Source organism: Thunnus albacares, chromosome 13 (genome assembly GCF_914725855.1).
Source record: "Thunnus albacares chromosome 13, fThuAlb1.1, whole genome shotgun sequence".
Taxonomy (NCBI): Eukaryota; Metazoa; Chordata; class Actinopteri; order Scombriformes; family Scombridae; genus Thunnus; species Thunnus albacares.
The window spans coordinates 13,433,724-13,716,255 of NC_058118.1; the positions used below are offsets into that span (position 1 = coordinate 13,433,724).

At 39.5% G+C, this 282,532-nt stretch overlaps 24 protein-coding genes, 2 long non-coding RNA genes and 1 other non-coding gene across 46 annotated transcripts in view; 7 read left to right on the forward strand and 20 right to left on the reverse strand.

Moving 5' to 3' along the window:
• The first annotated feature begins 4,797 nt into the window (after positions 1-4,797).
• LOC122996126 lies at positions 4,798-7,752 on the forward strand. Its single transcript, XR_006406935.1, has 3 exons — positions 4,798-5,467; positions 6,978-7,041; positions 7,436-7,752. It is a non-coding gene; the product is annotated as an uncharacterized LOC122996126 (long non-coding RNA).
• An 868-nt stretch (positions 7,753-8,620) lies between these two features.
• Positions 8,621-16,285, reverse strand: angptl5 (angiopoietin-like 5). Its single transcript, XM_044369590.1, has 8 exons — positions 14,923-16,285; positions 12,760-12,931; positions 12,573-12,676; positions 12,394-12,487; positions 10,652-10,755; positions 10,448-10,568; positions 9,153-9,338; positions 8,621-9,033 (listed from the first exon to the last, which is right to left on the reverse strand). The coding sequence occupies exons 1-8, from the start codon at positions 14,977-14,979 to the stop codon at positions 8,714-8,716; spliced, it is 1,158 nt and encodes a 385-aa protein (XP_044225525.1). The 5' UTR covers positions 14,980-16,285; the 3' UTR covers positions 8,621-8,713.
• Positions 16,286-19,900: 3,615 nt separating this feature from the next.
• On the forward strand, positions 19,901-29,673 carry LOC122995292 (transcriptional coactivator YAP1-like). Of its 2 annotated transcripts, XM_044370400.1 has the most exons (10): positions 19,901-19,964; positions 20,097-20,142; positions 20,472-20,703; positions 22,727-22,926; positions 23,645-23,799; positions 24,768-24,869; positions 25,091-25,188; positions 25,420-25,538; positions 25,663-25,763; positions 26,317-29,673. In XM_044370400.1, exons 3-10 carry the CDS (start codon positions 20,500-20,502, stop codon positions 26,496-26,498), a joined length of 1,161 nt encoding a protein of 386 aa, XP_044226335.1. In that variant the 5' UTR covers positions 19,901-19,964; positions 20,097-20,142; positions 20,472-20,499; the 3' UTR covers positions 26,499-29,673. The 2 variants fall into 2 exon arrangements, with proteins under 2 accessions (XP_044226335.1, XP_044226336.1); XM_044370401.1 differs by lacking the exon at positions 24,768-24,869 and having other exon boundaries at positions 19,909-20,142.
• Positions 29,674-31,017: 1,344 nt separating this feature from the next.
• birc2 (baculoviral IAP repeat containing 2) lies at positions 31,018-38,953 on the forward strand. Of its 3 annotated transcripts, none has more exons than XM_044370107.1 (13): positions 31,018-31,252; positions 32,401-33,358; positions 33,468-33,748; positions 33,884-34,186; positions 34,647-34,935; positions 35,660-35,759; positions 35,879-35,957; positions 36,057-36,105; positions 36,308-36,550; positions 36,662-36,760; positions 36,897-37,052; positions 37,293-37,334; positions 37,715-38,953. In XM_044370107.1, the coding sequence occupies exons 2-13, from the start codon at positions 33,265-33,267 to the stop codon at positions 37,906-37,908; spliced, it is 1,929 nt and encodes a 642-aa protein (XP_044226042.1). In that variant the 5' UTR covers positions 31,018-31,252; positions 32,401-33,264; the 3' UTR covers positions 37,909-38,953. The 3 variants fall into 3 exon arrangements, with proteins under 3 accessions (XP_044226042.1, XP_044226043.1, XP_044226044.1); XM_044370108.1 differs by lacking the exon at positions 31,018-31,252 and adding an exon at positions 31,282-31,482; XM_044370109.1 differs by lacking the exon at positions 31,018-31,252 and adding an exon at positions 31,282-31,459.
• Positions 38,954-39,299: 346 nt separating this feature from the next.
• Positions 39,300-42,028, reverse strand: rpl23a (ribosomal protein L23a). Its single transcript, XM_044370110.1, has 5 exons — positions 41,924-42,028; positions 40,402-40,582; positions 39,991-40,167; positions 39,573-39,642; positions 39,300-39,363 (listed from the first exon to the last, which is right to left on the reverse strand). Exons 1-5 carry the CDS (start codon positions 41,991-41,993, stop codon positions 39,349-39,351), a joined length of 513 nt encoding a protein of 170 aa, XP_044226045.1. The 5' UTR covers positions 41,994-42,028; the 3' UTR covers positions 39,300-39,348.
• Positions 40,281-40,352, reverse strand: LOC122996244. The gene has a single exon (XR_006406966.1). It is a non-coding gene; the product is annotated as a small nucleolar RNA Z17 (small nucleolar RNA).
• Positions 42,029-43,228: 1,200 nt separating the features above from the next.
• Positions 43,229-48,797, reverse strand: ddx52 (DEAD (Asp-Glu-Ala-Asp) box polypeptide 52). The gene is made up of 15 exons (XM_044371758.1): positions 48,659-48,797; positions 48,168-48,411; positions 47,592-47,734; positions 47,309-47,494; positions 47,051-47,194; positions 46,217-46,328; positions 46,052-46,124; positions 45,620-45,823; positions 45,441-45,531; positions 45,108-45,230; positions 44,868-45,018; positions 44,449-44,524; positions 44,043-44,114; positions 43,639-43,938; positions 43,229-43,390 (listed from the first exon to the last, which is right to left on the reverse strand). The coding sequence occupies exons 1-15, from the start codon at positions 48,791-48,793 to the stop codon at positions 43,357-43,359; spliced, it is 2,088 nt and encodes a 695-aa protein (XP_044227693.1). The 5' UTR covers positions 48,794-48,797; the 3' UTR covers positions 43,229-43,356.
• Positions 48,798-50,275: 1,478 nt separating this feature from the next.
• On the reverse strand, positions 50,276-60,708 carry heatr6 (HEAT repeat containing 6). Its single transcript, XM_044369931.1, has 20 exons — positions 60,307-60,708; positions 59,032-59,139; positions 58,799-58,939; positions 58,593-58,708; positions 57,901-58,015; positions 57,700-57,801; positions 57,438-57,593; positions 57,103-57,350; positions 56,819-56,993; positions 56,373-56,579; positions 56,111-56,210; positions 55,661-56,028; positions 55,443-55,565; positions 55,152-55,238; positions 53,318-53,452; positions 53,106-53,228; positions 52,893-53,017; positions 52,424-52,520; positions 51,967-52,171; positions 50,276-51,819 (listed from the first exon to the last, which is right to left on the reverse strand). The coding sequence occupies exons 1-20, from the start codon at positions 60,604-60,606 to the stop codon at positions 51,248-51,250; spliced, it is 3,603 nt and encodes a 1,200-aa protein (XP_044225866.1). The 5' UTR covers positions 60,607-60,708; the 3' UTR covers positions 50,276-51,247.
• Positions 60,709-61,879: 1,171 nt separating this feature from the next.
• On the reverse strand, positions 61,880-63,663 carry dynll2b (dynein, light chain, LC8-type 2b). Its single transcript, XM_044369935.1, has 3 exons — positions 63,537-63,663; positions 62,786-62,930; positions 61,880-62,694 (listed from the first exon to the last, which is right to left on the reverse strand). The coding sequence occupies exons 2-3, from the start codon at positions 62,915-62,917 to the stop codon at positions 62,557-62,559; spliced, it is 270 nt and encodes an 89-aa protein (XP_044225870.1). The 5' UTR covers positions 62,918-62,930; positions 63,537-63,663; the 3' UTR covers positions 61,880-62,556.
• A 5,479-nt stretch (positions 63,664-69,142) lies between these two features.
• Positions 69,143-73,478, reverse strand: srsf1b (serine and arginine rich splicing factor 1b). Of its 5 annotated transcripts, XR_006406704.1 has the most exons (6): positions 72,973-73,450; positions 71,156-71,340; positions 70,885-71,057; positions 70,440-70,688; positions 70,031-70,120; positions 69,143-69,706 (listed from the first exon to the last, which is right to left on the reverse strand). XR_006406704.1 is itself a non-coding variant. In XM_044369933.1 (5 exons), exons 2-5 carry the CDS (start codon positions 73,164-73,166, stop codon positions 70,518-70,520), a joined length of 723 nt encoding a protein of 240 aa, XP_044225868.1. In that variant the 5' UTR covers positions 73,167-73,171; positions 73,410-73,478; the 3' UTR covers positions 69,143-70,517. The 5 variants fall into 5 exon arrangements, 2 of the variants coding, with proteins under 2 accessions (XP_044225868.1, XP_044225867.1); XR_006406703.1 differs by having other exon boundaries at positions 69,143-70,120; XR_006406702.1 differs by having other exon boundaries at positions 70,031-70,688.
• Positions 73,479-74,087: 609 nt separating this feature from the next.
• pigs (phosphatidylinositol glycan anchor biosynthesis, class S) lies at positions 74,088-79,394 on the reverse strand. The gene is made up of 12 exons (XM_044371616.1): positions 79,190-79,394; positions 78,062-78,201; positions 77,849-77,960; positions 77,669-77,758; positions 77,483-77,574; positions 77,056-77,296; positions 76,815-76,957; positions 76,608-76,722; positions 76,375-76,520; positions 76,104-76,204; positions 75,813-76,023; positions 74,088-75,264 (listed from the first exon to the last, which is right to left on the reverse strand). Exons 1-12 carry the CDS (start codon positions 79,206-79,208, stop codon positions 74,986-74,988), a joined length of 1,689 nt encoding a protein of 562 aa, XP_044227551.1. The 5' UTR covers positions 79,209-79,394; the 3' UTR covers positions 74,088-74,985.
• Positions 79,395-81,193: 1,799 nt separating this feature from the next.
• Positions 81,194-92,066, reverse strand: aldocb (aldolase C, fructose-bisphosphate, b). The gene is made up of 9 exons (XM_044370521.1): positions 91,934-92,066; positions 85,547-85,663; positions 84,726-84,937; positions 83,384-83,438; positions 83,112-83,272; positions 82,847-82,930; positions 82,574-82,748; positions 82,245-82,444; positions 81,194-82,140 (listed from the first exon to the last, which is right to left on the reverse strand). Exons 2-9 carry the CDS (start codon positions 85,656-85,658, stop codon positions 82,048-82,050), a joined length of 1,092 nt encoding a protein of 363 aa, XP_044226456.1. The 5' UTR covers positions 85,659-85,663; positions 91,934-92,066; the 3' UTR covers positions 81,194-82,047.
• Positions 92,067-94,472: 2,406 nt separating this feature from the next.
• On the reverse strand, positions 94,473-102,466 carry rskrb (ribosomal protein S6 kinase related b). The gene is made up of 13 exons (XM_044370376.1): positions 101,711-102,466; positions 100,339-100,629; positions 100,162-100,245; positions 99,917-99,985; positions 99,008-99,077; positions 98,165-98,272; positions 97,826-97,866; positions 97,186-97,213; positions 96,808-96,897; positions 96,534-96,622; positions 96,264-96,374; positions 96,070-96,183; positions 94,473-95,977 (listed from the first exon to the last, which is right to left on the reverse strand). The coding sequence occupies exons 1-13, from the start codon at positions 101,738-101,740 to the stop codon at positions 95,741-95,743; spliced, it is 1,362 nt and encodes a 453-aa protein (XP_044226311.1). The 5' UTR covers positions 101,741-102,466; the 3' UTR covers positions 94,473-95,740.
• A 174-nt stretch (positions 102,467-102,640) lies between these two features.
• Positions 102,641-110,679, reverse strand: cct8 (chaperonin containing TCP1, subunit 8 (theta)). 3 transcript variants are annotated; one of them, XM_044370374.1, is made up of 16 exons: positions 110,501-110,679; positions 109,895-109,985; positions 109,700-109,779; positions 109,456-109,605; positions 108,999-109,179; positions 108,778-108,839; positions 108,547-108,684; positions 108,197-108,375; positions 107,956-108,022; positions 106,369-106,456; positions 106,148-106,263; positions 105,927-105,998; positions 105,634-105,798; positions 104,946-105,065; positions 103,998-104,125; positions 102,641-102,943 (listed from the first exon to the last, which is right to left on the reverse strand). In XM_044370374.1, the coding sequence occupies exons 1-15, from the start codon at positions 110,558-110,560 to the stop codon at positions 104,018-104,020; spliced, it is 1,677 nt and encodes a 558-aa protein (XP_044226309.1). In that variant the 5' UTR covers positions 110,561-110,679; the 3' UTR covers positions 102,641-102,943; positions 103,998-104,017. The 3 variants fall into 3 exon arrangements, with proteins under 3 accessions (XP_044226309.1, XP_044226308.1, XP_044226310.1); XM_044370373.1 differs by having other exon boundaries at positions 103,994-104,125; XM_044370375.1 differs by lacking the exon at positions 103,998-104,125.
• Positions 110,680-112,541: 1,862 nt separating this feature from the next.
• On the reverse strand, positions 112,542-117,685 carry LOC122995353. Its single transcript, XM_044370525.1, has 5 exons — positions 117,572-117,685; positions 115,784-116,107; positions 115,322-115,629; positions 115,014-115,109; positions 112,542-113,649 (listed from the first exon to the last, which is right to left on the reverse strand). Exons 2-5 carry the CDS (start codon positions 116,090-116,092, stop codon positions 113,490-113,492), a joined length of 873 nt encoding a protein of 290 aa, XP_044226460.1. The 5' UTR covers positions 116,093-116,107; positions 117,572-117,685; the 3' UTR covers positions 112,542-113,489.
• A 1,490-nt stretch (positions 117,686-119,175) lies between these two features.
• Positions 119,176-126,939, reverse strand: tmigd1 (transmembrane and immunoglobulin domain containing 1). Of its 2 annotated transcripts, none has more exons than XM_044369619.1 (7): positions 126,902-126,939; positions 123,935-126,385; positions 122,915-122,999; positions 122,510-122,782; positions 121,419-121,706; positions 121,154-121,257; positions 119,176-121,058 (listed from the first exon to the last, which is right to left on the reverse strand). In XM_044369619.1, the coding sequence occupies exons 3-7, from the start codon at positions 122,976-122,978 to the stop codon at positions 121,047-121,049; spliced, it is 741 nt and encodes a 246-aa protein (XP_044225554.1). In that variant the 5' UTR covers positions 122,979-122,999; positions 123,935-126,385; positions 126,902-126,939; the 3' UTR covers positions 119,176-121,046. The 2 variants fall into 2 exon arrangements, with proteins under 2 accessions (XP_044225554.1, XP_044225555.1); XM_044369620.1 differs by lacking the exon at positions 126,902-126,939 and having other exon boundaries at positions 123,935-123,993; positions 126,262-126,570.
• Positions 126,940-129,198: 2,259 nt separating this feature from the next.
• On the forward strand, positions 129,199-142,441 carry slc47a1 (solute carrier family 47 member 1). Its single transcript, XM_044369536.1, has 17 exons — positions 129,199-129,426; positions 129,823-129,924; positions 132,830-132,898; positions 133,015-133,163; positions 133,743-133,785; positions 135,649-135,693; positions 136,842-136,939; positions 137,609-137,706; positions 137,866-137,979; positions 138,397-138,464; positions 138,561-138,669; positions 139,021-139,096; positions 139,187-139,256; positions 139,395-139,527; positions 141,050-141,144; positions 141,604-141,708; positions 141,826-142,441. Exons 1-17 carry the CDS (start codon positions 129,232-129,234, stop codon positions 142,210-142,212), a joined length of 1,956 nt encoding a protein of 651 aa, XP_044225471.1. The 5' UTR covers positions 129,199-129,231; the 3' UTR covers positions 142,213-142,441.
• A 6,059-nt stretch (positions 142,442-148,500) lies between these two features.
• On the reverse strand, positions 148,501-149,185 carry LOC122996081. The gene is made up of 2 exons (XR_006406928.1): positions 149,064-149,185; positions 148,501-148,911 (listed from the first exon to the last, which is right to left on the reverse strand). It is a non-coding gene; the product is annotated as an uncharacterized LOC122996081 (long non-coding RNA).
• Positions 149,186-150,651: 1,466 nt separating this feature from the next.
• LOC122996204 (multidrug and toxin extrusion protein 1-like) lies at positions 150,652-173,990 on the reverse strand. Of its 4 annotated transcripts, none has more exons than XM_044371805.1 (17): positions 173,891-173,990; positions 158,281-158,467; positions 156,987-157,088; positions 156,787-156,855; positions 156,537-156,685; positions 156,324-156,366; positions 156,152-156,196; positions 155,893-155,990; positions 155,632-155,729; positions 154,375-154,556; positions 153,755-153,863; positions 153,385-153,460; positions 152,980-153,049; positions 152,760-152,892; positions 151,611-151,705; positions 151,378-151,441; positions 150,652-151,270 (listed from the first exon to the last, which is right to left on the reverse strand). In XM_044371805.1, the coding sequence occupies exons 2-17, from the start codon at positions 158,464-158,466 to the stop codon at positions 151,038-151,040; spliced, it is 1,752 nt and encodes a 583-aa protein (XP_044227740.1). In that variant the 5' UTR covers position 158,467; positions 173,891-173,990; the 3' UTR covers positions 150,652-151,037. The 4 variants fall into 4 exon arrangements, with proteins under 4 accessions (XP_044227740.1, XP_044227741.1, XP_044227738.1 ...); XM_044371806.1 differs by lacking the exon at positions 173,891-173,990 and adding an exon at positions 158,621-158,761 and having other exon boundaries at positions 151,611-151,651; XM_044371803.1 differs by lacking the exon at positions 173,891-173,990 and adding an exon at positions 158,621-158,758.
• An 18,866-nt stretch (positions 173,991-192,856) lies between these two features.
• si:dkey-175g6.2 (neurosecretory protein VGF) lies at positions 192,857-196,318 on the forward strand. Its single transcript, XM_044370764.1, has one exon. The coding sequence runs from the start codon at positions 193,628-193,630 to the stop codon at positions 194,750-194,752; it is 1,125 nt and encodes a 374-aa protein (XP_044226699.1). The 5' UTR covers positions 192,857-193,627; the 3' UTR covers positions 194,753-196,318.
• Positions 196,319-206,388: 10,070 nt separating this feature from the next.
• LOC122995540 (F-box only protein 39-like) lies at positions 206,389-210,755 on the forward strand. The gene is made up of 7 exons (XM_044370834.1): positions 206,389-206,593; positions 206,791-207,298; positions 207,431-207,599; positions 208,553-208,864; positions 209,140-209,364; positions 209,777-209,953; positions 210,039-210,755. The coding sequence occupies exons 1-7, from the start codon at positions 206,533-206,535 to the stop codon at positions 210,162-210,164; spliced, it is 1,578 nt and encodes a 525-aa protein (XP_044226769.1). The 5' UTR covers positions 206,389-206,532; the 3' UTR covers positions 210,165-210,755.
• Positions 210,756-211,202: 447 nt separating this feature from the next.
• slc25a1a (solute carrier family 25 member 1a) lies at positions 211,203-216,410 on the forward strand. The gene is made up of 9 exons (XM_044370915.1): positions 211,203-211,622; positions 212,134-212,241; positions 212,349-212,448; positions 212,771-212,909; positions 212,996-213,080; positions 213,234-213,338; positions 213,535-213,650; positions 213,731-213,804; positions 213,896-216,410. Exons 1-9 carry the CDS (start codon positions 211,376-211,378, stop codon positions 214,008-214,010), a joined length of 1,089 nt encoding a protein of 362 aa, XP_044226850.1. The 5' UTR covers positions 211,203-211,375; the 3' UTR covers positions 214,011-216,410.
• A 14-nt stretch (positions 216,411-216,424) lies between these two features.
• On the reverse strand, positions 216,425-222,560 carry nle1 (notchless homolog 1 (Drosophila)). Of its 2 annotated transcripts, none has more exons than XM_044370913.1 (13): positions 222,453-222,560; positions 221,663-221,824; positions 220,934-221,154; positions 219,514-219,593; positions 219,349-219,425; positions 219,160-219,257; positions 218,768-218,960; positions 218,535-218,670; positions 218,330-218,376; positions 218,034-218,236; positions 217,737-217,896; positions 217,565-217,635; positions 216,425-217,050 (listed from the first exon to the last, which is right to left on the reverse strand). In XM_044370913.1, the coding sequence occupies exons 2-13, from the start codon at positions 221,798-221,800 to the stop codon at positions 217,038-217,040; spliced, it is 1,437 nt and encodes a 478-aa protein (XP_044226848.1). In that variant the 5' UTR covers positions 221,801-221,824; positions 222,453-222,560; the 3' UTR covers positions 216,425-217,037. The 2 variants fall into 2 exon arrangements, with proteins under 2 accessions (XP_044226848.1, XP_044226849.1); XM_044370914.1 differs by lacking the exon at positions 222,453-222,560 and adding an exon at positions 222,042-222,133.
• Positions 222,561-223,601: 1,041 nt separating this feature from the next.
• inpp5kb (inositol polyphosphate-5-phosphatase Kb) lies at positions 223,602-235,500 on the reverse strand. 3 transcript variants are annotated; one of them, XM_044369617.1, is made up of 14 exons: positions 234,858-235,500; positions 232,988-233,039; positions 229,690-229,794; positions 229,426-229,534; positions 228,802-228,918; positions 228,150-228,325; positions 227,910-228,021; positions 227,719-227,828; positions 227,597-227,623; positions 225,927-226,143; positions 225,659-225,796; positions 225,485-225,568; positions 225,271-225,375; positions 223,602-225,004 (listed from the first exon to the last, which is right to left on the reverse strand). In XM_044369617.1, exons 2-14 carry the CDS (start codon positions 233,029-233,031, stop codon positions 224,936-224,938), a joined length of 1,413 nt encoding a protein of 470 aa, XP_044225552.1. In that variant the 5' UTR covers positions 233,032-233,039; positions 234,858-235,500; the 3' UTR covers positions 223,602-224,935. The 3 variants fall into 3 exon arrangements, with proteins under 3 accessions (XP_044225552.1, XP_044225550.1, XP_044225551.1); XM_044369615.1 differs by lacking the exons at positions 232,988-233,039; positions 234,858-235,500 and adding an exon at positions 230,396-231,181; XM_044369616.1 differs by lacking the exons at positions 227,597-227,623; positions 232,988-233,039; positions 234,858-235,500 and adding an exon at positions 230,396-231,180.
• Positions 235,501-237,558: 2,058 nt separating this feature from the next.
• Positions 237,559-256,185, reverse strand: pitpnab (phosphatidylinositol transfer protein, alpha b). Its single transcript, XM_044371505.1, has 12 exons — positions 255,942-256,185; positions 250,930-250,960; positions 246,891-247,036; positions 246,001-246,092; positions 245,102-245,109; positions 244,721-244,795; positions 244,171-244,254; positions 243,968-244,045; positions 243,690-243,800; positions 243,158-243,280; positions 242,970-243,052; positions 237,559-241,888 (listed from the first exon to the last, which is right to left on the reverse strand). Exons 1-11 carry the CDS (start codon positions 255,956-255,958, stop codon positions 243,005-243,007), a joined length of 813 nt encoding a protein of 270 aa, XP_044227440.1. The 5' UTR covers positions 255,959-256,185; the 3' UTR covers positions 237,559-241,888; positions 242,970-243,004.
• A 3,560-nt stretch (positions 256,186-259,745) lies between these two features.
• On the reverse strand, positions 259,746-272,462 carry slc43a2b (solute carrier family 43 member 2b). Of its 2 annotated transcripts, XM_044370020.1 has the most exons (15): positions 272,384-272,462; positions 271,111-271,401; positions 268,193-268,493; positions 268,018-268,073; positions 267,826-267,902; positions 265,479-265,571; positions 264,924-265,057; positions 264,235-264,431; positions 263,949-264,092; positions 263,801-263,818; positions 263,041-263,173; positions 262,273-262,402; positions 261,785-261,858; positions 261,546-261,669; positions 259,746-261,441 (listed from the first exon to the last, which is right to left on the reverse strand). In XM_044370020.1, the coding sequence occupies exons 2-15, from the start codon at positions 271,268-271,270 to the stop codon at positions 261,280-261,282; spliced, it is 1,803 nt and encodes a 600-aa protein (XP_044225955.1). In that variant the 5' UTR covers positions 271,271-271,401; positions 272,384-272,462; the 3' UTR covers positions 259,746-261,279. The 2 variants fall into 2 exon arrangements, with proteins under 2 accessions (XP_044225955.1, XP_044225957.1); XM_044370022.1 differs by lacking the exon at positions 263,801-263,818.
• Positions 272,463-274,794: 2,332 nt separating this feature from the next.
• The window catches only part of hephl1b (hephaestin-like 1b), a 17,728-nt gene continuing 9,990 nt past the window's right edge, over positions 274,795-282,532 (reverse strand). For 2 of the 3 annotated variants that reach the window (XM_044370017.1, XM_044370018.1), the window contains 10 exons: positions 282,206-282,418; positions 279,910-280,126; positions 279,653-279,792; positions 279,421-279,546; positions 279,159-279,265; positions 278,787-279,018; positions 277,541-277,680; positions 277,076-277,229; positions 276,933-276,947; positions 274,795-275,580 (listed from right to left, as the gene is read on the reverse strand). In XM_044370017.1, coding sequence (XP_044225952.1) covers positions 275,477-275,580; positions 276,933-276,947; positions 277,076-277,229; positions 277,541-277,680; positions 278,787-279,018; positions 279,159-279,265; positions 279,421-279,546; positions 279,653-279,792; positions 279,910-280,126; positions 282,206-282,418 — 1,448 coding nt within the window. In that variant the 3' untranslated portion in view covers positions 274,795-275,476. The other variant, XM_044370019.1, reaches the window with a different exon arrangement.

A 282,532-nucleotide genomic window follows, 5' to 3' on the forward strand; every position in this document is an offset into this window, starting at 1 on the left:
GTGTGCTCCCACTCTTCACTGATCCTTGTCCAGTGTGGGAACACTTTGCACACACACACACACACACACACACACACACACATACACACTTATATATATCCATACACATACTGTATATGCATGTGTGGAGTTTTTTATTGCATGCAAACACGTATTTCCTCATCATCAGGTCAAAGGTGAGTCACAGTGTTTCAGTCTAGCTCTCTTATATTGACATAAACGTACACACACACACACACACACACTCTTGCGTGCATTATTTTTAGCTTTTCTCCTGGTAGTACAGTGTGTTCCTCATTTTCCTCACTTAACTTTTTTGTTTACTGATTTTGTTTATTCTCCTTGCTTCACCAGTTTGCCAGTATTTGCCTGTTTTCAGTTGAATTTCACAGAAAACACCTCATCAGAGCACGGACAGATTGTAGCAGTGAAAATTGCCTTTTAAGGGCCTGATTGCTGAAGATTAGTCAGTTTAGACGTTTTATGGCGTAATGGCATCGCATTTATTAGGAGCATGTTACGGGGGGGAAGGGGGTTAACTCTGACAAATGTCACCAGCATGAGTTTTTGTTAAGATTTCTCAGAACAGAGCAGACACCAGATGTGAATGTAAACATCTGTCATTTCAAACATACACACTGTTATTGGGGGGCACAAAGTGGGCAAGAACCTGGATGGTCCTTGTCTGTGTGTGTATTAATTAACTTTGGCAATATACACACACCAGACCACACAAAGAGCCAGAGCTCCAACAGCGTTATCACCAGAATCAGTAGCAATAAAACAAACACACACACACACACACACACACACACACACACACTCATAAATAAAGAGATGAGTATACTAGTTTTGGTATTTAACTTCTCCATAACACACACAGAAATACAGATGCATGATAGAGTTTTCACCTTTGTAAAGTCAAATGACCATGTACTTGACCGTGTGTGTGTGTGTGTGTGTGTATCACTTTCATAGGAGCAGGAAACACATGATGATTGGTCGATGACAGAGCAGAGCATAGCCGCTGCCTCCTTCTGGAGGCGAAGAAACGCTGCATTCAAAGTCACATAAAACTTATTAAACCGCTATTATTAAAACGCTCCATTTTCAGTCTGACAGGAATGTTTTTGCTTTAGCCAAAAGAAAAAAACGCTACAGGCCACTGTGTTCATCACAGCCAAAAAATGAAAGTGTTGGACAGAACAAACAAAATACTGACATTTTAGAGCCTTACAAATAGTGTAGATAAAAATGTAATGTTTATCTAGTGGCTTGCAGTAGGAAAATATCTTTCCATTGCATTTTAGTATGATAGTGGCACTGGAGAAGAGGAAACAGGGTCACCAAAGGTCTGGATCACAATAGTTAGATTTTAGTTATTTACAAGTAAAAAGATATCTATGAGTTTAGTTGTATGCTCATCTCTTTTATACAGTAATTAAAATATGATAAAATAAGTGAAAAATGCAACATTCAAAGTGAAGTGTACTTCGCTCTGTTTATGATCGCCATACTTTTGGACAATTTTGTCTTTATTTAAGCTATGTGAGGTTTCCAAGAGAGATTGTGGTCTATAATTACACCCCACAATTTAACTATACCCTTTCAATGTTAAAGGATATGTTAACAATATTTCAGGTCTGTCTTAAAACAATGGTCAGGTGCCTAAATGAACATTGAAAGAGGTTCACAGTCATCGTTTTGTGTAAAAAAGTATTTAGTTTATCTAATAATGTGTCTTAAGCCTATTTGAGGATTCAGTCACCATTCAGATTGGTCAATCAAGTGAATATCTTTCAAAGTTAAACTCTTTTTATTACAAAATTCCCTCTCTGTGTTTCCCTGTTGAGCAGCAGTGAGAAGACAGTAACAATAAGAGGGAAAATATCCACTTGATTTGACTAATCTTTATAGCTGAGGTCTCATATAAGCTTCAGGGCTGTGAATTTAGTGCCCACATCATTTGCATTGAAAACACATTAGGAATGGGCATTTTAATGGCCAGTATGAACAAGAGGAATGATTACAGCAAGCAAAACCTGTTTCAGTGTTCATGCAGGCACCTGACTTTTACTTTGAAACACACTTGAAAGGATGTGAACCTACCCTATGCAGTGGAGTAGCAGTATAACGTAGCATAACATGGAAATACCTCAAAATTGCACTTGAGTTAATTTGTGTCTAATGTTGTCTTACATTTGTAACTCAGTGTCAGTGCAGTCTGTGAGATCATCGATAGATATAATAGATAATTAAGGAGAAAAAACACAGAATGACTTGAATGAATGCAAATATTCATATATGCATATGTACTGAAGTGAATAATTACTTATGAAAGTTGTTTGTTTATGACATATTAACACAAAGACTTGTTCACAGTGTCTTTCATGCACTGACACAGCTGAGCTCTCATTTCAAATTTCAGTTCAGATTCATTGTCCTCAGTGAACAGAAAGAGTTTCAGCACAAGCTTACAGCCATTTTACCATGAGAGGAAAACAGACTGACTAAACCTGAAGACAAGTTAATTTAAAAAACAAACAAACAAAAATTTGCAAAACACAACTTCAAACTGGACAAGGAGAGAGAGGGAAATAAACCCAACTCCTCAGAAGATGTTTGGAGAGACAGGTAAGTAAATGCACCATACAAAAGCATTCACAGCAGAAAGTTACAGGTTTAAGATTCATTTTGCACAATTTAAAAACATAAAAATATAGTAATTAAATTTTTAGTGTAGAAAATGTGTCTTTAACACTTTTATGTAATGTGAGCTGGTAGTGTCTGAGCACTGAGCCCAGAAAACCTTTTTTAGGAATAGGTAATAAAATCATTTATGTAAAGCAAATCCAGCAGGACCTAAACAATGTACAGTATATAATGTTAAGATTATTTTATGTGGTGTTTGATAAATAACAACAATGTGTGTTTGATAAATAACAACAGTTTCGAATTTCGTTTTGTTTCTTTATTTACACATATAAAAAATTTTTAAAAGATACAATATATAATTTGCAAGGGAATGTGAAAGAGAAACCCTCCAGGGGCTTTAAAAGTGGCATTCTCCAGTCAGCATATTACAGGAAATAATTACAGCAATATAGAATATACAACTTGAATGTATCTATCAATAGGTTTAGATGTAGTAAAAACAGAGACATAGTTTAGCATAGCACTTGACAATAATGCATCCCATCAAATTACCATTAAACCAGCTGTTACCAATAATAATTTTTATTTGTAATAATGTAAAAAAAAAAAAAAAACTAAGGCTTTAAAAAAGGATGCACTTTTTTACCAGATGAAAATTGTGACACATTTTTCATCAGGAACAGTTTGCGCTGGACATTAAGAATATCACTGTAATCTGTTTTGGAAAATGTAAAGAGACTCAATCATACAAAATAAGGATTTTACCTCATTAATCCAGAGGTGTTCATGCAAAACACCTCTGAAATCTTTCTAGTGAGCTTCTGTTCATGCATATTCATGAGTCTCACATTTACTGTATGTCTGACATTTGGAGGTTCCCATCCCATCCCATATCCCCACTAATGGCCGAAACAGGTGTAAGTTTATGAACTCCTAAAAAGGCTCGAATAGCTCTGTAATGTTACAATTCACATGCTCACAGAACACCCAAATACCAGACACATAATCTGAAACATGACAGGACACACACAAGACTTCTTCTACTTCTTCAGGCTCTGTGCGCCAGCACATTCAATTTGAAATAAAGTAATGAATAATACATTAAAGTGCCAAGTCTCAGCTTTTAAATTTGAGTAGCTTCACATCAATATTAAAAGAACTGTGTGGGAAACATATAAAGAACACAGTTCTTTAAATATGTATATATGTATATATAAAATCTGAATACTTCTTCTAGCACTGTTCATGTTTATTTTATCACAAGGATGAGATTGTCAACACCTTCGTCCCACAGATCATTGAACAGAGTGCTGTGAATCTCGATGAACTGAAGCAGTCAATTGGCCGCTGGGATGCAGAGGAACACGCCATGTCTGAGGAAGACAAACATGAATCCTCAACTGGTGGTCTCACCCAACAGAAGGTGCAGCAACACCTCAAGCATTTTTCTGCAATGTGTTGAGTGTTTGCTGAGCATTGCGGGAACGTTTTAAAAGATGAAGAAGTCACTGCCCCAGCACCTCTCCAACCCAGTCAGAGAATGTGAAAGTGGATCTACTCGTCTTGGTGTTTCAACCTCAACTCTTACTTCTCTGAAATAATCGCATTTGATGTTAAGAATGTTGATGAAGAGATTTTTAAAAAGATTTCTGGATCCAGAGAACCTAGAGGAAGAGGCAGAACATTTTGGAGACAGAAGCGACGTCTGGATTGCTGAGACAGGATCAGTCTCCTTACTTTGTGTTTCTTCTCCATGCATCACCACACCCATCACTGAGGCAGCCACAGTGCTCGTCTCCCAGGTAATTGAGGAGACTGTCAGGACAATACAGCCCATTGAGGCTGTGAGGAAAATACATACCAATGATTCTGAAAGGAAAACTGAGAAACCAGCTGGTAAGTCATTCTTCAAAAAGCTGAAGTCAGTGTGGAAAAGCCACTTTGGCAGGAAGCAGAGCAAGAAGGTGAAAAAGGTTTCAGAGCAAGATGTGGACAAGGCCATTGAGGACATAGGTCTTCCAAGTTTGTCCTCAGCCTTCTGGAGCTGATTGAGGAAGAAGAGGACACCACAGAGAATGAGACCTTTGTCCAATCTCCAGCTTCCACCAGCTCATTTCCACCAGAGGGCCAACCACTGGCTCAAACTGGAACAGATTTCCAGGAGGAGTTGATTTGTTGGAAATCCAGGGACGACTCATGTGATGGGGCTCTGATGGCTGCTTCTGACACTGATGGGGAGATGGTGGACAAATTGGCCATTGAAGGAGGAATATAAGAATAATGAGGTTGGTGGACAGACAACAAAAGGCCCTCTAGATCTGGATATCTCAGAGAAAGGGGCAGAAGATCTCTAAGAAAGAGACAAAGTCTGTATCAATAAGACAGGATCGACTTCCAGGCTTTCCGCCACACAAGAGGAGGGCAAAAGGAGTGCAAGAGGGGGACTTCGCCTGCTTTCTCTTCCTCCACCTCCTCCGCCATCTTTGAGGTAGCAAACACAATCGTTGCCCAAGTGACTCAGCAAGCTGTCACACTGGAGTCCAATGACTCTGAGAAACCAGCTAGCAAGAAATATATCAGAAAGATAAAGGCTGTGTGGAAGAACTGCTTTGGCAATAAGCAGAGCAAAAATGGTCAGAAGGAGCAGGACGAGACTCCAGTTGAGCACTAAAGGTGTTTGAATCTGCAGCAACAATTTTCTGAGGCTCTTGAGGAAGACCAGGGCATGGACACAAATTTACCCCCAGGACTCTCAGAGAAGGATGGACATACTGCTGCAGTCTGGCAACTTCTTCCAGAGTTTCATTGAAGAGTAGGTAATCTATTTCAGTGATTCCCAACCAAGGGTAATTGTACTTTTGCAGTTCCCAGGGGGTACATGGAAAGATTGTGAAGTAGCTCAACTAATTTCATCAAATCGAAATAACAATTTGGTTAAAATTGAACATACTGAGTTAGTGATAACACCTGAACACAATATGTAACAACAAGTTAGCTTGAAGTAATGGATATATGGTTAAAATCATTAGCTAAAAGCAAAGGATAAACTGTTTTTAAAAATAGCCAAAAGTAATGGATAAATAGTTGAGATCGTAGTAATGGATATAAACAGTTGAAACAGATAGCTAAAAGTAGACTAGCTATCTTTTAGCTACTCTTGCTAAAAGTATAGATAGTTAAAATTAATGGATAAAAGGTTGAAAGATTCAGCTTCTGCAACTCTAAGTGCAAACTTAAATATACCTAAACATGGTTCAATCACATGCAAAATTATTATATAATTTATAATTATATAATTAATAACATCAAACAGTTAAAATTGATTAAAATGAACACAATTGGAACATGATGGGTGTAGTCGGGCAGGAGAAATAGGTTCCCACCCGCATGGCTTTTTTTTGTAACCTGTTTTTTAGGACCCTAATGGTGTCTAGTTAAGAATTTTTCATGTTGCCAAGTCAACTAATGGCCCATGGGGTTCATTTGGCGGCCATCTTGAATTGACATCCACACCAGTGGCAAAAGACACAGATTTTCATAACTCCTGAACCAGACGAAGAAAAATTAACCCACTTTTTCATATAATTTTGAAATCAGGAATCAAATGGAAAGGTCATGGTACATGGTGACATGGTACAACCCCTCTTTATTAGTGAAAAACAGGCAAATAACACATTTTAGGCTCATAACAATATAACTTGCGGAGAATAGCCACTGGTTCCAACGGTGAGAGCATTTATCAAGTATCTTATCTTGTTTCGCTAGGCCTTTTTTAGGGGGGCTTTATGTCAGTAATATATGCCATATCTAATAGGCACATTTTGGGATTGACAAAAACCCAAGTATCACCCCCTAGTTGCACCTTTCTAGTTAATGGACCAAATATGGTGTCACCCATGTCCCTTCTTGGACACTCCCCTTGCCTCTGTTAATCTTGGACAACGATTGGCCTGAAACCACATGACCATATATCCAACCCATCTTTGTAGATGCCCCATTGGCTGATATGTGTCTGGATGTATATGATTGGCTTGATTAGATCCGTGCCTTATACAAACTATGAAGAGACAGATCTATTGTGTTGGTTTTACACCTGTTGCTACTCTAAAAATTCATGACAAACAGACATTTTGGGGCCATTTAAAAAAAAAAAAATCCTCCTCCCAGCTCCCCCTAGTTAAGGCTTAGCCCCCCTAACCTTTAATCTCTAGTGACACCCCTGTCTTGTTTTGAGATAATTTTGCATGATTCTGTAAAATAGTGGTTTAATGATGTTGGATGCCCTTACATAAAAGCCAAATGTTGTGCAATTGTTTTGGTAGGACTGCAGATGTTGGTGGATTGAAAGCCACACATGCGGAGCACAGCTTGCTATCCGTGAATTTGGTAAGAAACAGTTTGATTATTCCTGTTTTGCTGTTTTGTATTTTTGTTTGTCAAATGTATAAAGTAAAATGAATGTTGCTTTTTTGTGAACTGAAAAGACTCCTAAATTTGATATATTAGTGCTGATATGTTACATGGCAATGTAACAAGTACAGAACAAGTAATTCTTCTGTTTATAGAGGTGCCACTGCCGCATCTATTACTGTATTTATGCTGTACTATTACTGTAGTTGTGCCGTATTTGTATTTGTATAAGTACTGAGTTTTGTTTTGTTATTTATTTATTTTTGTTAAATGTTTCTATGAGACAATGATCTATTTCACCAAAGTTCTTGAGGATACTTGAATACATTTACAATATCACCTTTCACGTTTTTCTGTTCTTTCCTTTTAGGCAATGGAGGGAAGTGAGTGAAGGCATTTGCAATCAAGATGTGAAAGAGCAGCTGATTGACATGTACATGGATTTTAAGAGGTTTATCTCAGAGTCGGTTACTAAAAACGTCTCACAGGCGATCTCAGTCAAAGGCAGATGGACTTCTAGTTTGCTCGTAAAGATGTTCCAGCCCTCATCCAAGAGTCGTCAGACAGTCCTTGTGTTTTTGTTTCTTTGTCCAGAATCTTTATGAGTTGCCCCAAAGTGCCTCTTTGGGACCAAGCATTAAAGGATAGATTCACAATTTATTGAACTCTGTGCTAAACCAACAATGAAGTGCCCATATGAACACTGAAAGAGGTTTTCTTTGCCGTAATCATTCCTCTTGTTCATACTGGCAATTAAAAGATCCCCTTAAAATGTGCTTTTAATGTAAGTGATGCCAAAATCTACAGTGTGTCCACACAGTCATTTTGTGCAAAAATGCAGTTGAAAGATATCTACTTGATTCAACTCATTTGGACGGCTGAAGCTTCATATCCCTTAATAAGTACATCATGAAGGGATCTAACAATGGTCAGTATGAATCTGAGGAATGATTATGGCAAGAAAAAACTATTTCAATATTCATTTAAGCACCTTTTTTTTTTTTTTTACAAAAGACTTGAATAATTGTGAACCCTTCTTACAGTTGTATTTTATCTCTTCTTATATACATAGTTTTTTTTAATCAGTTCTTCCAACAGAATGACAATAAAAAGAAGAAGAAGAAAATGACTCGGTCCAAACAGTCTCTTTCTACCCGTACCCCCTCCCCCTCCATCCCTCCTCCCCATTCCCCATTTCCCTTTTCTCCCCTTTCCTTCCTCACAAACTTTTAAATAAACATTATAACTTGACTTCAATCAGTCATATTGTGGACTTTGCTCTGTTTCTCTCTCTGTTTCTGTGCTGTATGAATACTCGAACAGTGATGGCACAACTGGTTTTAATAAAACAAGCACTCAGGGAATAACTAACAAGATTAAACCACAAAACAGTTTCCACAACAGTTAACTGAACAGTCTACTTATTTCATATCATCAACATAATCAACAGGTTTACTTGGTTTAAAGTCGTCTGGAGAGATTGTCTGCTGTGTGGTTTGTCTCTGAACAGATGATTTGTCATAATGACATGAAACAATCAAAATGAGACTTAAAGAACATTTCTTTCCTTTTTTATTAAAACTTTTGTCGGTACAAAGATGCAAAGCAACTTATACAGTACAACTTCTCCTCTACATCATTCTCACTATCAATTATTGGTCGCAATCCTCCTGATCTTCATCGTGACAGATTTGATGGTGTGAGCAACACCGTTCTGTCTCCAGGTGTCCCACAGGATGTGTGTCCTCTGCCCTGGGCTCTGCTCTACATCTTCTGGAGAGCCGTTGAGGTTTGCCAGACCGCACTGGTTGAACCACCATCCTGTGTTGTTGTACTGAGTGCTGCAGCTCTCCACCGTGCGGTTGCCGATGGAGCAGAATGGATTGCAGCCATCGTTGTCTACGTCTGAGGCGCTGAACGGAGCCGTGTCCTGGTTCTGGTCCTGGTTGTAGCCTCGAAATGCATCACCTGCACACACATGCATACAACCACGCAGACTTACACAAGTTGCATTTATCAAGATATTAAGTCTGCACGTTTGTCTCTATGGGTGAACTTTTTGTAAGTATTAATTTCTTCAATCATACCTGCACTGCCTGCGTATCTGCCCAGGTGTATACTGAAGAACTGTGTTTCACTGTCCAGGTGGAAATCATCATATGATGCATAAGAGGTGATGTCATCATGGGAGACTAGAGCAATGTGAAGTTGGAACCGAGTATCTTTCTGGTTTACCATATGAAATACCTTCTTCAGGCCCAACCAGTGTTCTCCTACACACACACACACACACACACACACACACACACACACACACACACACACACACACTGTATAAACATGGTTTTTGACATTATCTAATCACTGGCAAGTGCAAAATATGACCCTGAATATCTGTAGAGTTGTAAGAAATAGTTTGACATTTTGAGAATTACACTTCTTAGCTTTCTTACCACTGTAATATCTGTCCAGTAAATATAAATCTACAGTTTCATCAGCTTAGCTTAGTTTAGTTTAGCTTAGTTCAGCACGAAGAATGGAAACAGGGCAAACAGCTAGTCCAGTTCTGTCTGAAGAAGACTAGACTGTAAGTAAGTCTGAACCCGGCACGACAAAAAAACCCCCCAAAAAACACAGAACATCCCATAAACCACAACCAGTCATTTTCATATTTCAGTTTTTGTGTGGATTAAAAGAATGAGATACAATGTGTTAATTAGGAGGATTTGCCTTTGTACAGAGCCAGGCAACGGCTACGGCATATTTCACATTTTTATTTTTATTAACCTGTAACAACATTGGGGATATTGGCAACAAAATGAGCAAAAAGATGAATTATATATCATCAAGAACATGAATACTGCTTTTTATGCATTTTTCTCATGACTGTTGTGTGAATGAATAATACAAGTAACACTTTGCCCAAACTGCTTTTGGGCAAGTTTTTAGACATAAAAGATAAAGTTCTTCTGCTATGTCATAAACTCAAGGGCAAGATATATTTCTTCATATTTTGTTAGCACTCTTGAGCTGTTTGTTTTATTTAGCATTCCCAAATGCAGTAGACCCACTGACCTTTTTCACAACAGACATATTGTCTTGTCATAGCAGAAAACGCACAGGTGGAACTAATAATATTAACAAAGCTCTAGTTCAGTAGTTATGACCATGCAACTCAGCAGTTAATCGTGTTATTAGTTACACCTGTGTTTGACAAGTCAAGCATTTTGCGAACGACTGATGTCAGGAATTCAATCTTTGTAACTTGAAACTTCTTTAGTTAAACTTCCCTCTTTTTTAATGATATACGACAATACTGAAAAGATTGATCAAAGCAAATACTGACATGCTGCTGTCACTAGCTTGAGTAATTTCATACAACCTGCAAGGTTTCCAAAGCCGTCAACGTAATCAACCCAAGGTCGTTTGAAGTCTGTTAGTCCATCTGTCCTCCGTTGTATCACCGTCCATCCACCTCCCATATAATCCATCTCACAGAATACCTGCAGGACATGTTGTGTTTGGAGTTGTTGATCCATGAGTGAGTGACAGACTGTGAATGAGTGAGTAAATCATGTAAATCTACCTCAAATGAAGTGTCAGTATTCTCTGGGTGGACGATGTAAATACCACTGGGGATCTTGGGAACAACTGACACGAGGCTGTCCTTGATGTCGCTGCAGTCTTGTCCTAATTGAACCAAACAAGCTCTCTTTTGTTAGCAGGAATAAAATTAACATTCATCAAAGCAGCTACTGTTTAGTCATTACTGATGATAATTATTCTGCTTGTCTAAATTCCAATAATTTATTTCTATGCTTAAGCAGAGTTTGCTAATTATCTCCAACAGTATTTCACTGGCAGAAAAAGACAAAAGAGTTTGGTGTTTGTACCTAATATACCTGTGATAGACTCAGAAAAGACCCAAACTCCTCAATAAATCATGAGAAATCATGCACATGCTTTTTTAAAGGTGCAGTGTGTAGGATTTAGTGTCGTTCCCCCTCCAAGCGTGTAGGAGAACCTCGGAAAAAATGCTAAAGGCCCTCTCTAAAGCCAGTGTTTGGTTTGTCTGTTCTGGGCTACTGTAGAAACATGGCGGTGCAACATGGCAGGCTCTGTGGAAGAGGACCCGCTCCCTATATAGATGTAAAGGGCTCATTCTAAGGTAAATAAAAACACAACGATTCTTTCTTTCAGGTGATTATAAACTAATTAAAACATGCTTATGAATATTATATCTCATTTCTGCCAAGTTCGTTCTGCTAGATGCCACTAAATTCTACACACTGCACCTTTAATTACATAGATTTGTCAATGGATTATAAGCATTCAATTTGTGGTATACTCATTGGAGATATTTTGTGGCACATTTTACATGATTGTCTAGTGAAAACATACAGTATATCTCCACATTTGGTCATTTTAAAGATTTCAGGTCCTTTCTGTACAGTGGCCTTGAGGTGCCAAACTCAACAACATTTCAAAAAACAGATTAATAAAATAGAAAACAACAACAAAAAGAAAAATACAACATTTCACAAAAAACAAAAACATTTTAGAACATTTTGTCAAATGTTGTGAAAAATGTTAGATGTCTTGTCCAATGTTGTGTTTTGCACCTCAGGGCCAAAGTTTTAATAGGTTTGAAACTTTCTCAGACTTCTTTGCCCAATAAGATCCTTTTAAAACACTGGGCTATCTCAAAAATGCTTTGTCATGTTCTCATCAAAAATTAACATCTTTGAGACACAAACGGGTGACTTGTGAGAGGCACTGCACCGATTTTATCCATTGAGATCAGTTTGCTAGTCATGAGTCTGCCTGTGAAGCTTTGACAAGTCTGAGAAAATGATCATAGCTTTGATTAGGAGTTTGTATGTGGAGATTGAAAGACATGGCTGTTCACCGAGCAGGGAGGATCTAAGAAGGCAACACTACTGAGTTGCGTAATGGTAACGGCAGTATCCAGTATTTTGGGATCTTCACATATATCTTCCAGGTTACTGCTGCTTCGATTTTCATTCTTTTATTTCTGTCTCAAGGCAAATTAAGTCCCTTAATGGAAGTAAAATACAAAACTTCTCATAATGCAACTTGATAGCTTCTTTTGTTAAACCCTCCCCGCCTGGTAATCACTCATTTCTTTCAAAGTCCTGCCCCCAGTCTGTAGCACAGACTTAACCTGATGACATCATCAGGGTTTTTCTTCTCAGACTTCTTCCCCAGAGCCAAAGACGACATTACACAACAGTTTTCACAGGCTGAGTAGCTCTCATCATGAGTAGTAAATAGATCATTGTATGTGTGTGTTTTTGTGTGAGTTACCATGGGATTGCACAGGTTTGATGGAGAACATCTCAGTGTTGCTTCTCTGAACCTCGGAGCTGAGCGTCTGCACTTTGGTCATCAGCTCTGCTACCTGGAAATGTGACACCACTGTGCGTACAGCCAGCCAATCAGACGTTTAAGAAACTCAGTTATGAACTGTGTGACTATCACTGTACCTGAAAGCTGAGGACGTCCAGCGCTCTCTGCTGCTCGTCCATCACATCCCTGATTAACTTGCGGGTGCTGCGCCCAAATGCCAACAGAGACTGTTGTAACTGGCCTACAAACAAACACACACGCACACTGAACAACAGATATTGATACTAGAGGTGACAAAAACACCAGGAGAGAAAAAGCTTTTACCACAGACTGAATGTTTCTCGTCTCGTAGCAGCTTCACAGTGATGTCACAGGGGATGGTGCATGTTTCACGACGTTTGCTCCCTCCAAGAGGTTTCTGGCCTTTGACAGGAGCCTCAGAGAAGTCCTCATTGGCTATCTCTGATTGGTTAAAGCCAGTGCTGATTCCTGTGGTCTGGCGACAAAGAGAGAACTACAGTGAAAGTTTGAACTACAAACCAGTTTGCAGTTACAGCATGTGAAACTAGTCTTTGACGTCTGATTTCAGGCATTTTTACAAAGTATGAAAACAGATTAATATAAGACTATTGCAATGCATTTCAGCTTAGTTACATTATATAAAAAGAAAGCAGGACGAGTCTGGATGATATTCAACATAGTCCTGACCAGCATCAGTATCTGATTCTGACCTCTCCCAGGGATGGTTTAATGAAAAAAATAAATTTAATCTGGGGATAAACAAAGTTTTACGTCAGACCTCCCGGTCGTTCAATTTGCTACAGACACACACTGTGTGACTGCAATATCCTCTTTGACTCATGCCGAAGGCATTTATAAACAGTTGTGGAATGTACATTTAAAAATACATTTACTCAAGTACTGTACGTAAGTACAGTTCTGAGGTACTTGTATTTACATGTTATGTTACTTTCTACTTCTATGCCACTACTTTTCAGAGGGAGATATGATATAGGTATTTTTACTCCACTACATTTAGTCATTTTGCTTATTTAGCAGATCACTTTAATAATACAACACATATGAAGAGCTTCTCAAACTTGGTGCATTGTTCAGTGACAAATCTCGTAATCAAGTCATTTTAGTCCTTAAAAAGGATCCTTAAAGTCCTCTTCCACTCAGAAAGTATTTTTTCTTCTTGTTACTTCACTTCAATGTTTGACCTTCACTGTGTAGAATGATGTATATGCAGAGTTTGACACTAGATGGCTGTTTTCACATTCAGCTGCTGAAGGGGGAAAGTTTTGTGCCCCCTTTAAATCTGAGTTTAAGGTGTTTACATCATTGTGACATCACAACTTGTTTGGAACCAATCGTGGCCCAGTATGCAACTTAAACAAGTGTGATGTGGAAACCTGATGCTTGCAGTGCACAAACACTGAGAACGGGCTTTTCAGTGAAGTAGGACGCATTATGTCCAGCAGTTAAACTAAGTGAAAAATATTTGCATATTAGGGGAAGAAGCAGATGCCATTTTAAGAATTTCTAATGAGGTAACTGAACTTTTTTGTGGAAAAACTATATCAGACACGAATTACTATTTAAAAGAGAGTATTTTTATATGTTTTAAAACACGTCTTGAAAGTGTTTTATTCATCAAAAGTTTAAAAAAAATGTTGACACTTTATAATACAGCCAGTGATTTACTGTGTAAAATACTTTATTTACATGTATGTATAGTGTAAGAAAACAAGACTTTTAAAAAGTTCAATTCTAAACTATTTTGTCCATCTTTTAAGATACAAACATTCATTTCTAGAGCATTTTTGAAAGAAGTTGGCTTAAATCAAAAGGTTAAGAGGTTAAGATATTCTTACTGCATTGTAAAGGAAATTTTTTGACTCAATTATTGATAGAAATGTCTTGCAAAGATCGAGGTTTTTGCATCAAACAGCCCTTTAAAAACTTTATAAAATAGTTGAAATCTGCTCCACCTCAACCAACAATACAATACAATGCTGCTCACATGTTAATGCATCAGTGATAATAATTCAGTAATATATTTAACACTATAAAGGGGGGCATTTGGCACCACAGTTTATTACTTTTACTGGGTAATGCAGGACTTTTACTTGTAATGGAATACTTTTACATTAAGGCATTTATACTTATTCTAGCTGTGATTCCCCACACACACCATGACTATTTTAATGTTAATATATCTAGTAAAATAAAATAAAAATCCACAACTCATGATCCAACCATGATATCTAACTTTCAGCCAGTAGATTTCACATGATTGCATCAGCATTCTTAGTTATTTACAGTAACTTGCAACAAAAATTAATTATGCAGCTGTTTTTTTTTTCTCCACATTACACATAAATAGCATAAATTCAGCATCTCCCTGACAACTAACCTACTCAAAATCAAAGTCTGAGTGTCAAGACAGATGTCTGGAAAGAGTTGAAAACATATTGTACATACTGTGGAGGAAAGCAGATGAGGTAAAATCATCAGGAGGACAGCTGTCGTCCACATCATGTCTGAGTCTAATTTTGCTCCTGTGATTATTTCCACGTGGAGCAAGGGGGCTGAACTCTATCCACTCCGTCACCAGCAGCCACTCCTGCATTTATACTTATTTTTCCACAAAGTCTGCTCTTTTCTCTTCACATCCCTTCTCCTTCACCAAGTCTTGTCTGCATCTGCTCCTTCCTCTCAGTTGTCAAACTACACCTTCTCCTTACTTTCTCTCACTCTGACTGCCTCCACCTCCATCAGTCACTCCCACTTTTTCCTGTAAATTCCCACCCATGACAACATTGCTTATAAAAAGAGAGCCAAACTAGTGAATGGGTTAACACAGAGGATTTGGTTATAAAAGTCTGGATATGTTTCTGACAAGTAGCTGAGTTTGCTGATTCCAGCTTTGTGGTAAAGCAGTGATTACCTTCCCCCTTATTGTGTCTATTACCAGGTATTGTTGTTTTACTGGTTATATCCTGCCACCAGCATGAGAAACAGATGTGTGAGGGAAACAGAACAGCTTGTTTTAATGTAGGAACACTTTCCCTATGCTTGTTTCTTTGCGTGGGAGCTGCAGCTGAAGGCAGGGTGTCTCTCCTTCTTCTGCTCATATCTCCCCCCTCCCCCGTTACACCCCTCCAATATCCTCTCTTCTCCCTCTCACTCTGACCACTGACTCATACATCTGAAAACAGCCTCCCAGAGGGTCAGACCAATTACTCCTGTTAACTGGGCAGTTTAACTGGTGAGGAAAGTGAAAAGTGATAGAGAGGAACAGCACATTCCAATCAGGGTCCAGCTGGAGCCGGCCGGCTGGCCTGTCGTTTCCTCGGAAAAGTTGATGCCAAAGAAAAGAAATTCGCTGTTGTTCCGAACCTGTGCGAGTTTACAGCCGTGGTCAGTGAGAGGAATGTGAAAAGCCTGGTGCCGCAGCCTCGGGGGCCCCACATCTGTCCTATGTTACATGCTCTCGTAAAGCAGTCTATGCATGTGAATGACACATTATATCTGCCAGCTTAGATAATGGGAACAAGACTGTGTGTGATATCCATTAATCAAAAGCTCCTCTTGTGTGATACATGAAAAATGTTTGATAGTTCTGCAATAAAGGTTGCTGCAACTTTTTAAAGGAACTTTTTGACTTTTTGGAAAATCCGTTTCTTCACTTTCTTGATCGATGCCACTCTCATGTTTGTATGCTAACTTAGCTTAGCTTAGCATAACAAGTGGAGCAAAGAGAAGCTCATTAATCAATATGTTATATCTTATTTGTTGCACATCATAACATCCCGTAAAACCACAATTTGTAGTTTTTACATTTTGTTTTTTGTATGGCGTAAACAAATGAGACATTACGTGTTAACTGGTGAGCTTTAGAGGCAGTTTTTTTTCTACCTTTGGACAGAGCCAGGCTAGCTGTTTCCCCTTGTTTCCAGGCTTTATGCTAAGCTAAGCTAACTGGCTGCTGGCTCTGTAGCTTCATACTTCACAGACAGACAGTAACGTGGTCTCATCTACCTCTCACCAAGAAAAAGCGAATAAGTATATTTTCCAAAAAAATCAAACTGTTCTTTTCATATCCAAAAATATACCAACAGCATTCATCTAACTACAACCATCATCATTTGGTGTTTCAGTTTATTCTCAAAGTTATTTTCCGTCTTATAGTTACATCACTCAGTGTGTTTATGTTAATCTTGGCATAACAGTCCTTAGCTCCTAAATCAATACTAGATGATGAAATGATTTGTCTAAATAAATCTCCTTTCCAGCTGCTTTGTTCATGGTGTTAATAGGCACCTGATAAGTCGCCTACACATCGCTGGTGTGGTTATTCCCTCTAATTAGGTCACTGATGAAAAACACAGTGTGGAGATCATTTTGTTCAGAAAAACAACAGATGAAAAGAGTGAAGAGTTTCATCCTGCATTCCAGCACGTTCAAACAGCTGCTGAATTGTTTGTGTACTTTGTGAATTATTATGAGTAATTCTTGAAAAACAAAACATGTTAAAGGTGTGACAGTGCCATCTGCTGCCTTGTAGTTTATATTACATTACATTTATGCTTATGTTGACCTGTTGCTGTCTATTGCTGTGCTGTATCTGAATTCTTCACACTAACACATGAAAAACTTTTAAGGGTCTTGCTTGAAAACTGTGTAAAAAAAAAAAAAAAGTATTATCATGTATGCCGCATATAATAAGACTTCAGAAACTGGTGGTTAAACATACTTTTCATGGATGACATACCTTAATAGTGACTGTTTTTTTTTTAAATGCTTTATCGCCTGAAAACAATCCAAATGAGAAATATTTTATCTATAATATCATAAAAAAATGTGCAGAAACAACTGATAGTTTCAGTACAAATATATGTATAAAACATGTCTTACAGTATAAGTTGTATAATAAGACAGTGCATACGTAACACTCCTCATACATTTATTTATATAGACTACATTCTGTTATAAAGGAGGAGCAATACCATCTCACACAGGTTTAACTTTTCAGAGACAGATGGTTTCAGAGTGGGCGGGACAGCTGAAACTCTCTGCTGCCCTTTTCTTCACCCTGAACTTGTGCAACTCCTTCATGGATACAGATAGGAAGTAGTCCCAACACTTTGTATCAGTCACACTCTGGTGAGTTTATTCAGCGTGGAAACATCAGAGGCAACTACAAAATTGCATTTCCTGCGGAAAATGCGTGTGCATGCTAAAAGCTGGACTGAATCTCAAAGCGTTGCTGAAAATGCAGAAATATTAAACAAATTGCCTGAAAACTTTGAAAGTTCAAATGCATTGCAGTGCACTGCTGAAAACCTAGAAGCTGAAAAATGTAAAACTGGCAGAATAGGAAGCTGATCTGCGTTACCTAAAAAGCTAAGAGTCGAAATACATTGCTATAAAAGTTGAAAGCTAAACTGTAATACTCTAAAAGCTGGAAGTTGACATGAATTGCCTAAAAAGGCTGAATGAAGAAGTTATTTGTATTGAAATCAGACAGATGAACTGGATTGCTAAACACTTTGGAACAAAAAAGGCACTGGTCTAAAGAGCTGAGAGCTGCAAAGCATTGCTGAAAATGCAGAAATGTTTAATAAAATGCCAGAGGTAGAAACTGAACTGCGTTTTCTAAAGAAGCTAAAAGCTGAAATACATTGGTAGAAAAGCTGGAAACTAAACTGTAATATTGCCTGTGGTTTTCCCCCCAAAAGTCCCCACAAACATAGAAAAACCGTGTGTGTGTCTGTGTCTGTGTCTGTGTCTGTATGTGTGTCTGTATGTGTGTGCCAAGTTACCACCTAAAGAAGACACCATAATTCAAAAACTGCAGGTTGTATTGTTGAAATGTCTTCCCTGTCTACATTGTAAGACTTTGTAAATAACATGACAGTCAATGAGACAGCTGAAGGGCTCTCTTGGTGCTTTAAGGCAGCAAATTCAAAAAGTGTAGGTCCTGTTGCTTAAATAGGCACATTATCTGAAATAAGACAAATTTGTCTATGTTTTGATATATAAATTGTGTATGAGAAGTGAAAGTTGTGGAAGCTACAAGTTTTGAAGTCAGAATTTTTTTTAAAAAGCAGAGGAGCAGAAAGGGACGAGTGGGTGACATCACAGGTCATGTGACACATTCTAATACACACCCGTTACACACTCAGAAAAGAGTGAAAAAAGCATAAAATGTAAATTGTGATAATTCAAAAACTGTAAAAGATTTCAAAAAGAATAATAAAGCTTAGAAGAACATTAGTGTGAATGCTGAATGTATTCACACTAATGAGGGAAATGCAAACAAGACAAAAACAAACTAAACATTACTGTGCCACACAAATCTGTTTAGATCATCACACAGTTTCAAAAACAGTTTTATTGTTGAATTGACACAGTGTTGAACTAGATATTTAATTTTATACATTGATGTTTATACTAAAAAACAAGTCTGAATGTTTTCATGACATAATGTAGATGTAATGTACATCATTTTATACAAAAATTCAGCCTGACATATCTGGTATTTTTGGAAACTTTGGGATCTCCGCTAGAAGGTGAAATAAAGTTTTGTGAGTTTAATCAATACAGCTACCTATTTTCCTTTAAAAAATTACGCATTTCCCCAATTATTTGGATGAATACATTGATTCAAATTCATGTATTACTTATTTATAATTCCTTTTTCAGCCAATTGCCACTTTATATATAAAATATTTGATCAATTCCTCTTTTGTTGTCCAATTAAACATCAATGAATTATTTTTATAACTATTTTTAGACTTCCTATGTCCTCCATAGCCTGTATTAACTCTGGTGGATTATAATAACTGGATAAGTGAGTGAGTAGCTGGGCGCACAGTGGATAATAGTCCAGCCAGACATTTTTTCTTGAATTCAATCTGTTGGCCAGCTGAGCCCCGGCTCACTGTGTGCATGTTTTCCACTAGAGGGCAGGACACTGTGGCTGTGCATACATGGACAAACAGGCTCCGGCTGGGTTGGCCTCATCAGGGGCGGATGTTTTCTCAGTGCAACTTCCCAATATCCCCTCCCCACCCCCCAAAAGCAGACCAAACCTAAACCCAGCCAGAGTCAGAAATATGAGCTCAGTCTCCTTTCTCCCCTCCAGTATCCTCTGTGGTTGTCTGTTGTCACCCCTGTCTACACTTGGCCCTCCACTTCTTTCCCTCTTCAGCAGGAGAAAACCGCACAAACTGGAATCTGCACAGAGGGAAATAAAGTATTGCCTAAGAGTAGGGTTTTTTTTAACAGTAAAATCACACATTTCCGCCCTTGTACAGGATTCAAAGTGTAATTTTGTGCCGTAAATAAAATATTAAGAAGTTACTACACTTTTAGAGTTTAACGTTAATAGTTGCAGGCTGTCTTTGGAGTGAAATATGTCCCCTGCAACTGCGGCAGCTTTAAACCCTGCAACCCCGCCCCTCAGCACTATCACATGAATCTGGACTCAACTGTGGATGGGAAAAAAAAGTTTGGAGGTCTCGCTCAGATCACTTTTCTCCTACTAGTTTTATATTTTTATACTGTAGGCGGATTTTAGTTTAAAGTTTGCATCGGAAATCAGTGTCTGAGTGTTTCTCCGGCTCCAACTTATTTTTTTCCCCCTGCAGGAATACAGAGAGAGAGAGAGGGGGGAAACGGTCTGTCTGCTTGAAGGTATGTGGGAGGCATGTTGTACTCTGCTGAGATTGATTTTTTTTTATTGTCAGCGATCCCCGCATTAAACTGCGCTCCTTTCGATGTCTTTACGCGTTGATTGATCTTCTTTCTCGCAGCTGATAAACTTCCGAGATGTTACAACTTGAAACAGACAACGACAGAAAAGTTCAAATGGGGTGGGGGTGGTGTTGGTGGAGGGCAAACAGTGTAAACAAATCCGACCAGCACTCAGACGCATCTATTCCTGACGGGCCTGTAGCGTTTAATACCTCCTGTTTGTTTGTTTATTTGTTTGTTTGTTTGTGTGGTTGAACTTTTTTCGACAGATTTGTTGCGACACCAAACTTTGGCGACATGGACGCGCACCGCGGCGCGCCTCCGGCCGGGCAGCAGGTCGTGCACGTCCGCGGGGACTCGCAGACGGAGCTGGAGGCCCTCTTCATAGCGGTGATGGACCCCAACAATCCGGGCAGACCGCCGGCCTCTCTGCCCATGAGGATGAGGAAACTGCCGGACTCCTTCTTCAGGCAGCCAGATCCTCGAGGCCACTCCAGACAAGTAATATATATATGTGCATATTATATATATATATATATATATATATATATATATATATATATATATATATATATCAACAACTGCACAGAGACAGCTGTAATACCACCACGCTGCTTTAAAGGACAAACATGTCAAAACAATCATGACAAATACCAACACATACCAACTACATGGTGTACAGTAGCATTGTGTGACCTGAATAATAGAAACCGATCAGTGCTACAATAAATACAAATGTATGGGATCACAAATATAAGAAAGATGTTTTACTTAATGTAGAAACAATTCAATAGTCCTGAAACAATATTGATCAATTAGTTCATGGACAGTTAATTAGTGCAGCAACAGTTTTGATTAGTTGCTGATTATTTTCATCATCAATTAATCTGCCAGTTATGTTCTTGATTAATTGCTTTGGTATATAATGTCATATATAGCTGCAACGATTAGTCGATTAATCGATTAGTTGATTGACAGAGAAGTAATAGGTAACTATTTTGATAAATTAATGATCGTTTTAGTTGTTTTTCATGCAATTATGCCAAACTTTTGCTGGTTTCAGCTTCTCAAATGTGAAGATTTTTTTTTTCTTCATCATTCATGATAATAAACTGATTAATGAAGCTGGAACCATTTGTCATGACATTTAGCATCTTTGCTTGAAAAATGAGTACGACAATGATTATTTGATAAGTCTGCTGTCATTCAAGAAATCCATGAATGGACTAATCATTTAAGTTATTCCTCACACTGCTGCTTCAATTTCTGAAAGGATTTGCTTTTATATCATTGTTAAGTAAATATATTTGGGATTCTGGACTGTTAGTTGGACAAAGATACACATTAGACATTTGAAGGGCACCTTGGGCTTTGTGATGGGAATGTTTCAGTGACATTTTATAGAATAAAGAACAAGAGAATTCACTTCGACATTCACTAATGAAAATAATAAATAGTTACAGCTATAATCTGTATGTACTTGAGAACATTAAAAGCTTCACAAAGGTAGTATTTATTGCAGGGCTGTTCTACAGCATTAAGTTAACTTTTCATGATCACAAAGCGTCTACCAACTCCACCGACAAGTCTTTTGCTGCTACTTTACAAGATGTTTATTCAGTGGTCATTTTTTAGGCCATAGTTTGTGGTGTTTGTTTGTCTCTAGAGAAGGTCCACTTTTTGTCAGAGTTGCTCTTTGCAGATACACTTTTCTTGTATGAAGCACATTGCCACAGTACATAATTTTACAGTGTTACTGACTGATGCACCAGCAGCTCAGGTGGTGTAACTATCCACTATGTCTGACATTGCCTTGAAATAAATGTAACATTTGTCATCATCAGGCCTCTGATGGAGCTGCTTTCATGATTCAATGTATTCACTGCCTAAGGTGCCAGTTCATCTGGTGCAACCTGCAAATTTGGGAAAATCTAAAAAAAGAAAATCATTACAAAATGTAACAGTTGTCGAACTGTATCCAACTTTGACTGGAAACATTTCAAACGAAAGCCTAAAAATTTCCACTTGTTTCAATCACCTTTCAGTCAGTCTCAACACTGAACTTTTTTACTACAGGTATTGTAAGGTGTTTCTGATATTTTGTCCAACTCCTATGGATTCAGCCCCATTAGAACCCACTCTTTGGAAATTATAATTATGATTTGCCATAAGTTCAATTTATTTCATGACTAGCAGACACACCTTTTAATCTATGTGGCTCAAATATTATCATTTGATTCCCTGAAATGTTTCGAACATGATCAGCATCAAAATCTGATGAACTAGTGAAACTGGCTCAAGGATTTTCAGATAATCCTGCCAACAATCATAAACTACCAGCTGTAAAAACTCCTTGGCAGAACTTATGAAACTTTCCTGAAAAGTTAAAAACCCAGATGTGAGAATGACTCTTTTCTCTCCACCTTGGTCAGCTCTGGTATCCTTTTCTTGCTGCTGACTTATGTTTCTGATTGCCGTTTGTGTCTCGTCATGGCAGTTGTTAACCCCGCTTGTTTCTTGTCAGGCCAGTTCGGATGGAGGTGTGTGCGGTTCCCTCACTCCTCATCACGTCCGCGCCCATTCCTCCCCTGCCTCCCTCCCAGTCAATTCCCTCTCCACTCAAGCGGCCGATGTAGCAGCGACGCCAATGATACCTGACGATGTGCCACTCCCCCACGGTTGGGAAATGGCCAAAACGCCTACTGGCCAACGATACTTCCTCAAGTAAGGTCTAACTTACTGTCTATCAATATGTTTGATCTGTCATTTTGCAGGTTACTTGAACGGTTTCTGTTTAGAAAGAGTCAGCCCCAGCTTAGAATTACATTTTTTAGAGTGATTTTAGTCTATAAAGTGTCAGAAAATAGTGACAGAGTTTCCAAAAGCACAAGGTGATGTCTTCAAATTGCTCGTTTTGTCCCAAAAAGGTTCAATTTAAAGTCACAAAACAACAGAGAAAAGCAGCAAATATTCACATTTGAGAAGGTGGAACCAACGAATGTTTGGCATTTTGCCTGACGAATGACTTAATCTTGACAAGTTTCTTAAGATTCATTCTAGAGTTGGATGGTCCATCCTTATTGAATATTTAGCCAGTGAGAGAATATGATAAAAAGTAAACAATGAGTAGAGGCATGCAGCAGTGCAGAGACTCAGACTAATCAGTTGCATGCAAACAGAAAATGTTCCAACTAGTTTTGCAACAGGTGTGGTTTCAGTCAGTTTCATTCATGAGAGCACATGGCCCAACAGCCCACGCTCCTGTCAAAGGCTGGTTAAAAAACACAAGCAGTGACGTGTGTCTGTCTGTCTGTGTGTGTTCGTGCACATCTGGTCGTACAGGTAAAGCAGGTCGAGGCAAAGCGTGCCTCTCAATTCTCATCCATCAGGTTACAGTGGTTTAACAGATCCATATTCGTTTAGACTTGTTGTGTGTTTTCAGTCACCTGGAAAAGACAACCACTTGGCACGACCCCCGTCTCTCGCAGCTTCAATCGGCTGCAGCCCAGCATCCTATCTCTGGCACTCCAGTCCATGCCCACTCCCTCAGCAACCCAGCACCCACCACGCAACCACAAAACATCAATCCAGAGACAGGTATCACTCAGATTTTTTTTTTCCCCCCATCTCACCTTTCAGTTTCTCCTTAAAGCACAGCCCTGCTTTTCATAGTTCAACTCCATCCAGAAGGAGCTGGGTGCGATTTCTTCCGAGATCCGCCACCCTTTTGGTGTCTACATCCATGGCTCTGGTTACTTTGTTGGGAATAAAAATGATCACATTTATTTACAAAAGGCCCTAAATTCAATTATTCTGATAATTAGACTAGCTAGAATTTAGCAATATGAGACTCCTAATCTGAATCTGACAACAGTTGTGGGGTTTGCATATGTTGCCAGGGATACATCACTCCCAATCAAATCTAATCAAACCACACCCACACAGTTCTTATGAAGCATTAACTAAGATTTTGAGCGTTAAACTCTTAACAAATAATAACTTCAACTTTGATTATTGTTTATGTAGTCATGGCAAAAATAATGGCAACATCACAATGGAAACGGCTATAAAAAGAGAGATGGGACTTTCAGGCAATAACCCTAACCCTAAACCCAACCCCTTGTTTATAAAAACGCCCCCACTTCAGTAAATTGAAAGTTTGTTGACTGAAATTCTCAATAGACATTACAAAACCAGCGGTGAGAGCAATTTAAGCTGTGTTTGAATACATTCTGCTCATGTTTTAATATAAAAATTCAACTTTTAAAAATGATCCTGCCCCCCAAGACCACCCCGCGCACTGGCACATTTGCTCTAGTTCCTTACCACCTCTGATCCACTGCGTTCAGACAGGACACACACAGGTTAGTACACTTTAACATCCTGTAAATAGATACTGTACATTCTGCAGTTATTTACCCACAACCCTTAACTTTTACCTAGAGAATAGAAACTACACAGACATAAAGGACGTGGGCCAGATTCTACTTTTTACTCACTTTACAACACTCCATGCACTCCATCCACCATTTGCCTTCTCACTGTGTACTTTCACTGCTGTTCAGGTCCACTGCCTGAAGGCTGGGAGCAGGCTGTGACTGCAGATGGAGAGGTGTTCTACATCGATCACATAAATAAGAACACCTCATGGGTCGACCCGCGTCTAGGTAGCACACTATCAAACTTGTGTCTGCAGAACTGACAATTCATGTTTGTCAATGAGAAACATTTTGTTCCAATGTCCTCCATCACAAGTTGCTGTTTGGCAACGAAAATAAGAAAGATCGCAAAGTTCTGAAAAGTTTTCCTCATTGCTGCAATGTTTAACCTCATGGAAAGATTTACTTCAGTGTCATAATGTTGATTTCGAATTCATTTTATGTTCCAGTCCAGAAGATGAACCCTGGCATCCTTGGCATGGCAATGCAGCAAAGACAGGAAAAGGAACGACTCAGATGCAAACAACAGATGCAAATCACATCACAGGTCAGAGGTCATCTGAAATATGTACTTTCATGTGTTGCCCCAAGACTTGTGGGGCAAAGCATTTCATATTAAATCACACTATTATCTGCATATGCTGCATTGCTGTTAAGTATTTTCCTTGGTTATCTGCTTATATTATGTTATGTCTATATTACCAGTAATCAAATAATTTTTTAATGCAAACATAGTTTTATGTGCCGTTAACCAAGTGTGTATTTGTCTGTGTTGTAGGACGCTGGAGGAAGGAACCAGATGCCTGGTGGGATGGACCATGACAGGAACGCACAGACGCTTGTCCCGTCTCTGGATGTCAGGATCCGAACCCCGAACCACGAACCTACACTTAACGGGTGAGTCCATGTTTAATATTATGATCATGTAGATACTCATAGTTCCAGTTTTTTTTATGTAGCTAATTTAACGTAATGATGATCAGATGTAAAGGTGTGTTTTATGTTTTATGTTCTTGTGCAGCGCTCACTCTCGCAATGAGAGCACTGACAGTGGCCTGAGCGTCAGCAGCTTACCACGCACGTCGGACCACATGTTGAGCTCTGTGGATCACATGGACACTGGTAACACACACACATACACACAGCGGCAAAAATTAGTCACACCCATGGTTTCCACTGTTGCAAAAGAGACAATAAAACAAATCACCCCTCCAAATTCCATTATAAATATGCTCATATTTACTGAAACCACAGTAGCTGTAACATGTATTGATCTACAGTAGATTTCCATGGAGGCTTAGAGTAAAGTCAAGTTTAGTCCATCATTAAGCCATTACACTGGATTTTTTTACTGTAATACCTTACATTATTTCCTTATTGACTTACTTAAACCTTGTGATTACTGGTTTGATTAATCAGGAAACGGATTATATCGTATGACTCATTTTTGCATATTAAACAGAAGCGAGAGATGGAAAACATGAAATGTACATATCATTTATGTACATACACACTTCCTGTGGCAAAACTATACACATCCTGGCCCAGGTGCACCTGCGTTTTAAATATACAGTCTCTGATTTTGTAAAAAGATTTCTCCCCTCTCACTTAAGATTAAGATTTAAATTCTCTGCACAAATTCAGTCATTTTCATCCTCTTTCTGGAATCGTTTAGGTGACTCTGGCGAAACCTCTTCGATGACCCTGCAAGAGTCAATGCCTGTCCTCCCAATGTCTGAGGGCGAGGAGCTAATGCCCTGCATCCCTGAAGGTCTGAGTTCAGACCTCCTGATGGACATGGAGACCGTTCTCTCTGGCTCGCATATGGACAGAGACAGCCTGCTCACCTGGCTATAGACACGCCCGGCCACCCACCACCATCAAGTCTTCATAACATGACTCTGATTTCTGGAGGATTTTTTGTGGCTTCAAAAGTGGTACAAGAGCAACATTACAGAGCAAATACTCTACTGTCGTGTGATGGATACCTAACACTACTCGTGCCCTGAGGATTGAAATAATCTGACTGTCACAGAAGGTGGTAAGCTGCTGGTATTCTCCTCCTCTTCGGGCCTTGTTTTACAGGGATGCACAACGGAGCATCTGTATTTTTATGACACTCCTTTCTTTTTAGTCATCAACCTCAGATGAAGCTCCCCACATCTTTGGTAAAGTGCGTCACAGCTAATTTTAGGGTACAGATTTGTTTTATTATCCCCTCTTGGGTAATACTGTTTGCAACAAACTTTTAAAAGCACAGTGTCAAGTCAGTTAAGTCTACATGTAACAGTTACATAAACGCAAGAAAGACATGTTAAAATAACATCAAATGTCCGTCAGTTACTTCATGGGATAAAAGTGCAACATCTTGTGCTTCTACCAATTAAAGGCTGCTTAGAAGCGGCCTCTAATTTGTGATTTTAGCGCACATGTTCACAGTTGTTCAAAACATGTTCTTCAAAAGCGTCAAAACTGACAGTAAGAGATGAGTCAGATAATTTATTTGTATTAACACTACATAGGTTGCATTAAATTAGTGATTCCTGCTGGAAAAAGAATATAATTACTTCGAGGAGATCACGATGCAGAGGAGCTTTTGTAAATATTGGTCGCCCCTTTTTTATCTTCGATGCAACGAGCTGAAGAGATGACTGGTGTTTCAAAATTGATGATTCGACTGGAGTCATCGATGCTCCGCAGAAACATCCAGGGGGGGAGAGGACGCACCCTTGTGGCGAGCCAGTAGAAGATAAAAAACACTCATTTAGTCTCAAACTTTATAAACAGTCAGTTAAAAGGCTCACAGGCCAGAAACCAGTATTAAAACCCACATCAGAGTTGCTTGTACGTCTGCATGGAAGACTTTGGGGGTGCTCCATACCAAGAGAGGGTACCTTCTTTTTTTTTTTAAATGAAGTTAAGGAGGATAAGCTTTATCTTTAGTCACAGTAGAAACCTCATTCCTAAAAAATCTGTCAAAAGCCTTTTTGTTTAGAGAAATAAAGGAGACAAGTGTAGAGGAGTCTTAACTTTGGACACTAAAATTGTAATAGAGTCTGTTGGGGTTGGAATATACAGAGGATGTCTGCAGTAAATGAACATGCGTACATTATAATGCAATCCAAGACAATACAGGGTTTCCAACAGGAAGCTGTAATCCTAACGCATCGTGTCTTGTGATCAATTTAGTCAGTAGATGACGGCGTGAACAATAGTCACACTCATTAGATATAAGGCCTTTGCTGTGTAAAATAGCTCCTCTGCTCTTGTTGTTTTCATTTTCTGCTCTAAAACTTCTACAATAGCCTTGCTATAACCAAGTTACTAATATTCAACACACTGTGTCTGACATTAATTGAAATATATGGTTATAAGTTTTAAGTTTTGTTGTTGTGTTGGATTGCATTTTATTGTAGTGCCAGTTATTGTGTCCACTCCGGGATTGAATATAAGCTTCACAAAGGTAGTATTTATTGGAGGTTTGTTTTATTTGGATTGCATTATATTGTACAGTCGTTGTAATATTATTATGTCCGCCCCTTCTTTAAGAAATGATGCCACATAGTCGCCACATCAGGACGTTTTTCTCTCCTTTGTGTGCAGAAGAGATTTTAGCATGTTCTCCTCATCAGTGCTCTCAGTAGCTTTTATGTTGGCTCTGAAGCATTGATGAAAAATATAAATCAGCCAGCACCCCGTCAACTTTAGCATTAAACAGTTTTATTCATTTTTCCCCACTATTGACTTGATACATTCCTAAAAATGTCCTTTGTCACATCTTCATTGGTGATCATAGTGGGGTTTTTGCCACAGAAAGACATTTAGGCATTTAGGTTTTAGCTCCTGAACTACAAATCATCTATACTTGATACTTTTGCTGACTGTTTTTGAATGCATGCTGATCGAGTTTCAGATGTTCTTTTCCAGCCGTTAAAGACATCCATTGTTTTTCCGTTCATTTCCTTTTTTAGCACAAAGATCAATTAACAGACTCTTGAAACTTACTTAACATTGAACATCAAAAATATTATTTTTTTTGTCAGTCTTGCTTTTTCTTGGCGCGGTAAATGCAATTTCAGCGCAGATTGATGTGGAAAGTCTGCATTAGATGCCTGGAACGGTAGGAAAAAAACACATTCAGATTTCTTTTGTAAGAGCAGCATGGTTTGCAAAATACTTAGCAGTGATGTAAAATGTGTGATTTGTTGTAAATAGACTAAAACATGCAAAAAATCAGTGATATAGTTCTTAAAGTTTGCTACCACTCTGTAGAGTTATAACACCCTCTGTCCAGATTTTCCTTTGCTCAAGTTTTCCGCTCTTTAAAGAGTCATTTTTGTAAGTGTGAACGAGGAGAACTTTGGGCTTTAAAAATGAACTTCTGACCCGTTGTATGAATCAAGGACCCTGTTGTGCCTCCTCAGAAAAGCGACATACTAATTGCAGATGCTGTGTTGGTTTATTTTGCTCTAACTGTGCTATCAGGTGCTTCCCTAACATACAGAAGGCAATCGTCAGTACGAGGAGCTCTTTAATTCTCCTCATTTAGTTAAACTATATAATAAGTATATAATCCGTTTTTATTCGCTGGGTTGTTTCTGCAGTGTGTTTATATTTTTATCTGAATTTGAAGCTGTTAATTATCGGTGAGAGCATTTCTTCTAACCAGCTTCCTTTTTTTTTTTTTTTTAATATATGTATCGTATATAAAACAACATCCCCGAATACAGAGCCACCTTTTTTGTAATCTTTTCTAAATTAAAGTGCCACGGGCCTGGAGCAATTTACTGCTCACACACCCAATGCAACACACTACCTAGCCTATTATTTATCTTAGCATGCATGACACTCCCTATGTATGTAACATATAATGACGTTTATTATCCTATTTACAGAGAGTTTGGAGGCAATCAGACTTGTTTTGTACCTTTTTATGCATGTGCTTTATATAAATTTATTTCTTCTTACTCTCACTGTAATCATTTTAAAGGAGTTTTTTCTGTTTAATAAACTTTTAAATGTACACAATCAAGCTCTGGCTCGTAGATTGTTACCTTCTGCTTCTTGAACGTTTTGGCTGTAGGGATTTCAAGGAGATGTGGATCCCAACTCTTTCTGTAACAGCAAGATTGTTCTTCATAATTATATAATGAACTCTATCTGTCTGTCTATCTATCTGTCTATCTATCTGTCTATCTATCTGTCTATCTATCTATCTAATATATAAACTAAACTCAACAAGTTTTTAAGCATGCAATGACTGAAAATTTTCTGAACTTTACCCAGAGGGGACACAGGTACAAACCCCTTGAGGAATTTACAGGTACTTTACATGAAGGGGAAAGTAAAAGGTCAGGATTATTTATGCTACCCATTCTGTAAAACTGATTATGTGGAAAGAGGGCATTAAAAGAGATCTGTAAGGTTTGTTTGACACATCACATCAGTAGTTTTGTCAATGAAGGGGGAGGGCTGCACACAGAAAGTTGGGGGAAATACCAATCTACTATTGAAATTATGCCTGTAGTGACTCACTGTCTAGCCATCTGACACTCCAACAGAAGCCTCTGTGTAAGTATCTTGCTTGATTTTTCTATCAATCTTTTTATTTTAATGATTTTAGAAACAATAAGTGACAGGTTTTTGACTTTTGACAGAATATTACTAGTGTTGTAATAGTAATTAAATGAAAGTGTTGTTAATATGAATGTTACCAGCTCTATTTGTAATAGATGTCTATAGCTAGTAATGTATCCAGAGCTTAAATGTATTCAGGTTCAGGTTATATTTGTATAGTTTTTAATAATTTGTTCACATATGTAGGTATATTCACACAGGTTAAAGATATTTTTATATACAGATTGCAGTTGTGTAGGTTACTGGAACATGATTTAACACAACCAATTGAGATTTTAATTTATTTCTATTGATATAAAGTTGTTTTAACAAGGGAAAGCCAATATATCTTTACATATAACATGAGGATCATTACACAGCCAGACATCCATGTTTAATAAATGTATAGTTGGACAGGTCCAAAATAAGAAGGTGTCAGTATGTCTGATGTTACGTGAACACACTGTAAACACTGGGCTAAACCTGGGACCCTGACAGAAACCAGCACGGCTCTGGCGTTCCAGGACAGGGACTGGGATTAATTGACGGATTTTCCTGAGGGATTTTTAACCGATTGACTGATTGGTTGATTGATTGAATGGTGTATGTTTGATTGACAGGGACGATAAATGTAGGCATAGTTATATTTAAATAAAATGCAACGATTGCAATACAACAGGACTTCTGGCCATAGCTAATTTGCAGTCCTTGTCCCTGATTGGGCTTTTAAGGGTTAAACATAATACCTAATACGGACATAGACAAACAACCACAACAAAGAGTAACTGAGACAGCAAAGACGACAGGCGACGAGTAAGACCAATGACTTAACACGATGATTAACAAAAGGGATTTTTTTTGTTTCTCTTTCCATTCACATTTCATTGATAACCGGAAGCAGCGGTTCAGTGCAGCTTTCTGTGACGAGAAGCTTCTACGGAGCAGCTGCGGCAGCGCCCCGGACTTTCCGTACCCACCGTCTGGATTGCGAAACGGTGAGTGTCTCATAAAAAAGGAGGGGGGAGGGGAGAGGAAAGGTTACAGTGCTCTTTAAAAAAAATGTTTTGTCTCGTATTTTCCTTTCTCCAAGCGGCTACTGCTCACATTAACAAGCGGTGCCGCGGAGGAAAGTTTCAGTTATTAGCCGTTAGCAGCCGTTAGCGAGCAAATGTCCGCTGTTGTCGTCGAACTCGTTGCTATGGGTGCGTTGGATGTCAACTGTTAGGTAACTGCTAGCTAACTGTTAGTTAACTAACTGTGTGTTTTTAATCGAGCTTGACTGCCGAAACTAATTTTAAATCAATAAAATTCCCTCCTAAATGTCAAATTGGATAGCTAACGTGAAATTACCACAACATAACAGGAAGTGTCTGTGTGGTGAATAAGCCTGTAGCTATGTGCGGAGGAAAGTACCTACGCTGTCGACAAAACCATGACCAGGAATTCATCAGAAACATTGGCTGTTTTTTTTGTTTATGTGAATTCACCTGTATTTCTAGCATTCTGCTCAGGTGCCGCCTGTAGGTTCGAAGAATTAATAGATTAATCGAATAGTCCATTGACAGGAAATAGATTTGTTAAAGGGCCAGGTATGTGACTGACTCAAAGCCTGTGAAAATAGTTGAGTCTGAGAAAACCTGACAAACAATTTCACAAATGTAAAAGAGTTGTTTCTTCTTTCTGTTGATGTTTCCCAGTATTGTAAAGTGAAAATCTTTAGGGATGCAACTATCCAGGATTATTCTCATCGTCGATTAATCTGCAGATTATTTTCTCGACTAATTAATTATTCGATTATCAAAATACATTCTGTCAATCAATTTATCTATGAATCAACTAATCATTGCAGCTCAAAATATCTTTTTCTTTTCTGGCTTCATGAATTTTAGCTGTTCCCAATGTTGTAAATCTTTGACCGTGTTTACAAAAGTAATTCACATCTCTCAAATGAATAAAATATGAAGCATAAAATATTTTATACCATTTAACAACATAACATAGATTAAAACATATGTTTCTTCTTGTTTTGGTTAAAACTATATGATTTTTATTTAAAGTGAAATACTCAAACACAAGACACCATTTTCAAAGGTTTTACCACACAACTGAACACAATTTGTTTTGTTTTTATTTATTCCTACAGGTCCTGCCAACATCACTCTAAAGAGGGATTTCCATTATATTTACCAAAACAGGATTATATTTTTCTTATTGGTTTTGTACTATTCAATTATGGAGGCTTAGACAACTACAGAAGAGATGTCCAAGATGGGGGGAGGGGTTTGAGATCACATATCCCTTGGTCTGTGTGTGTGTGTGTGTGTGTGTGTATGTATGTGTGTGTGTGTGTGTGTGTGTGTGTGTGCGCTTGAGAAAAATTTATTTAATTTATAATGTTGTTACACTTAATCATGTATTTTATGTTTAAGTCTGAATGGCTAGGTAGTGTGTTGAACATGTCTGTGATAAATATACAAGAAAATAAATTGTATATTGATCCTGGATGATCCGATTATTATAATATTGATTTTTTTTTTTTTAATGATTTGAAGGATTTTAATCAAGCTGTTTAAGATGAAACATCCTTTTTTTTTACTGCACAGGATGTGTTTTGTTTGACTCCCTGTTCTGTAACTGAAAAAGAAATATTTAAGTTTCAGCAGTTAAATGTTCAGAGGGGGTTCTCTCTTCGAGTTACAGGTAGTCTGGATCCAGATGTAGAGTATGTGGAGGGAATAGGATATTTGAGTAAAATATGACAGATACTGAGTAACAGTGATGAGTGATGGGCAGTGAGCTGTTTCTACTGCATGAGCCTCAGTTTCCTTTCGTTTGATCTAACTTAAAACCCCCCACCTTCTCAGCCCCCTGATCTATTTTACTATTTTCTGTTTCAGTGTGAATGAGTGTGTCTGTGCGAGAGAGTGAGACCTTGGGTATTCTCAAACCTCTCTCCCCTTGAAGGACATCTCTTTTACCTTCATATCGCTATACTTACATTCTAAAAATGGAAACTCTTGTTCAACTCAAAAACAACCAATTTTTGATGGGGCTGTGTCGCAACGGGCCTCCACCTGACCTGCAGTATGATAACTCCTCAGGTACCAATCTCTTCTGTTCTTTCTCTTTTTATTAATCTTATTGTTAAGATTTCTTTTTGAATCTAATCTTCTGATATGTTCTAATCTCATATGTCATTTTCATCCGCAGAGCTCTTCCGCATCTCCACCTTTGCTCGTTTCCCAGCTTCAGGGGTCACAGAGAGAAGTCTGGCGAGGGCGGGTTGGTTCTACACCGGCGTGGGCGACAGGGTGCAGTGTTTCAGGTGTAATGTGACTGCAGAGGGCTGGCAGGCAGGAGACTGTCCGACAGAGAAACACAGACAGCTCTCTCCTTCCTGCTCCTTCATCCAAAGCCTCCCTTCTACAGCCAACCTGCTCTCCTCCTCACACTCCGCCTTCTCTCCTCTGCGCATCGCCCCAGCTATACCAGTAAGATCAGAGTTTCTTACTAATAAGAGATACACTTTATAGAAGAAGAAGGGCCTTGAATGGTTATATTTTTAAGGCTGAGATACTCTATAATGCTCTTCTTAATATTTTGCCTCCTTTGTTTTTTATGTTTAGATTTCTGGTCCAGGTCCAGCTGCTCCTAACCCGACAGTAAACCAAAGCGAAGAGCCAGTCGGCTACCTAAACATGGGCTTCTCCGCTCCACCGCCCTCCAGCCCACTAAGCTCTCGAGGCGTGGAAGACATGTCTCACCAGAGACCGACGTGCCACAACCCCAGCATGCGCAGAGAGCAGGACCGCCTCGACTCCTTTCACGCCTGGACGCTCTCCATCATCACCCCTGGTGAGCTCGCCAAGGCGGGATTCTACTACCTGGGCCAGGGTGACCGAGTGGCCTGCTTCAGCTGTGGAGGACAGGTGTGTGTCAACGCAGGAGCGCGAGCAGATCAAAATAGCCAAGTTGGTGTTTTCTTTTCAGTCAGTTTAAAAATGCACATTTTAGAGTTGATCTCACTTTAATGTGGATTAATTTTCTTCTTTTCAATCTGCTTGTTTGTTTTTTTGTAGCCCTTCTCTACTTTTTACATGACTTTTTACTTTTATCACTATTTTTACATGAGATGTTACTTATTCATGTCCTTCTGTTGTTTAATTTGGAATTATTCTTATCCTATTATCCTATCTTATTTACCTTGTAAACAAGTTTTGATTAAGAATACTGAAAGAGTTTATTTTTTTAAAAAGTGATACGTTAACTAGCTGTAAGTGGGCAGCAGGCTACATTACATTCACTTTACAACTACAAGCAACATCAGTTGGTTTATTGATGACAGGACATGAGCATAGGAGATGACCAAGGTTTCATTTGTATTTGCAGTTGAGTAACTGGGAGCCAGGCGACAGAGCCGTGTCTGAACACCAGAGGCATTATCCGAATTGTCGTTTTGTCCGGGGGGACAGAGCCGACAACGTGTCGCTGGCCGGAGCTGCGGGGGCTGCGTCTGGAGCAGTAACCTCCCAAATGTCAGCAGGAGCTCCAGCCCTCAGTAACGTGTCCAACCCCGCCATGCAGCAGAGCGAAGAGAGGTTGCTCACCTTTGTCAACTGGCCAGCTCGAATCCCCGTCCGGCCTGACCAGCTGGCTAAAGCTGGCTTCTACTATGTTGGTACGAACAATAATGAGGAGATATACTCAATGATGGTGACCTGATAGGTTCCTCGGGGCTGTGTTAGTTAATATTTTTATTTTCACAATAGATCAATTTTGTGCGTTCGATGTGACAAACCTACTGGCAACTGATAGTAGTGTAGTATTCAGCAGCTAAAGAGCCAGATTATTTCCTCCATAATTTTGTCTACATATGTTAAATCAGTAAAACTATGTGCCCATCCCTGGAGAAAAAAGTTTGTTTACTGTGGCACTTAAAAACATATGAATACTTTGTTTTTGAACTTGTTTTTATTTTTTCAAAACAGAAATAATCTTAAAATTGAGCTAAAGTTGACATTATGAAAGTCCTAAAAGTCTTACACAGAATTTACTCATAATGTCCAGATGAAAGATTCCCAGTTTTAACACCAGTATGAGTTTTTCCCCTGTTTGGGGGTGTCCGCATTTTGGGGGTATTTGTCAGTATCAGTATTTATCTGATTCCTTTTCATTTATGCAGGGAAGTCCTGACAGAAATCAAGGGATACATTATAAACGCTTATAATGATGTTTTAAAGAAAGAGGAAATGAGAAATGAGAAACAAACTAAGTGCATTGAACTTGGTTTCAAACAGTCATCTTTTATCAGAATTACTTTTTTTTTCTTTTTCCATGAAACCGCCCTGAAACCTCCCGTCCCACTTATACGACGAAATTCAAATTCTTTGTTTCTCTACAAGGTCGTAACGATGACGTCAAGTGTTTCTGCTGCGATGGAGGCCTGCGGTGCTGGGAGTCTGGAGATGATCCCTGGGTGGAACACGCTAAATGGTTTCCTCGGTAAGTGCTGCAGTTTTTATTTATTAATGTTCATCGTTCGGGTTCTAAGTTGTGGTAGTACAGGTGAAGAGGAGGATTTATATGAATGTTTGTGTTCTTGTTCCTCTTGCCCATCGCAGGTGTGAATATTTGCTCCAGGAGAAGGGACAAGACTTTGTTCACCAGATTCAGGCTCGTTTTCCTCGGCTGTTTGAGCAGGTTAGTAGAGAACAGCGACGAAATGTGTTCTTGGTTGAAACATTTGGCGCGTAACAAGTTATTTAATAAATGCTTGTTTTTCTATTTCCTCCCCAAAAGCTTTTAACAAATGGAGACAGCAGCTCCAGAGAGTTTGTGGATCCACCTGGTGAGTCTGAAATAATGTAAAACTAGATAGAGTTTGGCAAGTAGATTCTATACAGCGTACTGATTGAACAAAAAATTGGTTCAGTACTGTACAAGAACATCAGAGACCAGCTTTTTGAAATTGAAGGTGTATCTTTCAGTTAGGAAGTCATTCAGTCACGCAGCCTGACGTCAGAACATAATGTGTCTTTTCTCGCTCTCAGTGGTTCACCTTGGTCCAGGAGAGGAGCGTTCTGAGGATGCCGTCATGATGAACACTCCTGTGATTAAATCGGCTTTAGAGATGGGTTTTGAGCGCAGTTTAGTAAAGCAGACGGTCCAGAGCAAGATCCTGACCAGTGGAGAGAACTACAGAACAGTCCAGGAGCTGGTCTCAGACCTGCTGAGTGCAGAGGACCAGAAAAGAGAAGAAGAGCGAGAGATGCTCGCAGAGGCAATGGCATCAGGTGCAGTTGACATCGAAAATAAAGATCTTGTTCTGCGTATGTTGTCCATGAAAGTGAACCATGAAGGAAATAAATTAATGTTTTAACTTTTGATGTCCCGCTTTGTTTCAGATGGTTTCACCTTTGTGAAGAGACACCAAGCAGCGTTGATCCAGCGCCTGAAGAGTGTTGAACCAGTTTTGGAGCATTTAAGAGAGCAAAATGTGTTATGTAAGTTTCTTTTCTATATAATAATAATTTGACAAATAATTGGGGCTATCATTTTAGCCCTTATCATGCAGCTGTAGCATCTTAATTTCCCTCTAAATTGTGAGTAATTCTTCTTTGCTTCCTTGTTAACCTGCAGCTGCCGAGGACTACAGTGGTCTTCAGGCTCAGACAACAGCGCAGCAGCAAACCGCCAAGCTGATAGAGCTCGTCCTCACCAAGGGCAACGCTGCAGCCGAGGTCTTCCGCAACTGGATCCAGAAAAATGACGTCCACTTGCTCCGAGATCTCATGGGTACGTCTTTCCACTACACCACTCTCTCTCTGATTGCACTTGAGCAGAAAAATTATATGTGCTTTGTGTTTTGGTGGGTTATTCATTAAAGTAAGAAATATTTGGGATATTTGACCATTAATTTAACAATTCAGTGAGTATCCAGATCCATTAACAAAAAAACCACCAAGCTGGACCAAAGAACTTAGGAACTTTTAACCAAAGCCTGAGCTAATTGCGTGTTGTCTTTGACATTTTCAGCCCAGTCAAATGAAGCTGCGTCACCAAGCCAAGATCTTTCAGGTATGAAGACACACCTGAGCCTCAGGCAGGACTTGACATCCTGCCAGTTAAATGTTTAAATGTACTTTATTGCTTTAATTGTTTGTTGTTGTTTTATTGGTCAAACATTTCTGTATGAACTGCAGGTTAATTTATGGATATATGAACCATAAAAAGGAATTGACATAAACTTGATACCTCAGTTGCTGAGACTTTTAGCTTTTGAACACCAGATAACTTTACTTCTCAGAAATGTGGAGATTAAGATGAACTTATAGATTATTATTGTTAATCACTTTGTGGTTCAGTCTCTGCTGTGTATTTTTTCCAGGAGATGTTTGTTTGGTGTGGAGACATATTGGATTTGAAGATGGAAAAGTTAAGTTTTTTTTTCTTTGCAGATCTCCCCATGGAGGAGCAGCTGCGGCGCCTGCAGGAGGAGCGTACTTGTAAAGTGTGTATGGATAAAGAGGTCAACATTGTCTTCATCCCATGTGGACACCTGGTGGTGTGCAAGGAGTGTGCGCCATCACTGCGAAAGTGCCCAATCTGCAGAGGCCTGGTTAAAGGCACTGTCCGAACATTCCTATCATAATCAGGAGGTTCATCGGTCTCTTGTGTCACAATGTGATTGAATGTAAGCAATATAATACAAATCTATACTCTATTTATTATAAAGCAGCCGCAAGGTATTTATCATTTTTTTTCCCCAAGATGTGTTTTACCTGTACATGTTAATTAGGGCTGGGTGATATAAACAAAATCAAATATCACAATATTTTTCCCTAACTACCTAAATATTTGATATTGCGACAATATTGTAGGATATTTGTTGCTTTCACAAAATATTATATTATTGTTGTATTATATATAATGTGTAAGTGGGTAAAGGCCAATAATAGACCAGCTAGAACAGTCTGCTGAGTTCAGAAAATTACATCTCTTGACTATAATGAAGCTTTTAAACCAAGAGAACACAACACTTGTTATATCACTATATTATCAAATCCAAATTATTATAAATATCTCAATTCTAAGACGATAAAGTCTCATATCACTATATCGATATAATAGATACATTGCCCAGCCCTAATGTTGATCCTTAAAAGCATAACCGGAAGAAACCAACAGAAGTACAATATGTATGTATGTAAATGTTCAGTATATTTTCTAACGTTGACATACTCTGTATCATGATATGGGAGTGTTTGACAAGCAAACTTATGTTCAGTGCCAATAGCTGTTATGCATTAAATCAGACTAAACTCTTAACACATGTAGAACAAAAACTAATTTTTAGTTTGTAGAAATCCTGAAGTTAGAAAATTTTGGGGAGTAGTTATGATCATATAATACAATTAAGTTTAAAGTTGAACTGACATAGTTGAACTCTTGATTTCAAACTCATCACACTACCAATAAAGTGGAAATATAAAACAGTCATTTTTCTGTACTGTCATTTTCTGTATGACACCACCCAACGATCCACCATCATCCAGTAAAAAAATAAAAACCTTCATGAAGTTCAGATCTTCCCATCAGAAACTGGAAACATTGCACTGTCAGCCACGTGCTCTGTGCTTATTGTTACTAAGTGAATGTAAATTCTCAATAAACTTGGTACTAAAGTATGCTTCATACCTGCCACATGCTTTCAGTCAGTCTGATGTCCAGATTACCGATTAGCAACACTTGTTCTATAGTTTCAGATTTCAGTTCATGAATAACATCCAAGTTTTGCTATGGAGACTACTTAATAGTATTTTTATAATATATTGTTTGTTACAAGGGCCTAAATTACATCAGCAGTACAATTACAGCTATAACACCATCACATTTCACCATGAAGGGTCAATTCACTCAGCTGACAAACGTTACACCCCAAAATATGTCAGTTGTGAAAGTGTTAAAAGCAGGTAAAAGCTCATTTACAGCATGTATCAATGTGTGAAGACGACTCACAAATACACCAGGACACTGAACCAATTTTAGTTTGTACAAATATTTATTCTTCCACAGACTCTTCAGCCACAGTTTAGATGATGCCAATCTGTATGGGAGAAAAAACACGGGTTAGAAGATGTTCCTCAACAGAGTGAATGCATCTGAACCTGCGTTATCTGGCATCAGTGGTTCCTTTGAATGCATCACAAACATTCAGTCAATATAAAAGTTAACATCACGTGCGCAGGATTGACATCTTCTGATAAGGTGTTACTGTTGAATTACACACTGACTACTGTTGACTGGAGGACTCACCTTGTTAGCAACATCCAACGCATCATAATCTGGTGCGAGACGAACGTACGCCTTCTTCTCACCATCGGGCCTAAGAGCAGATCAGAACAACAAACGTTGAGATGAAACAATGAGAGGAAGGCAGGTAAAAGTCTACAGAATCAATCATGTTTATATTTACAATGCAGAAAGTAGTTTCATGGTTCAATCTAGACAAATTAATCCGATCATACAAACTCATTTTCAATAAAAGCCTGAGAACGTTCACTCCTACTGAGCTAAACTGCAAACAGATCAGATTATATTAAGCCAAAAGACTATTGAGCACAGTTCTCATAAATGGCGTGTGGAAACGTGTACAAAAGGTGTGTTATCAATCTTGTTTCTAACAGGAAAACATGAAAGGAGCATACAGCATAGGGTGGGTTAAGACTTCTACCTGATGAGTGTGTTGACTTTGGCGACATCGATGTCGTACAGCTTCTTGACTGCGTGTTTGATCTGGTGTTTGTTTGCCTTGACGTCCACAATGAACACAAGTGTGTTGTTGTCTTCAATTTTCTTCATGGCGGACTCTGTTGTCAAGGGGAACTTGATGATGGCATAGTGGTCCAACCTAAAGAAAAAAAAAAATTAGAACAAAAATCTCACCAAACTGACCCTTTAATATCCTCTGCAAGTATTTTACTTAGTGCATATGCTTATTCTCATGTAAAAATGTTTTAGTTTGGTGCATCAGTGGTTCATAAAGCTGGAATCATGCTTTTTCATACTTTGATCGCTATTACCATCATTTGCACCGGGTTTAAACTCTGCACATTTGTCAGCAGCATGCAGACTGTTAACGTACTTGTTCCTGCGAGGAGCACTCTTGCGAGGATACTTGGGCTGCCTGCGGAGACGGAGGGTTTTAGGGCGACGGAAGGTGGGAGAAGTCCTCATTTTCTTCTTCCTCTGGCTGTGTACGCCTTTGAGCACAGCCTTCTTGGCCTTCAGGGCCTTTGACTTGGCCTCAGTCTTGGCAGGGACAGCTGAGAAAGAGAAATACCATTTGTTAAAAATGAGACCATTAATCAGGTATTCAAAACTGCTCACACTATTTAGTTATAAGCTAATAGGCATCAAGACCACATTTGGGAATTCATGTCGAGTGCCAACATTTGACATCTTGTATGTAACATTCAATTCTTCTTGTAAAGAGTCCTGAAATTACATCTGAAGCTGAGGTAAGTGTGCTATTCCTCCTGGACAAAAACTAAATTCACAACAAGCTGAGCAAAAAACTATCACCAATAAAGACACAATTGAGGTCTGTCTGCGTCAAAAGGATTGTGTGGTGTTCTAGTACCACTAAGGTATGGCTGCAACAAACGATTGTTTTCTCAATTAATCAATTAGTTATTTGGTCCATAAAATGTCAGAAAATGGTGAAAAATGTTGATCACTGTTGTACCAAAGCCCAAGATGTCATCCCTAAAATGTCTTGATTTATCTTTATGGGATTAAACAAACATTCACATGAGAAGCTAGAATCAGAAACTGGACATTTTTTTAAGAATAGAACTCAAACTATTAATCATCAAATTGCTTATCAGCTAGTCAACTAATTGTTGCAGCTCTAAACTGAAGCACATTTTCATAAACACGTTGAACATGGTACCAGCCTCCACTCCGCATCCTCAATTATTATTGTAGTATGGAGATATGTGAGAAATATATTAACTCGTATGATAATGAGCTGGGATCTCCATAACGTTACATGCAGCCACTTTAGTCCAACTTCAGCACTTGAACTACCAAAAATGACTCTTTCTCTGCCATTTTGCATGAGAAAAACACTCATTCCTACCACTACCAAGAGACACAAAGCTACCACTTAAACATTACCTAGGATGAAATATTACAGACATCGTGCGTTACTATACCATCACAGCAACTTAAACTTTCACGTGTAACGTTAATGCAACGTTTGAAATAACGCTGATGTGCGGCGGTGCTAACGAGACCACAGAAACAGCTAATCCACGAACCTGTTAGTTTATAGAATAACTACAGCTAAGACGAGTAGGCAGCTAAGACGTTATCATAATATATTATGTAGGGAGAAACTGAGACAGACTAATTGCGGTAAATAGACAGCGTTTTTTACTCAGCAGCAACATGCTAATGTTAGCTTAGCATCACGTTCTAGCATACACGCCGGCGCTACAGTCCGTCTTATGTACATGTTTTGAGTTAACAGCAAAATCCTGGTCATATTAAAACCACTATCACTTGATCATGTCGTTACTGGGGACGTCTACTAAATTTTTGAAGCGTTAATTTGTCTAAATTGTAGAGTTTATTCATCCAAAATTATAAGATTGACAGACCTTCCTTCTTCACCTTCGGTGCCATGTTGAGAAAGGAAGACTGGACGGGGTTTCCTGCAGTATAATGCATGGGCGAGATCTCGATGCAGATGTATCGCGATAGTTAGGGAACACTGAGTCACGAATCCACTTTATAATGATGATAATAACAATAACAACAATAATAATGCATTTAATTTGTACTGCACTTTTCATTCGCAGTGAATCTCAAAGTGCTACAGTGTTAAAAACATATAACAAAGAAAAAGGCCCATCAGTGTTTATTACCATATAAATTAAGGAATGACTTACATATTAACTGCTGTTTTTATTTATGTTTAGGGTGGGATGACCCATCCTTTTATATATATATATATATATATATATATATATATATATATATATATATATATATATATTTGTTTGTTTTAAAGACAACTATGAAAATACTTTCCTTAAACTACAGGTTTTAGAAAACACTTTTTCCAAGAACTATTTGAATATGGCAATTTGTTTATTTGTCTGTTTCAGGCAAAATATCTTGCCAAGCTTGCAGTTTGCCACCAGTTACCTAGCTTTCTTTAGCTTTCTTCACCTTAAAACAAGATTTATGTGGCTATACTAAAATGAATAACATTACATGAAAAGTTGTTTCAAATGGAGTCCTATGTCTGTTGCTAGGTGCAGAAAATATCTATTACCCTCTAACATCTGAAACTTTGTTTTACTTTCTTCGCATCTTAAGTACTCTTACCAATATAGGTAATTCAATTTTGTAAAAAACTTTGATAAATACAATCATGTCACCTTAGAGGGATCTCCATCTTTTTTCTCTGTGCTGTGAATATGACTTAAAAGCAGGATTTTGCTTAAGGTCATAGTGTGTGACTTTTACTTGTGGCCCAACCACAACCATCAGTAACCTGCAGAATCATCCAAATAGTTTCATGAAACCAATACATACAGCAGAATTCATCCTTTTAGTAGAGCCCGAATGCTCATCTAATCAGGTGTAATAGGGGCTGCTTTGGTTGTTGATCTTCCCAATAAAAATATGATACAAATTAATCGGTATTAAAATTCAACACTCCATAGTGCGTTTACTATTCTTTCACAACTGCTTTCAGTTGTGCCTGGAAATAACTTAAATTAAATTAAATTTATTTCATGCAGTATATTTGGGTCCAACCTTTAAGTTGAACATAATAACTCATTCAATCACTCACAGCCTTAATTTTCCTCGACAATGTTTGTTAAAATATGTTCTGTCAACTCCAAACGCTGCAGGTGAAAAAATATAACAGAAACAGAGACAAAGATCACAGATTATATACAAAACTGTTTATTTTATAATCTGACAATACAAAGCATAAATCTGAAAATTAGCAGCAGATCAGGTCTGCAGGATGTTAAAAAAATAAAAAGGTCCACATCTATCTTCTTAGTGTGCTCCTTCAGTCCTCTTGTGGCTTATTTTTCTTCTTTTTCCTGATGGAGAGATGGAAAAACCTAAAATTAGTTCAAGCCATCTTTGATCAACTTATATTTCTTATCACAAAAACAGATCTGGTAAGACAATTACTCAGTGTGTATGAACAACAGTTGTCTGGTTCTGGTTTACAGACTGTTTATTACATAATTACACATAAAGACGACAGTTTTTAGAAATTATATGTACAGGCAAGTTTATTGATAATGACGAAGCCCATTTTACACCTTTCCTCAAATTTTCTTACGTTTTCATCTTGGCTCCAGAGGAATTTGATCCAGTTTTCTGTGATGTCTTCTTGTGTTTTTCTGTACCTCCTCCTTTCTGCAATTTATTTTTTTTCTTCAGTCCCTGTCCTTTTGTGCTCTTTTCTCCTTTCAGCTGTTGTTCTGTAGTCTGAGGTCCATTTTCTCCTTTCTGTTCTCCACCCGCTGCCGGCTTCTTTCCCTTCTTCTGCATGTTGTGTTTCTTCTTCATTAAGAAGCGAGGAGTTGTGCAAATGGTGCTTCTCTTGGGGGGTTTCTTCTCAAGTCTCCGCTTCACTTTGCTAAACAAAGAAATACAGACTATTACAACCATATCCTCAAAACTGGAAACTTATATAGTTACAAACAGTAACAGTAGTTCATTATCATCTTCCATCTCATTTACCTGTGTATCTTCTTGAAGCCGATCATGTAGTCTGGTACAGGACAGCCAGCTTGTTTTATAACATTAGCGATGCTGTCGGAAAGAGACGCAAAGAGAAATATATTTATAATCATAAAACATGTCACAGAAAACTCAGGTTCAGACAGAAAGGTAGATAATGAATAACATGGTTAGCGTGGCAGTAGCTCGTACTGAGTTTCAGGACTTGAACATGAATGAATCAAAGAAATCATTGCACAGCATCAGTGTACCATCTGATGACCTGCCTGCCTGACCTGAACTTTGCTGTTTGATGCCCCCTATACCATAGTATAAACTGACTTATTATTACAAAGACAACCCGTACATGTTCTATCTTTAAAGTTAATCAGTTTACACTTTTTATAAGTGTCATGTATCTATGTACCTGCGCAGCAGTGGTTTGTCATTCTCTGTGAAGAAGGTGATGGCTTTCCCCTGATGTCCAGCTCTGCCGGTACGACCTGAGAAACAGCAAACAAGATGATATATGAGGGAACCGATGAAAAGACAAGGAGAAAAAGACTGCAACTAACAATTATATTTATTATAGATTAATCTATTTTTAAGCAACTCAATAGCTCCAAATTCTGTCAAAATCTCAAAGACCTTTAATTCACAAAGATTAAAAAAAACAAAAAAAAAAACAACCACAGCAAGGAAATCTTCAGATTTGTGAAGCTGTGACCAGCAAATGTTTGGCCTTTTTACATAATAAATGAAAATTAGTTGTTTATTTTATTTTATGTCCATTAAATAATTCATATATCATCTCAGCCCAATACAGGATGATGTTATCAAACTAACCAATCCGGTGGATGTACTCCACAGCACTGGTGGGGAAGTCGTAGTTCAACACTAGGTTGACTCCTTTGAAGTCGATTCCTCTGGCGAGCAGAGCCGTGCAGATCAACACCCAGATCTTACCAGAGCGGAAACTGTTCACTACGTTGTCCCTCTACAAAAGAAGCAGTACAGAGGAGGAGGATGAAAACCATGTTGCATTTTAGTGACACCAATACTAGTGTATGAAGTGTTTTTGTGTACCTGCTGCTGTGTGCGGTCTGCGTGGATGACGTCTACATTGATGCCTTCGTAGACCAGCTCGTGGAAAAGCTCTCGTGCTCGTTCTATAGACTGAACAAACACCAGCATGGGAGGCAGGAAACCCTGAAAAATGGCAAGGTGGACATCCTTTCATTTAATATCAGGTTGTCAAGAAATAGAGCTTCATTCATGTGTTTCTTCATGTCTTTTACACTTTATTAAGCTACTATGCATTTGCTATTCCTAACGCTCACACCAAATGTTTTTCTCTTGAGAGTTTGCATCTTTACAAGCTTGAAAAGTAATCTAGCAACCTCTCTGGTATGTCCGTACTTTTTTAATGATGTCCCTCATGGCCACCAGTTTGCCTTCCTCTGCTCCGACAAACAGCAGCTGCTGTTCCACCGTCTCGACAGCCGTATTTCTGCAAAGATGAGAAATACATTCATCTAGTGTGAAAAAAATACAATATAAATCCATCAAAGTAAGGAGTTCCACAAGTATAACATTACCTGTGTCCGATGTTGACAGAAACCAGGTTGTCGAGGTTCAGACGGCACCACTGTTCCACGTCAGATGTGCAGGTGGCGCTGAAGAAAGCCCTGCGCACCTTTGAGCCGGAGCAGGCCAGAAAAACTGTGGCGAGCTGCTCCCTGAAGCCCGACTTACCGTCCTCAAACAGCTTATCAGACTCATCGACCACCAGCCACTCCACACTGAACACCAACAAAAGGACAATGATCAATTTCCTTTCTTTTCAAGGTTAAGTTTTGAACCATTTTTGCCTTTATTAGACAGTCGACAGCGGATCAATAGAGAAGAAAAACAAGAGGTATAACATGCAACAAAGGACGCTGCAGTTATGTGATATTAGTCTTAACCATGAGGACACCCCGATCAAATACGACAAAAAAAAAGTCAGCGAGCAACAGATTAAATGTTACCTGCTGAGGTCAAGCGCTGGAGGATCCTGCTTGAGGAGGAAGACGAGTCTGTTTGGAGTACTGACGAGTATATCTGCACAGAGAAAGACAGGAGCTTAACAGTGAGGAAAGACAATTCATAGTTCATATTCTACCTCTTCTGCGAAAACATTTTCTGTTTCTTACCATATTTTTTGTTTGACTGTGGTCCATATTTCTTGGCTGCCAAGGAAGCTTTGTCTATGATGTGCACTCGAAATCCGACTCCCTCTGACAGGCGGAGCAGCTCCCTGTACGTCTAAAACACAATACAACAAAACTGACTGAAAGGAAAAACAACAACAACTTAGGCACAAGCTAAAACTCCAACTGTGTCCAACAGTTTGAAAACAGTTCAAGTGCAGGACGGATGCTCTACTGACTAAATTTTACAGTGTTTCAGTGTTGTTACGAGAGTTTAATACATGGATTCAATGTTAACATGAAGTGAAGAGCAAGAGACACATCTATTCTTTATCGAGTCTGCAGTCGTTTTGGTTCTATAGTTGAAAAACACCTAAAATTTTATTTGAAACATAATGTAACTTTAAAGAAGAAAAACTCTCTTAACTGTGTCAAACATCAAGAGTGTAAATTACATGGAACAGAGATTGTGTTTGCTGGTGAACACTGAAAAATAAAATGTCTAAAAAGGCATCCAGCGAGCTTTTCTAGATATTGAAAGAAGCCAGATTAAATAGATTTCAGCCGTCATTGCCGTAACATCACTGCTACAGTTCAGTGCTCATTTTGGTACGTATGAAATTTATAAATCACAATTATGTCATGCACTCACAAACATACTGAAAATATCATGTTGTTGATGTATAATGTTGATGTTTTTTTAAATTACAATATTAAAGCTGCACTAATTAATCCACAGATAATTATCACCTGACTCTGCAGTTCCTTCAGCACTATGGACGTTTAATTACTTTAATAGAAAACAGACTGTGTGTGTGTGTGTGTGTGTGTGTGTACCTGGCTGGCCAGCTCTCTGGTTGGGGAGATGATCACAGCTCTGAAGCCCAGGTTAGCGGGCTGCTGCAGGTGGGCGAGCAACGGGAGACAGAAAGCCAAAGTCTTCCCTGATCCTGTAGGAGCGCAGGCCAGGAGCTCCCGACTCTGAAAGAGAAAACAAAGACAAAAACAAACACGCATACATCAGAACAATCAGAAAACTACCACCTGTATACTATTTCCAAACCACTGCATGTGTGTATCAGTGTCTACACTCACGTGCATCATGAGAGGTATTGCCTGCATCTGTATAGGCGTTGGGGAGTTCAGTCCTGCGTCTTTAAGGTTGTGAATGACACGCGGGTTGAGGCGATACTCAGACTGCAGCTCCTCGAACGTGCACACGGGGTCTGGTACGTCGCAGCCGTGCACATTTATACGATGTTGAGAGCGAATACGGTTCACCTAAAATGAATTATAGAAGGTTAATGTCAGAGTATAGACAAAGTAGGACACTTCTTTCTCAAAGGTTTTTTTTCCTGAGTTGTGTCTCTGTGGGAACCTTTTCCTGATGAAGATGCTTCAGCCTCTTCAGCGAGGACTGCTCCTTCCCGTCATTCGGCAGATTTTGGATCTTTCTGTCCAACGCGGAGGTCCACGTGATGCCGCTCCCCTCCGTGTTTTTCTGTAGGTCGCCGCCTCCAGCTTCACTCAGACACAAGACAGAAAACAATAGTGAGTCTCTGACAGCTACATTATGTTCATTTAAAACGTTATCACATAACATTGATGTTATGTTAAATTTCCATAGTAAATTTTCTATTTACAATGATATAATTTATAGAAAAGCAGTAAATCCTTACATTTGAGAAGCCCAGACAATTTTGTAAACAATGTATTGATTAATACACTAAACTTTTTCAGCACCACAGTGCAGACGTATTTCTGCTTCTTCTTCGTTTAACAGGGAATAGACTTAACTCTTATTATTTTAACTGTTTTTACAGGTGAACTTTCTGGTCTTTCACATTGCACGATACAGATATCATTGACATAAAGTTGACATTAATTACATCCCTGAACTGTTTTTGTACTTGTATCACACAGTTTGTGCATAAAAACATGCATCATTCTTTACCTTCCACCTGCACCTGCTTTCTTTTCGTCTTTTTCTTCTTTGTCCTCACGTCTCTCTCTTCATCCTTTCGCTTCCTTTTGCCTCCAGCTTCTCCACTTTCACTTCCCACCTCTTCCTCCTCCTCCTCTCCTCCATCATCCTCCTCCTCCAGTCCTGTAGTACTGCTCTGGGCTCCATTGGTTGATCCAAAGTAATCGATCGCAGAGAAAGGATCTGTTGCTTCTCCTCCCTGAGACCTCACAGCCTATAAAATGAGATGGTAGTACACTTATTAGCCGTGAATATGCACTCGTGTGACATATTGTGTCATCATTCCGCTCATAAAACGTATTGTGCTTCATAAAGTGTCGAGAAATATCCTGAAAACACACATTTCAGCACACTGTCACGCTGGCACAAATCGGGGTGCTTTAATTGAATCGTAGCTCGCGCTGCTGTTATCAAACGTTATTTTCGTCCAGTCTGTCATTAAATACACATGTGAAGTTTACCTTGAACCGACTGGCGTCTTGACCAAACCTCTTCAGGTCAAATTTAGCTCCTGCTCCGAGTTTCCGAAATAACTCGAAGGCGTCCATCTCTACAGCAGCGTGGTCCGTCCGGATCCAGGCAGCACTAATCAACATCCGGATCATCCAACAGCTCTGCCCCGCTGAACTCTGGTGCCTCCTGCTGGTCACGTGTAGTTACAGTCAAGAGTGTAATACACCTATTACATTGACTGTATATAAAGATATTATATTATTTATTTACGGTCAATGATCTCTTACTATCTGTGTGTAGTCACAGTTCATTTTAGTGTCTTCCAAACAGACCTGACCATTATATTTTACTGAGATCTCATCATGTGAGAAATATAGTCTGGAGGAAGCTATTTTCTTCATAGATAGATAGATGATAGATAGATCATCTATGATGATAAATATTTAAGTAACTGTGGCAACTCGTCTCCTTGTGTGATATTTTGTGTTGTTGTGTTGAGATCACGGTAAAATATATAAACTGTACACTCTGTGACTGGATGATATGAAAACATCTGGTAAACCTGAGTCAGTGGTTATTTTAGAGGACCGCTGGCAGGTAACGAAAATATGAAAAAAAGACTAAAATATCAGCAACAAAAAAACCCTGATATGTAAAATTTGCACACTGGTGGTTGAAATGGAAATCAGTGAAATTTAAATTTCCATGTAAAAACAACCTGGGAGTTTCCAAAGATGAGTCAGTTGAACTTCATGTGAAAATCAGTGGAGTCTCCCTTTAAGTCCAGAACACACAGCTTCATTATTCACCCATTCCCCCAGAGACCAACCAGTACACCTGTGCTGGGATAAAACTACCTGCCCCAGGTTTTCTGTGTGTCCCTTAGTTTGTGGCATTTGATTAAACACAACTTTATTTAGGAATTCGCACCATATGAGCACAATATAAGCTAAAATAATAAATGAAATTTCAACTGTGAACCTTGGACTTTATGGCCCTGGGTCAGTTGCCCTTTGTGCCTGGTTGGTATTCCAGCCTTACCCATAAGTAGGCTCTATAGTTTCAGTCACTGTTAGAAATTTGAATGTATACTGTATATTTCTGAAAGATGTCAGAGGGAAATATTGTACTTTTTAGTCCTTAACATGTATCTGCCTCCTATAGTGGTATATTGGTAACAAAATAAGGTTTTACATGCAAAACAGAAATAATGCTCAGAAACTGCAGCTTTAAGAGTTTAAACTGAACATCATTATGACTTGTGGTTCACCTAGATGTGTATCTCACCCAAAATATCAAGTAGATACTTACAGATTCATATATTAATAATCTCAATGGACCCATTTTACTTTTTTAAGATTGAATGCAGGGTGTAGTTTTCCATTATATTACTGCTTTCTTCTGCTGACTTCATCATGATCCAAATTCCCCATAATACCATTAATATTTTGAAACTGAACACAAACTTGACTGTAACCTTCACCCAGCACTGGTCCAGCTCTATGACCCTGAATTTGTATTTGTAGTCTATTTACACAAAAGCTGAGGTCCTATATGACTGCCATGTCACATAATCATCAACACACTTTGCTTTAAAACACAGAAATCCTGACATGAACATGAAACACGCATAAGAGAATTTAATGTTATATTTATATCATATATTTTGTGATTTTTGTGTTTGTAAGGGGAGGAATTGGCTGTTTAGACCTTCCATACCATTCTGCAACAGATACACATCAGTGTTTGAAATTTAAGGTCAACTTAAGGGAAACAACCTTATGTAAGACAGATCGATACAATCATGTTGAGTAATGCTGAAACTAGAGTGTGGAAAAAAAAATAAAAATCAATATTTATTTTTAGTCAGTACATCTGATGTGCTGCACAGACGTGCAGTCTGTCAGTCCAGTCTTGTGGATTGCTGCTGTGTTCACAATAGACTATGTAGTGTAGGTCATAATCTGAATTAGGGCTGAGCAATAAGGCTGATATCAATACAATGTATTAAGAATGATTTTCCAATACTAATATGTATTGTATATATGGCAAATGTATGTAAAAGGAAAGTCAAATTGATGTTAAATGTAAAACAAGAACATCAATATATGGATATAATAATTCTGCTCAGATTAATTAAATTGAAAAACATTTTGTCAAATAAGACAGTATGTTCATGTCATCACAATGTGCTTCCGCTGAAAGTCACCCACCCTAATCTGAACTTAATATTTGTCTGTTAATCTGTTCTTAACCTGCAATCTCACTACATGTCTTTGTAAATCAGTCGTTAATCCATAACAGAGTGCGAGTGCAATGAGATAAATAAAAGGATGTTAAAAAGTCACTGAACTTTAAGAAAGAAAAAAGAAACATTCCTACATGATCTTCAGTTTTTCAAGAAAGTCTCGTGGCTCCTTGTGATGTCTTAACATAAACTAACAAAGCTGGTTACATAATCTTTGTCTTCAGTAACCACTTTGTTAGTTTCTCCTCCGACTGTCTGCCTGCTCTGATCCATCCCGACCTGAGAGACGAGCTGTCGTGATCTCAGAGGGTTTTCTGAAACCCAACGCTGCACCTGGAGATGTGACTCTTTAAGGCTCTTCACAGGTCTTCAGCACATCATCCATGAAACTAACCACGACCTCCTTACCGCTCTCCTGCTGTCTCTGTCCTTCCCCTTCAGCCTTCAACCCTTTCAGTCTGATCAGAGTCTGCTGCAGACTATTGATTCTCTGCTGAGGGTTGAAGCTGTCCCCCCCTGTGTCTCTCTCCCCCTCCGCCCCCTCTCCTCCCTCCTCAGCTCTGAGATATTTAATCAAACGTTCCTTGATACCCTTCCCTTCCTCCCCAGCCAGCGACGCGGCGAGGGCGGGCATGTCCTGTGACTGGCTGAGCTTGAGCAAGTGTAGGAGTGCTTGTGAGAGCGTGTGTCGCAGGCTGGCACTGTAACGGTACTCTAAGAAGTCATTGGTGTCTTCGCTGTTCTCGAGCGCCTTGGCCAGGGAACGCCACACGCAGATGAACCGCTCCGTGTCGCCGTAGCAGCCGCGGTGGCCGGGAACTGCCAGGGCGGCGGCGGACTTGATCCGCACTTTGAAGTTCTTACAGGAAGTAACAACATTGCAGAGGGCAGAGAAGGCGTCAGCAGACCACGGGGCTGAATCTGAGATGAAGAAAGAAACAACAAGAAACAAAGTGAACACTATTCCTTTAAATCCTGGTTGAAGGTGTGGTCACTTTGGTGTTAGAAATGTATAAGCTGGCTGTCAGTTGTGCGTTTGCAAAACTTGCCATGACAGTAATTACTCACCGAGCGGCAGTGCGGGGTTTCTGAAAGCATTTCCCAAGGCGTAACAGGCGTTCCATCTGACCTTCATGGTGGCCACTGATTGGACCGTTTTTACCAGAGCACGGACGGCGTCCTCCAGCGGGCGTTGGAACGCAGACCGTGTCATCTGACTCTGACGCAGGAAATGAAGCAGGTTCCCGAGTGCTCGTACTGCGTTACACTTCACCTGGCGGGGGGGTTGAAAGTTATCAGATTAAGCTAGTTGACATTAATTAATATTATTATTACTTAAGAAGAGAAAATACTTTTCATTCATGCGTGCTACACGTTCTCATAGATTTCTTTAGTTGTGTTTCCTCTGACAAAACATAATCCTCTATTACTCTCTCAGATGCATTTTGAAATAACTTCATCGCAGAACAAAATGTGGCAAATCTAACAAATCTGAATATTTGCTCTTGTGTGTAAAAGCTCTCACCTTGTCCTTGTCAGCTGATGCGCGGGTGGCTGCTTGCAACATCTTGAGCAGCAGCATGTCTGATAACTCTTCCTGGAAATCCACACCTACACTCTCCCTGATGAACAGATTACACAAGTAAAATCTTTAACAACATTATATAACATAATAAACTCTTTTTTTAGCGTATTCTTCATTAATGACATCATGGATGTTAGCTGTTCTTTTGTAAGATAAATAAGTGATCGATGCTTTAGTTTATTTATGATCAGATTGCTTTACTGCGCTGATATAAAGATGCATGCAGAGTTTTCTAAAGCATTGACTCAGCATGTAGGAGCCATGAGTGGATTAATTTTCAAGTTTGAATGAATTGCAAAGTAGTATTTTTTTGTTTTATATTTTGGGTTATTTTGGTTTATTTATTATTGCACGATCACGGTGATTGATAATCAGGTCACATGGATATGGGCGGTGATATCTTTCTTACATATTGACAATAAGTGTGTCTGTGAGATTGCCCAGAGACCAGGCAGCCTTGGCACGGACATTTGGAGATCGATCGTCAAGGGCAGCAAGAATAGTGTTTGCTGTATCTGCCACGAACATCACATCCTGAAACGAGAGAGAGAAAAAAGAAAACTTGTAGAAATGATCCATGTTGTAAAGAGTTATGCTCATAGCCGCTGGTTGTAGCCTCTACCTCTCTCAGACAAGGGAACAGTATGTAGACTCCCAAAGCCCTGACAGCTGCTGTCTTCACCAGGTAGTTTTCACTGTAGGTCAGTCCCAGCAGCATGGTGATGCACATCAGCTGAGTTTTTTCCTAAAAGCAACATTAAAAAGGTCACGCATACAGCTCCAATGAAGCTCAATATCGGCTGTGTAGAAGAGTTCGTTCATAGGGAAACTCACAGGCAGCTGAGCGAAGGCCTGCGGCAGGATGGAGGAAAGCGTGTCGCAGGCGCTCGTCTGCAGCGTGGGATGTTGTTCGTTCTGCAGCGCTGCGTTCAGCGGCCCGCTCAAGACTTCTGACCAAAACTGCACCACCTGCATCGTGCACATTAATGTATGAAATTAAAACACATCAGTACATGATAATTTCTTGACTGTTTTGGAAAAATAGGTTCTTACTTTGTCAGTAACAGTTAAAAGTACAACTCTCTCCTGTGAAGATGTTAAACCAAACCAATACCACATTTTTTGGACTCGTCTTGTTTTTTGGAAAATATCTGCAGCAGCAAAACACTTTATAGTTAAATGTTTATAGACTGATTTACTAACAAGATCAACTTTTATATTAAGACTAAGAAATTATATTTACATTACAAGATGGACAAAATTAATTATACATTAATTGGAATAATGAACATGGTAGGTTTGCCTCCCTCATCTTTATTCCTTTAAATCATCATCTTCTTCTTCTTGTCTGTTTTTCCAATCATGGATAATTATAAATTGTGTAAAGCTGCATTAAAACTTGCTGTCCACAGTAGAAACTTCAGAAATTCATTTTTTCATGGGTGCCTTGTCTGTCTACAGAATGTTTTAGTGTTACTATGCTTAATTAGAAGTTTCAGGGCTGCATAATGTTGATGACCAATTCATTGTTTTGTGAAATAAACTCATGGCACCAAATGAAACTGTTTGAAATTTAATTAATGCTGGATGACCAGTGTTTCCACTAGGATTGTTTTCAGCAGCAGAGGTAAAGGCTTTATAAAAGGTAATTTAAAAATATGAAACAAAATTAAACTTGACTGCAAAACAAACTTTAGAACATATTTATTGACATCTATTTATTCATACATGCCTCTTTGACCCACTACTTACAGAGGGCACTGTATGTTAGCCTCAATGGCAAAGTTTGCAGCCTGGCTGACAAGACTTAAGCTTTCTTGTTTGTTGTTTTTTTTAAAGGAGATCTCTAAGTCTCTGTCATAGGCATGATAAGGTGTAATGGTGAATATTCACCATGATCAGTGGTAAAGCCTTAGGTGGAACCTTGTCTTGTCTACCCATTTAAGGTCCCAGCCTGATAGCCTGTGCTTAGTCTTCGTTTTCTCTCTACTCTCCTCTTTTTCTGCCCTTTCTCCTGCTCCACTCGCCTCATAAGGTTACATTTAAGGATGCGTAACATTAGATAATTCTCTAACATCACAGATTATAAACCCCCCCATGCAGCCCTGCGGTACACGCAAATGTTTCACTCTTAGCTTTGCCCTATGTGATGTAACAAGGGGCATCAAATCTGAATGGCTTGTTGAATCGCAAGAGTACAGAGCAAGCCAGCCCACACCAAACTGACTGGGTGGTCTTGTTTCACAGTTTGTGTGTTAGTAGGCACATCAGAGACCCAAATACATACGCACAAGCACTGAAAAAGTGACTTTTTCATAATATGGCCCCTTTTATACAACTCTATCAAGCCACTGAAGTGCTCAAACACACATTTTCCTTTATTGAGTCTGTGAAATTCGTGTCAAATCACAGGTTTGCATCCCATTTGGACACAATGCTAAACTAGTAGTTAATTTGGGAATCATTCTGTGAGACATTGTCTGTATAAATACATAGAGTGTGAGTTGTAGTTGTCTAATTCTGATGAGGCCTATTTTATAAACAGTGTTATTATGCTCTCCCAATCTCCAAGTCTTTTCATTTCAAGTCTAATCTCCCAGTCTTTTAACAAATCAAAAACGCCCTGATGTAGAACTGCATGTACAGTGTAGAGACAGTTTGTGCTTACTTGGCTCACAGGGACCCTCGAACTCTCAGGCACGTTGTTCTCTGCTCTGTACTGCTGGATTATTCCCGTCCCCAACTCCTCTAGTAACTAAATAAAAGACAACAACACAGATATCAGTGCACAGATATAGAACTTTTAATTGGCAGTTTATATTTGTTAATTACTGTCATTTTGTGCAATCACAGAATCAGCTAACATGAATGCAGAAAAAATAAAAAGCAAGGAGGACACAAACTTTAAGTAGATGAGAAGCGACTCACAGATGGAGTCAGACAAACTAGAAGGTGTTACCTTTGCTCCGTGAAGTTGTATGGAGGGATCCATCTCCCCGAGGCAGCGAGCGCTCACCTGCCCGATCTCACACAGATACGTTTGCACCAGACAGATATAACCCCGCACCAGGTGGGACATAACCTGAAACACACAGATATCGGACACACTTAAAAAATAAAAACACCTTCAGGGATGTCTTTCTTTTGTTGTTTGCTGTCTCACCCACTGTCTCTCACCTGTAGAGCTTCTAGTCGTACTGGGGAAGGCTCTAAAGCAGCTCCTCCTGTTCCCGCTCCCTCGCTGTCTGATGGGTCCTCTCTGGGCTGTGTCACCAGCGACACACACAGCTGCATCAACCACGGCGAGGTGTTGTCCTCTTCCCCCGGTGTGCGAAGAATATGGGGGGAGTGTGTTTGCGAAGAACGTTGGGAGGGTGTAGATCCATCTCTTTGTCTCCAGCTGAGAGCTGAGTCCTGCGGTGTGAACGAGCCGCCGCAGCCGCTGCTCTCCGGCTGTCGGAGGAGGAGCTGCACTTCAGGGAGAGGAGCCTGAGTCGTCACCAGAGCCCCGTAAAGCGTCAGGACCGACACACGCACATTCACGTCTGATAACGGAGAGCAGTTGTGTTAAAAGAAGCATGTTGACCTGTTCTCTTATATCCTTGTGCGCACTGACAAAATACAGACCTCTGTGGCGCATGTAGGGACGCATCTGCTTCCATAGCGGGCTGAGCAGACCAGGTCTGAGACGGTGATAGGGAGCGTTGGCCACCAGGTAGGCCAGACACTAACACACAGCAGAGATGGAGATAAATAATTATTCCGGTAAAACGTTTTTTTGATATTCAGACACTGGGGAGGAGGAGAGACAGAACACAGTTGGAGAGACTGTTCACATTCAGTAGGCAAAGGAAGGTAAAGTGTGTTTATCAACCGCATGTCATCGCACCTTTATGACCTGTGTGAGTGTCTGAGGGGACGTCTCAGCCAGCAGAGCCAGACTGAGAGCGCGGTGCAGCTCTCTGATGGCAGTCGCCAGGGAGAAGGAGAAAGGGGTGTAAGATGTACGAGGAGATGCCGTGTCCTCAGCCACAGCCAGGAACTGACGGGAACCGTCCAGCATGGCTGACAACACTTGAAGCGCACACGCTCGTACCTGGAGGGAGAGACACAAGACAGATGTTAAAGTCATATGTCCACGAGAATTGTGACATGACAACATACAGTTAAAATAAAAAATAAAGAATCAGTACAAATAATATAAAATTAAGTCTGTCACTATTAATTTCTGCCATGGTAGCAGCTACAAATGTCAGAAATGAAAGAGCATGTCCAAATATTGAGGGAATATTTTGGTTGTATACATTTATGACAGTGAGTGAGGGTATGTTATACCTTTGGGGAGGGGTCCTTAAGTATAATTGTGAGGAGAGTGAGAGGCGGCGTTCCTCCAATAGGAGAGTCAGGGATGAAGGAGGACCAGTACCCGTACAGAGTCCGCTTTTCTACACCTTTCACCACCGCTAGCAGACAGTGCAGCGCTCCCTGACGTACACGCCCGTGGTTCAGTCTGAAAGAGAGTAACAGTGAGGGGGAGAAGAGGTGTTTTATCAGGTATGTGTAGCATGCTGTTAGAAAAAAAAAAAGGTGGTGACATGGACGAGTTTATCTTTTAGTACCTTAATTTGCTCTGTGCGGTGCCTTCTGGGTCAGAAAACTCTGAGTCAGAGGTGTTTTGCTTCCAGGCGGGGTAGAGAGACGGAGTAGAAGCTTTAGATAAGGACTCTCCGTCACCTCTGCCTCTCTCTCTTCCCCCTACCTTCTGAGATGCAGGCACCACCTCTCCATCATCCTCCTCTCCATCATCCCCTCTGCTCTCCTCACTAACCGTCTTCTTCCCCTTTCCTCTGGATTTCCTTTTTTTATTCTTAAGAGCAAAACATTTAAAATAAAAATGAGTGTTTCATCGTCAATTTAATATAACTGAGGCCAATGAAAATGAAGGAAGTCTCACCCCTGAGACTTTTCCTGGCACAGCAGAGTCCGTTGGTGGTTCAGTGGGTTTTGGTGTTTGAGCGGATTTGAGACCCTCGTACTGAGGGAGAGGTGCCGGGTAAAGCACAGCTGGCCACTCAACACTCACACCTGGAGTTCCCTGGAACATGAGCCTCTGCAGAAAACAACAGATCCCTGATTTATTACTACAATATAAACATATGTAGTGTTTGTGCAGGAAAAATGTTGATGAAATGATTACAGCAGTTATGATTTTGCACCTTAAGCGCCGCCAGTACAGACCCGAGCTCTTCCCCTCCTCCAAACTTCCACTTCCCACCTGAGAGACAACACTGCAGTCCCTTCAGTGCTGCCTGGATCACCTGCACAGACGACACACAAGCAGAAACAGGTTGAAACAACATGATTACATGTATTTTTCCCTGTAAAAACTTTCATCACAATCCACCATTTATCCATACCATGCAATAGAAGAGCTGATCAGTATTGGAGGGTTTGGGTGAGTGAAGTGTATTCAGGAAGGCTCTGAAACATACACTTCTGTATTGATCATCCAAAGGTGGCTGACCAGGGATCCTGGAGAAAAAAAAACAAAACAAAAAAAAACACAGCCGAAACAGAAACAATTACAACCAAGAATTTAAGAACAAAGCAGACATTTGGCTTAATAAATGTACCCAAATTCCCAGCAAAAGTTATTGAATGAATTTTAGACTCCTGGAGCAGAACCAGGTGGAAACAAAACCATTTTGATAATCGATTCATTGTTTTGAGTATGTTTCTAAGAAAAAATGCCAAAATTCTTTGATTCCAGCTTCTTAAAGGCGAACATTTTCTGTTTTCTTTAGTCCTCTATGAGAGTAAACTGAATATTTTGGGTTGTGGACTGTTGGTCAGGACAAAACAAGACATTTGAGGTTGCATCTTGGGCTTTGGGAAATTGTAATTGACATTATTCACCATTTTATAGACCAAACGACTAATTGATTAATCAAGAAAATAATCAACAGATTAATCAGTAATGAAAATAATAAAATCCGGAACCAGATCAGAGACACTCCATTCATGTTTTACTATAGTCTGTAAGCTGATGCTCACAACTTGGGGCAAAAACGTAAAATAAAGTAACTAGTTTAAGGATGCTAAAGCCTACCTGAGACAGATGTTGGCCATACAGGTGAGGGCAACGCGGCGTAACTCCATATCCGGCTGAGATGGAGAACTATACAGCAGGAGGACTCCATCTTCACCCAGTAAGTCGATGAGGTGCTATGAAGAACAAAAATCTCAACGTAAATATTCAGTTATAAAAGACATCATGCTTCGACACACTTTGACACAGCTTGAGCAAATATCTACCTGGTGGCACTGAGGTCCATTCCCGTACACGATTGTGGAGAGAGCCAGGAGGACACCGGAGTGTGTCCACGTACTGCACACTTTCAATGCACGGGCGGTGTAGTTCAACAACACATCCAATGTCTGCTCGTCCATTATAACCTTAGAAAACAGGAAGTTAGACAAAAATGAGAAAAGACTCACATGTCAGGTGATAGTCAGCACACGGGTAGATGTGTAAGGTTTTCTGTTACCTTTAGCTGATTGAGTAGATGATGTACTAGCTGGCAGAGTTTGATAACCAAGTGTTCTTGACTCAGCGGCACAAGACAGCTGGCATGTTTCAGCAGGCTGCACACATCCTAAAATGAAAATGAAGAAGAGGAGTGTCATTCACAGCAACACTGTGCTTAAAAAAACATATTAATGAACTAAGTCTTTAAAAGCAAAACTGGCATTCTTTTATAGAAATAAGGCAGGTATTACCCAGAATTGCACAAAGCAAATTGTTCAATCAACCTTTACATCTGTTTTGAACTATGGTGATATAATTTATATGCACTCTCTTGTCTCTATTGTTAAACCTCTTGATGCAGTCTATTATTCCGCCCTTTGGTTCATAACTTGGATGGTTTTAGAACGCATCATTGTATACTGTATGAGAAAGTTGGGTGGCAGTTGTTGGCAGTGAAAAGAGAAAGGCACTGCATTCTATTTATTTACAAAGCACTTACTGGCAAACTTCCTGGGTATCTCACGTGTCTTTTTAAGTATAGATCAATGTCACACTGCACTAGGTCCCAAGACTATCTGGTCCTCGAGAATCATCATGTTAGTACTGAAATTGGGAAACTAGCTTTTATATACTATGCTCCACACAAGTGGAACAATCTGCAGAAGCTTGTAAAACCTTTTGATCAATTTAAATCTCTTTTAACTGACATAGAGCAGTGTGAATGCATGTGTTTTTGAATTGACATTGTCCTTTATGTTGATGTCTTGACCTGTTTGTTGTATAATCTGTTGATACTGTAATTCCTATGTGCTTTAATTATTTTTTTATGCACTTACATTGTTTCTATTGTTATATATGATTTGTTGTTGATGTATACTACTAAGTTTCGTGTGCTTTTATGTGTACTGTAATCAGGGCGTCCTTGTAAAAGAGAGCTTGCTCTCAATAGCCTCCCTTTTTAAATAAAGGTTATAATAACAAATAACAACAAACTCTTAATCTTGACCATCTCATTTGCTGACTGAGTAGAAGCTTGCTGCTTGCGGCCAAAGCAAAACTCTTTTACACTCTTTGTTTTTGCTAAATTCCCAGTGGTTGCTGTGATGATCTGTTGGGTTGCTAGGGGCATGTGGTTGCTGGGATAACTGGGTGGTTGCTATGGTGTTTTGGGTGGGTACTAGGTTGTTGCTAAGGTGTATGACGTGGGTGCTGCGGTGACACTCAACATTTCAGAGCCTTCAATACAGTACGTAAACTACTTAAAAAGTTACTACAAGAGTAAAGTATGTGTTACCTCCGGTCGGATGTTGATGTTGGGGTCGAAGCTTGTGTTGTAGTTTTCGGAGAGGAGCTGGTCAAACAGCAGGTTGAGCTCCTCTCGGAGTTGGCCGGAGTCTGCCCTCAGGGCTCGGAGCTTTGCGGCGCACCGGGAAAACTGTCTCTCGGCGTCGGACGATGAGCCGAGCTGCCACCCGTCCGTCCCCAGAGGAGTGAACGGGGCGGCCTCCGCTGACAGAGCCACCTGAGGGAAAGCAGGAACATCACTTCGGCTCATAAAAGCCGGTGCCGCTGCCAGCCCGGTTTGAGCCGCCATATTTCTGTCCTAGGAAGAGCTTCTTTCCACTTCCGGTAGTGCTTCTTCGTCGTTGGATTTTATTAGGAATTACCGCCATCTACTGAATTGGCTCGTGGAGCAGCAGGTAGGCAAAAACAACAACAGATACATAAACAAAAATATATATAACTAAATTCTGGCCGTCAAGTTTGCGAGAGGATAAAATGCGATCTGAGACGGGACTTTCGACCTCCAGTGTTTCCATGGAGATCAATTGAATTTCTCTCACCTCTCATCCCATTTCAAAGTGTTGTTCTGAACGGTTCTTAATGGCTTTGATATGTGCAGGTCTGCTGCTTTACATAGTTCAGTAAGATTTTCTCTTTACGTGAACTGCTCAACACTGCTGATATCATATTCACATCAAATCCTCAGCTAAGGACCTTCATAAACCAACATTTGTCCGTCAAGTTTAGCAGATTATAATAAACAAATCCACGTTATTAAACCTATAGGATTATTATTCTGTGTACATTATACCTCACTACATCAGTTAATTTATACAAGTGAAAAAACAAATGTCAACAACACTTAATATTTTACATATTCTATCATTTTTTAAATTGATAATAATAATATTATTATTTTCTACTACATCATTACTTTATAGCCAATTGCTGCAGAATTATGAGTAATTTCTTGGTCTTAGCTCAGTCTGATGAAGTCGCTACATATTACTATGATTAGAGATGGGGTGGAATAAGTATTTAGATCCGTTATTGAAGTAATAACAATACCACATGGTAAAAAGACTGCATTGTAAGTCAAAGTCCTACATTCTAAACTACATATATGAAAATATTGGATTATTATGATTGCATTAAATCAGCATTTTTAATCATTTATCTGGTTGAGAGGGATTTACTTCCAACCACTTAATATACTATTTAGTAGTTTAGTGCCTCATTTTTTGATCAAGCAGTTGGATACAATTTTAAATTGCTAAGTTAAAAGTACAATATTTCCTTTTGAAATTTAAGTACAAAATAGAAGCATAAGTGACAGTAAGTCTCCAGTTTTGCAGCCTTATTTTTTTGTGGACACAAGCAGAGACACCAAATCCTCTTAATCTGGAAGCCGTTATCTATGAATATTTAAGTAATCATTTTGAAGAAGATTTGACCTGTTTGTAGCCTCAGAAAACCACATTTTGTATTGTGGTTCACAATATGATCAGACTAGACAAGAGACAATATACTGATTACACAGTACAAGCAGGTGAATCAAGTACAAGACACACACACACACTATACACATTTTGGACCAATTTACTGTCTCAATGTTGTTTTTGTGCTCAACATGTTGAAAATATCACAATACCAAACAATAAGTTACATTCCAGAGATATACAGCAGTAACATTGTAAATATTTACAACTTAAGTGGAAACAGGAATGTTCAAGCATGTACAAAACCTGAAGTCTCTTAGCATGTAATCTTCTTTATTAAGTGGAAGCAACAGTCTTAGCATTTTTATTCTATCTCAGTCAACACTGAAAATTAAAGGCATTTCAACAAAAAAACTTTCTGTTGCTCATTTTAATTCCATGAAAAGTTATTATACAACATATCCAAATTAACTAATGTACAAAAAGGTCCATGCGTCAATGCACAGCAAATTAATATCTGCAAATTATGAGTCATGGCGAGTCGGTTAGATTTGCAGATGTTGACATGTCAAGTAGTTTTAATTGGCATTTTCTATCAACAGCCCTATACATGATACAGTCCAGACATGAGCAAAGCGTCATCCACTGATAGTGGTAGTGTTGTAGGTGGCAAAAAAACAAAAACAAAAAAACAACAGACTGAAGCAGGCAGGAAACCAGGAGGTAGGCATGTCTGCAGAGAGGCGGTAGCAAAATGTACAGCGTGGCACAGAAGGATTATGGGCTGAATTAAAAGTTGTTTTAGGAGGGCGTGTTTGAATTCAGCCCGACTTGAACAGTAGAATGGCCACTTGGCCCAAGTAGAAGTAGATGAAATGCTTCGTCTCGTGCGTCACGTAGCTGCCAAAGTTCCTCCCAACAATGCAATGCCATGTCGGGTTGTACTTCTTGTCAAACTCCTGCAGGGGAGACAACATTGATTAACACGTCACAGTTTAGAGGCCACTAACAGGTTTCAGGTTTCTACTCATTTAATGTTGATCCGGGCACCTTTTTGACATAAGCAGCGATATCCTTCTCGATGTTGTACTTCTCCATTGCTTGCATGGCGCAGTCCACTGCATCCTGCTGCATTTCATCAGACATGTCTGCATTCTTGATCACTGCTTTTTTGTCAGACATGGTGGCGTTTTGACTGCTCAGGAGAAAAAAAAAAGAAAGTTACTTGAATAACTGAGGACAAAACCTTAATCCTCCCCTCAGATGTGGACTTACAAAGCTGTTCTGTTTGCAAATTCACAGCACACAATTAAAAAAAGGTTCACACATTTTTAGATGCCCAAATGAACATTAGGCACATTGGGAGGGATGATTACAGTAAGAAAAACCTGTTTCAATGTTCATCTGGGCTACTGTCTGATGTTTTAAGACACACTAGAGAAATGATGCACCGATCCTTTAAAAGGTCTGACATGACCTGACTTTACAGGCTGCACCTGCACTGTGCAGCGGGTGTAATGCAGCTGCTTATGAAGCAACACTTAGTTATTTCTGCTGATTTTTTTTTTTAGAAAACACACGAGAGAAATCACTCCTTCTATACACATTCTCACTAACTCAAGTGGTCAGATTTGCAAAGAAAGTGAAAGGAGCCTCGCAGGGCAAATACAAGAGGCTCAAGCGAGATTAGCATGCAAGCAGCAGGAGGCTCAGTATTCACTTTCACCTGCTCACGGGACAGAGGTCTGATTAGCAATAAACACAGCAATTCACACTAACACACAATGCAATTAAGTCTTACCGTATCTCAGCTTTGATTTAATGTTTAAAGGTGTGCGTAACGTGGAGCTGCACAGTCCTTCGTTGATTTTATGGAAGGAAAAACGTGCGTCTCCGCCCCGCCCTTCACGTCACATCCGCAGTCTGATTGGCTGCAGTGGAGCCTCCATCCGGCTGACGGCGTTTTTTACTTGCGGTCACTGGCTCCGCATCTTATTTCCACCCAGAATGCACCATTTTCACCCAGCCCGATACATCCCCCCCTCCCTCCATGCCCTCCGCCTCCCTGCTCCCTACCAGCGAGGGCGTGATTGATCCAGGTGATCGGGTTAATCGATGATATTGATCCGCTCATCTTGGAGAGCTTGCAACACATCCAGATGTAGATTAGACTCAGAGAGGAGGCGAGGCACGAGCTCGATAGTCAGTGTTGGGAGTATTGATCTCATGCCAGTTGAATTAATAGACAAAATAGAGGAGCATACCATTGTAAACCAGACACACTTCACCATTGCTGGATCTATAAGCCCCAGTTTGACTCTACCATTAAAGCTCAATGTGCAGTGATCCTCTAACCATCTCAATGAATAATATTCTGTCCACTCAATGTAATATAATGATAAATAATATGATTTTAAAAAATATTTAAACCCCTTTCCGATAGCCAAATCCCATCATATTGCCCCCAAAATCATGAAAAGACCAAAATTTACAGTTCACATTTCTCACACAGTTGTCTTTATTTTGGATTTTCAACACACCCAAAGTTTCCACTTCCCTAAATGCAGCATAATATAACATCCAGGTCTACTTTTGGTAGCCAGGATAACATGAAAAATACCTGTTCTGCTGCCAGACTGATGTATGACCCTGGTCAGGACACCAATAAGATGCATCTGTTTTCAGTTTTTTTCAACCACAATAAAACATACTGTAACTTTATTGAAAGCTCAGTTTACCTCTGGAAACATACCAAATGTAAGTTAAGGTCCAGATCAAATTATGCACTTCACTTCTTTTAAGGGATTGATTTAGAATAAGGACTTTGTTACACGGTCATGGTTACATTTAGGATTAAAACTGGGGTAATAAAGGTTGAGAATCAGCGCAGCATATAGTGCTGACAGTTACAATCGGGTCTCCTCTGTTGGATGGTCTTCATGTGAAATGCAAGGAAGAGTGTTTGTCTGTGTGTTAAAATGCTGGTGGTGGGAGACATAACATTCCCTCCTCACACATAAACAAGATTATTTTACTGCTGGGATTTGGGAATTTATTTACACCACAAACACAATGACCTTCTTTCTCTCTTGAGGGCCAAATAAGAATTGCAGGTTGGCTAATCAGTATGCAGTAAATAATTTCTTCTATTAGTGCCTTAGTGTATATTTGCTCTGAGAATTAACACCTTGATGTTGCTAACGAATGCTGGAGTCACACACACTGTGTATAAATTTAACTCACCTAAGGCCATGTATTGAGGCATAATATAATACCAGAAAAATACTGAACATTTCATATATTATGCTGCTCAGGTTGTGAACATTAACTAGGCTGCCAGTAAAAACTGATGTTTCTGTCTTCTAAGGCAACAAAAGGCGATGAGACATCTTTGAGTTGCTGCTATTTTAGCTTTTTGTCTTGCAAATGTTGAAAGGTAAACATAGTAAGATTCACTAAGGGATTCTATATTGGAGGGCTGAAGGCATTTGATATTGGATTTAATTTTGCTAAAATGCAATAGCTCCTCATCCCTACCGATAATCATATTTGAAAATTAAAAAAAAAAAAAAAATATATATATATATATATATATATATATATATATATATATATATATGTAATATAAAGGCCAACAATATTTTTTACATTTTACATCAGCACATGACATACAAAAACATCTTTAATAAGCACCTATGTATTAGGGAATTGTGACCACATGTACTGAGTGGACAAACTACAGTATTAAATGGTGTCACTGTTTATAAAGTGCCTCAAACATATCTTTGGCATTTCTGTACTGTGTACATATACACAGATACCAGTATATCCACCATGAGCTAATATCTGTCTTTATCTGGCTATTTCTACTAGGAACGAACTAGTAACCACCTAACAAGGCTGTTGCAACCGCCCAGAACACCATAGGACTCACTTAACAACCACACAGCAACCTAACTTACACCCAACCACACCCTACCATGCACCCACACCAGTCACCTAGCAACAACCTCAATAAACCCTAGAAAACCTACAAACACCTGAGAAAATTTGGCTATTACAACCATTCAGCAACACCCAAGTAAAACTACTTAACAAGTATAATTTCTTTGAAAACTGATTTGTATTTATAGTTGTTTGGGTTTAAGTGTATATGTGTGAATGAAATGTCACAATGAACACCACTTTGAAGAAGTACACAAATCTACATTGTAAAAATATACAAAAAAATAAAATGAGGTTTTCCTGTCATAGTTATTTAAAGGATAGGTTCACAATTTTTCAAGTCTGTCTTAAAACAAGTCAGGTGCCAAAATGAACACAGACAGAGGCTGTAATCATTCCTCCTGTTCATACTGGCTGTGAAGTAAGTGATGGAAATCCACAGTGTGTCCACACAGTCATTTTGAACAAAAATGCATTTAAAAGTTTATTTGAAGGTTATATGAGGCCTCAGCAGTCTGAGTTAGTCATAGGGTCATAGGGTCAAGTGGATATCTGCCACATTTACAATCTTTTTAGCATCAAATTCCCTCTTTGTGTTTCTGTGTTGAACTGCGGCGGAAGTATAGCAACAAAAAGAGGGACTTTGGCACTGAAAAGACGGTAACATTGAAAGATATCTACTTGATTTGACTCATTTGGACTGAAGCTTTATATTAGCCTCAGATAAACTTTTAAATACATTTTTCTACAGGAGGTTTGTGGATTTTGGTCCTCATCACCTACATTGTAAGTGCATTATGAAGGGATCTTCTAATGGTCAGTATGAACAGGAGGAATGATTATGGCAAGAAAAACCTATTTCAGTGTTCAGTTGGGTACCTGACTGTTGTTTTAAGACAGACTTGAAGAATAGTGAAATCGTCCTAAGACTGAAACACCAAGCTCTCCCAGAAGTCAGAGAAACTATGATACAGACAAGTGGTAACCTAAAAAGTCATTGATGGAAGTTTTAACATAAAATTGTGTGCATTCATTTATTAGAGGAAAATGTTTCTCAGTGTACAGGGCTGTATGTACTGCACAGAGGCATCTGTAAGTTAGCTGTCCACTAGTTTTGAGTGGTTACACCTGACAGTATGATAAATGGATCCACGTATTTTATCAACGATAATATGAAGTTTTCTATTGAAGATCGCCTCCAGACAAATTTTTAGATGTATATAAAATACTCTGCTTTGAATAGTAATTAGTCTGATGTTTTTTTCCATAAATAAAGTTCAATTACCTCGTTCAAATCCTTAAAATGTCATCTCCTCCTTCTCCCCCATTAAAAATTCCATAATCTCTAAAATATGTACATATTTTTCATTTCAGAAGTTTAACTGCTGGACACAAGTTTCAAGTTTCCACATCACACTTTTGTAGACTGAATGTTGGACCAGGATTGGCTTCCAAACTACTTGTGATGTCACAAATCCTGCTCATAGGCCGACCTATTAAAATCAGATTTTTAATGAGCTCAAGAGAAATTTTCCATTTTCAACAGGTGAATGTGTCTTGTAGTGTCAAACTCTGCACAAACATCATTCTGCACAGTGAAGCTTGAAAATTCAAATGTAAGAACAAGAAGAAAATCATATTTTTGAGTGGACAGGGACTTAAAAATGACCAGTTCCCTTGTTTAAAAAGTTATATAGGGGAGATAAAGTTAGGACCTGGCTCACCTCAGGTCCTCAAACTCCGCAAAGGCTAACGGTGGTCCTCCTCTTCAGGTTTTCAGATCGATATCCAAGTTATATCGTATTTATAAAACATGTCATTTTCACCAATAATAACAAACTTATTCATGGATTTTACCCAGCTAAGATATGTTTTTAAAAATTCAGAAAAGATATTGATAAGTTGTACATTTTGTTTTAGCTCCCCTGAGGCTGCTGTTCACTCATTTTGTCCCTTCTGTGACTTTTTTGCAATAACGTGTATCTTTATCAACAGTCATATTGATGAACATTTTATATTATTTTGGAAATATGTAGTTATATGTAGAATACTAGAAGATGTCTCTAATAACTCAAATTAACAGGTAAAACGTCTGATTTTAACAAATTCATTTAAATTTTCCTGTAATCCAAAGGCTGTAAAACCTACAAATACCTGCTTTTTGTTTCAAATCTTGTGAACTGCAACTACACTGAGACTGGAGCTGGTTTGTTTTATTACTTTGAGGAAGAAGAAACTGTAATAGTTTTATATGTCAATAAAGAAGGAAAAAAACAATCCTTGATATTTACTTTTCTGTTCACATTTGTATGTCAGTTACATTATTAGGTGAAATTATTACATATGGCCATCAAAAAGCCCAAGAGGCCATTAAAACAAAAGTGCATCGTCAGTTCTTACTGTGGTTCAATCCAGCAAATAGTGTGTTGCTGTCAAAAACCCTAGTAAATTGTACTGTATATAAATGTTATAAATGCATTGGTGGAATGTAACAAACATTTACTCAAGTATTGTTTTTGTTTCCATTTGTGCAGTTTATGCTCATATTTCACCACTTTTCAGAGGCATATATTGTACTTCTTCCTCTCATACATCATAGCTACACTTACTAGTTACTTTGCAGATTCAGATTTCACATATAAAACAAATAATGATCTCATAAAATGGCATATTGTTGTAGTAATTTACTGTTATAGGATTGTATTTACAGTTTTATTGCTATTTTTACTGAATGATTTGAATTCTTACACCATTGTATGTCATTTGATTAATAGAGTTGCAACTAACAACTTTCATTATCAATTAATCTGTTGATTTCCTTGATAAATCAAATAGTTGTTTGGTGCAAAAAATGTTAAGTTTCCCAGTTTTTCCCAAAGTTTTGTCTCGACCAACAGTCTACAATCCAAAGATATTTAGTTTATCATGGAGGACTAAAGAAACCAGAAAATATTCACATTTGAAAAGCTGGAATCAGAGAAACTGGAAATTTTCTTCTTAAAAAATGACTCAAAGCATTTATCAGAATAGTTGGCGAATTATTTAAGAGTTGGAAACTTATCGATTAATCATTGCAGCTCTAGACTAATGCCACCATAAATACCGAAGATTCTCACTGATCCATCCATCCCAGTCATATGTGGGACATTAAGCATCATGTTATCTGAAGTGCCACCATGTGTGAAACCTGTGTGTTACTGATCTTCAAATACACTTATTATTAATCTTCAGCTGTATACACAGTTCACTTAATTGTAACAGGCACTTGGAAAGGCTGAGGTACAATTTGAAGGAGGCCAGACAAGCTATAATAAGTAGGTGCCTTGTACTGATGAGTCAAAATATTTTAAATATAACTGAATGTGTCGCATATGTGTACATGTGTTCCATGTTTTTGTGCCAAACCTTTTTTTTTTAATGAATTCAGAGAAAGAAAAATGACCACAAAGAAAAACCAAAACATTTAACCTATGTTAAACTTTTATTAAAAGAGAATAAAGCTTTACGATATTGAAGATTATACTTAAGAAAATCAGAAATGATCTCCTCAGGAAAAGACTGACCTAAGAAAATGATACAAACCACATTAAGGTAACATTCCCACCCTCCCTCCCTCCCTCCTCCACTGTTACAGGTTGCCCACTATTTACCACTCTCCTTACGCGTGTGGATCCATCCTGCACCTCCCAGCCCTCCTCCTGGTTTTGATCCGAGCTCTGCTCTTCTTTTTTTTTTTATAATTTAAAAAGCAAAAAAGTAATCGCGATGCCGTCAGTAATCGTGTCTCTGAGGTCCCACACAAAATGGAAAAAATAATTTGGATTATTTGAACGCCAATTTAGCTTTAGTTTAGTTTCCGGTTTGATGGGGTTATGTGGACAGGGCCGGGTTCGGGATCCCCCCCCGGGTAAAATGCTCCCGTGCTCCTGCTCCATGTATCCATCCTGACGCCTAAATCCTAATCCTGATCTGATCCTGAATCCTGATCCGGCTCCGGAATGGTGAGACAATGAGCCCAGTCCAAACCTTCAGAATACCAGCAGAACCAAAGAGAAGGAGGCAAGTTAGAATCACACCTTCAAAATTTAAAAAAAAATCTGTCATTAAATGCATCTACGAGGGAGTTCACTTTGAGAAAAACAAGGGACACCATCTACATTAAATTCCAAAAAAAAAAACCAAAAAAAAAAAAAAAAAACCTAAGATTTACTTTGGATACTGAGAGATAAGCAAAAGCACAAGCTTTGGGTCTCCAAAGACAAAGTAGTATACAAACTTATTACTACTGAAAACATTCAACAATGGCACTCCATTGTCAAGTGTATATAAAACACTGCACAGCCATCATACCATTGGGTGCCATATTTGACTCCTCCTCCTCCTGTTTATCTTAATATGAACTGTTTCCTCTGTTCCCATCCTATCCTGTTCCTTTGAACTCTATAGAGAGACACACAAGAAGGTCAAAGTACAGTAGTATATGCTTTAAAGAAGTAGAATCTTTCCAAATGAAAGCATACAATAAGGACAAACAGCAGAAGAAAGGTATAGAAAAGAGGGAGAGATGGTTAGCAGAAAAATGATGATGAGAAAAAGGGGAGAGAGGGAGAAGAACGGCAAACCAAGAGTGAAACGAGGCCACAGACCAGACACATCTGGTGCGCAAAAATGAAAACTGCAACAAAAAGTGGAGGAAAGGAGACAACACAAAAAGACAGTGTAAACAGGTAACACGTGAGACGCTCAGTGGTGAGTATACAGGGTTTGTTATGTGACGTGAAGATTTCCTCTGCGGCTCCGAGGTACACCACTGCTTCGGTTAAGGGTCGAGGCGAGTCTAGGTGCGAGAGCGGGAGCGGGAACGCCGGGGAGAGTAGCGCGGGGAACCTCTGCTGCGGCGAGGGGAGTAGCTGCGCGACCTGCTCTTGCTTCGGCTGCGACTGCGGGATCGACCGTAGCTGGGGCTGCGAGGACCGTCCATCTTCACACGAATGTAGGCCGTCTCTCCCTAAACACACAAACACACACACAAAACTAAAAATACATTCCTACATGGAAGCTTCTAAATGAGACTCAGGTAGACAGAAGTTACCAACGACATAATAGATGTTTTTGGTGACATATAATTACTCAAAACCGTATTTAGCGTGCTCATAGATGACTTATTGTGCTTTATTGTCTTACTATTGTAATCCTTTACATACCTCATGAGAGCGAAACTTGGTGTTGTCAAGTTTGCGGACAGCGTAGGTCATGTCTTCTTTGCGTACAAACTCCACCACTCCAGTGCCGTCACGATTCACATCGGCGTAACACACATCGCCTGCCTCTCGCATGTGATCCTTCAGGTCCTGCCAGCTTCCACTGGGGGGAAGACCTGACAGGAAAAGGGTGGCGTAAGACTTATTAATTCAACTATATGCTTGAAATTAAGAGATTGAGCAGAACCTGCAGCCATAAGGACCAGAAACCCACCTGACACGACAACCCTGTGCTCCGAGCGTCGGGATGGGGGACCATACCTCCCCCTCGGGGGTCCTCCCTGTGCTCCACCTCCTCCACCACCACCTCCTCCTCTTCCACTTCGGGGGAACTCAACGCGCAGGCGGTAGCCATCGTAGTCATAACCATCGCGCCCGTAAACAGCATCCTCAGCATCCCTGTGAAATACAACAGTTATCAATCATCTTTCCAGCTTTACTAGTCAAGGAAGCCGCATATCAGTTAAGCTGATTTTGTTTTGGCTGCAACATGTTATCTTACAACTTCTGGCCTATCATCATGAAACTAGGGATCAAAAAATGCATCTTACTCAATTAGTGTATGTCCTGCGGATGGAAATCTGGAGTGGAAAACACCTTTAAGTGTTTAGCTTGAGTACATGAAAGTCGTGAGAATTTAATGTGCTCAGTATTATTCACAGTCACTTAATGGAACAAAGAGCACAACAAGGCTTGGACTGACAGCCGCTGTGGACTGAGTGGCATTTCAAGCTTGCACTTTAAAGCTTGCCTGTTATTTGTGCACATGTTGAGCGTACTAAATTATCTCCCTCTTCTGACCTCCTTTCTTCATTGTGTTAAACACTGACCGATCTGGGAAGCCCTATTTTCCACTGTTTTTTTGTGGAAACAATTATTTCATTGATATGTTGACTTATTTAATAGCATTTTCTTTCAAGCTTTATTTAAGATAACAATAATAAACCTCAGGGCTGAGTGGTAACATAATCTTAGGGTCTAAGTTTGGAGGCAGCTACATCCCCATAATCCAGATAGGATAGGAAAATTGATTCAACAATCCTCTTCCTACAAAACAAGGAAAAGCCTCTTCTAATCCTGTAGAAAAAGGGAATTTTTTGTCGTAATTTCCAAATAAGACGCCTAATGTGGTATTTAGCCTAAATGTAAACTTGTTGTTGATCCAGATGCCAAGAGACTTGTATTCTGCAACTCTTTCAATATTTGAACCATTGATAGTTAAAATATGCAGATTACAGCTGTTTATGTTATTGGATCTGAAGAAAGCCCTGAATTTTGTTTTATTTGTGTAAAGTATCAGTTTAAGATTAGTGTGAGAAAGTTGCAACACATGAAAGCAGAGTTGCAGTTTCTCTATGGCAAATTGAACAGAATCAGCAATACACTACAATACTAATTTCACTAATAGTACTAATTTTGAGTAAGACTACTCCTATTTAGGGTCTTTGTTCAATAACAAGTGTGTAGTAAATAACTGTTTTAACAGACTTTGTATACGGAAAGTCACCAGTGTTCAGCATCAGAATAAAGAACAAAGAAATACATTTTACAATGTTTATTTCCCATTAAAATATAGCTAGTGGAGCTGAAAATGTACAGTCTCACATGAATAAACGTACAAAGGTACTTTAATATCATTTTCCAGTTGTGTTTTAACTACAAATGGGTTGAGATCTAGCAGGTATACCAGCACATGTTTGTTGGGTGCCAGTTTCTTATGGATACACCTCGATAAACAACACTCAGTGAGAGTAGACTAAATATTAGACACACCTCTAAGTGTGAGGCAACACAATACAATCAAACAGCGCCAAAAACGACACCGTCCAAATAAAATGGCCATGAAGTTAAATCACGGTCATTGTAACCTTCATGAAGGCAGACTTTACTGCAGGTTATACATTATAAACTCACACCTGAGAGACGTACCCGTATATATGAGTGATATAAATGTGTATATAATTTGAAAACAGGTTTGGGTGATTGTATGGAGATAACGCCGAGGCGTGGTGGAAGAGCGCGGCAGCTCACCTCGGGTCCTCGAACTGCACGAAGGCAAACGGCGGTCCTCCTCTCCGGTTCTTCAGATCGATATCACGAATGGCTCCGTACTTGTAAAACAGATCTTCGACGTCTTTGGAGCGAATATCAGGAGGGAGATTCCCCACATATATCCGACAGTCGTTGCTCCCCGCTGGTCCTCGGACGACACCACCACCAGACATGTTGGCTAACACACACAAAGCTCACTTAGCTTAGCTTAGCTTAGCTTAACAGTTCAAGGAAGTTAGCAAGCGAGCTAACAGGTCTTCTGAAGAACAAACAGTACAATAACGCTTCCGTTGTCGTATAGAGCGACACGTTAAATGTCTAGTTACAGTGGCGTCTAAATGGGAGTTGAAATCCTTCAGCGAGGATGTCAGAAACAATCGCGTTAACAACAGCTAAAACTTACAAGCTGCTCAAACCTTTCAAGTAGCTTCACGCTCTTCTTCAGTGACGATGAGCGGGTTGAAACATGGATGTAGTTTTAAAGCTGCACACAGCGCCACCTGCTGTACTGGAGCTGTAAAGGATGAGTTCACAATGTCTTTAAATAACAGTGAGGAGCACAGATGAACATTTAAATGTTTTTCTTGCTGTAATAATTCCTCCTGTTCATACTGACCATTAGAGGATCCCTTTATAATGCAGTTTATTTGAAGCTAATATGAAGCTTAAGCCGTCCAACTTAGTCAAATCAAGTAGATATCTTTCTTTTTTTTTAATATTGGAAGTGCAGAATATGTGATTGGCAGGACATACAAGGCATGACAAGGTGAGACAAGAAGAGACATATAACAACAAAAACAGAAAGACTTACATATTGAACAGGAGGCCAATAATGGAACACAGACAAAACAAATTATGAGAGACAAAGATAAATAAAAATAAAATAAAGTAATTAAGGCAAAAATAAAACAAACAAAAAACAAGACAAAAAAGTAATAATTAAAGTAAAATATGATCATCAGAAATTGCATATGTAACAAATGTACAGTAATAATAATAATATATTTTGCATCTCAAATACAATTTATATTGAAAGTAGATATTTTTCAACATTAGTCTTTTTAGTGCCAAAGTCCCTCTTTTTGTTACTATTCTTCCACCACAGCTCAAAAGGGAAACACAAAGAGGGACTGTGACGTTAAAAGGACTGTAAAGGTTGCAGATATCTACTTGATGACTAACTCAGACTGCTGAAGCCTAATATAAGCTTCAGATAAACCTTTAAATGCATTTTTGCTCAAAATGACAAAACAATTTTAAAACTGGGGAAACTCCTCCTGTTGATGAGGATCCTGTGATATGATAGAGAGCTCCAGAACAGCTACAAAATGGACCATGGGTGAGATTGTTTTGTTATAGTGCGACATTGATGACGCACTGGGATCAGATTGCTCGTACCACATTCAGGATCACTCAGTGACCCAGATGAGAACTGTGACATGTCGCAAGCAACACAAATGCATCCTGACTGAATAAAAAAAACAGTCAGTGCTTTAGTTTGTCTAGCATGACAAACTACTCACTGAATTGCTTAACGCTCTATAAAAAGCTAGGAAGTGGACTTTTTGTTGATATCATTTTCCCAAATTTCTGATATTTATATAAAATCTGGTGTTCTTATTTTATAGTAAGAGGACTGTCAAAAAAAAAAAAAAAACAGCTAGCACACGAGCTACGAGTTTGTTTCTTTATTTGTCAATAACTTAGAAAGTGGAATTCAAATATAAAACATATTTATAACAATCAAAGCTTTAAACTGTACAGTGTTAGACAGTCACAGCAGTCATTCCTTAAAATCTTGCAATAAACACAATTCCTCACATGAAACAATAAACATGATACTCGACCGATTTGTGAAACCCTCGGCTCAATGCTGCAAACGAACCTTTCTTCATGCCTACGTTTGTACCTAAATGTCAAGGCCACTGACATAACAGTTTGTTCATAACATAATTTGTGTTCTGACCTCATATTCGTCACATCTTGTGTTTCTCAGTCCTTCTTGGCCTGCTTTTCTCTGCGTTTCTGTCTAGCCTCAGACACTATTTTGAGCAGTGACAGCAGAATAGGGACACACATGGGCAGGAAGAGGGGTATGTAGATGGCAAACTTCTGGTCATCGGGAAAGTAGAGGAGGTGGAGGAGCGAAGGGTCAAAGAAGGCTCTCTCTGACGCCAAGATGGCCTCCTTACTGTACTGCAGAGCAAAGCCGAGGTTCCCGGCCTCCAACTCAGCCACAGCCAGCTGCAGTGACGTGACGGCACTGGACACCTGAGTGATAACGACAACCACAAGTTAGACACAACTGATGAAGTGACAAAAACAGTAGTAGTATCAATAAAACTTATTGTAAAACTTATTGTATTTGAGTATTCAAATATCAGTTTAAAGGCACTGTTTTGTGTACATGATTCCCTTTTTTTTTTCATATGATTGTTAAACTACTTCATGGATCAGATACCCTAGAATGGAGCCAAACGTGGCCAGATATGTACATTCACACTTGATTTTTGGATGTAAAATCTGAGTCTGTGTTCGGATTTAATGTTTTATTGCAATATTTCCTAAGAAACTGTATTTGCAGTGACACAAAACCCCTTTGAAGGTAAAGGCAGTTGTACTTTTAATGTCTTAGACAGTATGATCTCAAGATTGTCCCACATCGCAAGCTCAGATTGTGGAGCATAAAGTGGAGCACTCCAGCACATGATTTTATTAAGTACTGACTGCTTTTTACACACACTTACACTCATATATATACACACACAAACAGGCAACACAGAGACCTTCAGATTAATACAGCTGTGTATGCATCTTACCTGTTGGGCAATATTGTCATTGATGACGATGTTGCCTATCTGGTCCAGCAGCTGTGCCAGAGAGGTGATGGTGGTGGTTGCTGTTGCCACGTTTTCCACACTCCGACTCCACATGAGGCGGTCTAGCTCCCAATCAGCCAATCCTGTACTGCCGCACTGTGCCACCAGGAAGCCAGGGGGAGGGGTAGATGACTGTACCCCCAGCAGCAGTCTGACAGGATGTGAAACAGGAAAGTTAACATTTCTGTATCTACAGGAAAAGCTGTAGTATAACTGTAGAGGCACACTTACCGTAGCTGTGCAAGGAAGACTCCCATGACTTTGGCCATATTAATGTTGATGTCAACAGGGAACACAGCCTGTGGTCCATAGAAGCCATCAACGTTATAGACCTATAAAAAACATTTTTTTAAAAATCAGTACCCAACTCAACAAATTAGAGTGGAAAATCACAGCATAACTGACACATTATTAATAATATATTAAACATATTCACTTAAAATAAGCTATAACTATTATCAGTATTTAGTATACTGTCATTGTTGCCCTGAGATTATCTCACCATGATTCCACCCCAACGTGGAGAGTGAAACGCATTTGAAGCCACTTCTTGTTTCTTGTGGTCATGGATGTAAAGGGGTGAACGGTGGGCATCTGGGACGTACAGCAGAAAATTCAGCACCGGGTTGGAAGATGCAGCATTAGAGCCTGGAAATCAGATACAAAAAAAACTGTTATATATACCCTAGAACAAACAATACCATGAATGAAAAACATTCATTCATTTTCTTTTACCCAGTCTAGCTTCCACGGGGTTGATGACATGTGCAAGGCTGTCAGCGTTGAGTGTGTAGGCGTTGCGGCTGCTGTCAAAGCGAGGGTTGACACCGAGCACAGCATAGTGCAAAGTCTGTAAGGAGAATATGTACGTTGACATCCAGTAGCTGAACATCTTTTCATTGCGATGTGCATCGTTCACATTCACACACATGCACACAGTACCTGAGAGTCCATGCTAAAGTTGGCCACAGGAGACAGTTTTGTAAGCAAAGGTTGGATGTAGGTCTGCACAGCACCCTCTATGTCCCAGTGCAGCCGGTGTGACTTTGGGTCTGGGTTCAGCAGACTGAATGTTATCTCATAACCTGAAGAGAAGAAAAGAATAAGGAGAGAACTGAAGGAAACTGACTAGAATAGAAATTAAGTTGGAGATCTTTATGGCTGTGCTGAAACAGGAACCAACCTGGGCTGGATTTAAAGGCTCTCATACTGTCAGCTATGCTCTCTTTGTTGCCGGGGCTGAGACGGACTCTGTCGCTGAGGGCAGCGGTGATGTCGGTGTGGCTAAAAGACATCACCTGCAGCACCTGCTTGATCCGAGGCTCCAGGTGAGCCAACAATTGCTCTAGCGTCTTGCCCACTCTCATCTGGGCACCAATACGCAGCAAAGCCGTCCGTCGCTGACCGATATACACGTCGACATCCTGTGATTCATGAAGATAGAGTTCAGTATTGGGTTAATTTTATGATATTCTACTTATCCAGAGTGAGACAAATAAACATACAACACTTACAAAATGAAAAACAAAGGAAATAAAGAATAGGAAAGAGGTAACAATAGCAAAACTGCACTCTTTGAAACTAAATATAGAAAAAAAAAGAGTTTTAACCTCAGGCAGCAGTGAAGATGAGTCTGGGATCACATACACAACCAAAGAACCACACGGACTCTCACTGAGTGTGTGCAGAGAGAGATCTGCCTCTAAAGCAGGAGAGAAAAAGACAGAAATTACTACCTGTGGACTCACTAAAAAAACATGTTTGCATTTGAATTTGACAGGCGGACAGCATCTCACCTGCAGCAGTGGGCTGGTTCAGGGCGTCCTCCTCCATGATTGTAGCCGTGCGATACCGTGTCTCATACCTGTACCTCAACGCTGTGTCCTCTGGAAACAAAAGTATTTGAGACAAGAATTAGTCTGCAGCCTTCACCTCTTGTCATTTTAAAAAGGTCACAGACAGCATTAACAAATCACCATCTACTATGTGCTCCTCATCCTGTGTCTGCGTCAGTGGGACCTTCTTCTGCTGTTCTGGCGTCACGGTTCCACGTGCAAACACAACCTCCACATCAGCACTCAACTGTAGCTGTAAAAAAAAAAAAAAGACAGAAAGAATGAGCGGGACATTTTTAAAAAGGTACAAGCGTATTTCACAGGGAAAAGGACCACATGGAAGCACAAACAAACCTGCAGCTTAGCCAACTCTTGTATCTGACTGACAGGCAACCAGGCGCGGTACGTTTCAGTTGTTCGCCACCACAGAGGAACTCCCACGATGATGACCACCGCTGCTATGGACAGAGCAGCAAGCTGGCCACGTCTACGCTCTGTGAGAAAGACAGAAAGAAAGAAAGAAAGAAGAAAAGGAAAAGAAGGCAAAAAATGTCATTGGTTAAGCATGTAACAATGTCAATTTTTTATCCACAACAGTCTCTCAGATCATTTTTCAGCTATGACACCTCACTGGACACCTGTGATTAAAGCAATCCAGATTACATCTGTTTAGTCCATGAAAGACTGAACAAGGTGCTGGACTTTTAATCACGCCATGGAAAGCAAAGTTGGATGTAAGGAGGCAGACCTTTGCAAGACAGCAGCAGGGTCACTACAAACTCATGCTGTGCAGTCAAACACTGTTTAAACTTGATTTTAAAATTCTAGTAGAGGTCCAAAATATGTCAGACTGGAATTTGGAGAAATGTGAACAAAAGGATATACAGGACATCAATTTGCATCTATAAAAACATGGAGTTTTTAATGTTGCACTCAGGCTAAACATCATGTAGCTTAAAATATGTATAATGTTTCCAACACAGTACACAGTAGGTTGCTACAATAAGTGGTTCAGTTTTAAAAGTAGAAAGAATTCAATATAACTGGAAATATGCTATTTTTCTCTACCTGGAGGGTCTTTATGGATCATTTATGGAAGAACAAATCCTCCTTTACATTTTGGTACTTGGTAGTGGCAAATAATGCTGGTGTATAAAGTCCAATTTTTGTATCATACTTGCTGTGTTGTATTGTGCTAAAAAACCTATTTAAATCTCTCTGACACTGTATGAAATTGTAATTAATGGTGGAATAATGGTGAAACAGAGGAAGCAGGTATGCTTGCAGTGATGCTGCAGCACTGCTGCTAGCTAATGTTAGCTTCAAAGGGTCATAACATGCAGGAAAACAGCCGCCTCGCGCTGTGGTCGCTAAGCAACTGCTGATCATGTTAAATATCCTCTATCAAACCGTCATTAACTGTAATGGTAACTTAAATAAACTTAAAAAGAAACATGTTTTATAAGCTGTGAATCTACTCACCCACTTCCGTGGTAGCCATTTCTGTCAATGAAGTGAAAAGGTGCGTTTGTTAATACGAGCCGTACAATCAAATGTCACGTGGTCCAGTAGTGCGGGACCCCTGCACTGCAAAAACAGCAACAATTAGGCACGAATCCCGTACACAGTTAAGACTTAACGACATAGAAGCAAACACTGTAGAATAGTTTCACTTGTTTGTCCTCCTTACACCCGAGATTTGAAACGCTGCAATGTACCGTCACCGTCGGCCCACAGCATAAATATATTAAACGCACACAACGCAATGCGAAACATTTGAACAAGTAGCGCCCCTTGCGGTGTCTCCACAAAATCCTAATCACTGATACTTCCAGTGTAAGTCTCAATCAGTAACGTTATTTTGATTGATTGATTATTTAAGTGTCCTTCACCTTTCTGGTGCCCGGAACATATGGGGACAGGACAAATCATAATGTACAGTTTCAAAAATTCAAAAGGAAAATTTCAGTTTACATGACAGCAATGTCCTGTTATGATGGATACAGTTTTCTCTGTCTTAGCTGCCAGGCATCTCTTATAAATCTCACCAAAACAAAAATCTCCACATTAAAAAACAACAACTCCACATATCAGCTTCAGACAACCAAAACAAATCAGGATTATTCAAGTGGATCTTCTCAAACAAATATTTCCTCAAGTCACTGTACAAAGGGCAGTGGAATAAAAAATGAAATTCATCCTTGACAACACCAAGATCACAAAAAACATATAAACGTTGCTCTTCAGGGATACCTTTATATCTGCCTACCTTAATTGCCAGCGGTAAAGCACCAGTTCTTAAGTGAGTACACAGGGCCTTCTCTGTAAATTAAATTTTATTTATGGTTATGTGTAGTAATCAACTTGAGTGACTAGAAAAGAAACACTTGCTTATTAGTACATTGATATACAAACCAATACTCCTTTTACAGCTTACTTACAATATTCAGTGTTCAAGACTACACTTGAGTTCTATATATTTTGAGGCATTGTGGTGGTGTTTCTTTGTTCTGCAATATATTTTATAGGTGTTCCCATTTACACATATGAAGGAGCAGGAACACCCTGTGCAATGATGATAGCAGAGCCACATTCACGCTTGGAAGTTAAACCCAGTACAACCACAGTCCACCAGCAGCTTCACTGGAGCAGTTGAGAGTAAAAGGTCTTGGTCAAGGGTACCTCAGAAGTGCAAATGAGGGAGGAACAAGCTATGTTTTCCTTAGTCTCTGTATCAAACTGGCAACTTTCTGGTCACACAACCCCGCTCCTCTAACTTTTCAGCCAGCACTGCAAGATTTAGCCGTCCTGTGTGGCTGCATGTGAGGCATTTCAATGAGTTTGGAGTGATTACAGCAGGTTCCAATCCTCTTAGTTTGGATGGTTGGTTAACTTTTTAATCTACATTTTGATTGCAGATCAAACAGGACTTTTTACAGTAGTTTTAAGAGTAGGCAAATAATGGCTCTTTCAAACTGTGGTTACCTGTCCACTTATCATTGTATCCATAGCAGTACTGGTTGTAAAGGTGATACTTAGCTACCTGGAAGTACATTGGCTGGTTGAACACAGCTTAGGAAAACATATGTGAGGTGCAGAAACAGTAAATGATGTATAAAAATCACAAGAGCTTGGCTTACAACATTATATAATGAGGTACAAGAAGGGTATTGCGTGACTATTCAAGTGTCATGAATGCAGTGTACAAATGCATCCAAAGACAAAATATTGGGATGGACACCGTGAGTTCAGGAGTAATAATGTCACACAAAGAGATCTTTTTTTTTAATTTTTTATTTTAGTTTATTTTTCTCCACTATTTGACACACCAAGTGCTTCAAGAACAATATTAACATCACAAACATCACAGTATTCCAACACAGCAGTGACTGATTCCCCTGCCGATAACCCCACGGATTGGTCCACTCAATAAGTACGTCAATAGAAACCATCTCCTCTTCCTGTGGGGCAGGCCAGGGGGAACCAGAGGAAGGGAATGACACACAAGCATCACATAATATCGACACCTTCACACAACTGAATACATTGACTGTGTAATTTAAAGATAATGTTATACTGAGAATAGACACACAAGATGTTTCTCTGATTAGTGGCAATTAGAAGCGTGAGAACAGAAAGATAGGATGAATCATTAGGATGAATCCTGGTGTGCAGTGGTCTAATACACTGTGTCTACTGACCTCTGCTGGAGTTACAGCTGTCTGAAAGTACAATATTGAGCACTCAACACCTTTGGACAGTCGCTCAAAAGATCAATGCAATACACTTTCACACTGTCATCTTGTCCCCTTAACGGATGTACTGACGCCACTGATAATCGGTTGGTCCCACTTTCAGGGAGGATGTTAGTATAGCGTTTAAAGCGTGAGCCGACACCGCAAAACACCAAAACACACATGCTGATCTGGAGTGTCTCAAGAGTTATCATGTGGAAGAGAAAGGATCTAGTGTGGAGACAGGTGCAGTTAAGAAGAGGCGTGAATTAAACACTGACTGATTGTTGATTTACTGTTAACATTTTGCAGCCTCTAGAGTTTAGACAGACAGCTAGACATGATATTAAATACTTCCAATTCAATCATAAATTGTCTCAGTGTCTGATTGTTTGATCGGATAGAAAAAAACAAGCCTGTTCCCTTTAGTATAGTAGTTTCACATTGTCTTTAAATACACATTTCTAATAATTTCATTTTAATAACTCTGACAACTCTAAAGTACAGTAGACAGCGCAGGCCTGTGATTGATGGAGGAATGAGGGGGAATAGCAGAGCAGATATAAGACTATAACTAGGCCACAGCTGAATGTGGTCGTTTGATGTTTAGTAGGCGTGATTTGCCACGTAGAGGGATTTTCCTGCAGAGCCTGCGGTACCGGAAGACTCGTACTTGCCGAGTGAAGCCTGACCATTTGCCTGAAGAAGACAGAAAAGATAAAAAAAAAAAAAAGATTAACAACACAGCATGGAGGAAGTTTCAGTGTGACAGTGTCTGGTGTCTGCACAGAGTTTTGTCTGACCTCGGCACGTTTGATGAACTCCTCGGTGGCGGCCTTCTCGTTGTTCAGCTCTCCTTTCCATGCGTTCAGGGCAGACGCCTGCAGGGCGCGGCCGTAGGAGAAAGTCAGGGCCCAGGGCTTGGCGAGCGGACAGTTGTTAATGGAATTAAGGTTCACACTGGCCTCCTCTTCGGACTGGCCGCCTGACAAAAATGTCACTCCTGAGAAAAGACAGAAACAAGCAAATAAAAACACGTTATCTACCTGCTCAAACTTGGAATTTTTTAGTATATTGGACGAGCTACTCTGTTTCTTATGTTTTCTGCACATTTCATACAGCTGTATCTGACCTGTGACTGCAGGAGGCACAGTGCGACGCAGAGCGGTGACAGTAGCCATGGCGATTTCCTCGCTGCTGTACTTGGTGGGGCAGGAGTGTCCGGGTGTGACCATGTTGGGTTTCAGCAGTGTCCCTTCCAGGTACACATGGTGGTCTGACAGAGCCTTGTACACTGCAGCTAGGACCTAGAAGACAGATGTATGTCAGAGCGTCGTTACTGACATGTTGTAAAATATAAGCATCATAAGATAGTGTGTCATATATGTATTCCTCAGTAAATTACCTTCTCAGTGACGTACTGGCAACGCTTCAGGTCATGCTCTCCATCAGGAAGGATCTCAGGCTCCACAATAGGAACAATACCATTCTAGGAGACATTATAAAGTGTAAATTTAAGGTAAACTCTTACATACAGATAAACTCCATGAGTTTGTTTCAGTGCTGAAACTCTGTTGAACTACATTGAGTTTTAGCAGTGAGCTGTGAGTATAATCAGGCATTTAAATTCATTTATGACTTAATGACACGCTCTGTAATCTCACACCAACCTGCTGGCAGATGCTAGCATATCGTGCAAGTACATTGGCGTTCTCAAAGATGGCCAGCTCAGACGGCGTGGTCTCGCTGATCTTCAGCACACAGCGCCACTTGGCAAAGTCTGCACCGTCCTTCTTGTACTGCGCGCAACGCTCAGACAACCCGTCCAGACCTGCACTCCAACACACACACACACACACAGAACCATCCGTTAGAAATACAGTAAGGGTTTTGTGATGTTTGTGAGGTTATGTGGGTTGTGTGTGTTCCTAATGCCTCCTACCCTGAGTGGTGGTCTCTCCATTTGTTCCAGCGAGGGGCACAACACCTTTGTCCACCTGTGAAGACAGAAATAGTTTTAAATTACACTTAAATGTCCTTCAAATTCTTAAGTACACCAATTTTCCACTCACTTACAACTGAAAACAGCTTTCTTGAACACAGTTTGTCCTCACAACCTGATCTGCTATTATAAGTGAGTCTGTGTGTGTCTAAAACTGTTGACAACGAGTTTATGTTTTCATACACAGTGCAGGAACATTTCTAGTCTTCCCTGCCAAACAAATGATGACTGTGACTTTGTCTGCTGAACTGAAATACTTGGCTGTAGTATAATATCAACACTGTAGCTGTGGAGGAATTTATCACCAAAGCAAACAGCTACAAAACTCACAGACTTGAGAAAGACTTGTGCTTTATAAGTGAGAAGTTGAGCGTTGCCTCGGCCAACCAGTCAAGTTGCAGTTTACCTCCATGTCTGTCCAGACTTTGGAGGAATTTCATAAAAGGTATTGAGTTTTTTTTTTTTTGGTGAAATGGAAGTTATCACTATACTGACATGTATGATTCGAATGACTAATTTCCAGTAAGAAACATGCTGTCTTCACTCAGAGACTATTTTTACAGAGGAGTACAAAGGACTGATAGAGAGTTTCATCACACGGTGCAACAATAATCACCTGAAGCTCAATATCAGCAAAACCCATGAGCTTGTGGTGGACTATCAGAGGAACAGGAGGCCCCCTGTCCTGGTTCACCACATCACCACAGTTTCAAGGTTGGCACCAAGATTAGTGTCACCAATTCAATGTCCAACCAAATGTGAATATGGTCACAATCTCCCCTTCTGTTCCTGAGTTATGGTGTTGAATAATGGCCACAGTGAAGTTAAACTTTGACCTTTTGGATATAAAATGTCATCACTTTATCATTTTATCCTATTGTGTGAAACTTTGTCATAATTAGCATATGAATTCTTGAGTTATGGGCAAAAACATGTGACTTTGATCATCATCCAACAAATTCTAATCAGTTCATCCTTCAGTCTAAGTGGACGTTTGTTTCAAATTTGAAGAAATTCCCTCAATTCCTGAGATATTGCGTTCATGAGAATAGGACGGACGGACAACCCGAGGCATAATAAAAACAATCAATAGCTGAAATTAGGAAATGGTTAAAGAGATGTGGTAGAATGGTTGAATTGTAGGAGGAGAATATGAGCATTTTGAAGAAGCTCATTTAAAGTGACTGTGAGGCCAGATGGTATCTACTTTTTACTCCAAAAAGAGATTAAAGAGATTTACAAATGACTGAAGTGATTAACTGCTACATTGAGTACTGTGTACCTTGATGCCAACAACGATGCCGCGGTCTTTGATGAGCTTAGCGAAGTTAGTGCCATCGTCTGTGTTCTGGTAGAGGGTTTCATGGAAGAAGATGACCCCGCCGATACAGCTGTCGATGCGCTGGTCGGCTGTGAAGAGCAGCTGGCGGTAGCGGCGCCTGTTCTCCTCTGTGTTCTCGACCCCGATGGGGTTCAAACGCTTGGCCATGCTCCCTGTAGACGACAAACACACACAATTATTCATACCAATAGACTCAGATTAAGAAAGACTCAGTAGAGCAGAACAAAACATCTGTTTAATGCGTGAGAACAAAAAATGCAGTTGAAAATCAGCTCAAACGGATCCTTTTAAAAACATCCAGGATTATTTTGGGTGTAAAAACTGATATTAATACCTGTACCTATTACCTATAAATAAATATGTCTTGATTGGACATTAAAGAGTATAATTCTGTTGAGTGTGAAAGTAAATTCCTTCAGTATTCACATCTGGCTCTATGAATTTTATAAAGAAGGTTTAGAACAAAGTGATCACAATGGTTAATCAAAATACGGATGACGTCATACATAAATTAGGGTGTGTTCAGTACCCCTACAGCTACCAGGGATAGCTGACTGGTAACAGCAGGCCAGATGTTCACAGATATGCGGCCTTGAACCTTGGTCCTGCAGACTGCTCCTAAAGATCATTTCTTTAATAATGATGTACGACCTCTACAGTGTAAGGAGCAAACTTTCCAGCAGAGGGACAGCTTTACTTAAATAGGATCATCATCTGTGATATTTATTTATGATTTTGCATTCACACAAACACGTGCATACCGGTGGACTCATCAGCTGCGAGGATGCCCTTTCCTGGAGCTACTATCCTCTGAGCGATTTCCTGCAGCTCCTTCTTCAGCTCAGGAGTCAGTGCGGGATACTGGTGAGTCATGGTGGCTGAAAGAAAGACAGAGAGAGAGAGAGAGAAAGAGAGAGAGAGATGGAGAGGTCACATTATTTCACAGTGCGAACCTGGACGCCTGCCTAGCACTGGCCTCTTTTTCTTTTGTCCCTCTATTGTCTTCAACATGGCTGCCGCTCTACAGCTTTAAGCTCTTCTCAGTGGGGGTAGGAAGGGTGAAATGACATAACTCCTACAAGACGGCACACAATCCTTGTACTCAGTGTTTGTGTGTGTTGAGATATAATAAAGGAAAGACTGTGGGCAGAAGATATGACTCCTGGAAGAAGAGCCAGATAGAAATAGCTGTATTTGTCCAGTAAAATAGCACATTGTGTGACTGTCATGTGGAATCCAAAGAAAGCTTACTCATTGACATTCATACCATCTGAGGCAGAATATGACTGTCTACTCAAAAGGGAAATGTGTCCTTTATAATGTTGTCTGGTTTGAGTCACCCAGGAACCGTTTGGTGGCAGCAGCTATCACGACGTGCTAACATGCACGCACACACTTCAAACCAGATTATTTTGTTCCCTATTTCCTTCTTCACTCTGCCGTAAATAAGCAGTTGCGTAACCCCAACCCATCCAATCCACAGAAGCCAGAGAGGGAGCGATTATGTAACGGCGCTCCTATACACTCTGCTGCAGGACTGGATGCAGCACGGCTCGTTTCCCTCTCCTCAGCAACAGTCTCCCCGCTCTTGTTTTCCACTGTCATTATATCCCTCTCTGTGCAACGCACGTCCGCCTGCCTTTTATTTCTCTGCCTTAATACTTGACTTGGCTCCTTGTTTTCATCTAGCTATCACCTTTCTAGACTACCCACTGCTGTGCTCACTGAGGCACGCTGCTGCTTTCTGACTACAAATGACGCCTACTGGATGCATACTAAATGAGCATACATGAGGTTTGTGAATTTCCCGTTTCACTCACACACACACACACACACACACACACACACACACACACACAAAAAACCTGCAGCACTCCCACATACGCATAGCGTGCCAGGGAACAAGCTGTGACTTCTCTCTCTGGTGGACTGCACAGGTTGAGAAGCCACTCCCTGAAATACGACGTCACTGGGATGGCTTTGTTCAACAGCATGGGCAAAGCCATGTGCCACTATACAGGATCACGTATAGATGAATCTGTTTGATAGGTGGAAGTTACTCCTTCAATGACAAATACACAGGTGTGCCTCAGTCAGCTATATATGGAGGTGTATGCTGCAGTGAAAGACCATCTGAGGCTAAATAGTATTGTATTAGCACAGAAATGAATCTTAGTGTCAGGACACCGGGTTGTATAATATAAAGCACACTAAATGTGTCATGATGTAACAAAAAAATGATTATAATTAACGCATAGCTCAACAATAAACTCATAAGACCCGTGAATTCCCAACTGAGGCTGTTTTGTTCTGCTAGGACACTGCCCAACATACCCTGTATCCTCTGTGTTAATCCTCAGCTTAAAGCTATGAGATAACAACCTTTAGAGCGCACACACACACACACACACACACACACAAAGAGGCCTCTCAGTGAAAACTGTGTGCAGTTACCACAACACAAATGTCAAGCAAAGACTCACTGCTGATAGTTTCTACTTACAGGTCAAATTAAACAGGCCAGACCTGCAGGGTACAATACTTGCCCTGAGGGAAACTGTATGCAGACCTCTCCAGTGTATGAGAAGGAGTATTTACACTTGCTGAAGGCCAAGCCAAGGGCAAAGGCATGATGTGTGTGACTTCAGTGTGCCCTGCTCCACTGTTAGCTGGACAAAACTCACACTCAGCAAATACCTGCTATCTTTTGTGAAGCACCTGCGTGCCTCAACAATACATTTTCATTGAGTCTGGTTCCTGTGTGGTTGGCTTTCTGCTGAGAAAACATTGCAACATAATTTGTGGGGCGATACAAAATCGAATCGTCAACTTAAACATGATGGAAAGTTACCAAATGTGACTTTTTTCAGTTGAATGTGGAGCTGACGCCGTGTCGTCTGGATATATTTCAGATCACATATCTTTTATATCACCTGAAGGCATAAAAAGAGGACTTTGCCAGACAACGCCCTTCAGTGTGTATGTGACGTGCCTCAGATATATGATCAGCCTAGAGTAGGTTTGGTGGCAACACACCGTTTAACACGTACACATATTTAGGAAATACTTTACTGGTTCTACACATTCTGTTGTTTGGTGAGAAGATCAATCCAGTGGATAAATAGTTAAACAAGGTTATATAACTAAAAATTAGCTGACAAGTAAGCAGCCATTAACACATTTCAGTTGTTGTATGGAATTTATTCTCCAAATCCTTGATGGCACACAAAGCAGAATGAGATGTTCTCCAGACAAGAGTGTATTTAGAGAAGGCTGTTGTTAAACCGTCTTTGTCTTTTTCAGCACGGCCTGCCACATCCAATCCTGTCAGGTCACACTGACTGTCAGGTGTGAACATTGTTTGGAATATAGCTCACAACCCTACTGCATTTCACTAATGTGTGGACGTAAATGTGGCGACAACTTAGATACTGCCAATGTGATTCATGGAACAAGTAACGCAGAAGACTTGTTAGATGTCAGATTTTCCGGTTTCAACAGTTATTCACCAACCCAGGAGACACTGACAGTAGTGTTTCCTATTTTAGTGTCTGCTGCTCATGTGTCTCCAGGAAACACTCTCCCTCAACGGGAATTAAAGGACAAAACAGCATGAAGCTCCAGTTTGGGCTGCGGGGCCTATCACCACAGATGTGATGGGCTATAAATAAGGAAATCTTTCATGGTTGTTTTCTTAAGTGGGAACGACACAGAAGAACCAGTCAAGTGGAGAGTCTGATGGTTTTTCCCTTAAATGGTAAAGTCTGGTTCACATTCTCCATTGAGTGATTGATTGATTGATTGGTCAAACTGTCATGCACCAAATGGAGCCCAGCCCACATGGGTTTACAAGATTACAAGATGGGCTTACACTAGATTTAACTTCCTCAAGTAGTCAACAAGGAGAAGTGTGATCATTGCTACACAGGAAACCCATGAAAATGACTTTTTGAAACATTTGAAATCCTGGTGCCCTGAAAATTAAGCTCAACGTAATCACAATTAGCCACTGCAAGCTGGTGACAGCTTTGAAAGGCCTGATGGGAAACCATCTGGCTGATTTTGCCAACAAAACGGAAGATCAGTAACTGTAAAGATACATTGGTTATATAATATAATGCTAAAATGTATTGACTGATGGAATACACTAACATTAGACTTATTGATCTTCAGGAAGATCGAACAGTGGCATGCATTTTTCATTTGGCGACTGTTACTACACTGATAATGAGATGAAAGGCTTCAGAAGTGCTTACCACTGACTGGAGTCAAGTTATTTTATTTTGTATTCTTAAACTACCATTTTACTAATCATATTTATGTGATTCAGTGCACACTTGGTTGGCAGATAAAGTTGAAAGATAAAGATAACTAATGAATGAACTAACTAATGAAATAAACTAAGTCAAAGCTTTGGCTACATCATGGTTTCACATTTTTAAAGAAACATCTATACATATTATAATTATTGTAGAAGCAGGCAGACTAATGTGTTTTTAGGCGTAATAAACAGGTTTTATCACTTGCATTGATCTGCTGTAGCTGTCAGATCCTGGATCTGTCATTAACCTGAGTATAGTATTAGGATAATACCATATACAACACAAAAACTTTAAAACCTTTAAACATGAATTTCTAGTAGCTTATTAATTAATTTAATTTGTGTTTCCGCTTGCTCAAGGGCACTTCAGCAGGGCGAATGCTAAAATGCTGGTTTGAAGGATGATCTTGCATATCAGTAAAAATGCATCCTGCTGCCAAAATGTCACACTGACATAATCTGAACAAGCAGCCCTCAGATGCTATTATCACACACTACTGCTGGTTATAAGGTTAATCTTCCAGACACTGTTGTACAGAGTGCAGGCATTGAAATGCACTTCATGATAACTCAGATTTTGTTTGGGTGGGGTGGGGAAGGGGATGTCAGTAAAAAAGCAGTTTTGGAATTAGTTATTGTTAACAGGATGATACTTGATCATTTTGTAAGAGACGTGGCAGAGAGTCAGCTGAGATTAATATCTAGTTGTCTTAACTGCCTCTCCATCGTGTGTCTCTGTGTGTTTCACTCCAGCCTGTTGCTCAGAGGTCGTCCTCTATGTGACAAACACCACTTCTGCACTGCGACATCAAGATGCAACGGCCAACTCCCTCCTGTGGCGTCATGCAAAGCCACTTAAAACTTGAAAAGACACTGCTGTGTGACCACTGTATGTTAAACAATATCCTGTCATTAATCATCAGTCGAATGCAGCCCATGGACCAGACTTACAGACATGTACTAAAGGGAAGAAGACAAGTAGGCCTAATTCACATTAAAATCTACATTTCTACCACTCAAATTGAATGATATGGTGCAACAATTAAAAGGAGGTTTAATTAGATATTAGTTAAGACAAATACTGCTTGTCTGAAGCCCATTTTCAACTCTGCCATCATTCATCTGGTGCTACTATCTATTTGAAACTTTAACCTTGGAAAGAACACAATGATCAGACAGGAAATCACGCCGTGTTCTTCACGCTACAACAGTCAATCAATCGTTCTCTGTGCAAACCGATACTGCAGAGTCTCACTTACCAACCCAGGATGTGAGCAGAGATCACAAATATCATCAACATCAAACTCAAATCTAGTAGAGACATCTACATCTATAGCAATCACGCTGCAGCTGGTCTTATTTTGAAGCATAGCTGCAAGCATTAAACTACAAGATGGTTGAAGCTTGCATACTGTACCGCCTAGTATTGAAAAGGCTGTAGGGAGGGAGGGGGTGACTAAACTCACGCTGATTTACATTTTTATTGATAATATTATAGTAATAAGCATGTGAGTGGGGAAAAAGAAAACAGGATCTATTTCTTGTTGTTTCCTTGCCTGTCTCTCTATCACCACCTGGAGGTTTTACCCACCTTTTTTTAAATTATTATTCTCTCTACATCGCAAGCTGCATGAGCTTTAAGGAAGTGAAATGGCTCCTGTGGGGGCAGCACTAGTCAAAAGTATAAAAGCCTGCTCGCTTTGCTGCGTTTTTTGTTACCAGACGGGCTGCTGGCCTTGGCACTGGCGCACGTCTCTGTGTTTGGGCTGTTTCTATCTTCAGGCCTTGATCCAGCTGTGCTAGCGGGAGCACTGTTTCCCATGCAGCTCTCTGACACAGCAGCCTGCGGCAGACGTCGAGACTGCAAGCGTTGCAGTTCAGAGAGAGTGAAAATGTGTAGATTACACGTGGCGACATCTTCCTCTTAAACACCACCGAACTGCAAATATGTTATGCAAGTTCTAGTGATATGCTTATGAGACTTACATGCAGCCTACATTCATATATGTTACTTTTACATATCAAACATCTGTATTATACTCTGGAGCAGCGCAAAGGTGGAATTGTGTCTTTTTTGTCTTAAAAATGACTAAAACAATAAATCAGAATTATTGCTGATTGATTTTCTGTCAATCTGCTCATCAGTTAATGAACAAATCACTTCAGCTTTGAGGTGAAAAGCGATAAATCAAAATGTATGTAATGTACAGTAAGTGTTAGGCTTTCAACATGGAGTCTGATAGTAGAATGACACGTGAAGCTACATAAATGCATTTTGACTCATTACACACTCATGTTATACTGTGAGCCCGCCTCCCATCACATCATCAGAGGAGGTGTACGTGCTTTGGCACAGATACGCACAGACGGGGCAACACCTCACCCTCTCCTTCATCACTGCCACCGCTGCTAATCACAGTTAAACACAATTTACACACGTAGAAACAAATAAAACAACAAGATGTGTCTATTTAAACTGACAGCAGACGCCTCAACAGCCTCATCTCCACCACTTACATCCTTGAAGGTCATGTCTTTTTTGCGCTCTTCCTGTTGCGTCATTTCGACGTTTCACTCAAATACGCAACTTAAACAAGATATATTTTTTTTAAAGGTAGAAAATTAACATGGTTTACTGTCAAATGAGACGACGTAATACGAGCCACAGGTACTAGAGTTATCTTTAGTATCTGTGTGGAGCAGCATCTCATCCCACATCATCACCCCCCTCAACATCATCATCATTATTATCATCATTATTGTGATCAATAGCGAATGAAAACTGTCTGAAACTCTTCATGTTGATCAGATGAGCGTTGCTTCTTACCTGCTGATGGGAGTCTAAGCGAAGAGTGTGCGGATGGTGCGGGACGGTCTCCTGTCTCACTGCTGCAGCGCAACGTGACCCTTTACAAAAGCCTCGAGCCGGGGGCGGAGCTCTCACCGTTGCGTCATGTGATGGAGTGACGCTGAACGCTCAGGCGCACGCGCCGGACAGCATCACAACGCAGCATGATTCTGCATCTTCTGGAAACTTTTCATGATTGAATTAAAGAAAGTATTTTGAGCCCAGCTTATAAATAGTAAGACATGTGCACATACAGTTAGTATGATCCAAGATTCTTTTTTTTTTTAAGAAATCCGATTTTATTGCCTACCTTTTCTGTTATATATGTTTTTCTTTCTATTTATTTATTAGTATTACTTTGACCCTTTGTCCTGCCACCATGTTGACTGTAAGAACAAACTGAATGTGAAGTCTTGTCCTTTATGTCCTTTACTCTTTATTTCATTATGATGCCCAGTTGTTTTCTGTTAGTGTATTATTGTCACACTTGTTGTACGTGACACTTTCTATCTAAGTAAAATGATGGAGAGAAAAAAAAGATTCTGCATCTTTCTCAGTTTTTCACTTATTTTTCCATTGCATGTATGTCTGTATTCCAAAATATGTTTTGGACTGATATGCAAGACTTTCTATCTAGAAAAACTGGTCAAGTGGTCATACTTTATGGTAGTAATATTTTAATTTATTTTAAAAATAACTCAGTGGACAAGAATGTGAGCTTTTTTTTTTATCCAAATTCCATATAGACCTGCATAAAATGAAATGGACCAATGGAAAACCAAATGTACCTTATGTATAATTGATATAGAGCTCTATTGCAGCTCCCTTGTCAAGCTGCAACATATAAAAGCAACAAAGACCCATTTTTGAAACAATAAGAATCAGAATCATCTTTATTGGCCAAGTATGTTACCATACAAGGAATTTGAAACTGGTTTAGTGGCTCTCAGTGTACTTACACAAAAGTAACAACACAACAATCTTAAGAAATATACACAAGGATTGACTACATACAGGTGAAACCGTTTCTGTTAACTGTAATCAGGATGTGAATAGTGCAAATTGATCTGAAATTAATCTGTACCCCTTTTAATGTAGTTTTTCATCCTATGTTTTATTTAGTTTTTATTGAATGTAAAATACATCTCGCACAATCCCTTTACCAATTTTTTAAAATTTATTTTATTTTATTATGTCATAATTGAATTCCCTGGCAATTTGTCTCCTTTTTTTGTTCTTCATACTTGTTTATATGTTACTGTTGTTTGAGTTTGATTGTTTACAATAAAGTTGAGAGGGAGAAAAATATTCAGCATCTTTGAGGAAAACAAGATGTGCAAAAGTTAGTTCAGTGGAAAAAACACCTATTTTAATTATCCTACAGAGACAGTTCTCAAATTAAATAGCGTCAAAATGATGTCTTCATGAGGAGGATTTTTATCAGTACCAATAGTTTCCCTTTTTTTGGAAAGAGATCAGAGTAACAGGTCTCAGTCAATTCATAAAACACATTAAATATTACCTTTATAGATGCTTATGATGGTGAAAGTAACCAGGAGATTATAAGTAATTTGTACAAGGGTATCTGATTAATGTTTAAAAATAAAAAATATGTAAGGTTACATTAGGAAAAAGAGATGTGGATTGGAAAACTCTCTGTATCACTGCCAGTTCAGATACCTGGAGAGATTTTTAAAAATCTGAGATGTTTTTTCATAACTCCTGAGCAGAGATTCAAACTGACTGGGAACCAGTACTCTTACTGGAGGGAATGCAGGTAAGCACGGGTTGACCTTGCCCACATATTTTGGTATTGCCCGTGTTTTTAGTCCTTATGGAAGTAGCCCAAGTCGCAAGCTATCTAATGTCAAGGATACTGGGTATGTTTTGCTTCTCTTTGTATTTTGGAGATAAGCTTAAAGCTTTGCGTAAAAGTGATATCTACATGCTGAAGATGATAAGTGCTGGCCTAAGAGACTCCATTTCATTAACCCTATCAACTGTCAACTATGTACAGACCTCCAACCTTGCACTACAGAATTACAAGGGTGAGAAATACTGGATGAAACTGGATTGTTACTCTCAGGAAATACATACATCTTCTGTTTACCATTTTTTTTCATTTCTTCTTAACGGGTTAACGCCAAACATTCATCTGATAACCTCATTGCAGTCTTCATTTTTGTCCCACATCTCATCTCAAGTTCTCTGTTAAATTAAATTATAACATTTTAAATGCTATGATATTAAAGTATGGAAACAGTAAAGTACATGTACCCCAAAAGTAAATTAAGTAAGTATTCACTAATGGACTGACTGCCAAAATGACAATAAGTTCTTAATCAACCAAAGGCAAACTATGATTCTGCAGGAATAATGTGGCATAACGTATTATGACAAGTGAAGTAATGATGAATTTCTGTTTACTGACTTATATGTTTAAATCTATTAAAAAATTTCTTCTCTCCGTCTCTTTTTCTTCAAGCAATCTCACACAGACAAAATCAACAGAGCGCTGTACAGTAAGAGAATTTAATATTCCATATGTGCTACAGGTCATTACAAAAATACATAGTACTGTAACACATAACATCAAATAGCATCCAAAATATTCATATAAATTTTATAAAGAGGACTTTATAAATAAGATTTTTTGTGACAAAAAAAGCAAGCTCAGGATCACTCATGTGAGGCATTCTGGGTACATATCAGGGCAATACTTCACAAAATCATACTATAATCTGATGATCAGGTAAGTGCATGAAGGTGTGATTACTGGCGAGGGGTTACGGTAGCCTGGGACAATAGAAAAAGCCTTATATCTATCAAAATGTTCACTGGAGGTAAACAGTACGGCCGTTACAATCCCTGCTCTGATCTGTCCAGCTGGATGCCATCTTGGAGTCAAAATCAAGGCCGACTTGGGCAAATCCAGCGAGTGCTCCCCTGAGTCGCATTTTTATAAACGATAAAAAGTAGAAGTTGAAGGCGTACACATCTTAAGCTGATGTTATGATGCTTACATGATTTTTATAGAGTATAGAAGGAGAGACTTGTATGCTGCTACAGAATTTAGGCAGTAAAAATGTCCAAGTTTGGGAAAAATTTGTACACACAGCATTAATAAACAGGTTTTAAAGTAAAAATCACAGTGTAATCACTCAGGAAATGAGGAAGGGAGTTTCTTCCATCTACTTCTACTTCTGTTTCATAATCATGCAATATGAGTACAAACGCAGAAGCTCAGAAATTCACTCACTTTGTTTGAGGGTTTTGGTTGGATTTCTACCTAAATACAAATAGTTTCCTGGATAAAAAAACAAAATACGGTGCATTGTCTTCAACTAGCATGACTTTTCTATGTGGGGTGAATTTGATAGCCGATAGTCGTACATTATGTATTAACAGGGCAACCATGACCATTCACTGGAACATTGGAAGTAGATAATACTATAGCGCAATCTTTCTTGCACAACTGTTGAGCAAATACAGCAGGCTTGAAAAGGTGCTCATTGGAGAGAAGGCAGAACAAGTAAAAGAAGGAAACAGTGCTTGTTAAATCACAAAGAAAAGCATCAAACTTGCTAATACAAGTGGAGAAATAGTGTTTTCTACTCAAATGAATCATTCCCTTCTAAACTAAAGATCCAGTTCAATTATAAGCTATTTTGGCTTTTACTAAATAAGACATTTTAGAAGGCGCACCACACCTGTGTGTTAGGGTGAATAAATGTGCAGAAATACACCTTTAGTGTGCTAGTGACCATACTGTAAACTCAAAGTCTGTCACACAAACAATTCTCTGCGTGGACCTTTTTCCTGAGCAGGCTGCAGTGGGAGTGCTGGGCCGGGAAATGGCATAGCTGTGTGAGTTTGCGTGTCGCCATCCAGCTGCGTGTCCGGTGTGGCAGGAGGGCTGAGCAGCGAGTCGTAGTCGAAGCCTCTGAGAGGCTGCAGAGACAAAGTGAGGCCTCGTCGAGCTTTGGCAGCGCGATCGGGTCTCTCTCTCAGCTCCAGAATCACCTAGACAGTGATAATGAGGAAAGATCTGATTGATGTTTGGGACTTAGCAAGAGGTCAACATCACTGTCTGTCTTCAGACATTAATCAGTTACCTCCACAGGCTGGCGCTGCAGCAAGGCGAGGTCAAAAGTTGTTCCATGGAAGAAGGTTTGGCGCTTGAATCGATCAAGGGTTTTCAATCGGCGGATGGGAGTCTTGCACAGCAACTGCACAGAGAGAGTTTTTAGATACTCGTGCATGTACTCAGATGGTCAGAAGTGTAGAGGATTTAATTTTGTGTAATTACCTCAGTGATTAGCAAGGCCAGCGGGGGGCTGAAGCTGAGGGGCATTTCATAGGGAAAACTCCTTACTTTCCTCAGCATACTGCAGTGGTCTGCTTCTGGAGGCACGGGGAACTGGGGAGAGATGGAGGTACATAAAGAGAACTATCAATCATGAAATGCACTTTACACAATGTTCAGCTTCGAGCTCAGATACGTCACTGAAAGAGTTATTGTCGTGAGTAATATCTGTTTATCATGCGAGACGCACTGAGCCTACTGGCAACATCTCACCTTCCCAGTAACCAATGAGAAAAGCAGAATTCCCAGCGACCACCAATCAGCTGCATGGTTGTAGGGTCCGCCGCTCAGCACCTCTGGGGCTGCAGAGCAGACAGAGCATGCTCACAGCACTGAGTGTACTAGATACTTGTACATTAACATATTCACTTCCTAGGATCATCAATCAAAAATGCTCAAAATGCATTTGCAGATCATTGTTCTGAAGAGCTTTGACAGGATTAGCTACAGAGGTAGACATGGATGAATGTGGTGGAATATTTCTCACCCATATATTGGATGGTCCCACAAATGGTAAAGGCTCTTCCTCCTCGCTCCAGGCGACGGGACAAACCAAAGTCAGCTAAGCGGAGGTGTCCTAGAAGAGACCATTTTCTCTACATCAGTATGATTCTGATTCTTCTTACTGATGCAGCTACAGCTGATATAAACACAATTCATAGCATGGAGTAAATAAAATGTTCATAATCTGAACTACTTAGTGAATGCAATTAGATACAAAGGCTGTTCCCTCTTAGTGCTAAGAGATGTACTGTTGCATTAATGTGTGTTGACTGACAGCTGTGCACCGTCAGGATGTTCTCTGGAAGGTTCTGTACTTCTGCTGCATACCAGAACTATGCTGCTCTCTGCTGGTTTCACTCACCATTGTCTGTCAGCAGGATATTCTCCATCTACAAAAAAAGTGCCAGAAAGAACAAGTGAGACTTTAATAAATATTCACACGCGACTAAAAGTCATCTGTAGCCTTTTATAACCAATAGTTATAATTAGCTGATCAGAAAAAAAAAACTGTATATTTAAGTGGAATTGGATTTAAATAAGACTATTATCAGCTTCACTAGAAGGCTGTTTTCTACATAACTACCAGCATGATTTGTGAAATCACAACATTTGCAACTTATACAAGTGTGATGTGAAAACTTAAAACCTCCGGTGTACACATACTGAGAACGGCAGTTCAACTTTTGAAATGAAATATATTTGCATATTCATGGTTTCTGGATTTTTAATGAGGTAGGGGAAGAAGATGCCATTTTAAGGATTTTTAACATGGCAACATAAAAAAACCATGTCAGACACAATTTATTATTCCAAGCAGAGGATTTTTATATGTCCTAAAACTTCATAATTTTTTAACATCTCAAAATTCTAGATAATTCACTACTTATTGAGAATATAATCAGTTAAAAAGAATTACATTTTGTTGCATTTTGTACAATTAATCAAAATAAATTATTTGTATTTTTGTCCCAGTTGAGTAAATGACCTCCCTCTTTTCTTACCTTTACATCTCTGTGGATGATTCCAAAGTCGTGAAGAAATCCTGTGAAAAAAAACAGCAAAGCAGAAGAACAAAAATATAACACCCAACCAGAGAATGAACATGTTCTGTCTTCCTACTGCCCTATATTATTAAAAACCCCTGGCCCTGCTTTGTTGCTGTGGGAGATTCTTTGAGAGCTCATCTCATTTTAATTAGACCTCTTTTTATAATTACTTGTGATTAAATACTGTTAACTGTGGAAAATTTCATCTAGTCAACTCTGATCTAACTAGGATATTTGAGGATAAGGGTGAAATGTATAATATGTAAGTAGGTTTAACCGTAGGGGCATACTCACCAAGCGCACATCCCAACTCTGCTGCGAACACTCGCACAGCGTCTTCCGTGAACTGACCGATCATCTGCCAGTAAGTGTACAGGTCTCCTGTGCTGCAGTACTCACACACTACGGAAATAGGTGCAGTATTAAGAACATGCCACGGTCATGTAATGTGAGGTGTAAGGGGAGGTGAAGGTCAGCGGGATGTGGAACACACACTGGTGAAACAAAGTAGGCGAGAAGGGTGTTGTCTGGAACTGAGGGCAGTGTAAATACAAGCGATACAAAAAGAAGTACAGCACTGTTTTAAAGTTTAGGCCCATTGAAAACAAGTCAACAATAATTTTCCGCCCCTGTAAAAGTGGATTCAGGCTTTATATTTTTGGCTTAAAACATGTGATTCAGTGATGATTCACAAGTTAAGTAAAATGGGGCGTCCTCTCTTTTTTGAATGTGACACATGTACTCTCGCTGAGCTGCCTTCAACATCTGGTCCCCAGGCTAACACACTCTCTGTTCACAGGGGGTGGGGAAGCAAACAAACTGGGTCACACTTTCTGAGTCAGTGGCTGATTTGGAGGAAAAAAGGGTTAATGCTCTGGAGAAGAGGAGGAGGGAAGCAAAGCAGCTACAGGATGCACAAGCAGTGGTAGACTGGGGTGGGGTAAAGTTTGTGTCTCAGAATTAAAAGACTTGATGGGAAGCTGTTTGTCTTTTGTTTATCAGGTTTTAGGTGTCCAGTTGGAGGTTGTGGATAGATCCTGGACAAGACTATTGGAGTTGAGGTGACAAAAGGTGGAGTGAGGGGTTTTGAATAGTGGATCTGGGTTGGATTGGGTCACTGGTCTCTGGCTGACTCACTAATGTAGAGGTGGCGCTGCGTTTGCCAGCAGTCCTGGAGGTCATGGACAAATGGGTGGCGAACCTGACGCTGTGGGCAAAGGTCAAAGGTCAACCAGGGAAAAAAAACCTCAACTCTGACCATCAATAAAAGAGAGGTCCGCACTTTTTTCTTCCTTCAGTTCAACCATTTTTCTCAGAGTTGACTCACTAACAACTCCAGGTTTCATTAGTAATTAGACATGAAACTAGTTAAAATTAGACGTCACAGATGCATTTTTGAGGGAAGGGCAGATGAAAATACCTCAATAGTTTATTATCTCCATATCTGATGATATCTCATCAGATGATATCTCATCAGATATGTTGAAGCCTCAATACATTCTATCGTTTATATACAACAAATACAAACATATAAAGAATTATGCACATCAGATATGTATAATATCACATCATCCGCATATACTGATATTTTATGTTCTGTTTCACAGTTCTTACATAGTAAATATTTGAGTTAGATCTTATCTGTGTAAAAGCTTTAAGACTGCAAAAAGAAAGGCATTTAAGGGGGCAACCTTGTACTTCTCTTCTGATGCTGAAAAGTCGTGATAAATATTCACTTATCCTGACTCTTTTATGTAAAGTTGAATATAAAATGTCATTGCTTTTGCTTTGACATTGTAGAAAGAACATTTCTTTGATACTCACTTTTTTAAATCTATGATACTGTTAAGTCAAGAAATCAGAAACACATCATCAAGTTTTCCAAAGTATGCAAAAGAATGCTTGTTGAATGAAGAGTGGCTCAGGGATACTGATGAACTTGGGTGCTGTATTTCTTTTTTCCAAAATCTAAAAAGTAATTTCAATGAAATATATAAATGTATGAAGAACTTTTTTTGTTCAAACCTCCAAACTACCAGTACCCACCTGGACAATAACTTCTTCTTTTGACTGCTCTAAGACCCCGAGTCTCAGAATCTCCGATTTAGGTATAACCTGTTGACCAACAAAAACATTTAGATAAAATAAGACTACACAGGGCTCACACAGGATTCTAAGGATTTTGACATGGACAAAAATATGTATCACACTACAGTAATATTTTGGTACAAAAACCTTAGTAGTGTGGGTGTTAAAACATTTCAAATGTGAGATACAGGCAGAGGACTTACTTTTACAGCATATGTTTTCTGTTTGGCCTTGTCCTTCACTTTCAGAATGGGTCCAAACGAACCTTTGGCGATGTAACCCAGCACCTGGTAATTACAGAAACAGAACTGATGAAAAGGTCTATCCAATCATATCCAGCATTACACATTGTTGGTGTCAAAGTTGTAATTGAGGTCTACCTGAAAGTGCTCTTGTCCAGGCACAGTTCTGTGGGGGAATTCGGGCAGGAACATGGTAATGAACCCTGGCAGGCTCCACTCCGCTCTCAGCTTGTGTGGGCCAACTCCTGCCAACCTCAGGACATGCTCTGGGATCTCGGGTGGCTTGCCTTGGAGCATTCGACGCTGCCCCAGACGCAGAGCGGATGAGGAAAGGCGACAGAGGCCTGCTGGGATTGACAGGCCCATGCTGGAGAGGAAGCTACGCCACCCAGATGAGAAGTGCTCATCCTCCTGCCCTTCACCAGGCCTCTGTTGGGGAGAGGGACGGACCAAGAGGCAGTTATGGAACAGAATAGGTGTAACACAGAAAAAATTGCTCATGGGTCTGTGGAGTTATTACCCTGAATTGTTATGGAGCAGGTCAGTGAGCATGCTTTCTCAGAAGATGTTGTAAAAAGTAATTTCATGTGAATTTCCAACCAAGATCTTAAAAGCTCAGATCAGTGCTTCCGCATGTAGAGTCCTAGAGTCTTAAATTGACTAACACTGTTAATCCAATGACTGTTTACAAAACCCTACTTTGACACTCTGTTAAGACCGTTTTACGCAAGGACAAGTGTCAACCCTTATCTGCAGGCGTGCAATTCTAAAAGCAATGTTTTACTTGACCTCTTGGAAGTTCATAACCCAGGAACTCATGAGCCAACAGTGCTGGTGTAAGCCATGCAGGACAAAGGGAGGCTTTGAAAAATATACTATTTTACCAGGGAAAGTTGCCTAACATTGCTTCATATTCAAACACTGGGGGGAGCTGCTCAGTGCAAAGATAGTCTTCTACTGTTGACTTATGTTCCCAACTCTGTATCGCCACTTCCTATAAAACCCACATTTGCATCAGTGGACCTCATGGGCAACAGAAAAGCAACATTTTTTTCTTAAACACTCTCAAACCATTCCTGCTCGTGTTGTCAACATGCAATCTGCAGTCACTCATTGAGCCACACAGTCCCTCTCCCCCCCGGGCTGCACAGCAGATCTGATGCTCTGTGGAGCAAGATGTGTGCAATCAACCATGCAGGTTATTATCATTAAGGGACACATATAGTCACTCAGCAGAAATCATCACTGCCATCAATGGCAAATCTGCCTGACAACTGACTGAGTGAGCAATGTTAGAATTTAATTTGGAAGCTTAATAGCAGTAAACTACTAACCTGTCATTAACTACGCAATTGGATTACACTTTAGTTTAACTGTGTGTTAAAAATGTTTAAACAAAGTCATCCAGGATTGGCTGCCGTGATTTCGTTCATAAAATCATCTCCATGGAAACAGGGAAAAACCCACCTTACGTGCGTCATACCTCAGCCAGGAATTTCAGCCAACTTACCTTCCTGTGTTTACTGCCGTCGGCCCCCATATGTGTGACAGGACATCAGCACTGTTACCTCAGTGCGATGCGTGCTCCTCATCCATGCGCTCACATTGCACTGTGCGCCTCTGCGGTACCATATCCACCCTCATATGCACCACACACACATACACACAGAGAAACTTCTTTAAGGCTTGAAGGAGATAAGAAATCCTCTATGTCAACAATCCGCATGTGAACAGGCTCTGCAGTACAAATTGTGATAGATATGGCGACATGAAAACAAGTTAATCCCGAGTATGGGCAACGTCAGCGCAAATCCGCCCACATCCTTTCCAGCCAATGAGGCTGCAACTTGGTGGAGTTCAGCTCCCCCTGCTGCTCTGCGTAATTGGAGCTGCAGACATCAATTCTGCAAAAGGGTGTCAGTTTCGATTATAGTCTGCATTATTTCAATATCATGGCGTGATTCGCAGTTTGCAATGAGCAAGTAATTGTTGGCATTATTCTGTGGCATCAGTACATCTTTAGTCAACCTTTTCATTCAATTCTTCACTTGTTCTAAAAATAAACCAGTGCATGCATAATTCCTAGTGCCTCAACATGTCAGAGTAAACCCACAGGGCAACATTAAAGGTAAATACACGCATGTTAGTACCATGAATAGGGAGCTACTAGCATAGTATTGATTGGTGAGCTCTCTGCTGGAGATGGGAGTGAAAGTGCAACTAGAAGGGAGACAGGAGGTGGCATGGAAAATGTACAGTACAACTGGGCCACAATGACACCGACACAATCCTAACTTGACTTATTTTTCCTGACTAAACAATCGATTTAACTGAAGCTCCCCATGCTGCCACTAAAAGAACCAAAATAACCAAAACAACATAGACGTGAATGCAAAATGGCTGAGTGACACAAGAAAGTAAAAACAACATCCAAACCAAGTCGTGACAGCGCAAGTGCCTTTTATTTGGGACTAAGAACATAAAAAGCAAACAGTGCCATCCATACATTTTCCTTTCACATATTCTTTGTACTTTGTTCACCAATGTATGGTCATTTCTAACAACATAAACCAAACTGTTGAGCTTTAAATAAACAAGTAGAAAAAAGGGTTTGTGAATCCGTGTGGGAGCGTTCAGGGTTAAAAGGATCATCAACTGGACGGCATCATGATCAGTCATCCTCGTCCCAGTCCTTCTTGCCCTGGGGAGCTTTCGGTCCCCCTGCTGGTTTGGCCATGATGATCTGAAAGGAGACAATAAAGCAGGCAAGTCAGTCTTTTCTGGCTGGAAATCAAGCGTGCAGAGATCCACACAGCAGGCTGTGGGCTCTGAGGGAAGGCCAGATGTTATCAAAACATACCTGTTAGACAGCCGTTAGCATGGCAACAATCTCAAATAAACATGAATTTGCTTCATGAACGTCTCAGTTTAATGGCTTTAAGGATTTTTGTCCTTTTTTGCTATTAGTTTGAAATGTTTGTAAAAAAAAAAAAGAGGGGAATCCCTACAGATAAAGGAGGCCATTTATGGTGATAAAGTATTCATGAACACATATGGGATGTGTGCTCAGAGAGAAAATGTGCTATAAATACATTTTATATAGCACAGACGGGAGATTAAATGTCCTTCCAATTGGTTTTAGTGCCAGAATTAAGCATAAAATGTATTCAAATTAAGATATAGAAGAAAAGGAATACATTTCCTCTCCTAAAATGGGAACAACTACAGGATCTGTGGCTTAATCAGAGCAGCTTGACAGTCCCTTGGTAAAATAAGAAGGGGGCAGGTTTGGTTGTGAGACGAAACACAATCTCCACTAGAAATAGTGTCATCTGGGATTTTCTTGAAGATCATGCAAATAATCTCTGCACTTTGTTTCATAGTGACTGGAGTACAGCTTGGCAGTAAAATGCCCTTAAATTGCAGTTATTTTATTACAATATGTTACATGCAATAGTTGTAATTCTGCACTTGCCGGAGGACGTCCGCTGCAAAGAAAAGAGTTCATGAGTGCATGCAGCATGCTATCACACCATATCCATTTTGTGCAAGTTTTAGATTTGAAGTGATTTAGTCTGCTGTTGGTGGCACTCCTGCTATTATTAGAAAACACACCCGTGACGAGACTGAATCTCTTTTGTAGCTGAACAAAACTGTGTATCACACCAGTGTTAGTAGTGACAGGCAAAACGGCAAACATTTCACAAATTCAGTGTCCCGTGAGCGAGTGAGTAAATCTGTGCAGTTCAGGTTTTCCCGAGTCAAAAGCACACACACACATTCCAGGACCTACTGACTGAGGGTGTGTGTGCGCCCTCTAATGGTGAGTATCAAAATGATCAGGCTCCTCGTCCCAACTGTCTTTGTCCCAATGGCCTCTCTGCTTGGGAGTTTTGGGTCCCCCTGCAGCCTTAGCCATGATGATCTGGATCGTACATATATACACACACACTAACGTTAACTATCTGGAGACTATGAATTCACATACCCCCCCAATAAACACTTCACCTGCTGAATTTAAGAAGAAAATGAGCTATTCATGAAATCATAAACAAGTTAAAAAACACAACAGAATATAAACTATTTATATGACTCAAGGGCTCTAGGATGCTTCATTAAGAACTAAAAAATAAGTCAGACTCTACATATGCTTGAATCTAAAGACAGTTTGCATGTTGCATCTGTATCTGCTCCACACCACAGATACAGATGGAGTATGACATGTTTATGGCTTTGGTTGGCAGTTATGATTATAAATGCTGAAGGTAAATAAAAATCCTCACAATATTAGATAATATTAGATTAAATTAGAGCTGTAAGAACCAATTATTTTCATTGAAAATTAATATGTGGATTATTTTCTCAATTTCTCAATTTTTTTGTCTGTAAAATGTCCAAGCAGATGTATCCTAATTGCTTGTTTTCCTTGACCAACAGTCCACAACCCAAACAGAACCAGTTTAGTATCATATATGACAGAGATGAGCAACAAATCTTCACATCTGAAAAGCTGGAACCAGAGAACGTTGACATTTTTGCTTGAAAGATGACAAAAGATTCATAAATTATCAAAATAGTTGTCGATTAATTTCCTGTCAATTGACTAGTTGTTGCAGCTCTAGATTAAATTATTCATTTTGACAATAGGGGGGAAAAAAGAAGAGTGTAACACTGCTGGTCATTGCTAACAGACTGTTTTTGATTATTTTCAGAGCCTTGCATGTCTTGAGTGTTTGGATACACACCTGGTCCACTCTCAGTACTGTGATGGCAGCGTTGGTGGCCAGTTTGATGCCCCAGTATTTGACCATGTAAGGATCCAGAATGCCTGCCTCAAGCATGTCCTTCACAGCGGGACCCTCTCCCTAAAGACAACATCACATCAACACCGTCAGATCCAAACACACACATACACACACACACACACACACACACACACACACACACACACACACACACACACAGTCTTTTGATGCAATACAACACATCTTAAAATAAATGCATTGGGTTGTTCTGTTTTCAGGAAAACAGAGGTATGAAAAAAAAAAAGGTTTTCTTTACGTGTGCCTGTATTTTTTCCAACCAATGGTTACCAACAGCTATAAGCTAAATGGGCATGGCGAAGCACAAACAGGCTACATTTCTAGATGTTTAACAGCCATTTTGGACAACACACAGACTAGTTTTATGGCAAAGATTGACATGATTAATACTGTCTTTTCTAATGGAGAAGTCATAGCAATTCTACAAAGGGCAAAAACAGAAGAACAAAGAAAGATATGGTATCAAAATGTAAGATGAACAACACAGACTTTTCTCTTTCAGGCATTTTCTTTTAAGCGGACTGAAATTCATGTTGAGTTAATAACAGGAATAGTATGAACTCTTAAATAAAATCATACATACATACATACATCATGAGCACATACACACCTCAATGTCGAATCCCATGTTTTTGTTTCCCTCATGATGTGCAGCGTACATTTTAGAGATGAGCTCGCTCCCCTTCACACCAGAGTTCTCAGCCAGGGCACGTGGCAAGGCCTCGAAGGCTTCGGCAAACTTTTTAATGGCATACTGATCCAAACCTGGACAGGTCTACAGAGAGGAAAAGAGGAGGTCGTGTCAATTTATCAGCCGGTGATGTAGTAAAAGAGTAGAGAACAGGAAGAGAGGCATTAGTCTGAACCCGGTCCGCTTCAGCTAATGCACTCAAATCTGCGTACCTCTCCGTATGAGGTGATCTGTTTGGCCAGCTCAATTTCAGTGGCTCCTGCTCCAGGTACCAGACGCTTGTCCTGGAGAAGGTGAATGAGATACAAACCTTACTATGAATCTATTATGAATAATGCAGATTATATTTTATCTAAATTATCATTCATTTATGTTTCTAGCCAAGTTTATCTGAATTATAGAAACCTTACAGTGGTTTAATGTTTCGACTTACCCTGACCAGGACCTTAAAGGTGTTGACTCCATCGTCTACAGCCCTCTCAATGTCATCCATCAGATTGTCAGTGGAGCCTCTGATCACCACTGTTGAGATGGCACCCTCCTCTTTCTCTGTTTAAAACAGTCAAAAAATATTTGAATCCTCAAACTCATACGGCCCAAAAGATCTGCTTTAAAATGAAGACTCACAAAAGTGGAGCAAAGACAGCGATTTACCGTGTTTGAAGACGACCACCTGAGTGTCTCCCACCTCTGTCAGGTAGACGCTGCTGCAGTGACCCATCTCCTCAGGGGTTGGAGCCATCTAAGAAAGCAGAAAAACATTTTTTATACGTAATAAAAGACAAAAGGAATTATTCAAAACTTTCCCCAACTTTACTTTTTTTTAAATAAATAAAAAGGTGCCTCTTGGGTATCTCTGAAGAAAAAACACTTTTGTAAACCAAATTAAACATGTTATTTGCATGCTAAATAACAACAACAACAACAAAAAAAAAAAAAATCACACGAGGTGCTCGTAATGTAATCCTGTAGCATGTTGCGAGGTTCCAGGAGCCCTATGCATCTCTCAACCCCTAGGTGATTATTTCGCTGGTGTGGTCACTAGGGAAGTGGAGGCAGACACTGCAGAGTCTAATCGTCAGTAATAAAATGTGCCATCAAACTCATATAGGGCTGCATGGTTCGAGTGGACCATAAGTCTGTCGTGCGGAGTGAAACTTTTCAATTCAATTTTATTTATATAGCTCCAAATCACAACAGAAGTTTTCTCAGGGCACTTTTCACATAGAGCAGGTCTAGACCGTACTCTTTATTTTACAGAGACCCCAACATCCCCCATGAGCAAGCACTTGGTGACAGCGGCAAAGAAAGAGCAGCCAGCAGCCGGCAGGAGAGGCGCTCTGCGGTGCGTTTGGATTGACTGACTGAACTAACACCAGGACGCACGCTTTTTATTTCTGTGACGTTTTCACATCACAAATGATGAACAACAGCATTAAAACACGAAGCGCACAGTTAAAGCACCCCAGTGAAAAATGAGAGAGATCTGCAGAGTGAAACAGATGAAAGAGCAGGGGGAGTAAACAAATAATTATAAGAGTTATAATTAGAATTTCAAAAAAAGTTCTCTTTCAAATCAACCATCCTAAGATATAAGTGGAAAGTATTGTTCTTGCAACTGCATTTATAACCTTTTTTTTCCTCAAACATAGCTTAACCATGTTATGTGATGCTACTTCAGTTCACTTTACCAGCAAATATTACTGGGACCACTACAGAAAACTGCAGATGAGCATTTAATATCCAGGAATTCACACTCTAGATGCTACAACTGACTATCTCTGTAACAAATTGGCCACAATTTCACACATTGACCATACACGGTCCTGCCATATACAAGATTTTAACTTAGTCTTGTTTTAGTTGCCACAGACTTTAGACAAACTTTACAGTGGACAACGGTTTGCTCGAGGTTAGATGCTGCAAAACTCAACCATTTCCAGACGACTGAGGGGACGGCGCCTTTTTTGGGAACAAACTCCTCACTTTTATTAGCACATGCTGGCATATTGATATCTTTGCCTTGTCTAAAGAGAAGTTTTGGGGAGGGGTTTACTATGAATTATGGGAGCTCATGGAAGTGGTGGCGGTTCCGTACCGTAATTACTTAAGTTAAGGTGGTTTTCATTTTTAAACATCATCCTAAACCATAAATTGGAATTAACTGATAAAATCAATTTATTGCTCAGCTCTACTCCATTGTTCAAATGCGTAATCTGTACCAAACATGTCGACACTCACCACTCTGGGCAGCGCTACAGCTCCCACAGTCTTGCATAACCTCCTGAGGTCCCATTTGGAGTTAAGCCTGATGGAAGGAAAAACAAAATGATTTAGGGCTGGGAAGTGTATTGTAATTACAGGTTTACTACCATGAAGACTTTGCAGTATTGCAAATGAATGAACTTGAATTATAATGTCCTCAATGATATAGATCACCTTAAAATGAACACCTGATTATCAGAGCTCATTTCGGTCTTACCTCACCACCATGAGCTTGTACTTGTTGGCGTAGTGCAGTGCCATGTCAGCCACTTTCCCTCCAGTTACCACCACGTTGGCCCCAGCCTCCTTGATGGCCTTCACCTGAGCCTCCATCATACCCTCCTCTCCCATGCTGAAGTCCATGAGCTCCTTTGCGTTATTTATCAGCACTGTGCCCTACAAGAGCGAAGGACATTGTTAGCACCACAAAACACACTGTCCCAGAATCATATTTTCTTCTCTGTCTAAATTCAGAGAGAAATCTGTACTTTGTGGTATCACATTTTAATAATATTTTGCAATTAACTAGTATCTCCTCTCTTTAGCGGAGAGTGATGCATGCATTACCTTGGTCTCTGTGACCATGCAGTCAAAGGGGCAGGAGAAGACGGCAATCTTGGCGTCTTTAACTGATGTGATGTCTCCTTCTGCCTCCTTTTTAAAGACCATGCCATGTAGCATGGAGGATGCCGTCACCCCACAACCCTGAAATCACCACAAACATTAACTGAGATGGAAAAAAAAAACAACACACACACATATAAAGACAAAATCAATTTGATGGATGAGGCTTCTTACCAAAATCTTGCACACTCTGACGTTATCAACATTGAAATTGTTGGATTCTGGGAAGATAGACACTGTAGCCCCAACCAGGAAAAAAAAAGAAAGTCAAAGAAGAACAAAATTAAAACTTCCATCACATTACTCATCTTTGAAATAAAATCTCATGAATAGTTTTGATTTTTAAACAGGTGACAGTCCAAGTTTGGCTCATGTAGTATGGATTGCTGACTCACCACAGGCCTGTGCGATGAGGTTGGAGAGGAAGTCTTCGTTGCCGTACTGTTTACTCATGACAGCTGTACGGATGAAAGATGTGGCCTCGTTTACATCATGCAGGTTCTTGGCTGAGGAGCATACGCAGTCTGGCAGGATCTCCAGAGCCTTCTTACATGCCTTCTCATAGCCTTCAATCACCTGTGGAAAACAGGGAAGGTGACACTGAGCAAATGCAGCAGTTCATTTATTCAGAATGCAAAAAATGTATGTTTTGGCTGACTGCTGGTAGTGGCCAGTATCAGCTCTGAACAGCATTACTGTATCAGGCTGCCAGGTATTTAGTGCAGAAGAAAGTTATTACTCAACGTACAAACAAGAAAATGAACAGCGTTCTCTTTAGCAAAGCAAACAACCGCTTCATCGATCTACACACCACATTGTGCATCTTGATATTCAGTGACTACGTTTGTTTACCTCTGACACAGACAGGCCCATCCTCAGCAGCTCTTCTGCCAGCTCCAGCAGAGCTCCAGCGAACACCAGGACAAAGTTTGTACCATCTCCCACCTCCTGCTCTTGCATGTGTGACGCCATGACGATCATTTTGGCCGCTGGATGCTGCACCTGTAAAACAAATGACGTTCAGAGAATAATTAAATTCCTTATTAATTGTGCCACCAAAAAAAAAGGTAGTATGTTTTATGTTAGGTTTCCTCACCTCCAGCTCTCTGAGAATCGTTGCAGCATCATTGGTGACAAACAGCTTCTCCAAGTGGTTGATGACCATTTTGTTCATACCTGAAATGTGACAATATAACGGCTTAGCCAACGTTTAATGTCAGGTGGCTTCAATTTCCTTTGATTTTGATATATAAAAAGTCCTTAAATCATACTGTTGAAGGAGAGTGCTTACCATTTGGCCCATAGGCGGTGCGTGTGGTCTGAGAAAGCTCCTTGCAGGCTCTGATGTTACGAAACACTGCCTCCTCAAGCCCTGAATAGTGCTACATCAGACAACAACATAATAACGAATTACTTTTTGTTAGAGTCCATATCTGATAAACACAGTTATTGGTAATCTGACTAATAAAAAGCAATTTAAATCACGTGATTTTACTGGATTTATCCGTATATGGCAATGATTTCCAATGACAGCGACAACAATGTAAATATAAAATGCGTTTGAGGATGTCTGCTTAACTAAAGGAGGATGCATCAGCATCTCTGAGACGCCGAGCATCAAAGCCTCAGCTCTGACTGTCAGCTAAGCGCTACCTGGGTGTGACTGCTGTCTGACAGTCATTTAAGAACACTGTATACATATACAGCTTCCTAAAGTGCTGGAGGAGACAGAGAAAAGATGTAGAAACCAGCCTTTCGGGTGCAGCAGCGACCCGCGGCCTGGCTGCCTTCTAGAAGTCTCCACATGACTGTGTATGAATGTGCTAACGCGAGCTAGCACGCTAACTCACCACCATAAACTCAAAGCAAGTACTCCAGCACGTGGATTTAAACTCACCTTGGCACCATCCTTCAACATTTGGGCAAAGCCCGGAGCTTTGGGAACGTGGAGAGCCATTTTCCGGCGTTTATCAGCCCCGGTATCCTGGAGAAGGTGGCCGCGGCGTGGATTCAGCTCTGGGTACAAAGCCGGAGAGACAGAGGAGGAGCGCTAACAGCAAGGCGTGGGGCCGACGACGAGACGCGACGAGGGACAAACCGAGCGCTTCCTCTTTCGCTTGTTGTGAGCATGACGTACCACATGGGGGAAGTATTGCCTTTATTGGTCATACTAACAGACATGTCAACAGCACAGTTAAAGGACGGGTTCACACTTTTTCATGTCTGTCTTAAAACAACAGTCAGGTGGTGCCCAAATTAACATTTAAACAAGTTTTTCTGGCTATAATCATTCCTCCTGTTCATACTGACCATTATAAGATCCCTTCATAATGCACAAATTGTAAGTGATGTGGGACAAATCCACAAGCCTTCTTCTGTGCAAAAATGTGTTTAAAAGTTTATCTGAAGCTAATATGAAGCTTCAGTCGCCTTAAATTAGTCAAATCAATATCAATATCTATCAACATTAGTCTTTTTAGTGCCAAAGTTCCTTTTTTTCCACTGCAGCTCAACAGGGAAACACTGTCCAAGGAAACAGAAAGATGGAATTTGGTGCTAAAAAGACTGTAAATGTGGCAGATATGCACTTGATATGAGTAACTCAGACTGCTGAAGCCTCAATAAGCTTCAGATAAACTTTTAAATACATTTTTGTTCAAAATGACTGTGTGGACACACTGTTGGTTTTGTCCTCCATCACTTACATTGAAAGTACATTTGAAGGGGATCTTTTAATAGCCAGTATGAACAGGAGGAATGATTACAGTGAGGAAAACCTCTTTCAGTGTTCATATGGACACCTGACTGTTGTTTTAAGACAGACTTGAAAAACTGTGACCCTATGCTTTAAGACTTCTATAGATATAAACAATAGTACAGGAAGTATCCAGATTCTGAAGTTACACGTCAAAGTTATAAGTAAAATTCTTGTATTCAAAACAAGTAAAAGTAGCCTTTATATGTATTATGTACAAAATACTGTAAGTAGGATCAAAAGTAAAACTGCCACGATTAGTCGATTAATCCATTAGTCAATTGACAGAAAAAGAATCACCAAATATTTGGATAATCGATTAATCATTTTGAGTATTTTTTTTTAAAGCCCAAATGTTCCACCTTCTAAAAGTATATCTATAGTTCTCCATAATTGTAAACTCAATTTTCTGACATAGTATAGACCAAACAACAAATCAATTAATTGAGAAAACAATAAACAGATGAACAATGAAATAGATCAATAATGAAAGTAATCATTAGTTGCAGCTGAAGTTATTTTATATTACTGGATTATTATTTTTGATGCATTAAAATGTAAGCAAAATTTTAATATTGTGGCTTGTCACTATGAAGCTTTTTTCTTACAGCTATTATTACACATACAGATAAGATTCTTTCAGTCGATCAGTTTAATGTTTATGTGGAGCCAAAGGATGTGTTGTAAATATATTGACTGACTTTCAATCAGTAATGGAAAAACATGGCAACAGTAATAACATGCAGACAAAGTAGAAAAAAGCAAAGAACCTTCATAAGCCCATCAATCAGTTTCCCCATCTATGTTCCTCTATTTGTATGAATCTATGAAATATTGCAAAGGTGTAACATGTAAGTTGTCTTTTAATTTCAAACTGTATAGTAATTAATTTGGCATTAGGGCTTACCAAAATGGGAGAGTTTGCTTTTAAATCAATTCTCCAAAAGTGAAGAATTAATTCATCAAGCCACATTTTAATGGTTGGGTCATTATTGAGAATGAGTTTCTGAACTGTTGTGATTTTCACCACTTTCTCCAGAGGTGCCAAAGACCTGGTTATAGAACAAAAACAATATTCATTATTTTAATTTGCATCAACAATATCCAGAGAGGCACAAGCTTTTTTGAGTTAAAAACAGCCAAAATTACCAAAAATAATAATAAAAAAGACAAGACTTTGGGGTTGTTGAAGCTTATAGGTTTTATTGTATGGATTACTATTTTTCACATTTAGACACAATATCTCCCTTCTTCTCATTACTGCAGAAAAAAAGAGGTTACAAATACATGGCAATGGCAGAGAGGAGAGTGTTTCGCTTCATTTGACGCTGTTTGCTAGACAGTCACTACACTAATAACCTGCTTGATATGGCTTTATAACGTCATCATCGACGTCGTCATCAGGTAATGAGCCATTACATCTTCCCCATCACATTATCAAATGATTTATATGTACAGTATAGATGCATGAATCATCCACAGGCCATTACAAGTGCCCACCTCTGTCTCAAGGAAAGATATGAAGAAATACATTCTAATAACCCATTCAAAAACTGCCTAAGCTACTGTATATAAAAAGTCCCCTTTCATAGAAAATACACTTTATAATTTGGCATAATCAAATGATATATTTTTTAAAAAAGGTAACAAATGTTAGTAACATTATTGCATACATATAAAGTAGAGGGGGGTGCATCTCCCTTTGTCTGTAAATTTAGTGTTAGTTCTGCAGATACACTTTTGGTCTTGTGCAGCATTTACTTCAAAGTTAATTTTAGAAACTAGATTAAGTTTCTATACAGAAAGTGAGAATACAAACTACAATATTAGTATTTTGAAAATGTAACTAAGACATTTGGTTGTAGCAGCTATAATAGATACATACATCACAATAGAAATATCCCTTTGGTGGCTACAATGAGGATATTTTACCCACAACTAGCTAACCTGAGATGTGTAAACAAACAAAAAATTTACTTGGACGCTGCATAATACACAAGACGAGTTGCCATGTAACAGTCTCTTGGTATCATGACAATACTAAATGTAACAGTGACACCTCAGTAATGCTAAATATGAAACATGGCTGCAAAGGTCCTTTGTTTTACACACACACTCGCATGCATGTAGCTCAGTTGGGTTTGCGGATAGTGTTTACAGCTGTGTGGGCCCAACCTCCCAGTGTGTCTGAGACGTGCGCGGCTCGACGTGACAGGTTTGAGCAGCTGAGTTTACCGCTGGGGTCCAGCTTTCTCATCATCGCTCCTCCCAAATGTTCCCTTGTACCGGTTCTGTAGAGAGAGAACAACAATTAATGCAAAAAGCATAAACAGGAAGAGAAAGAGATGTGGAAGCTGAGGGACAACAGGGATCATTGACTACAGTTTAAGACTTGAAGACAGTGCCAGTGAGAAACTCTTTAAATTGTCTGGTCTCTCCTTTTTTTTGTTTTTGGTTGTTAGTATAAATGTAAAGGATTTTAATTTGCATTTGTTGGTTTTGGAAAATGTGCTATATTATTATTATTTTTAAAAAAAATGACAAAATGAAAGAAACTGTTGACCTAACAGGAGATAATGTTTCTCAAAAAAAGCTTTTCCGAGACTTCCAGACACCCTGGCAAATGTGACAGAGTATGCAAAAATTGATAAGGTGACAAAGAAAAAGCCAATATGTGAGGCAGAGGGGTGATAAAGAAAGAAGGAAGAGAGACAGTATCAGACTGAAAGAAGAAGACAGTTATTCATCAAGAGCAACTCTTCGCTGCAAGAAGTCAGAGACTTTCAGTGTCATACACAAGGCAGTACATGCATTACCATTCAGAAATCAGGCCAGCTCTGCCATGCATGTTCATGTCACAAAGTGAGTTACACTTGGAGCGTACGTTTCCACAATTCATCTGGTTTTAGTAGGATTATTTTTTTTTACAGATTTGAATTTACCTTCTTCCCTACTCCACAATTAAGGAATAGTTGAACTGCCTGTTGTAGGAAGGAAAACAAACCATGTTTAAATTCCTGAAGGACAAGCTCTATAAACAGTAAGTACAGCAGTTGGTTGCGTGTTATACGCACAGACAACAAACTAGGACACCGTCTGCCTTTCACAGTGTATCCAGTCCGTTATGGGCTGGGTCAGACTGTGATTCAACATTTTGAATGTCAATACAGGAAGTAATGCAAAGACATTCCCAGCTCTCTCAAGCACATTTTTGTCATTTCATCTGGCTCAAATCCCCCCACCCATACTCTCTCCCCCTGCTGTCTTCCCCCTCAATCCCTCCTCATCCGAATACCAGAGACACAGACCCAATTTTAAACTGAGGCGGGAAGAATGTGTCTGGGGGGAGGGGAAGGAAGTCTGGGGACCCACAAGCCTCAGTTTTCAGGCTGGGATTCTTTGGGTGGGAGGGTGAGGAGACAGAGGGCGGTCATGCGACTCTATGCAGAAGTTGTTTGAAAAAAAGGAAATACACAGTTTCATTCATACACAGCACACACATGCTTTCATTCACACATACATATTTACCTTACTTTTAACCCACCATTTATTACTCAAAACACACAAAATGCAGTGCTTTTGATTAAAAGTAACATTAAGAATAGATATTTTATTATTTATCACACACCAAGTGCTCAAAACGAAGATGCTTTACCTGTTGTCTCTGCCAATGATGCCATCCAAGGCCCTGGACAGATGTTTGAGCCTCTTGAGTCCACTTGAAACTGACTCCAGATCTTGGTCAAACTTCCTGTTACAGCAGAGAAGGAAACACTCAACTCAAACAATCAGCTAATGAAGAATATAAAACTAAAAGGACATCTGGACCAACGAACCCAGCCACAGATACAGTACCAGTCAAAAGTTTGGACACACATTCTCATTTAAGGGAATGGGAAGTCTTATCGTGTTTGAATGCAACTGTGTAGATGGTTATGAAGCTCTAAATAATTCAAGACTCACAGCCTCTGGTTCTGTGTGTTGGGGGACGCAAAGGGACTTCGTAATGCAGCCATGCGGACCAGCTGCCTCCTGCCACCTCCTGTTTTCACTCCGCGAACACCAGCCTCAGGTGTCCTTCTCCCTCTAGAGCCTGGGGTACGCCTGGGTGTGGCAGCTGCTTTGGGGGTGCGTCTAGGTGTTGCATTTCGGCCAGGCGTGCATCTTGGTGTGCGAGAAGTTGATGCACCAGCTTCTTCCCCGTCACACGTCCGACCCGGGGTCGCAACCAAACACTCCTCACGTGAAAACTCTCTGGTTCTCTGCAACCTCTGGTGAGAGAGAAAAGGACACAAGGGAAGAGAGAACAAATGAGCGTGCTGATTGGTTGATTGTCATACATTTATATGATAAACTCAATTAATAAGGGATGTACAGTATATGTAGGTTTTAGACTGATTGCTAAAATTGTTGATTAATATCTACCTGATACACTCCAGTGATGGAGTTCCGAGCATTGCGGGTAAGTTTGCGGACTGCACTTGGTTTTGGTTGCTCCTTCACGGTCTCCCAAGTCGGATTTTCAGGAAGGGAGTTGGCCTGGACGGAACGGAGAGGGAGACGCTTCCGCAAAGACATTCGCAGAGAGTTGAGTGATGATGAGGAGCGAAGCTTGCGGAAACGATCGGGGGCTTCTGGGGAGCTCTCTGCTTCATCAGACTCATCCAGGACCGTATGTGCCCGCCAGACTCCCACCACAGCTTTACCAACTCCATCCATCACTGAAGACGCCATGCTGACTGAACTGACCTGGACGAGGAGAGTGGAGGGATAACAGAATAAATACAACTGACTATGTATTACAACAGTAATAAATCTTGCTTTTTACAGCAGATTTTAAAGCTAATGTTTCAGGTGCTTTACACAGATTTGAGGAAAATACAAATAGTGCTGAAATAATACATGAATTACTCAGTCTTAATATATGTTGACTATAACTTATGTTTGTATTAACTTAACTTAATATAACTCGATACAATTATGATTCATAATTCATTTATCAAGCATTTATCAAATTTTACAAGTCATTCAACAAGCAAAAATAACTGTTTCCTGCTGTGCAAATATTGGGATATTTTTTTTGCTTTTCTCTGTTTTATATGATTGTTAATTGAATATCTTTAGGTGTTCATAAATTCAATATAGGACATAATTCAAATGAAATAGGCAAATTAAATTATTACTCATAACATTCAATGTAATAATGTAACACTAGTGCTTCACATTAGGGTATTATACAGAACAATTTCCACATATTAAGATGAAAAGGTCGAACTCTTCATAGTCTTGTGCTGATCTAAGTGTAACTTACATGCTGTTCATATTCTGACCCTTCATAGTATCCTTTCATAATTAACTTAGTCTCTACAGCAAATTCACAAATACCTCATCAGTCATTAATAAATGGGTGATTCACCCTTAATGAAGCTGTCAGGAAGCGTATTGTGTAGGTTTCATGCTATTTGTTTATGGAGAAAAATACATTCACAATCACACTATATAAAGGTCTGATGTTACTTAAAACAGGCATAATGATTTTATTGAATGTAAAGAGAGCAAAAACATTTTTTAATGGTAATTTTTTTTTGATAAGTACAGGTCAAAATTAACCCATAACAACCTCTACATACAAAATGTGTATCAGCAGCACAAAGATAAATAAAAGTTGAAATATTTCCATTTTTTTGGATTCTGGGTTACTTTGGAAAAAGTCAAATTTGATCCGAACAGTATGTAAGGCTTAATTTAAGATTATTCACAATAATCGGTTACTGGCCATAACAAAAAAGTGTAAAATGTTGATGAAAAGTGAACAAAAGCCCCAACAATGAAGCAGCAGTTAATCGCGTTGGTGAAAGTATCGTGGCTATTGTTTGATCAGGATTTCTGTCCTTTCTAACAGAAGATGACTCCATCCAAAACACAGCCAGAGGGCCAAACAACAGTGATTTATCATTTTTTACGATCAATGTGGACGTTAATGGACTTCAGTTTCACACTCTTTAAGCTGACCCCAACAATGCAACGTCTCCAAGTAACGTTAGTAGCATTAACAATGAAAGGCCTGTGATTATCATTCAGTAACAACAAAGACATCTGGCTAAACGTTAACTACCAGCGAGTTAGCTAGATAAAGTTAATAGTTCACGTTAAATATCTGATAAAAGAAAGATGAGACTAGCTATGCGACCGTTTAATGTAAAGCTCGCTTACCTTAAAAGTATCAATTGTGTGTGAATCGAGTATCTTCTCTTTTTCAGCTGCCTGTTGCTGTTGCTTCTTTTCACCAACCGCTGTTTGAATTTGGCGGTGGACCGCAGCCACAGCGTCACCACGCCCTTCACGCAAAGCCCCCTTGAGTGACGTAATCACGCTGCCCCCGCCCGGCGGTCAGTCGGGAGAGATTAGAGATGCTTAAATGTACCCGAAAAAATAAAAAAAGACACTGAAAATGTAATAAGAAATGATAAAAAACCAAGTTAGGGAAGTGTTTTTAAAAATATATACTCATTATTAATCCAACAAACCAACTAAAAGGAAAACAAACATGACACCTCTGAATCCTGCGGATTTTGCAAGATATGGCAGACATTTTTACCTGTCATAGTAGGAAAAGCACAGGTGTTACTAGTGACATTAACATGGCTGTGTTCAGCTGAAGTGCCCTAGTAAATCATGACTGTGAACCTGCATGCACAATACCAACTGAAGCAGCTAAATGGAGTTCAGACATCATTAATTTCATTATTTACACTTGTGCTTTTACTACTGTGACATGAGAGAAAATGTCTTCCATGAAGAAGGCTATTTTATGAAATTTATAGGCCTATGTGTGACTTTTTTTTGGGATTGATTTCAAACATGTTGTGAGTTAAGGTTTATTTAGAGGAGAGAGATGTGTTATACTTTTATGAACAAAGAAGTTATATTGATATCCAGATGATTGTGAATTATATATATATGAGTTTGTCTGGTTTTCCAACCGTACTCCACTCTTGCATCATTGACTTCAATGTAAAATCATTAAAAAGAGAAAGAGACTGCCATGAGTTTGCATCTTACAGCATTTATAGCTGAGTTTATTGAGAGTTTGCCATAATTTCTTCTTTTGGATAATATTCAAATACTGAGGCCTGCCAGTTTCTCACAATCATATTTTTTTCTGTCTCTATCAGTTTACAAAAATATATCATTATCATTGGGATTGAAGTAAAGTTACCAGCAGATGTCGCTACAGAGCTGCAGGTGAAATGCTTTCAAGCACCAGTGCTTTGCAAACTTTATCATGTCCTTCTGTATTATATTAGATTGTATTATATTGTGGCAACATAGTATAGAAAATCATAATAATTATACTGAAGATTATAAAGGTTTCATGTATCTCATTTTGGTGTTTATGGACTTTAGCAAGCCAATTTTTCCAATTTTTCTTTAACTTTGAATTTATTTGTTCTTCTATTATCTTATACAGCAATCTGTGAGGAGCCTGTGTTGGGAAAACAATTTTAGAAATCTAAATTAGACAAAATTGGCTGCTAGAAAACATGTTTAGCATCAAACAGTGTTAAAAGGGTTCCCAGCATGACAGCACTGCTATGTGATGCAAAGCAAAGCTTCCTATATCATTTTGAGCCATTAAGGAGGATAAAAAAGGAACATTTTCTCATTCAGTCATTAGGTAGTGATCACAACTACAGTTTGTCCTCTATTGTCTGAATGTAGACTAAAACAACTTTGTTGTTTTTTTTTGTTTTTTGCATATGCTATTTTTGTTCAATTACAAGCAAACCAGAGCTTCAAATTAATTCACGTTCTCATTTTGTCATATATTTAGCTCATATGATACTTTGTAGTTGAGAGAGGTCTGTCTTTTCAGCACATGACATCATACCTCTTTTAAAACGTGTTTTGTAGCTGACAGTGACCTCTGAGAATTTCTGAATCAATCAGACATTGCATTATCAATAATTACAGACTTTTGGAGATAATTGTAGAAGCCTGACATGGAAAAGGGACCGAATAAATAAATTATAGACTAGAGATTCAAAGTTTCAGGCATAACCATGCTTCTTTCACAGTAAGTCAGACAATATCATCATACGGTATATTTGATTACCACGTGACTAAGCTGATCTCACACCTTTGACGTTCTCGTCAAATGTGCTATCATCCTCGTTTGGTATTGCAAGTGTTTTATGTGAACCTCTTAAATGTTTCTTTATTGGTAAGAACTCAAAGACCTTGACCCTGATGACATGGTCGTCCCTATTCTTTCATCTCGTTAAAAGTAAATGTATAACATGATTTTAACAAGCGTTGAGTCAGGAGTTAAAGTTCAAAAGTGCAAAAGCGGAAACTAGCTAGAGACTATAAAATTTAAAATCTGCGTCAGTTCTTTTATTGTGATGTTTTAATTGTTTAACAGATGTGTCACTGACCCACACCTACATTTACATTGTGGGGTCCAAAAGCATCATAAGTCCTTATCCATTAAACAAGTTGTTTTTTCTTTTTCAGGGAGAGTTCTTTTCTTTTAGCTTGTAACATTATTTTTAGCCAACTAACTTGACATGTGTTAGTTTTGTTTGTGGCAAATGAGATTGATTAATCATATAATTTATTAATTGACTGATGCAGATAGACAACATGTGAACAATATTGTACTTGGGTAACATATATTAGATTTATTATACATTAGCAATTAGAAAATTGTGGTGTCAAACATGAAAGTATAATATGTAATAACTGTATTAAAATATGTATGTAAAATGACCTTGAAAAAATAAAAATACAATGTTAGATATTTCAAAATCCAGAGATACGATAACACTGTGTTTTATGCAAATTTCTGCCATGTATTCAAAAGAGGATCTCCATTGACTTCACAAATTCTATCCCTAAACCATAATCCACTATTATATTACTTTTAATATATCAAAATTAATATATGTGTGTTTCCCCACAATGTCAGTGTGCTTTTAGGTTTTGTGAGGAAACAAAAAAAGTTTTATTGCAAAGATATTAACAACAAAACAGGTGGTGGTGTCTTAAAAGTTTGCATCACAGGGTGAGGTCGCATAACACAATAAAAAACAAGTCCAAGGACGATCTCAAGGTGATATTGAGTCTAGACTTCATAGATAATCCTGCCATAATCAATAGTTGATATGACAAAGAGCTAACACAGTACAGAATGTTACATTTTGTCAGATCTTTTGGGGAATATGCTTACTAACTTTCTTGGCCAGAGTTTGATGAGAAGATTGATACCACAATATGAAGGTTTTGCCAGCAGCTGGTTAGCTTAGCTTAGCACAAAGACTGTAAATGGGAGAAACAGATAGCGTGACTCTGTCAAAAAGTAACTCCCAGCATATATAAAGCTTGCTAACATGATATATCTCGTTCACTTAATCTGTACAAAAACCAGCTAGCCAGACTAGATGTTTCACCTGACTCCAGCCTTTGTGAGAGTGGTATCCTCTAATCTAACTCTCAGCAAGACAGTGATTAAATGTATTCCCCAAAATGTCAAACCATCCATTTAACAAATGTCAAATAACTTTGGTATAAAAGACTATGTAAAGGAATAATCACAGTCTTTTGCACACAAAAGAGAGCGGCGGTGTCTTCATTATTTCTCTCATTCAATGAAGTAGAGATGACCATTTGGCATTTTGGGCAGGACTTACTTGCAGCACTGTCAAAAGAACAATAAAGCATTAGGAAGTTCAGTTTGTTATGAGACAGAGTCCGTCTTTGTGCTGTATGTATGGGCTTTTTGTGTGGTGTTACCTTTGTAATTTTGTCCCAGCGTGAAACAACCGCAAGAAGCGCAGTAAGACACACCACCACCAGCGCTGCTATCATAGGCATCAGCGGGAACTTCATGGTCTTTTCTACAGATCAGGGGGAAGACGATCAACTCATATTTTATGAATTCATATTACTGACTGATCATCATCATGATCAGTCAGTAATATGAATTCATAAGATATAAAACATCAGACTATTCATGTGGCTTCTGTATAATTGTGGAGGTATGATTGTGTGAACTGACCTGTTACTGTGACATGGAAGGCCTTGCTGTACTCTCCATAGACTGAGGAGATTGCTGTGCACTGATACGTGCCTTCATGCAAGCTTTCAAACACCCTGTTGGTGGTTAGCTGGCTTGTAAAGCCATCATTGGTCACTGTGAAGCCACCTCCTAATAGATCCACTGCGCTTCCATTTAGAGTCCAGGACACAGATGAGACTGGTGGATTGGCCCAGATATCACACCGCAGGACAAGCATGGCTGCATCTTCTACTGCAACCTCCTCTGAGCCAGAGAGTGCTGGGGGATCTGAGGAGGAAAACCACAGGGAAAATATGGATACTGCTAGGTTTTTTGAGCTGAGTTTTGTTTTTTTTGCTGATAGCTTTCAATGGTCTGTTGAACCAGCTATCAATTCTTTAATGCCACTATTACTTAACAAGAATAAGAGTCTTTGTGAGGCTGTATGAGTCACTGCAATGCTTTGAGCTAAAATGCTAACATGCTAACAATCATTCAAACTTTATTTATATAGCACCCTTAATACAAGTCAAATGTAATTCATAGTGCTTTTTGACAAAGGCAATGACAATGCTAGCATGCTGATGTTTAGCAGGTATAATGTTTACCATGTTCAACATCTCAATTTAGCATGTTAGCATGCTAACATTTTCTAAGTAACACTAAACACAAAGTACAGCTGAGGCTGCTGGGAATGTCATTAGTTTTGTAGGTATCTGGTCATAAACTGAAGTATTGGACAACTTAAAATTTTGACCTGATGAAAGTGCTGGTTTAAAGTTAACCACCAAACACCCAACGTCCATGGATGTTGTATTTATGGGCTAAATCAGGTTGGCCAGTTGGATGAGAGGGGAAAGTGGTTTTTTTCTGTATACTTGACGGATGGATATAACTCATTAACTAATATGGTGAACGCTTACAAAAGACATTGCAGTTCTTGAATGAATGTCTGACATTTCAGTCAAAACCACAACTGTCAAGGTCATGGGAAATGAATATCAGTACAAATAGTTGTTTACTATATATTACTTATTAGTATTATCATTAACGCCAATCTGACGTTTATTTCTCTCTTTGAAGGGACTCACATGTGACATTCAGGGTAACTGAGTCCCTAACTGTGGTATTTCTGCCGAGGTGGCAGGTGAAAGTTGCATCGTTGTCTTCATAGATGACGGGTGTGACACACACGCTGCTGCGACCCTTGTTATTTCCTTCCATCAGATTGACCAAAGCGCCATTCCTGAGCCAGACCAGCTCCTCATCAGCCTCAGAGCTGCAGAACAGAGACACTGTCTTCTTCAGCTCTGTCTCTATAAATCCCTCACTGTTGACGCCTGGGACAGACTCGATCTTGACACCTTGGGAAAAGAAAAGGGGGAATGAAGCATTGAAAACTAAGATTACACAGAAGTGGCGTGACAAATAGTTAAATGGAAGGATTTAACTGAAAGAAGTAAGCCAGTTAAACTATTGGTGACCAGTATGTTTACCTAATGTCTGGGTTGCACAGTAGAGGAGCAAAAGGAAAAGAGGGGATCTGAACATCAACATCATCTTACGCTTCCTTAAATGAACCTGGAGGTTAGGGAAAGATAATAAAAAAGAGCATTTATTTGAATTTCTCATTCACAGAATCTTGAGTACTTTTCAGCAGAAAAAAAATATGAAGTTGCAGCTCTAGACGTGTTGCATTGACAGACTGCAGACATTTGCTCAACCTTGTTAGGCTACCAATCATCTGCGACATTTTAAAGTCCAGGCCAACCACCAGAGGCCCATGAAAACAGCAGAAAAACTTGACACATTAATCATCTGTGTTTCCCCCCTCAGTATAAATCCCTTTCCCTGAAGTCGATCTCAAAGTTTCTTTGCTAGCTTAAACTTTCTCCTGTGCCGTTGTACGGTAATATGCCTAAAACAATCAGAAAAATAAAACACACAAGGCCACAATTACTCTGCTGTACAAAGAATATGCAATGTATAATAATACGTAAGCAAAGATGATCAAGCAGCAGTGAAAACCATTTAAATCAAAGAAGTATGTGACGTGTCATCTAAAAATTTTTGCATGCAAAATGTGATGTGTCTAAAGGGGTCTAAAGTAAGAAATCCTTAGTAAAACATAAGAAGGGATTTCTGGAATGTCACAATATGAGATATTAAAGCATTAAAGAAAATGTAATTGTTTAGTTAGAGTAACCTAATTTTTCTGTTGAGGCATGAGCACAAAGTGGATTTTTATCCAAAAAGGAACACAATTCATTGTTACATTATGTTCCCTCCAGTGTTAGAAGAAGTTAACAGTTAAGCAAATGTACTCAAAAAATCATAGATTAACAGTTTATTTTAAAGCAGGTTACACCAGTAACATCAGTGGTCTCTGGATTTATACCCATAAAATAAACTATACTTAGGAAATACACTAAAACATATGCAATTTTATGATAACTTGTACAGTGGTGCACTCAAACATAAATGTTTTGCATCCTGAAAGGACTAGAGGTACTTACCTGACAATGACTCGGTATTTCTTGGCTGCTTTTTCTTTCAGATGTTCCTGTGTGTGAATCTAAAGATGTGGAGGACAGTTTGAATCTTCAGTAGCTTTTATATACTTCACATCCAGCTGATGACATTTTTTATAACTTCCTTCACTGACACTCAATGACTTTCTCATCATTATGCTCATCTGTTCCTGTCAACACCCTTTCAATCCTCCCACACCTGGATTTTTTTTCATTTTTATTGTTGCGTTCTTATGATGACGTTCAAGGAAGACTTTTTATTGGCCAGTCATTATATTGGCACTAAAACTTCTTGGGTGTGGATGTAGGGACTAAAATACATATTTTACAAGTTCTTTTCACAGTCTATTGTAATAGTTTGTTGATGAAACAAGTCATCAATTAACTAATTGTTGGCTTAACAATTTAGTTTTAAGATTTATACAATTTGCCACAAAATGTAACATTAACTTTTAATTTTGTCTGTAATAGTAATGTTTGTGACAATTAAGTTTGGGGGATTATTTCCTCAAGGACGCTTCCCTGTCTTGTGTCAGATAATGTCAGATAAATGACAGTAATCAGACAAACAATGTAATATGTCAACTGGCATAAGAATAAGTGATAAATGGCAAGTTTGTCATATAACAAAGTCCTTTTAAATTTGCGCTCAGCATGTCCATCACTCACCTGACAAATTCTTTACTGCACAGAATGGGACACATGTTACCACTGGTGGAGCGTAAATACATTTACTCAAGAACAGTAGTTAAGCATAAATTTGATGTACTCTATAAACTACTTCCATTTTATGCTACTTTATAAAACAACAAACAAACAAACAAACACACACACACACACAGAGAAAAGATCATCTTACAAAATATGATGGATTTTTATAGATTAAACTACCCAACAGTATATATAATAGTTGAAATTAGCCTCACTATGAGCAGCTACAATAATCAAATGCTGCTTTTGTGTCGCATTAGCATTGTATTATGCACAAGTAATTCATTCAGTTTGTTGCAATCTGCAACCTCACCACTAGATGCCACTAAATCTTACACACTGGTCCTTTAATATTGATATATAACAGTTTACTACTGACAGTGGCCATTTTTCTGCATAATAAGTACTTTTACTTTTGACAGTATAAATACATTTTGCTGATAGTATTTTTGTACTTTTACTTGAGTAAAACTTTGCATGCAAGACCTCTGGATTATTTACTTTTGGTACTTTTACTTAAGGAAGGATTTGATTTCTTCTTTCACCACTTCTTGTTACTTTTGTTGAAGTAATTATAACTGTAGTTTCTTCTAAAAACAAGAAACAAATTACATCTTAATTCTCATGTCTTAAATGTACCAGTTCACATTTGAAGGATGAATTCCTTTTAATGTAAAGATCATGATTCCATTGGTGTAGTGATACATTGGTGAGCAACGAGTAATCCAAATAAATCACTCTGTAAAAATAGTATAACCATGTTTTATTCCAGCAATTTCCAATAATTTACTGCGTATTCATGTGATGTCTTTACTGTCAATGTGTGGCATAGGCAATCGTCCAGTCTGGTGCTGTTACTGTTACAGTGGAAGGAGATGTGTAACATATAAAGTTAACATGGGGAAAAAGATGACACCAGGGTCAACATCAGACTTAAAGAGCAAGCAAGCAGAATACTTTATATGTGTGTGCGTGTGTGTGTGTGTGTGTGTGCGCGGGCGTTTCCAACAGTCCTCCCTTTCTTACCCACTAGAGTGAAGCATTGATCAACTGAGAAAAGTTCCTTCAGCTGCAGGTAGTTAATGAGACCCACAAATTATGATTTGAAACATACATTGAGCTTCATGTTTTAGACATTTATTCAGTTGACATTTGTAATCAGGATATGTAAAAAAAGAGAACTGTATTTCTAAATCCTTTCTAGGATTAGAGTAATCTGTTATCTGCTGTATGTGTTGTTTATGCACCATAATACTTTAACAATTGTAACTAATTTCCATTTCATGAGGTGTATGATGTTGTTCTATTTGATTATTTAAGAATGAATGCAAGCAGAAATTCATTAGGCTATATTTGAAAAACATAAACATTTCTGTCTTAAAAAAGGACTTTTCTATGAACAAATGTCTCAATAGCATTACTAACATCTCTAAGGACTCTCTGTCTGTATGTCTGTATGTCCTTCGTGTATCTTTTGAGCCGTTCATCCACTTGGCTCCACACTTGGCGGGTGTATGACTGGGGACCCAAGGGAATGCAATGTCGAATTTGGTACAATTTGGACATGCAATACGTTTAATATTAATAAACTTTGAATAAACCAGCGATCAGTGAGCCGTTCCTCTCTGCTCAGGGGTAGGGTAAGCTTCAGGGCTCTGCTGACTGACTCCAGCATGTCAGGGAGAGACCAGAGATGAGGCGTGACACGAGTCAGAGAAAGGTGCTCTAAAACGAGAAAGGTAGACAGCGAAAACAGAGCTTTTAATCAAGAATGGACACTCTTACCCCGTGTCTAAACAAAAAGTGTAGTATTAGCAGCATGGTTAGCAGATCGATTAGCAGCAGCAAGTGACTACACAGGAGACATTTGTGTACATTGTTAAGCATATGTCACCAGCATGTTTGTGTCATATATTCTGAGACCATGGCAATTGTGAAGCACCCATAGACTGTAAAAAATAATGGACATAGCCACCATGACGTCACCCACTGGTTTGTGGACTTGTGTTTTGAAGCCTTGAGAATGGCATTTTGACCGTCGCCATCTTGGAGTTTTGGAGTTAGAAGTGATGAGAAGTAACCATATTTGGACGAGAGCATGTAGCTGACCCTAGCGCTAACTGCTAGCTTGGTTAGCATGGCTCATTTACAGCCTATGGTTAACTGTGATAATGCTAATGCTAATGCTAATTTTGGCTGGTGAAAAACAGGCTTAAAACCATTAAAACAAAATATACTTACCAGAAAAACTGAACATTTGACTCCTTTGAGGGCCTTTTACTACAACCAAATGCTGAAGACTTTTTTAGGTGACCAAAATGTTAAAATTAACTTTCATGAACTGAAAACACACTGAAATAGTGACGGCTATGCTTATACTCTGTGAATCTGAGGTTACACCATGTTTATGTTATCTAACCAATGTTGTCACTGTGATAGTGACTTGTCAATCACAATGTAGCCACACCCTAAAGCATACCCTGCTTTATCATCAAATTGAAATTGAAAAATTTAGAAAATCAACATCATACTGTATTGAAAAAGACTTGAAACTAGCGATTGGGACCATAAACTCATTAGGAAAGTGATTACTGAGGTAATAAATCAAGAGAGAAATAGGGTCATTTTCTCATAGACTCCCATACAAAGGGACTTCTTTTTGGTGCCAGTGGAGTTGCCCCCTGTTGGCCATTAGAGAGAATGCAGGTTTAAGGCACTTCCACATTGGCTTTACTTTTCAGACCCGGAACTACCTGTTTGAAAGTGCTACTACAGACAAAACACAAATCTTTTGAGAAAACAGCATGAGCAGCACATTCAGCAGATTAGCAGCAGCGAGTGAACCGTTGTGTCTACACAGGAGGCGTTCAGGTACATTGTTGAGTGTAGGTCACCTGCGTTTTGGAACGGGCACTGCACTAAATAATATTAAACAATAATGCCAACAGTCAATATCGTACAGTGTTTATCTCCTGTGTTAATCACAACATTACAATAAAGATGAGATTGATTTGAAGGCAGCAGACATATCACACCTTGTTATCATTAGTGCTGTTATTACTTTTTCTCAAATACATTTGGATTCCCCTCTGCCCTGTCTTAATCCAGAGCTCACATATAAGCTTCTTAAAATGGTAGGCCTGTATCTGCCAACCCTATATTCAGTCTTTGACAGCTTCTTATACTTGCTCTACAAAAATCCCTTCTGTAATGTTGACTGAGCAGAGAAAGTCATATTAGTCATGCCATCTTCAAACTTCCAACTCCTTTGCTGATATATTTGCATTTAATAAACATAATTTAAAGGGATTATAAGCATGGATTTTTTACAATCAGAGCCTATAATATTCAGTTGTTGACAGCTCTTATACCTGCTCTTTAAAAAAATCCTTACAAAGATCAAAGATCAAAGATTAGCAGCAATTGCAACATAGCCGACAAAGACAAATGTGGTGTTGCACAACTGACTAGCCAGTAGTCTATATACTACATAGAAAATGCAGGGATCTCCTCTTTCTTGTAGCATACAAAGACCTGAGGCCTCTTCAGCTGTAATGTGTAAGCTGATAGCTGTGCTTGTGACCTCTGTCATACTAATGAACAGTTTGATCACCTGGACTTTGCAACAGACATGATCTGAAGGTGAATTTGGCCTTGCTGTTATTACAAATGATCCAACTGTTGATGCAACACAGGCGCTAAAGATAAATATCACTGATTAAATCAACACTGTGACTCAGTCAGTGTCATTCATTTACATAAGTTAAAGATACCTGTTGAGGCTGGTGAATAAATGTTAAAGTCAGTAAAAAAAAATAGATGAGTGTAGGTTTGTGGGCACGTGTGACTATGTTTGTGTATGTGATAACTGCATGAGTGGGGTAACTAAAGTCAATGGTCAAAGTACACTCAGAAGCAGATATGATCAGTGGCACAGACACACACACACACACACACACACACACACACACACACACACACAAACACAAATACCATAGTTACCCTGTAAGTAATTTATCAAAGGCTGCAGAGTTTATGCCATCAGAGCTCTTTGTGTACACCGTATAAACAGGCATTCTTCGTCAGATTATTACTGAGCCCGGTAAGACCACACACACACACACACACACACACACACACACACACACACACACACACACACACACACTGGAATACAAAAAAAATGTTCAAAAAGCACTGACAATGTTTCAAAAAGAAGAAATATTCAGATTGTTTTACCTCCTTAACTATCATGAAACATTCATTAGTCCTGCTTTGACTAAAAAGACTTTTGTTCACTCCCTGTCACTCCCTCTGTTTTCTTTTCCCCTCTCCTTTATTCATTCTCTTATCCCCCCTCCCTCCTCCAAACCACATTATTTAATCAATAACTTTGAAGAAGTGCATGTGTTGTATTTCTAAACCCAGATAGACTCACGGCCCCTCTTACCCTTGCTCTCTCTTTCCCCCCTCCCTCCCTCCTACCCTACCTCCCTCCCTCCCTCCCTCCCTCTGTTGTCCCTTGGCTTTTCTCCCTCCTCTCTCCCTTCTGTCTTCTTTCCTGTGTTTGAATGGAGAAGCTGGGTTCCCCGGAACCTGCAGACCCCTCGCCGGGTGCAAGGCCGGTTGCTGGGGTTTCAGTTGAGGGAGACGAGGAGGCGACAGCGGTCAGCTCCAAACTCTTTCGGTGTGCATGTGTGAGACGTTGGCTACCACTGGCCTACAGAGAAGAACTCTACCAAGTCTTACGGCTCACGGGCCCACTGGTGAGTAGGGGAAAGTTGAAGTGTTGGTGGGGGGGCAATTGGTATGTTATTCATAAAGTGCTACGGTTGTAGAGTATTCAGTCACTGTATTCTTTTGTTGCAGAGTTACTGTTGAATGTGCACTCTTATCTATATACAATCTAACAGTGCAATCAGCTGCTGTTGTGAAATACTCAAAATAAACAGTATGTACAAGGTGAAATAAAATGCTGGCTATGCTGTGTGGTAGTGCAGACCAGTCTGTGCCCGGTGATCTGACTGCTCTCTGACTTCACTTTTCAGAGTACAGATAAACTGTTTAAACTTAGTTAATAGCAATAATTTGCTGCATCAGTTTCACCTGGTCATTGATGGACTGTTTGGAAATTAGTCAAATGTTTCTGCTTGTTTCTACAGCTGCTGTCTCGGATTCTGAACTTCCTCCTGCCGTTCGTTATCACCATATTCTGCGGTCACATTGGCAATGCAGAACTGGCTGGATATGCACTGGCCTCAGCGGTACTATCTCTACATGCATGTAGACTAATTGATTTTACTTACTACCACTACTCTTTCTACTTCCTGTGCTGCTACTATTCATGCTGCTCTTTCTGTTGATACTATACCATTTCCCCTTCTCCTCACCATATATTAATAAGTATCTTTTGAGTGTGTGAGTGTGCTGGGAGGGCAGTGGACATTCACTTTCAGTTGTGCAGGTCTTCAATTAGTGGTATAATGTGACCTCTAATGCTCAATTTATGTATCTTTAAACACCAAACAGGCAAAGGGACCTAGCAGTACTCTGATTTTATATTCCAAAAAGGCACAGAATCATTTCAATCTTTCTATCAGAATCTGCCATCATGCATTCACATGGAGTAAATACATGGAAAAAACAGCTAAAATAGTAAAGAGCTGCACTTGTAAAGTTAACAAACCAGTATGTTTTCTGAACGAAACATGTAATGAAATTTAAATATTTTTACAAACATGTTTACAGACAACAAGAGTATCCTTTTAAGTCCTTGTGATTTGGATCAGGCTGACAAATCCTGCTTTAAACTAGAACCAGAAGTCTATATGCCTCCAGGCTTTGTGTAGTGTGTAGTTGTGTAGTGTTAGTTTCAAGCTATAGATGCAGATGGGTGACAAACTAAAGGAAAGACCAACATAAATGTCCTAGTAAGGCGCTGGGCAAAAACGCAGCCCCCTTCATTCACATGAATGAGGCCAGTCTGGGAATGCAGCGTGGGTGCCAACGCAAAGGGCTCCAGGATAAAAAACGTAGGGTCATTTGGTAAAATAGCTGCATGTGGCTCAATAATACGCAACATCATGCAGCGATTCGGTGGCCAATCAAACACATGCAAGTGCACGTTCTGGGTAGATTACTTTGTGACATGGACGCTGTATTTCTCCTGAGGGTAACTAGCTTAGCAGATTGCAGTACCTGCCCTCTTACCTTCTGACTCGTGTTTTGGTGTTGTTGGCTACCTTTAAGTCACATACTTATATGTATGAAATTGTTAATAAATAAATTAATTTAATTCCTATGAGTAAATTAACTCATTTTATTAAACAGACTGGTTAAATTGGCCAAAAAAAGTAGAAAAAAACACATTTTACACTTTCCCCCTGCATTACCTGAGGTTTATCCAAAAGCAGAGTGCAATATCTGCATTTTTTGGTATTATATAGATTAAAATATCAACTCTAGTTTAGTCTGCTATCTTGGTCTTTAAAATGATCTGGCTTGCTACATGTTCAACTCCTTTCACTTGTCACTCATTTACTTTGGCTCTCTGCCACTTGGCACAGGGCAAATAGGGTAAAGTTGGTTTATGTGAGCATGTGTGTTGGAAGCGGCTCCCTTAGCTCACAACGTGGAGTCGTGAGAGCTGTTGGCACCAAACTATACGGACCTGCAAACCAAAGCAATGAGTTGTAATTGGATGAAAGCTGCAATGAGCTGCAGGCTGGGGTGTTGATTCTCAGTGGGATTACAGGTGCAAATTTAATTAAATCTTAATATTAAGAACTTGATAGAGCTTTACGCATTTCACAATCCAAGTTTACCTTCTATTTCTGACTGAGTAGACCGGGAAAAAGATCTAGACACATAAACCTGATCAACACACAGAAAAAGTTTCCAAAAGGCTTCTGCAGAAAGATGCTCTGTTGTACTATGTGAATCATGGCAAACTCTTCGGACTGGGCCAAGAAATCCCCCTGTGACATTGTGGTTTGAAAACTTTCAGAAGGTATAAGGGGCCAATGAACATGGAACAGAAGTCTTTTGCCTTTTGAGGCAATCCCTTAAAAGGCAAAATGTTCTGCACCTTGAGACTACAGAGACATGAAAGCAGACATCTTTAAAATAAGTCACGGTACCCCTCTTCAGCTGCATGCATTCTGTTGGCTGAGACATTGGATCAGTCTCACATCTCTAGTTTTCTTGGGTACAACAGAAAACACAGAGTTCATTCATACTGCTTGTAGCAGTCATGAATATCCTGACACAGGGCGCTCATGTCCACTGGGGAGATCACAATGGACTGAGGTATGATACAATGAGGTGGGACACAATGAAACCGGAGTAAATAGGCCAGTTGAAGTGCCCTGCTTTGCTACATAAAGACTACATACCCTGCGGACCCAATCCAGTCAGAGTGGTCAAGCTCATGTTGAGTCATCAAAGTACCAAATATAGGTACAGCCAAGAAAAAAATCTGTGTGCACAATGAAAATAACACTTTGCTGGGAAACATCCCTGCCATTTACTATCATATTATTCGAAATAAAGCGCATCATGTCTCAGAGTGGGTAAAATCATATGGATGAGGCAGGGTCTCCTCCTATGCATTGGTTTTGATTTTAGGGAGATAGCAACAAATCATATATTGCACTTGCAATCAATCTAATTAGGTTTCCTTCTCTGTCCTACAATTTCCTCCTGCCAGGATACTGTACACTAATTCCTCCAATAACCCTACTTCACTTGAGACACAGCAGGCTTTGCTGCTTTATCCTCGTGAAGCATTTTTTTTTAAAACGGAGTTGCTCTGCTCCATAAAAACATAAAAATCTGCTGATCCATAGGCTTTTCCACCCTTGCTGCATCTGCCCCACAGCAGTGAGCACACAGTGCCTGCAGGATTGCTTTTGTGATCCAACTGTCAGTCCTTTTCTACTTAATAGTGTTCAGGAACTATGGAACCACATTCACATTAGTTGCTAAAACATCAGAGGTATAAGAAGGATGGGTGTCCTTAGACCACATTAATATAAATATTACTCAGTTTATGGACATAAAAAAGGACAACAAGCAAATAAAGCATGAACAGTAATAGTTTATAACTAAAAACAAATGTTCAGTTGTTGTTCTCTGATGTTTTTTTGTATTTGATTTCCCACCCCTCAGACCATTAACTTGACCACAACCCCAACAGGCTTAGGCCTTGCTTTGGCTTGTGACACGCTCATTTCTCAGGTGAGCACAACACATTTTCGGTGTCTTATTGTCATTGTGCATTACCTAAACAAGGGTTTTAATTTTGAACCTGTGTAATCAGAGTCTCAATTCTGTGTATCATTTGTGTTTTGCAGACATTTGGTGGTAAGAATATGAAACGTGTGGGAGTAATCCTCCAAAGGAGTTCATTGATCCTGCTGCTGTTTTGTCTGCCATGTTGGGGTGTTCTCATCAACTCTCACAACTTACTACTCATCATACACCAAGAGGATGAGGTGGCCAGGTAAATTCATGGTTTATGAAACTGATACATTAATACTTTAGGTGTATGGGCCAGCGTAAATGCAGATGATGTGAGGACGAACTGTTGGTTAGGTTGCTTAAGGTAAAGAACAAGACCCATACTTTATCTTTAGTGCTACGGTTGTTAATCTTATCAGCAACACTATTGATGTCTTACGTATGTATTATTGCAGTCAGTGTTCAGCTGAGCATATACATTTAAGTGTATGTACATGATGTGTATGTCTTATGAATATGTTTGCACTTTAGACAGTTGGATATGTGAATCTGCCTGCAGTCACCAACCCAATGTCAAAAAGGATCAAACATATAATAATTAGATTTTCTCATTTAACTTAATTTATTATATTTTGAGGAACTAAAGCAAATAAACAGCAATTTAATGTGAACAGACATGTCATTATTCAGGCTTTTCTATTTCCATTTTTTTTAAATCTTTCATTTGAAGTATAGAAAAAAAATCACGGACACACTGATGCAAACACCTATAGTTCTCACCTATAAACTTTCAGAAAAAGGCTCTATTAAATTAATGTCACTCTGTTTTCCTCCCTTTCAGAATTGCCCAGCTCTATGTGACTGCATTTCTACCAGCTGTTCCGGTAAGTGCACTGAAGTGAAACTCTCCCAGCGTCTGAAAAATATAGCACGCTCTCAGAGGGATAGAAAACGTTACTGCCCAATTAGTAATATTGGCTCATTAGGATATACAGTAAGTGTATAGTCGGTTTTCCCCTTTTACAATCAAGGACACATGCATGGCAGGGAGGCAGAAGACACGTGATTTATAAATGTGTAAATGTTAGCATAAAAATGTATTGACTGATCATAAAAACATTATCACAGAGTCTGACAGACTTTCGGGCTCTTCATTGGACAGCCATAAACACAGTAACAGAGTGAGCTGTCTTACCTTAAAATGAGTGTTTTTTAGTACAGTTTTAGTGCAGAAACATCCACCACCTTCATAAAAATCCAGGACTCTGACCAAATCACTGAAGGTAATGGCTAATTCTCCACTCTGAGCTAAGAGGGAAGTTTCCCTCTTGGGATAATAAACATTTTTTGCCCATTACCTCCGTCATTTTTGCAGTTTAAGGCACACACTGTAAATAACTTCACATGTTCTCATAAGCTCTCAGTTACTCTGATTTGTTTTTTGCCCTCCGCATTCAAAGAAATCACTAAGAAATGCAAATCAAGTTTACTATGTTGGTGCCCTAGGAGAGATTTTAGATTGGACCCCCCCAAAAAGTGCAACTTCAGTCCTAGAACTTCAAAAATGAATTCACACCAAAATGAAGCACAACAGTAGCTCAGACAAAGTCCTCCCAGTCTACTGGACAAAAAGGCAAAGAGGGGGTCAACGTGCCGTTCAATTGAGTGTTTGGTGGCATGGCCTGAGGTAGCACATGAAGTTTGGTGGATGTCGGGTGAAAACTGACTGACCAGTAAGGCTCTGAAAATCAAACCAGATGAAAACTCATGTAAGTCAACAAGGAGAAAGAGAGAAAAAACAATAAGAAGGGTGAACAAGGGAGAAGCAAGCACACCTGTTGGTAAGAAAAAAAACAAAAGAAAAACACGTCTATTTGGCACCCTAGGTGACCGAGTATGTGGCCTATGTATGTGGCTGCTCCTGGGTAATGTCCTTGTCTGGAAGCAACAATTGGAGCAGCTTTGATGACCAACTAAGTCTTTCAGCTTCTCAAAAGATCTGATGTGCTCACCAGTACTTGGAGGCACTGACATTGCAAAGTGTTGGTCAGTTAAATACCGAAAGATACAGCACTCTCTGGCCTCATCTTCAAGTGTGTTGCCCACTATAACCCACTGTCACTGTGAGTAACTGGATCAAGCATTTACAGTCACCCAATTTCAATGATAACTTTGGGTCACTTTTCCATTTTGATAATGCTTGAAGGATGTCAGGCAACCAACAGGAAATAACTAAGTACAAAATAATCACTCACTGTGTAGAAAAAAAAAACAACAACTTTTGTTGCCTCCAGTTCTCTCCATGACCTCTCTGGTGCATAAAATACAGTAAATTAAGGAAAAGCATGAGTAGCTGCATCTTTGCAGTAATGGGCATTATGAGTTTGTATGCATTGTTAGATGCATCAAAAAACTACGCCTGCCTGCACTCTGCATGTTCTGTATGAATGCCACAGTGACTCAAAGGCTAGATATTTACCACCTTAATTTGACTGAGATAATCCAGGTATAGTGTTTATATGACAGGTGTAGTTATTGGAATATTCCTCATTTAGGTGTTTTTCATCATTTTATTAGCATGCATGTTAACTCTGGTCTATTTACACACAACATATGAACATTTGGAAATCTATGAGTAGCATAGGGTTAATAAAGTTATGTTTACTGTTAAATTACATCTTTCTCTGCTTATCAAAGTCTACCTTTTCCATCCTGTAAAATATTCACTTTGTCTTTTCCTGCTACAGGCCATGTTCCTGCACCAGCTGCAGGTCGCCTACCTACAAAACCAAGTAAGTTCATGTTGATTCACCACCATCAGATTGACAATTGTGGTCTGGAGCAAAATGTCTTCAATGGATTGCTATGAAATCTTGTTAAGGGGCCTTATTCACAAAGTGTTAATCTTACCATTAGGAGCCCTCGTAAAAGTTCCTAGCCAAGAGTTTCCTCTTAAAAAAATGATGAAAATAAAGACGGAAAGAAGCTTCCTAGAATGGCCATTGAATTAAAACATTTAAATTATATTACTTAAACTGAATCAAATTAAATTATGTATTTGTTTTTTAAAATTAAAAAAATAAAATAATATATATATATATGTATATATATATATATATATAAAATAGTGAAAGTCAATTAAATCTTTTTTTAAAGATTATTTTTTGGCATTTTTACTTTTGAAAGTGCAGAGAGACATGAAAAAGGGGTAGAGAATGGGATATAACACGCAACAAAGATCTGCAACAGGAATTGAACCGCGGACAGAACTGACAGACAGCTGAGATATTCTTATTGAATTGTTTTAATTTGTCAGTGTGTTGATTTGATTCTTATTAACTCACCCACCATCTAAATATGCTCGTTATAGTTGCATTTTTCTAAAACACTGATGCAATTAGGCAAATTGTTTGCAGTAATAGACTGAGTGTGAACAGGTTTTCATGGCTTTGTGAGTTATCTTCTGCTAAATCCTGAGTACTGAACCAAGTCGGCCTCATCTGCATAACCCAATATATCGTTCATGTCCCAATAGCCTTTACAGGCCCACAAAATCAATGACCATTTAACCTGAGGGTGCCAAAATACACAGGTCTAAGTATTAAAGAGAAGCAACTCATGACTTTTCACATGCAAACTTAATTTGTACTGGTTATAGTATTGACTTTTGTTTTACCATTAGAGCCAACTGCACAATTACACATTAGGCTGAACATGCTTAACATTCAATTGGTAAAAATAAGCATGTAACCATTGTCACTGTGAGCATGTTAGCATTCAGTTAAAACCACAAGTTGTTTTGGGGAAACTAACTAAATCACATCACAAGTTTTAATTTGTCTATATTATATAGAACCTGTATAAATAATATGCTGTTTGAATATTTGCTCTTCAGTTTGGATAGCTGATTTCTGACTCCATGTCTTTTTTTGTCTGTTAGGGGATCATTCTGCCTCAGATGTACACAGCAGCCGTAGCAAACGTTTTGAACTTGGGGGTCAACTACATCTTAATTGTCGTCTTCCATTTGGGTGTCGTGTAAGTGTGTCGTGCTGCTTCTCTTCACCTTTTCATCTTTGTCGGATCATGTCTTGCTTATGTTTTATGGTATCAGGCTTCAAGTGACGATGAAATATAGTTGTTAAGCCTATATAGCATTCAAAGCGGAGAAGCTCTCCTTCTCTCTCCTGATCATCTCACTGTTGTTCAAATAGGAGGGGGCTGGGGGCTGATGCATAGCCAGGAGTTTGGACAGAAGAGAACAGGAGGTCAGAGAGCCCATTATCCATTTTAATCTATTTTACAAGAATGATTTGGGTTTTTTTTGTTAAAATACAGTCAGCAGTACACTGATGTTTGTTATCTTTGTACTTTATTTAGAGAGGGAGGCAGAGTAGGGCAGAGATAGAAGAGAAAGCTGTGAGAGGAGTTGATCCTGGTCCAGCTGGACAAACATTTGATTCAACAGGCAGTCGATTTGACCAATCGGGTCTCTGTGGTCATGGACTCCTGCTAATTTTCAAGACTTATTCTCAGACACTAAGGCATCTAGTATGCTCATACCATACTGTAACTTTAAGTACCTCGATGCTGCTGACCTCCTCTGACTCCTCAGTGTGAAGTCCTGTCCTGTCACAGGTAATGTAGAACAACACTAGACATCCCTCCAGTATTTACATGAAGATGTTCTGTCATGTTTGTTTGCAGTGGATCAGCAATCGCTAACAGCCTCTCTCAGATCAGTATCTGCCTGCTGTTGTATGGCTACATCAGATGGAAGAACCTCCACAAGGAGACATGGGGAGGTGAGACCTATACATACACACTGCGTTCACTGTTATACACACACATGTGAATATCTAATACTACATCAGCATCTTGTGTTTGAATCTGTCTTCAGTAATCTGTCGTCCTCTACAGGCCACAGTGAGTGTGATTCTTTGTATGTGTGAAACTCTAAACAGGCTGGTCCACTGACTGTCTGCAGGAATGGGGCACCTATATGAAGCTGGCTATTCCCAGTGTCTTCATGGTCTGCTTTGAATGGTGGATCTGGGAGGTTGGAGGTTTACTTGCTGGTCAGTGTTTTTTTTTGACACACATTTGCTTTTGTATTTTCAAAATTTTCTTACTTTTAGGGCTGCACGTAACAATTATTTTTATTATTGATTAATCATTTAGTCAACAAAACATCAAGGGTATCCCTCATCTGCAGTAGCCGAGATGCGATGAAATCGCCTTATTTGCTCAAATAAAATTCAGGTTTTTGGTTATGGACACTTCTTCACCAGCAGTATGTTAATAATTTAAAATTAAGAAAAACTCATGATTACATCTGTTCCATTTTACATTTGTGATACCCGGAAACATCAACTTGCTACATGCAGTTTACTGAATGTAATTGGTCAAACATTTGTGAAATGTTTCTTGGTGTACTTTCCAGGTTTAGTGATAGAGTCTTTGTAAACATCTCAATCTGACCTTTATCATATCAGGTGTACTCGGCGAGGTGGATCTTGCTGCACAGCATGTGATGGCGGAAATAGCAGCCATAACATATATGGTATGTATTTGTCCTCTTGAACATTTACGCACATCTCATTATTTAACTCTACCATGTAAGTTATTGTAACCAAATAATTACACGGGGTCCTCACAGTTCCCTCTAGGTATCCATGCAGCTGCCTGTGTGCGTGTTGGGAATGCTCTGGGAGCCGGGGACACGGCCAGGGCCATAGTCACCTGCAAAGTGACACTCGTTCTAACAGGTGTGATGACAACATATACACATGTAAACACAAACATACATTATTAATACAATTTATACCATGGCTTCTGAGAATTCTCAATTCTGATTGGCTAGCAGGTGTCCATTAATTTCCGGTAATCGCACAGTGTAACTGGACACCCGTGTAGTTGTTTTATTGGCACCAGCCAATAAAACTCAACTAAACTCAACTCAAGAACTATTTGTTATTTGTATAACCACTAAGAAATAGACCAATAAAATAAAAACACGCAAATTTAATTTCAAATACTTGTGTGAATCACCCACTACATTTGTGAAATGTCCAACTTGTTGGGTATTATCCCTTTATAATGTAATTTCTTTGCTGTAGGAGTGCTTGCTGTGTTCCAGGGTATCGTCATCGTTGGCTATAAGCCAGTCGTCGCCTACATATTCACCTCTGATGAGTGAGTTTCAAACCAGTACAGACACATACATCCTTCCTGTACCAAGTAAAGGCAACTCTGTATTTGATACTCTCCTTCTACTGCCTGCAGAAACATTGTGGCGATTGTCTCGGAGAGCCTCACAGTCTACATGTTTTTACAGTTCTTTGACGCACTTCTGGTATGTCAGAACAAAACAAATGTTCTTGTCTTGTTTTACAATGAGCCATTGTGTTGTACGGCACACAGAGCTGTTTGCTGGTCTTGTTGAATCAGTGTCTTTTTTTTTCTCTTTATCTCAATCCGTGTGTGTTTTCAGTGTGTCTGCACAGGGATTCTTGTAGGATCTGGGATGCAGAAAATTGCTGCCTTGTCCAACTTGGTGTCTTACTACTGCATAGGTTTGCCACTGGGAATAGCTCTGATGTTTCCTGCCAAGCTCAGAATATTAGGTAACTCTTTCATTCCCATTTTTCTCTGTATATTTCTGCATGTAAATAAAAACAGGAAACCTGTTATTCCTGTGATCTTACTTAGTAAAATTAAAAGAATTAGGTAAGTACCATAAAGTTCAGATAAACAATCTACGCTTACTTCAAGTATATGGCAGGAATCTGACCTTGTGGACAGGGACAACAAACAAGGTGATTTTAAAGGGGACATATCATGCTTTTTGTGATTTTCTGATATTTTTATACTGTTATAATGTTGGATGTCTATATTAAACACAGCAAAAGGTTCAAAACTTGAGGTGAACGTATGTAAAAATGCTCCCTGAAAGTCAATAGCCCAGGCTTCATCCTGCTCTGAACACTTTGTCTGCAAAGTTACCTCTACTTCCTCCATCTGATGACATCAGATTGTTAGCGCATGCCCACAAATGCTGTCTGTTTCATAGTCTTTGTTGCTAAGGTTGGTGATAAGTTTGTTTCACGGGTTGCTCACATTGTCCCTTTGGATATTTCCGATCGGATTCTGGCTTGAACATGTGCAGATGTATTTAGGAAGCTGACATTTTGAGTAAACATGAGAAAGAAATCCTACTACTATTGTTTATTTACGTAGTCTATGGAACTGCCAGAAGTCTGCAGAGTGGCAGCTTCCTGAAGTTGAAAAATCAGAACAGAGTGTGCTCATCATGAGGGGGAGAGGAGCTAAAATGGCCTGTTTCAGACAGAGGCTGAACTGAGGGGCTGCATTAAGAGCCAGTATAAGATCAATATGGAGTTTTGGAACTGTAAAGCATGTAAAGATATTCCAGTAAAGCCACAGAATAAAAACATAGACCTAGAAATGTGCAAAAACAGTGCTGTACACCTGTATGAATATGATTGGATGTTACAAGCCAGCTGGTAGTCAAGCAGCTAGTGAAAGAGCCTGTAAACCATGAATGAAACAGCTGATGCCAATCAGTCAATGCAAGTTTGACTTCATTGCTCTGCCTGAACTAACATCATGCTCAGAATATTTCACACTTACATGATTTTTTTTCTCAGAAATTAAGCAGTTGTCAGTGATCAATGAGTTGGCCCCATTTACTTCACCACACTACAGACTGGGGCTTTGACTTGATCGTAAATATTTCTTGTATTATCCAATGAGCAGCACCTTTAAAGTGTGTCAGCAGAAGTTGGAAGTGAGTTAGTGTGTCTATATTTAAATCCAGGTTCATTACTTAAGCCCACAAACCCTCTGGGTCCTGCTGCACCAGTCAGAACTTAATTTCCTTCCCTGCGGCCTGCCATTTACCTCCCGCCAGAGTGGAGCTCTTTGCTGTCTACTCAAAGTGTGCGTGTATTGATAAATGTGCACACATGCTTGTTCACATACACACACATTCAAATATGCGTCAAAGCTCTGACCTTGTGAGATGTGTATTTTTTTTTTTAACTTTTATCTGTTTCTTTTGATGACCCATGAAGACAAGTGAACACGTTAATGTGTGCGCATTTTTATTTGTTTCTCTCCTGTTAGGCTTGTGGCTGGGTATCTTTATATGCCTTATCCTCGAGACAGTTTTTTTCCTCATTCTGATCTTCAAACTCAACTGGAAGAAAGTCACACAGAAGGTACGGTGATCTAATCGTTCTTCAAAACCTTTTGAAATGTTTCCAGAAAAAGGATTTGAGGACAGGAATGTAATTGGGATTATCAAATGAAACTTCCTATTAGGGAAATTTGTTGTTGATTGGAGCTCCGTCAGGAGACATTCTTATCTGCACTACTGCTATACCAATTGAATTTTGGCAGAATTTTTAATTTTTGTGTTCTCAGTCTATTCATATTAATAAGTGAATATATTTTTGATTTGTCATGGTTTGTCTTTTTTTCTTTTTTGCATAGCATTCTAACTGATCACTCTTAATTAATTCACAAAAAACAGTTAAAAAAATGTTACACACATGCAAAGTAAAGTGGAGTTGAGAGGCAGTGCATTTGTTTTTGGATTATTTGTGAGTGACTGGAGTCTCATCCTTTAAAAAAAAACTTTTATTTGATACATGGACTTCACTCTAACATCTTCTCAGGCTCAACAGCGAGCTGGAAAGAAAGTGCTGGTGACACCAAAGCGACCTACTAGTACATTGCTGAGTGAAGCGATGCTGCCTGACATCTCTGACTACCCTAACACAGTAAGTGGAGCGTGCAGCATGTGTAGTTAAGCAGAATGTTCTCACTTTGTCTTTGTTCATGTTTGTATCGGTCTATTCACACAATGATTAAACAGCTGCATCTTTTGCGTCCTGAAGGCCCAGTCGGACGGGGAAGAAGCTCCCAGAGCAGATGGCTACAATCCCGTCAACATTCAGGATCAGGAGCTGAAAGCGGGTCATGAGGCTGAGTGCAACAACACAAATGTGCGAGATACCAAGGGGGATGCTGAACAGAGCAAAAACACCTCCAACACCAAACCTAAAGTGCCCCTTTCTGTCACTCAGCTGATTTTACGTCGGGGATCCTCTGCTTTGGTCTCTGTTCTCCTTTTGGCCGTAGGCATTGCTTTCCACATTGCTATCCCAACACCGGAGCCCTCAGCTCAGAGCAGGGCAAACTTTACCCTGAGCTGGGCCAATGACTCGACTCCCACACCACTGGCTCCGCTGGAACTGACCCCCAAACCTCTGAGCCATCTCTGACTTCTGAATGTAGACACCTAGTGGCTGGGCACAGTTGACACAGTTCTCACAAACGGACACTTTATTCCTTAAGAGAAAAATGCTGAATGCCTTCAAAGTTGCACATCTACTCATAAACCTGGGTTAAACATCCATATACAGCCTGACATGGTCCACTGACTCTGTCTTCTGCAGAGAAAAAGATGTCTCAGTGCTGCACTGCTGAGCAAATCCACAGAAAGCTGGAAGACTAAGACAGGATGAACAAAGACCTTGATACAAAGATCGTGTTTTAACCTGCTCAGTCTGAAATGCTCAACTGGGACTACAAGGTGCACTACAAATCCCTCACTACGAGACCACAGCAGGTGCAGGAGCAGATGTTTTTCCACAGATAGCTTTTGATTTTTCAAACTATTGTTGTCTTGATTTTACATATTGCACTGTGACATTATCTTCTTTCTAACTGACCTTAATCACTGTGTCATGTTTTAACTTTGAGTATCATAAGATTGACTGTAAATATCTGATGTATAATTTACATGTATACGTGTAATATGTAATACACAGTATAACCATACATTTCTGCATTTTCTTCTTGTATCACTGCCACTCTATCTTGGTATTCTCCAGGACAGATGTGATTAAGCCAGTCATTTTTTTTACTGTATATTTTTGGCCAATAATGTAATATACTGCACCCAAATCAATAAAAATAACATTTAAAGTGTATAACAATGAAACTAACAACATGGAAGCTCAGGTATGTTGGACTCCAAAAGCCAAGAAATTAGCATCAAATAGTTTGAACTCTTTATTTTTAAGGTTCTCGTAAATATGCAGTTGAAGAGAAGAAATCTAAAAAATGTTGCAAATTAAACCACCACTGACAGGCAGGGAATGCTATTCTTGGTCCTGCTTGCATGTAGATGCTTTAGTAACTAGAAGAGCGCACTCAGTAGAGTGCAGATCGCCGCCAGGTGTGTACAGTCAAGGTGGCAGCGAAACTAACAAAAACAGGGATTTATTCATCTTGATTTGTGCCCCATGGAATTAATCTGAAGACGAGACCAAACTTTTCTATGGATGTCAGTTTTTGGGCCACGACAAAGTCCAAACTGTGGCCTACAACAGACTCAAGAAACCTTGTTTTTAGCCCAGCTGATTGCCAGAAATGCCTTTTGCTGTGTCGTAACGCATATCGTATAATGGTGACGACTGCTGAAAAGACGAGAGTCTAAGCTGTACTGTGATTGATGGAGAGCTTGTTAATCTAAAGTGAAGAACCTGTCAGGAGACCAGGATGTGTTACGCAGGAACATTTATTGAGTCTCGATCGAGTAGAACAGAGTTACAGTACAAGTGAAAACACTGTGCAATACCACTCAATTCTGCGGTCTACCTCTGGACAAGAGTATTTAAACCCCTCAGCAAATCCTTACCGTTACTACCCCCAAATAAGGTTATTCTTCACTCATCTATGCCTCTACTGGTTATTGAACTATGAACAAGACACCATGCTGACTAATGTTAACTGAAGTCACCTAGTCTGTACACAGGTCACTTGCTATCCATTCTACAAGGAAACCTGTCTGACCCTTTGCACAAAGCATAGCATATCTCCACCCAACCTTGATTACCCTAGGACCCAGCCAGCCTTATCAAGACAGCTGCTTACCCCAGTCAACCTCAGTAGACAGAGAGATGAACTGAGACAGGTCGTGACCTACTGCTTCCAGGATAGAAAATGACCAGAGAATGACCCTGGGAACGCAAATACTTCCCCCACGATTACGATAAGCTCATAAGGAATCTTTTCAATATTTATTTTAATTCACAACAAAATCCACTCTCAAGGTACCGAAATTAGGCACTGATTGATCTAACATGACAACGAGGCATGATTGGTTGTCCCTAATGGACACAAGATTCAAAACTGAAGCAGCTTTTGATCATTTGCGACACCCCTACTGGCTGGTCAACAGGATTGAGGAATCAGCAGTCAGTGGCGTTATAAAATAGTTTTTTCAAAAATCTTTGAGCATACAGTCATAAATGTGCACAAAAAATATTAAGCTGATGGGTCCAGTAGTATGTGAGATTAGCGGCGGACAAATAAAAACGTATGATCCTCTCCAGGTTTACAACCAGCAGAGATTATAACTACTGAAGCAGCTACATTCATGTAAGATTGTGAATGAGAAGAAAATTTCCACTTTGCTAGCCTCACATTGTGTAAATAAAACTGCACAGAACAGAAGAAGTACCAAACCCAGAGTTAAATTTCATCACATCCCTTTAAATAAACACCACCAAGATTTACAGATATCTGTAAATAAAAGCATCATGGTAAGAGGTGGCCACTACGGAAGGGACCACTGTTTATCTTAAATTGGAGCCCACAGAGTTCACACTATTTTGTTGTGATTTTCTTATAAATGAAATAAAATGACTCTTATATTATATATACATTTCTATGAAAAAACTGCATTTATTTTTTTCTAAAAGAGGTTGCAGGCTACTCATGACATTATTATTGTTACTTAAGCTCACATATTAAGGCAAAAGACCTAATGCGATTTTCATCCATGAGATTAGGAAATCAGATTCATTTAACATAACATATACTATCTATACTAATAGCAGTAGTGTGTACTAGTGTATATTTAACACAAACTTGCCACAAAAGATTGAGACTAAAAAAAAAGGTAAAAAGATGCAAAATGGTGGAAGGATTTAGGCAACTAATTTCTGCATTGATGAGACCGACTCTTTGGCAGCAGTCAATACTATTATTGCTCAACATTCCAACATTATAACATCCATTTCCTACCTTCAATCTGCAAAGCCCTCACATATCAGTATTTTTACATCTGCAGAATCCGGTAGTTTTGGACGTTGTTTAACAACAATAAAATCTGATATTATTGACTGCAGCCAAAATGTAATTGAGTTCCAGGTACGGTATTGCACTGCATGCCGACACAACCAAGAAGTTAATGTGAGATTCCTTAAGCTATACTGACAGAAAATCTTTACACAGTCACTTGCTAATGATGCCACAGCGTGTTACTGATTGCAGTCTCTGGAGGTGAGCGAGCCAAGATTACAGACTCTGTGAGGAGCCAGGGGCGATGTCTCCGCTGATGAGCTACACTATGTAACCATGTATGAATCAAGCCTGATTTACATGTTGAATAATGATAAATTAATATGCAAGTTTTTATCTGACTATAGCTAACATCAATCTATGAGTTTGGAGAGTGCACTGGCTTTGTACAGTGTGGGGACTTTTACGGACTCCTCTAAAGTGAAACTCTTTTGAAGTTAGCACTTACTGAAATTAAACAACCGGAATATGCAGTAGTTAGCCTGTACTGCAAGAAAAAACTCCCCTCAGGAGAGTTTGACTGTAGCCTAAATTCAAATATGACTGAACTAAATAATTATTCTTTCAGCTGATAGAGAAACAACAAACATATGTGTATTTCAGAACCAGGTTGAATTCTGTATTTATGAGCGGACTTCTATGGCCTGAGCTTGCTAGTTATCTGCTCCTGTACAGAGTGAACAGGTGGTTGATTTGCTCAGTCTAACATGTCTTCATCCAACCAGCATATTGCAGTGTGAGCGCACAGACCTTTCATTATTATCAAATTTGGCAACACAGATCAAAGGAAAAAAAAATAAACCAAAGAAAAGAGCAGCTTTGCTGTCTTTGATGATGAAAGCAAGCATCCACAGATGCGCTGTAGTCTAAATATAGCATTTAATCATGCTATTTCTGATTGTGGCATCTGTTCAGATTATATATTGCATGGTGAGAACATATATTTCGTCAGTGTCTTGATTAGAGCCCTTCTTACACAGCATGTTTCTATATAAAGGGGACATGCATATACAGTATTTTTTCTGTACAGCTTTTTGATAAGTCCTGCTTTTATTAGATTTTCCAAGACATGACTAATATAACAAGTACAAAAGTGACTGGGTTTCAACTATAAAATAGACTACAGAAATAAGAGCTATAGAATGTACACAAAAAAAATGTACACTGGAAAATATCTATAACTTTAAAGACATCCCTTCAAGATCCACTCCAGACATGTTCATGACATATGAAAATAATCTGCTTTGAATAATAATTTGTATCATCAGATATGTTTTTTCTACCAACAAGTTTGATTACCTAGTTAGAAATTCTTTAAATGACATATCCTCCTTCTCAAAAAATCCAGAGTCTACGCATATATAAATAATTTTCATTTTAAAGGTTTAACTGCTGGACACAAAATGTCTCCTACTTCACTGAAAAGTCCATTCTCAGTATTTGTGTACTGGAGGTTTCAAGTTTCCACATCACTGTTGTGTAAACTGCATACTGGACCACGATTGGCTCTAAATTTGTTATGTCACAAATCCTGCTCGTAGGTACACGTGTGAAACTCACATTTAAAGTGAGCAAACTTTCCTCCTTTAGCAACCTTTTTAAGATGAAAACAGCCTTCTAGTGTCAAACTCTGCACATAAATCATTCTGCTCAGTGAAGCTAAAGCATCCAACTGAAGCAACAAGAGGAGAAACATACTTTTGACTGGAGGACGACTTTTAAGGTCCAGTGTGTAATATGTGTGGTATTTAGCGGCCTCTAACGGTGAGGTTCTAGATTGAAGCACTCCGCCGCTCACCCCTCCCCTCCCTAAGACTTTGGGGTGATTCCAGAAGCTACAGTGGCCTTCAAGGACAAGAAGCTATTTGCTGAAGATGTCATCGTCCACAACAACTTCAAGCATTTCTAACAAGTCAAGCGATGAAGTGAAGATGTATTTAATTATTTAGTCTATAATACTATAGGTTATAGCTCACAAGTAAGATAGCAATTATGAGTGTTTTATTGTTTTGGTAGTACAAGCTAACATTAGCAACGTCATGCTAAACAAAACTTACGTTATTTTATTCTAACGTTAGGCATTATTGATAACAAGATAGCGTTGGCAGGATAATGTTACATATTCTATTATGAGTAATGAGTAATCCACCTCACTGTATAAATACAATATAGGAACAGTATCGAGCAGCAATATTTTGACTTTCTTTAAAAATCCTGTTATTGTTGTGGACATGTTTGGGAACACTGGACAGCCTACAATCCATATTCTGCACTACCATTACCATATTTCCAACATATTATGAAACTTATAACCTATAAAGCCTTATCTGCGTTTTTCCTGTGTTTTATTTTTTCAGAAACTTCTTGAAGAGATGACCTTGGAGGAGCACAGGCAGCTTATCAGTGAACTGCTTCAGAGGCAGCCAGGGTTCATTTTTGATGCCTTGATGATGCATCAGTGCAGGCATGGTGTCCCACCGTTTGCTGGAGTGCCAGGGGTACCATGGTGTACTTGTAGTAACTTTACAGACATGCCTATGGACCAGGAGAGGAAATGCTGTGGCCAGTACCCTGCAGATTGTGTAATAATAATACCGCGCTTCTCCCAGTACTGTCTTGAAAATGCTTTTTATGCATTCACAGGCGGTACTGGGAGGACATTATGGTATTTGGCCAAACCAGGAAACCTGGGGATGACAACCGGGAGTACCGTTATGCTGCCTATAGACATTTCATCTATTGACAGCATGGCTCTTTCGGCCAGGGAAACCGACTTGTCATCCCCAGTTGCTGTGTTTGGAGGATCAGGGATAAGTTCCCTGGTCCTCCAAAGACATCACACTGGTTTCACACCTGGCCTCTGAGTTTCCCTCCAGGTCCTCTGGAACGTCCACACAGTATCTCAGGTACTCGCACACCTGCCTGTTCATCATCAAGGCATCAAATCATCTCATATTTATTTGTTACATTCCTGATATTTTATTTATTTTATATTTGTTCTATACATTTTCTATATTTATATATTTTCTGGATAATTATTAAACTTTTTGTTTATATATTCACATTTGTTCAACTTAAATGTGCAAGTTTACCAAATAAAAGATATTCATCAGATGTGCTGTGATAATTGCAATGATAAACATATAAATATATACTTATACAATGACAGTATTTCCCTGCAGTCAGTATATTGTCATTACCACTTCCACCATTAATTTGTATTGTCATTATTTATTATATTATATATATATATATGAATATTATATATTAATATATTTATAAAGCAACATAAAACAGTAGTGAAGTTGGAATACCACTGATCCTCAGAACAGGGCACTGTAGTACATGTTATGGATTAATTTTCATTGCCACTTCAGGTTATGTTAACTGTAATTCACTAAGAATAATGACATTTGTAATAAAAATATATTTTATTTAACAGAAACATTTTTGGACATCCTTTTCAATCTGGACAATAAAAGGATAACATAAACATGCAGCTTTTACTGTTCAAGCAAACATTTTGACAGCTTATTCTGTGTTCTTCAGAGTTGATTCTGATAAAGACAGAATAATCTATCAAATCATTAGTCTGTTTGAACACTAAAAGCAGTGTGATTAAACTGATCTGATAACCTTCGAGCAGTCAAATTGCTGCACATATAATAGCTGACAAGGGTCAGACCAATACCACACGAAAGGTATTCAATTTACTGTTCTGAATGAAGATGCTCTCATGGCAGAAACAACGCCCATGATTCACTGGCACTGCTGTTCCTCATCTGCTCCAGGAGCTGTGTGTAGAGCAGCAGCTGCATGGAAAACTGCCTCTGTGGAAGACAGTACCATTACACATAGAGTTAATTTACTATTTCATACATTTTATACAGTTGTACATGTGACAATAGTGCTATTTAACCATGAGTAGGACTTACAGGGTAAGTTAATATGCTACATAGGCAAACAAATGTGTATCACTTACCTAGACCTCTCCTGACTTGGTCTGCAATACTTCTGATATGGCGGGTGTGAATGTGACAGACATAGACTTACTATTATGAATCATCTATCTGTCTATCTATCTATCTATCTATCTATCTATCTATCTATCTAATGTGCTCACCAGAAACTCTTCAACCTTATTCCATGCAGATTTTCATCCCAACAACAGACTAGATCAGATTATTTAATTGATTAACACACTTTCAGTCAGAGACAAGTAGCTATTCAGTGAAGTTTAGGGCTGTAGTCTGCTGGTCGACTGGTTGATTAGTTGGTCGATATGCTCTTGTCCGACTAAATTCTCATTGGTTGAATAATCTCCGTGTTATTTTCATAAGGAGAAAAGTGCTACATCAACAGCCTTCCAGGATTACTCCATTATATCCTGCGGCGGGAGGGACAGACTAACAAATTACCTGTGAAAAAAAACCCAAAACATTCAAAACACCCCCGTTGTTTTCACAACTTTGAACTCACCCAACCTAACGGAGACTGCTGGGTCTAACTGTGCACAACATTTACTGAACGTTTACTGAACGTTTACTAAACGTACTGAGTGTTACTGAGTGTAATGAAATCATGGAGCACTGTGAAAAATAGAAATTCACAGGATGTATAAACTCGGTGATGAGCAGACTTCTCCTCAGTTTATCTTTCACATTAACTCATTACTCTGACTTACTGTCTTTAGCACATCACCAGCACTAAATATCTTAGTTATCAGTCAATGTGTTGTCTTACTGCCACAGAAAATGAATAAATCGTTGGGTTATTTGCACGACGTCGCCTCCCTGTTGTCTCTTGTCAGACCACCAGCTCTGTGAGAGGCACAAACTGAAGCTAAAATGTGCTACTATTTGACGTTACGTGGTGGCGTTTCTTTTCAGGGAAACTAATGTTCTGCTAATAAACATTGTACATCATCTAGGTTTTGAACCATTACCAGCGGGGCAAAATAAATATGCATTACACTCTTACCTGTCCAGCAGTAAACAGGAAACTTCAGCATCAGTCTGCAAACATTTCTCTCATCAGGGATTTCCATCTGGGTTTATCCTCATTTTATGCTGTTGCTTGTCCCGATTTTGTTTAGCTTCTTCGTGTTTTCATTTCTTTGACGACGACATTTCACGCTCCTGTGATTTTTTAAATAAATATGATCCTCCATTTATCAGATTTTGGTTTCAAAAACTTCTCACAACACAAAATGTTTGGTCCGTTCTTCTTCTTCGTTTTAAAACCGGTGCATTTCCGGTAGTCGCCCACTGAATCTAAAACGCGTAAGGCCCTCACTGGAGCCAGTGTTAGGTTTGTCCGCTCTATGCTACTGTAGAAACATAGCGATGCAACATGGCGGCCACCGTGGAGGGGGACCCGCTCCCATGTAGATATAAAGGGCTTATTTCTAAGGTAACAAAAACACAACAATTATTATTTTCAGCTGATCAGACACTAATTAAGATATACTTATAATCTATTCAATTTTTACCAAGTCTGCTCTTTTAGATATTACTAAATACTACACACTGGACCTCTAAATATGAAGTAATGACAAAAAACAAAGTATGGTAATACTTAGAATTTATCTGAACTCCCTTACCTCAAACAACAATTAAGTTTTCAAAACTGTGAAATAATTTCTTTATGCCATTACAGACAATTCATTATAAAGCAGCTATTTTCCCATCATTAGTGCATAATAAATGGCCTGAAATTGAAAAACTGGGAGCATGGAGAGGGAATTTGTTTCAGACAGGCCAGCATTGGAAGATGGAAGCTGCCTCTATGTCATCCTAGTCACTTAAACGTTTGACACCCAGAGTTGTGTATGTAGATAAGAGCATAGTGGTCCTTACATACTTTACTGCAACACATGAAAACTCCTGTGTCTATGCTCTCGAAGGCAGACTCACTGAGCTTTGTTTTGTGCTGCCCAGATGTGGTCTAATAATGGTCACTCGTCTAATTTGAGCAGTCTGATGAGCAGCTCACTGATGAAGACTCCAGCAGCGAGGATGATGAACATGAGCAGCACAGCGAGGCCACGTCGTACTACCAGCTGCCTCACTGACAGAGCCGCGCCATCTGATGCCCGCTGACCTGCACCGAGCTTTTCCAGCTTCCCCTCTACTGGATTCAAAGAAGTGGATCGACTGGTTTTTACCTGCATCTCACCAGAGTCCAGGGCTGTGAGGGAAAAGAGTTTAAATACATGGTTAACCTTAGTTGTGCACTTCTTCCCAGAAAGATGTTCATATGTAGCAGTAGATAAAATAACAGTAGCTTGTGTTTACCGTTATTTTCTATCCCAAAGATGTTGTTCCTTTCCATAACGTGGACTCCTGCTCTTACCAGTGCCTAGTGAGAGATATTGAAAACAACTAAATCACATTTTTCTAGTATTTAAAAGAAACAGAAAAACAGGCAGCAATATTAGTATCACATGTTGTCTGCATAGTTGAATTTATCTACAATAGCAATAGCACTGTATTAATTGAATCAGTTATATTCCAGTGGAGTTACTCACCTCTTTAGTGGCTTTCTTCCAGTTCAGTTTACAAAGGAAAACTATGAAGAATGTGGACTGTATCAATACACAAATTAATAACCCTGACCACAGCCCTGCAACACAGGAGGAATGAGGGAGTTGATTAGTTTGACTGGAAATATGATCAGATTGCCACTGACTGTGCAGCCTGTCCTCCCAAGAAAAAACGACAGTATAAGTAAAAAATTCAGTTACCAAAAACAACCTGTAGTTACGTTTGAGTGACAGATGCCATCTAGCCTAGCCAAGAAGGTCCAACTCATGGATGTATTAAGAAAACTGGATACAGCGTTGGAGGCGGAGCCCTGTTCATTCCTATGAAAGTTGCTCAGTGGTACAGGAAGCCAAAAAAGTTCGACTTCCAGGTATAAAATTAACAAGATCTTACACACAGCTTCCGCATGATCTTCGGTGTTGTGGGGCCCACAGAGCAAGCGCACTAGTGTTTCCTTTAACCCCGCCTCCCAACCGCATGTACACCAGAGACTTCCACTGGCCGAGCTGGATAACTTCCTGTTTAGCCCCCTGCTAACTGGAATGGGGATAAAATAATTCAAACGTGCTCTTCTAGACTTTCAGACTAACAGGTTAAACCTCAATGGCTTACAGATATAAGGGCACAGATTTCCTTATTAGGAGGTGGCAGGTTGGATGGATGGCAAATAGATAGATAGATGGCAAAAAGAGGACTTAGCTGCAGGAGGCTGTTTGCTTCCCATTTCCACGTTTCTGTGTCACGTTTCCAACCGCGAGTTAGGACAGTTTTTTAAAAACTGTGACTACGATTGTTGTGGTGTTTACTGTTGCCATGATGACAATGGTTGCCTAACTTTAACCTACACCATGTTTCAAATGATTATTTTAACCCAAACCATGTTCTTTCCCAAGCCATAACAAAGTGGTTTTTGTGCCTAAACCTAACCAGAACTTAACCACAGTGTCGACACACTATAAAACATAGTTATTTTTTAACAGTGATTTTTAATGGTTTAGCGATTACTGCCAACAGAGGCAGCATATTAGAAAACAATCCTATGGGTCGTTCTGGAGTGCACAGACAATCAACCTATATGGTTGTTTAATTATGAGGATGTGTTGGACTGTGTAACATACTTAATCTGTCCTCACCTACGATGCCCATTTTTGCAGGGAACATCAAAGACACTCCGATGGGGAACCCAATGAAGTAGTAACCCACCAGATTACACACAGCGCCAACCATTTGCTTCCCTGCTCCCCTGACAATACCTCCCGTCACACCCTGTCGAGGTAAAACAGAGATATATAAAAGCTGTGCTGGTTTATTTTGCTCAGCACTGGAATGACTTAATAAGACAAAGATTCTCACTGCAAAGGCCTCAGCAACATGGATGAAACAGTACATCTTCATGATATCAGACACCCTCTGAATAATCTCTCTAAAAGGAAAATGCAAATACAGATATGAAAATGTGTTTCTGACAAAGACAGGTGAGTACAAAGTTTTCTGAGGTAGCTGAAGTTTTGTCCGAGGGAGTGATAGTGCAATTTGATTTTTGGGCAATCATAAATTGATGCATCTCTAAAGTGTAACCAAAGCAAGGAGACAAGCTCACTTTCCTGTCAAGGATCATTGTCCTCTAAGGTTAATATATGATGAATTACGCATTGACATTACAAAAGCTGTCTCTGCAAGGGTCTGCCTGTTAGATATTGTGTTTGAAGCAAGACTACACAAACCAATGAATGCTAGTAGTGTAAAATCTGTAATTACTTATCTGTGGTGAAAATGTAACCAATCACATCCTTAGACACACCAAGACAAGCTCCAATGAAACATGAGGAGATAACTGAATTGGACATAAGAAACACAGTACATTATCAGAAATATGTGGACAATATATGAAAGCATAATGTAGATTAGCAGATATTCCAAGCTAATAAATGACAGAAGAGAAGACTAAACAGAAAGCTTTTGGTGTCAGTTGAATGAACAAACACGAAACATGACTTTAGTTTGTAGATCCAACCAGAAAATGTATCCAAAAAGGTCTCTTCTGTAACAAAGCTCGACACAGCTGCCTTTGCTGCCTGTATTGGTGCATTGTGGTGGAAATTTGTCAAGCTACATAACTGATTCATACGTGCACAGACGACGGAGACCTTGCTGGATAGCTTGGCTTGCTCTGTGTTCCCAGCACCGAGAGCATTTCCAACCCGAACACTGGCAGCTACAGAGATACCCATTGGAAACTGTGGGACAGGATGAGGTAAAGGAAAATAATCACTTCAGAGTCAAATATAGTAAAACATCAAGATACTTGGGTAGTGTCCTGTAGGTCAAAATCATTCAGGTTTTCACAAAAATCTTACTTTAGTATACATGGTGTTCGGAGATAGAATAGATAAATAGAATTTTAAGAAAACCTTTTTACTTTTATTTGTTTTCTTCCTGTACATTTCCCAATCTACTGCACACAACCAACAGTTTTGATCACATATTATTAAAGATTGTCAACTCTTCAGAGCTAATACAAGATGTATTTTTTAAAACATGAGATAATGCTCAATGATAATCAGTGAGTTAAAACTGTTACTGGAACAAATGATATACAGAGAATAAACAGATGAAAATTGGTGTTTCGATTCAATCAAAGTTGCAATATTTAATTATTCTATTACTATATCAATCCAAAAGATATCAGGAAAAAGGCTTAGTTGAATATTAATTACAAGAAAAAACAATGTACTACAAGGAAGTTACCATGTAAGAGATAGTAGCCAGTTCATAAATTATAGACTGAGCACCCAGCTCAACCTCACTGATCGTGCCTGCTAGGAACCCTGCGATTTCATAAAGCCACCACTCCAGACAAAGCATCAGCATGCTGGGGATGGCCAGATGGAGGAAGGGACCCCACTCCTGCAGACATTCTCTTGACCAACCTGAAACATAGGAGGGATGATGGATTCAGTGAAATGTATTATTGAGACAGCATGCAGTCATGTAAATGCTGCACTGATGAACTATAAGACTTCTTTCACTATAATGTCTATAATGCAGAAGTGAGCCAAACCATAAGTGTAACATTAACATTTGATGACAGATTAAACAAGAGTCCACAGCCATGCTAGCAACCAGCAGACTGTACGTAAGCACAGTAAAAGTGACAGCATGAATAATGTAAGAGGCCTCTGAGAAGCATAAACGCTCACTGATATCAAGGTAAGAGTGAATCCAGAAGACTGAAAATGTTTTATTACCACCAAGGTCAAATTATGGTCGGTAACGCTTTATTTTATGGGTCCATAATTCACAATCATTTTCACCTGGTTTCCTCACACAGCTATGTAATTTGGCACTAATTATAGGTAGAAAAGAGACAGTGTTCAATTTGTACACTTCCAATTGATTAATTCCAATTAATTGATAAGGTAGTGTATCCTGGAGCCCTTTTGCCAGTATACAGAAGGTCAGCTGAACATAAAAACCGGTACAAATATGCAATTTGTCTACAGGCATATATATATGGAGTAGGGCTGCAACTAATGATTATTTTCTTTAATCTGTCAAGAAGAATATTCAGTTTACTCTCATAGAAGACTAAAGAAACCAGAAAGTATTCACATTTGAGAAGTTCTAACTAGAGAATTTTAGCAATTTTTCTTGAGAAATGACTCAAAATGATGAATCGATTATCAGAATAGTTGGCGATTAATTTAATAATAATTGACAAATTGTTCAGCTCTAATATGAAGAATAAAATGTAAAATACTAAATGAATAATGAATCAATATTTACATGGGTTTAGATGGAGCAGATCTTTCAAGAAAATTCCTCTGGAAATGAACAACTGCTTATAAATGACACACCTAAGCTAACTAAAACACAACCTTGTCTTCCCTATAATCATCACGTTAGCAAAGTACATACTTTTTTACCAAGAAACTTTTTAAAAACCTAGGAATTAATACTCAGATGAAAAGTTATCTCAGCAGTAGTTTAATCCCCTCGACTCACCGTCCCATGTAGCTTTGTGCAGCCCCCTGCAGCAGATGCACAAAAACAAAAAAACAGCCAAGCAGTACTGTGAAATGGCGTTGGCAGCTGCAGATCCACTTTGATGGAGTCAAGAGGATTAAGCAACAATAAAGAAGGTAGAAAAAGAAAGCATATAGTCATCGCCTTTCTCTCATACAAAAAACTGTTTATAAATGATTGATTAATTATTAATGATTATGACTCAATTAAGGAGAACACTGTTATACTGTGTGTACTCACGCGATCCCCAGATCCAGGATATTAAGAAAGATGTAGTTGATAATTGCATTTAAAACATTCCCTACGGCTCCGGATATTACCTGGGGCCACATGATGCCCTGTGAGCCAAAGCAGGTGGTTTAAAAAAACAACGCCTGCTGTTTGTAACTTCTCACAGTGTTCATTCAGTGTTCATTCACACACAAAACCATCTTGTTACAGACAAACTTTCAATCATTACAACGTTTCGCACCAGTGGTCGTACAGTCAGTAAACGCACCTGATTCTGAAGATACCTCTGCTGCAGCTGGTACATGAAGGCAGCCTGCACAACACAAAGATGAAAAGGGGGAAATTAGATCAATAATGCAACACAACAACCATTCAATTCAGCCTATATAGATGCAGATACTAAAATCATTTTGTTAAACTGTGGAGGGAGCTGAACTCACTGGCAGAGCCGGCATAAAGATCTTCACATACAGCTGGGAGAGTCTTTACAGCAGATAGAAAAAAGGGAAAATTATTAGAAAAAAAATCATGCTGAATAACTTGATGAATGAGTTATGTGTGTATATGTAGCATTTTATGTCAGTCTGCCCTGTTGTATGAATAGTTAAAGGTGATAAAAGTGTACATCTGGTGTTGAGGTGGAAAAGGTTCACCTGGCGACCTCGGCGCTCTGCCTGACAGCCAGCAGAATGGGCTGAGTGTTAATGAGAAGGGCCCAGCAGGGGAAACAGGCTAAGAGCAGAATCAAAACCCCTCTTTGTAAAATCACCCCCACACGCTTTAGGTTACCACTGCCGTAAGTCTGCAAGAAAGGGGTCAGAAATACAAAAAAATGAGCAAGACAAAGGTCATAAGTGACACAAAACTTGATCTGAAGGAGTATAAACAAGAGGAATGGAGTACCTGAGATATGAGAGTATCACATGCTGATGCCAGACCAGAGCCAATGGAAATACCTGTGACATTTATTACCTAAATAAAAACATTATCAAACAACAGTCCAGGTAGAAAAGAAATACTGGTTCAGGCTTGGATAGATAATCAAATCAAAAGCAAGGCAATGAAAGAGATCCTGCCAGTAAAAGTGCTCTCAGATCTCTCACCGCTATTGCTAATGCCACCCCTGCGAGCTCTGTTTTCCCCAGGTGACCGCAGAACACCATGCTGACGAAGCCGATCAGGAAGCTCATCAACTGTGAAATGAACTGAAAAACAAAATCATGTTCCCTTGTTTTCATGACTACGAAAACATAAATGAACGGCACCAAAACATGAATGAAATATTAAACTCCAAATGCGACACACACACACTTCCTGATCAAGCTCATTAAAAAAAAAGGGCCTTGAGGTAAGAAAAAGTTTGCATTTCATCAGCAGCTGACATGTGTTATGCTTTGGTTTTGCTGCAGTTCATTTATATTTCGAAATGTTTTTACTACTTCTCTTTTAATTCTTTGGAAAATAGTTCTAGTCATTGCTGGTGTAGATTTTTTTTACAGCCTTTGGCATCAAAAAGTTTGCATAAAGGCAAACTAAATGTCCTTAACTATCAAGTTCTAGGTTTGTGCGATGAATAGAAGTCGCTGGAAAGCGGATACATGCTGGGTTCTCAGAACTGCTCAACTATTTTTCTCCTGACAAAGTTATAATTTTCTATTGAGGGGGCACTTACAAATGCATGTTATTTCTGTTATATTGAAAATATTATTAAAAAAATGTCTTTACTGTGAATTATGCATACACAAGCCTATGATTTTGAGATGACAGACATTTCAAGTGTTTTAGAGGCTACTTTGAATTTTCTTTTTTTTCTGTTCAAAAACTGCTAAATTCTGCCTGTCAATTTGGTGGAACATCCTCAAGTGCTAATTGAATGAGACCAAGTTTTGCTAGGACTGATGCCCAACATTTCACACTGCATTTGTCTGATATTTGAACTAGTGAGACCTCTAAAGCGTGCACTGAAAGGGTGAAATCTGTATTAGTTAAACCTATCATGGCCACACTTTTTTTTAATTAGTCCCCTTTTTTTGTTGTTACTAACCTTTCAATTACTGTTACAATAAAGAATGCGGCCAAAATTACTGGTATACTACAATCCTCATGTTAAAAATCACATAGAAATTTAAGCCTTTTGAAATTTCTTTTCATTTTTTGATGGAAAGCAACTCAGCAACAAGCAACAACTTTTAATGTCTTATTAAGTGGCCTATGCTGCAAACTGAGATGAAAAATAGCTGCTTTTAGAGATGTACAATCATAACAGCCCCCGCAAGACAGATTTCTCCTAAGTCTAATATGATTCATAATATGCGTCAATCATTTAGCTTTACTAAAATGTTAAATCTAGTGGGGTAAAATTAAATTGTCAACTGGTGCATTTAATTACAATCTTACCATGGGTCCTGCCAGTGTTAAAAACTGAACTGTTTCATTCTTGTAGTCCACAGGTATCCAGAGCTTGATGCTTTTCAGGCAGCCGCTGCAGCATGAGTCAACATCGTGAGCAGCAGCAGCAGAAGGTGTTTGTTCTGTTTTGGACTGTCCATTTGTCCATGCATTTTTTGTAGTTAAATCTTCCATACTGAAAGGAGATTTGGCAGAAAACAGAACTCAGTCACCAAACTGAATGATGTGTGTACAGTACAATTCCCCTCAGACATAGAGAAGAAGGCTGGGAGTAATCAATAACCAATTACCTGGATAATAATCAATAACCAAGGCAATGTCCGCCCACCTTGCTTTACATCTGTGAGAGTTGGCATAAACAGTATACTGGGGCATTGCTACAAGTCAGACCTCTCCACCCCCGACCCACCAACAAGCTGTGCACTCCTCCAGGAAACTGTGAACACTGCCAAAACGAAGGTGGTTGTTTTTCTCTCAACTGCTCTGCAGCGTAACAGATCTGAACTGTTGCACCACAGTTCAAAGGAATGAAAAGCTTTTTGGACAAAGTGTGAATACACATGTCGATAATTAAACACACCATACTGTATGAGTAACAGGGATTTCACCCTGCCTTTAAAAGATCATTGATGGGAAGTGGAAATACTAATGGTGACAATTTAGAGAATTACATAGGAAAAGCTAATTTTGTGCTGCTTTGAATTAGTGAGAGGAGACTTTAGAAAATGCACAGGTAAATGACATGTCATCTTTTCTACTGGTTATGTTCAAAATGAAATCAGATAACTGTATCTGTGGACAAAACGTTGAGCTAAAAGACGCTAAAACAAAAAAAGAAATAGAAATAAAGAAATAACAGAATTAAGAGATAACAAGAAATAACAAGGGATTAACAGCAATTTATGGCATTTCATAGAGGTGATGGCAAGACAGCAAAGCTACAAATTCATGATTTTTAGTTTCCTGAACCTGTAATGTGTGAAGATCATGAAACACTATTCCGTGATCACAACAAACAGCTTTCAATAGATGCCTGCCTATTAGTCTCATTTAATTACATGTAATGCAATAATGTGAACACTACGTTCAATGTAATGGCTTTGATTCTTTTTTAATTGATTTTTTTAGTTTAGTATTTTTTTTTTAATTTGCCTAACATGATAATGTGTCTGAGAAACAACTGCTTTAGTATATTCCTGGTTTTAAACTTTTATTTAAATGACCACAAATTAATTATATTTAATGTTCTCATCACCAATAACTGCACATTGTATGCTAGAAAAAAAGCCAACAAACTTCTTATAAAAACTAACAAAATCCTCTTCCACTATTGGCTATAAAAGCATTTCATGACGGCAGAGATACAGAGGGAACTGACGTCATGTTTGACTCACTTCTTACTCAGAGACAGTTATCTATTTCCCTTTGCTGAGGTACATCACAGAGTCTGTCACAGTAAAACAACATACAGGCTCGTATCCTGTCACCTCATGTTGTAGTATGTTATGTTTTCCTCCCATGGTGACACCTCAGTGAGGAGTTCCTCTCTCTGGTTGTGGCTGTGAGAACCTCCCATCGGGTGGTGCTGTTTTGCTCTTGTTGAAATTCAAACGCTCAAATTTTCTGGCACATGAGGCTGCTTCACTGAACTTTGAATGGATTTCTAATCATTTAATCAAATGGTATAAACATTTGCTTCTCCTTCTGCTGATTCAAATCATTAAACACAGTTGAGCGACCTTGCAACATGCGGTCGAACATATTGTCAAACACTGAGTTGATTTTTTGCAATTTCATCTGTTTTCTTTGCCTCTGGGGCCAAAAAAGAGAGGACAGCAGAGAAGAACAGAAAGGAGAAAGGGAAAAGTAGCGGAGGCCAGCGGCAGAGGAAGGGGGTGACACCTTGTGTAGGCTCTCATTCATTTTCCTGGTTCAGTGATGCAGCAAGGCCCACCGGGTCCACCCACCCACCAAATTGTATTCCTCCGGCTCCCCCATCCCAACCACACGCGCAGAATCACACACGCACACGTAAATATGTTCCACCAACCAGCGGGGCCGGCGTCCGCCGTGACGTCACACTGCAGTTCTTCTCGGGCTCCACTGGATGACAGTGGCAAGTCACCGCTTACACATGATGAGCCGTCATTCATGATGGCGACCGTTCACAGTGTGTGTACGTGAGTGCATTTGTATATGTGTTTGTGTGCATTTTTGGGTGGGGTTTGCGCCGGATGGGTAGCAATGGGGTATTGAGGAGGTGGAGAGGGGTTTATTGGAGGGGGTAGGTGGGTTGATGGAGGTGTAGGAGGCGGGGGCGGGCAGTAAAATCGCAAATGAGAGGAAATTGTTTTGAGTCACAGCAGATTTGGTGGAGTGAGATAAGGGCTGATGACGGTGGTGGTGGTGTGATTAGGATTAGGGTGGGGGGTAGTGATGGTGGGGGGGTAGGGTTTGGAGAGAGTAGAAAGTGGGTGGGGGTGGGAGGTGGGGGGTGGGAGGGATGAGTCTGTGCATGGAAGAAGGTTTTGGGAGGGGTGAGAGTATTTGCACGCACAGTGTCACCATGTTTGTGTTGGGTTTGTGCGTTTATCTGCGTGTGTAAATTTTTCCCTGACTGTGAGAGAGGGGAATTGAGGGAAAGATGAGGAGATAGGTGGTTTAGATAATGGCGGCCGGAGAGAGCGGACGAGGGCAGGGGGTGTCACGCAGAAAGATAGAGTGCGATTGGAACAAGAAAGAGTGGATGAGACAAAAGAAGTGAACATTTGATAGAGAGAGGGGGGGAAAAAAAAAAAAAGGCAGACAGAGTGCAGTGGGTACATAGAAGGGGGGCGTGCAGGCCGTGGATGAGAGGATGGATGAGGGGAGAGACGTTGAGAGAGTGCAAGAGTGATTTTTCGACGTGTTCTCTTCCCTTCTTTGTTGGTTACGTTGTGGGCAGCTTTGGCGGTGACAGCTTTAGGGGTTTTTGAGGGGAACAATGACGCAGAGGGACCCGTCACGTCTGCTCCAGCTGATAATGATGATGCCTAAAATGATATCAATAATAAGTAGCTTCTCACGGAACCCTAAAAACCGCTGGCACGTGACACATACGTCACAGATTATCACACATGACACACTGCGCTGGACACAGACATGGCTATCTCACGTTGGCAGTGTGTGTGAGGGTGGTCAGAGAGGGAGCGAGCGAGACACAAAGAGAGACAGAGGTGGAAACAGAGAGAAAAAGGGGAGCGGGGAATGAGAGCGGATTATGCTTGGAGTCTGTCACCTGCACACACTTGACATTCGCATACGGGACAAACGTACGAGATGTGCGCTGAAAGTCAAAAATAAAATGAATGCATTCGTAGCTCACCCCTATTGTACGTGGGCAATCTTGTGTAATTTTGCTTTTATCAGTACAGACAGGGAAAAAAAAAAAAAAAAATCAAAGGCAGCCACTCAGAGAAAGCCGAACCTCACTGAGAAGCCTTGTTTTGAAATGTGGTAAAACCTGAATGAGATGAGGGGTGGGGTGATGTGGGTGGGGGGGTGGAGGGGGGGGTGGTTTCACATATTTTTTTTTTTTTTTGACCACATTTTCAGTTTAAATCTACACAATGTCAAGCGCCTCATTTGAATTTCAAACCTCGTCAAAGACACAAATAATTGAAGCGTGGACTCATCACACAGAATAATGACGATATAGATGAAAAGTAATTCAGCCATGACTAAAGCAGAAGAAAATTTGCTGTCTGCTCTTTTGAGATGATGTATGAGCTTTTGAATTTCTTTGGTGAGTCATATAGAAATGACTTGAAATAGTCATAGCGATGCTGCACTCTCATTGTGTACGAGGTGCTATAAATATGGTTTGATGTTTTTTAGATGACGATATTTTGAGGATTTTAACCGTTTTCGTGAGGACGGTTGACAGACAGAAACAGCAGAAGAAAGGTATTCTAAAGCATCAAAAACAAATCCTAACATGTGCACTAACTGTCAAGTCTCTAAGGTAATTAGCTTAAATTATGTCTTAATGAATCCCTTGTCTGACTTGCTCATGGGAACACATGATGATACCGCTGTTGATCTAACAGTGCTCTCCTAACGCAATGGACGAGCCTTCTCAAATGCCACCAACCCTGATTTTTTCTTCCGTGACTCATCCAGCCTCTAAAACAATGCGGCACCGTGGTGCTCAATCCCCTGTGACACACTGTCCTTTCCATAGCACCCTTCATGAAGCTACGGGTTTGTCCGCAGGGGTAAACACAAACAGACAGCACCAAAGGGTGTCTCGGGGGCCGCTCCAAAGGGGGCTAAGACGGGAGCAGAAAAAAACCTTTAAAAGATCAGAAGTAAACAGGTTTTTTTAAGGACATCTGACTCAGTCAAAAGCCTCCCATTAAGGTTCTTATGTATGACTGTGTGTTTTTGTCGGGTGCGTGAAGGGGTTGGAGGGCTGTATTATACATGAGAAATTCATGCTTGGAAGTGATTCTGTGCTTTGTTGACTCATAGACTGAAGAGGCTCATTGACTGTGGCAGCTGGTTGACCTTGGAGAGAAGGCAACCTGTTTCTCTCACTTTCACTTTCTCCCTTGGGGGCTTTTTTTTCCCCCTCCTCTTGTCTCAGGAAGTGAAGCGGGAGATGTACGATCCGACATGAGAGTCACAGGAGGAGAGCAGCACCTGGCCTCACCTAGAGCACAACACGCCTAAAACACACCAGCAGCTCGTGGCGCCTCACGAGTCTCTCTGCTGCGCTTTAAAATCGATCCTTACACGCCATGACAAGTAGCTGAAAATAAGTACACAGCATCTTATTTTAGATATTGTGTCTAAAAGCGTTGCACACACACAGGTCTTAATAACACACTAGAGGGATGATTCAGCCCAGCAGGTGCACTACCTTTTACCGTTTGAAATTTCGGCTCCAATTTGCTTCCAACAAAAGTTGAAAGGGTGTACCCATTGCTGAAGTAAAGATATGAGGGGATTTAAGCTGTAAGTGTGCATTACATAAGGAATCTCCATCTTAACTATACAATATAACACTTTAAATCAATATTTTGTCACCTTAAAATAGTGTAACCAGTACTCACTGTTTTTTATGAGCTTGAATACGCTTTCACTTCCAGATTTCACCGACTACAGACTCAGAGCTTCTACAAAACACTGGCTTTAAAAAAAAAAAACAGCTATAAAAAACTCTGTACACTTTTATATCAGTGCCTGCCGCAACTTTTCTGCTTTTCTAGCAAACACTACTGTGTAAAATACTCTGCCATTCTTGTTTTCTTGTTGGAGCAATTTTTAGAGAGTTACTCATGTTGGAAGTGTACACACACACACACACACACACACACACACACACACACACACACCAACATACAGTTCAAGTCATTTAAGAGGGTGAATCAGTCTTCTTGCTTTCTTTGGGTATGTGCTTGTGTTTCCGTCTTCATTCTCCATGAGTTCATCTACTGAAACAGCCATTTCTGATTCAGTTACATTTCTTTCATTACATCAAATTTAAAACCTTGACAGCCTACGATACGATCCAATTCGTTAGAGAAAGTCTCAGATGCTCTAAGAAACCACCTGATAATTGTTCATTGGAGGGAGCACTACAGTAAGGACTGAAACACAGCAGGTTGATATTTTTCTGTTGATTTGTCTCTTGGGGACTGATTTGATTAATCATTTCAGCATTTACAAAATGGCACTTAGGCCAAAGCAGGATGTAGTCCAATGTGGATGTTTGTCCATGTGTAACACATTGTGTTTGAACAGGGTTTGGCCAAATATGTGGTCAGGATCTACAGCTAAAGGTCGCAACCACAGCTTGTATAAAGAAACATCTGATTCGGTCATATATTGATCACTAACGGACCCTGACACAAACCATTCCCACTCATTTTCCACTGTTTTCTTCGCAATGTTAAGTTTCCAACTCGGTAAATGGTAGGGAAATATTAATAATCAATATAGTCTCTCATTGACAGCGTTGCCATGGCAACACCGTGAAAAAAAGCTAATAGCTATCCGCTTGTCTTTCACACCTGAATGTTTCCAGTCTCCAGAAACTTGCATAAACCACTTAACTAAAATGTTCCCATGCTTTAACAGATGCCTGTGTCCATGAATGCAATCATTTGTATAAACGTGTGCACGAGCATACAGCTGCATACACACTCAAACAGCGCACACTGATACACACACACACACAGTAGACTAATGGCACGAGAGTGAGAACACATTGGTGAGGTTACAGTGCGAGGAGATGGCCGATAAGATGCAGCTCCCTCTCAAGACAGAGATTTTTTTTTTTTTTTTTTTTTTTTTGTACTGTTGCCAACTGCTGTTAGGGAAGCTAAAGCAGCACAACCAGCTACTACTAATACAAATGGACTGAATTAATCTCATTCTTGTTCAGGGACATGAAAGTGGATGGAGGAAATTGGGGAGAGGAGTGAGGTGGCGGGGCGCAGCAGGGGAAGGGAGGGGGAGGGCTGGAGAGTGTGAGTTAAACGCAGAGAGAATTAGAATGAATGATGACAAGATCTGCTTCTTATTTCCCTCTTTCTCTCCTCACTGTGGGTTTTAGGCAGACAGAAGGGAGAAGAAAGCTAATGTTTGTCTCTATACATGACCCACGCAGCCATCAGATACACTTTGCTGCAGTCAGATATTTCACAGTCAAGTAAGAACATAATGTTACCACCTAGTGATGAGCTGACAATTTGGAAATTAGTTAATGTTGCTGTTGAAAGCTCAGTTGATTTTCTGTCAGGCTGCAGTATAAATGCTCCTGTTTTGTTTTACAGTAACCTTGCCCTACATGACAGCCAGTGAATAATGAGTCACTTTAACATACAGCTTTGCTAGAAAGTCCTTTTTGTCACTGAAGGGAAAGACGGCAGGGAGCTGAAGCAGATACTTGTGATGAAGAAATCAACACATTCAATATAAAATGACCTCTTCCTCTTTGGTTTCTCTCATTATCAAGATGTGTCTCTCGTTAGCTTGAACATGTAAATGTGCTCACAAAAATATGCAAGATAATACAAGACAATATATTAGTTTAGTGTTACAGTGTAGTAAGTAATGTATGATGAATAATATGTATTTTCATGGAAGTTTCATACCATTTTCATGCACCAGAAGCATGTGAATTTGATTAGTTTTTATTTGTTCTTTTCTCTTTGCACGCTTTTACTGGTCTCTGACATTGTAGCAGTGACGCTAATGCGATTTACATCTAATGTCATTTTCTTTTCTATTGTGACCTTTTCCTGTTGCATTTTTTTCTTTCCCTTCATGACATTTTACTTTTTTCTGTCTTCGGTTACCTGTGTGTCTGCATTTGCTTGTGTTTTTTTTTTTTTTTTTTTTTTGCATTCAGTTGGTGTTTGATACCATCGATAAAACCTTCACACGGGTTCACTTGAGATATCTGGGTTGGTAATAATACAACAATGACACTTTTTAATTGCACTACAGTGCTTTTGTTCATAATTTTCTCTAGTTTACATGTATATACCTGTATATAGGTGTGTCTGTATAACATTTAACATTTGATGCAGCCTTTTCAAGCCTGGCCTAACAGACAAAGAGCAGAATGGCAGCAGAGGGAAATACGTATACATGACACAGATGGTCAATTTTAATCCACAGATTTTATTATAACTCATTACAAGAACAGCGACATCATGTTGACAGTAAACCATCTGAAGACTAATTTCTCTCTTTCATTAACATTTTATATGAAAGAGTTCATTTTTTATCATCAGGTTGATATCTTGAATCCACCAGGAGGGCTGTAAAAGGTCGAATCATTTGGTAGTTTCTTTTCGAATTCCATCATTTTATGTTTTTCACTTGTGCATTCAGCACAAGATTGTGTTTCAGATCTGACAATGCGACGCTTTCAGTGAATGCAGTTTATGAGACAATATGGCATTGTAACTACACAGCTGTGGGCTGTGATTGCAAATCCTGTCTCTTTTGGGTTTGTGCGTTTATGTGTGTGTGTGTGTGTGTGTGTGTGTGTGTGTGTTGCCTACAGGTGACTCATCGCACTGCAGATGACCACAATGTTTTTCTGCTGCTTGAGCATTCATAGCTCTCTTTCTACCTTTTCCTCTCCTGTGATTCTCTCACTCCCTTTCTTTGCTTGTGTATTTTTTTTCTCTTTACGCCCGCTTGCTATCTCCTTTCCATCACTGATTTCTTTAGGCGTTACAAGACTATATCCCCCAGATTACATAAGCTCAGCTAGCTCTGATCATTTTGTCTGGACGCCGTGGAAATGCAACAAATAAAAGAGACAAAGAAGCAGAACGTTTACATTTTGGGAGACATTTCATAAACGTCTCCGTGTTTTGTGTGCTACATTGCGCCTGTGGAAGCTGGTCACCAGCAGCAGACCGTTCATCCAGCTCAGGTATAATGAGCCATAATGTCATGTTACGATCTGATTGGCATGACGAGCGTCACAGAGAGGGGCGGGAAGTGGGCTGGTGACAGAGAGAGAGAGAGAGAGAAAGGGGAAGAAAAAAAAAGAGAGAGAAATAATCATGATGATGATGATGATGATGATGATGAGGGTGATGATGAGGGGCTGTGAGCCCAAACAAAGGAACAAGGTGAGGATCAATTTGTGTCTGCCACCTCATTTTCTGAACCCCCCCCCCTCCCCTCCCAGCGTCAAACTCGCATCAATCATACATCCATTTACCCCATCTCTCTCTCCCTCTCAATTACAGCCTCTCCTCCATCTCTTGTCCTCTGTTTTCCTGTCATCTGCATCCTGTGTCACATTCGGTGCCACTGATTTTCAATGTTTAATATCCTTTCAAATGTGTATTCTCTCACTGAGCAGGTGCTGTTCAAATGTTACATTTCCTCCCTGACAACATCTGAATGTTTATGGAGTAGAAAAGGAGCTGAGGCTTAAATCATGCTAATGTGAGCTTTGCTAAATTTGTTGGAAACTTCAACCTTGCTAAAAGAAGCAAATAAATTGTAGAATTTGGCATCAACTTGCTGAGTATTTGACTCAAAACTGTTTGGATGCAAGAGGTTTGCATTAAATTAGGTTCCTTTGATGTATTTTATGTTATTTTTTTTTGCAATGTTACAGATATGAGAGTTCCTTTTTGAAATATATCTAATTATTATTCACATATACAGATTACAATGTGAGTACAATGTGTTTATGAAAGATTTATCTGAGAAAAACCTTATAAATAAAGAGAATGTAACACATTTATTTTTCTGTATAAATTACTAACTTTTATGTGGATATTCAGTGATTTTTACAGCCTCCATAAACTAAACTTGCTTGACAAAAATGTAAGATTGTAGATAAACCTAATCGTACACATGCAGGCAGGCAGGCAGGCAGGCAGGCACACACACACACACACACACACACACACACACACACACACACACAGCATTTACATTGTAATTACCCCATGAGCCTCTCTCCAGGTCCCCATGGGGCCTCAGGCTGAAGACAGTCTCAGAAGAGTCCCAGTTGTCCCATTGAGGAGATCATTAGCCTGGTTAGAATAAACCACAACATGCGTGTGTGTGTGTGTGTGTGTGCATACGTGTGTGCGTGGGTGTGTGTGTCACTTGTGTGCTCAAGCGTTAAGCGGCTGTTAAATGGACTCCACGGCCTCTAGTGTCCGTGGACATTAGCTTTATTGGTGTGATCTGAAAAGTTATTTAGTGACAGCTGGGATTTCCCTCCCCAGGGACGGAGCCGCTGACAACTCATGATAGCAGACATGAATGAACGGGGAAATAGGCGTTAAATTGAAAGACCTGGAAAACTACCGGGGGAAAAAAAACATCTGAATTGATTAAAAAAAAAAAAAAAAAAAAAATACATAGAAGAAAATTTGCTGAAATTATTTGTTATAAATTCTTAATGCTTTTATATTTTGTATATCTACAAAAAGTGATGAATATATTGTAGTCTCATTTTATTAACTTTAAATCAAAAATTTGATTTGATCATTTTAAAGGGTAATGAAATGACACTGTGCTGAGCAAATAATGTCTTTTAATAACAAAAAAAAATAACTTTAAGCATTTTTGAACAAGTTGAAAGCACATTTTTGACATCAGACATTAATGAAACTGTTTCTGTCTTTATCTGAGAAATACACCTGCATGTTTGTTTGCATCTCAGTGTCTAAATGTACTCTTTAATGTATAATAAAAAATGCAAAAACTGTGATCTCCATCAGCTTCTTTGTTCTATCAGACAAGTTCAGTTTAGTGGATGTGAGTGTCTGAGGCAGTGTGGCTGGTTTTTGTGTATTTTAAGTGTTACTGGATCTGTGTCAAGGGTTATAGAGCAGCTGTGCATTTTGACTGTGTCGGGTTAAGACAGCAAACATCTGCATGAAGCGTCAAATGTGTCTCGAGACTCTTTGAACCAATGTGACCTAACCAATCAGCAGTCCCTCTCTTTCTTCATCTCTTTCTGTCTCTCCTTTATCCTCCCCTCTGCCATTTTCCTCCCCACGCTGTTGTTTGGAAAAATTATCCTCCCTTTGCACTCTCTGCTGGAAAAGAGAGTGGAGTAAAGGGGCACAAAGAGGGGGGAGAGGGAGAGAGGGCAACTGATTGCTCCTATTGTTTAAGAGTGAGGCTTGCAGCCTCTTAGGGGATAATTGGCACACAAGGAGGGTAATGTGTTTGGACGGGAAAGGGGAGTCAAAGAAAAGAGGAAAAAAAGAGAGGATGCTGTGAATCAGTCAGATTTAAACATTTTAAATTAATATAAATGAATGAAAACAACATGAGTGAAATCAAACTTGTATATAAATTCAGGTGTTTCATTTATTTGATACACACAGTGTGTTCTTAGTATGTCCTGTGTTGTTTCAGTCTGTTCAAAGGCAAATAGGCCCTTGAAATCAAATTGGTCTGCAGTTTCCGAGACTTCAATGAATAAAATAAAAAAAAGTGTATTTTTTTACTTGTAGCCAGTGATTACTCACAAATTCGATTGTACTGCAGGCAAATCGAAACCTGAAAATGATAACTGATAGCTGGAATAATATTAAGCAGGAGACTGAAAAGCAAAAAAAAAAACAAAATTAATTTGTGTTGCATTTTGTGGTCTGTGTAGATGTCTGGTTTGAAATTGTTTGAAAAATCTTTTTATTCATGTGTAAAGGGATATTTGTAACTGGGTTAGAAAAACACAGGAAGCAAAATAATCACGTATACTTAATAAAACTTCCAAATAGTTATCAGCAGGAGATGTATTTGTGAGGGAAATAAAAACCCTGTTGAATTGGGAGAATCAAAAATAAATGTAGTTTTAAATACTGTGAATGCATATTGAAGTGAAATTTAGCTAATCTGCGTTAGAATAAAAATCAAAAACAGTCCAGTATATTGGCTGACTGTACAGCTAATACAGTTTTATTGACATTTGGCTAAGGGCCACATGGTTAATAAACATTATCTGTTCATTTTCTTCACAGGAAATGTACATCGCCAAAAATATATCGTGCAGGCAAAACTGTATAATACAGCAGTCGCATTTTCTTTTGAGCTTGTTTTCAAGAGCAGGCTCTGCCACCATTTCCTGGTATTCATGATGTTCTTATTCTATTTCTTACTCCCATTTCTATCTGCATGTGTCCTTTGTTTCCCGTCAAGCACTTTTTTTCAAAGTGCTTGACGGGAAGCAGGTGTTAAAAGTGCTTTTTAAATAAACTTGACGAGAGGAGAAGTCATTTTCTAAAGCGGCAGAGAAACAGCGAGTTTAACGTAAAGGGTATGATAACATGTAGATATTTTGGCAACAATTTGCACAGTCTATGCCCCTTAAAAATCACTCAGACGTGGTATTTTTTAACCTTCAGAAGCCTTGCATGTCTTTTATCAAAACCGTGCGAGCATAAATAATCAATAAAATACATGACAGGTGATGCAGAAATCCTGCTTTTACAAGATTGACCTTTAACCAGCAGGATGACGTGGGCATCACGCAGCGCAGACGTATTGTGAAAACTATCAAGCGTGTAGTATTATCTGAGAGAAGAGTTTGCTTTACTGCGTCATCAAAGCGAGTCCTGCATGTCCCCTCCGTTATGTCTGTGTCTCTATTTCATATTCCAGTCACAAGCCGTGTGGTGCAGCTGCTCAAAGGGAACGATTTGGTATTTTGGAATTTTTTTTTTTTGGGGTGGGGGGGCTTGATAAGTTTTGTGCCTCAAGGTCTGTCTGGGATGGGATGGCTGCACACGGAGAACGTGCACACTCAACATGCTTGTGATCCACAATCCTTTTAGCTCGATACCTGTGATGAAAAAGGAACATGAAAAAAAAAGAAAGAAAAAAAGAAAGGATAGAAACATTTACATTCAGTTTGCAAGTATGCCGAAGACGCTGTGAACATCTTTGAGTGCTTGAAGCGTGTGTCTACATACTTGTGTGCGTGTGTGTTACAAATGAGTGTACTTGTAAGACTATTATTTGTGATATTATTTTGTGTGCAAGTGTGTGTGTGTGTGTGTGTAGGTGCGTGTGTGTACAGTGTGTCTAAATTGGAAGGCTGTAATTAAATGCGTAGACCTCTCCACTATCTCCTCCTCCAGCCAGCGCCAGTGACGCACAAACCGCAGCACAGCCATGAGTCATCAGGCCCCCAGGATCACCACCCCTCCTTCTATCTCTCTATCCCTGCCTCCATCCACCTCTACACAGCTCTCTATAACCCTCTCTGCCTCTCACTACACATTCCTATGTCCCACTCTTTCTAAATTACCCACCACCACTACCACCCCCACCCCACCCCTCCGGCACGCGCACGACACGAGCGGCCGCTTTTCCCTATACACTCCTTGAAAAATCGTGCTCAATTTCCACCTCAATCCCAACACGCCTGGTTTTATCTCTCAACATCTGGCCGTCGCTCTCCCTACTACATCCCCCCCCCCCCGCCTTCCCTCTTCATTCGATCTGTCTTTACCCTTTTTATCTCCCCTGTTAACCTCCCCACGCTCACCCGTGAACCGGTGGGTTATTAAGTTTGCCACAGTTGCAGGCAAGACGGGGGTGAGGGGTAGGTGGTTGGTGGACGGGAAGAGCGAGGGAGTTATGGGGGAGACGTTTCAGTGAGAGATGGGCTCAAATTGTGCAGAGAAAAGACTGGGAATGGTGACAGGCGGCAAAGCAAAAAGAGCAGCAGTGACAGTGTGTGCGCGGAGTACAGAAAGCTGTGAACAAGTGAGAGGAAATAAGAGACAGAGAGAGAGAGAGAGAGCATGATTTGAGGCATTTGCCACCTGGCGTCCTGAATCATTATCTGACTCATGCTAATCTCTTATCTTCTCAGCCAAACACACACACACACACACATACACGGCACACATGACTAAGAATTTTAAAAACCTAGCACAAGGGGAGTCAAAGCAGCAGTTCTGACTGCCAGACGGAGTCAGGAGGCACCGGAGAGTAAGGATGAGAAAAACTCAAAGGACGGAGAGGAGAGAATCTCTCGACTGTCTGACGAAGTCTCCAACGTGTTTAAAGAGGGAAAAAAGGATATGTTTCATTTTCATCTCTCTGAGTGTTTATGATATGAGTAGGAAGGGAGAGCATATTAAGTGTATGACTCATAAATGTGTGCGCCTCTGTGCCCCACCAACGCCCTGCAGAGAGCATCCATTGCTGCAGGAGGGATAAAAAAAAAAAAAAAAAAAAAAAAAGGCAATTTCGTGCTTTACTTGGTGTGGTTATCCAATTAGTTACACAAAACATGTGGCTAAGCGGATGTATGCCAATATGCTTCTGTTCCTGATAGATGTTTTATCCCTGGGAGAGCCTTCACGAATACGTAGCAAAGCTGTCTGATGAAATATTACATTTTGAGTGCAATAGTTTTTGTATTCGGCATTAGTTGTTTCAGTTTGACAGAGAGGATCATGCACTATTATCCTCTGAGCTGACAGTGATAATTCAAGGTATTCTGCGCACAGATGCCGTAAGCTGTGTGTTCATTAACAAAGCCACGCGGCTTGATTGTACAAGGATTTCCCAAAGTGTAAGTATTATTTATTATCTTGTTCCAACATGTGCACATTAACCGTGTGAACATCCTGGACGTTCCTGATAAAGCCACCTTCTTTTAGACCACGCGAATGAACCCAAAAATACGTGTAAATCATTATTTAGAATAGGCTTTATAAGGGCAGGAGCCTTGATTGGTAAAAAATAATGAAACTGAATATGGAATAATGAATAAATGTGGAGCAGTTTACTTTAAGAGAGGAATGCCTTTATACAAAGTTAGCAGTATGCAGCATTTTCCATGTCAGTTTTGAAGTTTGTGATTAACAACAGGGACACCGGTTGCACATATGCAGAGAGCACACAACACGACTCCAGCAATGGTAATTCAAAATCCAAGCCTTGCAGTGGGCGAATGACTCAACGTTATGGCACTAGATACTACTCCACTGGAGTACCCCACATTTATTTCAAACATTCAAAATATTTATGAGTTGAATTTCAATGTTGCCTGAAGCAGACTTTGAAGAATACGGACTGTTAATAGCCCACGATAGTTCAGCTCACAAAAAAAAAAAAAAAAAAATCATGCATAGGAAACACTGTTGGTTGGTGATAACATCAGTGTGTGGGGGGTTTAAATGATTGCTTCTAAGATCATCAGAGTAGCTACACAAACAGTGATATACTTTAAATATGCGTGTTGGAAAAAAAAATTAATATCTGCAGATCTAAAATGTCTGATGGGCAGCTTTGAATTTCATAATAATTTTGCTTTTCGTTCCTTCTGTTTAGGATTCTGCTTGTTGTGAGGCTTTGATAAAGGATCCCTATGGATCTGAGTCATTGCAACTTTAATCTCTTGTTCCCCCTCTGAGTATGACATTATGTCTTTATTGTCTTTCTAGCCTGAGTGGAAGGTCAACTGCTGTGAAACAAAACGAAGAACTAAACTTTCAACTCCTAACAAAATCAGTTTGCTCTATGTTATTTGGTTATGAGGACACCAATATTGGATAAAGGATATTATTTTAAATGTTGACAATGCTCTGATCAATACATGACTTTGTGTCAAGATGAAGTGGAACAATGTGCGCTCTGGTAGCCTTGTTGCATGTAGTTTCCATCGTTCTACCTGTGTTTCCTGTTTGTTTTCACTATCTGTCAATAGACTAAAATGCCAAAAATAAACATAAAAACATTTCTTTGAAATTCTTGCTGGATTCATTCCTGCTTGTATGTAGCTACAAACCCACTAAGACAGTACATACAGTATATTACATGCACCCTTGCAACCCATGACGATGGCTACTCATCTATTCCTACAATCAAAATGAAAACTGATGGATGCAGAAGAATTTCTTATAGTTTTTGTGTTATATGTTTTTGTCCTAGTCTACATGCCATGATTGGTGAAACTAATTCTCCACCTGTCTTGAGATTCATGCTTACAATCTGACCAGTTTAGGTTCCCCCCGATGGACCTGTTCTTCATGCTGGTGCATGTTTGTTTGTGTGTGAGTTTGTCTGCTGTATCAAAGGTTGCTTCGCCTACCTCTTTTCTAGATCATGGCTGCTGCTGGGCAGAGATCTGTGACCTTTGTGGTCCTTGACTCTTCCTGCCTCCTCGCCTCTGGTGGTAACTGTTGTTCATGGTGACTGCTGATGCCCCCACAAGCTTTACAATCCTCTGTTGACCTTGGTGACAACAAACCACAAATCTAAACTAACAACCAACAGCACCGGGCCTCTTTGCAAAACCTACAGGTACAGTTTCCGAAGACAAGCAATGAACCTCGTTCATGTATTTTTTCTTAAGATACTGTAACCTTACATCTGCCTTTTTCATCGAAGACATTTTTACATGGCACAGTAGTAGTAGTAGTGTCTGAATCAGCTACATCGGCTCCAGAGTCCTGGTATTGTGAATGCTGGCTCACTGTTACACGGTCATGGCTTACTGGGACACTTGAATACAACAGAGCCATCGTTAATGTTATTAGTAACACCCACGCTTCTCCTTACTATGACAAATCAAAATGTCTGCTGTGAACAAGGTTAGGTCTGTGGACTAGTTCCCATGTGAAAATCTTTGTGAATGAGAGTTGGTATGATTTTGCATTCCATTCAAACCAAAGTTTATTGAAGAACAATTTATTTGCAACAATGGCTGTATGAAAATGTAGTTAGCATACAAGAAGCAGTTTTCCTGCTTTTCATTCCATGTCATAGAACACCTTAGGCTTATCATGTCTAATATGAACAACAAAAGTACTAAACTTTAACACCAAACTAATAGATTAAATGACAAGTGCACTTACCATGACACCAAGCAAGCACCGAACATCTTGGTGACAATTTTGTCAGTATTTACCCAATCCATAATGTGACTTCCCCACATCACAGACAGCTTGTGGGACAAGCAACCGATATCAACCAATGCTAATTACAGCAATCTACAAACCCACAGCATAAATGTAAAAGAAAAATACTACACACTTTACGCAAGCTGTATAAATTGCACAGAAGCAGTTGAAAAAGAGGCTTACGCAGTGTTGACATAAATGGTGTTTGATATATCCAAAAGTCCCTGCTGCTCTGTGTTTCAGTTTTCATTTACTTAAATTTGCTCCCTCACTAATGTCTGTAGTTTCATCCATATCACATACAAAGACATTCTTCATCTTTCTGATTGGCATCTCCAAGTCATGGGTGACAATTTCAATTAACTTCTTAAAATGTCTTCTACTTTACTTTCCATAAATTTTTACAGTAATTAAACTAAAACTAAGATAAATTAAATGTATCATCAAATTGTCTTTAAGTAGCAGCACACAAAAAAGCTAATAAAGAAGTTCAGGCACTTGTCTTGTTCTGTTTGCTTTGGGAGAGATCAATGAAGCACTGATTCAGTATTTTGCAGATACTGAACTGTTTTAGTGCCTTCCTCCATCTAAAAAATCTTTTATGAATACTTTCCAATTTTTTTAATGAATGGCATGTACAGCAATAAAACTTTCATTAACGAATAAGAACTAAACAATGTAACAAATTAACCTTTTAAAATCTTAAAGATATAATATGTAACTTTTCTGCATTAAAATCTGCATTAAAAAAACAACTAGACCTATGTTATATATATTGTGGAGTTGTGTACTTGCAGTATCCCAAATGTTTCCAACTATGGGTGTGCGATATGACAATATTAGATCGATCTGTCTTTACAGATATTGTACTATAGTGCACATTGTATCAGTTCAGCTCTGTGACGGAGCACAGTCTGCCAGCAGGAGGCTAACAGTTAACGGCAACGACATAACGACATGGCGAGTGCCTCGTACCACATCTCCAATCTGCTGGAGAATATTACCTTCTACGGCCGTTTAAATGTCCTGCTAAGAGACTCATCGGCTGCACATCATGTTAAACTGGCAGCTGGGCTGCAGGTAAACACCACCGTTTAGTGGTTAGCTTGCCTGCTAACTGGTAGCACTAACTTCTGTCATAATGCAAGCTAATGTGATGCCAGCTGTAGTGTACTGTGTTGGTGTCTTTTTTAATGGTGCACATCCTGCTAATTACCTGAAACAACACATTTATACTTCTACACAACATCAACTATTTGCTTTTCAGCTGTGAAATTAGATTGGTTGTACTGTTAGTTTGGTTCCAACTGCATATCCATTTTAAACAAGGCAATTTTAATAATTAAAAAAAATGCAGCTTTGCACACCTGCTCTTATTTATTGATGGAATTGTTTATGTTTTAATGTAATTTTATGTGAGTCTTTCATGGGTGTATGTTTTTATGTTGTATGTGAGCCCTAACCTATGCAAATTTCTATCATGTGATAGACAATAAAGTTTCTTGAATCTTGAATCTTGAGTGCTGTTCAGTAACTTGCAAAATAGTCTTAAAAACCAACATGAGCAAACGTTAGCAGCAGCTCGGCTCACAGCCTCTTCTGACATCCTGTGTCCGCTGAACAACGTGGGAGAAACACTGATTTTTAACATGAAACTGCTTTATTCATGTTTTTACTGGTTTTAACCGTAAACTGAGGAGACTTCTGTGGACAAATCGGCTCCTGGTAAAAATCTCCTGAACAATGAATACTGAGGGAATCTTAACTGGGAGAAGCTGACCGCAATGACGGCAATGGTGGTTGTTTTTACAACGAAGAAGACTCCCATGATCCCACGCTACTTCACAATGTCTTTTGTTATTGTTTTGATTGAGAGACCCCTAACCAGAAACTACATATTGTGGGTTTAATTCCTTCTGTATCCAAAGCTCTCCATTAATCTCCAAAACTCACCATCCAAAATCTTTCCTGTTGAGAAGTTGATCATCTACAGCAGTTGCTACATCAATCTGTTGCACAACCAAGCAGCATCTTGACTTTTGTTTTTTGCCCTTGATATCTTTGTGTATTTTGAAGTGCTTGTTAAAAAATAATTATGTTTTATGGTGTGACAATGCTGTGGTTGAGGTCTGGTTAGGTTTAAGCACAAAAACCACTTGTTTAGGATTAGATATGGGTTAAAATTATCACTTGCACGTCAAAATGCACTAGTATATTAAGGGCAAAAAACTCTAGGGAGAGTGGGTATTTTCGGAGCAACAGACTTTTGGAGCAGTGGGCCTCTGTTTTTTGGATAACAGGCTGTCAAACTAAAGGGCTTTTGTTTCAATGGGACATTTTGGGACTACGGGGTTGTAGAATAATGGGCTGTCAGACCAATGGCATGACACCAATATTTCAACGTTAGTTACTCTTTCTTGGAAGGAACAAAAAAAATGATGGACTAACTTCTAGTTACAAATTCATTAAAGATGGCTAAAAAACCCACTAAGGCAAATGCTAACTGGGAAAAGCAACAAAAACAGGCTACCACCCTGAGAGTGAAAGGGTAAGCTAACATAACGTTAGCTAACATTACATTATCTAGGGCTGATGATGTTGATGTAATGGCTATCTTTTGCATTCAGTTCATAACATTTAATGTTGGCTGTCACATTTAATCTTTCCCTCCTTGTTTGCTAAAGGAATGTTTTTCAATTAAAATGTTAAGCTAGTTTTTAAGCTAAATCCATACAATAAGCATTATTTCAGATAACAAGTGTATGATTATAGCATATCAATGATCACACTACTCCTTTTTTTTTATAGCAATGCAGGTACAAAAGCGAAGGGACTAAGAATGAGTCACCAACTTCATGTAGATAGCAATGTACAGCAGCCAACACATAACAGGACTACAGGGAACTGATTTTAAATATATAATGATAGTGCTTGGTAATATTCTGTACAGGGTTAGTGCAAGTCAATAGATAAAATACTTTATTAATCCCAAGGGGAAAACCAAGTGTTACAGCAGACATGAATCAAAATACAAAAACAATGAGGTAGGTAAAAGCAACAAATACAGTTAAAGCCTAAGTTATATACAATAACTATTTAGTTAATATAAAAAATAAATAGAATATAACCTTAACTATAATATACTATTTGTTGAGTACACTGTTCAATTATGTTAATATGCTATAGTATATTACACTGTACATTCATCAAGTCAAGAATTGGAAAGTTGGAATTAAATAGGTAAGTATTTAGAATAAGTAATAAATATACATATGTCTGTATATGTGATATTCAGGAATATACTGTATGTACAGGGAATATACAGGTAAATATACTACAGAAATTAAAAGTAAAATATTAGACAATAATAATAAACAAAAATTCACAGTTCTGATCTGTTACAATTGCTGAATCAACAGTGATATTTTAATTTATAGTTCTGTAAATTCCCAATAATTTTCAAATAATTTTCTAGGATGTTTTCTGAGATGAACTGTGTAACTTGGTACTGATCAGAGGGAAGAAGAAAGTAATCAGTTGGTATACTTCAAATTAATTCCAAATGCTAAGCTAACGTAATGTTGAGTGTTTTGATCAGTGCACAGCAGGTCAGCAGAACATACAAAAAGTGAAATTTGTCCACAGGAAAACATACTATTCAACATATGAATAGAATAAAATATATATTCATAATAAATTAATATTTACTTGGGTTTAAATGGAGTAGTTCTTTTAAGCAACTGGTTAAAAACTCAACGCAACTATTTGATTTAACTAAAATAATGGTCTCAGAACTTTGTCTTGATATTTTAGTTGATGCCAAATGACCTTGTTTATAGGAAACATCACAAGTGAGAAATAAAGCATTACTGAATCAACAGATATACATATCCCTGTACCAAAACACAAATGGACATCCACCAAAAAGAGTTTGTCTTGGTAATTTATGCTGCAGTTTGCACCGAAAAGGCAAAGAAATACTATTTGGATGATAATGGGGGTTGAGATTGAGAGATGTGGGCAACAATAGAACATTGATGGATTTTTTTCTCAGAAGAAAACTTTACAAAAAAATCTTGACATTTGGAAATAGGAGTGGACAGAATTGCTTTCTGGAGGCATTGTGATATGCTCCGATGGCAATGTAACTATACAATGGGTAATCCACAATCCAGCAGTGTTTTTTTTTTACTTTGAAAGAAACTATTTCAGTCCATCAGGGTCAATAAAAAATCTAAAGTGTACCAATTTATCAGCAAGGCATCTGTCCAGATCAGAAGGACAGGCACAAGATAAAATGTTTCAATTAAAGCACCATCCGATTCTCTGTCTATATGAGCAGAACACTAAATACATCACTGAGGTGCTCGTATGCATCAAGTGTGTGACTGAGGCAGCTGACCAAAGGCCTTTTCACGCCAAGTCCAACACAAATTTAGAGCCGGTAACACTCATCAACCTTTCATACCATGTCCTGCCTGTTTTTTTTTCCTTCTAAGAAAAGATTTGCAGCAGAAAAAAAGTTAAACTTCTGACTGGTGAATGTAATAAAACCGCATCTTCTTTATCTCTGTGAACGTACCCAGAAATTCCACGATCGTCATGTTTTTCATTTCTTTTTTCTGTCCTGCATGCCCATTTTTAGTATTATGCAACTCTCTTTCTTTCTCCAGTCTATTACAAAAACAAAGGTTTGTTAATGTATGTGTACACAATGTAGACACACAGTTTTTGGAACAATGGTTTTGTTCCTGATCACAACAATGGAGCATTTAAATTAAGCTAGGCTATAGCCGCTGTCTTCTCCATAGTAACAAGTGATGAGGCTCTCTGGTTTATTTATAACTGATGGAGGTTCCCAAGTTTTGGTGTTGAATAACACACTGAGGCTACAATTAAAAGTAAATGTTCAAAAAACTTCTTTTGTGGGTGTTAGAGGATATTGATTTCACTCAACAACAACAATATGATTAATATAAATATATTATAACTGACATAAATAAACCTTGAAAATTCTCCCATATATTGGTGCTTAGGCTGTCCTCCTTTTCTTGTTCGCTTTTTCTCTGCTGTCAATGCTGTCTCTTGTTCTTTCTCAAGCACACTGGCAGACACTGAGATAAGCATGGCTCACGCCTGGAAATAGAACATATAGAGGAGAGATATAGAGAGAGGGGAAACAGAAATTATAAAGAATACGTGCAGCCATAATAGAGGAGGTTGTGTGTTGAAATGATAGAGGAGACAAGAGAAATGTTTATGACATTCAGTTACATATAGAAAACACAGCTTTGTTTGAGGGAGATCAGTGTCTGGATTAACAGAAGTGACAGATAAAGAAATGGGAAATTTCATTGTAATCTGCTATCTGGAAAATGGATTTTATGAATTCTGAGCTGGTTGGATATAAGCTCTTATACAGTCTTTTAATGCCTGAATCCTTTTACATTTACAAGCTCAGGTTTTACCCGGTGGCTACCATGAGGAACTAGATTTTTTTTTTTTTGGTCTGAGTTGACACAGAAAAAAATTATTATTATTACAGGCCTGAAAAGCTATGTAGAAGAGGACATCCACCCCTTCACAAGGAAATATGAATTCCCCAGTAAAAACTCAGAAGAAACTTTTTAGTTTTGGTGGATGATGCTTTAAGTTAGTTTTCCTTGTTATTCACTATTAATTTTTTTTTTTAAATTAAAAAAGGATTGATACCACTCTTACTTTTGCAATGGTAAATTTGAAGCTACTGCCAACAGCTGGTTAGCTGTGGCATATAACAACCATCACAGCTTCTATGGGACTTTTCGTTTGGTTTCCCCCCAAAATAGTTCACCCAAGAAATTTCCCTTAAATTTTGAAAAGACTATTACTCACTACGACTATAATATGACCAGTATAATACCAGTACTCATGGCCCATATTAATACTGAAAGGGGGTTTCATCATTTGTGATCTTCCCACAAATGATAGGGGGGGTTTCCTTGCAAATAATATTCTTGATTATTCTTGATAATATTCTTGGACCCGCAAAGCCTTCTGAGACTGTTATCACGACAAGGCCATGCAAATAAATTTAACTTGATAAAAGCAAGAGGCTGAACAAAAGGAAGGCTGCCTGATCACGTTCCTGACACGTTGCCCCTGTGAGAGCCTTTGAAGGTGTCCAACTCTGTTGAATTCATTAATTTCACTGCTTAATTGTGTGATTTTAAAACAAACAAAGGTGTGGGATGTGAGGATTAGGCTACACACTTCAATGTGATTATGACAGTGTCAGGGAAGACATCAAATGAAAACAGTACATATACTTACACACACATATATACATATTCATTCATTTGTCGGCTGTTCATGTCAAATCTGGGATTTCATGAGCTTGTAATGATTAGGTTTTCTGTTTTTATTATTTATTTGTTTTACTCCCACATATACATGAACTATAAATGTTATGCACATTTTTAAAAAACTTTGTTAAAAGAAGATTTTTGCAGATGGTACGCTTTATAAAATGCTTAAACTTCAGAGCCCTTGAAACTCTTCTTAGATACTATTGTAGCAGTCACCCATTCCCTGTCTCCCTGTTCCGAATTCGGATAGTCGCATGTCGAAATCCCTCTGGGGTTGATTGGAGGGGTATTCAGATCACCTGTTGTGCAGGGTGTAGGGGCTGGCTCCCTAATAGTAATTGAGGGCAGCTGAGTTCATTCCCCTCTTAGCCAATCAGGGTGTGGCGACGGTGGTGGTTTCTCCAAGTCTCCAAGTGACTATTATTTGTTTTTCTTTATTTTTTTTATGTAGCTGGGAGCTGGTTCTCAGGCTACTTTCCAATCAGCTGTGGTCTGGAGGATCAGTACTGCCACACAATAATCTCATGCAAACTTGTGGTGCATAAAAGACAAACTTGTTGTGAGACTGTGTACTTTATTTTAAAGTGTACCTTTTGAAAACACCTTGAATACCTTAAACACCAATCAGTTCACAAGTGATAATTATTATGTTGACTGCCTAGTTGGCAGCATGTCCCTACAGAATGTTGTTGTATCTTCACTTGTGTTGACACTTACATTTTTACATAATTTGTCCTCTCACACACTTTCAAGTTTGCAGAGACAAATTCAAATCCTTCACACATCTTTCTGATATTGAACAATGAAATCAAATAGTAATAACATCACTTTCATTACAGAAAACTGTCGTCTTTTGACAAATAATGAGAGATCATGTGTTGTATCTGTCACAACTTAGCAAACAGCATCTCTTTATAAGAAGAACTTTGTGTTGCTGTGAAGACACTTAAATAGTAAAATCAGACCTCTGTTTAAATGAAGCTAACACGAAGCACGTCTGATATTACGGCAACGATGGTGCCATTTGTGTAACAGGAAAGAGCACTGACCTGTGTGAACATGTTTTCAGAAGGGCCTACAAAGTTAGATGTTCACTCTGGCTTCAGAGACTTGAGCTCAACAGAAACATACAAAGTCTACAGCGTACAGTAGCACAGAGATCCTGTTGAAGCTCAGGCACACAATAAGATACATTTTAAAAATAAGGGAGGGCTGTAAAAATCAAAACAGCTTTGCATTACTGAATAAGCAGGCAGCTAGACACCTGGCTAGGAGATGGCTGGTGGGGGAACTTCACTGTGAGGACTTGTCACCGGGGCTTAGCTGCTGGCTTGCTGGTTGCGGAATCACAATGTTTTTTTTTTCTATTTCAACACCTGTTAATTATAGAAGATTTGATGTGATGAGGAGGAGTTGTAGGTGAAAGGCACTTTTGACGGAGTAATGAGTAATGTAACTGAGTGTATATAAAGTAATGAGTAATTGATTACATTCGAGTCAAAATGAGTTACAAGTTAATTATTTGTCTTTTTCTTAAGCTCAGAATTTGATATGTTAGTCTTACTGTGCAGTTATCTTCATTATTAATGTGTGATTTACTTTGAGCTAACTCCAGCGCTTCACATCTGTATCATAGAATAACAGCTTATCATTTGCTGATGGATTGCTTTTTAAACCGGATCTTTGATGGGAAGTCTTGTTTAAGCACAATGAAGTTTAATATCTTATTTCAAATCTTGAGCCAAAATTAATCAGGGAGAGATAATGATTAACAAGTGAGAGACTGATTACATCGCTGCCTAGTCGTAACCCTGCATTAATCATGATAATTTGCCTCACCCTGACACCTCAAGTAAGCGTGCCCTCTTTTGCTGGGATACCATCAGGTTGTCATCAAAATTGTATTAACTGGACCCTGGCTTCCTGTCTGATATCAAAATGTGGGCAGTTTGTTTTGTATATCAGCCTTTTGATATCCTTTTAATCCCACAGCAAAACTGTTTTCCCATTTTATGGAGTGTCAATAAATGTGCACAGGGCACATTTAGAAACATCTGATGACTGGCTGAAAAATAAAACAGGCTGTGTTCCAATTTACATTTGCAGACACTGTAGCTCGTGTGTGTAATCAAGACTCAGTTCAGAATGTCTTAATTATACCAATTATCAGTTACTAAATTAAACTTATGTTGTCCTATTTTCTACAATGAAACAGAAAATATTTAAATGTATGATCCATAATTATGATTGAAGCTACACATCTTCCTATAGCTTTCCATCTATAAACCTCAAATGCCAGCTTGTTGGTCTGTTACACACACACACACACACACACACACAAGGTGCTACCCTATTCTTCCTTTGCAGGATCAGAGGTTTTGTCGCTGTAGGTGTTGGCGATGAGTCACACCGGCAAATTACCGCGTTTCAAACGGCTTTCAAATTACTTCCCTTCCAGTCAGGTGGTGCACTGATAACCGATAACAGTTTTCATTTCAACAAGGAGTTTTGGAGGACTCGTCTTTCCCTCTGTTTGTCTGCCTCAAGGTATAGCCTATGTGTAGCCTGCACATGTGTACATGAGGCTTACAGTACATGCAGCGAGGAGGCCAGCAACACAGACAGAAATTCTGACAGAAAGCCTGTTAGAAATTCAACAACTTCAAACCTGTTGACCCTCGGGCCATTGAAACCAGAACTATCTATGAACCCTGTTCTAAAGAGACAAGTGGAAACAACATTTCAGGGAAAGTCCATTAAATCTTTGTTCATAAAAAGACTCATTTGAGCTGACAAATGATTATTGAAGATACAGGACATCCCATTCACTAACCTACAGAGACCCTTTGTGACAGGAGGCAGAAAGGGTTTGCATGCAGATCCTTTTATCTCAAGTCTATGGTGGCCAAGAAGGTTTAACGCACTACAAATGAAGAAAACAACTCCATTTTGACAAAACATATGTCACATTTGAAAAGAAAATGCTGCCATTATAAAAACAAAGCAACTTATACAGAACAATATGGAAATTTTGCCAGGCCATTCCAAAAACTAGTGAATACTTATGAAAATTAACCAAAAATATTTGAGTTAACTCTCTGGCCGTGTGATTCAGATATAACTGAAGACACATGCCTACTAGCATTTTTGTCCAACAGTTTTTAGTTTCCCATGGAAATATAATTTGTAATAACCTAGATTTGTTCTGGATGACTTGCAGCATGTCTCTATTTGCTTATTTTTCTGTGTTTGTAGCACATTTCTCTATACCGACTATATGTTGTCATATTGGTAAATGTTTCTCAATTTGCTTGTGTTCTCGTAAGTTGCAGGGCATTGAACTCTCTTGGCTGCTGTACAACTGGGATGCAAATCATGTTGTATCTATTTGAAGGACTGGATAGCTCAAGGAAACTTTATATTCTCACTGACCTCCAGTAATATATCAGACAACAATAGTGTAACAGCTTCTTTGTCATGAATACTGGCCATTCTTGTAAACAACACATCCTTACACTTCATAACAACCAGTGTATTATCTTCCAGATTCATCACGTTTATCTCATCTTTTCCATACATTCGGTCAGGGCAATAAAATTTTGATAAAAATACAGCTTGAGAACTAAGAAATACTGTGTCTACCAAGAGATAAAAAAAACAAAAAATCATCTGATAAATCTGATAAAACCACCAGCTTTCAAAATGGGGGGAAAAACATAAGAATGAAATAATAATGTGAAACTTATAGAATTTACATACCGATAAAAAACAGCCTCTTTAAGATAAATAAAGCTCTGCATAGCTGCTATACAATCCAAATAAAAAAGCTGCCATTGCAACACATTATCAAAGGCAGTGTTTTTCATGAGATAATGAACATGCTTCACATCACATCAATGCCTAGTGATGCATGTGTTTTGAAATTTGGCACATGTTATAGTGATAGTCTGCAAAAGTGTGGTTTCCCTGCCATTACTGTACATCTGCAGTCTGTGCTCTGTGGTGGAGTCATTACAAATGATGTGGATGCAGGCTATTATTCTAATAAAGTCTCCAGCTAGGTTCTACTGTAGTACATTAGAGGCAGCTGGCTGCAGGCCTAGTGTCTTGTCATGAGGCCTTGAATGTGCAGAATTGCCTCTGAAGCCGTCTGTATGTGTGTGTTTGTCAGGGTTGGGTTCAATTCACTTTCAATAGTGTGTTTGCTGATGCATGTGCCAGATGTCTACAGGGGGAGAGGGGGGGAAGAGATTGATGGTGAGCGCTGATGTCGCACGCTCTGATATGAGTCGCCTCATCAACCTCAAATTCATTGCCTGCTTCTGGCCAGCAACACCATCCGTCACTGACGCCACCAGTTTCTCAAAGGTTGCAATGTGCATTTTACAGCTAATATTCAAGGGGTAAATAATTTCTGAGTAGCAGACAATGAGAGAGTAGGACAACAATCACCACAATGCGCACACATTATTCACACAGAATCCATTTCCCGAGGGGCTCCATCGGCTCCCACCATAGCTCCTCTCATAGGCCTAATTTATGCGTTAGACATTTGGCATTCTGCGGCTGTTCAGAGCTTATTCTATCACATTATTTATATTGGCTTATAGATTCAAATATTAATTTTAACACCATATTCATCAAGGTGGAGGTGTTCACCCACCATGGATTATTTATTAGTGGATGGTGTTCATTCACAGTACTGTACAACATGAACAGAAAGACATTGGTCTTTTCAGTGATAAAGGATTTAAGTGAGCTGGGAGGATGGAAGGTTTGGAGACATTTTCTTTTCCTTCATGCTAAAAATATCTCCTTTTTTTTATAGTTTTATTCTGTTTTCTGTTTAGTTTTCATTCTATCTTTTTACATCACAGTACACTGTAGTTGCAGCTTTCTGCCACGCTGCATTCTGTTTGCATTTGGTCCAGTTTTAACTGTCAAACTGTATCTTTTCGAGCATGGATTAACCCACATTAATACTTTACAAGCAGCATTGTACAAAAAGGCCAAACATGCGCCTTTGCTCCTCATATTGGCTGCTGTTCCCTCCTTGGAAAGTTCCAAAGTAACATGTAACACTGCGTACATGATCTTGACACTATACTGTTTCTGTCAAAGCTCCTTATAGTTATTAAAGTGCTTTTCTCCATCACTTTTTTCCTGCTTTAATGTACAAGTGTGTACATTAAATACCGGAATGCTGCTTTGATTAGTCGCCATACTAAAGACAAGCATTTCAGCATCAATATATGCAGCTGCCGCGTGGATATCGTTCTCATTCTCGCTGCTGTCACACTGTTTTACTGCATCACTTTACAGATATAAACGCCGCTGCTTAAATGTAAAAACCCACAGTAACAGTGCAACAGAATAGCACTTAAGTCTCATCAAGTAGAGCAGATGTTGTGTAACACTGTGTTGCACTCTCTGACATGAACAAACATTTGATTTACAGAGAGCAAAAGCGAGAGTGAGAGAGGGGGGGGATTGACACTGGGTCAAACGCTGTCAAGTTCTACTTGCTGTATCTGTACTTAAACACTGATAAATAATAATCTTCATAATCAGTGTAATTAAACATATTAAACCAGTTGTTTTAAACGGTGCATATTCCTTTGTACACCAATAAAACAAAGATTCTTGTCTCCTGTGATACAAACACAACACGCATACTGTATCAGAAATTTGTGTAGCTTAATGTAGCTCGCAGCAAATTCTAACTTTTGAAAAACATATATGAAAAAAAAAAGAAGATGAAACTGTAGATTATAGTGTGGGCGCCAGGGTCCTGCACATATCAAGTCCTAGTTATGCATTGTGTTATAGGAACCTTACGGTGCAATTACTTGTCCCTCCCTCCTCTGACAAAGTGGCGTGGGCGGAAAAGCTTCTGTTAATCACAAGCTCTATTTTATCACTTCCAGGTAGAGACCCTTTTCTGCGTGAGGGGAGCTGCATTAGCACACTTGCCGAAAGATCCCCCAGCCTGCATTACCATAATTGTGGCCAAAATGTCAGCAAAAAAAAAAAAAAAAAATCAGGGAATTCATCATTCCTTATCTCCCCTTGTTTTAGTCATGTTGATTTTTTCAGCTTTGCCTGATGACCCTGCAACTCTCCTCAGTCCTACACCAACAGTGAAAAAGAGAAAGTTAATTAAACGGAACAAAAGGCCATCCACATACAGTCATCACCTCTTGTCTTCGCAGTTTGTACAGGGAACCATCAGTAACAGCATGCCCCAACCTCTTCCAGAGGTTCATTTGTCTGTAATGTACATTACAGTAAGAGAGGGGAAGTGTGTTTGTCTCCGTGCTTGTGTGTATGTGTGTGTGTGTGTGTGTGTGTGTGAGAGAGAGAGACAGAACGCATAACTGAGGGAGAAATGGAACTATTACTGCGAGGTGTGTGTCTGTTCTCCTGTGTGTGTGTGTGTGTGTGTATTCCATTAAATGCAAGCACGGTGTACCAGTGTTAATCTATGTGAGTGGCCAAGCAGGCGGCAGAGTGTGAGTCAGTGCGGGGGTGCGGACATGGAGTGAGGGTAAGGGGCCAACTAATGCTGAGTGGCAGTTGATAATGCCAGACCGTTATATCAGCATCTGCCCTCCGGCTCCATGCTTACCTCTCCGAGCCTGCTGCCATCAAGCATTTCAACAAAGAAACACACACACACACACGCAATAACGCGACTGCCTTGCAAACACTTTGCTCTCTGCAGCAAACAGTCCCTTGCACGAAATCTAATCAAACAGAGGTTATGTGGTGCCCCGAGCTATCGTAACAAATTACAACTTCATTTGATGTGTGCATATCTCATCTGCTAACACAAAACACATATTTGCACACACAGACCATCCCTACCTCAAAAGAGAAACAAAGCGCCATTTTAGTTTAGACTGAGTGTGTTTCTTTGCCAGTCTTCCACTTCTCTCAAACACAAGACTGTATCATTGCTGCAGCGCCCATGATGAGTTTTTGTACATTTATTTTGTTGTGTACTGGATACGCTCACATGATATTTCTGTTCTTCTGCACATTATAGTTCTCTGACTAGATAAGAAGTATCAAAAATCTAACATTCACATCAGTGGAGCGTGACATTTTGAATCAAGCCACACAAATAATCGCTTAATAAAGTTGGCCTCATGTGATTCAGATGATGTCGGCAGCTAATATCCAATTAACCTTAGAACATCACTAATAAAGAATCCCACTCTGTGGTTAAATGAACATACAGTCCATAAACGTGTGCACACACATCTGGAAAAATAAAAGCCTTGATGTGGCGAAGGAGAAACCCCGTATGAAGACTGACAGCTGAATATAGTGGCACACAAGGCCACAGCGGAGGCTTGACACTGACAAATGAAGTGTATGGAAATGAGCTCGGCTTTAACGTCGTGAATCAACTTGTTTCTACATTATCCAACACGTGAATGCCAATAATGACAGTGCGGGTCTTCTTTTAACTTCAGCACAACACGAAAGCTGAATGTCAGACGTAACTGTGTATTTATTTGCCCTTGAACCTTAATGTACAAAATGCTCCATTACAGCAGACCTTGGGAATGACTGGTTGACAGTGGAAGTGAAGTTGTTTTGATTTGACAGTAAATAGAGCAGAACAAAGTCGAAAAGAGAACAGAGGTGAATTCACATGAGCGGGTCATTTAATCAAAGCATCCCTCTACAACCCACGGAGCTGTTTACTTCAGAAAACCGTTGATTCTTATCCTGATGTTTTAGGCATAACTGGTGAGGTTTAAAACCTTCGGGCTTCAGTTCCGCATTGTTACTTTCCAGCAAAGCTGCTGAATTTTTCTGCTTGAGCTGGTGTTGATAATGATCAGAATTAGAGCCAGTGAGCATGAAACTAATGAAATAAAGCTCATTTCCTCACAATACAGTACAATATGTAGTTTGTGAGTGCACATGCATTGATTTAACGCGTTAACAATACATGACTCATGATGATTTAATGCAGGATGTATCATGAATTTCTGTTAAGAAATTATGAAGTTACTATGAATTTATGTGACTGTTAACACTTAATGGATTAATGATTGTTAACCCATACATTAATTTATATGCCAGCAAAATAGCTAGCATTTAAAATATTCAAAATATGAAGCTTTTTATACAAAACTGATCTGGCAAACAGCTACATGTTCCTGCATGACCCAATGGTCAACAGAGTCATGATCAGGTACCGAACACAACATTAACACCCAGGTTTTCTTCCTCACTTAGTGCAAACAGTGCAAATTGTGTGTGTGTGTGTGTGTGTGTGTGTGTATGTGCGTGTGTGTGTGTTTAAAAACAGCTTTATATTTCTGAGAATAGTTCCTGTTCTGCTTTTAGAGAGGTTGATCAAATGCGTGGGTCTGAAATGTAAAAGGAATCCAGCTAATTTCATGTATGAAGAAACCGTGAGTCAATATTCTAATCACATAAACTCACTGTGACGTGCTCATTTCATAATGGTGAGCAACAGGAATTCATGATATCTTCTGCATTCACTCATTAAATCATCATGAATTACACACACCCTTACTCATTTGGTTACAAATGGTCATTCACTTGTGTCTCTGTGATGTAAAAAAGGAAAAGGTGATGAGAGGCCATGTTAAGAGCACAATGTGCTGCTGACAGATGGAGAGCAGCCAGAAATAATGCGAGACAGCGGGTGGAAAATTGTGCAATCCCTGGAAATTGGGCAGAAATTGAACAGCAAAGCACGGCTGCTCCCGTTGGCCCGCGAGCCACGCAGCCAACAGAGGATCAGGGCCACTCCAGACAAAAGCCCAACAACCAGGCTGCAAGAGAAAAGCAGCCACTTGGAGTGTGCACCACTTTTCTGTCTGAAGCTGCAGATGCAACTCATTGATTCTGTGGAGCACGTTACTAAATGACCCTAAAACATCTGTCTGTGAAGAGGAGGTCATGCTATTATTTATTTTTATTTTTTTTTGTTTTTTCCTTTTCCAGCTCCTGAATCAGACACAAGCCAGAGCCCAGAGGAAGGAAGGAACAAGGGAGGAAGAAGCAGCACACTAACCTTTAATATGTGAGAAGGAAAATGGCTGCGCACCAGCTCTATCTCTACAATTTTCTCTTTTCATTGAGGAAAAGTACTATTTCATTCATGCCATTTCCGTTCATTCATCAGCTGGGGCCAGCCTAGACTCACAGTGCCATCTCCACACCAACATTCTTATCAATGGAAGTGACGTCAGCACTGCCTGCAGCTGGGGGGTGGTGGTGGGGGATCACGTGGTTCCAGTGAGGGTATATACAATAAAGTTGCGCTGGCCGTGGTGCTGAAAACATTCACTCAATTGTACATTAGCACCAGTGCAGCTGCTAACAAACACACCACACAACTAATTAAAGAAACCGCCAATTTGTTGTTTTTTTTTCCCTTGATGTTGGTCACAGGCTGAAGAGAGAGGGGGGAAAAAGACAGAAATTCTCTCAGATGATCCACTATTCATGAAATAATCTTGGCTTTACCCGCGTTGTGAGTTTCACCACTTCCCCACCCCCCAGTGGGACTCCAGGTAAGTGGAACGAAATCTCATCCTGTTTCATTCATAAACCATCTGATGGACATTTTCTTATTCTTATTAATTCCATTAATATCAAATTGTTTTTTTGTTTGTAAAAAATGAGGAGTGAAGTGTGTTTGAGGCTTGTGGGGTGTGGAAGAATTTATTTTAAAATCAACTTTATCAGAGGAAATAATCTTTTTGCTGCAACTGGACGATTGTTGGTTATGTAATTGTTAAGTGAACATTACATTAACATACATGTGACTGTTTCTCTGGGATCTTTTTTTTTACCAAGTAGAAAGGAATATTTTGTAACTTAAGATAATCCAGCAATATTTTTTACAACTATTTTTGTTTTTTATTTTAATATTTTTTAAATTGAAACTAAAACTAAATTGAGAAATGAACACATTTGCAAACAAACTAGTTTTTTTAATTAATGTATTATGTTTAATAATAATAATAATAATAGTGAAAATTATTATAATTAAAGTTATTTATTAATTTGATTGGAATAACCAGGAATCAAGGCACTAAATGCGCAAACAATTGTGTTAAATAAACATTTCTGTGTGCAGCTGCTGCTCAGGAGCCCCTGTAAAATTTCGGTTGAGATTTTTCAAACCTGAATATAACAAAAATCGGGTCAATTTTTAGGATTTTAAAAACCGCAGCAAGATTTGAGCAAACCATTTTCAGTTATTAATTTCTAATTAAATTAGAGTCTAAACCGCACACGGCAGGCCAACTATCTTATTAAGTGGATTTGTTTCGTTTCCCACCTCGTTGATCCAGTTTATAAAAATGGAAATTGTTCAAATTTGGGCTGCACAGCACCGCGTGCAGCCCAAATTTGCGCTTGTCTGCATTCCACCACTGCCACTGAGGAGAAACATGCCCACACCACACAAGGACAAAGCCGCGTTTCTTACTGACTGCTCCCCCCCCAGTCCCTTGCGCAAAAGGGCTTTATCCACTAAAAATTAACATCCAGTTAATTCACAATTTGGATGGACCACTCAGGGACCGGAGGGTTAAATAACACAACCGTAGCAACCAGCTTTACGCATGACTTCCCGGTGCGTGCCGTCTTTATAGCAGAGTCCTGGTCACATCGCTTTGACGCATGGAATACCACAGCTAATGCAGAGACAGACCTCGGATCGATTTGTATTTTCTGCATTTTCTTTTGAGAAATACACGCTTAAAATGGCAGGTGCGCGCGCTCCGGTTGGGTTGGCTTGGAGGAAGAGGTGAGACATGACAAAAAAATTACAATTGAGACGTAAAAATCAGTTCGTTAACGTGCATTTCTTTACGTTTGTAACTGTTTACTCGGTTGAACCTCACGATAAGACAAAAAAAAAGGCAGATCATGGGTTATTCTCAACCAATTCAGCAGCGCGGTAGAAAGATGATAGTTGGGTTAACGCACGACTACAGGCGAAAAATGGCCAATGCTGGGCTTCGTAGCGCAAATCCTGTGTGCAAATAATTACCTTCCTCTTGAAAGACATGGGCACTTTACGCGGTAAATATCGAAAGAAGCACGACTGACCTCCATGTTACTAGATACACTGAGGCTGCATTGTAATGGCAAGAAATAACAAACTAGAACCTCATTTTCCACCCAAAGCATTCAGAATAAAAAAAATCAGTTATGCCTGAAGAGAAAGGAAAACGTGCAACTTTCATGGTTGGATTTGGCTCATTAGACTGTATTTGGCTGCGTGCTTTGTTCTCAGGCGTTTGATGAATTAAAAACTGTTCAACTATATGGTGGCTTGATGATGGAAAGGTTTATTATTTGTGAATTAGAGAGTGGTATTGTATTGATATTTTAATGTTCTGGCTGTGCTCTAATCCTAAATCCAGTCACTTTTTTTCCTTTACCAGTCATCCTCTGTATATTTTAGACTGGCCTTTTCACTGAATGTCTGTACATTAATAATTAGGGGGTTAAGATATACTGATATGGCCGATGGAAATCCACATAATCATGAGAAGAAAACAATAACATTGACTCTTTCACATCTTTGTCTTTTGTCTTTCCCCCTCTGCCTTCTCCCTTTCTTCTTCAGGTGCTTAACCTCCCTCCTGCCAGTTCTGCATGGTCATGACCTGTCATCACGCCCCTTCCACAGCCCACCTCATCCTATTGGTCCTGCTCATTGTCACTCCGCAGCTGGCTGGCACCGCCCCTGCGTGGGGTGAGGGGGGGGAGGGAGGGGTGGAGGGGCGCACCCGGACAGACACTAAAGAAGACAGCCTCGCCCCCTTTCTTTCGCTCCCACCCCAGAGTCTCTCCAGCCCTGACAACGCATCGCTAGACCGGGGCCAGGGCCAGGGTCAAGATAACCAATCAGATAAAGTGACGGACCCTGCGCAAGTGCTCGCTGTTCTCCTGGAGGCCCTGGACCACCCGGGGGAGAGCGAAATCCAAGCGAGCAGAAACAGAGACTGGGAAAAGGATCAGAGCCGGGAGCTGCCCTCCATTGAAGGCTTGGAGGGTGGTGAGATAAGGAGAACAGGGCAGACGCAGGAAGAGAGGGGGGTTGAGGAGGAGAAGGAGGGGCGAGGGGCTGATAAGACTATTGAACAGCTAATTGTAGGCCATTTGACAGCTGCTCAGGGTGATGACTTAAAGGGAAGGGAGGAGGAGGTTGAAAACAAAAGGTCAGAGAATGATCAGGGGTGGTCTGTGGAGGATGTGGGCGCCACACCTGATGGTGTAAGTGAGGAGGGAGGGAAAGAAGAAGATGAGGGGCGGGAGGAGGGATATGATTTAGAAAGTTTCTTAGACAAAGCCAGATCAAGTTCCACCTCACAAGGGGGTGATCTCTCTTTGCAGCGCAAAATAAGAGGCTACTTCCAAAACATTGACTTGGGTCTCCAAGATAATGAGATCCTGCCTCCTCTGAAGGGCTACAAAGAGTACAACACTCAGCTAGCGCGGGCAGGAAAGAAGCAGCACTGGCAGGAGAACCAGGGGCGCAACAGACCCATCAAGGGGGGAAATTTCATGGATGACTTTGAGGATGAAGGAGAGGAGCTGGAGGAGGAGGTTGAGGAAGAAGAGGAGAGCCTCTCCCACATGGAGGAGGAGGCGAGAGCACGAGCAGAGAAACAGGAGGTGCTCCGGCAGCAGGAGGAGGCGGAGCGAGCCAGAGAGGAGGAGCAGAGGCTGGCAGACATCGCCTCTGACATGCTGCTGCAGTACATGGGAAGGAAGCAGCAGTCCTACATGAAGCCCCGGCAGAAAAGCAGCATGGGGGCCGCCGGCAACACCGCCGAGGACAAGCGATCCGAGGAGATCCTCCCCGACGAAGACGACCTGGACCAGCAGATGATTGACAGGCTGATTGAGATCAGCAGCAAGCTGCACCTGCCTGCCGATGATGTGATTGAAATTATTAGTGATGTGGAGGAGAAGAAGAAGAAGAGGAAAGAGTTGCAGCAGCAGCCAATCAACAGCAACCCTATCGTGCCACGCTTCAGGCCTCTGGTACCTCCTCCTCTGGCTGCTCCACCTATCTACCACTACACAGCTTCAAAAAACCCCAAGAAAGCCCCTTATAAGTACAACAAGTCCATCAAGAAATGGCAGAAGGACAAAGTCAAGTCATACAAGCAGGACTATTGGTATAAGCCTCAGAAGCAGCTTGACTACTGGTATAAACCCCAGAAACAGTTTTTAGCCTTCCCCTCCTATCCTTATTACCAGAAGCCATATCGAGCATACTACCCTGTTTATTTCCCATATCCCAAACCACAATATTATGGCAAGCCCTCCCCCTCCAGAGACCAGCCATTCGGCCCCCAGGAGCTTGACCTCCAGGCCCCAAGGCGCAGGCACAGGGCTGGGGGTAAGAACCGTGGACAGGGCTGGAGACAGCAGCCAGCGCCACGCCTGCCTCTCACCCCTTATATCTCTAACTATATCCTTCCTCACCCACGGACCTACCAACCCTTACCTCCCCCCAAACCAATAACCACACCCAGGAGAGGCAGGCGACCCCCGTACTACTATCAACAAGTCACACCGGGAGATGACTATGAGGAAGATGGGCTGGTGCCTCAGCTGGACAGTGAGGAAGAATTGGAAAACTTTATTGAGAGGATCTACATGAAACGCAGAATGTATTGAGAGACTTTTCAGACATTTTGTCAGATCACAGAGACTGACAGAGGTGGGATAGATAAGGCTAAAAGGGGGTGAAAAAAAAGACTCAGAGGAGACATGTGTTTTGAGCCTGATGGAAATTTAAGATCAAGAAGTGAAAAGTTAGATTTATGTTGTTTTACTCACTGTGTTTTTGTTGATTTCCTCGGTCAGGGAGAGGATGAAGGGGTCCCAGTTTAAGCTCCCTGTAACCATGTTCAGCCTCTTGCTCAGTTTACATTTTGAAACAGAACATACCATGGTGTATGTCTGCCTCCATTCAGGTCAATCTCTGATGCTCTTGCATATTTCAGAGTTTTCTAGAGGAAACGCACACACACACACACACAGACACACACACACATACATCAACACACCCACATATAATTGCATTTTTGACACATTCACAAGCAGATGTGCCCATTGTAAGAGAACCATGTTTACAACATCACTTTGTATCTTCTGTTTATATTCTGTATGTCATATTACAACACTAAAGTAGTTCGATAAACTTCTTAGCTACACAAATATAAAAATTGAACACTGCTATTGTTAAAATGTTGAAAGTATATTTTTGTTGTATTTGATGTGTGTACTTTGCCTTTCTTATTCCCGATTGGATCGACTTTAAACAGCTGCAATTTGCAAAGGTGCCAAATACACACATTTCAGTTTTTTCAAACTCAAGATTCAGAATTTTGCCTTACAAGCATCATGGTTCTATAAGGGAAATATCATATTGCATAATATTATCATCATAACCGGTCCCAATGTAGAAACCCTGTGGACTCCAAAAGCACAAACTTAAACACTAAACACTTCCAACCTGGTGGTCTAAGGGTTTTCAATCATTTTGGGATCCAGAAGTTATTGTGTCAACATATTTATGGCAGATCCACCATAATCAATATCACCACCACCATACAGTACTCCATCACCTTGTAGGGAGTCTCATTTTCTCTCATCATTCATCTCCAGTTCACTTTACTTACCTATTTTATGTTTTCACACATGCTTCCTTTGCAGATTTTCTTGTATCATATCCATTACCTTTATTTTTCCGTTGTTTTAAAAAAAAATACTTGAAGTCAAACTATATGTTCTGCAGCCTTTTTTAAAAACAGATATCCACCAAGAGGCTACAAACATTTTGTTCATTTTCAGAAGAAATTCATTGAAAAGTTTCAGGCCGGGGAGTCAGGGATTGTGCTTAAACCGTTAAATGCACGTCTTTCTACTTGCATCTTAAAAAATGAACAAAAAAAAGAACAAAAAAAAGAGAAAAAATAAAACAGTGTGGAGAATTCAAGATGGTTGTTTTCTCTGAATAAACTGTGAACATAAAAAAAAAAGAAATCTCAAAGGAAGAGGGCCACTGTGTCCGCAGTGAAGCCATCTGTCTTGTAAAAGGAGAGTGTTGTTGTTGATGTCACCTTTAGCATTGTAAGATGTACAGTGTGAAATAAATATGCCCGTGCAATGTGTAAATAACAGCATGATGATTACTAGTTTTGCTATATGATAAAAAATAAAAGCAATTATTTTATTAAAGTTCAGTTTTTTTTAATGGCTTTTTGGAGGGTGATATGTTGAGAATCTGGTAAGAACACTTGATTCATAAGTTACCAAACAAACCAAAATGCACAATAGAGGAAGACAATCAGCTGAACTTCAGTGACAGCACGACTCACATATGTCACAGCCGCATTAATATAGACACAAATAAATAAAAAATCTATAGTGGGAGTTGATTATATTCCGAGACAATCAAAATGAACACGAGGAAAACAGCAAGAATGGGAACAAAAAGGGGAGGAATAACTGAAGAACAGAGAAAAAATTCAGGAGGAGGGAGGGAAATGGTAACTGCAGTGATTGATGAGTCACATGATTGGTGGATGAGTCATCCATCTGTACACTTTACTGCGCAGGACCACACACTCACACACACCCACACACACACACACACACACACACACTTCCATGCACATTCTCTTTGAGCAGTATAGTAATTTAGCTGCTGGCATTCAAGATAAAGATTGAGTCATGTTCGCTCCTGCTTCGAGCCAGCCAATCGGCCGGTGGAAAGGTGTTTGGTAGATAGGTTTTGCCATATCTTGTTTCCACACTGCCTCCCCACACTCAGTTCACATGGGCAATATGCCCTTCTGCTATAATTCCTTGAAGTGCTTCTGGCTGTCGCTTGTTTGGCATCAAAACAAACCTTATGCATGTTGTCGCTGGTACAAACACTGACAGTGATTAGCGGGCTGCCAATATGGTCTGATCGCATGTTATCTTGCCAGCTTGCTCACCAGTTGATTGGAATAGTACCTATAATAGACTTGATTCTTGGACGTCATGTTATGAATTCACATTTTTAAACACAGTTTGTACCCTCTGTAGATATCCTAGCCGGATATTAATTCAATTTTAAGAATTGTAATTACAAACAACATTGGCCACTGGTCTTCAAACAACTGTCTAGTTTCTTCCTTTTTGTTTGCCTTAAGAAGCTTTAAGGTTTCAAAAAATCATCTTATTCTACACTATTTGACAGTATCATCATCTTCCTACTCTTCATTTAAAAATACAGTAACAGATTTTTGGCCACTTGGTAAAAGCAGAAGATATACATACAACACAGACATATTATCACCTTTTAAGCTGATATGGCAAACTTATGAGTAATAGTAAAGTCCAATATTCACTTCCCTTTAGCTGTTTTTGGTCTCTTAAGGGGAAATATCTGACTTTGTAGCTGCTAAATGCTCAACTATGTTCACCAGCTAGTTGCTAACTTTGTGTGTCTTTGTGTGCTGTTTTGTGTTGGTCACATATCATACAGAGGATTTTTACTCAATCTATCCATCTAAATGTATTAAATTGAACTTTTAAAGAATAATTCGATTTTTTTTTCACTTCAATCAAATGTTTGATTCAGTTTATTTATTTTAATTTAACTGTGTTAATGTTTAATTTATTTTCATTCGATTGATTTATTGAATCATTTAGGAGGACTCCAATGCTAAGATAAAATAGTATACATATCCTCGTATCACTCAGCTTTAAGGCCACTCATCAGATATTTCAATAAAATCTAACATACAATGGAAACTGAGTGGCAGAAGCTGATAAAGGCAGCTAATCGTCTCAGTGATTGTTCCATGTGTGCACAGTTGTTTTACACTAATGTCTCACAATTGATGGGTTGATGATTTGTTGATGGTAATGTGCTACATGTAGGACTTTTAATGACTTAGCTTTCATTACAATAATGGCTGATACATGATGCATAAACACCTGTATAATGTCTGTATGGTGTAACGCACAACGTCTAAGTGAATTCACTTCTCATCCCATAAAACTTATTTGCTGAGTAAATGACACATAAGATGAGCGAACGTGGCAGATTTTATTGACTAATAAAGATGAAAAATTGCATCAAGTTCATTTTATTTTTACTTTGTGGATTTCTTCTTCGTACGTGCAGCGGATTTCACAGGTGTGAGACCTGAAGATGTAGCTAAGGTCTGCTCCGATAACACACGAGGTCAAGCAAACAATTCTCACATGCTGTATTCTATGAAAAGGGGCCTTTTCATAGACTACACCTCTTTCACACCTTGTTGCCAAGCCGTGGACAAAAAGAGCATTGTTGAGATGCTGCTACTTACATCCCCACATTCATATTTCTGCGACATACTACACAATTGAGATTTAAAAATTTCCAGCACAATGGATAATTGTGTGTCAGGCTTTAGATCACATTATGTCCTTGTAGTAATCATTTATATTTTGCCTGGTGGGTGTGCTATAATTAAAATGCAATTTGAATTTTTCAAAGGGCTCCAACTCTAACAGGCACAAAATTTGGTATACATCCAGCTCCTGGCACAAAAGAGTCTGACAGCACAGCAATTCATCAGTAATGGCCCCAAGAAGCCCATGCATTTACAGAAGCAGGAACACTAGGGAAAATGTCATCCATTAGTAATATGAATATTGAATTAATACAGCTATAAGACCTTCAAAATTGGATTAAATAATGATCATGAATTTCTGCAGCAGCGGAACTTTGGTTCAACCTTTAACTTCAAATGTCAGCATGATAAACAGAATTTACATGTATATACAGTACATGCATATTAAGTATAGAGTTTACATTTGCATTAATACAGATATCAACACATTGAAAGTGTGAAACGACACTGAAACACCGGCAAGTTCTTGTTTGGAGACTTGGTGCAATTAATGAGTTAAAGGTTTGAAAAAACACCACCAAATCACCATTGTGAATGCTGATACAAAATTTCACATTACGTTGCATGGCAATTAGTTGTTTATGTTTTTTTTTCCAGTATATGGTACATTCTTATGCCCTGTTTTATATTTTTTTCCTCTTTCCTTATTCACATTCTTTCTGTACGCTTGGCTCTGTGTCGGGTTGTGTAGCATCATTATGCTGCTATTTTGGCTAGGATTTTCTAAAAAAAGATATTTTGAGATGATTCTGATTAAAATGACATAAAATTTGTCTGCCTTAAAAGTACACGCTGTACACGGCCATCATTCCCTTGTTGGTCAGTGCTCTTCCCTTTGTTCCATTTCACAGGTCACACATTGATGTGATTTTTTTAAAATGTAACTTATTCTGCAATTTTTTGACTGATGTTCCTGTTCAGGCATAAACAATCTGGCCTTGTTGGAGCTCTGATGTTTGTCTCATGTTACTTTGAAGAACTGACGTGTCAAAGTACTGATTTCCAGACCTCTTTTATAACTGACAAATGCTACTAATTGGTATTTAACCTGTGACATCACCCATCTTTGTTGAAGTGTTTGCAATTGTGATTAAGTCACTTCAGAGTTTAAGACCACCAACGCATGCAAGGATACCTTTTCAGATCTCGATAGTCTATATTGGACCAATCATTAGTGAAAATCTGTACAGTGGTTTGGATTACTACATGATGAACCAGTGAAATTTGACAAGCAGTGTTGCTGCGACCCGCAATTAATTATATTTTGCATTTTACATACAGTACATATTTAGCATATTTACTAAGTCATAACAATTTGTACACAAAAGGACTGAAAGGAATTCTCACAAGTGTTATAAAACTATTCATATGTTGGTCAGCTGTTCGAGACCTGAGGATGTAAAAGCTGCTGTGAGAGTAGAGATCTGAAATTTGAACATTTCTAAGAAAGACATGAGGCATGGCAAACACCTACAAATTGATACCTCTCGTTCAAAATACAGGGTGAGTTAATGCATCACAAAATGACTTAAAATGTTGAGAAACCCTGTCAACTTGAAGTCAACTCATCAGCACTACACTAGGTTTTTTTTTTAGCAAATAAGTGGCTGATACATGAGTGATTATTAGATATTTTCTTTAAACATCACTGTCACTATGAAGCTCCTCAAAGAGTCAAGTTGTTTGAACTTTCCTATGTGATGCAGCTACTAACTTCGAAGACCTTTTCAAATTCAAGCTTAAGCTCGTGACTGTGTCTCACTCCTCCCCATGTTTGTTAATTTTGCTGTCTGTTAAACCACCATTGTTGAACATAATCTTTGCCACATGATATGCCTCATCAAGCATGCTTTCACCAGCAATTAGGACAACAGAGGCAGAGCTGCGAAGGCCTCTCCCTTGAAACCGCATCCTTTGTTTATGATCTCTGCAACCCTTGTCTTTTTGCTCTCTTTTCATCTCCTCTCCCCTTTTCTTCATCCCGTTCTCTCTCCCCCCCATTCCCATCTTCTCCCCTTTTTCCTACAATTATCCATGCCCTCCGTTCCTCCTTAATGCTCCCTAACACCCAATCTTCCTCTCTTTTTCTTTTTTATCATCTCTCCGTTTCTTGTTTTGTATGCAAGCCCCAAGGGAGAGAAATGGGTGAAAAGCACTCTCTCTGCACCACTGTCACAAAAGACTGGTGAGTCATCACCACTTATGTTCCTGTCTCCCTCCTCCCACAAAAAAACACACACATATACAGGAAAAACACTCAAATTACTCCCTACCTGCCGTGCACTTACAGGAAGACACGTACTGACACACACATTAGCGAGTGCACTGACATACACACACACCATTTAGTGACACACAAGCACACAAACACACACACACACACACATTCCACAGCTCTTCCAAACGACCCTGAAATTAAAACCCCAGTCACATACTGTAATTTAGATGATAATTGTGGTTGAAAATGGCGCTCATTGATGCATTGATGTGTGTGCTGCCTATCATATCTTACAGGATTATTTGTAGTTTGTAAAGGCCAATGAAGATGTTAGACGCGCAGGAAGAGATAGCTAAATAGAAAGCAAGAGATGCTCCTGGACTATAGAAGAGAGGGAAAAAAATGAAATGCCAGATAGACAAAATGGACAAACAGTGACAAAGAGACAGGGAGGGAAAAGAGAGTAAGACAGACATTTCCTGCATCACTGATGTGGCTTTGCACATCTGACTTGTCCACCTACGAGTTTTCGAGCCGTAAAGGAAACGCTCTCCCTCCATCTGCTGGAGGAGTGAGTCACTTACAATGCAGGCGTGATGCCGTAGTGTGCACAAGATGGCAGTCCTGCTGTCATCAATGAACGCAGAGATGACACACTTTTGTTCTCTTTGGTCGCCTCTTTAAAACATGTGTTTTGTCTGTTTGAAGAATGATCTCATTTGTGACAGAAGTAGAAGTTTTTTTTGTTTTTCAATGAATCAGTGTAGGGCTGCAACTATTATTATATTATTACTATTATTCTATTATTGATTAATCTGATGTTTGTTTCCTAGGTTAATTGATAAATTGTAAATGTCAAAAATTAGTGTGTAATGGCCATCAGGATTTACTAAAGCCTGAGTTTGACATCATCGTTGTGCTTCTTTTGTTTGACTAACACTCAAAGATATTCAGTTAACAATCATTCAAAACAAAAAAAGCAGAAAATTCGTCCAGTTGAGAAGCTGGAATGAGAGAATGTTTAGGATATTTGCTTAAAAAAATGACTCAAAATAAATCACAAATAGATTTTTTTTTTCTGTCAATCGACTCATCAATGAATCCATCAAAGGTTTTTCTCTAAACCAGTAAAAAGGTGATGATGGTCCTGAATCAGAAGTGACATTTTTGAGAATTTGCTGAATAAAGTGATTGTGTTTATAAATGCAATATTGACGGTAGTAAGTAGGTGGTGGGAACACTGTATGCAGCTGCCAGAAACTTTTTGGAGAATTTGTATTTCTTTGTCGTTCTTTGGAAGTTTGCTTATGTCACAGCAGAATCCACCACAGAGACACCTGAGCCCTCACCTTAGTACTCTTTACAGATACCTGCTTGTGAGCTATTCAGACACATCAAATATTGAAAGCCTGGAGTTTCCGTTTCACACACGGCGAGGGAGGGGGGAGCGCAGACAGTTAGACAGAAAGGAGGACAGGCAGGGGCAGAGGAAGAGAGGGGAAAGTCAGAGAACGGTGGGATTAAGAGGAAATAACGCATCAGGCACCCTGGGAGGGAGACACATGAGCAGGGATGGAGGGAGAGAGGGAGGAACAGGGAGAGTGCACCCAAAGGTAAGGCAAGGAGAGTCTGAATGATCATGCCTGATCAGGTGCTCGTCTTGAGTGTCACAGTAGATCCTCAGCTGGTGTAATCAGCTGAAGATTGATTTGCTGATAACCTTCTAGTCAGGCGGTTAAGAGGGCATGTTTTTTAATTCTGCTGCTTTTCTCTCAAACCTCAGTGGGACGACTTCTACCCAGGTTGACACATTGACTCAGAACTGCAGTGAGGAGCCCCAAAACCTCCAGGAACCAGAGGAGGTTGAGCAGGCTGACAGTGGAGCTTGTGATGGAGAGGTAGAGGCCAGTCAGGTCAGAATGGACAGGAAAAATCAACAATACATCAGATTTTAGAATATATACCGTAAACCTACATCCATCAGAGTTAATTTAATATAAAAAGAAAATAGTTATATTATATATATATATATATACATATAGCTGATAGTGTATATATATATATAGTTGACTTTTGTTCAAGATTTTGCTGCTGTGTCCTTTGGTTGGTGTGATTGATGAAGGCTGGGGAGGAGCTATGGATCGGTGACACAGAGACTCTCATAACCACAAACATACAGGATGACGCTGACTGCCTCCCGTTGTGCCCCCAGCCAACAGAGGAAGAGCTGACCCTCCCTTCAGTGTCACCTCATCCCTCCAACATACACAGTAGGTCATCACACAAACACACACACACACACATACACATGCTGTTAAATGAGGCTGTAAACCTGTAAATGTGTGTTTCTGTTAATGTTGCGTCTGTGTTTGTGTTTTCACAGATCGCCCATCTGAACCCTGCTGGTATTGCCTGAGGTCTCTTGATCCAGAGTATCGTCCGCAAACTCCTGAACAGGTTGTAACATTTCTAACTAAAACAGATTATGTCACTGAGATGCTGCAGGTTAGATGTTTACACTGAGAAATGAAAAAGCTGTTACTCTGAACAGCTGTCTCAACTAATTTTCTTCATTTCACTAACATCTGCAGTCTTTCTAATAGTAATTCTTTTATTCATAGTAATTATTATAAAAAATAGAGTTGTTACTTGTACAAGTTTTGTAAGACGTGTGTCAGTTAATGGTTTATAAAATGTGCTGAAGAAAAACAGAGCAAAGCCCCAGTGATGAGATTACAACTGACAGTAAAAAATACCAAAGTGTACAACATGAAGTGCATATACTGAACATTGGTATGGGATAAATGATACATATTTTAGAGATGCTATATTTTCACAAATCTTGTAGTGCTGCAAAGGTGCACGAAAATATTTGTGACAAAGCAGTTTAATTTTTTAAAGCTCTGAAAAAAAGAAGACTTCACAGGACCAGATGAAATTTCAGTATGATAATCTTTTCTTCTGCATTGTCTCACTAGAACAACTATTCATTGTGCTGCTCTAGTAATTTAAAAAAAAATCAATAACTACAAAAAGAGAAAAATAATTCTCTAAGCTGGAACTCGCAGTATCAAGTCATGAACGCACTTTTTGTCCATTGAGACTGAATTATCAGTGTAATTGATATTATGAGTGAGTCTCTTCATCGAATTGTGATTGACATATTTCCCTCCAATATATTTGTATCTGAATGTAGGGCAAGAGTTAGAAAGTGCTCACACTGAGTATATCTCAGTAAAATCAGCATTGTTCATTCATTCATTGTCTTCAGAGTAGCTCCAGGATTTGTCTTCAGATGATGTCGTCACTAGAGTCTGTCAGTTTGCTGGTCAAGATTCAAGATCAAAACTCAAAAATGAGCCGTCAAATATCTTATGCAGTTCTATTTTAGTTTATATCCTTATTTTATGGTAACACAACACTTCATTGTTGCTGTGTTGCAGGAAGACTCAGATCCTTTGTCACCACTGCCCTCTACTGGACAGAAAGTGAGCTACCAGACAGACCCTCGACCTCATTTTGGCGTTGCGTGGTCCTCCCACTCCACATGTCGCCCTCTGTGGGGCAGTGAGGGGCCCTGCTGGGGGCAAAGAAATCTGGAGGCACCCGATCAAACACACACCTGCCCTCACTGCCATCTGGGGCTGCCCGCTGACACACTCCGCTGGCACGAGGTTGGCAAAGGAACTTGTAAACAGATAGAGATGCAAATATAGACACAAACACATGCTTTCCACTCAAGATACCAGTTTATGTCACTGTATTTACTAGTGAGCCTCTGACTGTTGGCTTTATCTCTGCGCAGGCAAAGTGTCTACTGTTTGAAGGGCTGAAGAACTCGAAGAAATGAACTGAATCCTCATCAGAGAAAAATGCTGCTTGTACTTAAAAAAAAAGATGTCTTCTCTCTATATTAATGCTCTCAGGAAATACTTCCCGCACCTAAAAGTTATTAGCATGGCCTAATATCTGTTTCTGATAATACATATCTGTCTGTTAACACATAAGCTTAGCCATGTCTATTCCTTATATAATTTATGTTATGTTTAATTCCTGTGATGTTTTTAATGATGTGTTAATACAAATAAACTGCATGTGTACAAAACCAGTCTGACTTCTCATATATTACATTAAATACTCTTTCTCTCAATAGGAGCTGCACAATAGAGGCCTTCCTGTGCAGAGAGTGAAGAGAGGAAAATGTAAACACTATTATTATCCACAGAGAAAAAACTCTGCTTGGGTTCAGGCAAGTCTGGGGGAAAACAGCTGGTCACTGGTTCACTCTGTGTATTGATTAATAAATGCATTTGCTTGTTTTGACATCATGTACTTCCATGATGTTGGACACTGTTGGCCAGCCATGAATTAAGCACTGCCAATTTCCATTGTGCAGTGGTGGAAAGTAACGAAGTACATTTACTCAAGTACTGTACTTAGGTACAATTTTTTTAGATACTTATACTTTACTTGAGTATTTCCATTTGATGCTACTTTATACTTCCACTCCACTACATTTCAGAGGGAAACATTGTACTTTCGGCTCCACTACATTTATTTAACAGCTTTAGTGACTTTTCAGATGAAGATTTTTTGGATAATATAACAAGCTTTTAAAATACAACACATTGTTACATTTGAAACCAGTGGTTTCCAAGCTTTTTGGCTTTTGACGTCTTACAAGAAGCAGTGTGATTTTTTCCCTCTAGATGTCTCATATGGTTTCATTTCACTAAATGTCCAAAGGATCCAATATTTCACCAAAAAATGAAAAAAATCTGTGTCAGAACTTTGTTTTTTCTTCTTTCCTTTCCCATTAATCATCTCAGATTTATCTGGTGACCCTTTGGAGGGCCCCGACCCCTAGGTTGGGAACCACTGGACTAAACTAGCTAACTATATATAAAGTAATTTAAACTAGCTCCTCCTCCAGAAGCTACAACAGTAACATGCTGCTGACACACTGATGCTTCAGTATTAATAATCTAATGATGTCATATATAATAATATAGGTAGGAGTCAGAGGAACCAAACCACTACTTTTAGTGCAATGTACGTTTGTATGTATGTACGTTTTAAAATTATTTTTACATTGCTGTATTGGTGCTTTTTTTACTTAAGTAAAGGATCTGAATACTTCTTCCACCAATGCTATTGTTCCTTTCAACTTTTTATATTTCTTTTAATCGATACACTCTCACATTTGTATTTTAGACTGTTTGATATTTATAAGGGTTTTATTAACATAACGGCTTTGTTAAGTAATTTACTGTTTTATAGAGATAGAATTATGAGGCATTATATAAAACAAATGCAGGGTTTCTAGATTTGGTAAGTGTTATTCTTGTAAAAAAAAAAAAAGTGCTTTTAGTTCTAGTAATCCAATAATAAATCTATCAAGTGTGCATTTATAAACATTAAGAAGTCATTAATACAGTAAAAGGTTTTAATAATCAAGTCTGCAGTAATAAGTGTTAAATTTATAAATGGATTGTGGTGCACATCTTGTGAAGTGGTCAAATGGTGTAACCAGTCAAACGAATTCTTCACATCCTGGCAACCCAAAGTTGTTTTTATTGATGGTTTATAACTGATCTGTAAAGCATTAATTACATTAGTTACAAGTTATAAACCCTTTATAATGATTGCCTTACTAGAAATGGTACCAATTGATTTTGGGAATGCATTGAATGGCCCCTTGAGGAACAAATAAAATATTTAGAATTGAATTGTACTACTACTGAGAACTGAGTCCTTGTGATGTCACAACAGAACAACATTGAATGCTGTGTTATGTTCTTCCTCAGTGGACTGCTTTAACTGTTGGACTGCTTGTAGCTGCAGGTAATCTCTCTGTTTCCGATCTCTTTTTGGGTAATTCTTTGACATTTTCCAGACTTTTGTGACTTTTTTTCTCTAAATCTACATGTAGGATTAGCCTCCAGAAAATTGCTTTTACTGACATCCACTGTGATAATACAAGGTGCAGCAATCAATATAAATCCCTCTTTAAATCCAACACTTTGCCATATTCTCTTCAGGTAAATTCTGTGGCACTCCATCCAAACAAATCCAAACAAAGATGGATGACGATAATACACTGCGAGATGACAACACATGGGAGGAAAATTTTAGTGACGAGGATGAGGACAGTGAGGGAGAGACAGGAGAAGATGACTCAGATCTCAGTGAAGAAGGTGGTGAGGGTAGCTCAATGAAGAAGACAAGCTGCTGGGGGATACTTCCTGATGTGTGCTTGCGGCATGTGTTCAGTTTCCTTCCTGACGGTGATCGTATGAGTGCGGACGTAGTCTGTCATCACTGGCACAAAGTCATGCGCTCTCCCTCTCTCTGGCGCTTTCGCCTCTTCCAGTTCAGTGGTCGCTTGTCCAAATTCAGGCAGTCTGAATATTGCTCTTCTGTGGGCTATGCCCGCTCCCTGGGAGTCTATCTAGAGAGGCTGGAGGTGTCTGTGTGTCCTCCACGCAGGTCCTTGATCGCCCAGCGACTGGAGCAAACCATCAGTGGGCTGTTTTCTGAGCTTACCAGGTAAAAGAGTGCATCTCCTGAAGGCATGTCTAAACCAAACCTTTTTTTTTTTATCACATTATCCTATGATGTTATTTAACCATGACACAGTTCAGTAGCTCAATTAATCCCCCCATTATTTTGCCTCAACAGGGTGAAGGCCCCACTAAAATCCCTCACCCTCATAAAGTTGGAGTTGGACCGGACTGCCTGGACTTTAGGGCTCAGGAACTCTTTGGTAAACTGCCTGATTCACTTCCTCCGAAAAGCCTCAAAGCTCACCACCATTAGTCTGAACTGGATGCGAAACTCCATGCATCAGGTGAATAGAAGATAATCTCTCAGCAGATATGACACTGCTTGGGTGCTTTAATTCAATGTGACGGTGGTCAGATCTCATCAGCTGAGAGTTAGGTGTTCAGTATTTGAATGAACTGAGTGTCCTGAATCCTCAGTGTCACTGACCGAATCAGTAGCTTTTTGTAGTGGAGGTCCCCTCTGACCAGCTCACCTCTGAAAGATCACAAAATCCACACACAATATCCAGATGCAATATCTCTGCAGCATATTGATGGTTCTTGAGCTTTCATACTTATAAACAATGCTTTACATGGCCAAGATTTGTAATGACCTTAACAGAATGGTTTGAATCAGCAACAGATTGGAGACTGTAGGCTAAACTACAAACAGTCAGTCAGTCAAACAGTGTTAGAGCATCACGCCATTTTGAACAATTTTTTGAATGCTCTCTGATGTGCGCAGAGATTTGAATCAGGACGTAATTTGTAGTTTCCATCTCTTCTTGAGTAATGCTTTATGCTTGCCTACATTAATAATTAATGTAATTGCAGGGTTCACCACTATGATAATTTTCTATAATTAATTAAAAGTCTTGTTGAGTTGTGTCTTTTTAGACAAGAGGAAGGACAAAGGTACAGTGGCCCAGAGGTGCAAAACACAACAACAAAACAAAACAAGAAAAAAACATTTTATAATATTTTGTGAAATGTTTTTGTGTTTTCTATTTTTCTGTTGTGTTTTACTTTTTTGTTGTTGTGTTTTCTAATTTGTTAATGTTGTTTTTGAAATGTTACGTTTTCAGATTTGTTGTCCAATGTTATTGTGTTTTGCACCTCAGGGCCACCATACAAAATTGATACCATTGTGAAAATGTCACTGTCATCCACAGTTCTCTTCCTGTATTCTGAAAAAATATATCTGTATTTTTTTAAATTTCTTAATCTGTTTTTTGATTCCCAATCCTTTAACCTGTAGGGTCTGGAGCTGCTTTCTGCTCTGTCACATTCTCAGAGGCGCTTTCCTCCCACCCGGTGTTACATCTCCTCTTTGAATTTGGAAGGATTCTTCTCTGGTGCTGTGCCTGTCCACCTAAACTCCAACGTTCCTTGCATCATGCGCCACCTGCAAGGCCTCACTGACCTGAGCCTCAGTTACTCCTGTCTGTCAGACGAGCTGCTTATGGCTCTCCAGCACAGACACCGAGGAGGGAGGCTGAACCCCAGGAGAGATGAGATCACCTTGCAAACGTTCTCGCTGCACTGCACTTTAAATGAGCCCCATCGACAGGTAAGCGGGGAACAAATTGATTGAGAGGCCTTGATTTGAACAGTGTAACAACACTGCCTGCTGAATCGCCAAGTGGGATATAGTAGTTATTGGTGTGGCAGATGGTCCCTAATAAAAACTGCTTAACTGCTTATGGCAGAAGTGTGACGACACTGAAGGCCATCATTGAAAAATCACAGATGTTAGCTTTGAGGTGGACACATGCACTGGTGAAAATGAAACCCCCACAGGCTTCCTTTCTTCATTTCTGTCTCTGCTTCATCTCCTCTGTCAAGCCGGTGTGTGGTGGCTCATGGGCAACTTTAGCATCGAGCTCCCCCGACCTGAAAGTCAAAATTACAGTGCACCAAGTCATCAACACTGACCGGCTCGCGAGGATACTGCGGCCTGAGATCCCCCTGACAGAATTCACCATGGTAGCCTTCTACTCCCCTGACGAAGGCTGGACAGCCAAGCCTGTCCTCTGTGACATGCTGCCTCAGTACAGCCGCAGCCTGCAGGTCAGGGTGCTGAGCAGGCAGCATTACAGGGTGATGCTGAAACCAAAAAGACCATATGTGAAAAATCAATTCAAGAGTAATCAATTCAGGCCATTTCTCTGTGATTTGCTAAGGTCTGGAGATAAAAAGTTAGAAGTATCTTCATTAAACGTCTCACTTTTTCACTTTTTTCTTCAAAAATAGTTTTGTCTGTAGTTATCTGGGCTTTAATAGAGGGACAGATGATAGATAAACATGAGTTTTATGTGTATTTTGAGATGTTTAGAGGTAGTTACATTTAATTACACGTTATGTTTGGAGCAAGGGGCATGGCAGGACAGAACCATAGTCATGTGGTGAAGGAACAAATGGATTTCAATCCAAATAGTTCATCAAAACAATGAGGGTAACCCTTGATCTTGTCTGTCTGCAGCATCTGAGTCTGGACCTGAGCAATTGCAGTGAGCCGTTGGATGTGGAGCTGCTGGAGCTGGTGAAGATGTGCGAACGTCTGGAGCATTTGGGAATCTGGGCTTTCTTGGAGGTCATCACTGTAGAGAAGCTGCTGCACATCCGACTGACACAAAGGAGCTTACTCAACAATATCAGAGTGAGAAAAAGATCAATACTGCCTGAATCTGAGATGCATATACACACAGCATGACGATACTCTTGTTGGTCATCATGTCTTCCAGGTGAGAATCTACTCAGTAAATGACAACACCGTAGAGCAGGAGGACCAGCTGGAGCAGATACTATCGTCCTACCTGCAGCTCCCTCCTGAACTGGAATTCTTTGCTATGATCTACCCCTTCGTATGATCACTAAACAAATGCACAGGTGCATGTGTTTAAAATAAAATGAATGAAGCATGAAGCATGTTTTACAAACCAATTAAACAAATCAACAGCATTTGGTCATTCCAGTTTGTGGCAGAGTTGTGACACTGACTGACTGTCTCTCCATGTCTATATCTATGTTTTTTTTCAAGGGGGTGGGGGTTGTGTGTGTGTGGAAACTCTGACCTAGTTTCATCGTGGAGGGTGATTGGGGGAGGCTGTGTGTGTGTGTGTGTATGTGTGCTCAGGCATGAGGAGAGCACTATTTAAGGGAACAAGGATTAAGAGGCAACAGCAGTAGACCAAACTAATGACACTACAGAGGGAGTGAAATCTATTGTATTGTTTTAATCCTTTTAAATTACCCTTATTTTATTATTATTACAATATTCTAGGTCTCTATAGTATTAATATTATTCTCTGTATTACGAAATCTCAGTACCCCTCTATTATTACACACTTGTACACACACACCAACAATACATACCTCTGCATACTTGAAGGTCTGTACATACTGCCATACCAGCACATGACATTATCTCTTTGACTGGCACAACTAATGTGCAGTGTGTTATTGGGTGTTATCATTGCACTGTTTATATTGAGCATATATTTGGAGTATATAGGCCTAGTTTTAGTTCTCTTTTTAGTCACTTTACATAGATTTTTATTTATTGTTTGTGGCTTTTTTTTTTTTTTTTAATTGTATCTATATCCTTGAGTCCCATTTTATTTTGTATTATGTATGACTTGGCTATGAATCTTAAACTGTGTAATAATGTTAATTTACCCTTTATAGGTTGAAACCTTTACGAGACAATGAACAAAAGAAAATATGTTAATTTTAAAGAAAAAAATGAGAGTGAAATCTTACTCCTTGGTTACAGTAATAGTGTTGGTCACTGCTGAGGATTATCACAGTTAGACTAGAAATTAGCTTGACACATCAATAAAACAGCATCCTCTTTGTCATTGGTCGCCAAAAGTCGTACAAACTCACGTGACTGAATAATGGCATTAGGCAGCACAGTGAGCCAATGGCCTGCCCCATCACCTGACCGCTATTTGAATATTGATGTTCCCGACTTTGCTTCCACATTGGTGCGCCGTTCTGCCTGTGTTGTTGTTGGCTGACATTGTCTGATAGTTGGACCAGCAGTACAGCGAGGGATTTTCACTGTAACCAGCCCAACATGTCCTCGCTGCTGAAGCCGTTTTCGGTGTGTGAAGGGCCGTGCGAGAGCGGCGGTGTCAGGCGAGGATGCCCGAGCTCAGCCCTCCATCCGCAGCCTCCATCGCAGCGTCTGGCCGCCGCTGCCGTCGCGGCGGGGCTGGGCTCTCTGCCGGCCCACCAGCGGTTGTACGCGGCGAGAAGAAACCTGGCCGCTGCGGCGATCGGAGGGAGGAAAATCACGCATCCTGGAAAGGCCATCCTTGCAGGTTGATTTCGCAACGCGGATACTCATCCAGTAGATTTTCCCTCCCATAGCCGCCTATTGCTTTGTGCACATCCTAATCTCAATCTGTCGCCTATGGAGGCTGCCCATGCAGAACTGGGTCAAAACGCACTCAGCCAGCAGTGATGCTACAGCAGTTGCATCATGTAGTTGCATTTATTTAGCATTTTCTGTATTTACGCTCTATGCATTTGGATTCATTTAAAAATAAAGATGGTGAAAATATGCTGCTGCGTATTAGATAGAGGCTAATTCGGTCATTCTTTCCAGCTCAATCCAGGCGTTGCTGCTGTGTAATCACTTCACATTAGCATTTCATTAATTCACACTAGGAATGATCTAGCATCAGCACCACTCTGCAGCGAATCCACCTTTATGGACCTTTTATGTTGGAAAAGGGAAATGCTGGCAAGTTCTTCCTGATCTCAGAACATTCAGGAACAATTCTGCACAGTGAGTCAACAAATCTGTCCTTTTTCCTCTTCCTCACTCAGGTGGCATTGCAGGAGGAATAGAGATCTGTATCACCTTCCCTACAGAATATGTCAAGACCCAACTGCAGCTAGATGAGAGAGCAAACCCACCACGATACAGAGGGATCGGTAGGTCACTGGGGCATGTATGACAAGCTGTCTGACTGCAGGTATGTGCACCAATCCACTGGCAGATTACTCACTCCTGGATGCTTTGTGCGTGTGTGTCTGTGCAGGTGACTGTGTGAAACTGACCGTGCAGGATCACGGGCTCAAAGGGTTGTATCGAGGTCTCAGCTCCCTGCTCTATGGATCAATACCCAAGGCTGCAGTGAGGTGAAGATGCACACATGACATGCTATAGTTTTTATGAACATACACACGTTATGAATTTATAGAACAGAGTGGAGCTGGCATTAAAAAAAACACACTTTTGCCTCTCTCATCCTTTTGGTTCCTGCTGATCTGTTTTGCAGATCGTAAGATTGTAAACTTGAACTCACTTTTAAATGAGTTAAAAGGATCCATGTCTGGATACTGTAGTTCAAGCATGAAAAATTTGGGCAGTAAAGTGCTTACATCTACTGTTAGATTCCAGATGTTTTCTCTTTGTCGCTTCAGGTTGGGCCCTTATTACTCTTCTCATTGTTCCTCATAGATTTGGCACGTTTGAGATGCTCAGCAACCCCATGCGGGACGCCACGGGTCGGCTGGACAACACGCGGAGCCTCTTGTGTGGTTTAGGAGCGGGCATAGCAGAGGCCATCCTGGTCGTCTGCCCCATGGAAACACTGAAGGTCGGTGGAGCTGGATGCTGTTACACATTTCTTTTCACATGTTTCCATTTGTGATTGAATGAATTGGTTCCTCCCTTATCTTCCAGGTGAAGATGATCCATGACCAGTGTTCCCTCAGACCTCGCTACAGAGGCTTCTTTCATGGAGTCAGTGAGATTATCAGAGAACAGGGTAAGAAAGCAGCATACATCAACTTCCCCTCACCTTAATATTACACACAGACAATGATGTAACAATAATGTCAGTTTAATGCATAAAATGTAAATGTTTTGGGAATGGTGTGTGGTTTGTGCGCTATAATGACACATAATCTGACTCATTTAGGTGTCAGGGGGACATATCAAGGTCTAACTGCAACTGTGCTGAAACAAGGAACCAATCAGGCCATCAGGTTCTATGTGATGAACATGCTGCGCAACTGGTACAAAGGTGAGAAAGAAACCCTTCAGGCCTTGAAGCAAAATCTAGTTCACCTTCCTTTTTTTTTTGGACATTTTTTTCCATGTTTATTTCCGCTTCTTCTGCAGCTGTTTTTGAGTCTAAGCATTGATGCATTTTCCTCCTCTTTCCTTCCATTCTGTCATGCATTTGACATGAATCCAAATTTTTGATTTGTCCTCCTAAGGTGATGATCCCAGAAAAGAAATGCACCCTATCGTCACGGCAATGTTTGGCGCGACAGCAGGAGCGGCCAGCGTTTTTGGAAATACGCCTCTGGATGTGGTGAAGACCAGGATGCAGGTAGGAGACATGCCCTCTGATGATTTCATAACTGTCATCTAGGTTTGCCATTTCTTAGACACACACTCTGCTTTTTGTAGGGTTTGGAGGCTCACCGTTACAAAAACACAGTGGACTGTGCCTTCCAGATCTTGAAGCACGAAGGACCACAGGCGTGAGTAAACCCCGTACACTGCTGACACTTGCTGTGTGGCTGTTTGTGACACTACTGCAGACTTACCTCTTCTCATCCTGCCTGCCTACAGGTTCTACAAAGGGACAGTTCCCAGGCTTGGCCGCGTGTGCTTGGACGTGGCCATAGTCTTCGTCATCTACGAGGAGGTGGTCAAACTACTCAACAATGTGTGGAAGACTCAGTAGAGACAGACAGTGGCAGAGGTCCAGAGGGAAGCACAGACCAGTGCCTCATGCTACGCACAACTGAACACCTCTATTCTCATTAATAGCTCTCTGCATCGCCCTCAGCAGATGACTTCATGTTGACCAGTTTCCGCTTTGTTACACAAATGATTTGCAGGACTTAACCTGAAAACAGTGATAATAAGGGAAGGAGAGTGGCTTGTTGCACAAAACAGCCCAGTTTTACATTTCTCCTCTCTAGACTTAGACATAAAGATGGATCATTTTATTTTACAGAAAAGGAAAACACATATCTAGTATGTAATGTGTTATTCTGTACGCCTGACCAAACTAGTTTTGTTTTTGTGAGTCTATAACCAGGAAAATGAGTATATTTAAAGAAGAAACACAAGCCAGTATGATTAACCAAAGGTTAGAATTAAAGGTGGAAGGAAAAGGCGGAAAAAACAAACTTGAGATCATTCAATAAGGAATATTACATAATGTTTTAGCTTTCTATGACAATTGCTACTGTACATGTGGTAGAGTGATCACTTTGTACTGAAACCATAAATGTGTCTTTTGATTCACTGAGTACTTACTATACTAAGCGAAGAACAGAGATGCTACTGGACACAACCGTGCTCGCTGCAGTACTTTAAAATGTCTGTGCATTACTTCAACACATCTAGGTGTTGTAATCGCTTCCTTGACCGTGCTCGTGGTGTCATTTGCGCTAAAACATCGGCAGTATGTCCTCGCTGTGTCTTGGTGATGAACTTTAGATTACTGTTCATTGTGCTTTTTTTATGGCCGCGGCTGTCAACAACGTATGGCTGCATGAATCTCGATGTGGTATCTATCTTGTTACACACCGACAGCGGCTTGCAGGCTTGTTGAGGACAAACACAAACTGGTCTGGAGTCAGTACCTCTCCTGCAGATTGTGTCAGAGTGTTAACCTGATACAAGAAACCATAAAGCACATATTGAAGGAAACCGTTTCATATGTAGCACAATCTTCATGTGCAGTCTTAAACGCAGGACGTAAGAGTCAGTTTCTTACTAGAATTTAGTGAATACATGACAACATTTTCAACTGTGGAAAAGCTTTTGGTTCAGTTCTCTACAGCTGCAAGTGAATTATTTGGAAATATTTGACCTGTAATGCTCCAGCCTGAGATTTAAAAGTGAATTTGCTTCTACTCCACATGAGATCACAACATGTAAACATGTCCATGTAGGCCATATGACTTAAAGGCAACTGAGCCTTCAGTGGTTTTCTTGTGCATGTCGAGTCATTCGTCAGACAGACTCTTTTCTAGTCAAACATTATGTCACTTTAATATTCTTTAAGTTTACCTCAAGCTAACCTGCTTCACAAGCTTTTTGTATGCTAATTGTTAATTAGCTACTTTCGAATGCACTCATTCTTGTCTGATATTGTTTACATATGCAGATGTTGAACTAAAGAGGGACGTAGATACATTATGTAAGAGGCTCACTAATAAAAACAAGTGACTGGTATCTAAGCAAAGTTTGGTTTTGATTGACTTAGTTGCTCCACAGAAGCCTTTAATTCCTCTTTGCCAAACTACTTCAGTACAATCTTCAATGTAACGTCCCTGATGCTAGCAAAACTTTATTACATTTTAAAGAGCAACAGAGTATTGTTTAATCTATATGTCTCAACCATGTTGTTTCCATTAACTACAGCACATTTTTACTGTACAGAATATTTATGTGTTTAAGCTTTGCTGCTTTTCATTAACGATGGATCATACAACAAACTGGTGTGATTACTCACACTTCAGAAGAACTTGTTGGGTAGACTGAAGGATTCATTTGTGTCAGACAAAAAGCTGAAGTATGTTGGTATGATGTCGGAAAAAATATTGTGCTTCAAGTATGATTTACATGATCAGATGTAGAAACCTCTAACATGGTACATAACATGGTTTCAATAAACCTGTCATCAACAAACTTGATCTGGTTGACTGTGAATCTGTGTTAAAAACATCATAAAGAAAGTGAACAGTGATCTACCTATGATATAGTCTAATAAATGTTTATTCATATTAAATATTCACAAATCTAGAAGAATACAGAAGATAAAACACTTTATTTTAACTGGAGTCGTACACCTGATTTTTCCCCACAGTTGGATGAGAATCAGAGAGTTGGTGACACTTGGCTTCACCGCAGCACCAGAAAAATCAGCAGGTTGAGGCTTTGCTGACCGCAGGACAGAGGAGATTAAAGGCTGAGGGAGCAGGGCGAGCGCCATCGGCATTAACATCGCAGAGGAAAGCATTAGCTCTCCCACCTGTTGCCTCGCCGCTCCACCTGTCACCTACATAGTTCATGTAGTAGTAAGGCTTAAGGTAATGGAGGGGGACACACATGCTGTTGAAAAAAACATTTGGTATCCTGATGTGTTAGTTAAATCCTCTTTTAATCTTTTTTTTATAATTTGAATGCCTGCATCTCCCTTTACCTCTTTAGAATTCACATTTGGTTATGTATACTTTTAAAAATACATAACCTTGTTTGTGGCCTGTGCATATGGGCGTGGCACCATAATAAGGCTTTAATACGATTTTAGAAGCATGTCATGGCCCCTTAAGTAGACAAATCAATGCTTACATGAACAGCAACCCTTTCAGTATTCACATGAGATGCTAACTGGAGATGCTAATACTGAATTACATATTACAGTTTAGCTTGTACTTGCAGTGATCTCAGTGGATTGATGTCTTGATGATTATAAACTCTGTCATTTTACATTTCCATTCAGCTTAACACCTTCACAGTGTTACGTCTGTAAAATTACCACATGGGTTTCAAACCCGCAAAGGTCATTTGCCCTCATGACTATACTAGAGTTCTTTGACACAATGCCAATGTTGACAGACAGTGTAATAGAGCCAAATGGGGGATTAGGTAGATTCTTGCCACCGTACTCCAGTTGTCGGGCTTCTTGACAGTAGAGGAATGGGTGGAACGGTACATGTGAAATCAAAAGTTAGGAGCGGGAACAGAGGTGTGACTATCTTCTCCATCTGGAAATATAAAACACAAGGCGCCGAAGGGTTAGGTGTGAAGAAACACTGGTATTTAAGGGACCAGTGTGTAAGATTTAGTGGCATCTAGTGGTGAGGTTGCAGATTGCAACCAACTGAATAGTTCCCCCCCTTGTCCTCCCCTTCCAAGTGTGTAGAAGAACCTACGGTAGCAACGAAACTCGCAAAAAACATGCAAAGCCCTCTCTAGAGCCAGTGATTGTTTTTTTTCCATTTGGGCTACTGCAGAAACATGGTGGCACAACATGGCAGCCTCCGTGGAAGGGGGCCCACTTCCTATGTAGATTTAAAAGGCTCATTCTAAGGTAATGAAAACACAATGATTCTTATTTTCATGGGCTTATACACTAATTAAAACATATTCATGAATATTATATCCCATTTCTGAAAAGTCCATTACATTAGATGCCACTGAATCTTACACACTAGTCCCTTTAACTTTTCTGAAAAACTGACAAAACAATCAAAAATGGCTGTTTGGCATCTCACTCACATTCTAAGACATTTGTCTTTCCCACCACTGGCTACTCTTTGTCCATCAGGACTCCAGTCCACTGCAAAAACCTGCAGAAATCAGAAACGAGGCAATTAGGAAAAAAAAACAAAAGTCAATACAACAACAACAACCAGGAAGCAGCACTTGTCATGAATCCTATGACCTTCACCTCATCAGCGTGGCCAGGTAGGTCCATATTAAGCTTTCCAGTCTTGATGTCCCAGACTTTTAGTGTGCTGTCGCTGCTGCCACTGACCAGCAGCCGGCTGTCTGCTGACCATGCCACTTGATACACAGATGCCACATGGCCACGCAGGGACATTAAGTACCTGTGGGCAGGTGGACAAGCAGGCAGAGACATAATTACACAGTGACAGACGCATATCTTTGGCTTACAGCACCACCACCTGGACAACAGCAGTGTTACAAACAAGTACAGGCTCTCAAGGGTGCAAGCCTCTCTTACTTTCCAGTGCGTCCATCCCAGATTTTAATTGACTTATCGAATGAGGCAGAGGCGAGGAGTCTGGTGTCTGGGGAGAAGAGCACTTCATTGACCAGTGCGCTGTGGCCAGTCATCCTGGCCAAAGGCTTCTTCTCTTCTGCAGGGTTCCATAAGAACAGGGTGAAGTCATCTGAGCCAGACACCAGGCGCTCTGGGGCTGAACCCTGCAGAATGAGAATAGAAGACTGTATGAGCACTGATACATGGAAGTGTCCAAGAGATACAGACCTAAACAAATCACAATAAACATTACTTACCCTAACTTTATTATATCTCTGCAAAGCTTTCTCCTTCAGCTCTTCCACTGGGTGACAGAAGAAACGCTTGTTACATGAAATCATCCTCTTGCAAACATCTACACCAGCAAGCCTTTTTTCCCCCCATAGAATAGCAAATGTGTTTGTGTGAATAGAATATTTGTTTCTAGCATTTCAACCTAAAAGAGAGGTAGATGATCCTTACATGATCCAGTGAGGTCCTGGGGGTTGATGGTGGCAGTTGCAGGTTCAAAAGCTCCAGTGCGCAGGACGTAGTCTGTGCTGAGAGCCAGGGTGTTCACCCAGTGGGCATGACCCTGCAGAGTTCTGCACTGGACACCCTATACACAAAGATAGAAATAAAAACACATGAATGTCTCCTCCCAGTCATTCACCTCATTCTGTCTGCGTCTCTGCCACACACATACACACACTTACATCTTTGGCTCTCCACACTTTGACTGTCCTGTCCTGAGAAGAAGTGTAGAGAAGTCCATCTCCTCCCCACTTCACACAGGTGACAGACTGAGTGTGTCCAGTCAGGATCTTCTCACAGCGTCCCAACACAGTGTCCCAAATTCGTATTGAGCCGTCCTTTGAGCTGCTGGCTAAGTACCGACACTCTGGGTTACTGAAAGGAAGAGAGATCAGAGAAACTATAATCAGCACAGAATGTGTAAAACAGTGTCCCAATTCCAAATCAAGTATACATTTATAGAAAGCTGAAGACTAGCTTCTGTAACTCAATGCAATCTCTCATTCATGGTATTTTATTAAAGCAGTAAAATAATGAGCAGCAATTTATAGAAAGTGATGAAATGAGTGCTCACAGATGCAGAGGTTCCCAGCAGAGCCAAGTGATCCACTTGGTGTGTCCTGTCAAAGTCTTTCCTATCTGTGCGCCCGTCACTGGATCCCACAGACAGATCTACAGAAACACCACAAGGAATAAATACAATCAAATAAACAGGATGCATCTTGAAAATACAGAGAGATCAGATGTGTGTTTGGAGCCACACCTGACTGTTCTTGCACCCTGACGCCAGCTTCTTCCCATCAGGTGACCAGGCGATGCTCAGTACCCAGTGTGTGTGTCCTTAAATAAAGCAGAATTCAGCTCCATTACTCTATCATTTGTATCTCGATGCATAAAAGATAACGTTGCCCTACAAGTGACTTTATACCTCTGGCAGTGTGGTGAGGCGTCTCAGTCGTCAAGTCCCAAAACCGTACTGTGGTATCACCTGAACCGCTGGCTAAATATCTGAAAACAAACAAAGACAACCAAATTAACAAACAACATAAATTAACAAACAACTACAAGTTCTACTACTTCTCAGAGGTACAGTGTGTAGAATTTAGTGGCATCTAGTGGACTTGGCAGAAATGGAACATTCATAACTATGTTTTAATTAGTGTGTAATCACTTGAAAATAAAGAATCGTTGTGATTTTGTTAACTTAGAATGAGCCCTTTATATCTACATAGTGAACCTCACTGTTAGATGCCACTAAATCCTACACACTAAGTAAGTAAATTTCATTTGTAAAGTGCATTATACAACATATAAGAGAGAAAACACAGAAGATGAAATGACCACTCGAGCTACATGTTTAAAAAGTACAAAACTAAAATACATACATACAAATAATACACAATAAATCCATAAAATGCAGACCTGGTGCATACAGGTAACCCAAACGCTCATCTAAACAGATATGTTAGCTGTCTTTAGCTGCCTTTTAAAAGAATCCACAGAATCAGTGGACCGTAAGGATGCAGGCGGAGCATTCCACAGTTTAGGTGCTACGGCCTCAAAAGCTCAGTCACCATGGGTCTTGAGGTGGGTGCTTGGGACAGACAGTAAATTTAGTTTATTTGACCTAAGAGAGCGAGAGTGAGGGTGAAGTACATCAGCCACATATGCAGAAGCCTGACCGTGCTATGCTCTGTAAGTAATATGCTGGGGTTTGCTGATAACAACTGCTGCTAACAATTTGATTAGATTATTTTATGGAATTTTGAAGATTGGAAACTGGTTTTTCTTTTGCTATGTGATTATTAAAAAATGCGGTAGTGAAAGAACAAGAAAGTAAGACAGATGTATGTATTTCAACAAAGGAAATTAAGAAAAAAATAGAAACTTTCCCATTTTAAAAACAACCTTTGTGGCCATTCGAGTATAGATTTCTGAGTTTATGAGGTGCACCTGAATGCACCATGAAGTCTCTTGTTTATAAGCTCACAATTGATCTTTAAGTGTTTAAGTTTTTAAGTAGTGATAATGCGACTGTGCCTCTCAGGTGTAGATGGCGTTATGTGACTGCAGAGTAAAAGCTCAGTGAGCTCAGAGGAAGCTGTTTGTGTGCAACAGGGGGAGAATGAGTCACAGTGCAGGTGCATCAATTTGGGAGTATATCAGAGAGAGAGAGAGAGAGAGAGCGTGGGAATGGGGTGTGCAGCTTCAAAAATAGAAAATCAATTTGTGGCGGGCCGCCACAAATAAATGAATGGGAAACACTGGACTCTTGGATAAAACTGAGTGCAAGACAGCCTTCCCCATGACAAACAGACAAAGAAATGTTCTGTATCAGAGTTACTCACTTGCCAGTGGGACTGAAAGAAGTTGAGATGACAGCTTCTGTGTGTCCCTGTAGCGTGCTGGTACAGCGAGCAACAGCCCGAACCCTGAACACGGCCTGTGGCTGGTACACCACTGGCAGGACTTGCTCTGTTTCAACCCCAAGAGCTTTCACACAAGGGCCCAGACTGGACACCACCTCTGCCTCTCCACGCACAAAAAACGCCAGCGGCACTGGCTCCTCCTACAGCGGATAACAAAGAGAACAGGATATATTCACTGGGTTTTAAAATTTCAGCTGAATATGACTTAATGAATGTACCCAAGAAAGGTTAAAACAGAAACTGATGCATCGCTTTTGACTTCACTAAGAACAGCATTTATACTTTTGGCAAAAAATAAATCTCATGATCGTCAGATCACAAATGGATGGTGCTACAGACAAGTGTAAATGACCACCAAGATGCACTGTGATCTGATCACTCAAACCACTTGCCGGGGTGGTCTGGGACGCATTTGACAAAATATCTTATGTAGTGTCAACACTAATGTGTTCTGATGCGCAGAAGCCTCTCTGGTACAATACAACAATACGAAACATTGAGACACACATTTTCATTTAAATGTGAATATTGTAGACCTGGATTAAGCTTGGCTAAACATTTAAGGCTGAAATGGCTTCATGTGCAGATGTGTACAACCTTATGACAATTGAAATTGTTCTTTTATGTTGCATAATGCCAGCTGGTTACCTTCTGCAGCAGTGCATTGCAGACCAGCTGCAGTTTGTCCGGGGTGATGTCAAGAGGCACATCAAAAGGTGAACCCAGAACCTCCCCATGCTCGTCCTGAAACTGGATCAACAGCCGCTCCACGTCCTCACTCGTCATCCTCAGTTTGCTTCAGGTCCAAGACTGAAAAAAAGATATCTTTAGATGGAAGTGTAAACACATATGTAGTACTTATTTACACAAATAAATAAGTTAATGATGAAATAAGTTTCCTCTTAGTGTTTGAGAGAAGATCTCTCTCAAAACATGAGGCTCATTTTTGCTGAAAGAACACATTCAGTCCATAATAGCACAGTGAAAAGTAGATAGATAATGTATTAAATATTTTTGGAGTCTATACCATTAAAGTGAATATAGTTCACTATCAGGTCTTGTCAATTTTCAGTTTTCTGTTCTTGAAAGCTACATTCGTAGCTAGCTAGCTACCTGCCAGACTGTCCCTTATTAATAACTAACGTTAACCTGGAAAACAAGACAGAGAGCACCACAACAAAGCCATGTTCATCAATGTTGTTCAAAATATTTAGAATTAGTCATGGTCAAGTTAACTGTTTATCCGTTTACTGTTAGCTAGCCTGTGTCAACCTCTAAAGCTAGCTCAGCTAGCCTGCTGTTACCCAGCGGATCATTTCAGGCACCAGATTTCTTTAAGCAACAGTTACAGAACTGTAAGATAACCGTCACTAGTTTACACGCTTCTGTCCGAGTTCATATGACATAGTATTAGCACGTAAATATGCTAAAAATTTACCTTCAGCGAGGAAGCGATGTATTAAAACTCCCCACGTGTATAATACCCAAGATCCTTTAAAGGAAAGATGCTCCTACAGGCAGTAGTTGTAGTTGTCAAGTCCGTAGACGGACTGTCGCAATGAATCATGGGAGCGTCAAGTGCGGAAAGGAACCGTCGAAATGTGTCCATCTTCAATTTTATTGCATTTCCACTTGTATGTTTTCTGCGCTATATTTCCATGTCAACTTTCAGGTATGTCAAGAGAAATTAAATTCATGACAACTCCGACAATTTTAATGCTTTTCAGAACGAATTCAAGCTGTACTGCAAACCTTGACATTTAAATCACAGCACATCTTTTGAGGATTTTAATTTTAGCAACTTAAAATCTTCAAAAGATGTAATGTATAAAACTCGACTGACAAATTTAAATTGAAGACAATTTAATATAAATTCTTCTTCTTCTTCTTCTTCTTCTTCTTCTTCTTCTTCTTCTTCTTCTTCTTCTTATTGTTATTATTATTTACCACCATCATCATCATCATCACAATAATTTATTGTTTGGACAAAATCCATGCCTGCCTGTCACTTCCCATATGAACATTTTTTGTGTTGCATGTCCACCCTTTTCTTAGTCACTACACCATCCATCCTTTTTTCCTGAAGCTTTTCCCAAAGTGTTTCCAAGTTTAGCATAATAGATGGTGAGATAAAATGGTTAATATCTTGTGAGTGGATGACTGGTCGTGATAGATTAATTTGTTTCCCATAAGTGACCAGATGACTTCTTATCCTCCAAGTTACCTCTGCAATTAGTAAATAGATTAAAAGTGAAAGAGAAAATAACCAAACTGTTTCATTTAATTAGAGGTTACTCTGAAAACCATATACTAACCTCAAATCACAGCTGTCATTAGTGAAACATTTGTTATTTGTTCAATTGCTTGTGTTGTTTAGTAGCAATGAAAGCTATAATATGACTTTTGTTTATTGTAATGTAAAATGCTCACTTACAGGCTGCAGGCCTGAACTATAAAGAATTTCACTTTCTTAGTGATTATTATCACCATCATTAAGCTTAGAGGTGAAAACATGTTGTATTATTTCATGAGTACAATAACAAAGTAATATATCTTATATAATATGTCAACAAACTTTCACAGTCAGTTGCTCATTCTCAGTTTTAATTTGGCCTCAAACATGTTTGTGGTTTTAACACATTTTAATCAGACAGAAGTCCTGCTTGAACAAAAGAAGTCACTGGGATCACAGATGAACCTGAAAGGCATTTCCAGCACATCCTGTACTTCAAATATTTAATTACCACAAAAACACACACATCTCAATACACATCCTACATGCTGATTGGGTTCTATTGCAGTATTCACGCTATCAATCGGTCAATGAAATGTACACATTTTAAGTATAACATGCACACACAGCAATTTCTTTTTCTTTGACAACAATCATCAGGTTTACATTGGAATAGAAGAGGCATCCCGTATAACGCTAATGTTGAGGGCCTACAGGTAAGAAGTTAAAGGACCAGTGTGTAAGATTTAGTGGCCTCTAGTGGTGATGTTGCAGATTGCAACAAACTGAATATAAATTCTACACACTGCACCTTTTAAGAGATAAATAATTACTTCAAATCTTTATATCCATTCATATAAATTCAAAATATAATCTTATTGTGATTCTATTCACTGCCGTAAAGGCTCTCATGATACATGTTAGACTTACATTATCACATATACATTACATACTTATTTATAAAGCAAAACACTTCAGAGTAGAGGTCCACATCGACATCCACATCTAACATTAAATGTTCTTATATTTAAAGTTGTTCTTGTATCTTTATCATTCCACTCTCAGGGACATGGGTACAATAATTGGTATAAACAATCCATAGGAATAAGGTTCAAAACTTGATTATTAGATGCATCTCTCTGCATTAAGACAGTACAGATGAAGTAAAGCAGCGTGCATCAACATACTATGTCCTCTTTGATTGGCAAATCTTTTTCATACTTATCGTACAACCATCTGCACTGGCACTAATGTAGACCAAATCAAAAAATAAAAATCTATTTTCAAAAACTATTTAACCCAGGAGCATATTGACCTGCAGTTGTCATGTCCACTCTTTTTGCACTTTTTTTTTTTAAAGCACCTGCGTAGTTTGGCATTTTTTTTCCTCTATTTGCTTTCACATCACTCTGACTGACTTAAAAGGCCTGCAGATAAGCTGGTCGGCTACTCATTACAGCATAGAGAAACTGTTCTATAAAGAGTGAATCTGACATAAAGTGAACTCCTTGAAGGCAAACTTGGAAACAACAAATTGAGGTTTCCAGTCCATGTGATGCCACTATTGTCCCAACTGAGTCAACTCATGCAGTAGATGATGGATCGGCTCTTGGGTCATTTTACAGTCTGCATGAATTCTATGTGAATTTGAAAGTAGGACAAGAGGTGGCACTGGAGTGTATGTGAGCTTATTTGTTGAGCCCGTTGACTCTGTCGGGAACGAGGCCTTCCATGACAGCACGCTTTGACTCCAGGATCTGCAAGATTGAAACAAAGACTCACATTGCTTTGCATGAAGAGTTTTAGGGAAATAATCTAATTTGTTGCTCATGACAGTTCAGTAAATGTCTGATCATGACAGTCAAATGTAACCAGAGAATCAAGATTATAATATAAGTATTTAATTATTTAGGTCATGTCCTATGTAGTAGTTGTGTTAACAGTGATTCAACAGTCATCATATCCCCACAAAATTATGTTAAATATAATATGTAAACTACAGATTCAATGGAGGTGCACTCACCTGGAAGCTAGCGCTGATGCCGATGATGCTTTGCATGTTTGTACTGTAGTAACCCAAAACATACTGTCCACCTAGCAGAGGGATCCGATCCTTATCCACAGATATCTGGATCCAACACACATACACATACATATAAATGAAGCATGCGTTCATACAGCATCTGTAATTTAAAATTGTTTCCAAACATGAAACAAATACCTAACTTGCACTTTACCTGTATGACTTCATTTGTCTCTGGCAGCTCGTTCTCTCTAACCCAAACAAAGCTTTCATAGTCGGATGCACTCTTAAATCCCACCTGCAGGACAACAACCCCATGAGTTCAAATCTGTCTTGTATTTTATTGTTTTACCTTTGTTTTCTCTGCCCTCTACGTCTATCACAGTACCTTGTACAAGCCAATCCAGTCCCATGTAGAGGACATGAAGTCCTCTTGGACAGTGTAGGTGAGAAGTGCATCCTGATCAGCGCTCCATACACCCAGAGGAGACACGTGCACCAATGGTGTGTCAAAACACTTCCTCAGCTGTGAGAAAGACATTAGGAAGAAAAAAAACACTTGTATTATTGGGAGGAAAGATGCACACTTATATTTGTTGATTGTTGGGAAGTACAACATAGAAAGTCCTAGAGTCCGGCAGCGACTCTGCTCTCACCTCCACACTGAAGGTACCAATGACGGGCTTGTGGTCACTGACTCCGTAGCTCATGTCACTGGTGTATTTATCCTGGCTGACAAGGATTGGGTACTCATCATCCTGTCCATCATCAGTAGAAGTTGATGCCTTCTCATCATCATCTTCTGATGGCAGGATTTTGGGTTTGATACGCCAGAGGATCCGATCTGTCCAGGCCGGCTTCCTCTTCTTACCACTGAGCAAAGAAAAAACAAGTGTTGGTATCTTCTTAAGAATTGAGTAGAACGTTCTGTTTCTAATGCTTACCTTTTATGCCACATTTCTTTGCGATTCTTATGTAAACATATTGGAAACGATGCAGTTAAAGAACACAAACCACACACACGCACACAGGCACATGCAGTTCTATACCTACAGTGAGGCATGCTGTGGAGAAATGATGCATGTCAGGGACACACAGTGCTCACAGGTGTGGACAATATCATTTGACATGGTATTACAGCTTATGTATATGCACATTCACTACATATACATTATGCTAGAACAAACAATGGGGCACTGGGTGCAGGAGGGAGTTGTCTCAGGTCTAATGAATCTAATGAGTCACTAATGTAGGTGTTAGGTTTGACCCTCAGCTGACTTTTGATGACCACATAAGACTATGCGAAATCTCTTTCTATCATCTCAAAAACATCTCTAAACTCTGCCCCTCTATAACCCTGTCAGATGCAGAGAAACTTGTCCATGCCTTTATCTCCTCAAGACTGGACTACTGCAATGCGCTCTTCGCAGGTATCCCTGGCAGCAGCATCCAGAACCTCCAGTATATTCAGAACAACGCTGCCAGGATCCTGACGAGAGTGCGAAAACACAAACATACAACACCAACTGTGTTTTCATTGCATTGGCTCCCTGTCGATTTCAGGATTGACTACAAAGTCCTGCTACTCACACCCGCACCCTCAGATCTGCCAACAGTGTGCTCCTCCGGGCCCCCAGTATTAATCTCTGCACCATGGGGGATCGAGCCTTTTGCTCTGCTGCACCACACTTATGGAACAGCCTTCCTAACCATTTGAGGGCAGCACAGACCCTAAAAACCTTTCTATTCAGGTAGGCTTTTTTCATCTTATCTATGTTAACTATCAACTATGTTATTAATACTTTTTCACTATGAATGAAAGGTGTTATTATGTGTCTCCAGTTATTTTGTCACTGTAGGTTATATATACAGGATATAACTCCATAAGTGTCCCTCACTTATTTCTAAAGGCCATATCTATGGAGACACCCACCTTGGCGGGTCTAGCTCCCTGTACCAGGCCCCCAACCAGACAGAGAGCAGCCCCCAGGTGAGGGAGGTGAGGAGGAAGAGGAGGGTGGTGCTGCAGCGTTGAAGGGGTCGGGGTCTGTACATGGTTAGGGGCAACGCCACAATGCTCTTTCTGAGAGAGACATATATATGGCACTAGTGTCAGGAATAGATAGGACTCACAGAAAGAGCTGCTCCCAACTTCAGTTCCCTGTTTGTCTGCCAGATGATGTTTAGAGTGTCTAAAGGGTTACATGTGTTGTTTCAACTAAAGATGTGGTGGCAGAAGCTTTGGGGAAAAGGATAGATTGTGCGGTGACTATAGAAATAAGGGAATGTGGGGCATGCAACACAAAAAACATAGAATGCATCTTACTTAAAACCCAACCATGTCTTCGGATTGCTGTGCAAATGGAAACAAGAGCACAGATGATGTTTGGGAAATGAGTTGAGTCTCTAAATCTGAAAGTGTAATATATTTGTTTGTGTGTGTGTTACCTGGTATCATAGGTGTCAGAGTTACGGTCAAACTTGTAGGTGGGTTTAAAATTTAATGGCCCTTCCTCAAATTCCTGCAGGAAAGGTTCCTTCTTCTTCATCATGATGAGCTGCAGGAATAATATCAACTATATTAGCAAATGTGCGTGAAATTATGTGTGTGTATGCATGTGCTTGTTTGGACACATCACCTGGTCTTTGTCCCACAGCAAATTCAGGCGTCCACTGTTGATGGACGAGCGCAGGAAATGCAAACCATGGTCCGCGATACGGAAGTTCAAGTCGCCAAAACAGAACACCACCCTGTGAGAGAGGGGCGGAGCGTCAGTGCATATATTTCACACTGCATATGAGTGTGTGTGTGTGTGTGTGTGTGTGTGTGTGTGTGTGTGTGTGTGTGTGTGTGTGTGCATGTATGTAGGTTTACTGACTTGTGGTCGCGGACTTGTGGGGTGTCAGAGATGTCAAAGTCTTGTGCCTCCAGGATGTACTCAAACTCATCAACGCGCTGCAGAGCGTAGTTCATGTGAGCTGCTAGGTGGCAGTTGAGGAAGCACACCATGTGGCCGTAGAAGGAAAAACGCACTGACACTCCTCCTTTATTCCCCTGACACAGATAAACATAATGTGAAATAAAATATGATGGTGGATGTCCAAATACTCACACAGCTGGTGTGTGTGAGTCATGTTGTTTCAAGAACAATGAATGCAAACTCCTCATAAGTAAAAATACAGATTAATTTTACTGCAAAAACCTTGAAAACATTTTTAGCTATAATCAACCCCTTTTTACCAAGGTGAAAAAAGATTGGTCATCATTCAAAAAGATTATTTTTTTCTGTAACTCAGATTATGTGTCATGCCATTTGTCTTTTTTACCCCAGTGTACCTCTTTACTAGTTTTAACACTGAGTGTTCTTTGTTTGGGATCACTCTGTCAAAGCTGTTGCACATTCCACTAAACAAACACAAAAGGCCTTTCATAACATGTTAGCATCCAATGCCAATGGGATTCCTGGTGTGCAGAGTTTTATCGTGCTGTCTTTAAGGTTCTAACCAGTGTTCCCATTATAATTTTCCTACCCAGTAGCCGAAGATGCCGGTGCGAGTGTAGGTGGTCTGGATGTTTCGGATGTAGGGGAGGTGAATTTGTTTGGCAAAAACCAACAGCAGCAAACCCTGCATCCTCACGGAGGTGACCTAGACACAGATGGAGAGAGATTTTATTTTTTTGATTTGATTTGTTAAGGTTTTATTTTATTTTTAATAAAAATATTTTCCTTTTAATTATATTTCAATTTATATATATGTAATATTATATAGTTATCTTGTATTATACCAGAAGGTGTAAATATACAGTTAAAAGAAAAATATATTGCATTAAAGATACAACCAAATGAAAAGAAATATCTCAAAATGTAAGTGAACAGTGATAAAAAGAGGATTTTTAAGAAAAGTAGCTCCATGGTTTTATACCATTATCTTTTCTTTAAAGCCTTCTGGACACTATGATTTAATACCAGCTGTTTTCACATCCACATACCCACATATATACAGCGGCAGTCAAAAGTTTGGACATACTTTCTTGTTCAAGGGAATGGCAAGGTGTGTCCAACCTTTTGATTGGTACTGTGTACAGTATATAACTTGTATTTATTCCCGTACACATTGTACTATTTCCCGTGTGCTCTGTTTTTCGTCTCTCACCTTGACAAATCCTCTGGGTGCCAGTGTGTCCATGAAGACATGGCTCCAGGAGTCCTCTGCTAACAGGTCTGAGATGAACCTCACCGGGGTAGCATTCACCTCCTGCAGGCTGACACACACCAACACAAATCAATAACAAACAGCACACTTACATCTCTGCTTTGTTCCAATTTTACATACTGTATATACCCTCTTTTCTCACCAAATCAATTTATCACTTAGTCCAATTTGTTATTTCACTCTCTATATTTTTTTATTTCTCACCCAATCACATAGATGTCTGTGGGGGGTTGGACATCTAGTTGCAGCAAAGCGGTGACGTCTTCAGGAGGCTCTGCTGTGGCCACATTCCAGGTCACTATGTGCAGCCTGTCAGTGTGTTTAGTAAAGACAAGTGTTAAAAAACTAAAGTGAGACGATATTGACACTATTACTTATATTTGTCCTTAAGTTTGAATTATGCTAGACACTTTTTTACAGCAATATAAAACATTGGCGCTGAAATTTTAATTATACTTGCATATAATGCAACTATACTAATACTAAAAATAATAATACTGGAAAAGACATTTTAATCTTAGTCAATTTCAAGCCACTTTATTTCTTTGTCTTATAATACATAATACGGTATCCACCAGCTTGTTTTTGTCTGCAGAAATTTGAAGAAAAAAAAAAAAGAAGTAAAAATTCAAAACATGTTAATAACATTTACGTTTTCAATGTCCACATTTTTAAAAAAAATCTTATTGGGTTAAATGGAAACCAGAAGAATTGAAGAAAGAAGTGTCAAACTGTAAAGAAACCCAGAAATGATTCAGAAAAGGTTCCCATCAGAGTTTTTCATAACAACATTTAACCTTTCACAACATGAGTCATTGTCTCTGTGTAGCTGAAGGCAAGAAAGTAAAATAAGTTTGAGTTCTTGATAAATGAGTATTTGTGTGTATATATTTGCATGTGTGTATTCAACCTGAATGCATCTGTGGGAACGTAGCGTCCACAGAGCTGGAACGCCTCATCCAGTGTGCGGGACACTTCTTCATTGGCTTCATCATCAGAGCTCATGTCCTCTATGCACGTGAGCAGCTGAGACAGACGCTGGCGGAGGAGCATCTTGGACCTCGAGCTCTGAGATGCCGAGCTGCTCATGCTGTCTGAGCGCTGGCGTGGACTGTCTGTAAAGGGGTCCATCTTTGGAGCTTAGACTAAAAAAAAGGTCTTTCTGATGTCTGTGAACTTCTTTACCTGTATGTCCTAAAGGTCAAGAAGGTTGTATATGCATAACAATATTACTCAAATCAAAAGTCCAGCAAGGACAAAAAAGCAAAATCCAGTGGAAGAAATGATCTCCTCAGACTTTGGTTGGTTCTGTTGCAGCCATTTGATGCGAGAGGCCTCCTCTCTGCTCAAGCCAGTGGAAGTAACAAGAAGTGATTACTTGTCAGTCAAATCTCTCCACATGTGCTTCAGGCAGCTTCTGTTTTAGTTCCTCCAAACTGGCCTGGATGATAAACCCGAAAGCCTGGGTTGAAGTGCGTCTGCGCTGGTGTAGTCCTCTCTGTGGCAGAGACCTGTGTAGTCATGCATCGATGGAGCAACGACTGACAAAGCAGTGGGGTCGACTCAGGAATGTGGGCAAGAATGAGTCAGATTTGAAGTGTAATCGCAGGCAGGAGACAGGCATGTGAATGTGTGTGTGTTTTTCTGTGAGTGTGTGCAGTTACAGAGAGTAGCAGAGGAGGTGTAGAGGCTGATCCCCCCATCATTGTGAGTATTGTTGCAAGACTTGGGTAACCCTTCAGATCCCTAAGAGGTTTACTACCAGCGTGTTCTCTCTATCAGCAGAGTTCACTGAACAATGCGTGTAACCCTGCAATTACAGTCGTGCATTAGTGAGGGGACAACAGCGCACAATAGCATTAGCTTCTTTCGGCCTCAATCCATTCTCTCCTCATATAGGTGAAAGGTTATCTTTGTAAATCCAGAGAGAAGTCGGGGGGGGGTTAAATGCAGTTTTGTAAGCTCTGACATAGACGTTTTAGCTATTCTTTTTTTTTAATAGTGAAAGCTCAAATAATTCGTTTTAACAAGTGTTGCAGCACAGTTAATAGTGGACAATTACATAATGGATTTGGAAGGGCACAAGACATGAAGCAATCAGCCACTCTGATGCATTTTCCCTAATATTTAAGTGGTTCAAAACAGTTCAAAACCATTAATGCAGCTGAGTCATAGTTTCAGCTTTAGATGAGAAGTTTAGTTACACAAGTAGCCAGCACTGGAAAATGCTAAATTAGAAACAGTAGAAACAGTAGAATAAATGGTCTCTTAACACTTTTATAATATCAACATTTCTACAAACATAGCATATTAACATTTCTATCCGTTGAATAATGATGTTTTATGGTGTGGCAACGCTGTGGTTAAGGTCTGGTTAGGTTTAGGCACAAAGACCACTTGGTTAGGGTTAGGGAAAGATCATGGTTTGGGTTAAAATAAAATAAAGAATAAAATAAAAACGGCTGCAAATGTCTTGATGTCTCACTAAAAACACCTGCTTTTGTCAGTTGAAACGGGAAGTGGGCATTGGTTTTGAGGTGGTCTCGAACCGTGCTCTGCTGATTTCCAACTTACTGCCAGGAAACTTCCTAACCATCCACCGACCCCTCCTCCTCCTAATAGGAAAGTCAGCTCATATAGATCACATGTGAACTACGTCAGTTTAGAAATGTTGAGATGATACATATTTTGGAAATGTTGATATGCTACGTTTTGTTGAAATGTTGATATGATACGTTTTGTTGAAATGTTAATATGCTACGTATTACACATGTTGAAATGTATATATTCAATGTTTCTGTGGTTTGCAGAAATGTACAATGCCAACATTTTATTCTGGTGACCAGGCTGCACTTTTACAGACTTGCTTCTATAATTTAGAGAACCTGAATTTTAACGTTACAGTAAACAAATTCCAATGTGTATGGAATACATACACATAAATATTTTCTTCAGCAAATTTATGGCACTGCATTTTTTGAGAAAACTGTGGGTGACGTTATAAAGAATGAGGGATGGAAATGGGCCAATTAAACTAAACAGCCAAACAGAAGAAAATGCCCCTTACAAAATAAAAAAAAGCTAATCTTAGTTGCCCCAGTTCGCTCTGCCACTTCATGTCACAGTGTCACATGCAGAGACTTAGGGCACATTCTTTAGCAAGAAGAAGTGTTAAGTGGATAACCGAGGGGGTTCGCTGGTCCAGTAAGAAATGATGAATGGGAGACTATTTAAGTTTTATCACATAGCCTTGCAAAGACTCAGACCAACAACCTCAAAGCTACTTATGAAGGTTGGGCAATTCAAACGCTGAACAGGAGGGTTATACTCTCTTTTTCTGGACTCTTTCTGTGTCTCTGCATACACCTTTTTCTGCCTGTAGTCTGTGATTTCTCTCACAGTTACTTCCATCACCAATTTCTCTCTCTTGTTCCTTCTTACTCTTGCAAAACCAGAAGACAAAGAGGACGAGAAAGAGGTCTGTAAGGGATACTGATCTTACCTGCACTTGTCTCTGCCACCACCTCGAAATCTTCCAGTGCTCATATTCTCCCCTGCGGACACACACAAACATACACACCCCTGAACAAAGTGTAAACAAAGAGGAAACACACATACCAAGCACAGGTGCTTGCATCTACAGCCAGTTTACCGAGAGCACAGACCTAGAGCCCAGTAAAACAGACAAAGCCAAACCTGACAGGGATGCCTGAAAGTCATTTCTGAAATGGCTTTGTAATCATGTCTAATCACGGTTAGCTTCATCCACGTTAAAGTGACAGTGCCCTGAAGGTCACAGATAAAAACAGAAACAAGACCATTTTTAAAACATGATCAAAAGGCTCCTGATGTATTAAAGTCATTTAATTCTTGTGCACACTCACAAAGTGAATATCTTGTATCTTGTCATTTATTCAACAAAATGAAAGTCTTATGAATATATACAAATATACAACACATTTCAGACTTGAACATTCCTCATGTTTGTACAAAAGGAGCATGCGGTTGGCCTGTCTTTGAAACAAAAGTAGAAAAGCAGTATTTTGAGGCCTTGTCATTTATTGGGACATTGTGTTGATTTAATTGATATTTTGGCCACTTGGGGGCAGCACAACAAGCTAACAAACTCATTGACATACTATCACCTAATTAAGTTATTATGGCTAACATCCTGTTAGCATGCAGTTGCTTATTTACACGTTCAACAGACTTGGAGCAACATTAGCATTGATTTGGAGTTGTGTTTCAGACCACCAGAACAATATAAGTAAATCATTCACTCAACTTTTTGCTCTGTTTTGGTCTTCACCATCTCCTGAGGGAAAGATGTGACTCTTTAGTTACTAATTGCTCCACTATAGTCACCAGCTAGTTGCTAACTTTATCTGTCTGCCTTTTGGTGTAGGATATGTAGCATACAGAGGGTTTATCAGGGCTTTTAAGCTGAAAACAGCTGTCTGTCAGTGGAAACAAATAATGATAATGATACAGAATAAAATAATTATCTGTGGGTTCATGATGTGGATCATCACTATGGGTGACTCCTTTCACATTACATGTGGTCATTTGATCCAGTGATGATATAAAAGTATTGATTAGTGTAGCTTTAACCAATTTTTTCTAAACCTGACCTGTCCTAACCTTTGTATTGAAATGTCCTGGAATAAATGACTGACCTTAAGGGGACCAATTTTTTTGGCCCTGTGCAGGTAGGTGAGTCTCCACAATGTGACTGTGTGATAGATTTTTCTCCCCACAATATAACTAAAACAAATCCACACACACACAGCCACACACAGGCTAATTAAGAGGCTGGATTTGTATGGTTTAATACCACAGAGGCATTTGAGAGTGGAGGGGTTGTAGAAGCGGAATATTGAATAAACAAAACTAACAACTCTTAAAATGTCCCTACTAAAATTTTTCTAAAACCAGTCTCACAAAATGTTTTAAGATTTTCAAAATAATACAAAGGCCCAGCCATTGTAATCAGATTTAACCTATTAACTTAAATATTTATTGGCCTTTCCTTAGATACCCCAGTGCTAAACACTGAATTCTTCCGCCTTGTAGGACCTGTGTTTTTGTTGAGAACCTCACCTCCCCAAAAAGTCAGGAACAAAGAAACCACTTTACACACTGACACTACTGTGTGTTTTAGACATGTTTAACTTCATGTTAATTGACAATGTCATGACTGCTAATATTACTTGTGACAGTAAATGCAGCATATGTACTGTCAGACAGTTTAATCTAAAAGGTGTGTAACTTCAAGTTTTAGTGTATTAATTTGAAATCTTTGCCTTTCTCTACTTTTTCTTTTTAAAGTACCTGCTGTAAACACAAACACCTCTATCTATTCAGTACAGTACCTGTCTCCGTGTGTCTTTCTTGTGGTGTCTGGAAAAAGCTGCAGACCCCTTGTGCACAGATGATGGAGATCTTCAAAGGGGAGTTGAGAGACTGGGTCTGCTTTCCTGCGGTGAGTCCCGTTGTTTGACTGTTTGTTCTCTTTTGGGTTCCCTCACTTTGTTCTCAGCTGTTCGCCTTTTGGGTGCAAGGTCCCGCACACAACCTGCTCTGGACTTTAAGCATAACATCGGATCAAGCTATTATCCCAGGTTGGTTAACAACCCAGTGAGAAAGTATTATCTTATTTATGAATGGACATGTCTGTTTATTGAATGTCACCATGACGCATGGTATTTGTAGCACTAAAGCCCTCTTTGTACGTTCATAAATAATCCTTCACTTTCTTAACAGTATGGAATGTATAGATGCCATTTCAATTTAAATACAGTGAAACCTGTAATTTCTCCAATAGAGCTGACTCTGGGCAGTGCCAGGGTGGGGGAGGAGTGGGACTGAGTTTTTTTTTTTTTTTTAAACTCTGGTGGTAGTGAAGTGACATATGGCAGTTGCATGTGATTTATTGTCTTTAGATTTCTGTATCTGGAGTTTGATAGGCAATAATTCAAAATTAATAGCAGCTGCTAAGAGCTCACTGTTAATTACTCATTAAGTAAATTTAGAATCAATAAATCATGAGTATAGATCAAACTCAATAGTGATCCCAGCCTTTCACCTTTTCCTCATGCTACCACACTGATCAGTCTGTCAGTCACCTTATTTATAGATGGAATAGTTCAACAGTTTGGGAAATGCTTATTTGCTTTCTTACAGAGAGTTGAGAATAGATCAACACCACTCTCACATGTCTGTGAAATATAAGACTACAGCCAGGAGAAAGCTACCTTAGCTTAGCGTAATGACGAGAGGCAGGGGGAAACAGCTAGCGTGCCCCTGTCCAGAGGGACAACACCTCTAAAGGTCACTAGTTAACACATTTTACATTGTTTGTTTAATCCATTCAAATAAGAAATCACTGCTCATGACTAGCACACAACAGCACATTGTAAAACCACAACTTGCTATTTTTACACTTCAGTTTTTGTAAGGATTAAATGTAAAGATATCATTTGTTAATTAAAACACTTGTAGGCAAATTTTTTAACCTTTGAACAGAGCCAGGCTAGATGTTTCCCCGTTTCAAGTCTTTATGCTAAGCTAAGCTAACCAGCTGTTGGTGGTTGCTTCATGATTACCACACAGATATGAGAGTGATATATCAATCTTCTCATCTAACTCTCAGCAACAAAGTGAATAAGCATATTTCTCCAAATGTTGAAAGATTTCTTTAAAGGAGAATTCCAGTATTTTTCAACCTGGACCCTATTTTCCAATCATTTTGGGCCTAAAAGACTAATGGGGACAAAAATTCCCTGTGTTTACTTTTGTTGTCAGACACTTATAATAACAATCTGAGCCTGTCAGTGGCAAAAACAAGCACTTTTGGTGGCGATACTTTGACAGGCGCAATTGCAATTTTTTATTGCAGCTGGCTGAAGCGCTCTCATTCTATACTGGACCAATTACAAAAATTTTTGTTTCCATTGGACAAAAGTATGTCCAAAAGTGCTTGTTTTTGCTACTGACTGGCTCAGATTGTTATTATAAGTGTCTGACAATGAAAGTAAACACAGGAAATTTGTGTCCCCATTAGTCACTTAGACATAAAATAATGGGAAAATAGGGTCCAGGTCAACAAATACCCAGGGTAATTTTCCTAATGAAATATCAACTTTGACAAGTATTATTTTATTTTAAAAGTAGAAGGAAGTCCACCAAGTCCTTCATTGTTTTTTCCATTACTGGATGGTTGTTTTGGTGTCGGAGGTGTGTCAAACTGTCTAACTGTCTATATTAGTGGGACTGGAAAATCCAAATTGATTGGCCAGTAATCAAAAGAACACCTTTCAAGATTAATTAGGTGTTCCTTTCCCTTATCCTATACTTCAATGGCATTTTTTGTTACAATTATTTATCATGCAGTTTAGACACTCACAAAAGATAAATACATGAAAAAGATCACAAAGAAAATCACTTAAAACCAGGGTTAATTTTTTTCACTGTTTTTGAGTTCTATAAGGAAAATTAGTTTATTTATTTATTTTTTTTAAAGAAGCTGTTTTTACATTTAAGCTAAATTAACTTCATGAAGGTTTGGGTATCTGAGAGGGAGTCTTTTGAACTACACACTGTGTGAATGTCATCACCATCTTACAAAATGTGTAGCAGCTCTCTGCCCTGGTACCTTCTCTGCCTCATAATCAGGATTCAAAGTAATTTTGCCAACCAAAGCCTGATTAATTTTGTCTACAGTGTTTTTGTATGTGTGTGTGTGATGGTTGCTGTCTGCCACAGTGTCTTTTTTTGATCCAACCACTGGGGGCACTAAAGACAAATATTCAAATTCTACACATAGTTGCTTTAATAAACCTTTGTGAATTTTGTCATTCCTTCAAATATTCCTAAATTCACAAGTAGATAACTTTTTACATTTTGAATAATGTCTTAATATGTCAAAACTCTTCATGATTTTTAAAATGAAAGAAAGAAATAGAAAAAAAAATAGAAACCTATGACAATTTCTTGTCTTCCCTGCCAAGAAGGTATATGTGAAATTATAGGTCTGGTGTTAAGTGCATTACAAAAACCGATTCAAATCAAAACTTATGTACAGTTGCTTTGCTTCCTTTTATTAATTTCTTTATGTCTCCAATGTACAGTAGTGTTATTGGAAGATAAGATGACAAAAAGGCACAAATTCACAATAAAAGAAAGAAAAACAGGAGACAAGTTAACAGGAGTGAGAGAGAGAGAGTAAGAGAGAGACAGAGAGAGATTTAACGCTTTAAAAACAGTTGGGGATTGTGGACTCATTTGGTTTCATATTCTGATTATAAATCGAGGAATCTAACAACAGATATCTATGAGATTGTCTCTGTTAAACCATGTTCTCTCACATGTTTGTATGGTATCTTCAGGCTCTTTAAATGGACCTATGTATGTTTTTTAAACAACCACATCTAATTGTCCTTGCTTTTTGTTTCTGTGTAGCTGTAAACTCCAACCCTCCAGCACCTGGCTGAAGCTGCTCCTAAATGTAGAATAATTTGCCCCCTATCACTAACCACGGGAGGGCAAAATTGAACTTGCACCGAGGCTTCACATTGGGCCGACACCATCAGCCAATTATGTGGATCAGTGAACTGACCCAAGCTGCCGTTTTAGGTTCCTTTTCAGTGAGAGAAGCGAGTGTTGTTCAGAGACTGACAACAGAGGTACAACAACATTTAGAACAAAAATATATATTTATACACTGTCCTGCCAATGAGACGTGGTCCCTGTCAGGGAAGAACGTGAGAAGGAGAGGAAATCGTGAGGAAGAACAGGGTTTTTGCTTCACTTTTAATGTTTTTTTCTCCCTAACTCAGAACTACAAACCACACTACAACTTAGCTCTTCACTGCTTTCAGGATATCTGACTGATACCATACTGAAAAAACATCCACAACTTTGCTGGAGCATCTTAAAATCTGCAGCAAAATCATCCATAACAATATGTAAGAACACGTTTTTAAATGTCTAAATTTCAGCAACAAGAACTCTACATTCAATACCTCCTGTGAGAGCAAATTGGTGGTCGGTGTGATGCTGAAGATTTAGCGACGCAATAAGAGGATCATGTGTCGAGAGGGTGTGCTGTAGGTTTGGCAGGACAGTCTGATCTATATATATGTGTTCATCTACATTAATTTATTTACTATTTACAGAGTCAATACATATACAGTACATCCACAAATCTCCATGGTTCAGTTGGTAGCCCCATCACAGACAGCGAGTGAGATGCTTGATGGACACAGAGAGAGGTGGAGGGGTCCCACATCCAGAGCCAGTGTTTTCTTTAAAGAGGACGCAACAGAAAATGTCTCGCAATGATGGGTTTATAAACTTAATCGCACAGGTATACAAAGACATGGAAGAAAAAAAAAAGTCACAGGATGGAAACATATTACTGCTGATGAAGTTATAAAGGAAGTTTCACCTTTGTATCCTTAAAGCCAGAAGCACAAGTTTGAATTTGGATTTATTTGCTACTGTGCTTGGGCTCATAAGACAGACCATATTAAATAGGATAATGATTGCACAATGATGCTGCTCCAATACAATCCTGTTTATCATTATCATGTTTAGGATCATTAAAGTTCTGCATTTCGGTGTTAAATGTCATGTAGGTAAAACAAGAATATAGACAACTGACTCTGGCTGGATGACCAACTCTAACTACGTAGATTTGTTCTAAGTCTGAACAAACTGAATTAATGAGCTGGAGTAAAATGGACCTTCTCTTTAATAGTAGTGTACATGAACACAACTGTTGGAAATCATCTGCATTTTTAGGAACTATGTCAAATTGATGTGACTGTCACGGTAATGTGACTGTAATTAATGTAATGTCACTGCTGCTCTCCAAACACCCCAGCTCTATGAGCAACTCAGGGTTATGGTGAACTATAACAAATAAATAAAGATATAATTTATTTGACCATTAATTATTGGCTTAGCTCTGTTACATCATGAGATTCATGAATAACTCTGTAACTGTAATTCTGCTCCAGACTGACCTAAGTAATTGTGGAGAAGCTACAGTTGCTACTCCGGTCACACCAATAAAGTGTTAAAAGGTAATGAAAATTAAAAATAATTGCTTGAATATTAGGCCAATGCTTCCTTTTTATGATCGTATGTATGATTATGTTTTATAATAATAGAATTGTGTAAAATCATGTTATTTCATTTGATTAAATTCTATTATTTTATTAATTATAATTATCTATTTGGATGTCCTATCATATAAAATGGTATTTCCTCCTGTTTTCCACTCTACTAATTAATACAAGCAATAAAGCTATATTTAATCTATTGCTCATAACTTAAAATTATTTAATATTAATTAATTAGTGCAAAATGTCTGCTTTTGACATCTTCTATGCAAAAATCTAGATATGGATCTCTTATTAATTCAATCCCTGTATTTTAAGTGCTTAATAAAGGAGAATTGTAATTATCTACTTCTTGTGACGGCAGTCTTTGGCCATATTTTTGTCATCATAATGTATTAATTTGGGGTGAAATCAACATGATGGTACAGTATTGATCTTTTGACATTATCTGTTGCTTGCTCTATAAAGTTTCCATGCTGTTAAAAGATGAAGATAGAAAAACGGATAATAAATGTAACTGAGGAAAAAGGAGGCCAGACAGACATCAACAAGAGGAAGAAGGAACATAAGTGCCTGCTTTTATTGCTCCTATAGTTCCTTCACTTCCTCCCCTCATTACCCAGCCAGCATTAGATCTCTTCACAGACACGCTACTATACATCACTCATGTACACTCATGCATATACCGAAAAACCACACCATTACAAACAACAGACTTCAGATTCCAGCGGGAGAAAACCTGTCTCATCCAAAGATGGACACAATAAAACCAGCATTTAATAAATAATTAATCAACAACTTAACCATCCTTGACTTTCAGCTTGGGCTCTGCTTTACTGAATCTGTTCTCACGACAGGAACAAACAGTAGAGTAAGATAGATTTGTAATGATAAAGAAGAGACCAACGTGTCATGGTAGTTATTGCTATTGCTGGATAAGACCATTTATCCACTGGAGGTGACAGAATGGGTGACAGGGCAAGAATTGAAATGGACTTTTAAAGAGCAATTCGTCTATCTACAGCAAACGGGGGAGGGGGGGGTTGTATATGATGGCTGCCATTGTTAAAATCACAGCCATGATAACTAGATTTGCAGTTGAAAGGATGTGATGAATGTAGATGGAAAGACTGTCAGACAAAAAGAAAAACAGTCCTACACTCATTTATGGCTGTTCTAGTTGTCTACTGTGTGTTTTTCATTGCAGAGTGAAACATTTTCTTTCTTTCTTTCTTTGTATGTATGTATGTGTGTATATGTGTGTGTATAACTGTATATTTGAATTCAGAAGTGATTTTTAATTCACTTTCAAGAAACCTATTTGAACAGACTGATGATCTGGTGAAAGAAAAATGAAAAAAATATGACCAGATGCTCCAGAAACACACACACACACACACACACATATACACACAAACAAACAGAAGCGCACATACACAAAGTCATAAAACAGCAGAAAAGCCAATGACTGCCTCAACATATTAGAGGGGGGGGAACTGGGGAAAAAAATCTAGCCGGTTGATCAAGAGTAGAGCAGAGACAATGTAACACTCTCAGCATCTCAGCACAATCCCAACCTTGCAGCTGCGGTACAGACTCGCAGATGGATTTGAACAACAAAAGGAAACACTGCATAAAGCATGACACAAATGGAGAGAAGGAGATACTGTGACAAATCAAAAAAAAAAAAAAAAAAAAGAAGAAGAGAAAAAAATATAGAAGATCAAAACGCAACACTGAGCAGATACAGCTTGGTCTGGAAAAAGTAAACATCCACAGACAAACTTACAGACAAAATCATTTTAAAAACCCTGTTTATATATATTTATATATATATATATACAGTATATATATATTTTTCAATACAATTATTCAGCTCCCCGATATACTGTATACTGTATATATACACCATTGGAATATCTTAAATAGAAATAAATCCTAAAATCCAGAGATAAATGACACTATTCTCTGTAGTTTAGAACAGACTGAGAGAGAGAAAAAGAGGACTGACTGACAAGATCTATAGTGTTGCTACTGGAGGCCTCAGAGCAGTTAATAAGATGGGGACGCTGGATGGAAAAACAAATAGAGACGGATGGGACTCGAGGGAGGTGGGATGGGGTGGAGGAGATCAGCTGAAAACTAGGAGTTTACTGGGTCCAGGTCCCTGAAATCCAGATTGTACCGAGGGAGGGGGGTTTGGACCGGCCGGTCAGATGTTGTGTCAGTTGGAACAGATGGAGGATGTGAATCCGCTGGTGTCTGGGTTTACTGGTCTGTAAGTGACAGACAGACAGGTAAAGACAGGTAAAGAGCATAAACAAGTGACACTTTCACTGTCTGATGTCCTGAGATTTTCTTCCATTAATATAATTCTTTACTAATGGAATTAATAAAGAATCTAAATATTTAGGGCCTAACTAATACTGGACTTTTCATGGGATAAAAAAATGATGACAATATATTGGCCAGGTTTTTTAACATAAAAAAACAATTTTGATAAGGATCTGTTAAAGCTGAATCTATCAATATCTTTATATGAACTATGGATCAAATAACTAGATTTATCTGTGAAAGAAACCACACTCTGGAGTTCCCCTCACTGTTTTGGTTCACACTCGTCTCTCTCATCAACTTCATTTCCACCTGTAGCAGGGAGCTTTTTTTCCAGCAAAAAAGCTCTGATAAACCTGCTCTACGCTACCAAACGGCAGACAGATAAAGTTAGCAATTAGTGGGTGAACATAACGGAGCATTTAGCTGCTAAAGAGTCAGATATTTCCCCCTGCAGCTGGTGGAAACTGAAACAGAGCTTAAAGGAAAGTTAACACTGGGTATATGAATGCTTCATTTTTGCTGGATGTGTAAATGTGCAACTGTTTGCTAACATGTCTGCAATAACAATTTGACAATAATATGTCAGTGTTCTGGTTACAGTTTGTTCTACTGTTGTGCTGAGCTGGACATTTTACAGAAAATTACAAAAAGCTCTTTGGTGGACAAACTATATAACAGCAACACTGTTTCTAAATTAGCACTGGCATTTATATGCTGCAATTTCGTCTTACTTTCACTATACCTGATTGTGATATGCTAAAATTGGCAGCCATGCTGATGTATCAGACTCTAATCAGATTAGTGCAGAAAAAAATCAGGTGACAACAATTTTGATTGTTTAAGCAATTGAAATCAAGTAAAAATGTCAATATTCTCTGCTTTCAGCTTGTCAAATGTGTGGACTTTCAGCTTTTCTGTGTTTTATATCGTTGTAAACACAATATCTTTCAGTTTTGGACCAAACAAAACAACCAATTTAAAGACTCCACTTAATTAAGACTAACACTTGTTTCCTCTCACCTGATGAGCAGCAGCATTCACGGTCCGACACAACCTCAGTCCTCTAGAGCCACCATCCCTTTCACTGGGTCCTTCACTCTCATCTAGTGCACACATGAAAAGCACATAATACACAGAAATGGGACCAGATGAAATCAGATCTACACGGATCTGTCTGGCTTCCTCTTGTTTTGTTTTTTTTTGCTTACCTCATCTAGCGCCTTGCGTGTCTCCTCCTCCATGCGACGAATGTCTTCCATGTTCAAATCAATCCACTTGTCGATCCAGCAGAAAAGTTGACGGTGGAAGTTAGTGAACAAACGCTTCTCTTGCTATGAAAAAACAAAGGAGGATAGAGAGAACGTCATATAGAGGTTTTTGGAAAGGAAAGGAAATTTGTAAATGCAAATTAGAAAATGAAGTGTTGTGATTATCAAATATGTTTACTTCCATCCTGCTTCACCCTTTTCATCCACTAGAGGCTGGTGCAGCCCATATGTGCAGTATTAAGAGTGGTACTTTTCCACTGTTACCTTAAACTGTCAGTATGTGAGACACTGTATGTATGTGCGGGATATGACACACCACACACACACACACACACACACACACACACACACACGATAAATGTCATGTTTGACTGTTTGTTGTCAACATAATCCCTCCTCAGTAGCTTGACCTGGACGCTACAACAATATCATGTGAAGTGACAAACTATTATGTGTCACAGTCTAAACAAACCTTCTGAATGAAGTTCTCCACTTTATTTTGCAGGCCCCACCACTTGAATTTGACAGTGACCAGTTTGTAGGCACACATGTGTGGGCAGTCTTTCTTGTTGGGAAGCTCCTTCTGCAAGTGCCGGAATATATACAAACGGATTTTTAATAGGTTTCTGGGCAATACATAAGACATACATTTCAAACAGCAAGAAAACAAATACCCAATATTTTTCCATTTATATTTAGTTTTTAAACAGTGACTACACATCATAGTTGCCAAGCATGATGACACTGTACCCTCCAGTCTGGTCCTAGAGGGCCTCGTCCTGTCTTCACTGACTTGAACCTACAAGGATCCTCCTCTGACTTGTAGTCCTGGAGAGAGACAAGAAAAAAAAAACAGAACTGAACAACAATGAACAAGGTGACACAAGATACATAAGAGACCTACAGCAGTCATTGTACAGTAATAGTCTCAGTATGGATCTCAAGTGTTTTACCTTCGGCTCCACTTGGGTTCTGTCCGCAATATCAATATAGACTACATCCACTTTCTTCCAGGTTTCTGCATCCAAACCGTGTACCTGAAACAGAACCACAGAGAACAATTAGATGCAGGCACAACTGTCTGCTGGCAGCCCAGAGACAAGTTCACAAGGCTCGAAATAAAAATGCTTCTGAAAGCTCGAACGATGCAAGTGAAAATTTAGAAAATGATACATGGGTGACATGTTCCTCTGGTAATTAGGGGTTTCTTTTTTCTGTAGCTTTGCATGCACGTTTAATTCATGATCATATTCATTTATTTAGAGGAACATTGTGCCAGAATTCATAGATGAGTTACACACTACACTACATAGCTAGTGTAGAATAAATGGATTTACTGTCAAAATTCAACCAAGCAACTATTAGTGGTGCAAAATGAGCACTTCCTTTGCTGCATGATGATTGTTTAAAGTCACACCAAAGAACAAAGATGCTGATAAAAAAGATCATCATGCTTCTCACACACATAGACGTTTTCAGCTCATTACAGTATTTACTATTTACATTTTCCTGGTGTCCCAAGTCAGGTTTGTGCCATGTCTCAATCTTGATCAGGAAGTTATCTTTCATATACTCGTTCTGCAGAGAAAGAAAAATAATCCTGAGTGAAGAGGGAAGCATGATTCTACAGAGGAATGTGTGAGGAAGTGAATAAGCATAAAACACAATTGGCTTTGGTCAGTATCCTGCTCTCACACACACAAACACACACATGCACAGAGAGTAATGGTGTCTGACTACTGCTGCTGTTTCACTGAAATAGATCAAATTTCTCTCTCAACTTTCAGGTTGATTTGCTCCCTCTGTGTGCATCAGTGTCTGTTGTGCCCTTTGTGTCAACATACTTGTGTCACACTAACATGTAAAAGAAGAAATTTTACTCACAGTGATGACTGCAGAGCCAGGTGAAAGAAAGCAGAGGTGCAAATGGAGAGAAAGGAAAAATTAATGCTGTTGAGGAACATTTGAGGAAAGCAATATCATTTGCAACATTAGACAATGTAGAGAGGCCAAGGGGAACAATATTTATCAGTGTGTGTTGCATGTTTAGTTTGTGCCTTTGGCTGTATGATAGATGGCTGTCTGGCAGCTAGCAGCGCGTGTGTGATCTCAGGCTGAAAGGCTCGAGTGATCGCATGCCTCTTCTCGCTGGACATAGAGTAAATTATTCAACTACTCCTTCAAGGTGACAGGGACCCAGAGAGAGAGAGAGAGAGAGAGAGAGAGAGAGAGAGAGAGAGAGAGAGAGAGAGAGAGAGAGAGAGAGAGAGAGAGAGAGAGAGAGAGAGAAAGAGAGAGAGAGAGAGAGAGAGAGATACCCAGAGGACGACAAGTTCTTTGACAGATCAGCATCTCTGTGACCTCTAAGTAATTTGAGTCAATTGTAATCACACTTATTTAGAATGAAAGAGCAGAGGGTAATGTTTAGCACCATTATTTCCTTTGGTAAGGAAATATCCTCTAATAAATCAATAGAGTTGACAACGATTAGTATTTTTGGTGAACAACTAAAGCAAATTGATTCAGGTAAAGCAAAAAGAAAACTGTCATGGCCAAGATTTAAATTTTTACATAACAGGTGTCATAGAAAAAAAAAGAAAAAAAATGTAGATTGAGATATATGTCACTAACCAAATTTATGTGGGACTTCTGCTAAATATTATTTAATCTCAATTCATAATACTTGCTTCGCCACAGAGCTTTGAAACATGATGGTTTGTGCATTTTGTGTGCTAGTACTAGGTTTACATGTGCGTGTGTGTATGTATGTGCACGTGAGCTACCTGTGCGACAGTATGGGTATGCGTTCCAGGCTTTCTCGTGGATGTTGAGAGCTGATGCTGGAGCCAACATTCTGACGAATGACGGCACTTTACTGCAGGACACAAGAGTGAAGAAAGAACAAACCAAGGTTCAGGTACTTTTCAGGAGAGTTCTTCATGGCTACAAGGCATAGGTAATAAAATTCAGATTAGATTTTGGATCACACTACGCGATTATTGGGATAAGATCAGCATGAATGGTCAGTAATGTTGCACCCTTCATGATCCTCACATTAGTTTCTGATGGACTCTTGACACACCCCACCTAAACCCGACAATTTGGAACATTTCCCCTAAAATTAACCATTTCAAGGTGTCTTAATACTTTAACAAAACCTAAAAGCCTTTATATGGCATATAAATGGTGACTGGCCAAACACTTGTTCAATAACCCTGGTGGAATCTGTAATTTCACAGAAAGTTGGTCACATTATAGCCTCAGTGTCAGGAACTGGCAGCTGCATCCTTTATATGCATTTAAATGATTAATTTGACATTTTGGGAAATATGCTCAGTCACTTTCTTGCCAAGAGTTAAACGAGAAGATCGATACCTTACCGCTAGCTTACTTAAGCTTAACTTAGCTTAAAGCCAGAAAGCAGGGGGAAACAGTTAGCCTGATTCTGTCTGAAATTAAAAAATCTGCAGCAACCAGCAACTCTAATGAACATGTATAAGCGTTTTTCACAAAATGTCACTTTAAAGGAAGTGAACCAGGAATAAAATAACTTTAAAGTGATGGGATAACAGATTGAAGCAGAAATATGTATGAACGGAGAAAGGGAGAAATTAATGAAGAAGTCTTCCTGGATGAACTTGTTAGCATTGAAACTTGTCAGACGACTGCTTACCTCTGCAAATGGTAAATTTTGTGTGTGTACTGTCCCTTCTCTCCATCTTTCTCATAGGGCTCATTTTTTAGCACCTCCACTCCTTCTCCTCCGCCCGTCTCATTCTTACTGGCCTCAGCCACAGAGTACAGCTGGCCGACCTGGTACTGAAAGAAGAGAAAAAACAGGTTGGATCGAGGTCAAGCCTGCCTTAATGCATACTGAAGTCAACATATTCTGTAGATAAGTGATTTTTCACAGTCACATACAGGGTTTTTTTATGTCATTAGTTCATCTGTTTTGATCTTGAGTGAAGGATTACTGATCTACTTTTTCATCTGATCCTTTTCTGGATCGCTACCTTCTACTTTCCTTGTCCCTGCATCACCATAATCTCCCACATTCTCTTTACACTTCCATCTTTTCTTCACAACGTCGTGCCAGTTTCTTTAGTTTACCCCTATTCTCCTCCTTGTTCATTAACTGTATACTTTCTCCTTCTCTCATCCCCTTTGCTCTCATCCTCCATCTTTCTGATCCTGAGTGTGTATGTAAGTGTTTAAACACAGAACAACGGCTCCTTTCTTTTCTTAATCACCTCTAATCCACCGTGTAACCTCTGCACAAAGCTGGACCAGAGTGCAGACATAATTCCGCTATACCACAATACACAAACACAATTACAATATCACAAGAACAGCGCAAGTCGCTGTAGTCAGAATTATTCTATTATTTTCACTGTATCTGATTGTTTGTTAAAATGTAAAACACTAAAATCTGACCTATATGAATTCTGTAGGTTACATGTTTACACAGATATAACAATGTCAGCCTGTACACTCTCAATGTTTTGCATTAGTTAAAAAGTCATCGGTCATGTCAAAGTGCAGTGTGATGAGTTTTTTAAGGTTTTCTTTACGGCGAGTTAGACAGAAAGTCAAATGATGATTGAATGCTCTCCTGACCCATCCTGAACCTCAACTGTAAACTAGAAATCCCGCCTTGTGGTTGTATGCCTCAGCCAACCAGTCAAGTTGCAGTTTACATCCATGTCGGTCCAGACTCATATAATATTTGTAGTGAAGACTTTGAAGGAATTAAATAAAAGGTATTAAGTATATTTTCCTTGTATGTGTTGACATGCTTGGCCAATAAAGCTGATTCTGATAGAACACAAAGTTGTAGCCATGACAGTAGACAAAGCTTCAGATATGGATGTTTCTGTAAAGAAACTACAAATTCTAAAATGTGGATGCTTCACACACATCTTCAACCCGGTGGCACAAAAGATTTATACAATCACCACAGTTTCAAGGTGGGCACCCAAGATTAGTATCACCAATTCAGTATCTGACCAAATGTGAAATATAGTCACAATCTCCCCTTCTGTTTCTGTTATGGTGTTGAATAACGGCCAGAAGAGTGTTTTGGCAGAACATTACGATGTCACAGTGAAGTTGACCTTTAACCTTTTGGATAGAAAATGTCATCACTTCATCATTTTATCCTATTAGATATTTGTGTGAAACTTTGTCATAATTAGCGTATGAATTCTTGAGTTATGGCCAAAAACGTATTTTGTGTGGTCACAGTGACCTTGACCAAAATCTAATCAGTTCATCCTTGAGTCCAAGTGGATGTTTGTGTCAAATTTGAAGAAATTCCCACAAGGTGTTCCTGAGATATTGTGTTCAAGCTGAAAACATAATGCCTCTGGTGGACCAGTAACAGACCCAAAGCAAGCAAAGAACTGATTAGACTTTGGTGTAATTCCAGATTACACATATAATATTATAGCCATAACTATGAAATGAACCATGGCCAAATCCTACATGCACAGTATTTGCAGTGGGACTAGTTGGCTAAATTTAAAATAAAGGTTCTCACTACACCGCTGTCTTTTAAATGGCAACTACTTGCTGTGCTCAGTGCCAAATCACCATTGTATCAACTGTTGTTAGCTATGTTGGGACTTGTGGGTGTAGAGAAAGTGACTAAAAAAAGCCTCAGTGAGCAGAACAGTCACTATTCAGAGACTGCTCCTTTTAACCGCGACCATTTGAGCTTTTGTGTGCATTTAAAAGGGTACTCCTCCGCAGCACCGGCAATGAATACAGAGGGACAAATACACAGATGAACTGAGCAGCAGGAACAGGTTTAAATGACCTTACTATAATGTGGACACTAAGACATTTTGGGAGGATGGAATAATTGTGACCATAATGGTCTCTGAGGTGGATTCAATTACTAGACACACCTGCTGAGCGGCAGAGAGAAAGTCAGAGGTAAACTGGAGACTCAGTCCCTCAAATTAGCTGCAAATACTGCAAACTAAATAAATGAGAAGCAGGAACAGCAAGGCCTCCTAAGTAATAGCGCTAGACAAATATAATTCAACCTTGCCTTGTCGGGTGAGTGCGTGTCCAGTTATACCCGAGCTTTACACAAAAATAAAACACTGATAAAGCTTTAGGTTAAAATAGGCTCCTGGCAAGAAGTTAACAGACAGGAAATTAAATTCAACATATTCTCCAGGGAGTTTCAGCACAAGGCTCCAAGAGCTGGAACAGTCTCATTCAACATTTACTCCCCATAACAAAACCTTTGTTCAAAGAGATTAATCCATTGTCATCCCCAGTGAAGATACAACTGCTCTACTGTTTGGAAGAATCTAACTGAATCAAATCAAATTGTGGGTGAAAGCAGATTACGCAAAAAGTGAAAGAACAGACAGAATCCAAATCAAATCAAATCAGTGATGGATTGAATCATTACATTCCTAAAGTGTTTGGATTGTTGCAAACCTCCTTAACCCGTATTTGTAGGCAAAAAATTGAAGACTGCTGCTGTATGTGGATGGGGAGACAGAGAAGAAGCAGCTCTGGAGGGATGTGATTCAAGGGCAGAGGGGCGGGGGGGTGGGGGGGCACACGTGGTTTCCAGAGACAGGGCACGTTACTCAACTGTCTTCAGGCTTTGTGGATCACATTTTTAGTCAAATAATTCTCTTTTACAGCGTCTAATTTTGACATACTGTAGCAGGCTGACTGGGAGGCACTACACGGTTTTCCAAGCCTGCTGCTTGAGAGGAAACCTGCCTCATTATGTAGAGATGTAATTATGTTAATTCATAATTTATATTATAATATTAAGATAAAGGCTACAAGGCACAGTTAATGCGATGCAACATGTGCAGATCTAAAGCTACCATAAGTCAGAGGAAATGCCAGCGGAGGAAATCAGTGGGACTTCCTGCTCCGTCCACTGCCTTGTAAAATCACAAGCAGTTAGAATGAAAATGAAAATACACGCGTCTCAAAATTTAGTTTCTTTAAGCCCTATGACAAAATATTAGGGGCAGCTGCTGTTTTCATGAATTGCATCAATGTAACTTCATCTGACAAAAACACGAATATGTAAAGGACATGTAAAAATGTGTCGTTCTAATCCGGTTATCCTGTCTATCATGTCTTTCACACGCTGCTTAGCGTGTGTAAGAGCAGATTACAGTAAGTGCTCGTGTAGCAAACAAATATTTATCTGTCATTGATAAACAGCGCGAGTCAAATGTCTGTATCAGAAGTAGATTACGCTCATGCAAGTGCAAATATGAGGGCGACGACGACGACGACGATGGGGGTAGTACACAAGAGGTCACGGAAGTAGTTTCAGGTAACTCATTTACAATGCAGGCCTGAATGGAGCTGCTAAGTGCAGTGGAAATGAGAATGAGAGGGGACAGAGAGACACACACAGAGAGAAAGACTGTGCCGACTGTGCTGATGGTCTATCTGACTGTAACCTCCTTTAATATGATGGAGTTTTTCTTATAAGGTGATCACTGCTGCACAGAGTTGGATATGAAGTGTATGAAAAGTCTTGTGTATGTGTTTGGACGTGTCCAAAAGCCTATGCAAGAAAAAGCAGCTTTAGTGGCAGTTGGTGCTTGTACTTCACTTTTCTGAATAAAGTGAACCATAGATAACAAAAGCTGAGCCTTGAGCCATTATAACACACACACACACACACACACACACACACATACTAAAATTAAGCTTACCTCTTCCACAGAGATTGGGAGAATCACTCGACTGGAAGAGAAGAAAAAAGGAAGGAAGTTACTCAAAAACCACAAAGTAACAATCAAACCAGAACTTCGTTGCTCCTGAAATCTGCCAGTTTGTATTGTCACACTAAGAACACTTGACTTTGTGAATCTAAAGGTCGCTGCAGTCGGAAACCTTAACATACATTAAACAACATTTTATCCTGCAACAGTGTTTCTGGCCTTTAAGGCAGGTATACAGTAACTTCCATTCACACCAAACACAATGACGAAGACATAACATCAAGATCAAAAAGCTTTCTTTTGGATTATTTTGGCGTGATACCAAAACTGTATGAAAAATCATTCATGACTGCATAGTGATTCACCCTGTGTGAGCAAAAATCGCCCCAAATTATGTTGCTGATTGTCATTTTACTTCGACATTCATGATGGTAGTAACTTGATTAGCTGGGAGAAATTTCTGTAAGTGACACACTTACAACAGGAACTGACATCTTTAACCATTCAGCACGATACAGATCTGGACACCAGTTATCTGACAAACTTGCTTCTTGTCTGTGATGTTGTCTCAGAGGACTCTGCTGGAGTAGGCCAACAGGGATTTGTAATGAGGAACTATTTGAGCTATACAAACAGTACATGACAATCAAATCGTTATGGCCGTTATGACTTCCTCCAACTCTAATCAGAATCTAAGATAAGCACTTCACAAGTTATCTCTTACTGAACAAAGGGTTCACTGCCTTTCAACCGAGGACGCAAAATCTTCTGTTTTTGCAAAGTAAAACAAGGCTCCACATTATCCTTTATTAACAGTAATTAAATTTGATATGGATTCCAAACTGAACAAAAAAGTATCCTATTAAATTCCCATATTACACTTTGACACTATAACACTGAGTCACTGGGAGAGAGGATGATCTATTCTTTGCTATTCTGTGGTGAAGGCTGATATATGCTCCACTGAAGCAGGAAATCAAACCAAGATCAAGTGTAAAAACAGAGATGTGAAGTTTGTCTAAGCAGTTCTTCTAAAAAGGTTTACAACTATCTCTAACAGAGGTAGAAAACTGTGTGTCAGACACATATTTTACATATTATAATTGGTTCTTTAAAAGTTACCATTATGTAAGGCTATGATGGTTGCTAACCAGCCAGCTGTTTGCTCACTGTAGCAAGTGTCTACATAAAGATGGTGTTATCTTTGTGGATACTATATTCTGGTTTTTAGTCCTGCGCTCATTATATTTGATCATTTTCTTCACATTTTCTTATTTTTTAGTTTTTAACTGTAATTGGGTTTTTTTTCTGTAACAAAAAATGCTTGAATGACAGGTGAACACCAGCACCTTCTAGTGGGTTGAAACACACGCGTGGTCGACAGCTGTTGTTCTGTATCAGTGGATTCCAAGTACAAACATGTCTAGGGCTGCAACTAACAATGATTTTCACGATCGATTTATCTGCTGATCTAATTAATCGATTAATTGTTTTGTCTATAAAATATAAGAAAATGGTGAAAAATGCCTGTTATAATTTCCAAGATCCCATGTTGATGTCATCAAATGTCTTGTTTTGTCCGATCATGCGTCCAAAATCCAAAGAAATTAAGTTTACTATCATGTATGACAGAAAAGCAAGTCCTCACATTTGAGAGGCTGCATCCAGCAAATCTTTGGCATTTTTGCTAAACAGAATGACTAAGAGAATTTTTGATTATCAAAATAGTTGCTGATTAATTTTCTGACTAATTAATCTGACTAGTTGGTACAGCTCTATACGTGTCACTAAAACAGTGTAAAGTAAGTGGTTGGAAAAACATACACACACAGTCTATATCACCTGGATAAATAAAGCTTTAGAAAATGATTCATTTACAGATGGCATATTATGATTCAAGTGTCCCCACTGTTTTGTCTTTCGCCACATTTTGTTTGTCTCAAACAATTTCCCACTGTATTTACTAATGAGTGCTGGGAAATGGAGCTCGTTAACAAATGGCCACAACAGTCGTACACCACCAATAAAATAATGACATCCACACCTGCGTTCTCTTCCTGAATGAGCCAAGAACAAATTTGTTTTTGCACAATGTTTGACTGCGTGACAGCAGGCCCTGCGACACTGAGCACAAAGATAATGGTAAAACATATAACGACTAGCACTATAGCACGTTGCAATTAGTGAGTCGGTGATTAAATGATCTCAAAGAAAATTAGTTAATGTCTTGATCCAAAATTTAAGCAAAATATGCATAAGCATTTGTTTTTGCAAAATATGTCTAAATGTAGAAATCCACTAATATTCTCACTGATACTTGCCTGTAGTTGCTGTGTGTCATGTAATCTAATATGTAACATGTAATGCTATCTAATACATCCCTTTGTGCAGATAGGTATGAATTACAAGCAGTGAGGAGTAAAATAAATATAACTTTAGAATGTAGAAAGATGAATATTATTATAATATGTTGGCTATGTTATATTGAGGGGGAAAACATTACTGGTTACAAGTTACTAATGGCGACAGAGAAGTCAGAATTGATTAAAAAGGGTGCATGTTTAAGGAAACCTTTGAAAATCTGAAATTATTTTATTCTCTGGTGATGTATCTGCTTTGCTTTACAGACACTGCCCACACATAACATGTGAAGAAAGAGTCTTCTTGTACACACAACGTTGCAGAGCTGTTTTAAATCATACAGATGGAAGTAGCAGCTTAACACGTTGCACTGCCTCCTTTCTCCTGGCTGACACTTGTGCATTTCTGTACCACAAAATGCACATGCACAGTATGCAGCTTTGTTGATTGTTTTGTAACAGTATGATGTATGCCCAAATTCACATAATCCTGTATCCCACTCGACTCTGAATGTAATCTGGGGCTGAGTCCCAACCAGATACTGGATGGGTGAGCAGATGCTGCAAGGAAGGCAGAGACAGTGAAAATCACTGTATAAAGTCCAATGTCAATATTCAAATAAAAAAATGATTGAACTTACAGTATGTCACTCCTTTTTCTTTACAATTGTTGCAGAAATTTATGTCAACTACAGATAAATTACTCATTGCATGTTTTTTTTGTCTTTTACAATGCTCAGATCTGACAAAATAAGTCTTTAACATCTGGTAAACATCAGAACATAGCAGAATCTAAATACATAAGCTGAAGTAAAACATTTTATCGCTCTCTTTCTCTCTCATTCACTCTCTCTGCAAATCTCCTTGGTCTAAAGGTCTTGACTGGACTATCAGGTGTCTCCCTGTTGCTTCAGAAAACAAACACCCCCTCTTCTCTCCTGCGTTCTGTCTCCTCATCTTATCCTGTCTTCAGTCTCTTTTTCACTGGCTCTATCCCGTTCTCTTCATCACTTGGTATATTATACAGAGGCATTGCTGTACACCTGCCAAAGCTCATGGAAAAGGAGAAGAAAAGTGGACCAGGAGTGATTTAGGTCAGTGGTTCAGGTGAGCGTTACGAGTGCCTGTAGCAGCACAAGACCTGGATCAATTCACTGTCTCTTGACCCCCATGATAGTATCTTGATGTGTGTGTGTGTGTGTGTGTGTGTGTGCCTCTTCATGTGCTTGTGTGTGTTGACAGTGTGTAAGTGCATTCAGCATTTAATCGTGACCGATTTAATTAATTTCTAGGCAGACTGCTGAGGCCCAGACTCTCCCTAATCACTTCAGATCTTTAGCCATGCCATCACTCTGATCCTGAGCGTTTTGTGTTGGGCCATTTATTGATTAAATACATGCGGTGAGAGAAATCAAGAAAATAATCTATGTTGATAAATGTATGCCCATTTAAGCCAGATATTTTTAGTCTGAGGCTGCCGATAGCTGACATGTGTGCCAATTTACAGTAGCATAGTCCTGACCTTGCCAAAGAACAGCAATAAATTCAATAAAAAATACATTTAGAGATGAAAAAACAGGGAATTTGGGTGTGAAAAATCCTCAAAGACTTTACTGTGACACTAAAAACTTCAAGGAAACCAGACTGATTATTTTTTTTTACAGGTGGGTCATCACCTCCTTGAGAAAAAATGAGTCTGGTTTACACTCTAACACCAGTTCAGAACATGAAAATACAGGAGTCGAGATTCTGTCGACATCCGATTTTCACCGCCTTATGTTAGATTTTGTTTTATTTGAGGACCAATATCAGCACAGTTCATCTGCAAATCATCGGCCTTACCAGCTGATCCTGTGTAGGCCTCAGTCACTTCTCCTTCCAGCACACCCAGGCCTATGTGTTAAAAATCCCTACATCTTTTCCTTTACACTATCTGCCATCACATCCCTTCGGCCCAGCTGTCACATTCACAGGAATATATCTGACTGTTGCGTCAAAACCCTCGACATATGCCATTTTTTGCCCAACGGTTTGCTCCCACCTCCCTTACCTGCCCACTCCTACCCCTTCTCCCCTTGAGCATCACTCCACCCTGGCTCCTTCTGCACCTCGCAACCCCCCACCCCCCCAATTCCTCCAGAGGTAAATGCCGGAATGCTCCATCAGTCGTTTCACCTTCACCGCGCATCAATAACATGGCCACAGCGGCTTACAGGGATGGACGCTGGCACGCCACTGCGCGGTTTACACCAGCCATTTCTCCCTCAGCACCACCGCTCCTCCTCTCAATGCATCCTTCATTTTTTTTTTTAGCATTTTCATGTTATTCTCTACACCGAAAGTCTCCTGATTTCAGCTTGTGATGGAAAAAAAATTGTGAAGGGCACAGCCAGCCATGCCTGCGCCGGTGCTGATGCAGCTACAGCCTGCCGCTTTATAATCTCTTGGTTTATTCAGTGAATGGTGATGGAGTGTCGTATGCATGAAAAATGAGGACGGACATGGAGTCAAGCAGATATATGGGATGTCGACATCACCCTGGCTGCACTCCTGTAATTCCACTCTCGGGCGACTGGCCACAATGTCAGCGCTGCGAAACCAGACGGACAAACGCGCACACATTCAACACACACAGCTACTTACAATTCCTTTATGAGCATTTTGTTGGGCGGTGCGGTGTATCCCAGAGGGAAGCGGCTCAATACAGGTCCAGAAACAGGGGTCGATCCCTTCCCTCCGTTAGTCTCTTCTTTCTCCGCTTGCTTCTCTCCCACCTCTCCCCCTCTATGTCATTCTACCTCCACAGTCGCTTATTTTCTTCAAATTCACTTCCTGATCGGGGCCGCGGCGCGGCGTTGCTGCTGCGCGCAGAGCACCGATGCGGCCTGTGCAGAACAGACTACACACACACAGAGAAGGATGGTTCACCAGGAGGAGGGGTTTGTGGTTGTGGGTTTTCTGACATCAATAAAAATCAAATACATAATAAAAAATGTAATTAACAGTATCAATATGTTTCCAAAAGCTCATCCTGGTTCTATACGATTTATCAGTGTTCTTACAAACACCCAGAATGAGGATTCAAAAATAAATTAAATTAAATTAAATGAGAATAATATAAATAGAATAATGACAGAAGCGTAATATACATTTTTTAAGAAGGTACAATTGAATAAAATTGCATCATAAGTCATATACCGTTTTCTTCTGGTGCTATCTGGCACCGTTTTTCTAAAGAGTGTGCTACACCCTCTACGTCATCACAGTCACACTGACGTAGAAACGTGGTTATTCACCATCAGAGTATATATGGGCATGACACGGGGACCACTGCTGGCACTGATCGACGCACCGTGCGTCAGACAAAGTCTCTGCATCTTATGTGATGATCTGCCATCACAAAGTCCAAACTCACTCCTGTCCAGCAGACATCTGTCTAATGCATGACTAGACGTCATTTGTTTTATACTGCAATGACTTTCCAATACATTTCTGACGGGTTATTTCCAACAACGAACATGAATGAATTATATTCGAGATAAAATCGAGTTTGTACAGTCATAACAATGAATCCATATATAGGAAGTGATCTCTTAAGGACCCCTGGACGTCCTCTGACCATGCTTTGGTCTACTACCCACCGGTCTATAGGATGGTGCTGGCGCGTGATGTGATGACAAGGCATCACAGGTCTCTAATCCAGTCCCACGTCCCGGAGATCGCAGGATGTGACTGCGTGTGTGTGACTCTAAAATTATGTAACAGCACACTGCTGCTGTATTTATAGCACATCTGTATCCGTCTGCCAACATCCGCTTATCATTCCTCTGTCTTCTTATCTGGACGACCGCTTCTACCTCCTTTAATAGCCTAAATGTAATACAATGAAATGAAGGATCTGTCTGTCTGTCTGTCTATCTATCTATCTATCTATCTATGAGTCACTAGTTGCAAAGTGCTGCTGCATCTTGAAGAATAATTCACTAACTGAATATAATGACACATTTAAGTTGTAGTAATTTGAACATTATGGTTTGGCCTGCTTGTTCTATTACAGGACAGCGTATAAGGCGATGGTCCCGTGTTGCCTCTTTGAACAGTGTAACTGAACAAACCACAGGGGTCATCCAGCCAACAGACGGTTGCTTCACCAACAGCAGCAGCAGCAGCAGGCCAACAGAGCTCCAGGAGCCACTGTCCCTGGTGTGAGTGACTTTCTCTCAGATCTTCTCAAGTGAGGAGCAGGGATGGACTTTACCATTAGGCAAGGTAGGCCACTGCCTGGGGCCACCTAGTAAAAGGGGCCACAAACTGCTATGGATTTATCATGATATTTAGATATGAAACATAAAATTATGTTAATATTCTAACTCGTCATACCCTGAAATTACTTACAAAAGGGCACCAAAACACATTCAATTGTCAGTTTGCGACCACTGCGCACCTCTCGACCATGGATGTACAAAATTATAAGACCTTGTTGTTATTACTGTATTATAAGATCTTATAATACACCCATGCTTTTGACTCATATGTTGCTAAAGACACAGAAACTTCCTCGGGTAATGTGTAATTCAACACACATTACGCACTGAAACAGAGTTATCACAAAAAATGAGAGGAAAAGCAAAGCAATCACTGTAAGAGTCCTGAAGGTAATCTGCTTTTCTGTTGCTCCCCTTAAACTACTAGCGGGACAACAGTTACTAACGTTTTCCTGTCACATCTAATCACTTGTTAGATGATGGGAGCACTGACCCTCTTCCCCTCCAAGCCCTCATGAAAACAGACAAAGAGAATGATGATAATATATGAAAAGACTGCATTCAAGGAGGAGTCAGCTAGCAGCCTATAAGAAAAGAAAACTGCTTTCAGGACAGAAAGCAAGAAGGCAAGCAAGGAAGACAATGAGCAGCACCATGCTGAAACAGAGGAAAAACCTGGTAAATGATTGCAATTATAGAAATCATCAACCTCCTTAATACCATATGTTGAAAAGTAACCAAGTACATTTACTCAAGTATTATGCTTACAGTTATGAAGTACAGTACATGTACTTTAATATTTCCATTTTATGCAGTTGTTTACTTCAACTCCACTTCTACCAGGTGGGATTCAGGTCCTTCTTTTTCAGAGGGAAACACTTTACTCGTCATTCTACTACATTTATCTGACAGCTTGTTACAGGTTATGTTATGTTACAGATTAAAATTTTACACAAAAAATATCATGATGAACAACAAATAAAATGTGATGAGTTATTATAGATTAAACTATCCAGCAGTTTATAAAGCAATTAACATGAGCTCTATCTTGAACAGATGTTAAGTAAGTGTAAGTACTGTACATTGTCCTAATAATACTTCTGCACTTTTACCTGAGTACATTTTTGAATGCAGGACTTTTACTTTTAACAGGCAATGTTTAGTGTGATATTAACAATAATAATGAATAAAAATGAATAAAATAATAATGAATAGGCTACTTCTTCTACCATCACCAATACAAACATTCTCAATTAGACAAAGGGTAAAAATAAGGCACAAAGGAGGCCCCATGTGTGAGTTTGCCTAGGGCCCCAAAACCACTAAATCCGCCCCTGGTGACAAGAGGGGCCGAGGTGTCAAGTGATAACCATCTGCTGGGGTGTTGTATCAGATGGCGGAGCACAGTGCTAAACAACAGACCTGCTAAAACGAAACATGCTGTATAGTGAGAGTGTTTCCCGGGAACATCTGGTAGAAAAACACTGATCAGAATTACTTTTAATCTCACGTCCGAACAAACTTCCTGGTTGGACATTTAGCTAGGAGACACCTGTACTTAAACACTGTTGTTACAGCAGTATATTGTTTTGAATGAGTGTTTTCTGGATAAATCAGACACATTTTACATATACAGAACTTTGCTATGTATGTTGAAAACAAAAATCAGCCTCAGAACTGAAGATCGGAACGTCTGTATCAATTTTTGCAGGTTTGGGTTAAATATTAGGTAAATTTGTCTCTGTTCATCGTCAGTGTGGTTGAAATTTTGCTGTTTGTGTACCAGATAAGAATAAGCTGTGTCACTTAACTATGATTCAGGTATAATTAGGCCTAAAAGACCAAAATTTACCTTGGCTTCTGCATCCTCAGAGGTGGTCCTTAGAAACAAGCTGTTAATACTGACCTCTGCTGGTTAGTTGCAGAACAACCTAAAACTCCATGTATTGCAAGCATTTTCTGTTGTCTTTTTTTTTTTTTTTTTTTTTACACTTTTTCTAAAATTATACCCCATTTTTTTATACCTATGAACAAAAAACATCAGACACAGACACAATCAGCAAAAAAATCTATTGCAAAAAGTGAGTTAAAAAGCTTTCTGTGACCAGGTAACGGTACAGTTACACAGAAACATAAAGCAGCCTCGTAAACAGTGAAAAAAATACATGAACAAGTACAACCGTTCAAACAAATCAACACATCTTTATTAAACACCATGAATTCTTCAATATCCAAACAGGAATGCCTGCATAACAAAACATCTCTACATTATCTTCAGTGATATAAGAAAGAGCTCTATGCGAACAACACAGTATATGATCGGACACACGTGTGGTTGCTGGCATAGTGCAATTTAAATACATCATGAAATTTGTGTAAAACAAAATAAATACATTTATGAAGGTAGGAGGAGGAGCTCAAAAATTAAAGTGGGACTATTTCTCAAGAGAGGCATCAGGAGAGAAGTGCTGAAATGAGCGGGTGTGGGATGTGTGTGAAATTGAAAGGGATTAACAGGGTTTAAAGTGCTGAATTTCTCTCAACAGTAGGTAGATAGACTGAATAAAATATTGACTTTTACACAATGATGATATCTTATGGATAAACTTGGGAGAAGATTACAGTAAGTATCTAAATGTTAAAATAAAAACCCTTGATGTATAAATGGTATTACCATGTAATGCAAAGGGGAGACTGTTAAGCAGAATATGCTGCCTAATCTTCTCTTTCACATGAAGGTATATTCAAAAGGCACATCTGGTAAAGTATAAAAACTAAAGAAAACAGGAAACAAAATAAATATTCTAAACAAACATGGACATTTTCTTTTTACACATACTGCAGTTTGTTTGATGTCTCCTACAGAAGAAAGTAAAAGCCTCAAAAACTCTGCCATACACTACGGTATATTCTATGCTACAGTAGTTTTACACTGTAATAAGCTTCCTAAATAAAATAAAAAAATCCAATTAATCATGACAGTCTTTTCTATTCGCCCGAGAAACATCAGCAATATGGCCCTTCTCTCCTCCCCGTCACTCATTAATGCCATTTAGTCCACACTTACCTTACACCATTTGTCAGAAAATCCAGCTGATGGATACATAGGTAGCACCATGTAATGGGATTCAAAATAAGGATGATTTAAAGTCAACACATTAAACACACAACAAAAAAACTCATAATAATGGACTCACTTGTTGTGAGAGTGACTTTTAGCAGTTTTGCTGGTTTCACACTTGGAAATTTGTGGGATAAACAAGCTCTGTTTTCCCATTTTCTGCTCATATGGGGGAATATTAGAGCAGTTTTATGAGCTGCACTAATGTGCCACTCCACAGAGGAGGGAATAAAAAGAGAAGTCAGAGGATTTGGGGGAATGCAGAGGGCTGATGCCTCTTTCCTTTCACAGTCTTTCCTCTCTCTTGTTCTTCTTTTCCCTTCAACGTTTCATTTTCCCCTCAGCGACTGTCCAATGGACTTGTTTCCATGACAACAACAGCATCAGTTTATCTTGGTGGGATTTTAGGAAAAAAAATGGATGTGGCAGTCTGTTTTGTATGTGTGTGCTGAATGTTACATGTTAAAATGTGATATTTAAGATTTCAGTTGTCCTCATGTGTGCTTGTGTATGCGTGTATCACTGCATTTGCCAATGTTTCTCAGTAAGGAATCTTTCTTTCGTTCTCTGTTTCGTTTCTCTGCATCACTTCTCTCTAGACAAAGGCCTCAGGGATGTCGCAGCCGTTGATTTTGATGTAGATCTTAGCGTTGTTTTCATTCTGCTGTTGCTCTTTGTAGAGCATCCGTCGGTACCAGACCAGGTAGAGAGGCAGCAAGAAGCCCAGCATACTGACAGCGAGGAGTCCGATATTGACCTGGAGGACAAAACCAGAATTAGCCATGCTTGAGGGTTTAATTTGTGTGTCTGTGTGTATTTTTGAGTGTGTGTGTGTGTGTGTGTGTGTGTGTGTATACATACCCAGAGTGGGTCTCCCTTGAGGGGTCCCATCATAGCCAGAAACAGGGGTTGCTGCAGTAGAGAAAATACAGCACTGACCAGAGACTGCATGCCTGTTAAACTGCCAAACTGGGAGGAGGGATACCTGGAGAAACAGAAGACTTAGATTTAGTCTTTCAGTTTGAACCTGCATCCACATACAGAGGACCAAGATGGTGTCAATGTGTGTGTTGTGAGTTTCGAGGTACAATAAAACTTACACGGCAGCATAGAGACCACCGACAGCAGAGTGGATGAATCCTCTCACCACAGTGTGTAGGACAAATGACACAATCTGAGGAACGATAGAGCAGAGTAGATCCATACAAATCAAACAACCGTAAACAGATGTTGGTAAAGAATTAAAAAGAATAAAATGTACAAATAAGGTAATAATTTCTCCAACATGACAAACAGAAAAGCAGTAAAGGTCTTTATCCTGATCTCACAAAGGTGCAGGTGGAAGTACATGTCGTGTTTCATTCTACCACTACATTTGGGAAAGTTGATACTGCAATTACACACAGAGATGATGTTAATCATGTTGGCTTTTACGTAACTGGCAGTCAGCAGCCCGTAAAAAGAGGCTAATCAGTAACTTTTTAAGACAAAAAAAACAGCATAAAGACCCACTGATGACTTTGCTAGCAAATCATGTGTTTCCCTCAAGTACAAGAAGGCCTGTGTGTATCTGAAGTTGACCACTCACCTGCACAGGAAGATTGGGCACAAGGCAAGTGATCCCAAATCCCACTAAAAGGAGGTTTGTGAGGACAAATGCTCGCAGGGCATTGGTCACCTTCTGGATCTTTTTGTCTCTCTTCTTCTTTGGCTCACCCCTAGTGGTTAAAAGCAAAAAGCAGGTCAGATTATCAGGTACTGACATCGCAGCTCTATCTAACAATATAGGCTCATTTCTATTCATCACACTAGCGAGTAAACATTACAGTAATGCCTGTATGGGAAGGGGTTAACCCATAAGAACCCGGACCCATTTCTCCTCAAAGGAAAATTATTGGGAATATAAAACAGACCAAATGGACCACAAGGAGCACATTTCTGAATTTTTTTTTCGAAATTCTACCTCTATAACGATATTTCCCTAACTTGATTTATATCAATTTATTCAAGAAATGTGGTCAGAACAGGTTAAATGTAATACAGGACATCTTATTAAAGCATCAGAATTGTTAAATGGGTTGAAACCTACCTTTAGTAACAAAAAACAAGCTTTTTAAAATTAGCTAATTCTGTCACATTTGCTGACCAGGCACACTGCCATTTTGGAAGTGATGTCATGGGTACACAGATTCACACATTGTCACATGACTGTACCAGGATGTTCAGTAGATGTCACTTAAGGACTTCATGAGTTAAAATCAAGGATAAAGCTGTCTAAGGAATTTTCCAGAACATTGAAAGGGTTGGTGACACCTGTGTCACCATGAGTTCTTATGGGTTAAGTAACTTGACTCACTTGCTGCAGGGATCCTTTGTGTCCTCTCCTTCATCACAGTCCTTCAACTTCCAGTCCATGATCTGACCAATCACGGGAGTGGTCATCAGGCAAAGCATCTGTAGCACACCGAAGATGGAGGTGTACAGGCCCACTGAGAGAGGGATCAGAAAGAGGACGTCAAGGTGGTAAAAAAGACAAGAATATTAGAAATTGAGAAAAAAATAAGAAGAGGGTTGGGGGTTTACATGGAAGGATGGAGGGATGACAGCAATGGACAGTTCAAGACCTTTCTACCTGGTTAATGACTATGATGGTACAGTTAATTATTAGTCCTAGTGGGAAGTAAAGCCATATTGAGTGAAACAACAGTGGATACAGAAAAAAATGGCTGAGTCAATATGATGCCATTGAGAGGACATTTATGGCCAGGTAAGTAATGATAAATGAAATGTGAAACTACTCATGTGATGTGTACTCTTTGCTGATGCTGAGGGGCAAAGTTAGTTAATGAGTAAAACAAATTGTGGACTTGCGGCTTCAGTTTAAAGCTGAATGACAGCTGAAGGACTGAGGTATTGACATGGACAACAGTCAAGGTGAAATCATGAAATAACACTAGCTACAAAAAAAAGCTAGAGATTAGAGGTAGTGGATGTATTAGATTATGATGGAAAACCCATACAAGGCTAGAGGTTAAATTCTAGTTGTTGTCAGCTTGAAAGTTAACAGTCTAATGCTTCACTAATCTATTGATACAACTATAGGGTTTCAGTCTTACCAAGTTCCATTCTCTCCACTGAAAATTCAATTAAAATCAAGTAAGTTCATGAATCCAAATTAAATTAATCCAAAAATTAAACACGAAAAGTTTTCATGTTCTACACACAGACAGAAACATACTCAGAACCAAATTCAGCGGCACAGACCTTTGTTGAGGTCTCCATCACTGAGCGACTCCAGGACGCTGTTCATGGCCCCCATGTAGAACAAGAGACGCAGCTGAGTGACAGACATGGTCACCAGACTGAGTATGAAGATGGTGCTGCTGATAGTTTTCAAGAACGACTGGGCTGCAGAGAAGAACAGAAAAGAGAGAGCTAAATGATGTGTCTGTGTGCGTTAGAGTGAGAAGCAGAAAAAGAAGGGGGTCATCCTCTACTAACATCCTGACTATGAATTCACATTTAGAGCTTTTGAATGTTACATTCTTACACTCTTCTTGTGACTTGCAGTCCATTTCCAGGTCCATGGTGGATAGGCAGAGTTTGTGGCCGTCCTTAGTGGCTAGCTCCTTCTGCTTCAGGCTGTTGCCCACACTGAGGCGACGGCCCACTGTGGTCACTTGGCGGTAGAACTGCTTCCCTGTGATTTTGTGGTCAAAGCCCAGCCAGTTGAACTTAATCTTCACACTGAGAAAGCAGAGGAGGGGAGCGGGATGAAATTTGGTTGACATTTCTATGGTTGTGTTTGCCATTCATGCTAAAAAAGGAAGATTATGACTTCCTCTGGTGGTAATGTTCAGATCCTACAAGTCCTACACTTATCAGTCTGGCAGAAACATTATCTGCTGAACAAGCAAGTCGAAACCATCATTTTAATTAATAAGGATTTACAACAGGGAATAGTTTTTTTGCAAGCACAATCATCAGCAGGCAGACTTTGACCTGGAATTTCACCTAGCATTACACTGTGCATTTTTTATATTACATAACAATGTCTGTGGGGATGACTACCTCATGTACTTTGGAACGTACAAGTGACTGCTATTACTTCATTAGTACAAATACTAATACCAAAACTTATTTTCAACTTCATTATCATCAGTGAGCATATATTTGTACATGTGGGACTTTTGCTGTGCATGGTATCTGTTTGTCACTGTGTGTATCTGTGGTACTGACGTGTAGTCCATGTCATCTGGTCCTGGGAACGGTTCCAGTGGCCAGTTGAAGAAGCAGTTTACGAAGACCAGTACAGCACACGCAGCCCACACCACCAGAATAGTGATGAAAGGTACGCCAAAGTCGTAGATCACCTGTGCACAAAACAGTATGACAAATAAATACAAAATACAAAAAACAGATATAAATCAAAAGAGTGAATAACCCTGCCAAGGCTGCACAATCCTCTGAATTTGTTGATTAATAATAGAAAACGTTTTAGATCTGCATCAAAATACACTTTGGCAGCCATGATGTTTGGAAAAGACCTAAATGATGGATTGTGCAACACTTTAAGTTACTCACTGGTGGCAATTTAAAATGATCATGTTGCTGTAATGCTATGTAGAGGCCTACAAAGGTTTGCAAGGCTGAATATGGTTGCAATTGCACTTTGAATTCAAGATTACTATGGTAGATGAAAGAAATTGTAGGCATGGAAGATTACATCATGAGAGGAGAAAAAGCTTTTTTGTTGTTTGATGTGTATGTGCAGAGGGATTCTCTGTTTGTTACCTTGACACCAGGGAAGGTTACAGCAGAGGAGGCATAGGAGCCAATCATCAGGGCAATGAAGGTGGAACGGAGGTCTCCAAACATGTTAGGCAGCTATAGAGAAAGAGGGACAGATAGAGCAGTTAGCCTTTGAGTTAATCACATCATTGCAACCTGCTTCAAGTGTAGCTTTTTTAAGCTTTAAAGTTAAGTTTCTTGTGCTAACCTGCATTTTTACAAATATAACAAGATTCTGTATATACTCATTGTAAATGTAAGTATAAAGGTTAAACCATCCACTGCCCAGATCATGGTGATCTCAGCTGCACTGCAGTTGCTCTATGCTTGAGGCTGAGGACAGATTGGGGACACTATGAGGATGGTGCCCACTGACAGTGGGGTCAGAGTGGACAGTGTGAACCAATTAGCGAGCAGACATGCCTCTCCAGACAGAACATCAGAGAAAATGAAACACAACAAAGTGACTTGGTACACCAGTAAAAGCAATATCAAACAGCATCACGTAACATACACACAGCTGTCCAACACACCACACAAACGCAGCGCCAACAAATTCCTATAGAAGAGGGGGGGGGGGGTTGACTGAGGTGAGGTGGCATTCAAGGACAAAAGAGATGCACGGAAGACAGAGGATGGGGATAGTTCATTTTCTACCTCTTTTACATACTTTACCCCCCTTTGAGAAAAGAGAAAAGAGAGTTGGGAGAGAAAACAGGAGACAGTGGGTGGCAAAACATCCAAATACAAAGGCATTCACAAGCTGTTCTTTTTTCAAGAGACTGAACAACAACAAGCACATTCAATTACATAAGACTGGGGAAGCAGAGGAAGAGGTATGTGCTTGTGTTTGTCTGTGTTTAATAAATTGAGAAAGTATGCACCCAATTTACAGTATTTCCCAACAATATCTTTAGGAGTATTTGGAAAACTGTTCCAATAGATGATTAAACATTACAGATTAATTAACAGCTGCTGGATGAACCTGAAGTGTAAAGGTGGCCTGACAACTGACATTGGTAGGGAGCTAGTGGTGGCCACTGAGTATTACCCAACACCCCTCAGCTTAGAGTAAATGCCTGTAGGTCTGAGGTGGAGTCATGATCAAGGAATCAAGATCAAGGAGCACCATAGAGTCTAATGATTAACCCAGCACCAAGGCTTTTAAGTATAGTATATCAGGTTGTGAAGGAGATGGGGTGGGGGGTGGGGGGGATTTAAGGGGAAAAACATGGTTTAATGCACAAACTTATAGGCCTGAAGCCTATAAGAAAAGAACAAACAGAGCCCTAAATCGTGATTTTATTACATCATTCAGGCCAGTGGCAGCAACTGATGAGAGATTTAGGAAGATGCAAGATAGGAGATGTGGTAACAGCCTGTGGTGGAATAGAAAAGGGGCATTTTATTGGAAGATTTAGTGGAGCAGAGCCCCTCTCTCCCTTCTCTAGTGAACAGCATCACCATGGTACAGCCCTAGGCTCCTGTGTGATTCACCGTAGGCTCAGTTGATGACAAAGGGAGGGGATAGGAGGATGAAGAACAGCAGGGAAAGAATGCAGAGGAATGGTGAGGGGTTGACCCTGTGAACTCTGTGAATCCTAAAGAGCATCGGTTGTCTCTGTGTCTGTGTGTAGTTCTGCACAATCTTAATCCTAAAGGGCCAGTTATGAAAGAAAAAGAATGGGAGAATGATGGTGAGGTTTTCATGATAATGCGTCTGTTTGTTGTTTTTTCTTATTAGCTTGACACACATTGTGAAGCTGCAAATTAGAGCTGTAGCTCTTCTCTGCTGCCTCATTTCTCCCTTTTTTAGAGGATGCATTGCTTGAGAACATTAGTTTCCAAGTATTAATTCATGTAACTAGCGTCTATTTCTGTATTTACATTAAGTACATATTTATGTGTGAGAGAGAAAGACAGAGAGATGAGCAAAAGCCCAACAGTCGCTGTGATGTTCGCGCCGAAGCACAATAATAGAAGCAGTGGAAAGTGATAATGAACCGTTACTTTCTCTCTCTTCTCTTTCCAATCTTCCCCCTCCACTATCCAAAGCTGAGCCCTGTTGTCCGCAGGAACACAGAGTGCAATGTAAGAACCAAAAAAAAAAAAAAAAAAAAAAAAAAAAAAAAACAAAACCAACACAGAACAGGAGACAGGGTGGAATGCCAGACAAGAGGAGGGAGGGAAAGAGGGTGAGCAGGAGGGTGAGTCAGAAAACTATTATAACGGTGAGACAAAAGACCTACGAAGATAGAAATTATACATCTGGACAAACATTACGCAGGGCAGGTGCAACGGCTCTGCAGCGGGAACATTACAAAGCACACACAACCACGCACGCACTTACTGTGAGAGAGGTGAAGGTCATGCACATGCCCCCGAAGCCGTTGAAAGTCAGGGCAATAAAGATAAGGACAGAGAGTTCTGCAAATGACACAGATGTTAGATTGTGAAGTCTGTCAACAATCAAACTACTGTAGACTGTTCCAAATATGGTGCAAGAAGGTTTACATGAGTATATATCTTAAAGCGGACTTACCATTTGGTTTGTAGGCTCCATAAGCAATGAGTAGACAGGACAATGCAAAGCATGTGCTGAAAATAGATAATCATGTCAACCACGTCTAATGACAATTTAGTTTTTTTTTAAACTACTTCTTAAAGCATTGTTTCACCAAAAATCCATGTTAAGTCTGGATAATCTTCCTGCTCACCTGCCCAGCAGCCGTAGTTTGCGAGGTCCGTATTTATCCATGACAATCCCCAGTGGCAGGGTGATGGCTGAGAGCAGGAAAGAACCGATCGTGAACGCCAGGTTCAGCATCTCATCCTGTTCCTTACAGACCAGCCAGCCGTTCATCCTCAGGAGCCCATCCGTAGGAACCAGGGGCTTCATCTCCACACCATCTCCCAGACCCACTACACCACCCACACTTTCGTAGTAGTCAGCATACTCATCAGGTGTTGGCTGAGGTTGGGACAGATTGTAGCTGGAGCTGTTACCTGCATGTAATTCTTCATAAAAGAAGAAAGAAAATTGTGCCGTGGGTTTTCTATGCATTTTGGAGTGTTCATGTTTTCACTGTTGGGTTCCCAAGGTGGAATGATGTGAATAATCGTATAACTGTGTAAAGTTGAGTTCAACTGTGTGCTCCTGTTCACTGTTTAGTGTATAGGGATGTTGCAGCTTCTTGTCATTCAGAAATGAAATGAAATGTGAAAGTGGCAGTTCTGCTTATTCACAGGATCGTGATAGAGCAACACATTGTGGCTACTTGTGCAATGAACACGTGCAGAGTTACTGTACGTCTGTGGAAAATCCCCAACTAGAAATAACATTATACTAAAATCAATGGAAGGAAAATAAACTAAATTTCTTCCCTTATAGAGTTTTTATCCATAAAAAGATTAAAATGTCTCAATCTCTCTTTAGAGAAGACATGTGGATTTTATTAGTACACTGATATGCCAGGGATAAAACGTGATAAACCGGCACCGGCAATAAACTTCACATTATCATCAGAACCTGCAAGGAGATAATGTGAAAAGGTACAAAAGTCCAAGAAGAAGTCCAAGTGAGGGGGAGCTCTGATTACTTTGCAGATTCAGCTGATGTTTTCTGGATTATACTGCCTTATGTCAGCCTCACAACGTCTTTGTAGTCACGCGAGGCAAGTATGTGTGTGATATCCCCATGTCAAACACCGTGACGCGCTTCATAACAATGTGCCAAAGCCTTCCTAAAGAAACCAGATCATAACACACCGTGGAGCAAAGCTGAAGGGAGCAGCTGGTTGACAAAGTGTAAGAGCCTGCACATAATATGCGGCGTGTTCACGGTATGTTTTGCAAGAAGATTTGATTGAGTGGGTGAGAAATGTGTGGGTGTCTGTGAATTTCAACAGTGCTAGCATGTTTTACAAAAATGAGAAAGCAGGAGGTGCTTTCATTCAGTTTCCTAATATTCTGTGTAGTTACACACAAAATAATGTTCAATAAAGAGAAATGTATAAAAATTCTTCAGTATGTGTTTTGTTTAACTGTTCTGAAAAATAACTGAAAACTTTCACACTCACGTACTCAATACACAATTTCAATGGAGACCTGTTACCAAAGACCTACCCATATAAAATCAAGCTTGAACCATCTCCAAAAGCCAAATCGACACTGCACCATCATCATCTTTCATCACTTTGCTATCAGTCCTTTGCTCCCTCCCTGTCCTTTATCAACGGACTTTAAACTTCCATATTACCAGTAATAAAACCCTGCTGTGGATTTCTCTGTCCCTCTATCACGTCACATGCCTAAAAAGAGCTGAGCTGGTGTTGCCGTCCTTTCGCTGTTATGTAATCAGAATAAGATAAGGCGGCTGTATCAGAGCTCCAGGAAGTTACCTACAGTCATGGATGCTCAATAGTTACCGCAGTGCTGAGGGCAAACACCTTGCTGGAAAACCGCATCAAAGCTGCAACATTTTTATGACCCCATAAAATGTTGTGCGGTTTAGCAAGTCAAGGCTTGTGCTGCAGAGTGATGCTTAAGATCAAACGAACTGTCAGACAAAATTGCATCACCTGCTTTTGGATGGGGTTGGAGGATTCTGTAAATAGACATTAATAGGAGGACGGTGCCAGACACTCAGAGTTGGATCTACATCTTCCTCCATATCACCTGTCAGATAAATCAATTATCTAAACTCCCAAGGAGACAGGGCAGCTTCTAATGAGAGAGAAAAACTGAATCCAGCCAATAGTCTAGTGTCTGTGGGATCAGCAGTGCTCACCCCAGTCAGGACATAAGGCATGACAAAGTGTAACCCTAGGTCCAAAGGATAAGTCTGGCCTGATACCTCTCTCACATTCCCTTTTGCTTCCTCTTCTCTAAAAGACCTAACTCGAGGCATTGTGTGCATCAGTTCAACCTCGTTTGAACTTACAAAACACAAGGCACTTGCCTTGCTTTGGTCAAAGTGTGGGACGAGGAAAAAGAGAGAAGTTGGAAAAATGCAAGCTTGCAGAAACCTCCTTTGTTGTCAAGGACAGTTAATCTATAATTGGTTTATGACTTTTTTTCTCAATCATTCTGCTGCCATGTCTTCACTTTAGCTGTAAGCACTGTAGGTTAAAACACTCTAAAGGGCAAGTAGAATGAGATACTCTGTCAAGTTTATGAGACACTGCAGCCTTTCACTCTTTAACTTTGGGCCACTTTGCTTACCTGCAGACCTGCTCCTTTTCCAATTGAACTGATCTGGTTTAATCTCCTGAGTCCTTAAAAACAGCTCATGACCCATTCACAGAAAAACACACAAAAGAGGACAAAAAAGCTGCAGTGTTGAGTTACATCTCTTGAATAAAACCAGTTCCTTCCTTCACCCTCACTCATGACATTAGTTACTGACTGACAAGGCACCTCTCTTCCCTATTCTTCATTTTAACAGCTCAGTGTTATACTTTTCAAGAGGAAAGGCAGCACATGTCCCAAAATCTACGAGTTCTTTTCCATCAAGGCATATTAGGGCAAAGGTGTGGAGGTATAAAATGGAATGGGTGAGAATTAGGAACTGAAAATGACGACTGTTCGTCCATAATCACTTTGTCAACACAGAAATGTAACAGTTGTGACTTACCTTCCTCATTGCAAAGGTAGGAGTAGAACCCCTCTGACTTGAGCATGATGAGGAGAGATCCCCATCCCAGCAACACAGCAGAGAACAGCAGATTCTCAATGATAGCAGTCACTGCCATCCACCAGCGCCTGGCAAACGCTGTGGCCAGGGTCGGAGGCATGGTTGAGAGAAAGAAGTGAGAGGCAGAGAAAGGTGAAGCCCCAGATGAGAGGAAAGAAAAGAGAGCCAACTGGTAGCACAGAGAGATAGAGATAGAGAGAGCCTCAGGATGAAGGATCACTGATCACTTATCTGTGAAGAGAGAGGCACAAGAGGAAGGGGAGGTTTTATAGTTAGCCTATCACTGAAGTGATCACTGAAGGATAGGAAGGGTCACTTTTGAAAAGATCACGACATAAAAACACTTAACTTTGAACCTAGCTGAAGATAACTGGCTGCACTGTATGAAATAAAGTGAGAATAAATCTGTGAATTACACGTTATGCTCTGTTTGTTTCATAACATTTTTATTAACTGAAAGTTTCCCTTCTATTTAGACACAGAGGAGAAGTAATCGTTATGAAGAACTACACTAACCTATAGTAACAACGAATGGCGAATTATTAACTCTCCTGCCGGTGCAAAGATCATTACATCACTCTGCTTGCTGCTGGGACAAATATCTGACATCACATTATAAGCACTAATAACTGAAGAAGCATCTCATAGTGGCATCACAGAGTCTCTGCTGTTCTGTGGAAAAGGCAAACTGGTCCAAACTGGACTCAAGAGAGAAAAATGGGGCTCTCTCACTGCTCCCTCACCCCAGGGCCCCCACCAACCCCTCTCTCTCTCTCTCTCTGTCCCCTTCTCTCCTGCGCAACCCCTAAATGTCCTCACAGGCCCATCCAACCGCAACTTTTCCTTGCAATTACTGTGGTGCATGCAAAACATAAAGGAGCTGCCAGACAAACAATAAACAAATCAGCTAACAGTCTCTCTCTCTCTCTCTCTCTCTCTCTCTCTCTCTCTCTCTCTCACACACACACACATATTCTGTTTATGCACACAAGCATAATCTGTTCAACCAGTAAGATAAATGTAAGCATATTTGCAGATCTCATAGAAAATAGCTAAGCAAGTGAACTTATCAGAAATAGAGCCTTTTTTCTGTAGCTTTGTCCTTTTTTCATTAAATAAAAACAAAACAAATCTATGCTCATTATCCATTCATTTTCCTTCACTGCAAATTACTGAAATATAACCTGACCAGGTAAATGACAAACTTTCTTACCTCTCCAGGCTGTAAGCAGCACCATCCAGCTTCAAACTTCAAACTCCCTGATGTACTGTGGTTGGCTTTAAGTGACCAGTTATCTATGAAGAGCCAGATTTATATCCTCAGACGGTCCTCAGAGGGCGCCCTCTGTTGACCATTGGCTAACTGATACATACACCTCGGCCAACCAGCACTCAACAACACTGTACAAAGGGTTATCACTATATTTATATAACAGGAGCTTGCAATTTAGGAGTAAATTTGTAGTGCCATAGACGGTATATACTGTGGTGCTGCATTATAGCTGTAAGCCTGTTAGTCTGTGCTAATAAGACTGAAATACTAGTTTGGTTTTAACAGTCATTGTGCAATGGGAAGTCTGAAAGAGCTTGAACTGGGTAAGTGGAAAGGATTAATCAAGCCAAACAAAGTCTAGTTGAAAACATAATGGACTCCTGCAGATAAGGATGTGTCACTATCAACAGTTTAGTCCAAACTGTCTGGATCAATAACAGGAATTGATGGAGAGCAGGAGTCACACCGGAGCGATGACTCCTCTGTTTCAGTTGTTGCGTAAACTGTTTAAAAACAAAATTACTGTTTACTGGGATGTGATCTGCTGAGGCAGGGGCAGACTTTACCATTAGGTAAGGTAGGCAACTGCCTGGGGCCCCCAACTAAAAGGGCTCCAAAGAGCAACAGATTTATTATGATGTTTAGATTTGAAAAATATTTAATTATGTTTCTATTCTAACTCAGTGTAACCCGCAATAACTTACAAAAGGCCCCAAAAGCACTTAAAAAAAAATATGCAACTGCATACTTACTACATTTGTCTTAAATGTTACTGGTTAAGTTGCAGATTCAGATTTTACTCAGAAAATATAACTATAAAAATATGATGCATTATTATTTAGCATTATATAGTTAGAATTAAAAGCTTCACCTTGCACAGATGTTAGGAAATTTGAAGTACACTGTGCTAATAACATCTCTTTTACTCTTAAATTTTAAGTAAAAATTTGAATGCAAGACTTTAACTGTACTTTTACTGCATGGTATTAACAGTTTTACCATTGATAATAGTTAATAGTTAATAGTTTACTTTAGAAAAAAGTTTTGAGTACTTTTTCTATCACTGCCAATACCAACATTCCTGGTTAGAGAAGGGATGAAAATGAAGTAAGACAGTTTGCCTGGAGCCCCAAAAATCAATAAATCCACACCTGGTCTGAGGTTTGGAGTTTTAGTCACTAATGTGACACGAAAATCATTATTTAAATGCGCTACAGTCGTTTCTAATCATCTTGCATAGGATTAATCCTTAATGTTGCATTGATGTGAAGGCAATGTGCCTGCTGATTGTCCCATTTGGCAGGGGCGGTTCGTGGCATAGGCCACATAGGTGGTCGCCAACAGCACCAAATGAATGGTACAGTTATTTATTTATTTTTTTTTAGTGACAGGTATGCTTGTATAAAGCTTTTAGAAATACACACTTGTTCTCTGTTCTGGTTTTCCCCATTGTTGTTCATGGGTTTTCATCTGGTTTGTTTTTCAAAGCCTTATTGGTCGGTCATGTCAACTTGCCTTTTTGTCTGGAAGACTGGGAGGACGTTGTCTGGGCTGAAGGTAACACTGTTTCACTTCATTTTAGTGTGAATTCATTTTTGAAGTTCTTGGACTGGAGGTGCTATTATTGCACTCCAGTCTAAATCTATTGGAGCTCCAATCTAAAGGTCTAGGCCTAGAGCACCCACAAAGCCCTGCCATTTATTGTCATGGATATAGCCAAAAATATTGAAACTAGAAGATTTACCCAAGCAAAGCTGAGGTTTAAATGTTGGTCTTTGGCCTTAGGAAATATACAGCTATCTGCTTGAAGTCTCGGAGGGAAATTATTGTTTGTTTGAAAGCAAGGGTTAAATCATCATCATTGGCAGTCAAAAGCTGTTCTGCAAGTTGGAGACAATTGGTTGCCCACTTGCAGTACATTAACACTATGCTGCACTGACCTGTGATCAATATGCAAATAAACCACTGAGTGACCAACAGTGAACCTATCTGATCCTACACTGATATGGTAATTTGTGCTGTTACTATGATCAGTGTCACAGATTAAAGGTAAAAACCACCCAGTTTGAAATTCAAATTTTCTTTCAATCTGGCATCCTATAAAATCATTCACGGCGATGGAGAATTTGATCTATCAATCCTAGATTAACCAATCAGACTGTGTGCTTATCAACCATTAACAGATCATCTGCTGGTGATACAAGAAGTGGATGTATCACTATCTTTCCTTACTTAACAGTTATTTACAAACTCATTACAATTCCTCACTAGTGCAGTGTTTTATTTCCTACATCTTATCAAAAACATTTATTGATCTGATCAGCTACCTACACAGAATATCGGACACCACAGATTTTCAAGACAGAATTTAATCGTCTGAGATGTAATTAAATTACAACAGTACATCACTGTAAAATTAATAAAAAATAATAACATTTCAATTCTCCACAGGGAGCTAAAGTTAAACATGCAGTATAGTTGAATGGAGGGCTGTACACAATAAGAAAATGAATAGTCATTGACCTGTTTTCTTGGCAACTTTTTATTTCCAAATTGAATTAACGCCACCTTGTGGTGCTTGGTAAAGCTAGCACATGATAGAAAAATGACATGTGACAGTGAACATAATCACTAAAAAACAAATATCACAGCAAAGCTGAATAAATGTCTTTATTACACATTCATAACTGGAATCAAATATTTGGTTCAGTAGTGCTTTGCAAAGCCAGCCACACAAATCACATCAAACAGTGCAAAATGCCAGAAAACAAGAGCAACACAGAAACAATCCACAAATATAAATTGATTCTTTAAGTCAGAGTAAATAAAATAACTTTGAACTTTATACCTTTATACATGATTGTACAGTTTTTGATATACAGTATTTTTACTGGCTTGATAATTGCTTAATATTTACACATATAACCTCTCACAAACACATACACAACAGTGATTTTCCCCCTATTTTGTTTTTTTTTTCTTTAAGTGCATTAATGATGACCACACATACAATCCAGTGTCAGAATCCCTTCATTAGTGCAGCCAATTTAGCCCACTAGCCATGAGACCAAGTGCCAGTGAGAGCAGCAGAGTCATTATGCAGCCTTCAGTTCCTGGTGATGCATTATGAAAGATGACTAGATAAGAGAACGGAAAAGGAAGACAAGAGGGAGGGGACAGGATAAGCCAACAATGAAACATTTTACATCAACGCCTCACCAGTGTGTTTGCCATATAATTGAAATTATGTGACCGAACTTAGTGATGCACTCAATGTTGCAGTTTTACCAGAACATCTCAGATTTATTATGTATATTATATGTCATATTTATTTTGTCTAATAAGGGCTTTATAACAGGAACCATTAATGCAACAATGTCTCTCGGAATTGATTTCATCCTTATCAAAGTTTATATCATCAAGAATTTATTAATTTATGTGCTGCACTACATCTTTTAGCAGTGTCACAACTCTAAAGGAATGCATGACGCAAAAAGGCATGTTTTTTTTGCCTTATTCAATACATTCAGCTAAGCAAAGATAGATAACATTTAACAAAACATCCATTGCATAACAGCACAGACAGAGAAAGTCCAATACTTGCTGTCCAATGTTCTGACTTGTGTTGACCTAGAAAGAGAGAAATGAATGGTATGCTATGGCCGTGAGCGGATCAAATTACACTATTAGTAGTCTTAATAGTCGTAGACTATTTTCTTAACAAAATAGTCCTTTAAAATGACACAAGAAGGCACAGTGATACTGTTTGATACAATCACTACAGTTGTCACTATACTTATGGACTGAAAATATTTGTTTAAACACCTCCCATTTTCTCCTTTGCTAATGTTTGCATGTGCCTGGGAGAAGGAATGTCCCTTAGGTGAACCACTTCTCTTTCCATCCGGGCTTAGGCCCAAATAAGGTACCATTCTGTGTCTTGGAGTAAACAGGACATGTTAAGGGGTCAAAGGCCACATATGGCTTTAGGCTCTTCCTTGATTTGTGTCTTTAGGTGTTGTGGCTCTTAGTTAACATATATGTGCATGTAAATGTATCTCGTGGCTGCAATCCATAAGTTTTATATGATTTGACCAATCAATGATCATTTCTTTGTCTCTAAAGACTATAAAAAGGTCAGTTTGGCTTTGTATAGCGAGACAGAGGAATGATTCGCTTTGTGTGAGTTCTGCCTCCTAATTGATCAATAATAATTTCGTTCATTTTCAGATCAATCACTGTCTGTGCTTTAATTTCTGTGTTTGTGTCCAGTGTTTTAGCAGCAATTCCACGACACTCCCTTAATATCAATTAAAGTAAATACTTGTATAATTTAGATGTAATGTGATGTAACATTAATGTGCTAACAAAGTGACGAGCATATTTAAAATATCAACACAGTGCTGACATGAACAAAATACTTGACTCTCGCTGTGAGGTTTTGCAATCTTGTGTGCATCATTTAGTCATGAGATAAAACAGATCTTACCATGTGGGGAGGTTTCTGTAAATGAAAAAAAGCAGAAGTTACATGTTAGAGAAATCCTCTTCAGTAACTATGTCCCATATGTGAATGCACATGCATGTGTGAGACTGACATATGTACATCATCATTCGCACACACATACACACCTTTGATGGTGAAAGTGGTCTCCATGCCAGCGTGAATGTGGTCAGTCACGTGACAGTGGAGAAACCAAGTCCCTGGGTTCCCTGCCACCATCTCAACGGTCTGGAAAGTCCCGGGGAAGAGGTCAAAGACATCTGCACGGTGCACGCGGTCCGTCTGATACACACCCACATAAGATACAGGAAACAGAGAGGAACAAAGAATAGGAAGTCATTACTGAGAAAGGGAACTAAAAACTTCTTGTGTGAGCTCACACAGATAACAAGCACATCCAATATCAGAATCTCATTATTTCATTTAAATCAAATAGACCAGTTCTACACTGTATGACTGTGAAAGGATGGGATATTTTCTGCATTCCAAATCCACTTCCTGATAAGACCTGTATTATTTGTATAAAGATCATTTGTCTGGTACTGTTTTATTTCTACATAATATTAGACTTTATTTGTGATGGTGAGGCTGACCTTGTAGGTAAAAGTCTCAGCGTGAAAGTGAACGGTGTGCATGTCAACTTCATTGCCCATGCCAAGAAGATACCAGTCAACTTTCTGGCCCTGTGTCATCTCCAGTCCATGGAGGTTACCGTACAGCATGCCATTGATCCCTTCAACAGACATTTCACACATGGAGATTACCACACACTCACACCAAAACACATAGACAGTGACGTGCAGTCATCAACAAACAACAACAAAAACATAAAAACACTTATTAAAGGTAAATTGCATAAGAATGAATGAGTCCTAAATTGAATTGAATTTAGTTTATGTGTGTATTGTGTCTGAAATATGTGTGTTCATAGACCTGTGTATTTGAGTAATTACAGGTTTATACACTCCTGCACTGGAGCTTGGCATTGTGTTTTAATTACACAGCATTATCATAATTATTGTGATTATTGCTGCTCTTACTTTTAATATGATTTTTGTGGTATAGGTATTGCACAGGGCTTGGTTTGCACATCTAGATGTTAAGTTCTGTGTTATGATATTTTCATTATTTGTTTCATATATTTTATTATGTCTTATGTGTCTTATGTTTAAGGGCCTGTTTGTTCTATATTTCATGACAAATTTCCCCTTGGGGACAATAAGTTGATGAAGTTGATGTTGAAGTTCTACTTTCCAAATGTTTGTTAGTTCAAATAACTCTTAAAAACATTTGAATTCAAATTGCATACTCTTGAATAGTTTGTTTAATTTTGTTTTTTAATTCTACCTTATTTTATTTTATTTTATTTTTTATTTTTATGTCTGTTAAGCACTTTGAAACCTGTTCTGAAAAGTGCTGTATTATTGTTAAATTCTAATCATGATATCGGCTCTGCATGACAACACGTAGGCACAGTAGTGCTTGGAGCTAAATGCTAACATCAGCATGCTAATGTGCTTACAGTGACAATGCTAAGTTTAATGTTTAATGTTTACCAGGTTCAATATCAGAGTTTGCATGTTAGCATGCTAACATTTACTGATTAACCTTTAGTTTGGCAGGTATTAGGTCATAAACCAAAGTATTGGATAAATTTAAATTAATTTTGACCTGATGATGGCGCTAGATGAAAAGTTGAGGGATCACCACATTTGTAACAGCTGAGGGGGGCATGAATATGTGAACCAAATTTCATGCCAATCCATTAAGTTAAATTATGTCATGGATAAGAGAATTTTACTCTCTGTGCCTCCCCCTCCCACTCTTCTTATCTCTTACCGTGCATCATGTTACTCTCCTCAAAGCCTTCGTCTTCCATAATGGTATCAGGGTCGATGTTGAGGTATTTTTTGATGTTGTCTTCCAAGTACCAGGACTGGTTTTCATCATACACCATAAAAAGCAGAGCAAACTCCTTCACGTCATCCCTCTGTCTGTCGGGGCCTTTACCTCGCTGCAGAGTCCCGGGTCTGCACACCACCAGAGGCCCCAGAAGACCACTGTATAGATCCTGAACATAAACAAATGAACCTGCTCTGTCATCTAATATTTCAACTCCCATTTTAAAGTGCAAGTTAATTAAAAACTTTTTGCACACAGTGTGAATTGTCTGCTTCCATGGGACTTTTATTATATACAGGCAACATGTACCTTAATGAAATTTACAGTGGAGTAGTAGGCATAGGAGATGCAGTTAGGATCTGAGACCCCTGGACCAGAGCTTTTAGGAACATCCCACGTCAACTCAATTATGTAGCCTGAAGGGAAGAGAACAAACACAGACAAACAAATATCAATCTCACTTCTTCTGAGAAAAGGCCATTGTTTTGCAGCACTACCTCTTTTTGAGAAAACACAAGTGACATCATGCATTTCATTTAATCTATTTATTTCTATATTATATATTTCTCACCAGGTTCGACGGGAACGTGTGCGCCACTGGCCTTTACTCCATGTGCGCTTATCGAGTACGGCCGGCTGGCTTTGTTCTTGAATGTGATCACGATCTGCTCTCCTACCTCTGCTTTGATTATTGGACCTACAGGGGAAAAGAAAACACATGCATGTCTGGATGTATTCATGAATAGATGTTCTTATTCAATCTCTTCTTGATCAAAAATAACATAAAGAGCATCTAAACTTACCCATAATTCCCAAGTGTTGCTGGTTTTGCTGCCGTTTCTTCTGAACTTTGAAGGTATCATCAGTGTATTCTCTATACACGACCTTCTTATAGCGTGAGCCAATTCTGTCTTTCCCTTTCTCCAAAAAAGTATTGCCTGGACTGGGAGACATGTACCAATTTGCTTCCATTAACAACCAGTAATAAGTTATGCCACAAATCACAGGCTCCGGCACCAACACTGAAACACATCATCCTACAATTATCTTGATCACACACCTGTCCTCTAATGTGCCATGGTTTTTCTCCTGCTCCCAGGCTCTGTTAGGTGAGAAGTCCCACTCTATTTCTTCAGCGCTGATAAAATACTGCACGATCTTGGTCGGCTTTGTGCGTGTGTGGTTAAACATGTATCCAGGGCAGATGTTCACTTTGTACTGCTGCCTCATGCCTGCTGAGTAGTGGTCTGTTACTCTGCAGCTCACCTCATAAACACCTGTCAGGAAAAATGAGAAGAGGTAAAAGGATTTGGACACATGAATGGATATTTTTGTAGTCAGAAGAAGATGCTTCCTGAGAAAGAGCTTTATCCTATGTGCATCTGCAACTGAAGTGTGCATTGCACAGTTGTGTTTTTCAACTAAGCATTTGTAAGGTAGCTCTCTGAACACGCTTCACTAGTTTATTTGGGAGGCTTGCACTTCCAAGTTTTGATTACATCTAACCATTGTTCCTATTCAATTTGAATGCACTTATTGTAAGTCACTTTGGACAAAAATGTCTGCCAAATGAATGTAATATAATGATGCTTTGACTTACAACCAAAAGTGTCAACTATCCAGTGGTGGAGGAAGTATTCAGATCCTTTACTTAAGTAAAAGTAGCAATACCACAATGTGAAAATACTCCACTACAAGTAAAAGTCCTGCATTCAAAACCTTAGATAAAAGTATGTAAGTATTATCAGCAAAATTTAATTAAAGTAAAAGTACTCATTCTGCAGATAAATGTCAATGTTTTACTATTATATATGATGTTTTTGGATTAATATTACTGCTGCATTAATGTGTATGTTGCATTTTACTGCTGTAGTTGTTTCAGGTTGAGCTAATTTTAACTACTTTATATACCATTGGGTAGTTTAATCTACAGTAATACATCATATTCTATAAGATCATCATATGTTTCTAGTGTCGCTGTCCTGTGAGAACCATGTATCTCTAAGAAGTCAACTTTCCACAAGCTCAGAAAAACAGCCCTGTTTTCAGCTTTGTGACACAGCTTTTTTCAGCTAGTCCAACAGGGTTTTTAAAATAGTTTATTTAGTTTAAGAAGTAGGAGTAACCCATAAAGGAACACTTTCAGTTTCTCACAAACATTCACATTCAAAATCACCAAATTTGGAGATGCATGGTTTTCACTGAAGAATTGCAATCTGAAAACTAACTAGTCACTACAGCTGTCAGACGAATGTAGTGGAGTAAAAAGTACAATATTTGCCTCTGAGATGCAGTGGAGTGGAAGTATAAAGTTGTATACTTCCTTGAATTTGTACTTAAGTACAGTACTTGGGTAAATGTACTTAGTTGCATTCCACCCCTGCAACTATCATTGAAATGAAAAATTAAAAAACACACTTGGTTTGCAGCCATTGCTGCTTGTAGTTAGATCAGCATCTTTTTTTTCTCTTCTGTGTTGCACTGAACCCATTCTAGGCCCCATACAGAAGAAATTGGCATGCTATTTGGGGAATTCCACTGAAATGTGGTGATGGTTGGATTCTTTAGCTTGTGGTTTGCAGTATGTTGCAAATGTCTACATATGTAGGGTTAGCTTGAAATGGGTAGACTGTATATTATCACCATTGTTGTGCTCTATACCTGTAGAGTGTGTTTGTATGCTATCTGAGCAACTGGATGTTAAAGTTTACTCCTTAATTTATATTGCTGCCACTTTTCCTTTGTTGATCTTGGAGTAATCCAGAAAAAGCAAAACAGTATCTTATAAGCAAACAATTTGTGGGAAGTTGTGATTGCATAAGTCCTTCAAATGGAGAACGGAAATTCCATAGACCTGAGGTCACATGTATGCTCTGTACTGCATCCTCTGTTACACTGAACTGATTTTTTTCTTTTCCCTTGATGCCTAGCATGACTGCAGCAAAAATCTGATGTCAGCGATTTCATGAAACAATATTTTTCTTAACCTTAAAGATCTAAACCTAAGTAAAACTGATTCACAAAACAAAGGGGGTGATCTTAGAAAGTCTTGATTGAAATTGACAACTTCAGCATCATTTATTGTAGCATTTTTCCTTTGACTGGGCTGGGATGAATATCTGGGATATATGTCAGCATACTGTAGATAACATAAATACTAAATACAATACATATGTATTCATATTTCCTGCACCAGTTTGTGTTGTGGTTAAGCATGAGTTATAGACCACACTTCCTGTTGTCTGTTTCAGGAAGACATGCACACAAGGTTAACCAAGCATGTTTGAACTCTGATAATGAGAGAAAGCGATGTGGTGTTTTATGAGTGTGTGTACGTAAAGAGTAACATGACTGACCGGGAGAGTTTGGCTGCATTGCGACAGTAGAAGTGGTGTGAGGGAACAGGCTGAGGGTGTCTCGGGTTGTATTCATCTTCTTGAAGGTGTTCCCCTCGAAATAAACACCGTGGATGTCTGCCTCTGTACCAAGCCCAAAGGTGTACCACCTAACTTTGTCTCCGGCACACATCTCCAGTCCAGGAAGGTTCCCATACATAAGCCCATTTACCGCTAAAATGAAAAGAAAATACCAAATACAATACCAGAAAAGGCACTCAAAATATGATGCTAATGTTACAATCTGTATCAATCTAACATAATATTTTAATCAAATACAGGCAATGA

Excerpts from the sequence above, each read along its gene's own strand:
- angptl5 (XM_044369590.1), bottom strand. The coding sequence starts at position 14,979 with ATGATGTGGACGACAGCTGTCCTCCTGATGATTTTACCTCATCTGCTT. Across the intron at positions 12,932-14,922 it reads CTCATCTGCTTTCCTCCACA|ACCACAGGAATCAGCACTGG; the intron begins GTATGTACAATA and ends CTTTGTCGCCAG. Across the intron at positions 12,488-12,572 it reads TGGACGTCCTCAGCTTTCAG|GTAGCAGAGCTGATGACCAA; the intron begins GTACAGTGATAG and ends TCACATTTCCAG.
- LOC122995292 (XM_044370400.1), top strand. The coding sequence starts at position 20,500 with ATGGACGCGCACCGCGGCGCGCCTCCGGCCGGGCAGCAGGTCGTGCAC. Across the intron at positions 24,870-25,090 it reads ATGGGTCGACCCGCGTCTAG|TCCAGAAGATGAACCCTGGC; the intron begins GTAGCACACTAT and ends TTTATGTTCCAG. Across the intron at positions 25,189-25,419 it reads AGATGCAAATCACATCACAG|GACGCTGGAGGAAGGAACCA; the intron begins GTCAGAGGTCAT and ends TCTGTGTTGTAG.
- birc2 (XM_044370107.1), top strand. The coding sequence starts at position 33,265 with ATGGAAACTCTTGTTCAACTCAAAAACAACCAATTTTTGATGGGGCTG. Across the intron at positions 33,359-33,467 it reads GCAGTATGATAACTCCTCAG|AGCTCTTCCGCATCTCCACC; the intron begins GTACCAATCTCT and ends TTTCATCCGCAG. Across the intron at positions 35,958-36,056 it reads TTCCTCGGCTGTTTGAGCAG|CTTTTAACAAATGGAGACAG; the intron begins GTTAGTAGAGAA and ends CCTCCCCAAAAG.
- rpl23a (XM_044370110.1), bottom strand. The coding sequence starts at position 41,993 with ATGCATTATACTGCAGGAAACCCCGTCCAGTCTTCCTTTCTCAACATG. Across the intron at positions 40,583-41,923 it reads ACCGAAGGTGAAGAAGGAAG|CTGTCCCTGCCAAGACTGAG; the intron begins GTCTGTCAATCT and ends TCTCTTTCTCAG. Across the intron at positions 39,643-39,990 it reads AAAGTCAACACACTCATCAG|GCCCGATGGTGAGAAGAAGG; the intron begins GTAGAAGTCTTA and ends ATCTGCTCTTAG.
- ddx52 (XM_044371758.1), bottom strand. The coding sequence starts at position 48,793 with ATGTTGATTAGTGCTGCCTGGATCCGGACGGACCACGCTGCTGTAGAG. Across the intron at positions 46,329-47,050 it reads CCAGAGAGCTGGCCAGCCAG|ACGTACAGGGAGCTGCTCCG; the intron begins GTACACACACAC and ends ATTGTGTTTTAG. Across the intron at positions 44,525-44,867 it reads GGAGTACATCCACCGGATTG|GTCGTACCGGCAGAGCTGGA; the intron begins GTTAGTTTGATA and ends GCTGTTTCTCAG.
- heatr6 (XM_044369931.1), bottom strand. The coding sequence starts at position 60,606 with ATGGCGGCTCAAACCGGGCTGGCAGCGGCACCGGCTTTTATGAGCCGA. Across the intron at positions 57,351-57,437 it reads TGCCAGGAAAAGTCTCAGGG|AATAAAAAAAGGAAATCCAG; the intron begins GTGAGACTTCCT and ends TTTGCTCTTAAG. Across the intron at positions 52,521-52,892 it reads GACACACTTATTGTCAATAT|GGAGAGTGTAGGTGTGGATT; the intron begins GTAAGAAAGATA and ends TCTGTTCATCAG.
- dynll2b (XM_044369935.1), bottom strand. The coding sequence starts at position 62,917 with ATGTCTGACAAAAAAGCAGTGATCAAGAATGCAGACATGTCTGATGAA. Across the intron at positions 62,695-62,785 it reads TCGCTGCTTATGTCAAAAAG|GAGTTTGACAAGAAGTACAA; the intron begins GTGCCCGGATCA and ends TCTCCCCTGCAG.
- srsf1b (XM_044369933.1), bottom strand. The coding sequence starts at position 73,166 with ATGTCTGGTGGTGGTGTCGTCCGAGGACCAGCGGGGAGCAACGACTGT. Across the intron at positions 71,058-71,155 it reads GCACAGGGTTGTCGTGTCAG|GTCTTCCCCCCAGTGGAAGC; the intron begins GTGGGTTTCTGG and ends TTTTCCTGTCAG. Across the intron at positions 70,689-70,884 it reads CCAAGTTTCGCTCTCATGAG|GGAGAGACGGCCTACATTCG; the intron begins GTATGTAAAGGA and ends TTGTGTGTTTAG.
- pigs (XM_044371616.1), bottom strand. Across the intron at positions 76,958-77,055 it reads AGCCTTTAAATCCAGCCCAG|GTTATGAGATAACATTCAGT; the intron begins GTTGGTTCCTGT and ends TCTTCTCTTCAG. Across the intron at positions 76,024-76,103 it reads GTCTTCCTTGCACAGCTACG|ACTGCTGCTGGGGGTACAGT; the intron begins GTAAGTGTGCCT and ends ACATCCTGTCAG.
- aldocb (XM_044370521.1), bottom strand. The coding sequence starts at position 85,658 with ATGACTCACCAGTATCCCGCACTGACTCCTGAGCTGAAGAAGGAGCTG. Across the intron at positions 82,931-83,111 it reads ATGCTAGCATCTGCCAGCAG|AATGGTATTGTTCCTATTGT; the intron begins GTTGGTGTGAGA and ends AATGTCTCCTAG. Across the intron at positions 82,141-82,244 it reads AGTTCATCAAACGTGCCGAG|GCAAATGGTCAGGCTTCACT; the intron begins GTCAGACAAAAC and ends TGTCTTCTTCAG.
- rskrb (XM_044370376.1), bottom strand. The coding sequence starts at position 101,740 with ATGGGGGCCGACGGCAGTAAACACAGGAAG. Across the intron at positions 99,078-99,916 it reads AAGAAGAAGTTATTGTCCAG|CGTCAGGTTCGCCACCCATT; the intron begins GTGGGTACTGGT and ends CTTTGCCCACAG. Across the intron at positions 95,978-96,069 it reads TGCAGCGCCAGCCTGTGGAG|GTGATTCTGGAGCTGAGAGA; the intron begins GTAACTGATTAA and ends ATCACTGTCTAG.
- cct8 (XM_044370374.1), bottom strand. The coding sequence starts at position 110,560 with ATGGCTCTCCACGTTCCCAAAGCTCCGGGCTTTGCCCAAATGTTGAAG. Across the intron at positions 109,180-109,455 it reads TGGGCCTGTCTGTGTCAGAG|GTGATTGAAGGCTATGAGAA; the intron begins GTAAACAAACGT and ends TGTTTTCCACAG. Across the intron at positions 106,457-107,955 it reads CTGTAGCGCTGCCCAGAGTG|ATGGCTCCAACCCCTGAGGA; the intron begins GTGAGTGTCGAC and ends CTGCTTTCTTAG.
- LOC122995353 (XM_044370525.1), bottom strand. The coding sequence starts at position 116,092 with ATGGCGTCTTCAGTGATGGATGGAGTTGGTAAAGCTGTGGTGGGAGTC. Across the intron at positions 115,630-115,783 it reads CCATCACTGGAGTGTATCAG|AGGTTGCAGAGAACCAGAGA; the intron begins GTAGATATTAAT and ends CTCTCTCACCAG. Across the intron at positions 113,650-115,013 it reads ATCATTGGCAGAGACAACAG|AACCGGTACAAGGGAACATT; the intron begins GTAAAGCATCTT and ends CTCTCTCTACAG.
- tmigd1 (XM_044369619.1), bottom strand. The coding sequence starts at position 122,978 with ATGATGTTGATGTTCAGATCCCCTCTTTTCCTTTTGCTCCTCTACTGT. Across the intron at positions 122,783-122,914 it reads CTGTGCAACCCAGACATTAG|GTGTCAAGATCGAGTCTGTC; the intron begins GTAAACATACTG and ends TCTTTTCCCAAG. Across the intron at positions 121,707-122,509 it reads AGTTACCCTGAATGTCACAT|ATCCCCCAGCACTCTCTGGC; the intron begins GTGAGTCCCTTC and ends TTTCCTCCTCAG.
- slc47a1 (XM_044369536.1), top strand. The coding sequence starts at position 129,232 with ATGGAGAAGCTGGGTTCCCCGGAACCTGCAGACCCCTCGCCGGGTGCA. Across the intron at positions 135,694-136,841 it reads TCGCCTACCTACAAAACCAA|GGGATCATTCTGCCTCAGAT; the intron begins GTAAGTTCATGT and ends TTTGTCTGTTAG. Across the intron at positions 137,707-137,865 it reads CCACAAGGAGACATGGGGAG|GCTGGTCCACTGACTGTCTG; the intron begins GTGAGACCTATA and ends AACTCTAAACAG.
- LOC122996204 (XM_044371803.1), bottom strand. The coding sequence starts at position 158,667 with ATGCCCCAGTATACTGTTTATGCCAACTCTCACAGATGTAAAGCAAG. Across the intron at positions 153,864-154,374 it reads TGGCTACTATCTCTTACATG|TTTCCAATGGGTATCTCTGT; the intron begins GTAACTTCCTTG and ends CCTGTCCCACAG. Across the intron at positions 151,442-151,610 it reads GGAAGAAAGCCACTAAAGAG|GCACTGGTAAGAGCAGGAGT; the intron begins GTGAGTAACTCC and ends ATCTCTCACTAG.
- si:dkey-175g6.2 (XM_044370764.1), top strand. The coding sequence starts at position 193,628 with ATGGATGACTTTGAGGATGAAGGAGAGGAGCTGGAGGAGGAGGTTGAG.
- LOC122995540 (XM_044370834.1), top strand. The coding sequence starts at position 206,533 with ATGCTGTGTTATGTTCTTCCTCAGTGGACTGCTTTAACTGTTGGACTG. Across the intron at positions 207,299-207,430 it reads CTGTTTTCTGAGCTTACCAG|GGTGAAGGCCCCACTAAAAT; the intron begins GTAAAAGAGTGC and ends TTGCCTCAACAG. Across the intron at positions 208,865-209,139 it reads TAAATGAGCCCCATCGACAG|CCGGTGTGTGGTGGCTCATG; the intron begins GTAAGCGGGGAA and ends TCCTCTGTCAAG.
- slc25a1a (XM_044370915.1), top strand. The coding sequence starts at position 211,376 with ATGTCCTCGCTGCTGAAGCCGTTTTCGGTGTGTGAAGGGCCGTGCGAG. Across the intron at positions 212,910-212,995 it reads GCCCCATGGAAACACTGAAG|GTGAAGATGATCCATGACCA; the intron begins GTCGGTGGAGCT and ends CTTATCTTCCAG. Across the intron at positions 213,339-213,534 it reads GCTGCGCAACTGGTACAAAG|GTGATGATCCCAGAAAAGAA; the intron begins GTGAGAAAGAAA and ends TGTCCTCCTAAG.
- nle1 (XM_044370913.1), bottom strand. The coding sequence starts at position 221,800 with ATGACGAGTGAGGACGTGGAGCGGCTGTTGATCCAGTTTCAGGACGAG. Across the intron at positions 218,961-219,159 it reads TGCTGGGAACCTCTGCATCT|TAACCCAGAGTGTCGGTACT; the intron begins GTGAGCACTCAT and ends TCTTCCTTTCAG. Across the intron at positions 217,636-217,736 it reads TACCTGGCCACGCTGATGAG|GTTTTTGCAGTGGACTGGAG; the intron begins GTGAAGGTCATA and ends TGATTTCTGCAG.
- inpp5kb (XM_044369615.1), bottom strand. The coding sequence starts at position 230,616 with ATGGACCCCTTTACAGACAGTCCACGCCAGCGCTCAGACAGCATGAGC. Across the intron at positions 227,624-227,718 it reads TCTGACACCTATGATACCAG|CAATCCGAAGACATGGTTGG; the intron begins GTAACACACACA and ends CCATTTGCACAG. Across the intron at positions 225,376-225,484 it reads AGACAAATGAAGTCATACAG|ATATCTGTGGATAAGGATCG; the intron begins GTAAAGTGCAAG and ends TGTTGGATCCAG.
- pitpnab (XM_044371505.1), bottom strand. Across the intron at positions 246,093-246,890 it reads AAAATTTACCATTTGCAGAG|TAAAGTGCCGTCATTCGTCA; the intron begins GTAAGCAGTCGT and ends TGTGTCCTGCAG. Across the intron at positions 244,255-244,720 it reads ACTTGGGACACCAGGAAAAT|GTACACGGTTTGGATGCAGA; the intron begins GTAAATAGTAAA and ends GTTCTGTTTCAG.
- slc43a2b (XM_044370020.1), bottom strand. The coding sequence starts at position 271,270 with ATGCCTCCGACCCTGGCCACAGCGTTTGCCAGGCGCTGGTGGATGGCA. Across the intron at positions 268,074-268,192 it reads AAACTACGGCTGCTGGGCAG|CACATGCTTTGCATTGTCCT; the intron begins GTGAGCAGGAAG and ends ATCTATTTTCAG. Across the intron at positions 261,670-261,784 it reads GGTGGTCTCTATGCTGCCGT|GTATCCCTCCTCCCAGTTTG; the intron begins GTAAGTTTTATT and ends CTGTTTCTCCAG.